General features: G+C 44.7%; 2 protein-coding genes across 3 annotated transcripts; one reads left to right on the forward strand and one right to left on the reverse strand.

Moving 5' to 3' along the window:
• The first annotated feature begins 32,496 nt into the window (after positions 1 to 32,496).
• Positions 32,497 to 193,312, forward strand: TFDP1 (transcription factor Dp-1). 2 transcript variants are annotated; one of them, XM_088458704.1, is made up of 12 exons: positions 32,497 to 33,077; positions 34,614 to 34,691; positions 57,630 to 57,696; positions 96,332 to 96,432; positions 111,716 to 111,837; positions 119,845 to 120,010; positions 120,212 to 120,358; positions 140,954 to 141,022; positions 151,322 to 151,473; positions 154,324 to 154,490; positions 173,350 to 173,431; positions 192,218 to 193,312. In XM_088458704.1, the coding sequence occupies exons 2-12, from the start codon at positions 34,680 to 34,682 to the stop codon at positions 192,360 to 192,362; spliced, it is 1,230 nt and encodes a 409-aa protein (XP_088314830.1). In that variant the 5' UTR covers positions 32,497 to 33,077; positions 34,614 to 34,679; the 3' UTR covers positions 192,363 to 193,312. The 2 variants fall into 2 exon arrangements, with proteins under 2 accessions (XP_088314830.1, XP_088314839.1); XM_088458713.1 differs by having other exon boundaries at positions 32,533 to 32,550.
• A 33,171-nt stretch (positions 193,313 to 226,483) lies between these two features.
• On the reverse strand, positions 226,484 to 241,649 carry ATP4B (ATPase H+/K+ transporting subunit beta). The gene is made up of 7 exons (XM_088456839.1): positions 241,538 to 241,649; positions 239,845 to 239,973; positions 238,521 to 238,634; positions 235,734 to 235,936; positions 227,578 to 227,634; positions 226,733 to 226,822; positions 226,484 to 226,645 (listed from the first exon to the last, which is right to left on the reverse strand). Exons 1-7 carry the CDS (start codon positions 241,647 to 241,649, stop codon positions 226,484 to 226,486), a joined length of 867 nt encoding a protein of 288 aa, XP_088312965.1.
• Between the last annotated feature and the right edge of the window lie 31,163 nt (positions 241,650 to 272,812).

Consider the following 272,812-nt stretch of genomic DNA (forward strand, 5'->3'; position numbering starts at 1 on the left):
AATCCAGTGTCCTGTCCATCTTTAGTCCAAAGGGAATCTGGAATTAGGGACAACATTTCATCTACCTATGATGGAGTTTCATTTAAAACTGTAGAGTGATACATTATCCTTTGAGGAGTGTCTAACATATCCCGCACCTCGTATTCCATTCTCTCTGGGATATCTAAAAATACACCATCAGGGGTGCAATATATAACACATCCCATCTTACATAACAAGTCTCTGCCCAGTAGGTTAGTAGGAGCTGCAGCAGCCAGGAGAAAAGAATGCCTGGTATGCAACGACCCAATAGTAACCTCTGTGGACTTTGTTAAAGGATAATGTTCCACTTTACCTGTTACACCCATTGTTGGTACTGTCTCGTTGGTCACCTGCAAATTAACGGGAGATTTTATCACCGACCTGGTCGCCCCTGTGTCTACAAGAAAAGGATATTCAGTACCAGCTACATCAACCATCATGACCGGTTCTTCCCTAGTACTTCCCGTTAACCTGACCATCTGTAGACTACAGGTATGACCTGACCCCTAGCGTTGGCTACCATTCTCCAATAAAGCATTTACGGCTACAATTGGAGCTGGTGCCTGCTGAACATTTGCTGGCCTCTGTGCATATCCCTTATGGGGATATCTAGGTCTTCCCTGATGTGGGATCCCTACTCCTTTTACTGTACAGCTTCTACTTAAGTGTCCTGTTTGTTTACAGTTAAAACAGGTTCGTGTTTCGGGTGAAGACATGTGGTGTTGTGAGGTTTGCGCAGAGGGTAAAGGTGGTGGATATGGGTAAGGATAGGGAGGGTAAGGGTATTGTGGGGGATAAGAAGTTGGTGGATAGCCTGGGACCTGTGGTTGCATCAGGTTAGTGGGATAGAGTTGTGTTTGTTGTTGAGTGGGGTTAGTGAGAGCACATACTTGTTCAGAAGTGAGTGTGTGTGCAAGTGTGTCTGTTGGCTGTGATGTTATTGTCATTCCCTCCAGAGCTTGTATACTGACAGCCATTAGTTTCTCGCTCTGGGCTTCTCTCTTTTTGGAGATGTTCTTATCATGTTCAGTGGCGGTTTCTATGAGGGTATCTATTGTAAGTCCCCGCCAGCCATGCTGTGAGGTCTGAACCCGAGTTTTTAAACTCTCTTTCAGACCGTCCACGAGTACCGTAACTATCATCCCCCTGTGGTGAGTGCTATCTTTAATATCCTCTATCCCAGTGTACTGGGTGATAGCCTGCAGAGCCCGATCGCAGTAATCTTCTGCAGTCTCACTCTCTTTCTGCTTAATGGTGAAAATTTTGTTCCAGTTAACTACTACTGGAAAATATACACCCAATTGAGTTACAATGCGGGAAATGTTACCTTGGTTTACTTGGTCTGTTAAGGGAACGTCATCATCCAATACATAATCCGTGATAAATTTTGTCACGTCGGTATTGTGTGGCAGACAGGCCCTTAACACCACACGCCAATCTTTATTAGTGGGTTCATGTGAACTACCCAAATTCCTCAAAAATCTTTGACATTTGGCTAATTCCTTTTTGGGATCAGGGAAATCATTTATGATGGAATTTAGTTCTGCTCTTGTCCAAGGACAATGCATTACTACTTCCCTCGTGGACACTATACCGTTTTTGTCTGCATTTCCGTTTGGAACAGTTATTGTCCGAATGGGATGCAGACCGGTAGCGCTGCTACCTTTGACCTGGTTACCTGGCTGGGGGTTTAGTCTGCTGCTGCTGCGTATGGTATGAACAACTTCCTCTACGGATGCAGAGGGCATTAACACTTCCCTTGCTGTTACCGATGGAGATGGCAGCACCACTCGTGATCTATCATCTGCACAGCATGGGAAATGGCAGACATTACAATAGGCTCATCATCCGCATCATGAACATTTTCTTTATAATTGCTTAAGAGAGGGTACAAGTTGCTTGTTACATTTTTATGGGTATTTTTGGTTACTGTACTTGCACCTCCATCCACATAAGGTGGGGGAGGTGAGCGTGAACTGCTGGCAATACTCGCCACGACGCTACCTTGTCGCACGTGCGCGCCATTTTGCGGCTAGCCCGTATTGCAATTTAGCGTCACGGATGTATTTTCTGACAATGTGCTCGCGATGCTAGTTTGCGTCGTTTGCACATTGTTAAGCCACGCATCCCTTTCATGCTGCCACAGTTTTAAACATTCAAAATATTTAACCTTTTTCTCTCGGGAGCGCATCAAACTGATGTGATCCCGGACATTGTCTAACACATTTTTATCAAAACTACCAATTCTAGGAAACGGTCTAACACTCTTCCTCGTCATATTAAACCATAAATCGCAATACTTTATTGCATAAGTACCGTACTTGTTATGCATGATACGACGGGCCAATCCGATCGGCGCCTTCATTAGCAGCACATCATTGCCTAACATCTCTACTGTTTGCGTGGCTCCCATTCTGAGACAACTCCTACGCTTTTCAATAAAGATTTAAGCCGGTGAAAGACAATCAAGACACTTTCACTTACCTGTGGACGATTTAAGTCGGCGGCGCCCACACACCTGGATAAGATTTAGTAAGGCAACTACCACACCTATGAGAGTTTGTATGTTGGCTACTCTCACGCAACTCTCTACAACAAAGACAACATGTACACCTGCTACTGTGTATAAAACGGTAAAGCTGCTTACCGAGCGGCTAGGCTAACCCTTGCATCTAGCCCTTAAGGATCATACAATACCCGTAACTTTGTTCAACAAGTATTCACTGTTACACACTTTTTTCCTGCGCAGAAAAATACACGTTAACCCAGATTTTGGAAATAGAAAAAAATGAAAACCTCAATGGCTTTGTTCAAACACGTGGCAGCACAACTGGAAGTACGTATACGCTATTGTGCGACCAGTCACATACACAATAATGCGACTACCACACAACCGTATAATTGCTGGTACACAAAAGTGCGTCTTTTTTGCTACCCGCAAACCTGCGACTTAGTCGCGTACTCAGTACTGCGACACCCCTTTAAACATAAGGTTCTATCAACAGAGGAAAACAAACTTTTTCCTCTCTTGTCCCTGGATTCTAGTCAGCTCCCTTGATTCACACGGAGACGGATAGCGATATTTCAGCACAAAGCAGTTGCAGGCAAACCCTGCATGTGGCCACTCCACCCTTTGCTGAAATATCGATGACCGTATGTACCATGTGAGCAGGTAAGTGACTTCACTACGAGCCCCCAACTAACGATACAGGATCAGAACCTCTATACACACATTCCTATACCTTCTAATGTCCTGTCTATACCTTCTAATGTCCTGCCTATACCTTCTAAGGATGACGCTAATTTGCGTACACAGTCATACCATAAATAAAGACTTAGACGTGGAATCTGTGGTTCCAAAGCACAAGTGATATTCAGGTAAAAGTTTAGACAGTTACACGCAATTGATAAAGACACAATTTAGGTGCAAAAGGAAATTATACAGACCACAAGTACAGTATACGTACGCATGCGCTTCCGGACCCAGAGATAGGCATCAGCAAGAGACCTCTCGTCATTCAGCATTCAGCACGAAGACTCAGAACCAGCGTTCGTGCACTCATTTTTATACCCTCCCAGAATATACAGGACAATAGGAAAGTCTGTTGCTGATATCATTGGTTCTCAGGGGTGAAGCATCTGTTACAGCACATTTAACAGGCTGGTTCAAACAGACTCTCCCTGCCTCTAACAGCTGGGGGTCTTCCTCTTCATGCCTCTCATAGCATCCTAACAGTTGTTTCTAAAATATACATTTTGTTGCTTGTAGGCTCCGCGATCCATAACTCGGGAATGCATGATGCGATCTCCCCACCGATAACACCGGAATACTGTAAAAAGGATACGCATCAGTACAACTCCAAACATGACTTGTTTAGCATGTATAATACCTTAGTTATCAAATATCTTTATTTATCAGCATTTAAACTAACTGAACCAACTTAAATCATATACTTTAGAGCTTATTGAACCTTATGTGTGAATATGTAATGTGTGGGTATTCAGGGTTTGAAATAAGGATGCTAGTTAAATTGGGGCAGATGCGTGCGCATAAAGCTACTAAAACAGCGGTTTCATACAAAGTCCTATGTATTCACTAATATGCGACTAGTTAACAGCGCAATGTGTGTATTAATGTGCGTATGGGAAATGATGAAAAATGCAATCGCATGGTGCTATTAGTATTATAGCCACATGTATAAAAATGTGAGTTTATCTAAAATGGCGCTCCTGAGGAAAATCTACAATATAGGAGATTGAAACGTTGGAATAAAAACAGTCTTTAAACGTCTTTGTGGAATCCTGTGAGTGCCGCCTGTTTTACCATTGGTCTATATATATGTATGTATATGTATGTGTGTGTGTATGTATGTATATATATATATATATATATATATGTAATCTTACCATATCTGTATTATGCAAGGAACATGTCCATTAAGGCCCATTTCATTGCTTTTTGGAGTTTGGCAGAAATACAATAGGTTTTGTGAATTTTCAGTTCATGTCTAAGAAGCCTTAATGGAACATATGAAACCGTAAGGTTTTTTGTCTATGGAATTTCATAGCTTTTTTAAAATGTATGTATGTATGTATATATATCTATGTATATATGTGTATATATATATATATATATATATATATATATATGCATGCATCTCCACAGGCCGGCACTCACTTGTATAACACATATAATGTGACCTTGCCTTGGTGCCCTCCCCGGGTGCTGGCAGCTCCCCGATAGTATAGACCAATGGTAAAACAGGCGGCACTCTCAGGACTCCAAAAAGACGTTTAAAGACTGTTTTTATTCCAACGTTTCAATCTCCTATATTGGAGATTTTCCTCCTGAGGAAAATCTACAATATAGGAGATTGAAACGTTGGAATAAAAACAGTCTTTAAACGTCTTTGTGGAGTCCTGTGAGTGCCGCCTGTTTTACCATTGGTCTATATATATATATATGTATGTATATGTATGTGTGTATATATGTGTGTGTGTATATATATATATATGTGTAATCTTACCATATCTGTATTATGCAAGGAACACGTCCATTAAGGCGCCAGCCTTAATGATTGTAATATCATTGCTTTTTGGAGTTTGGCAGAAATACAATAGGTTTTGTGAATTTTCAGATCATGTCTAAGAAGCCTTAATGGAACATATGAAACCGTAAGGTTTTTTGTCTATGGAATTTCATAGCTTTTTTAAAATATATTAACTATCAGGGTTTGGATTAGCAAACCGGGCCACCTGCAGGGGAGAAGGGCCAGCGCACAGGAGGTGGTTTGGGTGGTGCAGAGTGCGAGACGGCTGCAGGGGCAGGCTGTAGGCATGCAGGGTAGAGGCAGGCTGTATGCATGCAGTGCTGGTGCAGAGCAGTGGCAGCGGTGCAGTGCAAAGGGGGCATCAGCGGGCGACAGAGGGCTCACTTGGTAGTGCGCGCATGCACCTGAGAAAATAAAATCAATAAGTCACAGATGCGTGAACGCAGCAGTGAGAGCCATCTATGCATCTATGTTAAAAATTGAATGTGTAAATTAAAAAAGGCCCCCCTCCCCCCACCTTTTAACAGCCAGTCCTGGTTGTGCTTAAATACAGGGAACAAATGACGTAGGGGTCCCCTGTACTTAAGCACAACCAGCACCGGGCTAGTGAAAACCAGCCCTGGTTGCATAAATATGGGGGACAAACAACGTAGTGGTCCCCCCTACTTTGCGCAACCAGCACTGGGCTCTGATCCAGTCCTGGTTTTGGAAATACAGGGGGAGCAAAAAATTTGTAGGGTCCCCCTGTATAATCCTGAACCAGCAATGGACTTTTCCTAGCAGGGGACTAATGCCACAGCCAGGGGAGCCTTTTCACCAGGCCCCCCAGCCGAAGCATCACCCCTGACCGCTTGTCAGCTCAGGCCAGGAATCCCTGGGGAGCTCCGGACCCCCCAATAAAGGGGTCCCCCTCTCCTGAGCACCCCAGGCTGATAGTACGGGGCTATCCCCAGCACCCCTGTGCGGTGGGTGCTGGGTTGATTGTGTTGTGTGGTGCATATGAAAATATAAATATTTTCTTTTGTAGTAGTACTACAGGTCCCAGCAGGCATCCCCGCATACTGGTACTTGGAGAACCACAAGTACCAGCAGGCGGAGCATTGAGTACCCACAGTACCCCTGCAAAAGAAATATTACTTTTTTACCTCACCTTCACCTGGGGGGCGGCAGCCTTTAAGCTCTTTTATATAGCTGCCATTTCCACCAGGACTTCCACGGCATCTTCACCTGGACTCACCGTGATTGGCTCGCATTGGCCATCTTTGAATTTAAAAAATGGCGTGGAGGCGCCATCTTTGAAAAGGGCACGCTCGATTCTCACCATTGAAGTCAATGGTGAGAACAGCTCATTAGCTGAGAGGCAGAAGGCTCGCCTCTCTCAGCCAATGAGTTCTCCACACCGGGTTTTATGAACTGAAATCCTGGGCAGAGCTGTCATTCGGGTAGTACTACTATTGTACATGGGTTCGGGTATTTCTGTTTTTTTTTTTGTGTGCCAAGACCCTGGATTGTCTGAAGAGGACAGATCCTATGCATAGGAGGAGGTGAGTATGGATTTTTTATTATAGGTAATCCATAGGATTATCTACTGGAGAAGAGGACAAATTTGGCCACAGGATACATAGGTGAGTATGTGAGATAGTGTATGCATGTGTGAGTACATGTGTGTGTGCATGTATGTTTTAATAAAATTTTACTTTTCTACGGTGTGTGCTGTTTTCTTAATATTGCTTTGCTGTGGAACTACAGGTACCAGCAGGCCCGTAATGCCCCACATGCTGGTACTTGTGGTTCTCCAAGTACCAGCATGCGGTGGAGGCTTGCTGGGAACTGTAGTTTCACAGCAAAAGCCAATATTTTAACTCTTTACTTGCACCACACTTTACACAATCATGTCGGCATCCACAACTCCAAGGGTGCCGGGGATAGCCCCGGGCTATCAGCCTGGGCCTAGGGTGCCCTGGAGAGGGTGACCCCTTTTGGGGGGGTCCCCAGGGATCCCTGGCCTGGGCTGACTAGCAGTCACGGGTGATGATTTGGCTGGGGGGCCCGGTGAAAGGGCTTCCCTGGCTGTGGCATCACCCCCCCTCTAGAAATAGTCCTGTGCTGGTTCTGGTAAATACAGGGGGACCCTATGCATTTTTTCTCCCTGTATTTCCAGAACCAGGGATGGCTCAGAGCCTAGTGCTGGTTGCGCTGAACATGCGGGACCCCTATGTTATTTGTCTCCCGTATTTTGGCAACCAGGGCTGGTTCTGACTAGCCCGGTGCTGATTGTGCTTCATACAGGGACCCCTACGTCATTTGTCCCCTTTATTTAGCACAACCAGTACTGGGTCTCCAAAGCCTGGTGCAGGTTGTTTAAGGGGGGGGGGGGGAAACCACGCATTTTATTTATTTTTTAAAACACAGAAGCAGGTATCACGGATCTTCCAGATCTGAGCCTGCATCTGTCTGCTGCTACCTCCCCCGGGTCCTAACGCCTGCACCATCGCTAAGGGCCGCTACCATCACCCGGTTCCGACCATAGCTAATGCTCGCTGCCCCCCTGCGCCTTTCCCCCAAGTTCCAGTGCAGCTAATGGCTGCTTCTTTTTCCAGAGCCCACCACCGCTGAAGCCTGCAAACGACGGCCATCTTTGTGCACCCACGTGAAGCCACAGTGAGTATACCTGCTGGAGACTCCTACTGTGGCTGCACAACAAGTTGAAATTTTCTATCCAATGGCGCATTCTTGAGGTAATAGTTTCAAAACTGTAACTTTCTAATTTACCTGAACCCCAAAAGCACATACCCTGGCACAATAGTTGCCTAATAAAACAAACCCCAAGTCTAAATTCGCCCCTACCCTGAGTTATGCCTTCCCAAAAATTCCCCATAGAGAACAGCAAAATAGTGGTCCTAATTGAGAATATCAGAAAAAACTGACAGTTGTAACTTAGATTACTCCCAAATGCTAATTTTTTTATGTTTTTGCAATGAAATTTGGAATGCAGCACCCAGCGACAGTTCTACCCGCCCGTGCCAAATTTCAGCTCTGTACCTCCAACAGCTTTTGAGGTGTAGCCCCTTAAACACCATGCCCCCCCTTTCTATGGAAGAATTGCAGTTTTTTAGATGCAGCCTTGATATAAGGGCCCTTATGATATATATATATATATATATATATATATATATATATGTGTGTGTGTGTCTATATCTCCAGCACAATATATATATATATTATATAGAGGTTTATGTATGTATGTGTGTGTGTGTATATATATATATATATATATATATATATATATACACCTCCGGGTGTGGCACCCAGTGGACCTGTAAATAAGACAGACTGCACAGCCGGTGAGGCAACGGTTCGGGCATTTGATCAGATTGTAAGAGGAGTGCTTTATTTGTTCTCGCTCTCTCTATATAGTGTTCAATATATTTATTCAAAATATACAGAAGTAGGGAGGCACTTCCTGCCTAGTTGGCTGGTCTGGTTAAAAAAAAAGTAAGGTTGGATGAAAAGTTGGTTAGATATGTGGGGAAGCGTTTGACAGACAAGTTGGACGGTTGGCAGAGATATCTGCCTAGATATAATACTATTAAATTGTGGAAGATACCATTTAATGCAGCAGTGTGGTGGCATGTGCTGGGAATGAAAACGTCTGCCTCCATTTTTCTGGCACATGGTATTTAGAAACTCATGCACTTGATAAATTATCCCGTCCCTGCATGCCACTGGAGGTCAGGGAAAAAAATATGGCGAGCGCCTCTGAATCAGGCCCTCTGTATGCTGTATAATATGTAGGTTTTATATCAATAACTAGAATAAAAGTGGAGCCAACATAAATGTCCTTGGAGTGTCACATGCAGGCCACTTTTTTGCATAGTTTCCCTTTTTTTTTTGCCTAGCGCTTATTTGGGTCGAGACTGCTCAATTGGTCTTAAATATCAGCCCCCTGAGAACAAATACAATGTAAACAAGTTTCCGTCACCAAGGTTGTGTGAATGGCAGATTAGGTTCCTGGTAACTGCTCTGAAACCCTTCAGCACAAAACCTCCAGGCAAGTAGCATTTGTCCATTGTTATCACCAGAAAACAGCAGTGAATGTGAGCCGTGCATATCTTTATGGTTTATACGCTCGTACAGGAATTTATCTAGAACATGCCTGCAAGACTACACATTTTTTTCAGTTTGTAAATCCTGCAAGTTGATACATTGTGGAATAATTATTACACAAAGCTATTTAACTATTAAGTTCAGCTTTCTGAATTAATTTCAACTCAGTAATAACCTGGAGAGATCTGATTGCAGAAATGATCCTTTCTCTGCAGTTATTTTGTTCAATGGAAATGTGTTCATGCCCAAATGATATAGTCAATAGAAGTCACCCAAGTTCTCTGATCATTTAATAGCACAAAGCTATTTCTCTGTAACCATTTCATGTAAAGACAGAGGCGTAACTAGAGTTGATGGTGCCCAGGGCACATAATAAAAAATGGATTCCCTTGAAAAATGTATTTTAAAACTCTTTATTCAAATAAAAACACACTGGAAACACAAATAGGGAAGCCTGAGGGCAAAACAGCAATGCACACCACATTCACACTTGTACTGTTGCTGAATGGAAAGGTCTCCCCAGAAACTATAGGGATTTTGATAGTGTAAAATATATTTTAAATGATTTTTTTTAACACTCCCAATCACCGGTTAAGACTCAAAAATCCTTATTCAAAGAGTAAACTGTGCTACCTTTCCCAGAAAGTTGTAAAGTTGGGAGAAGTAAAAGATGAGGAAGGAAAAGAAAGCAGGATGCCTTGTGGGCGTAACTGGCCACCGCTGTATTCTCTCCCGGGTGCCCGCTGCTATTTATAATAGTAGTGGTGCACCCGGCCCCTTCATTGCATCCCTGTCTGTCTCACAGGCAGGCACTCTCAGCTCCGTCACCTCCGACTGTCTGTAGGGAGAGACGTCATGACATCAGTAGCAGAGGGATAATAACGTTATTAGAATATTAGAGGACACAACTTTCCCCCTTCCCCTCCAGCCCATTTGCTCTGCCACCCCGGCCATCACTATACTATGCTGAGAGTGGCTCTCTGTGCTGACCTTGCTCTCACTGTCTTCCTCCTCCTCTTTAGGATGTCTGTCCGTGGCCATGTTATGAACGATCAACGCAGCAGCGGCGGTACTGCATGCATCTTCCACTCTCTTGGTATGCCCAACCAGCCCCCCAACACATGCGACCACTCCTCCTCCCATACTGACTGCACCAACTTTATATACCGGGGGAGCCCAATTGGATATGCCCCTATATGTACTGGTTTATTCAAGATTTACCATTTTTTAAACACTGCAAATGTAAACTGTCCATGTTCCTGATCTCTGTTGAAAAATTATGGGAAACCTAAATTTGCAGCACTTCTAAAAACATACTTAATATTATTCTGGTGTTGATTTTGCTGAAACCAGCAGTTTCAGGGTAGTTTTGAAAGCGATGAACCAGCAATTCCTGCTTCCAACCATAATGGTTTTGTTTGGATGTATTCTTTCCACCCACACCTCTCATTCCAATGGTCTTGTACAGCAATTATTAGCTTAGCTTAAGGCATGCTACACTGTAGGTTTGCTGCCATGTGCATAGATAACTAATGATAACTCTTGCTAAACATGCTAATGATATTACTAGTTAATGAAAATATAACTATGTGTAATTACTAATGTTCCACTTCAAAGCAATGATGACTTGCACTTGTTAAAGGACCACTAAACTATCATATTTAGATCAGTGCTATCTTAAAATTTGACTGCTGCTATGCTAATGTCAAATCCATTCCATTAAACAAACCTGACCATACTTTCTGTGAGTATACTGAACTTGTATTTAACTTTTATACTTCCATTCAGTGCTGACCTGTCAGCCTGAAGGCACCCTCATGTGCTGTTTGTACTACATACTTCTATGAGTTCAGAATTGCTTAGAAAACAAACTTGAAAAATACAAATTTATTTTACAAAAAAAAAAAAAAAAAATATATATATATATATATTATATAGTTTACTATGGTGTCTGCCCTTCACATGTGCAGTGAGAGCTGTTGCTCCCAGGTACTGTCACCAGGGACATACCACTTCCACCCTTGATAACATTTCCATATACTGTACTATAATGGTACACCCTGCTTTGATGTGAATCTGACTCAGTGCAAAGTGTTCACTCCTCATGGCCGGGACCTCGGCCAACACCTTCACTTATACCACTTTCAGACAGAATTGCCCCAAAAAGCCAGCTTTTACCCAACATTTGCGTGCCGGGTCGTTTCGCCAGTCCCAGCCTGAACCCCCGTTTGTTAGGATCTGCGGTTTGTAGATCATCTTGGTTGCTACTGGGACACTACAGTAAATCCTGTCTTGTCTGTGTTTAGCCTAGCCTGTCATTCCTGTCTGTCTGTGTGCTGATCTCATATGTTCTGATTACTGTCTGTGTGCAGTATCAGCTGCACACTGGTTAATTATCTTCTCTGTGTGCACAGGCCAGGTGCACACTAGTCTGTCAGTAGGGAGGCTTGCAGGCTTGCTCTGATTGGACCCTGTATCTATTAAATTGCAGCCAGCCCTTCATTCCTTGCCGGTGATAGTGTTTTCACGTGTTTCTGGTTGTGACCAGTCTCCTGTTTGTTTCAGTCAAGTTCCAGTTCTCCTGTTTGCTTTATATCTTGTCTGCCATTTGTACCATCCAGGTGGCACTGTCCGCATAACATCTGCTGCTTGCCGCTTGTGTCATCTAGGCAGTAGGGTGTGCATTTCTACTCCCAGCCGCTTGTGTCATCTTGGCGGCACAGAGTGCACTCGCAGTCCTGAGTGCGCAATCCAGCGTCTAGCTGCTTGTGCCAACTTGGCAGCACTGGTCGCACCTCAGCGTCCTAAGTGCGCAATCCAGTGCAGCAATGCCTGTGTCATCCTGGCAACATAGGCCGCACCTCAGCATCCTAAGTGTGCAATCCAGTGCACCAACGCTTGTGTCAACCTGGCGACAGAGGCCACACCTCAGCGTCCTTCGTACGCAATCTTGTGCACCAACACTTGTGTCAACCTGGCGACATAGGCAGCACCTCAGCGTCCTAAGTGCGCAATCTAGCGCTCCAAGGCCAGCATCTACCATCCAAGGCCTACCAGCCCTCAAGGCTTCCACACAACCCAAAGACTACATCTTGCCCACGGCCCACAGGCCGCTACCAGCCAAGACATATCAGCCCTCAAGGCTGTCACACGGCCCAAAGGCTGCATCTTGCTCACGGCCCATTGGCCGCTACTAGCCAAGAATTAGCAGCCCACAAGGCTGCTACATAGCCCACATGCCACTACCTGCCAAAAATAATCAGCCCTCAAGGCTGCTACACGGCCGCAAGCCAAATTATCCAGCCCTAAAGGCTGTTGTTGGACTGAGTTAATGAGGTACCTCTATCCTTAACACCGTTCAGACAGAAGAGCAAATTACCAGGTGAAACATTTCAACCCAGCAATTTGCTGATTAACACAGATATTTCTTCTGTCTGAAGGTGTCAACCTTGGTCATAATTTCCGGGTCTCCGACCCAGGGTGGGGTGCTCCTTTTTACTGTTCTTGGAAACAGCGTTTCCTGTAATCATCCACTCTCCAAACACTATAAAAGAGAGCGACAAAACTCCAACACTAAAATAACAAATGTAATGATAATAATAGCACCCAACTAACAATTATAATCTCATCGGCAATTCTTGGGAAAATACATGGCTAGGAAAAATAGTGTCGGGAAACATGGGACCATCAGAAAAGGGAGTACCATCATGATCAGAGTCCATATCCAAAGTGAGTATTGGATTCTTTTGCCCAGAAACAGCAGAGGGTAAGGCCCGTTTTCAATTACATGCGAAAAGTCTGCAAAGTTTTGCGTGTCCGACTTTCCGCCTCATTCGCCTGTTTCAGAGGTGAAATCTTTCCGTGCTCTCCGAAATCTTTTCGCCTAATTCAATTCCAAAACAGGCGAAAAGTGAAAGCGGCGAAAGCAGAACAGGCGGAAAGTAATGAAAGAACTGGGGAAATCAGTCTGTACCTCATAAAAAGATGCACTAACATAAGAAATCCATATAGATGTGTAATAATAGCACTAATATAACTATTTTGGGTACTTAAGTTGTGTAAATAGCTTGCTATTAGCATCTTTGTAAAAGTGGTGAAGAATGGAATAAAGCAGTATTTTTTGGTGAAAATAAGTAGTCTAGTCATATTTGGGGTACTTGAAAATGGGTGCAAGCATATTTTAATGTCTCTAAAGTGAACTTTTAAAAAACGTGAAAAATCTACCTGCTACAGGTACATGCACCTGCAATCCCAAAAACACCTGAGCCATTCTTGCAGCCCCTCAAGAAGTCTATTTCGCTAGTTTTTATGTTTGTCTCCCCACTTTTTACTTTTTTGCCCCAAAAATTACATGTCTTTTTTGGGGTGTTCTGATGTAATTTTTTTTTTGGCTGATTTGTCCTTTGGGGGGCTTTCTCAAGGGTTCTGAGACTTTTTCCTATGTTTGCACCCCAAAATAAAGATTTTGCACTTTTTTTCACCTCCTATTCATTGGAGATACTTTTTCGCCTATTACAACGCATTGAGTTTCCGCTTAGGCGAAATCGTCCTGGAATTGACTATGGAGATACTTTGAAAACAGGCGAAAACTTTTCTCCAAATGGCACTTTTCGCCTCTAACTGAATCTGGCCCTAAGTTGGATGAGTTGTCCATATGACTGAAATTCCCAAAGGAATTAGAAGATGAACTAAGGGAAAGATAGCCACTAAGTCAACAGGCTGTTGTCTTTGAACTGTTTTTGGAGTATTCCTATTCCAGATGTCTTGATCTACCAAAGCTTGATCTTGCTTGGAACTGCTGTGAGAAGGTGACAAGGAAGTGTACCCAAATCTCATGTCCATGGATGCAGATTCTGTAGCGCTGCTTTTCTTGGAGGCATGGAATTCCTTAGTACGCTGGCCCTTTAAAGCTTGATTTTACTCAGACTGTAAAGGAGTGGAGGACAGAGCAATAGATGAGATTTTAGGAGTTGAATGTTTGGTTGATCCCACATGGGCAGTCCTTGGGCTAAATTTCTCAATGACCGCTTTACTAAAAGTCACTAAATTCTGGAGCATTGGATCATTAGACTCAATGAGTGGGTTATGCCATTCTAAGGCTTCACCTCCTGAAGGACAGTAAAATTATTTTAACAATATTGGTAGGAGTGTGTTCTCGGTGGAATGACATAAGATTCTTTTGATACACAGACGTTAATCAAGCCACACAAACAAATATCAGTTTAAAAATACATTTATTACAAAGTAAAAGAATGAGAGTAAAGTATAATAAACACTTAACTTGCTTGTCAGATCATCTGCCCAGACCATAAATGGTTTCATTCCCCAGGAGCCTCTCCAACAGTTTGAAGCTGGGATCTCGTACATCGAGTATAGGCTGCAGGCTGAATGTATACTGACAAATTACAGCTTTATACAGGAGAAAAACTCATGCATAAGCATTCAACAAGTACAAAGGTCATGTCCGGATATATACATACTAATAGGGGGCACTGTTGCCTCAATTATGAATGTTGGAAAAACTATTTATGAGGGGTGTTTTATCGTGTATGTACGCAGATAAGATGAAGGTAAGATCATGTTGACTCAGGATTAGATATGTCTGGCTGTCAGGACTGCGACTATTTCAGTGCATAAAGATAGACTACTTTTGCCAAAGTTCCATTGTGGTCATTGGAGGAGCTATCCTGCTTGCTGGAATGCTTCTCATTCAGGGGATACCATGTTAAAGTGATCATCTGCTTCCCAGGTGTCGTCAAGTTGTGGGATTCCTAGATTGCTCATTATTTCAAACCTGATTCCATTTGAGTCACATGTTCTGAAACTTCCTATGGATCACAGGGGAGGCAATCGGGAAGCCGACTGCCTAAATACTGGCAGCCAGCTTCCCGACTGTCTTATCCCGGCATGGGTGAAATACCGGGCGTCTAGATGTAGACGCCCGCATTTCCCCGACGCCGGGAGACCGGCGCCCGGCATCCCGATCGTAGTGATGCTGGGTGCCGCGAGCGGACAGCCGCGGGGGGGAGGGTTAGGTTTAGGGCTCCCGGGGGGGACTTAGGGTTAGGCACCCCCCGGGAGGGTTAGGCTAGGGGGAGGGAGGGTTAGGCACCCCCGGGGGGGACTTAGGGTTAGGCAGCGGGGAAGGGGGTGGTTAGGCACTTAGAGGGGGGATTAGGGTTAGGCACTTGGGGGGAAGTTAGGGTTAGGCACCCCTAAGGAGGGTTAGTGGATACTTACCTATCCACGATTGGGATTTCCAGCGCTATCGGGCTTCCGCTGCGTTGCACTCTGCTCCATGCGGCCGGCGGTATTTCATACCAATTCCGATCACAGACCTCTAGGATAAAGCCTGTTACTAACTGTGTTTCAGTGTCTGTGCAATGTTGCTTTCAGGTCTTTTCTTGGATTCCTGCCAGATCCCCGCTGTGCCTGTGGATTGCTGTGGACTTTGTTATATTCCAGATGAAGTTCTGATGTCAGTCACCTGCTGCACTACAGGGCTCAGCATTCCTATTGCCTAAGTATTGCTTATTGCTCCATCACTGCAGTTTCACCATTTTGCTGCACTATTTACCTTTGCCTGTTGTCTTTCCGTTCCTGTGGATATTGAACTCATCCTTGTTACAGTTGTCAACTGCACCGTTACAGTGTCATCTCTGCATCACGGGGCTAAACCCCACTTCGAACCCTAGCCACACACTACAGGGTCCAACCCTGCTACAATTTTCTCCACATCACGGGGCTCAACCCCGCTACAATCTTCTCCGCATCATGGGGCTCAACCCCGCTACAATCTTCTCCGCATCACGGGGCTCAACCCCGCTACAATTCTCTCTGCATAACGGGGCTCAACCCCGCTCCGAACTCTAGCCACGCCGCAGGGCTCAACCCTGTCCTGGAATCTCATCGCCTTACGGGGCTTAACACTGGTCCAACTTCACTATCCCACAAGGCTCAAGTTTGCTTCATCTCTCGGCCCTGTCCCGGAACTATATGATTCTGTGCAGCCCGCTCTGCTCCGGATTTCTATCACTACAGGGTTCTACCCTGGCAAAGGTCCTCCGTGTCATCCTGAGGTGTTGGCCTCATTCTGGACTCGGGGTTCCCTACCACGTTAGTACTTATAAGTTAAAGACTGCATATATATATTTGGGGGTTCTCTCCTATATTATTGCATATGTGAACCACTGTGCTGTTTGAGACTTTATTTGAGACCTTGCTGATTATCATTCTTTTGTGAATAAATTCTATTTTACTTTTATCCTGTGCTACTGAGTGTTATGGAAAGGTCATTCCTAAGACCACCCCAGTTTATTGTGCCTAGTAGGCCTGCCTCCCTCCAGGAGTCTCAAGTGTCGGCAGCCGTGACACTGGCCACAGAGAACTTTGTCCCTTTCTTTGGTTGTTTCTGTCAAAAACACCTAATGCAAAATTGGACCACCTTCTAATGTCTGACCATTGTCTAATGCCTGATACATTTATAAAATCACACAACAATATAGCTTTCTGCAACCATTTTATGTACTCCCATTACAGAGTGATACCAGATGATAAATTAGACTTCATAATGGTATTGATTAAGTAATGCATAATATTGTGTCAAATCTCCATCAAAGCAAATGGATGCTGGAGCACCAAATGAGTTCTGAAAGATTGAAGCTTGTGATGCACACTCAGAAGCAGGAATGGAATTAACTTGTGGAACTTCAGACTGGTGAGAAAGTGTCATGTCTGGAACAGACTGGTGTCCTTTACTCGAACCAACTGATGGGACTGGATAGGGTCCAAAGGAACTGGAGTCAGCTACAACCAAAGAAGCCCTTGAACAGCCTTGTGGAGCCATATTGAGTCTAGGAACATTTGAACCTATTGGAACTGAAGGAGATGGAATCTGAATGGAACCAGAATGGGTAGAATCCAAAGACAGAGTTGAAAAAATGGTACTCAGACTGCTGTCCAATAGGATGATATTCTCGGGGGATGATTGACAGGAATCAATATCTGAATCTGTGGTACTGAAGACTCCCTCTGGGACTGAGGCTCTGAAGACCCCATCTGGGGTTAGCGGATTCGAATTTTCTCCTGAAGCTGAAGACTTAGATGACCCATCTGGACCAATGGATGGGACCGAATTGGGTAAGGATACACTTGAATTGGTAGGAATCGAATGCGACTGAACCAGAAATACGGATGGAACCAGATGGAGTCCGGAAAGAACTTGAATTGGCTGGAAATGAAGGAAGCAAAATCTGGCTAGAATCAGAACAGACAGACTCCAAATGTTCAGATTGCCCTTCTTGGACCATGCTGGTAGCCAACATGGTGACCTGCTCAGGAAGTGGCTGACAGGAGTCCATGACTGCCTCCATGGCACTGAATCCTACCTGGAATCTTGGCACTGAGCAATCCTGCTGGGGTGGAGTAAATCAGATACCCTTCCTGGGGTTTGCAACACTGATATCCCTCCTGGAGTTGGCAGATAAGATTTTCCTCCTAGAGCTAAAGGCTTGGATACCTCTTCTGGAGCTAGAACAATGGATAACCCTCATGGGGTTAAAACATCAGATTCCTCTTCCGAGGCTATTGAAACAGATGCCCCTCCTGGGGCTGCAAAATCAGATATCCCTCCTGGGGCTGTGGAATCAGACGCCCCTCTTGGGGCTACAGACTGGAGTCCTTAACTGGGACAAGTCGAATCCGAACTGGAATCTGAACAGGCAGAAACCGGTCTGGACCTGGAATGGGCACTGGAGACCCCTCCTGGGGTAGGCAAATATTAGATATCTCTCTGACTATGAGAGGCTTGGACATTCTCCCTTGGTTCCCAAATCTAGAGTAGGAGCATCTTGTTATGGGGCCCCATTCATAACCTTGAACTTTCTTTTGAATGGCAGTCATTACCCCCTTGCCCAGGGCTGAGGAAACTGGAACTGCAGATGGGAAGAACTGAAGACACGGGCACTGTGACACTGACAGTTACCACCACTGTTTGACTTGCGAAAAGAACAATCGTTAATAAAGTGATCTGCACTCCCACAATAAAAACAGAGACGTAACTCCTTGTGACGCTGATATTTAGCCACTGAGAGCTTGGGATGCAGGTAACTCCGGTGTTTCACTTTACTTTGCATGGAAGAGGTCTTTAATTCTTGGGAAGTCTGAGACAGAAGTCTCTTCAGACATGGGATATTAAGCAGAAGTCTTCATTGTGTTATAGGTATCAAGAAACTCTGGAATAATCTGAAAGTTTTTGGTGAGAAGGACTTGTAACTGTTCCAACAATCGATGAAAAGTAGTTAGGTGGTCAGGTTTAAAAATAATAGGGAACGGAGGAGTCAGAGAACAACTGAGTGGGTGACTTGCAAACTCAGGAAAAATCTCTTTAGCAGGACTATAGTTGATGATGGGGTGCAACCGTTGCTTCAATGTCATCCAGCCGACTAATCAGACCTTGCAGGAACTGTATAACTTGATGCTGTGCTGACTCTTGATTATCCAGTCATGAAATGAAAGCCTGAAGAGCATTGGTACTGTGATTCTCATCCGGAAACATTAGGCCTACTTCTACTGTTCTTTGATGCGCATGGTATGATCCTACAGCACTGAGTTCTCCGTGGACAGACAATTAATGGTGACTACTATGCAAATGTCCACATGTTGCTGCTGTTGCATTGGCAGCACTGACTAAATTTAATGGGACAGCCTCCATATAGCCCGGACTAAGCGCCCTGTGATTTCTGGCCATTCCCAACCCTGAAAAAACAACTGCGTGGAAAGAAGTTCTCAACAGATGACGAAGTGAAAAATGCCACAGCTGCAACACTAAAAGTGATGTCACAAAACAGTCTACTGCACGTCTTTGAATCGTTGTTGAAATGCTGCAAAAAATTTATTGAATGATGAAGGACACAACTTTGAAAAGAAAAATGTTCAGATCCTGTGGAGTCATCTGATTCGGAAAAAAAAAATCAGCCTCATTACTTTTCAATCAGCCCTCGTACATATATATAGCATTTACAAAAGAAGGCACTCAAAAGGAACTTTAAAATAAAACTTATCTTATGGAAAATACATTTTGGTCCAGGACATTACATCATAGTTAATTAGAGCTTCAGGAACTGAGGGGCCAATTCAGACCCGGATGCTAAGCTGCACTCTCTCGCAGCTGGCGGACATGCAAATGCCGCGATTGCACAGCCAGGCTAAAGGACGCCCTCTATGTCTTAGAGAGCGACGGAAGAGTGAACGCTCACTGGTGTAATGATGCTCACTTTTCTTTCTTAGCACATGTCATCACCAGGAAGTGTATGATTATTCAGTAACATTGAGAGCCATTGAAGCTCCTCGCAGCACAGCGATCACTGCAGGCTGAAATACAACCAGGTGACGTATACAATGACGCTGACATGCTAATTATGCACGCCTAAAGAATGCCGTTTTGACGCTCAGACAAGACTGCGTTCGCACATCCACTCCCCCATTTTCCCAGACCTTCCCCTGTTACCACCCACAAACGGCACTATCTGTCACTCAAAGGAACGGCCTGACTGCAGGCTTCGAGCGAGCACTTCCCCATTGCACAGACTGGTTCGGGACGACAATCGCCCATAGTGAGCAAACGCGGCTTAGAGTCCGGGTCTGAATCGGCCGCTGAGTTCCTGCTTATTCCTGCTGAAAAATAGCACTGGTCACACTGACAACTCACAACTGTTATACACTGATCACTGTTTATGGGCCACACTGACATCACACACCTGATCCACAGTGATCATTATACATTGGTAACAGCGCCATCACACACCTGGTAAACACTTATCACTATACACTGGTCACCCGACATCACACACATGGTATATACTGATCACTATACAAGGGTTACACTGGCATCACACACCCAGAACACGCTGATCATAATACATGGGTCACACAGACAATAACACACCTGGTACAAACTGATCACTATACATGGGTCACACTGACATCACACACCTGACACAAACTGATCACTATACAAGACTCGCTCTGACATCACACACCTGGTACACACTTATCACTATATACGAGATCACACTGACATCACACACCTGGTACACACTGATCACTATACAAGAGTATCACTGACTTCACACTCCTGGTACACAATGATCACTATACAAGGGTCACACTTACATCAAATACCTGGTACACATAGATCACTATACAAGGGTCACCCCGGCACCACACACCTTGGCATACACTGATCACTATATAAGGGTCACACCAGTGCTTAAAGTGGTCCTAGAGAAGTGGTGGAACTCACCCCCCACCCGGCGCTTATTTAATAAAGGGACTGCGTGTGTCTATAGCGCATGCTGCAAAAAGAGGCGTGGTCTCAAAAAGAAAGAGGTGTGGTCACACAATAGTATCAGCAATTCAAATTGCGTCACAAAGTAGCACAATCTTATTCACATTACACCACACATAGTGCCCCTGATTCACATAGCACCACATAGTAGTGTCCTTTATTCATGTTTTGACACACAGTAGTGCCCCTTTTACACAATGCCCACATTAGTGCCCCTTATACACAATGCCCACAGTAGTAGTGCCCCTAATACACAATGCCCACAGTAGTACCCCTTATTTAATGCCCACAGCAATAGTGCCCATTACACATAATGCTCACAACAGTAGTGCCCCTTATGCAATGCCCACTGTAGTGGTAGTGCCCCTTATGCGGTGCCCACAGTAGTGCCCCTTATGCAGAGCCCACAGTATTGTGCCCCTTATGCAGTGCCTCCAGGAGCAGTGCACCTTATGCAGGGCCCCCTATGCAATGCCCCCATTAGTAAAGTCCCCAGTGGTAATGCCCCATTAGTAATGCTCCCCAGTGGTAATGTCCCCAGTGGTAATGCCCCCATTTGTAGTGCCCCCAGTGGTAGTGACCCTAGCAGTAATGCCCCCATTAGTAGTGCCATTAGTAATGTCCCCAGTGGTAATGCCCCCTGTAGTAATGCCAGCAGTGGTAATGCCCCCTTTAGTAATGTCACCTGTAGTAATGCCCCCAGTGGTAGTGACCCTAGTGGTAATGCCCCCATTAGTAATGCCCCTTACACAAGAAAAACCCATAATACTTACCTAAAGCCACTCTCCTGCGTCCGCTGCCGTCCGACTGGCGGCTCCTCGGAACTATGGGAGAGACGTCTCTCCCATAGTACCCATGGGGGGAGCCAGAAGCCGGTGCTCAGGAGTGAACTTCAGCCTCCGGCTGCTGCTGTGGGGAAGGAGCCGGGCGCCCACTGGTAACAAAATCTCAGCGGGCACCCGGCATCTCCCTGCGGCGCCGGGCTGACAGAGTGGGTTTGGTGGGCCAGAGGAGGCGGAACTGGTTCTACCCCATTCCAGCCCACGTTAACCCCCGGGTCACACTGACATCACATACCTGGTACACACTGATCACTATATATGGGTCACCCTGACCTTACACACCTGGTACACACTGATCACTATACATGGGTCACACTGATCACTATACAAGGGTAACACTGATATCACACCCATTACACACTGACCACTTTACATGGGTCACACTGATTACTATACATGGATCACACCAACATCACACACCTGATACACACTGATCACTATGCAATGGTCATATGGACATCACACATCTGGTAAACACTAATACCTATACACAGGTCACACCTACATAACACACCTAGTACACATGATCACTACACATGGATCACATTAATCAGGTAGATGTAATCGTGTGAGAAAAACCAGAGGGACCTCTGGAGAAACAGCTGTAAAATGCAGCCCCAGGCTCCAGCTAGGGTAGGAAGAAGCTTAGTAAAACGCACCTAGTACTGTATATTGTAGTGTAGCTACATCACACACCAGGGCAGGATTAAGGACTGTGGGGGCCCTTGGGCAACAAATGTGTGGGGGCCCCTATCGATAAAAGTTGTGTATATATAATAGATACAAACACACATGCATAAATATATATATATTATATATATATATATATACACACACAGATTGTCCAACATATCAATGCACATTGGCCTGTCACGCACAATTACAGCAGGTCTGACCCGTCACAGAAAGTGCAAGTCTCGGCGCACGCAGTGAGTACTCAAGCTGTGTAGGCAATCTCATTGCCTAATTTATGCACGCCCATGCAACAGCATTCCAGCGGACAGGCATGCCTGTGTTACTGCAACCACTCCCCCAAATGCTCACTGCCTGTAACTCACTCTGCGATGGATTCCTGTCTGCGCGCGTGAGCACAGTACGATCGCTGCGCAGCAATCAGCCGATCTGCATATGTGGTTGCAAGTGCAATCCGTGCTGAATCAGGCCCAGAGTAAAGGCCCCCATACATCAGCAACCAGAAAACCACAATTGACCAATTTGAAGATTTATTGCCTGATGTTAGGATTTCCCAATTTAGCAATCTGCACCCATACATTACAGATCTCTTTCAGTGATTTGCAGATCATTTTCAGCAAACACAGATCTGCCAATCTTGAAAGGCGAATCATTTTACTAGTAACGGTCTGCATATCTGCTGATCATGTCCATACACTAGCAATCTACAGCCCCAATCCATCTGTGACATCCAACATGTTTGACAATCTGATTTAACAATTCCAATCACTTTGTGGTTGCAATCTGCGATCTGTGAAGCCCATACTGTACAAATCAGATTTTTATACACAATCGATTGCAAATTGCAGAATTGCGACAATCGATTGCTGATGTATGGGGGCCTTTACTCTATTCCCAAATCTGAATCAGGCCCCTAGTACACACTACACATGGGTCACACTGAGGGCCTGATTCAGAGCCGAACGCTCTGACCAGAGCGCTCGCTCTGAATTAGTGCCCTCCTAATTGAAAATGGAGCGTCCTCACGGCCGCTCGCATAGCTGTGGGTGACCACCCACAGCATATGCGAGCGGCCAAAAAGATGGTCGCGATGGTCTTTGACCATCGGGCTTGCGACGAGACCCTGCGGTAGGGTCTCGCTGCTGCAAGCCCAGGAGTGATTTTGGCTCTATCAGAGCCAAAATCACTCCCACTGACATCATTACTGATGTCAGTGGGGCCGGGCTCAGATGGTAGGCATTCCCATGGGAACACCTCCGTCTGGCAGCCACGCCCCCGGCACGCCCACCAAAGGGGGCGTGCTGTCAGTCACCATCGACAGCACGCCCCCTTTGGTGCGAGAACCCGAGCGACGTATTCCTCATCGCTCGTCGGGTCTCGCGCATGTGCACGACGGAGCTCCCTCCGTCGTGCGCATGCGCACAACATCGACCCGCTTGCGAGTGTCCTTTGCTCACGAGCGGGTCTGAATGACCCCCTGAATAAGTAGATGTAATCGTGTGAGAAAAACCAGAAAGAACCGCTGTATAATGCAGCCCCCAGGCTCCAGCTAGGGTAGGAAGCTTAGTAAAATGCACCTAGTATATAGTAGTGTAGCTATAACATGGACATGGAATGCTAACAATGAAACAGACATACATTCTTTATCATTAGTACCTACTAAGTCAATATTGTCAGCTAGAATAGGTGATAAAAGTATAAGATATATACTCCCAATGCATAGGTGGCCACTTTAGTTGGTATAAAGGAGCTTGAGGGACTGTTTCTAAGATGGGAGCAAAGTGAAAAAAGAGCAACTTTACATCTGCTCAAATACTGGATGCAAATACATATATTTATTTCTAATGCAGTTTCAATACTGCCTGCTATTGTATTAGGATAACTACTCACAAAATCTTTCTCCGGTGCCCCTGACAGCCGTGCATGCAGTGTGCACCAGGGACCAGAGCCAGGAAGAAGTGTGATAGTGTTAAGGCCCCCATACATCAGCAATCGATTGTGGCAATTCTGCAATCGATTGTGTATAAAAATCTGCAATGCATGGGCTTCTCAGATCGCAGATTTAACAATTCCAATCACTTTTTGGTTGCAATCAGATTGTCCAACATTTTGGATTTCACAGATGGATTGGGGCTGATAACTGCTAATGTATGGACATGAAGCCTGATTCAGAGCCGGTCGCTATTTGCGGTCGTTCATTCAACAAAAAGGGGTGGCTATTCAAATGAACCGTTCGCTCTTTTCGGTCTGTTGACGCCTCTATGTCTGAACGAGCGAACAAAACTTGCGGTTGTAATTTTGAAAAAGACGCCCCCTGGCCGCTCGCACCATACATGTCCGCTATTTATTAGATTAATCGAGTACATCGAACAGCGTATGAACTGCTCGCTATTCTTGTGGCTGGTGTTTGCTACCACAAATTTGCGAGCAGTTCTGGCTATAAAATAACCCAGTGACGTGGTCAATGACGCTCCAGTATTAATTATGCACACCCTTAAAACGCCCGTTTTGACCTTTAAGCACGCCTGCGTTCTGATTTCCACTCCCCGTTTTCAAGCACCTTCCCATGTTACCACCCACATACGCCTCCTCCTGTCACTCATATTAGCAGGAATTCGCTATTTAGCGTACAAACGATTTTCGGCCGCACTGACTGGTTCGCGCATGCGTATTAAGATCCGTACGCATGCGCAGTTGGGCAAACATCGCCCGGAGCGAACGAGCGGCCGCTTACGAGCGGCTCTGAATCAGGCCCATGATCAGCAGATATGCAGACCATTACTAGTAAAATGATGGGCCTTTCAAGATTGTCAGATCTGTGTTTGCTGCAATCGATCTGCAAATCACTGAAAAAGATCTGTAATGTATGGGCGCAGATTGCTAGATTGGGAAATCCTAACATCGGGCAACAAATCTTCAAATTGTTCAATTGTGGTTTTCAGATTGCTGATGTATGGGGCCCTTATCACTATCACACTGCTTCCAGCTCTTCATCTGCTGGCAAGAGGATTTTAGTAATTTCACGTGAAGATATTCATCTCCTCCGCTGTTTTCCCTCTCAGATCACACCTTATAACCTGCACGCTCTCCTCCATGTCACTGAAATCTACCAAGCCTCCTGTAACCCGAAGAAATATTTACGCTATTAATTTTCAACTGTCACCTCTCTGCAACAACTACTCTCACCAATTTCTACATCCACTTCTGAGATTGCTGTTTCACACCTTAACCAAACTCTAGAAATAGCCATTATTGAAGTGGCTCCAGCGTCACATTGGGATGTAGTCAGGTTACTGGCGGCCGGCCTCCCGACACTGAAAGCCCGACATTGGAGTAAAGATAGGTGGCGAAATCCTGACTCCTATCATTAGCCCGACAAAATCCCGATGCCCGGCATATCGAGCGAAGGTAAGCCGGGTGTCTTAGGTTGTAGCCCCCCCTGGGTGTGGAAAGGGGGGTTAGGGTTAGGCACCACTAAAGGAGGTTTAGGGTAGGGAGAGGGGAGGGTTAGGGTGCTTACCAGCCCTAGTCGGGATTTTGATCCATCGGTCTTCTATTGTCGGTATTTGATTACATACTGACTCCCGTCACATCACACGCCATGTCAACCGTGGCATTCTAAATTAGCAAGACACTTACACAATCCCCTACGTAAAGTAATAATAATGTAATTTATATAGCACTTTTCTCCCAATAAGACATTTGCATTTAAAACACAAAATAAGCTTAACATAACAGAGAAACATTTGTGAAGGGACATGAGTGAAAGTAAACAGGAAAGTCTCCAGTCTGTTTTTGAAGAATTTGAGAGTGGAGGCCTCTCGAACTGTGCAGGGAAGCGAGTTCCATAGAGTCGGAGCCGTAAAGCTAAACGCTCAACCCTCAGATGAATTCAGGAAGATTCTAGGTACTGCTAATAGTACTTTATCTACATATCGCAGTGATCGAGTGGAGCAGTAAGGAATCAGAAGGTGGTTCAGGTACCTTGGGCCCTGGTCATGTAGGGCTTTGAAAGTTATTAAGCCAATGTTGAAATAGATTCCCCATCCTACAGACAGCCAGTGAAGGGAATAGAGAATGGATGTTATGAGGCTGGAACTGCGTTGGTTTTGTTAATAGTCTGGCAGCTGCATTTTGTATCAGCTGCAAACAGTGCAATTCTTTTGCTGGGAGACTCAGGTAGAGTGTAAGCGTGATGATATAAATGCATGTATGGCTTTAGGCAGATTTTCGGAGGGAATTAAGTGCTTGATTCTGGCTATGTTCCTCTGATGAAAGAATGAGGATTTGATTGAAGCTGATAACTGATGTTTAAGTGTCAAGCCACTATCCAGGACAGCACAAAGATTCCGCACATGTTCAGTATTTTGTACTTCTGAACCCCCAAGTTTAAATCCATTTGGTTGGCTATCCTGCAGTCTTGTCCTTTGATGGTGAGCTACTATCGTAAAGATATCTGTTTTAACAGGGTTCAGTTGCAGCCAATTGGCACTCATCCACTCCTGGAGCTCAGCTAGGCAGCCATTTAGAGTTGTTATTGGGTTCTGAGTATCCGGAGCAAAGAAAAGGTACAGTTGTGTATCATCTGCATAGCAGTGCTAAACCGGTAAACCAGGCCATGACGTCAGTAGTAGAATGTATAATGCAGAAAGCATGGGCAATAGTATAGAACCCTGTGCAACACCGCATTGTAGTGGCACTGGTAGTGATGAGTATTCTCCAGAATAAATCTCTGTAACCTGCTGGTGAGTAATGATTAAACCATTTCAGAAATTTTTCAAGTGCTCAACCAGAATCCCATGGTTCATGGCATCAAATGCTGCAGAGAGGTCCAGAAGGATTAAGACTGAACAGTCATCTCTGTCTCTTGCCATCAGAAGATCTTTAAGCACATGTACCAGTACTGTTTCCATGTTATGACTTCTCCTGACTGGAATAGATCATAAATATCATGGGTTGAAAGGCGGGTTTCCAGTTGAGTTGCAACCACTTTCTCAATTACCTTTTCTAGAAAAGAAAGGTTTGATACCGGTCATTTTAGTGATGTCCTGCAATATATTCCTGTCCAATTCCTCCCTCAGGCCTGGTGGTCTATAGATTACCCCAGAGCGAATAATGTCCATCTCCCATTTCTATGGTCACTCAAAGGCCCAGGGGCGTATCTATAATGGGTCCAGGTGGCCCCCGCACCGCACACCCTGCACCCATAATATTACTTACCTCTCCGGAGTCCCACGACGGCGCGTGGGTCCGGCGCTCTAAAATGACTGGAAAATGGACGCGGTGGCCATTTTCCCATCGTTTGCGCATGCGCAGTACAGGTTTTTTCATTTTTTACTGCTTCAGCATTTTATTAATGGGTCTGGACCCCTTGTCCACATACAGAGCTGAACCATATCCTCAAGGGTAATGAGCCTTTGCAACATTTAGTTATTTGCAAGTGTGAGCTGTATAAAAGATTGAAACTTTCCACTGTGAAACTCATACACCAACCAGTGTTCCGATTGAGGAAGTAAAAGATTAAAATGAATGCTGTTTATTATACAGGAAATCATCTGTAGTGAACTTCTGAAAGATATAGGGTCTTTTTCATTGTATTTTAATGTATTTATATATACTTTTTATTTGTACGAATAAATTATGTTAGAATTAGGGATGTGCAGGCTTGGTTTTACTCGGATTTACTCGGTTCTTATCGCCACTTTACCGCAAATTCAGATTTATCATATTGGCTATCCAAAACACATGATAGGCGATAGCCAATAAAATGCCGTTTAAAGATCCGAGTAAAACCGAACCCACTCACCCCTAGTTATAATACACACTACTGTACGGGTTGTAGTTACATTGTTGGCGGGCAGGATGCCGGACGACAACATATCGCCGTCGGAATCCCGCTACCTGGCATAACTTCGACGCCGATATCCCGAGTGACAACAGGATACCGACATCGATATTCCGAACCGCTGGAATGCCAAACAGTGATCGCGGTGAGCCAACAACCCCTCACTTTAAAAAATCGGGTCCTACCAGACATTTTCTGGGTCTCATCTAAATCCAATGAAGCATGTAGCAGATGACATTGGCCCCGTATAGGAAAAAAACACACACATTGGCCCCAGTAGGAAAATATACACCAAATTGCCCCAGTAGGAAAAAACCAACACATTTGTCCCACATGAAGAAAAACACACACATTGGACCTGATAGGATAAAAAAAAACCCACCAACACATTGGCCCCCACAGGAAAAAATATAAACACATTGATTCAACTTCATTGCACTACCGCCTGCAGTGCTGTGTCACTGCATCACTGTAGCTGGAGGTGGAATGCAGGTACCTGACGTCATGATCGGGCTGCATCTGAATCACATGGAAAAGTCCAGCTCTGACAAACTACAAAGGATGCAGCACCGTGGGTACAGGCAGGCTTACATCAGAATATGTGGGACCAGTATAAATTAAACAAGTAGGGCTCCCCAATCGGAGGCACACAGATAGGGGGAAGTGGCAGATGCTCACAAAGGCTGGGTGGGCAGAGGCACACATGGGGACTGGGGCATTGGAAGGTGACACACATTGGGGGTTGGGACACTGAACAGAGACACACATTGGGGGCTGATGCAGAGGCACACATTGGGGGCTGGAGTTGAGAGAAGTATGTGTGTGTGTGTATATATATATATAAAAATATACTGAGTGTGTTGGGGGCAGCTCTCCATACTCCCCAGGGGCCTGGCAGCAGTGACATCAGATCGGCTGCCTGTCATTACAATGCACTGGCTACGGGGAGCTTTCAGTCGGCTCTGCAGCACTGTACATCGGTGTTGTGAGCAGTCTCTGGACATTCCCTGCTGACCACACTGAGCTACGCAAGGCCGGTGCACTGTAGTGACAGGCAGCCAATCTGATGGCAACTCCCCCTCCCCACGCGCAGGGCCCCCAAACACACCTGGTGGCCCTGGGTTCGTCTCCCGGCGGCCGCCACCGCACAGCGCACGCTATAGCACTTTTGTGCAGCCGCTCTGCCGACCACATGAGATCGCTGCGAGTCTGACCTGGGAACGGGGAATGCGGGAAGGAGAGCAGTGAGACGCTGTCTCGCTGCTGCTGCTCCAGGGCCGTGGGCATGGCCAGACAGTCCGAGGTCGGAGCGTGGTGAGCCGGCCGGTGTCTGACTAACTGGTCAGATTGGGAGAGGAGACGCCACATGGCGGTGACTGAGACGCCGGCGGCTGTTGGTTGAAAAGATGCCACCGGCGGTGATAGGCTGCTGCACCCAGCATAGCCCCACACAGAGCTTCCTGCAGGACCCGCTGAGTTTTTAAAATCTGGTCCGCAACTCCCCATAGCGCGTAAAAACGTGCAAAAGCGCGTATTTTGCAAACCCTGGCCAAACGTCCAGGACCGGCATCATCATATCCCCGGGAAAGTGGGGGATAGGTTTAGGCACCCGCAGGGGGAAATTAGGGTTAGGATGCGGGGAGGGGGGGATAGGCACCACCAGGGGTATAGTTACAGTTAGGCATCCCCCCCGGGGCGGTTAGGTTTAGGGTGCGGGAAAGGGGAGTTACAGTTAGGCACTACCGGGGGGAGGTTAGTGAGACACCACCACGGGAGGGTTAGCGTACTTACCTTCCCTCGTCTGCATTTTCAGCAGCTGGTATTTCATACCCGACCCCTACTGTACATCTCAGGATTTATATGGAATGCACAGAGATAAATATTTACTATTTATTACTACTCTCCAGTGCTGTTATTCTTTTTTTGTTTATGGTTGCTATAGGCAACATCTCCACTTCTAAAAACTCGCACTTTAGTAAATATACCCCCTAGTGTAAAGGTGCCCCCACACATAGAACGACAGATCTGGTAAAAAAATGCCCAAATTGTGAGTCCCCACTCACGATCACGATGCGATGCACGCCCCCGCAGGTCACACATCGCATCTTCAGATCTGCTGTGCTGTACTGCAGATCTGACAATCTAGACACAAACGCACTGTTAAAAACTCTGGCTGCAGGAGATTGGATGAAGATTGGACAGCATATCGTATGCATATCATGTTCTGAGCTGTCGGGGAGAGTTTCAAGGGAAATTGGACACATCGTCAGATCGTGAGTACATTGGTATGAGGGCCTGATTCAGACCCGCTCGCAAGCGGGTCGATGTTGCCCAAGTGCGCATGCGCACGACGGAGGCGGCTCCGTCGTGCGCATGCGCGAGACCCGAATAACGACGGCCAAGCCGACGTTATGGGTCTCGCACCAAAGGGGGCGTGCTGTCGATGGTGAGTGACAGCACGCCCCCTTTGGTGGGCGTGGCTGCCCAGACGGAGGCGTTCCCATGGGAACGCCTACCGTCTGGGACCGGCCCCACTGACATCACTAGTGATGTCAGTGGGAGTGCTTTTGGCTGCACGCAGGGGTCTCGCGATACTTGCGAGATCCCGCGCATGCTCAGTGGAGCCAGCTGGGACAGAGACACAATGCATCAGCACTAGGCTGATGCGCTGCTGTCTCTAGCGGGTAGCGCCGGAGGGGAGAGTTATCACTCCCCCTCTCCGGCTGATGAGATGTTCTTACATCTCATCGGTAGTGCTTCCTGCTTCGCCTCGGTAAAGAGACGAAGCGGGAAGCATTATAGCGGCACGGTAAGTGCCGCTATCTTACATCTACCCCATCATGTTATCTGGCCGTAGGACCCGCTGGCCGGGGGGTTGTGTATTGCAATGCCCCAAGATATCTGCAGATATATTGGTCATCGGCTGTACAGCATCGCCGAAGCGATATGTCTGTGAATGACGTCGTTCACAGACATATTGTCTGTACACACTGGCTACAGGCACAAGATATATTGGCCGATCAATTGATCGGCCAATGTATCTTCCAGTGTGTACCCAGCATTACATATAAAGCTATTAATCAAACTACATCAACATACATTTCTTCGCTTAAATCAAATATCTCCCAACCCGACCGCTCCGCTCAAGATCTGCATCTCTCATCCCACATGCATTACCTGCTCGGATTCACAATAACACAACTTTTTCAGGCTGCACCCATTCTGTGGAGTGCCCTCCCAGGCACAATAAGACTTTCCTCTAGTCTCTAAACTTTCAAGTATTCCTTGAAAACTCTGCAAACTTATCAAATTCCAAAATCACCCACAGAACCTCCAAAAGCTATCCAAACCAACTACCTCCTTTCTATACAGTCCACACATAACTATACATATTTTCTCTTTTTTCACATTCTCCTGACCCTAGGCCAACATTCCAGTGTGACTGGGTCATACAACCCACTAAGAACCTCTGCAATCTGTTTGGACCAATATGTAGCACTCACCATTGTGTATCAATGCCTATTTCCCTATAGACAGTAAGCTTGTGAGCAAGGCCCTCTTACCAGGATGTAGTTATATTACCGGCGTCCGGAATGCCGGCCGCCAGAATCCCGGCGTGGAAAGCACGATTTGGGAGTAAAAATAGGCGTCGAAATACAGAGAGCTTTGTAGGTGAAGATGAGAATACAAATACTGGACAGCTTTATTTTGACACTGAAATTTAGCGTTCATCTAGTACACTCCTTTCCCAATTCTAAATTTCTCTGTAAAATGGTTTTGTCAAGGTGCAACTGCAGCCGTATTTTTTTTCTTTACTCCCAACTATGAGCTCCTGGGAAAAATATGATATGAATGTTTTATGTATGAGATTGTTCTTCTGGTGTGCAGGTTGATTAAAAATATTCAAATTATTTGGATTTTTTGTCGGTTTACAAAAACAAAACAGATAAAAAAAAAAAAGTTGAGAACACAAAAATGTATTTGTAACTCAAAACGAATTAAGTTAATAAAAGTACTTAGCTTACCATTGTAGTTCAATGTAAATGATAAAAAAATATTTATTTGTACTTCTATGTCAATTATAAAAAATATGCATATAATTGCAGTTCTGTAGTTTAAATATAGCCATAAAAAAACAGAGGGAAGTATGAATGGGAGCAAACGAAGCATAAAAACCCACTATTCATCATCTTACAGTTCATTTTCATTCTATAGCTTTATGCTCAGTGTGTACACTGTTGTGCCACACCAGTTGCTAGCATTAAGTACAGTTGCCAATAACAGGCTGGGAGCATGGACTCCAGAGTCCAGCAGCAGCGGACACAGGCAGCTGAGAGTCATTACCTGGGAGCATACAGCAGCTCCAGGTACATAACACAGGCAGTTAGTGACGTCAGATATTCGCGCACGCGTTCCCGTAACCACGCCCTTCCCCTCACACTGACACCCCTCACAGCCAATGAGGGGCTAAGGAGTAGGCGCTAGCTGCTACGTCACATCCAGCTACTCTTCCACCCATACAGAATTGTGAATTGCCCACCGGAGCCGGCGTAGGGCGGGGCTACGCTGACTGACGTCAGACATCTTGCAGCCAATCAAACAGCAGTTCGACCAGACGCCGCCAAGCTCGGTTTTTTGTTTGAGGTGACGGGAAGGGAGGATACAGCAAGAGGAGGAAGGGAAGAAGGGCCGGGGAGGTCGGCGACAGTGCGCGCACACACACGGAGGGCGGGTGTTTACGGGGTAACGCACCCCGATAGCTGAGGCCACGAGAGCGGCTGCAACCTCGCGCGCCTTCTCTCGCGGCAGTGTGCGCGGAATTCCGCGTGCGAGGTTGCAGAGCTCCCGGGGCGGCCAGAGGCGCTGGGTGCTCACTAGGAGGGTGACGGGACCCAAGGGACCGCGAACTCCTCCCGTGTAGTGAGTGGACGAGCTGCAGCCACCGATAATGCTGCACCCCCGCGGCCTGGCCATGCCCGCCCTTGTCCCTCTCTTCCCGTGACAGCCTCTGCCGGGTACCCCCTGCTGCCAACAGCCTCCGGTCTGTGGTCGTGCGCTCCGCACCTGCTGGCCCGTCCTCGCCTCTCGCATGAGCCGCCCTGCACCCTCAGCTGTCTCAGAGGCGCTGCGCTGACGGAACTGGAACTACCGCCCCTGCACCCGGGCCGGAGGTGGGTGTCCTGCACTGGGCCCAGTAATACATGTCTGCCCCTCACATGTCCTATCGTCAGCGGTCACACACTTGCACCGTTCCCCCTCTGCTTGGGGCCTTTTGTTTACACCTCCCTGCTGGAGCCTCGGAGTGAGTGTAAGGCCGGGGCCGTGTCCCCAGAGCTGCTCCCTGCGAAGCCCCCAGGAACCGTGGCCATCAGCAGCCTGGGTAGTGACAGGTTATTGTGTGCCTTCGCCATGACAGCCGGGGACTGGGGCAGCTGCCGGTGCTGAGGGATAAAATGGCTGCCTGTGTGTAGTGCTGTGCCCCAGTTACACGGCCGTGCATCGTGTGATTGCAGTGTGGTCTGGGTGCTAGGCGTCCCTGTATTTCCCTCTGCTGCTAATCTGCGGCCCCTGATCTGGGCTAGTAATGTGGGCCATCACTTGTACTCATACGGTTATTTCCCAAGTGTTGATCAGTCTAGGCTTGCATCATGATCGGAGTTTTATCTCTATAGTTATTACATTAAAGTGGTCTGCCAGCTGGGTGATGGTATTTGCAATATATTAGTGGGTGGGGAACTGCAGGACTCCTAACACTTAAGGGCCTTTTTGCTGTATTGATGTCCTAGTTTTTTAGTTTCCTGTTGGCTTCAGTTCTTAGACCTCCTCTTCCTCCTCCTATGCATGGTGACTTGGTGAGCAGGGGATATCCTTGCCCCTGGACAAGGGGCACATCTATAGGGGTTTGGAAAGTTTATTTCCTGGGGTTGGGAGTGTGATTGCTGCTTGTGATCCCTTCCATCTGTATGCATTGTTGGCTGCAGCACGTGTGTTGTGTTTTTCCATTAGACTTCATCCTCCCTCCTAAATTCATGCATGAGATCCTTTCCTGTAAGTGCTTGGTGTGTCCTCGGCTTATTTTGGAAAAGGAGGGGAGAGGAGTAGATACACAATCCCATAACCTGAAATGACCCCATAGACGCATAAATTGTGTTCTGGAGGTGCGGGTGTAAAATTATGCGGGGCTTAACTTGTAAGTGCCAGTGTGGCATTTTCTGCAGCAGTAAATTATTGGCATACATTACAAGCAGGATGGTGCAAAAAAACAGGTTTTTCTAATTTTGTTCAAAAATAAGCTCATTCATGCCGTACCTATTGTATGTATGGCAAATAGTGTTCTGTGTTTGAGGCCTCCCACTGTTTTTAGTCATGTGAAGTTTTGACTTTGACTGTTCAGACTTGTCACACAACAGCAAAGGGGCCTAAGAATAGGGGTTGCAGGTTTTTGGTTATATGCTTCAAAGAGCAGCCAAGCGTTAGAATAGGCAATAAAATGTGCTTGTGATAGTTGTGTTTTTTAGTCGTCTTTACAGTTACATTTTTATGGCTTGTCTCTTTGGAATACTTATCTAAATTTTGCATCTGTGTTCGACTTGCCAATGGTCTAACTGTTGCTAGATAATATATTTTGAATGGTAAAATTATGTATCCTTTCTCTATTAGAATGGTAATTGGAGCCTATAATAAATGTCCATTTTTATTTTTAACAGAAGATTCAACTTGGTGGTGTTCCTGCTCATTTGAGCCAGTTCATTTAGTTTCAAGTATCTGGTAACATGGCAAAAGATGTAAGTATGTGTGTTCTTAACAATCTTTGATTTCTGAACCATATATTTAAAGTACATAAGTCTTTAATTTTATCACTTTTTAAGGTGTATATTTAATTGCCATTCAATAAATGTATATAATGTTAGTGACTTGGCATTTGTCATTATGTTGGCTTTGCGGTTAAATAAGTTCCCTGTCTTAATTTGTCTGGTGTCTCCCTACACTTCAGTGGGGATAAGTAAAGTGTACACTGTTATAGAATTTTGTGAGGTTTCCTCCACTGGGACCCACAGCATTTGGTGTGTTCTTCAGGGTTCTAGCGCTCATATAGAAGCCTATTTTTGTCTCTTCCATCACTGCTGAGGAACAGGGGAGAGCAGACAAAGAAGCTGTGTATAAAAGCTTCTGCTCTTTGGAGGATCTACCACTCAGCAGCTGGCTTCCATTTACAGCTCCTGCTTCAGGTCCTGCCTGCTCAGAGGAGACTGCTGGATATCGGGAGAAGTCTCTGGACTCTCTTGGAGTGTACTACATCAGGGTTAGGATTAGGACAAAATTTCCTTAAACTAAATAAAATTACTTGTTGTAAAAAGATTTTTAATGTATATCTGCACAAATTCGGGTTCTTTTCTCTAATTCAGAAAAAATTCCTATTAGTGGATAACATACACAACACACAAACTACAATCACAAAGTGATTTGTCTGCTTGGAGCACTGCTAAATAGCATGAGGAGAGTGCTATGGCAAGATAGGTGTAATGTTTTAAATGCAAACAGTAAGGTGCTAAACTGGGTACACACTAGACAACCTGTGTACCCGGCTGACAGCAGATGTGACTGAACGAAATATTGTTCGGTCAGTACACCACACGCAGTCTGGGAATGACTGCATGATGTGTAGTTCCCCCGTCGCATTCAAATGCATGCATCAGTCAGATCTTCAGATTAAGCAGCATGTACAGCAGATCTGAAGATGCGACGGACGACCCTGTGCGAGCGCGCATAGTGCGTATACACTGGATGGTTTGTCGGGAAAATCGTTTTAAAAATCGCCCTAGTGTGTATTCCGCTTTAAGGCTGACTGAGACCACCTCTGAGATTCATCAAGGTTGAAAGTGTTTGGCTGGGGACAGCATTCAAGTTAAGTATGGTGGACCCTGTACCATCACTGGTGTGTTCGTGCCAACAAAACAATCTGCAGATGGGAGGTGAAGCAGGAGTAGAATACAGCATACCTGCAGTTTCCATTTTAAAGAGATATTTGACTTTATTAATAATCTTGGCAAGAGGCGGCTAGGGTCTTTCTATTGCTGTACAATCTAGGGTTTAGCAGCAATCAGGATATGACCTAAAACATTTCTATTATTTCTCCTTCATCCACTAGGGGACACTGGAGGCTTCAAGACAGTGGGGTATAGACTGTGCTAAGTGGAGCTGACACTTTAAATCTTTTGAAGTGTGACTAGCTCCTCCCCCTCTATACCCCCCTACAAGCCCAGTCTGTTTGTGCCCGAAGGGAGCTGGATGTGTTTTACACTCCTCCTCAGGTTTTAGGATATTTAAAGAATAAAAGCATTGAGGACAGACAGAGGCAGTAGCTGCACTGCCTGTCTGCACCGTGGGAGCTGCTGGGGGGGACCTGCTCGCAAGTGCATGCACTTTGCCTGGGGTCCCCGACTTCAGAGACCTCCATCTCCATATAGGGGGTGCCACATGCCGCTGCTCTCAGCATGCATAGCGGACACCCAACAGTCATAACCACAGCAGGCAGCTCCGTAAGTATTACCTGGTAACCAGATTACCACAACAGGCGGTATTTAACAGCAGCAGGCTGCCCCAATTTGCGGGGCAGCCAGGCCAGTGTGTAGGCTGTGTCAGCCATTTTTCCTCCCGATTGTGTGACAATTGCAATTTTGAACTAACTGCAGGGATGACGGAACCATCGTCTTGGACGCAGGCTACATCTGTTATGTCCTCTATCTCTGCTGAGCTGGAGGCTTCCAGGTTAGCGGCTCTAGAGGAACCAGCATGGGCAAGGTCCTTGGCTGTATCCATAGAGGGGATTTCAAAAGCCATGACTTTCCCGTACCACTACGGGATCCTCTCAAGTCTCCAAAGAGACTTACCCTCAGTCCTCCAATCGGACGACTCTGAGCAAGAGGATATGCCAGATTTAGAAGAGGGTGAATATGCTCCAAATTCACCTAAAGAACTCCAAGAGGCGTCTGAGCCGGTATCTGAGGGGATAGAGGCTTTAATTTCTGCAATCCAACAGGTTTTGCCGATATGAGAAGGGTACAGGTCCTGGTCTGACAGTCTTTCATTTTAAAGAAGCAGAGACAGGCTATTGCTTTTCTGGTCTCAGAAGAGCTAGATTCTTTTCTAACGTCAGCTTTGGGAACATCCAGGTCAAAAATTTCAGATGTGCTGGCGGTTACCATCTTTTTTATCATTTTCCAGCAGATAACAGAAAATCTTGTGAGACTCCCCCTACAGTAGATCCATCCATATCACGGCTGTCTAAGAAGACTACACTACCAGTTCCTGGGGCCACGTCTTTGAAAGACACATCTGACAGGAGATTGGAAAATACTCAAGTCCATTTACACAACTGCAGGGGGTGACTCTGCATCCTGCGATTGTAAGATGCTGGACTAACAAGGCAAAACAACTGGCTGACGGAATGAGAGACCAGCTGCCGGTGGAAGACCTTATTACATTGGCAGAACATATAGTTGAAGCTGTGGCATATCTTGGAGAAGCGTCCAAAGACGTTAACAATATCGCTTCCAGAATTTCGGCTCTGGTGATTTCAGCACGAAGGGCGCTGTGGTTTAAACATTTGGCAAGTGGACGCAGAATCAAAGAGCTGTGGAAGCACTCCCATTCACGGGAAGTGTATTATTTGGAGCTGAACTAGATAAGTGGATTTCTCAGGCTACAGGAGGTAAATCCACTTATCTTCCGTCTGCGGCTCCAGCCCCTATTAGATCTTACTCGGGACCCTCGTTTCGGTCCTTTCGTGGTTGCTTCAGAGGAGGACCATCAACTTCCTGTGGTTCTAGAGGTCAGGGTAGAGCCGCAGCAACAACCTCTGCTCAACAGGAGGTTAAGTCCACTACCAAGCTGAGTACATGACTGGCTTCCCTCTCACCTGGGGGACCCCAGAGTGGGAGCGTGTCTTTGGGATTTCAGAGAAGTATGGACGGAAACTTGTATGGATCTCAATCCATACCTAAGAATTTGCAAGATGTAGTCCCTTCAGTCGGTGATTGCGGGATTGGAGGAAGGCAAATTTCATGGTATCTCTAGATATCAAGGACACCTACCTTCACATTCCTATTTGGCCACCTCACCAGGCATTTGGGATTCGCAGTTCGGAATTCACATTTACAGTTTCAGGCCTTACCCTTCGGCTTATCAGCCCCCAGGGTATTCACAAAGATCATGGCTGTGATGAAACTCCTTCGGATACAAGGGATCACTATTCTCCCTTACCTGGACGATCTACTGCTGAAGGCACATTCCAGGGACCAATTACTGCAGAACATCAGTGACACACAACCTTCTCACTCGTCATGGATGGATCCTAAATTTCCCCAGGTCTCATCTGCAACCGACGCAGAGGTTACAATTTGTAGGAATGATCATGGACACATTGTTTCAACGTGTCTTCCTCCCTCAGGAAAAGGTAACTTCCATTCAGGAAATGGTGAGGATGATCCTTCGACATCGTCAGGTTTTTGGTACATGTTTGCATCCGACTCCTGGGGAAGATGGTATTGGCCTTCGAGTCCATTCCTTATAGTCGTTTTCACTCCAGGACATTTCAGCTAGATCTCCTCTCACAATGGACAGGATCCCACCTTTTCCTTTACCAACGGCTAAGGTTAAGTCCCAGAACTCGGATATCACTGCTGTGGTGGTTGAACTCTGGTCACCTAATGGAGGGAAAGTGATTTGGAGTGTGGGATTGGATTCTTCTCACCACAGACGCGAGTCTGAGAGACTGGAGAGCTGTGATTCAAGAACATCACTTCCAGGGCCGCTGGACATCACAAGAAGCAAGTCTGCCGATTTAAACATATTGGAATTAAGGGCAATCTTCTACGCTATCCAGACAGCAGATCACCTGTGACGGGGCCGAGCAGTCAGGGTCCAGTCGGACAACGACACGACAATGGCATACATAAACAAACAAGGCGGCACCAGAAGTCGAGCGGCGATGAAGGAAGTAAGCCGGATTCTAATCTGGGCAGAATAGTGGCAGAATAGTTTGAAAGGGCAAATACGGCAATCTTCATTCCGGGCGTCAAAAATGGGGGGGGACAGACTACCTCAGCCGGCAGGAGTGCATCCAAGGGAATGGGATCTACATCCTCCAGTTTGTCACAAGCTGGTTTGACTGTGGGGTCTTCGACAGGTCGACCTCATGGCATCCAGACAAAATCATCAACTGCCTCTCTACTGCTCTCGGACGAGAGACCCGCAGGCGGTGGCACTGGACCCACTATCAGCACCGTGGCAGTTCCAATTTGTCTCTGTTCCCTCCATTCTCTCTTCTCCCTCAAATCCTACAAAGCATCAAAAGGGAGAAGGCCAAAGTTGTATTGGTAGCTCCGGACTGGCTTTGCAGAGCTTGATATTCCGTCATTCAACTTCTGCTGATCAATCCGTGGCCCCTACAACTGAGAGAAGATTTATTACTTCAGGGTCCTTTAGTCTATTCAGACTTAAAGCAGCTACGTTTGACGGCGTAGCTGTTGAAAGGGCCATCTTAAGACACAAAGGGATCCCATTCAGGGTAATCCCTACTATACTCAGAGGCCGAAAAGAAGTTACTTTAAAGCATTACCACCATATTTGAAAGGCTTATGTTTAATGGTGTGAACGTAGAGGATCTCCGCCTAGAGAATTCAATATAGCCAGATTTCTGCTTTTTCTGCAAGCAGGTCTGCGTTTGGGTTCTCTGAAAGTTAAAATTTCAGCTCACTGTTTTCTTCCAAAAGAAATTGGACATGATACCGAATGTGTAGACCTTACTGCAAGGTGTGATTAGGTTACAGCCACCCTTTGTTCCTAGTGTTCACTCTAGCTCCGGCGGCAGGCAGGGCACCGGAGCTAGAGAGGGCAACCTTGTGCGTGCGCCTGAAAAGGGGGTGTGGTCATGAAAAGGGGCGTGTCTATAAGACGCGTCCCCTTTTCGTCATACTTGGGGGCGTGCCCGGCACTTACGGACACGCCGGGCAACCCCCAAGCGCTGCAGAAAGGGAGAATAGTGACCGGGTCACCGCTCATTTCTTCACCCCCGGGACACTGCGTCCTGCGGGTGAAGACCGCACCCGCAGGCTGTGAGGGCAGGGCGCTTTTTGCCCTCCTCCTGGATGGCAGGGTGCTTTTTGCCCTCCAGAAGGAGGGCAGGGTGCCGCGCCCTGCTAAAACAGCCTAGCGGGAACGCTATGTTCCTTCTACAGCTCCATGGGACTTGGATCTAGTACGTTACTACTTAGTCTTTCCTGGTCAAACCTTTGGAGTCTGTGGAGTTAATATACCTTTTGTGGAAGGTAACACTACTTCTCGCGCTGGCATCAGCCAGGAGGGTGTCTGAACTGGGGAGCTCTATCCTGTCGTCCTCCATACTTGGTATTTCATGAGGATAGAGCGGAACTCCGTACTAGAATGGATTTTCTTCCTAAGGTTGTTTTGGCTTCTACATCAACCAACCTATTGTGCTACCAGTTCTTCCACAGGATTCACCTGCATCCAAATCCTTAGATGTTGTTAGGGCTCTTCGGATATATGTGCAGAGGACTGCAGCCATACGTAAAACAGACTATTTGTTTTGTATGATGCTGTTCGTCCTGATTGACCAGCTTCCGAACAGTCTCTGGCTCGCTGGATTCGTCTGACTATCAGACAGGCATATATGGCCTCATCTAGGGAGCCTCCACCTTTTATTACAGCGTATTCCACTCGCTCAGTGGGTGCCATGTGGGCGGCTGCTCGCGGGGTTTCCATGGAATCTTTGTCGGGCGGCTATTTGATCTGGCCGGCATACCATTTTTTTTTTCCTATAGATTCTACAAGTTTGTGGCCACTGCAGCGCAGTATGGCCAGTCTGTTTTGCAGGGTTCTCGGCGCTCTCCTGCCTGTGATGGGGGCTCTGGGACGCCCCACTGTCTTGAAGCCTCTAGTGTCCCCTAGTGGATGGAGAAAACAGGATTTTTGTACTTACCGATAAATCCCTTTCTCAGTTTCCTTGGACGCCCACCCTGCGCTGTTCCTTCCTGCCACACTTGTGGTCATTTTGTTATGACTGTTAAAGACCTGTTTGTCGTCTCTTGTTGTATTTGTTTGTTCAACCTTTTCAAATTTTTGTGTACTTTCGCCTCGTCCTCTTCTGTTGTCTTTTTTTTTTTCTCAGCTCCCCTCGGGCACAGTTTCCTAAAGATGGGTACACACTGACAGATACATTGGCCGATCAATTGATCGGCCAATGTATCTGCCCGTTGGGCAGTGTGTACCCGGGATGTTGGTGAACATCGGCGTTCACCGACATATCATATTGGCTGTGCTGCACAGCCGATGGACAGATATGTCTGCAGACATCTGTCAATCGGCAGGTGTGAACGGGTGGTCGGCAGACCACCTGTACACACACACAGCAGCAGCCGCGAGGAGGGGGGCTGGACACGCTCCCTGGTCGCCGGGGCCTGCGGGCAGACGCAGATGATGGTGGTTGTGTGTACGAACAACCATCATCTGCAGACCACTCAAACTGCAGATATATCTGTATAGTGTGTACCCACCATAAGACTGAGCTTGTTGGGGGGTATAAAAGGGGAGGAGCTAGTCACACTTCAAAAGATTTAAAGTGCCAGCTCCACTTAGCACAGTCTATACCCCACTGTTTTGAAGCCTCCAGTGTCCCCTGTGGAATCTTAGAAAGGGATTTATCAGTAAGTACTGAAATCCTGTTTTTTTTTCAGTACAGTGAGGGGATATAGCTGGAGAAGTGCTTTCTCTAGGTCAGGGTGTGTTTAGTACTGTAGAGTGCAAACGAAAAACTTTTTTTTTTTTTTAACTTTTAATATAATGCTAATATATTCCATGCTTTACAGTTGGGAACAAAACATAATACAACAAGGCTGGATAATAACAGATGTAAGAGGGTCTTGCTCTCAAGCTTACAATCTATAGGAAAATAGTCATTTGATACATAAGGATAAGTGCTACATATTGCAAATTGGACCAGTCAGATTCTTTGTAGGCTATATGATCTACTCCCACAGCAGTGTTGGCCTAGGGTCAGTAGGTTGTATTAGCGTACAAAGAGAAATACAAAACTTTTACGTGGACTGTGTAGAGGGGAGGTAATTGGTTGAAAAGCTTATGGAGGTGGTGTGTGTGGTTTTGGTATTTGATAAGGTTGTAGTGTTCACACTGGCGGCAGGCAGGGCGCCGGAGCTAGAGAAGACACTTCCACGCGCGCACCTGAAAAGGGGGCATGTCTATAAGACACGTCACCTTTCCGTCACTCTTGGGGGCGTGCCTGGCACTTACGGACACGCCGGGCAGCCCCCAAGCGCTGCTGACAGGGAGAATAGATGCCGGGCGCATGCGCCCAGCGTCTATTCACCGGCAGTGACCGGGTCACTGCACATTTCCCCACCCGTGGGACACTGCGACCCGCGGGTGAAGAAGTTACCCGCAGGCTGTGAGGGCAGGGCGCTTTTTGCCCTCCCTGAAGGAGGGCAGGGCGCTTTTTGCCCTCCCTGAAGGGCAAAAAGCGCTTTTTGCCCTCCCTGAAGGTGGGGCAGGGCGCTTTTTGCCCTCCCTGAAGGTGGGGCAGGGCGCTTTTTGCCCTCCCTGAAGGTGGGGCAGGGCGCTTTTTGCCCTCCCTGAATGTGGGGCAGGGCGCGCTTTGCCCTCCCTGAAGGTGGGGCAGGGCGCTTTTTGCCCTCCCTGAAGGTGGGGCAGGGCGCTTTTTGCCCTCCCTGAAGGTGGGGCAGGGCGCTTTTTGCCCTCCCTGAAGGTGGGGCAGGGCGCTTTTTGCCCTCCCTGAAGGTGGGGCGGGGCTCTTTTGGCCCTCCCTGAAGGTGGGGCGGGGCGCTTTTGGCCCTCCCTGAAGGTGGGGCGGGGCGCTTTTGGCCCTCCCTGAAGGTGGGGCGGGGCGCTTTTGGCCCTCCCTGAAGGTGGGGCGGGGCGCTTTTGGCCCTCCCTGAAGGTGGGGCGGGGCGCTTTTGGCCCTCCCTGAAGGTGGGGCGGGGCGCTTTTGGCCCTCCCTGAAGGTGGGGCGGGGCGCTTTTGGCCCTCCCTGAAGGTGGGGCGGGGCGCTTTTGGCCCTCCCTGAAGGTGGGGCGGGGCGCTTTTGGCCCTCCGCTAAAACAGCCTAGCGGGACCACTAAGCTTGTCTGAAAATAAGTTTTAGAGACTGCAATTAAGTCTTGTGCATGTGAGGGCATTTGACAGTGGGATCAGCCTGAAAAAATAATTTTGGATTTGTTTTTAAATGTATATAACATGACTTGGAAACAAATTGAATGTGTGTGTGGGGGTTGGCTGGCAAAGGGCATTTCTTTGTCAATGATGACACCTAGACAGTGAGCTTGAAGGGGCAGGGTTATATTTTTGTTTAGCCAACAGAAATGGATAAGGTAGTAAATGGTGGAAACTCCTTTTTGAAAGATTGCATTTGAGGTGTCGAAATGACATTCAGGATGAAATGTCAAAAAGGCATTAAAGACTGATCGTGAGAGGTCTGAGGAGGATGGGTAAATCTGGGTATCATCTGCATAAAAAGGATATGTGAGATGGCAGATAAACCTCAAAATTAATTGTATAGAATTTGTCAGGACTCGATCAAAAATGCATAAATATAAATATTAATTAAATAAAAATACATACATAGTAACTTGGAAATGCCACATAATAAATTTATATCATAATTCTGATTCTAAATGACTTGCATCAATCAGCTGAAAAATAGATAAAATAGTGTAAACCACAAGACCAGCTGTATTAATTGAGTTGAGTATCTCTCAGCTTCTTAATGATAATATCAGATCCAGTTTAAATGTCTTGGAGTTATCTGCAGATGTTAAGTTGACAGTCCAGCATGTAGTATATACTACTATTATATTGATCCTGCAGATCGGCCAAACAATTGCCTTTCTTCACAGTGATAGAGGGTTAAAGTCCTGTAAGGGTGATGTTCAATAACCACCTGGAAAAAAGCCAGAGTCTATGATAATGCTCACCCCTCTGATGTGCTCTGTGTCCTAAAGGCATATTGCCTTGATCGGGCTGTGGGAGCTTTGGAAGTGTGAAGCTGCACCAGCCTGCACTCCGCTGGGACACAGTCATGCAATGCGACAGCGGCCGCACTGTAGTAACAGCAGTGTCAGTCGCGGTCATCACGTGATCGGCACACCAGCGTCCTGGGTGATCAAAGATTCGACAGTCTTAGCTAAAAATGAAGTAGCTGGGGATCCCTCTGATGCGTTTCTCTTTGAGAGAGCCCCCATTGTTTTTAGGTACGAAACGTGTCAGTGGGATCCCCAGAACCTTTCGATAGGAGTGGTAGATAATCTTATGTGTGGGGAAGTCATTAGGAGTGTGAGATTTAAGCCAATTACTTTTACGTGAGTATTTGTAGGTGTCTTTTTACTTTAGAAACCTAAAAAGATATATTTGCGCCCAACTGATCTGCAGATGGTGGTTCATACGCACTGAACCACCATAATCTGGCCTCTGGTCCCGCTGGCTGGAGTTCGCATCGCTCCCCCCTCTCCACGTACTCTGCAGAGAGTGTACGGGCGGTCGGCTGATGTGCAGATATATCTGCCATTGGCTGTGATGCACAGCCGGAGCGATATGTCTGTGAACGACGTTGTTCAGACATATTGTCTGTACACCCTGGCTGATGCTCCCACTGTTCAATTGAACAGCCAATATATTGGCCAATGTATACCCAGCATAAGTTTACATGCAGTGTCCCCTCCCTCTGTGGAAACAATTGCAGAATTGAGAGCAAGAAGGCCAGACTTAATGCAGCTTAGTCGGGGTTGGATACAATTTATTAAATTTAATGTTTCTGCATGATTGGACACTTAATAAGAAGTGACAAAAATTATCTTCCATTGTTTGCTGGAACAGATTCTATAGGGGGACTTCAGTTGTTTTTGTGCGTCCGATCTGACTTCTAAACTGATTTGGTGATATTTAATTGTTCCATGTTTTAGCACGTCATGCCCAAATTAGAACGGGTTTAGCCCCGTAAGCAACCAGACCTGTCAAGTCCTGCCTAGCGCGCCTAAGCAGCAGTTTGGATGCTCAAAACATGGACACTTCGAAGATTTCTGCTTACCACCTGAGCTAGGGAACTTTTTTTCTGCCGAGGGCCATTTTGATAGATACAACATTCACAGGGCTGGTGCAGGCCACGCCCACTCCGTGTGACGTCACATGGGGCGGTGTCACAATCGCCGGTGATTACAGCAATGCCCAGAGCAAGGTGAGGATGCTCCCTGGGAGCTGTAAGGGCAGCGATGTGACTGTCTAAAGTGTCCTAAGGACGCCCCAGGTGGCACTGCTGCATAGATTCTGGCTGCGGGGTGCCTTTCTAGGCACCCTGCTAGCCAGATGAGATTAGCAGAAAAAAGCTCTGAGGGCCAGACCAAATGATTCCGCGTGCCTTCTACGGCCCCCGGGCCTGAGGTTCCCCATCCCTGACCTAAGCAGTGTGTGAGCAGATATCATGTATTCGTGAAGCGGTTTGTCGCATCACCTTACGACTAAGATGTATTTTTGGGCATAAAGATGCAGAAAATATGGACACCCCTCCTAGATGTGTGGTTAAAAGGATATCAGTAATTAAGGCACTGAAAGAATGCAGATTTTTCAATTATTTTATTAAACTATTGAAGTTGTGTGATCTTTTGGGTTTATTGTTTTTGTTACTGTTTACTTAAATTATTGAGAATTATTTTCTGTGGTTAAATGCAGCTTTATTCTCTAAAAGTAGAACAGTGTAAGGCTACATGATATGGGAAATGGCATTACTTGTCTTTTGGCATTACATTTCCATATTTTCAAGGATTTGACACTAAAGTTCTTGAAGTCGGTTGCATGGGTAGATCCCTATATGATATTCAAGCAAGTGATTTTCACCTCATTGATATCAGTGTTTTACTGTTGATCATATGTGGTCATGCTGGCGGCATGACCACACATGATCATATTTTCCAATGTCACTAAACCAGATTTAACACATCCATTTCTTGGGAGTCCATGGCCCTTTTCAGCTTCCTGATTTTGCAGAAGAGTCCTGGGGCCAAATGTAAGGGTGAGTTGTATCTTCAAAATGGGAAAACAATTTGGATGAGAGTTTAAATCGTGAGTGTTTTTGAGTCTGAAAAACATGCGAGTTTGCATATTCTCGGACTCTACTCCATTGGCCGAGTTTAAAAAGTGAACTCACATTTTCTAAACACTCACCTTTTACATTTGGCCCCACATCTATAGAAATATTGCCATGACTATTAAAATAACACTGTATGCTTCTATGGGAGGCTCATAAGGCCATTCTACATTGACACTGATTTAGATCCTCTGCCCATGTGATGAAAAATGGGGCCAAGAAGAATAAACGGAAGAAACACTAGAGGGGGTTGGGGGCTATCAAAGATGTCGGGCATCGGATCGCCTAGTCTGTATGGACTGCCCTACAAGTCGGCAGCCGGGTCATGTGTTGCATCGCTTGGGTGCCCAGCTTAAGACACACAATCTCAGATTCTAATGGTCATTTATCGAGATTATCATCCGTCAAAGAAGAGTTGAATTTATTGTTGATGGTTAAGGCAGAATTCTCAGAAGTCGCTCAAATCAGTATTTTTATGAAAAGGACAATAAAGCAGATCCAAATTGCCGCAAAGCAATGTCCTCTCTGTACACTCCCCTACATTTCCCCGAAACACGTGGCCCCAAGCTCATTACTTACTGAGGTGGTCTCTGCATTCTATGATAAATTATATAATTCGAAGGGCAGTCTGACTCTCCTCACCCCATGGCAGTGCTTCAACCGTTTCTCTCCCAATGTCAACTATCTTGCTTATCCCCTGACATGGCTTCATCGCTTAGCACTGAGATTTCTAGTGAGGAGGTTGATTATGCTGTTTAAATTTTAAAAGCCAATAGTTTGCCAGGCCCAGATTGCTTTACTGCTAGCTATTTGAAAACCTTTCGCAGTTTAATAGTGTTCTGCAAGGGCCTCTCTTTTTCTCAAAGCACTTGAAGTCCGTATAATACCCAGAGAGGACAAAGACATGATTAACTGCGTTAACTATAGACCAATCTCTCTGCTTAATACAGGTATTAAGCTGTATGCCAAAATCCTCGCCATGCGCTTAAATTCGGTATTTCCACAACTTATTCATAAAGACCAGGTGGGCTCTATTCCTGGAAGACAGTCGCAAGACAACGTGAGGCATATTATCTTATTCATTTAAGTAATGTATTGAATACTCCTGCTCTCATGCTTTATCTGGAATAGTAGAAATCATTTGACAGGATCACTGTAATTCAAGCCTTCTATTCTGTTCCATCAGCTAGGGTCTCCGTTAATGAACTTGCATCCTGTCTCCCTGCACTAGTGTCACTGTTATTCACCCTGAATATTTAATATTACTGCCAGCACAAATTTTTCCTGACATCAATGGAATAAGGGTTTACTCATCTGATTATAAAATATCTTTGTCGATGTTCTCTTCTCTCTGGTCCCCCGCCCACACCTCCCTACCAAACTAGTTTAATATTCTCACAGAATATGGACTTTATTCCAGCTAAAAGATTAATCGTGCGAATACTGAAGTTTAACCTCTTCATACTCCCCATTTCTTCTTCGGGGTCCATAGGGATACCATGGGGGTATTATGGTTGCAATACCAGGCACCAAACAGGTAAGAACTTTGGCTCCCAGAATGCATCGGGTCCTTCTCCATATATACCCTGCCCCTAGCCATAGGACTTCAGTTTGTTTGTTTGGTGTGGCAGGACTTAGAAGCACCTTTTATACAGGGGACTGCTTAGGCAGACCTAAGCTTTCATTTTATGATTTATTTTACTTTGTTTTCTTGAGTTGGCAGTACTAAGCATCTGTATTAAGATGCACTGGCTGCGACTCCATCTACCTCCGCTGGGCTGCAACATCAGTAATTGTGCTAGTGATTTCGGCGGGTCGTGGCTGAGCTTAGTTGGCAGCAATGCTGCGACCTGGACTGCACCGGTTGCTCGGAAATGTCGGGTAAGGCGATTCCGCTCTTGCAGAGAATTGCGCGCGGCAGTCTTTGCTTTTGGTGTAGATACGCATCAGAAGCTGCTGCTGTAAGTACCAGGGATTGTCCGCGTTCTTACTACACCAGTTGGGGCCTTATCGTCTGATGCCGGGGATAGGCAGCAGGTGCATATCTGCTGCCACGAGGCGAGTACCCGGTTGGTTAATGCAGCTTAGGGGGAGGTAGGCGCTCCCCCGACAGCTCCTTCACAGACCCAGACGCAGTCCTGATGAATAGGTTTCGCGCATCTGGGTTGCTCTGCCTACCCTCCACATGTATGAGACGCTCACTGTCCACGGAGTGCACCTGGTAGCTGTTGGTCTCAGGAGGGTCTGGGTCAGTCTCCCCTGTATACCTCTCTTGGTTAACGTATACGGTACTCTATATCCTACTATTACTTTGCGATGCTGTAGCTGATTTTGAGCACTTTGTAATTATATTACATATGCATTGTATGTGACTGTTTGCTAGCTGCTGACTATGATTATTTTCTATCTGTCAATTATAACTGTCACTTATTTCTTTGAGTGCTCCACATTCATTTAGAATTGGTGAAGGCTGTCACATTACTTTGCAATTGTTGCCTTTACGTTTAAACATGTAAAAAGATAAAGGGAAACAGGAGGGAGAGATAAAGGGAAACAGGAGGGAGAGCCCACATGTGTTGGTGTCATGTATATCATGTAAAGAAAGTATGGCGCCAGCTAATGTTGATAATAGACCGATGGTGAGTAAAGCGCCTAAACATAAGTTGTCTTTATCTCAGTCTGTTCAACATATGGATTCAAACGCATCATCAGAGGGTTCTGGTTATGCACAGGCAGTGATTGTGCTGAGCGAAAAAATTTGTGGGTCCCAGGGACCTCTCTCTAAAAATGGGGGTCATATTCCACTTTTTATGGATCCCATCAGAAGTTATGGTACAATGCTAGGGGCAGGTAGTTGGGGTTAGGGGGGTTTTAGGGTAAGCAGTAGTTTGGGTAGAGCTGGAGATAGAGGCATGGAAAAGTGGTGGATAAGGGCAGACAGTGCTGGCGGCAGGGGGGAGGTAAGTGCAGACAGCAGTTGGGAAAGTGCTGGGAGGCAAGGATAGAGCTAGGGACAGACAGTGCTAGGGGTAGGGGGTAAGGGTAGAAATTAGCCGATGCAGCATAAGAGCAAGGAGGGGGTGGGGCGGGAGTAAGGGTAGATTGGGGGGCAAGGATGGGTTAGGGGTAAGGGTAGATAGCAGCTGGGACAGTACTGGGGGGAGGGGACAAGGATAGATAGTAGCTGGGGCAAGCAGTACTGGGGGTAGTTTCTAAGGCACTGCAGGCACACTACTGCAGGGTCACAGCCATAAGCCTAAACGGCCCCTGGGCACAGATGCAAGGCAGTAGAGTGTAGGTAGGCATGGAGTGTCACGGTGGTTCACTGCCCATACACAGAGCACACATCATGGGGCAGTGACAGAGAGCAGCACTTACTGCGGCATAGGTACATGCTGCGGGCGGCTCCCAGGGTCAGTGCGCCCTGTAGAGGATGCAGAGGCACTGCTGGAGACTGTCAATGACCTGAGCTGGAGGAAAGAGCCCATAGCAGATCAGAGCACTGCGCTGGCGGACTGAGAGGGGGGGGGGGGGAAGACACTGCAGGTTGCTGATTGGCTGGGGAAACGGGTAGCAAGCGATTGGCTGGAGGCGCTGCTGCATCTCCCGCAGGTTGGGCGGAGCCTGGCAGTCCCGGTGTCTGGCTTTTTGGAGCTGCCTGGAGATTGGGCGACGGACGGGGACTAGATGAGGAAACACCACCGGCGGCTATTGGTTGTGAGGATGCCGCCGAGCCCTGGCGACGACTGGCTGCTGCGGGACTGCATAGGGCGCTTCCTGCAGGACGTACTTAGTTTTTAAAACTGGGTCTCCATCAGCCTGTAGCATGTAAAACGCGCTACAGCCCATATTTTGTGATCCCTGCACAGGATTCCTCTCCAGGATCTACTTCTAGTAAGGAGGATCATCCATCTACTGTGGATATTACTTCTTTGGTGAGGGCAGTTAGATCAGTCATAGATATTCAGGATGATGAACCAACTCATAGTAAGAAGCCACTAATGTTTAATCACCACCGGAAGGTGGTCAAAACGGTATTTCATGAGTCTGAACAGCTCACTGAGCTTATTGAGGAGGCATGGGGAAACCCTGGTAAGTGATTTTATGTTGATAACAGAATAAAATCATTGTACCCATTCCCACACTTGGTATGCGCTAAGTGGGAGGTACCTCCTACTGTGGATGCTCATGTAACTCCTCTGATCAGAAATGCTACATTGCCTATTCCATCGGCTTCTTCTCTGAAAGATTCCACAGATAAAAGATTGAATCTTGTTTTAAGGCGTTATTTTCATCATCTGGAGCAGTTACCTGTCCTGCTATAAGCTGGAGCCTGGGTAGCTAAAGCAGTTGAAGAATGAATTGGGGCATTGGAAAATTCCCTACCAAATGCTACCAGAGACAGATGATGAATATCTCCCATATACAGGAAGCGGCTTCCTATCTGGGAGGAGCTGCAGTGGATGCTGGAAAATTATCTTCTAAGGCATCAGCAGCATCAATAGTTGCACGTAGAGCCCTGTGGTTAAGGTCTTTGAAAGATGATACAGCATCAAAGAGGGTGCTGGAAGTCTTGCCTTTTCATGGAAGGGTACTCTTTGGAGCAGAGCTGTATAGCATAATCTCTACTCTGGTGGCTTCAAAGTCAGCAGATCTACCATCTATGTAGAACTAAGCGGGTTTCTTTTCAGTCTTTTCGTCCCCAGTGGAAAACCAAAAAACAGACTCCCTCCAAGCCGAATAGTTTTCAGGTCTAAGCGACAAACTAAGGGGTCTGGCCAGACAAGACGTTCAGCCTCTAGGCCAGACAATAAACCCTCGGCCTGATGGAGCGGGCCACCTCATGGGGGATCCCAGGAATGAGGACCGACTTCAGTTTGCGGATTGTTGGCATCAAACATATACAGATGCCTGGGTCTGAGAAGTGGTCTCTCGGGTATGCCCTCACTTTCAGGAGACACCCCCACCAGAGTTTTTTGCCACAAAGCCTCCATTGGATGTGGGCGGGGCCTTGGCTTTTCAGTAACCAATTCACTCCCTGCTACAGACAAGGGTGATCTCTATTTCTCAACAGGGAAAGGGTTATTCAAATCTATTTCTGGTCCAGATACCAAATGGGGCATATCGTCCTATATTGCATCTAAAAACCCTCAACCGGTTTATACATGTTCCCAAATTCCGCATGGAAACTCTCGGTCAATTATTTTCGCTATGGAGCCGGGAGATTACATGGTTTCCCTGGATATTCACGATGCATATCTACATGTTCCAATTATCCCATCCCACCAGCAATTTTTAAGGTTTGCTGCCCTTTAACAACATTACCAATTTCAGGCTCTACCCTTTGGCTTTTCTACGGCTCCCCGGGTATTTACCAAAATAATGGCGGTCATGACTGCCTATCTCAGGGGTCAGGGAGTCATAATATTGCCATATCTGGACGACCTTGTGATATTGGCACATACGCCTGGGGTGTTGCAACACCATCTGCAGCTGACCATAGTCTGCCTACAAAGGCATGGCTGGATCATCAATTGGAATAAATCATCACTTTTTCCAACACAGCAGATGATTCCTCTGGGAGCGTTGCTAGATTCTCAGGCACAAAGGGTATTTCTGCCAGATGACAAGATTGTGGCATTATAAATGCGGATTCATGCAGGCAAAGAGTATCCATTCTGTCAGCAATGCGGATGCTGGAATCAATGGTATCAACCTTCGACATGGAGGGCTATGCTCAGTTCCATTCCAGGCCTCTGCAAAGGTTGATTCTCTCCAGGTGGAACGGACAGTATCATTCAATACTGTATCATCCCAGATCTTTCTCACCTCAAAGGTTTGTCACTCCCTCTTGTGGTGGCTAGAAAAGGAGCATCTAAACAAAGGGTGCCCATTCTGGATTCCAAATTGGGTGCTCCTCACCATGAACGCCAGTCTTCGGATGGGGGGGCAGTGACAGATCACACTTTTCTGGGCAGATGGACAGATCAAGGAAGTCATCTGCCAATAAACATTCTGCAACTGCGAGCAGTATACAAAGCACTTGTCAGGGCACAGGACCTGCTTCAGGGCAGGCCTGTCAAGATCCAGTCCGACAACGTGACGATAGTTGCCTACCTCAGTCATCAAGGAGGTACAAGAAGTCATGCGGCCATGAAAGAAGTGACAAAGGTTCTCATTTGGGCAGAACGTCATCTTCCGGCCACCTCAGCAATTTTCATTCCGGGAATACTCAATTTGGAAGCATACTTCCTAAATCGCCAGGACATACACGCCGGAGAGTGGTCTCTGTCTGGGAGTGTTTCTGCTCCTGGTAAACAAATGGGGTCTATCAGAGAGAACTCATGGCGTCATGCCACAATGACAAGGTACCCAGGTATGGGTCCAGGTCCAGAGACCCATCAGCAGCCTGCGTGGACGCACTGGCAATAATCTTTCCTCCAATTACCCTGCTTCCAGGAGTTCTCAGGAAATTCAAGCAGGAAGGTGGAACAGTAATACTGGTGGCTCCAGCTTGACCCAGATGTCATTGGTTCACCGACATACAGAATCTGTCAGTAGACAGTCCGTATCCTTTTCCTCTGTGGCAGGATCTGCTAATGCAGGGTCCCTGTCGAGATTCGGACTTGCCCCGTCTAGCTTTGACAGCGTGGCTCTTGAAACTTCAATCCTAAAAACCACAAAGGGATTTTCCAGTTCGGTTATTCAGATGATGCTTAGGGAAAGGAAGCCTGCTTCTGCCCACATTTATTAGAGAGTTTGGTATTCCTTTGTGCAATGGTGAGAATGTAAGCTCTTATGAGTACGGCCCTCTACCCTCTTGTGCTTCTCCTTATTCTATTTTCATCTACTTCTTACTCCCCACTAGGGCATCTAACACTTGGTTACTTTGTTGCATATGGTTGCTAATGTAGCAATGTATATTCATGTTCCTTGTCCTGTATTGTATACTACTGTAAGTCACTGGTCAACCTATTTGTTTATGTACTTTGTAAGGCGCTGCGGAATGATGATAATGATGTGGTTATTGTTGTTCAATATGATCCTAAGGTATTCAAAGTTTCCAGGATTCTGGCTTTTCTGCAGGCAGGATTAGACATTGATCTTAAAAGTAGCCAGACAGAGACCAGTCTGGAAAATAATTAATCTGGTAATAAAGCAATATTCTTCTGGAACCAAAGAGTTTTGCGGGTTCAGCATCCTTTTGTTCCACTGGTAGCACCGTGGGATTTGTCTTTGGCTCTTAAGGGTTTACAAGCGTTCTCATTTCAACAGTCTCTGTAGATTTGAAGTGGTTGACTGCAAAGACAATTTTTTTTTCTTCTTGCTATCTCATCTGCTTGCATAGTATTTGATTTGGCAGCGGTCTTGTTGCTCCCCATTTTTGATTTTTCACCAGGATAAAGCTGTTCTTCGTAGAAGGGAGGGTTACCTTCCTAAGGCAGTGTCCCGTTTTAATGTGAATGAAGAAATTGTTCCAGTTTTTCAGGCTCCAGACCTTTCTGTAGGTGAAGCTTCCCTGGATGTAGTTCGTGCTCTCCGTATTTATGTGGAGCGTATGAATTGAAAATAGAAAATCAGATTCTCTTTTTGTATTATATGGTTTTCACAAACCAGGATGGCCAGCTAGTAAACAGACTCTGGTGAGATGGATACGCATGATTATCTCCCAGGCTGATCATGATTATCTCCCAGGGGGGGAGGGTTGTGTGGAGGGTTTGGTTTAGGGCTCCCGGGGGGGGACTTAAGGTTAGGCACCCCCCCCGGGAGGTTAGGGTCAGGCTAGGGGAAGGGGCAGTTAGGTAACCTCCCCCCAGGGTTGCCTAACCCTAAGTCCCTGGGGGACTTAGGTTTAGGTGGCGGGGAAGGGGAGGATTAGGGTTAGGTACACTAAAGGAGGGTTAGGGGGTAGAATTAGGTTAGTTTATACTTACCTTTTAGGACGATCTGGATTTCCTAATCTGTCAGGCTGCCGCTGCCGGGATTTGAACCCGGCGCTAAATCATACCGAATGCTGTCCCGTAATCGGTATGGAATCCCGGCTGCCGCATGGCCGACAGATCAGCAGAGCCCGGCAGCGGAAGCCCGACAGCGCTGGAAATCCCGATCGTACCTAAGGTAAGTATAAACTAACCTAACCCTCCTTAACCTCCCCCCCTAGGGCCTAACCCTAAGTTCCCCCGGGGGTGCCTAACCCTCCCTCCCCCTAGCCTAACCCTCCCGGGGGGGGTGCCTAACCCAAAGTCCCCTTCGGGTGCCCTAACACTAACCCCCCCCCCCCCCCCCAGAGCTGTCCGCCTTCGGGATGCCGGGCGCCTGTCTCCCGGCGTCGGGCAAATGACAGGCGTCTAGATAGACGCCTGGCATTTCACCCTCCCCGGGATATGACAGTCAGAAAGCCGGCTGCCGTTATTAAGTCAGCCGGCTTCCCGATTGTATATTCGTAATATTGCTGTTGAACTGAGTATCTCAGTGGGTACTGTGCACAACATTGTTCATGATCAACTAGGGTACAGGAAAAAGTATTCTTCCTAGGTACCGAAGCAACTCACAAAAGGTCAAAAAACCAATAGGGTGGGCTTGTCTCTCGTGCAATTGATGCAGTACCATGAGGAGGGAGTGCAGTTCCTGCAGCGTAATGTTACAGGAGATGGTATGTGGTTACATCATGTGACAATGGAGATGAAGCAAGCATCCATGACATGGAAACATGCATCGTCCCCACCTTCAAAGAAATTCAAAACATCTCAATCAGCAAAGTTGGTTACTGCGACCGTGTTTTGGGACCAGAAGGGCATGGTTCTTGATTTTCTCACCGAGGGAGAATACTGTGAATGCTGTTCGCTATTGTGACACATTGAGCCTGGTTGCAGAGGGCAATTTGCCAAAAAGATCTGGTTTGCTGCGCACAGGTGTGGTATTACTGCATGATCACGCCAGACCACACAACAATCCGCTCTTGTGAGGTAATGAACAATCATCCCTGCAGCCATGACCTTGCACCGAGTGATTTTCATCTCTTTGGACCATTGAAGAAGCACATGGACGGAAGGCGATTTGTAACAGACAGTGAAGTTACGCAAACCTTGGCTTCAAGTGCTTGACACTGATTTCTTCTGTGCCAGGATAGATGCTTTGGTGTATGGGAACTGCGTGGAAAAATAATCTGTACCAAGGCCTATACTATTGATTACACTTATATGTACGAGTTGAATACATTTATGCTATGATGTCTTGTTACCTTTTCTTATTGAACCAACCTCGTATACTGAGTGTTCCTGTTTTAGATTGCCTGTTACAATTTCACCTGCCTCTTTTTGCTAGAATGATACAACTATTTTATATAATTTTGTTTTATGCATGCAGTTACAAAAGAGTAGGAAGGAAGATTGTGACAGTTTTAACTCTTGATTCATTATACATAATAACAGTAGAAATTCATGGGTTTGTTTAGAGTTCAAATAACTTTAAGACTGATCACAGCATTTGTGATTTTGTTGATGAAGCTAATATGCAGCCCATTTAGTTCAAGTAGTCTTAAAGTTTTCTTAGCTATGCACTTACAAAGGGTTTTCTTTAGATGACTGCTATGGTCTACAGATTTATGAACATAACCTAAAATTAAATTATAGCCACTTTACAGTAAGTGTGCATAATTTTTTGGAACTTCACAAGCGAGAAAAACTGAGCGAGATGGAATTATTAGAGAATATAAACAGCCATATTATGTCTCCTTGCATTTCCAATTGTATTGAGCTTGACAGAAGATCATATGTGTATCGTATCTATTTTCAAACAGGTTAATCAAGAGAGAGTGCGTACTTGCATGCTCATTCTTGAGCCTGTGTAACTTTAGATTTATAACACTTATTGCAAGACTGCAGCTTTCTGTGTGTGTTTATTCTTTGAGCTCAATTCGTTCACAGGTATTATACATGCCTTTTCTGTGTTTTTTTTTTTTTTTTTTTTTTTACTTGTGGAGGCAGTTTTTAACTCAAAGCTGACTTGCCCACACATTTCTACATCCTTTTCTCCATGTAGTTCTTCAGAGCATGGGTAGGCAATGTTTTTCACACTGGCTATCAGTCCATCAACCTTCCAAGTCAAACTTTATTTTGGAGTGCCAGCCCATTATAAACATTAGAGGTATGCAGTCCCCCCTTCACAAACAGAACAGCGTAAAGCACGACATAGCTCCTACCTGTCTTTTGGAGTTGAATGAAAGTCCTGACTAAGCAGACTTGTCACCTAAATTCTGGACAATTCAGCCAGAATCAGAACAGTTTGCGCTCCCCTACCTGTTCTTGAGGCTTCGTTACCTGCGGCACCACTTGTTTTATGTTTAGCTGATGATTCTGTGCCTTATTTGGTAAAACTAGATAGATGCATGAAATTTGAACATATTCATAGATATTGAATTAAATCAATGGCATCGATGTTTGAGTTAGGTTTTTGTGTCCTCTGAGTACAAGTTATTCAGATTCAGACCTTTTTCCACCCTCACTTCTTTCCTTGGCCCTATGCGTTGGAGAGGCAGACTCCTAGTAGCAGTACTGTATGCTGGGAGGGCGCGCGCACAGGTTAGGTGGTATTTTCCCACGGATGAGATCTGGCCATTGGACAGTAGGCTTTCAGTGCACTCAAATTAAGTGCGAAATTTAAAGGAGGAGGGCATCTCTTGAGATCCGTTACTCTTGTCACCTGTGGCATCCAGCATCATAAATTACTGGCACCAGGGCAGTCTGCCAGGTGCCACAGGGTGCCGACCCCTCATGGGGTGCGAGCAGAAATCCGACAACTCCTGGTGCAATGCTGCTTTCTGCCCTTAGCGAGGCTGAAACAACATCGGGCCGGGCAGTTTAGTCGTAGAATGCAGGTTCTCGCGACTAAACACCATGTTTAAGGTACAAGAACGGCCATTCTCCGACCTAACAGAGCGCTTAATTGAATAGCTCTGGGAGCTCCTTCCTGGCGCTGTTCAATTTCCGTTGAATTGAATCATGCCCATACTGGTTATAATTTTTCATTTTGTTGAAACTTACAGTTCAACACTGACACCTTTATAATGGCCTCCATAGTTTTCTTCTAACCACTATATGTAATTAAAATACAAATGTTCAGTTGAGTGTAATAAGTGATGGATTTGGTTTAAAAAAAAAAAAAATACTTTGTAGTGCAACATTCAGGCATTTTAACCCTTTTGAGCTTCTAAGCTATTGGCAAAACAGAATACTTTCACAATCTAAATGGTTAATTTATTTTTTGAAATGCATCTTTTCAGCTTTGATGCAATTTCCACTGGGTGTGAACATAGTGTACATGCCCAAAGATATTCTTTATGGTAAAAGAAGCTGAAAATAGTGCAGCATATCTTGTTTGACACATTGCATAGTAAATATTTTAAGGCTGTAAATGTCTGTAATCTAGCTAAACCGAGAACACTGTCTAGGCTGTTGCATTGTATGGAAATTATAGCTTTTTGGGAGTCTCTTATTGGAACTGCTTTTGTGTTAATGCTTTGTATTTTTCCCCTCAGGCTGGATTAATTGAAGCAAATGGAGAGCTCAAAGTTTTTGTAGATCAAAATCTCAGTCCAGGAAAAGGTAAAGTACCTGTGAATATTTCTAGAATGTCTTACTGAGCTTGTGTGTGTATGTATATAGTTTCTGTTTGCATTGAACTTGAGCTGCTTTACCTGAGAGAAGAACGAGTGAGTGCTCAGTGTCTAATAAACACAGACTGCCCATCACAATCGCTAAATACACTGCGCAGTACGTTATTTAAGAAACGAGCATAATGTGATACAACTTGCAGACACAAAAAGTTGCTAACATAAACAGGTTATACTAATTGTACCATGCCATCAACTGCAACAAACTGTAAATTACAGTGCAGTAAATGATGAGAAAACTACTAACTACACCATTACCCATGTGTACATGCAGTATCTACTACAAAATACAAATGTGTCCTCATACATCTAGCCGCCTTGTGCTGCCCTTCCAATCGTTCCGTGGCGTGATTCTAGTGTCGAGCGTCTTTTCACAAACCCAAATCTCTTTATGCATGAGTGTTGTGGGGAAGAGGGTCTTCGAGGTAGTCCTGTATGTCCTGTTTAATGTGAGGGAGTACCCAGTCGAACTCCTTTCAGAGTGGAACAAGTCTACCCATTGTCTGTCCAGCCAGATTCTGTCTGCTCCAACTAGTATACCAGTCTCTTGTTTAGACGTTGTGAACAGATAACAGTCGAAGGCATCCCTTCAACACTTGGCATTGGATAGTGGCCTTTAGGATTAGGTAGTGGTCATATTTTCGGCTTGTTTTCAGAGGGTTTTGGACCCTGGAGAAGTCCAGAATTCTGACCTATGCCTTGGAGCTAAGGATTTGTTTTATGCCTGTAGTAAGAGGATGTCCTCATTTATGTGGAAAAGCAGTATAAATTCAGTCTGACCATGCCAGGCAGTGGTATACTTTAATCATAAAAGTGACAACAGAAGTCGTCATGGAAGTTTGCATTCTGTGCATAGAAATCTTGGGAGTGTATTTTCTCAGCAGGGAGGTACTTCATCCTGGGAATATTCCCTTCATCTGAAAGTATTTCTTAGCTGGTGGAAAGGTGTGGTCAGCCAGAAGATGCAAAAGCTCTGCACCAGAACCACTGATTTCTGGTAAATACCATGTTTGTACTGTGATTATTATCCCATTTACCTCTCCACCAGTGCCAAGGCTATCAATGGTGCTGACGAAAGTGAAAAGGGAAGGTGTTAAAGTCATCCTGGTAGCCGCAGACTGGCCATAAAGGCCGTAGTACATGAGCGTTCGTGTCATGGTGTAGGATCCAAAGAGTTTGTCAGATAGTGATTCAAGCTGTGCTGTAGGATAGGTCACTGGTCTCAGCCAGCAATTACCTTAAGTTTGGGAAAATATACAGCTCTTGGCTTCAGAGGCAGGGGTGTCCTACTTCATTCTTTTTTGGTTGTCCAGGTTAATACTGTTCTTACTGTTGTCTGGGTATGGGCTGAGACTTAACTCCTTTGAAAGTTGAGTTTTGTAGTTTATTTAGCCCTTCACCCGGATACAAAATATTTTTAAAGGCTTCTTTAAATGTAGCGCCTCCTATAGCCCAGGGGATCTTAATGTTATATTAAATGTCTCGTAGAATCCTCCCCTTTATAACCTTCTGCTTCAGTGGAGTTAAAGCTCCACTCCCCCATGTGAGGTTTTCTGTTGGCTCTTTATCAGCTAGATGAGTTTCAGAGCAGTGCGCTCTTTCTTCCATGGGTTTAGGCTATCATTTATACAAAGTATTTATTACAGCCAAAAGTGGTCTCCTGATTCTGGACGCTTGTTAGATCTACAGAAAAGGGCTCTCTTCATTGGATGGGGTTAGGTTTTTGCAGACTTTTGTTTGGAAGACTGATGTCCACCAGATAGAGGAGGATGTAGTCTGTATCCCAGCACTTGCATTCTCAATGGTATTAGGGTTCGGCAGCAGAAGAGGAATAGGGTTAGGCTGCTGGTGGAAAGTGTGTTTGTGTGTGTGTGTGGGGGGGGGGGTAGATTAGGCTGCTGGAGGGGATTGACTGCATGCATCGGGATGTTCACTACTGGGATTCAGGCGCTGGAGTTCTGAGCACCGGGATCATGTACCCAACCCAACAGAGGATCTCTTGGTCTTTTATATAATGCTCTGCAATTGTTTTGACTGGTCCATTGCTAGGTGTATTACTTAAACCATTGGGGATGGCCAGTATTTTTCTGAAAATTCCAAGGCAGGTACCAGATCAGTGTCTGTGCACAACGGTACATAGATTTGGCTGAGCAGTTGTATAGGGTCCTCACCTGGTAGTCTGACACTGTAATCAGATTCTATAGGTTTAATGTTTGCAAGCAGAAATGCAAGATGTGCAAGAAAGGGGCTTTCGTTGATCGTACTCCTATTTTAGATGCAGCTTTGTGATGTTTGTAACATGTTTCCTGTGGAGAATTAAGAAAAAAGGATTTTGTATTTGTGCTAAATCCTTTTCTTTCAGTCTATTGGGGAATACTGTTTGCCGGTTGTCTTTTCACTTTTTATTATCCTCTGGATTGGTTAAATAGAACGGTGTGCTTCCGGCAGACATGGGCTAAAGGGGACGAAGCTTTGAAGTGTCATTTTAAAGTGACCGCACTCTTCCATCACCGCTATAGCCAAATGTTTTCTTAGTGCTCTTAAAGGACTGAAAGAAACATTAGAACAAAAATCCTCTCTCATGCTTCATTGTCTCCATGAAAAACGTAGACCACTGTAGGTTTTAAGGCTGCACTTGTTGCTATGGCTACTTTACATTTTTTACATTTTTTTTTTTTTGGTCTGGCTGCAAGCCTGTCCGCTCTGTTCATTATACTCCATCTATACAAAATAACTCCTTTGCTGATGCTATTTTGGCTCTTCACGTGCTTGTCGTGTTCCAACATCAATATCTGTAGTTATTTATGCATCACTCACGCAGTAAATATATTTTTTTTTTTTATATATAGACTTTGAATTTCATGTAAATAACATCAGTTTGCTTATTTCTCCACACACTGAAACATAATCTATCCAAAATGGCCAGAAAGTACTTTGTTGAAATTGCAAGCAAGTAAACTAAATCAAATCTGTAAAAACAAAATAAAAATGTAAACACCACCAACAAATAATTTGTTGTTCTTGCTTCGGCATTAATATATGTCAAACAAAAAGTCTATACATGTAGTTTTTCATAATAAATTAGCATTTGAATAGTATGTATATTTCCTTCTTTTTTTTTTTTTTTTTTTTTTATTCCCTTAAGTCTGAATAATATGGTAGCCAAGAAAGGCATGCCATTTAGAAAATAGACAACTTACCACATCAAGTGAGGAGACCCCTGTTCTTCATGCCAGGATGGGTGAGGTTTTGGCATTAGAAACATTTATTTATGTCTAAACACTTTCTGCAGTATAACATGTTATTGTTTAGTGATCACCAGGCATTAACTACAAAGGGGGCAGATTTGAAAGAGGTGACTAACCTCTTTGAAACATGGATGCCTCCCAAGCGTGTAGTTCACAGGATGTGAAGAGATCGTGCACATTAAGTGCCCTCCCCCAGCCGCCAACTCTGCTCGTATGTCTGTAGTAAAGCTTGATTTTTGTCTACTGATCTTGCATGAATACGGTAGAATGACTTCAAATGGTTAACATCATTAATATGGTAAGGAGAAGAAATGAGACACTGTTCTCACTCAGTAGTTGGGAGAGGTACACATTTACTGTTTTGTTTTTTGCCTAGAAGATGCCACCTTAGCTTATTTCATGCCCTTTAACCCCCAATGTTATAGAGAGTTGGCATTGTAGTGTGGGTTTTTCCTTCTTGTTTTTTTCTCAGGATTTGTCTCTTATAGGGAAAACTAATTTTAAAGTGTGCGTCTTTTTTATAAGGTGGCATAGATTTCTACATTACTGCTCATGTGAATCGACACTAAGCTCAGGAGCAGTAAGTTGGAAAATCAGACTATAAGAACTAATACTGTAAAGAATTGCTATAAAGATAATTGTACAAGATATAACAAGAGAATTTATAATTTCTGTTATATTCACAGAAATGTTGAAGCAAAAAGTTACACACTTGTCGATGCTGGGATCGACAGCGGGGGCCATGCTGCATTCGGCAGCATGGCCCCAGCTGACTATATCGCCAGTGATGAGCGGTGCTGCTGGCAATGCGTGGGTGCGTGCATCCCTCAATGACATAGCGGGTACACACTGCCCGATACATATTGTTTAGTGTGAACCCCGCATTACCATTCAAGGAATAGTGATATACAATATTGTAAAACTGCTAATTAGACGTTCAAATATAGCTGCTGAAATAATGTTAAAACAGGGAACGAGCTGGATTATAATATAGACTAATTGTTGCTTTACAGAATACCAAGACAGAATGGTCTATTCCTGTAGATAATGGTGCTCAGAATATTCTTACTAGAACTTCTATGTTAAGCGATTATTTCTGTTAACATTCTTGTTTTTCAAACCTAAATTTTCTTTCATCCATGGGCTTACTGGAGAACACTGGGGTATAGCTGGTGCTGGAGGAGTCTGGACACTAAACCTGGTTACTCGCTTGTCCAATCCTCGGCAGACTCCCTACCGATCGGTTTGTTTGTCATTGGACAAGCGCGTATCCTCAGCTGAATGACCCGCACACCTGATCCCAGTCGCCTGTCTGTCTGGTTTCCTTGTTAAACATCCTTCAAAACGAGGAGACCCGACCAGCTGACCAATTTTGTAGTGTGTAGGCGACTGATCTCTGGTCTGGACAGCCCAGCACACCACCAGCATGGCGGCAAAGCGAGAACTCTGCACCATACGGTGCTACTGTGATGTTGCGGGATAATGCGGACTTGGTGGCGGAGGGCTTAGTGGTGGGACAGAGCCTTTACTTGCAGAGTTCGGCAGTGGGCGCCATGCACAATGGGAGTCATCTGGGCATCAGTTAATTTTTCTTCCCAGGATGCACTGGGTACCTCTCCTATACCCCGCCCCTGAGCCAGAGGCACCTCAGTTTCGTTGGGTGCCTGGCCAGAGTCGGGTCACTGAACACGGTGGGGCTGTTCCATCCCCTGAAGATCATCTTTCCCTCATTTCTTCTGAGCGGAGAGTCCAGTGGACGTCCGTGCTGCCGCTCAGTCACCCCACCGGCGCCTAGACACCGGTACTGATCCGGGGATCTCGGTGGGCTTCCAGGGTCTTCGCTAGCTGGGACACCGGAGGAGCCCTGGACTGTGGCCGGAGGCTATGGGGATTAAAGGTAAGCAGCGGGTCTCTGTGGTGGGGACCCGCTGAGACACGGTCCTTCTTCCCCAGGGCTTGGGACTCCTGCGCATCCACTAGACCACCAGGGACATCGGGGCTGGAGTTATGGTCCTTGAGGGATTATGTTTGAAGTGTTGTGCTCCTCCAGGTCCCTCTACAGTCTCTGCCACGGCGCAGGAGCCCCCTTGAGACGTTTAGCTGTCCCTCCTGTGTTTTCCCCTACACTGGTTCACACAGCAACATCTTATGCCCTCTCAAAGCCCCCCCCCCCCTTCCCCCATGGGTTAATACAATTCCCACTGCGTTGCTGAGGTGCGGTAGGGGGAGGCACCATAAAGTAGACCGGCTGAAAGATTTTTGCCGTCCTCTCAATCTACTATAAGGATGACGAGATCTCATCTGATGATGGTGTGCTCCCGGATGAATCTGATTCAGTTCTCTACATGTGAAGTGGAGTCCAAGTCGAAAATATATATTCCGGGTCTGATACAAGCTGTCCGAGCAGCACTGGTCATAGAGGAGGACGAACCTCCAGCTCCTAAGTCCAAACATGCATATTTCAAGGACGTAAAGGTGACCGCTGCTATATTTCCCTCGTCCGACCAGCTGGTGGACCATCTAGAGGTAGCATGGAAAACGCCTGGAAAGAGGTACCAGCTGCAGAAGCGTCTGGCCTATGCTTATTCTTTTTTTGAGGACTATTTTACTAAATGGGAAAAATGGGTGGATTCCCATGTAATGCGCTTGGTTAAAAGCGAGACTGTCCCTATGCCTTCCATGTCGTCCCTGACTGATACTACAGATAGGAAGGTGGAGGTTTGCCTGAATTCTATTTATTCCCTTTCAGGTGCCATGTGCAGACCAGCCATGGGTATCTGCTGGGTGGCTCGGGCTATGGAAAGTTGGGCAATCACCCTGGAGAAGTCCTTGTCTCCGTATGCTACCAGGGAACAATTGAATTTGGTGGGTAACCTCCGAGATTCAGCTACCTATTTTAACGAGGCTGCCTTAGATGTCAGCTTATTGAATGTCAGGATTTCCACAGCGGCCATTGCAGCTCGCCGCTCCTTGTGGCTTCGCTCTTGGAGTGCAGATGCGGACTAAATTGTGGATACACTGGCAGCCGCCAAGTCTCATTGTCTGCCTTCTGCTCCTGCTCCCTTCGGGTCTTGGACGTTGTCCTTTCGGACCTATCGGGCCCCAGGTAAGGTTAGATTCCTGTCCTTTCCTAGGCCGTCAACCACCAAGAAAACTACCAAGCCTAAGAAACAAGCTTGGAGTGTGAGATTTCCAGCTGCCAGGCCTGACTGGGCGAGCCTCCCCCCTGGGGTATCCCAGGGTGGGAGACAGACTTCTGCAATTCACCCAGCACTGGTATCAGACTACCACAGACACCTGGATGAGAGAAGTGGTCTCTCAGGGGTACGCCTTCTCCTTCCGCAGACTACCTCCCCATCAGTTCTTCTGCACAAGCCTCCTGTCAAACATGGACAAGGCCTTGGCTATTCAAGAGGCAGTGCAATCCATGCTTCAGGTAGGGGTCATTGTACTGGTCCCGTTATTCCAGAGGGGAACGGGTTATTATTCCAGCCTTTTTCTGGTTCAAAAACTGAACTGATCCCACCGACCTATACTCAATCTCAAGTCCCTGAACAAATTTCTCAGGGTACCTCGGTTCAGGATGGAAACTCTGTTCCATGATACTGGCTGTGGAACCTGGGGAATTTATGGCGTCTCTGGATATTCAGGATGCATACCTGCATATTCCGATTTGCTTCGGCTCACCAGAGTTTTCTCAGGTTTGCTGTGTCACAACAGCATTTCCAGTTTCAGGCTCTGCCGTTTGGCCTCTCTACTGCACCTCGGGTGTTTACAAAAATTGTGGCAGTAATGGCACTGCGGCTGCAGGGGGTCCGCCTGTTTCCATACCTGGACGACTTCTTGCTGTTAGCAAGGTATCCAGAGGTACTTCACCACCTACAGCTGACAATATCTGTACTACAGATGCACGGGTGGTTGATCAATTGGAAGAAGTCCTCCCTGATCCCATCTCAAAGGATGCTCCACCTGGGAGCTCTGTTGCATTCTCAACAGCAGAGAATTTTTCTGGCCACAGACAAAATCTCCACTTTGCAGACGAGAGTGCTCAGATGCCGCCACAGTCGCCAAGTGTCCTTGCACTAAGCCATGCAGTTACTGGGATCCATGGTGTCGACGTTCGACATGGTGGAATATGCCCAGTTGCATTCCCAGCTTCTGCAGAAATTGTTCCTCTCCAGGTGGGACGGATTACCCCATCGGATAAGGACACAAACAAGGTACTCTCTCCGGAGGTGCGTCTATCTCTGCCTTGGTGGCTACAGTTGGTTCACCTCACCAGGGGGCGCCCCTTTTAGATTCCGAACTGGGTCCTTCTGATGGCGGACGCCAGTCTCCGGGGTTGGGGTGCAGTGACAGGTCCACACTCCTTTCACGGACGGTGGACAGCAGAGGAGTCTGCTCTACCAATCAACATATTGGAACTTTGGGCAGTCTTTAGGACCCAGCAACAAGCCAGACTTACTTCACAGAAAACCCGTGCAAGTTCAGTCAGACAAGGCCACGACCGTGGCTTACATAAACAATCGAGGAGGGACTCTAAGTCAGGCGGCAATGTCAGGTGTCACGCATCCTGACATGGGCGGAAGGCCATCTACCAGCCATATCGGCTGTGTTCATTCCAGGAGTTCTCAATTGGGAAGCAGACTTCCTCAATCGTTACCACGTGCAACCCGGGGAATGGTCTCTTCACCAAGAAGTGCTTCAGCTCCTAGAGGACAGGTGGGGCCTTCCGGACATGGACCTCATGGCCTCTCGACAAAATTACAAACTGTCATTGTACGGGTCCAGGACAAGGGAAGGATCTCTTGGTAGACGCTCTGTCAAGTGGACCTTCCAGTTTGCGTACCTCTTCCCTACTATCACCCTTTTTTTTTTTTTTTTTCTCGAGTGCTTTGGATGTTCAAACAAGGAGGCACTGTCCTGCTGGTGGCTCCAGCATGGTCCAGATGTCACTGGTACTCAGACCTTCAGAGTCTCTCCAATGACACTTCGTTGCTGTTGCCTCAACGTCCGGACCTGTTGTCTCGAGGTCCTTGCCTTTACCCGGACCTGGGTCAGCTGTCTTTGATGGCGTAGCTCTTGAGACATCCCTCCTAAGGTCCAAGGGATTTTTGGGCTCTGTGGTTAACACCATGCTGAAAGCATGGAAACCTGCCTCTGCCAGGATTTTTCAGTGTGTGGCATATCTACTTTGAATGGTGTCATCCCAGAGGTTACGACCCCCAAGTGTTTAGGGTATCCAGAATTTTGGCTTTCCTGCAGGCAGATAGGGACCTTGGTCTCCTCCTTGCTACACTGAAAGTGCCTGTCTCTGTCCTTTCAGTGTGGTTCCAGCGAAGGATCGCTCCTCTTTCTGATATCTGCACTTTCCTTCCAGGGGTCCTTGGCATTCAGCCTCCTTGTCCCTCCTGTGGCGCCTTGGGATTTGGCAGTTGTCCTTAGGGCCCTCTATTTAAACCCCTGGACTCAGTGGATCTCAAATGGCTTACTGCTGAGGCAGTTTTCCTTTTGGCTATTACTTCTGCCAGAAGAGTGTCTGATTTGGGTGCGCTTGTCGTTCCCCAATTCTGGTTTTTAACCAGGACAGGGCGGTGCTTTGGACTCTCCCTGTTTTCCTTGCTAAGGTGGTCTTTAGTTTCCACATTGATGAAATTATTGTGCCGGCCTTCAATTCCCCAGACTTCTCGGCAGTTGAGGCCGCATTGGATGTGGTACGTGCCCTCAGGATTTATGTGGACTGTACTAGTTCCCTTCAGAAGTCAGACTCCTTGTTTGTACTCTATGGAATCCACAAGAAGGGATGGCCAGCCAATAAAACAAACTTTGGCTAGGTGGCTTCGCATGGCGATCTGAGGCTTACGCTCATGAGGGCCTTCCATTGCTACCCTATGTTACTGCTCATTCTACTCGTTCTGTGGGTCCTTCATGGGCAGCTCGCCGTGGCGCCTCAGCTGTTCAGCTTTGTAAGGCAGCCACGTGGTCTTCTGTCCAGACCTTTTCTGAGGTATTATGCATTTGATACCTTTTGGCTCTCAGGATGCATCCTGCGGACGGCGTATTCTCCTCTGCAAAGGAGCGTCCCCACCCTTGAGGGTACTGCTTTGGGACAGCCCCAAGGTCACCTTCTGGACCCCTATGGACCCTGAAGTAGAAAGTGAGAGATATGGTAATAACTTACCTTTTTCTACTTCAGGGTCCATAGGGTATCCACAGGATACCTTGGGGTATAGGTGTGACGTCAGTCGCAGGGCACCAAAGAGTTAAGCTTTCAGCCTCCCAGGATGCACTGGGTCCCCCTCCTATACCCCGCCCCCGAGCCAAGGCACCTCAGTTTAATTTGGTGCCCGGCCGGAGTCGGGTGCACCTGTTGGAGTGGGGGCTAGAAGAGCCCCTGAAGCTTTTTCTTCATGCAGCTGTGGCTGCACATCTGGATGAACAGCATGGACAGTCAGTCCTGACGTCCATGCTGTCTTCCCTACACCCCGCCGGTACCAGAACGCCGGTACTGATCCGGGGATGCTGGTGGGCATCTGGGGTCACAGCTAGCGGTGACCCCAGATGTTCCGGACCATGGCCGGATTCAAGGGGGACAGAGGTAAGCAGCGGGGTCCCGCGGTGGGTCCCCGCTGATAACATGGTCCTAAGTCCCCAGGCAGGGGGCTCCCTGGGGACTGGCTGCAGCGTGGAGCCAGGCGACCAACCTGCGCTTCCACTACCCCCTGGAACAGCGGACCGCAGCAGAGCGGTAGCGCTGCAGCGTCCCAGGGGTTAAATGCATGCCAGGGGAGCGCGCCTTCCCTGTCTCACAGCCGGCGCCTCCCCCGCTGCACACAGCCCTCTCTGCACTGTGCTGACTGGCCCTGTGTCAGCGCTCCTCCCCCAGGCCAGCCTCCTCTCTGCTCCTCCGGCGGCCATCTTCTCCAAAGCATGGTGAACGCTGCTGGAAGCACTGGACGGAAGCATCGTGGTCTGGGTCCCCCCGCATACCTCTCCTCCGCTGTGGTCAGGTCTGTGTATGCAGCGCTGTGTCCTACCAGGCCCTGTGTCTGTGTAGTTGAGTGATCAGCGCTGTTAGTGCAGGAATTGATTTTCTTTGCATTGTATGTGACTGTGCTAGCGCTGCCTGTAACTTTTCTTCTCTAAACTGTCAGCTTTATTACTGTCCCTGTTCTTTCTGCTAAGCCCTTGCGGTGCGGTGCTGCAGGATGGTCTCTCGCCTATTTAATATATAATTGGTGAGAGGGGTCACATACGTGGTGCCATCATGTCTGAAAGTGATTTTCCCCCTTCGGCTACAGTGTACCACGTGTAAAGTACCGTTAGCGGAGGGGGAGGGTAGCGCGGAGGGCCTTTGCCGGCAGTGTTTGTCCATGGCGCGGCCTCTTACGGTTACAGCACCGGTACAGGAGCCGCCCTGGGCTTGTTTCGCTCAGGCGCTAACGGCTTTAGTGGGCCAGTTAGCTCCGCAGCCCGCGTTTACTCCGATGGGTTTGTCCCAGCAGTCTGTGGTGTCGTCACCCATGCAGGGTTTCCCACGACAATTGGTGGTACCCCACAGTCTCCCTATTTCCCCGCTCCCGGTTTCTCAGGAGCCAGCGTGGGTTAACTCCCTGACGAGTTCTGTACAGCACTTGTCGGATGTATTGCAAGGGGAGTCTGTGATGCGGCCTCATAAACGGCCGGTGGCGTCTCTGTCCGCTCCTTATGAGGATGACGAAGGGACGTCTGATGATGGGGAGATTCTGGATCCTTACGATCAGGAACCTCTCCATACTAAGGACGCTGATGCTAAGTCCAAAGTATATATTCCTGGACTTATTCGGGCGGTCCGCACAGCCTTGGTGATTGAGGACGAAGTTCCCCCAGCGGCTAAGTCTAAATATGCCTTTTTCAAAGATGTGAAGGGCGATGCCACAGTGTTTCCTCTTTCGGGTCAGTTGGTGGACCATTTAGAGGAGGCGTGGAAACAGCCTGGCAAAAGATACCAGCCGCAGAGACGCCTGGCGGCTTATCCGTTCGCGGATAATTATTTTGCTAAGTGGGAATCCCCTCCACAGGTGGATTCTCACGTGACCCGTCTTGTCCGTAGTGCCACATTGCCGATGCCATCCATGTCCTCCCTTAAGGATACTACGGACCGCAAGGTGGAAATCTGCCTGAAGTCCGCTTATTCCCTTGCGGGGGGGGCAGCACGGCCGGCTATGGCCATTTGCTGGGTTGCCAGAGCGATGGAGCGCTGGGCGGATTCATTAGAGGCTTCTTTTGATTCCGACCGAACAGGCAGAGTTGATTGGCAATCTCCGTGATTCGGCCACTTACATCAACGAGGCGGCTCTAGACATTAGTACTCTAGTGTCTAGAATTTCTTCAGCAGCGGTAGCTGCTCGTCGCACCTTGTGGCTGCGATCCTGGAAGGCGGACACAGATTTCAAGAAGGGTCTGGAAGCCTTGCCGTTTACCGGAGAAGTTCTCTTCGGTCCGGATCTGGATAAGATTGTGGCCACGCTGGCGGCAGCCAAATCGGCTTGTCTCCCGTCGGCCGCTGCTCCTTCTGGTTCTGGACCATCGTCCTTTCGGTCATCTAGGGCCCAGGGCAGGCCCAAACCACTGTCGTTTCCTCGTCAGGCTGGCCCTAGGAAATCGGTCAAGCCCCGGAAGCAGGCATGGAGTACCAGACGTCCGGCCCCCAAGCCAGATGACAAGCCTGCGGCCTGACGGTCCGGGCCTCCCTTTGGGGGATCCCAGGGGGTGGGAGGCCGCCTGCTGCAGTTCGCCCAGTGTTGGTCGGTCACTACGACAGACACTTGGGTTCTGGAGGTGGTCTCCCAAGGGTACACACTCTCTTTCCAGCACAGACCCCCGGCTCGATTCTTCACCACGGGTCTACCATCAGACCTGAACAAGGCTACGGAGCTGCGGAAGGTCTTGCACACTATGCTCCAGGCTGGAGTTATAGTGCCTGTTCCATTCTCCCAGAGGGGCCAGGGTTTCTATTCAAATCTTTTTTTGGTACAGAAACCCAATGGGTCGTATCGTCCGATTCTCAACCTCAAAGAACTCAACAAGTCTTTGCGGGTACCGAAGTTTCGGATGGAGACCCTACGGTCCATCATTCTGGCGCTGGAACCTGGGGACTACATGGTGTCATTGGACATACAGGACGCTTACCTGCATGTCCCTATTCTTTTGCGCCATCAACAGTTCCTCAGGTTTGCAATCCGCAGCGACCACTTCCAGTTTCGGGCGTTACCTTTTGGCCTGGCGACAGCACCACATGTCTTCACCAAGGTGATGGCGGTCATGGCGGCTTCTCTGCGGCTGCAGGGAGTCCGCATGTTGCCGTACTTGGACGACCTGTTATTGGTGGCGGGATCTCCAGAGCTCCTGTTACGCCACTTAGACCTGACCATTGCCCTGCTGCAACGGCACGGCTGGCTAATCAACTGGCAGAAGTCCACTCTAATCCCGTCTCGGAGGATTCTGCATCTTGGAGCCTTATTGGACTCGGGACAGCAAAAGATCTTCGTGACGGAGGAAAAGATCTCCGCTTTGCAGTCTGCGGTTGCCGCTACGACCGGACCTCTTGTCTCAGGGTCCTTGTCACCCGGACCTGACTCGGCTGTCTTTGACGGCGTGGCTGTTGAGACGGCCATGCTGAGGTCCCGGGGGTTTTCCAGCTCTGTGGTGCGTACCATGTTGCGAGCTCGGAAACCGTCTTCCGCGAGGATATACCATCGCGTGTGGCATACGTTCTTCCAGTGGTGTCGACCGAGAGGTTATGCACCGCGGGAATTTCGTCTCTCTGATTCTCGCCTTCCTGCAAGCGGGACTAGATCATGGGCTTCGCCTTGCTTCTTTGAAGGTACAGGTTTCGGCCCTGTCTGTCTTTTTTCACCGTAGGATTGCTACAATCCCGGATGTGCGCACCTTTATGCAAGGTGTTGTCCGCATTCAGCCGCCCTTTGTTCCACCTGTGGCGCCTTGGGATTTGGCTGTGGTCCTGAGGGCTTTCCAAGGACCGCCGTTTGAACCACTGGGCTCAGTGGATCTTAAATGGCTAACAGCTAAGACTGTTTTCCTTCTGGCTATTGCTTCGGCCAGACGTGTTTCTGAGTTAGGGGCTCTTACTTGTAGACCCCCTTTCTTGGTTTTACATGGGAACAGGGCAGTGCTCCGCACTCTGCCCGAGTTTCTTCCCAAAGTTGTTTCCCAGTTTCATGTTAACGAGGAAATCGTTGTTCCGGCCTTTAACTCACCGGGTCTTTCCGTGGGTGAGGCCTCTTTAAATGTTGTGCGGGCCTTAAGGACTTATGTTGACCGCACTTCTTCGTTTAGGAAGTCGGACGCTTTGTTTGTCCTCTATGGCCTGCTTCAAAGCAAACTTTGGCAGCCTGGATCCGTATGGCTATTTCTGAAGCTTATCTTCATGAAGGTCTGCCGGTTCCTCCTTCTCTGAAGGCTCATTCCACTAGGTCTGTGGGTCCTTCGTGGGCAGCTCGACGTGGTGCCTCTGCAGTCCAGATCTGCAAGTCTGCTACGTGGTCCTCTGTCCATACCTTCGTGAGGTATTACAGGTTTGACACCTTCGCCTCTCAGGATGCTTCCTTCGGGCGGCGGATTCTCCTTTCAGCACAGGAGCGTCCCCACCCTTAAAGGATACTGCTTTGGGACATCCCCAAGGTATCCTGTGGATACCCTATGGACCCTGAAGTAGAAAATATGAGATATGGTAAGAACTTACCCTTGTTATCTCTATTTCTACGAAGTCCATAGGGTTCCACAGGACTCCCGCCCTGTCGCACCTGTGCTGCAGATGGGCTTTGCTCTGGTCACCGGTTTTCCGTCTCCCTCTGGTGAGAATGTGATTCTTGTATGTGTCCAGATCTTTGTTCTCTCTCTTCCTTCTCCTCCTCCGGCCTATGGCTTGGTAACTAACTGAGGTGCCTTGGCTCGGGGGCGGGGTATAGGAGGGGGACCCAGTGCATCCTGGGAGGCTGAAAGCTTAACTCTTTGGTGCCCTGCGACTGACGTCACACCTATACCCCAAGGTATCCTGTGGAACCCTATGGACTTCGTAGAAATAGAGATAACAAGGGTAAGTTCTTACCATATCTCATATTTTTTATCTGTTTCTACGAAGTCAATAAGGTCCACAGGGCACCCACCCTGTTGCACCTGTGCTTCAGTTGGGCTTCGCTCTGGTCAATGATTTTCCGTCTCCTTCTGTGTGAGAATGTGATTATGTATTCTAGACTTTCTTTTCTTTTATCCTCCTCCTTGCTACGAAACTGAGGTCCCTCTGGCCCGGGGGCGGGGTATAGGAGAGGGACCCAGTGCACCCTGGGAAGAAAAATTAACTGTGTGGTTCCCGGATGACTCCCATCATCACATATACCCCAAGATCACCCTGTGGAACCTATGGACTTCGTGGAAAGAGAGATAAGAGAGAAGTTCTTACCATATCTCTCACGTTTTGTATACTTCTTCTTCTATTAAAATACTTTGTAGTTTGTGCAAGTACATGTTCAAAATAAATTTGTACTACCTTTTATACATACAGTATCCGTCCGGTTTAAGCCACATACAGTACTGTTTGGGCTTTGTCTGTTCAGCTCCCCGCAGTGCCCTTTGTTGGTGTTTTCTGTGATACACCCTCCACCACGATGCAGCAGTTTTGGCATCCACAGGAGCCTAGCTGAAATAGCGCAGGTTTTCTCCCTATCCCAGGGCACGCAGAGCTTGCCAAACGCTTGGCTGTGTATGGTAGTCTTCCTTAGTTACAAACACTGTGTGCCTGGTTTTTGCCCTACCCTCCTCAGCCATCTCCGATTGAACCGCCCCAGGCGTAGGATTAATCCCTGTAGGTACAGGGTCTATGCACATAAGCCTTCCCTACCTACTCCTCTCTTGTCGGGGGTGAGTTTAATTCAGAGATTTCCTCCTCTCAGGCGGAGGATGATGCCATCAGGACTCTGATTTAGAGCTGTCCTCTTACAAAGGGGGATCACGCTAATTTTATTATTGCTAAGGACTTAATGGCTGCGGAGAGATCCGCTGTAATTTTAGGACTATAATGAGGATACTCTTCCCAGGAGATGTCCTTAGTTAAGCGTAAGAGGGAAGTGACTCAATTTTCTGGCCTAAGCTCAGTGGAATTTTGATGGAAACCAGGTCAATCCCCTCCATCCCCCCCCAAATTACCGCCAGGAGGGAAAACAGGATACTGTTCTGAGAGAATAATGGTGTCCCTGGTGGTCGCTGCCCATATCAACTGTCTCTCTGTGTCAAAGTCCCTTCGTTATTCTGTTTGTTTTTACAGTTGCATAAGTGTTGAAAGAAGGGTCTCTCAAACACTGTTCTTGTGTTGCTGTAGAGTCATGACAATCAATGTGCCTCAATATGTGTACTGTAGCTGAATAGTAACAGTTGTTACTGTACACCGGGATCCAGTCAAGATGCCGCCAGATGGGATGCTGGACGTTTGCATACAGATGCTGGAATCCCGACGTCCGTCAGAATGACAAGGCCAGCATCCCGAAGGGATTAAGATAGACATTGTCATCCCGTCTGCCAGCATTCTGAAGGTAAGTATGCGGTTTAGTGTTAGGCCTGGGATGGGGGGTGTTAGGTTTAAGGACCTGCCGTGGTGGGTCAGGGTTAGGCACAGACGGGGGGGGCCTCTGTTGGGTTCTTCACCATCGGGATGCTGCTGTCGGTTTTCTGAACACCGGCATCGCGTCCGCCGGTATATCATACCAATTCCTGTACACCCTGCAGACTGCCTCTCTGTTTTGCATAAAGACTGGGTCTGTCAGTCTTTAGAGAACTACTCACCAGTTATCTATCTATTGAGAATAACTATGTTCACATGGTTATTGCGCAATTACACTACACTTGTGCTCACTACATTTCTGAAACAATGCTGGTGGTACACTTCTGTATATGCTCCTCATAGAAGCCACATTTGTAGTTTGTGCCCTATTAGCATTATTGGTCTGTAGTGTTAATTACGTGTGACAAGGCTGTATATTGCCCAAACCTAGTGGTCAATCCAATTAGCCGTGGGTCCCATGCCAGTACATTTACAGCAGCCTGAATTTGCTCAAAACTGCGCGTTCGGGCTTGGAGAGTGGTGCGAGATACGGTGTCGTTGCCAGCATGTTAACACCATGGCAATGGTAACCCGCACCCTTCGCGTCTTATTGGATTGACCCCTTATATTGTAGCATGATATCTGCTACTACTTTGCTAAAGTTGGTATGGCATGTAGTTTTGGAATGTATAAATTCACCTCAAAGATTCATAACTATAATTTCTCCCATAAGGCGACCTTTGCAGATATCTGTCAAATTGCATTTGCCTGACGTATATTTCCACAACGCAATGCCACACTAGTTTTGTGTCGTTTCATGCAACTGCTTAAGAAAAGAAACGAAACAAAAATTTATGCCAAAGACACTCTTAGGGGTATATTTATTAAAGTGAGAGTTTTTAGAAGTGAAGAGGTTGTCCATAGCAACCAATCAGATTCTACTTGACATTTAACTAGCACCTTGCCCTCCAGCTGTTGCTTGAACTACACATCCCAGCATGCAATGCAACAGTTTTTGCATGGTCGAATAGCAAAACTGTGTCAAGGCATACTGGGATGTGAAGTTCTACAACAGCTGGGGGGCCGCCACCCATTTTCTATGGGCAACATCTCCACTTCTAATAAAAATAAATAAATAATCTCTCCCTTTAGTAAATTTACCCCTTAGTGTTTCCTTTGCTGGTCTCTCTTCCTGTTTGCATTACTAACCATTGTTCTCCAAGTTACAGATTAGTAATTCAGTGTGACCTTGAATGTATTGTTATGCAGAATCATGGTGGTATGCCTGAGTGCTCTTAGACTGATGTCTGCCATAAGATAGGTACTTTTTTTATGTCTGTGGCAGGGGGCTGGGAATAGCCAGTTCTGTCAACTTAACTCTTATGGATCGTATACACGGTCAGCTCAGATATAGTTGTCTGATCGTCCTACATGTGCAGGATGATCGTTATCGAACATCCAGCACATGCACCCTTCCCCCAACTACTATAACGACCCTCGATCAGCGATCGAGGGTCCCTATAGTAACCAGGCTAACCTGGTCAATATTGACCAGGTTGGCCTGCATGCACAGGCGATGGTCGATATTGACCATCCATGCCCGCGCATCGTTTTGTCGTTTAAGATGGCACAAAAGGACGATTTAAAAGATCAAATGTTCTAGTTCAAACCGTCCAATAAATCTGACAGTGTATGCACCATTAGAGACTAGACTCCTCAAGCACCTGCTATATCCCAGTCTTCTCCAGTGTCCCCATGGCTCAGAAAAGGATTTATCAGGTAATAACCAAAATCCCATTTTTGGACAGTCTCATTGTAAAACATTGACATTGGCTTTCATATGTCCATATACACTTTATATCAAATCACAATCCAGTAATGGGATGTGCAAAGGCATAGAGGTCAAATATTGGCACTTGACATGCACATTGGTTGTAGCTGCTATGACTTTGCCCAAGGAGTAATAAAAGTTGTGCTGAAGTGTAAAGGATCAGGTTTGACAGGCTTGACTACATCTGCTTGCAACCGGTGACCTTTATCAACTGTGAAGGGCATCATTTAGTGACAGCCTGTACATTAACGTTAATGTTCTAATAATGCCTAACTGGTGAAACATTCAAAAATGATATACAATGCATACTGCTTGTTAGAGCTCACAATCTAAGCTTACAGGTGCAAGTACATGTTACTACAATTTATTACTTGTACAATGCTATGGAATAACTAGTGTCTGCTTACTTTATTAAACTGTCAGCACTTTCTGTTCTATTTTGCTGGTGAAAAATTTCTGTCCACACTGGGGCACTGTGTATTAGTGTTCTGTGTTTGACATTTCTTATGAATAACAGGATATTTGTATATTGCATTTCAGACGTTTCCATAGTTGAAGGTATTTTTTTTGCCTAGAGTTTTTTGTTTTTCATTGTTTGGAATAGTTAAAATTATTTCCTTCACTCAAAGTAATAAGATTTTGTGTAAAACAAGCAGATTATTTTTGGTCATCAGTATGTAATACAAAAGTTGCCAAAATAAGTAATAATTTGTAATGGGCACAGGTTTTTCCCTGTTAATGGAGGCCAAAACTAACTCTCTTCCCCCATATAGTAAAAGAAACAACCCACATCGAATGGACACGCTGCTCTGAGTAGAACCTGATATGAAATTAATTCCGCTCCTGTGAATCTAGGTAGTCATTACCTGGGCTGCCAATCCAGGTGCTGTCTTATATCTGATTAAGTGAACACTATAAGAGGCCACACCTGATTGGTTACTGATCTGTTAACTAGCCGTCCTAACCAGAGCTTGATTTCACAATGTGTACTCCATGAGAGCGGTATTTCTGTTCCATCTGAAATTCAGATTCCCTGGCTGATCAGAGATCGGTATTTAGAATTGGCGGCTCCGGTTGTCGCTTCTGAGTGCTGAAGGTTATTTCAGATGTCAACATTGTTTACCTATTGTTCCCTATAGATTGTAAGCTTGCAAGCAGGGCCCTCTTGCCTCTGTCTGTCTGTTATTACCCTGTTTTGTTCTATCAATGTTTCCAATTGTATAGCGCAACGGAATATGCTGCGTTATATAAGAAACTGTTAATAAATAAATACATGTACACATTCTGAGGATGTTGACAATGTGCCTGAACCATGTCAACATTATAGTATCAGCATTGTGGTGTCGACATGGTAACTGTCCACAATGTGACTGGGTCCCATTCACGTTCTGCCACACAGTAGTGCCTCCCATTCACGTACTGCCGCACAGTAGAGCCTCCCAATCACGTAGTGCCGCACAGTAGAGCCTCCCAGTCACGTAGTGCCGCACAGTAGAGCCTCCCAGTCACCTAGTGCCGCACAGTAGAGCCTCCCAGCCACCTAGTGCCGCACAGTAGAGCCTCCCAGCCACCTAGTGCCCCACAGTAGAGCCTCCCAGCCACCTAGTGCCCCACAGTAGAGCCTCCCAGCCACCTAGTGCCCCACAGTAGAGCCTCCCAGCCACCTAGTGCCCCACAGTAGAGCCTCCCAGCCACCTAGTGCCCCACAGTAGAGCCTCCCAGCCACCTAGTGCCCCACAGTAGAGCCTCCCAGCCACCTAGTGCCCCACAGTAGAGCCTCCCAGCCACCTAGTGCCCCACAGTAGAGCCTCCCAGCCACCTAGTGCCCCACAGTAGAGCCTCCCAGCCACCTAGTGCCCCACAGTAGAGCCTCCCAGCCACCTAGTGCCCCACAGTAGAGCCTCCCAGCCACCTAGTGCCCCACAGTAGAGCCTCCCAGCCACCTAGTGCCCCACAGTAGAGCCTCCCAGCCACCTAGTGCCCCACAGTAGAGCCTCCCAGCCACCTAGTGCCCCACAGTAGAGCCTCCCAGCCACCTAGTGCCCCACAGTAGAGCCTCCCAGCCACCTAGTGCCCCACAGTAGAGCCTCCCAGCCACCTAGTGCCCCACAGTAGAGCCTCCCAGCCACCTAGTGCCCCACAGTAGAGCCTCCCAGCCACCTAGTGCCCCACAGTAGAGCCTCCCAGCCACCTAGTGCCCCACAGTAGAGCCTCCCAGCCACCTAGTGCCCCACAGTAGAGCCTCCCAGCCACCTAGTGCCCCACAGTAGAGCCTCCCAGCCACCTAGTGCCCCACAGTAGAGCCTCCCAGCCACCTAGTGCCCCACAGTAGAGCCTCCCAGCCACCTAGTGCCCCACAGTAGAGCCTCCCAGCCACCTAGTGCCCCACAGTAGAGCCTCCCAGCCACCTAGTGCCCCACAGTAGAGCCTCCCAGCCACCTAGTGCCCCACAGTAGAGCCTCCCAGCCACCTAGTGCCCCACAGTAGAGCCTCCCAGCCACCTAGTGCCCCACAGTAGAGCCTCCCAGCCACCTAGTGCCCCACAGTAGAGCCTCCCAGCCACCTAGTGCCCCACAGTAGAGCCTCCCAGCCACCTAGTGCCCCACAGTAGAGCCTCCCAGCCACCTAGTGCCCCACAGTAGAGCCTCCCAGCCACCTAGTGCCCCACAGTAGAGCCTCCCAGCCACCTAGTGCCCCACAGTAGAGCCTCCCAGCCACCTAGTGCCCCACAGTAGAGCCTCCCAGCCACCTAGTGCCCCACAGTAGAGCCTCCCAGCCACCTAGTGCCCCACAGTAGAGCCTCCCAGCCACCTAGTGCCCCACAGTAGAGCCTCCCAGCCACCTAGTGCCCCACAGTAGAGCCTCCCAGCCACCTAGTGCCCCACAGTAGAGCCTCCCAGCCACCTAGTGCCCCACAGTAGAGCATATATTGCCATATAAGATGGTCTAAAGGTGCGTACACGGGACGACCAACAATGCGCTTGGCCGTATGGACGATAACGATATCTGAGGTCGACCGTCCAGACTGGCCAACTTACTCGATATCTATGAATTCTTCATTTAAATACTGCCAGAAGTCGTTCATCATTCATAAAATCGTTCATGTTCAATGATGAAATCGTTCAAATAGGAAAAATCGTTCAACGATATCGATGATTGAGCAAGTCGTCACGTGTGTACGCGTCTTAAGATATCATGTTTTGATAAGTTCCCTTTAACACTTGATTTTTTGTTTCCCTTTAATTGAAGGGTGTTTGTCATGTTGGATACATTAAAGAAAATATGCTTAGGTCATATCAGGTTCCCAAGTTGTTAAGCTAATGTTTCAGCACTTAATATTTAGAGAAGACCTCTAATGAAGATACGGGTACATGCTCTAATTTGCTATGTGCAGCTAATTTGCTCTCTCACGCCCACCTTGGGCTATGGGCGGCTCAGCTCTGAACTGCATTGCCTGTGGGCAACACAGGTTGTAAGCAGTAATCTAGCAGAGCTAAACAAATTGTGGGTCCCAAGGACCCCTCACTTTAAAAAATTTGGATCCTTATCCACTGTTTCTGGGTCCCATCAAATAATTTGGACGGTGAGGGTAGGCAGCAGTTGGAACAGTGCTGAGGGCAAGCAGCAGTTGGGGTAGAGCTTGGGCTATAGGGGAGTAAGGGCAGGCAGTGCTTGGGGTAGACAAGGGGGTACATGCTGACAGCAGTTGTGACAGTGATGAGGAGGCTAGGGGCAGGCGGTGCTGGGAGTAGGGAGAGAGCAAGGAAAGATAGCAGTATGTGTGCAGTGGGCATCTGTGTAGGATGCATGTGTGGAGAGCTCTGACAGTAAGGGGGTTAGTACTGCAGCAGAGTGTGTTCGCTGTCAGAGTATCATAGGGGAAGAGATATAGTGCTGATGCAGTCCATTTAGATGGCCCTGCTTTCTGCAGACGCCAGGACGCGAGGTTATTTTGGGTATAAGTCATCAGCACAGGGTCACAGTCTCTCAATATGGAGCTATATCCTGGGGTCGCAGCCTTTCAATATGGAGCTGCAGCATGGCAGTAGCGGAATTTGCTAGAAAAGTGGGCTCAGGAGCAAAATGCCACAAGGAGAGTCAGTGGCCATGGGTGACATTGGGAGGGGCAATGGAAGACAGCATGACAGGGAGTGGTTGTGGGTGACAGCAGGAGAGGCAATGGGTGACAGTTGGTGGAATCTGGTTTGTTGCTATAAAACTAAACTATTTTATTTTAGATGGACATGTGCCTCTATATGAAGCCAGAGGCCTATTAGGGCACTTTCCACTTCCCCTGACTGGGCCCTAGTAACAGACCTAAACAGTGCCCCTACACCCAGGAGCTGCACAGTGTTTCCCACCCCTCGCAGAGATGCACAAACCCCACACCCCACTCCATCCAGGTCTTGTACATGGCGATAGCTGTCTTAGTGTGCAGCATCCCGGTAACAGCAGGAGTGTCATAGTAGCAGCCGCACTGTTAAGTAGCTAGTGGGGGGCGACCACACTTCTTGCCCTGGGCCGAGACTGCTGTTTATTTCTAAATGGGTGGGCCCAGGGGAAAACCTCACTGCCTGTAGCGCGGAAATACGCTCTTCAGCACGTATTTTGCGATTCCTGCGTAGGATTGCGTGGCTCACAGGCGCCTTGTGTGGGGTCACAGTGGCTGGCCAATGTTGACATCGTGTCACATGAGTCCCAGATTACTGGAACCTGTGTACGTCTCCTGGGGACAGGGCTATGGCAAGCCTCCCGGCCCTTTGCTCTGTCCATCTAATGATGCTCCCTGGTTATTCCCTCACTGTGTGGCTCGCATCCTTGACCCCTAAGGGGGTGAAAAGGGCAATAATGTGTCTTCCCCCTGTGCAATGTCCTGCTTGACTGTCTCATCGTGACTGTAGCACAGTTAATATTCAAACACTGTCATCCCAAGTGCTGCCAAACATCACTGGCATTTGGTGTGGCTCCCCATTTGAATAGTGGGGGAAGGGTTAGGGGTAAAGATACAATATTGGGTTATGGGGTAAGTGTACAGAATTGGTAGCAGGGTTAGGGGATAACTGTACCTTTATTGGGTTAAGTGTTGAGGAATAACACAGTAATGGGTGCAGGGTTGGGGGGGGGGTAATCATATACTGTAGTGGGTTCAGGGTTAGGGGGTAAGTGTACAGTATGAAGTGTAGTGTTAGGGACACTCTGTTACTGCAGAGGTGGGAGAGGAAAATGTTACTACACAGGTGAGAGAGGCGAATGTAAAATTTGTTACTATGGGGTGAAGAAAGGAAATGTGTTACAACACGGGCAAGGGAGGGGAATGTGTACTTCAGAGGTAAGAGAGGGAACTAAGGGCCTGATTCAGACCCACTCGCGAGCGGCTGTCCGCTCGCAAGTGGGTCGATGTTCTGCACTGAGCATGCGCACGACGGAGGGAGCTCCGTCGTGCGCATGCGCCAGACGTGACGAGCGAAGGATTTTCCTTCGCTCGTAGTGTCTGATCAAAGGGGGCGTGCTGTCGATGTTGATTGACAGCACGCCCCCTTTGGTGGGCGTGCTGGGGGCGTGCCTCCCGTCAGAAGCCGGCCCACTGACATCACTAGTGATGTCAGTGGGAGTGATTTTGGCTCTGATAGAGCCAAAATCACTCCGGAGCTTGCGGTTGAAAACCTCAACCGCAGGCTCTGGCTCGCAGTTTCGATGGTCGCGATGGTCACGACCATCGCCGCCATCAAAATGCACGCTCGTATAGGCTGTGGGTGGTGACCCACAGCTATACTAGCGTCCAGGAGGGCGCTCCATTTTTATGGAGGGCGGCCCTCATTCAGAGCGTCCGCTCTGCTCAGAGCGTACGGCTCTGAATGAGGGCCTAAGTTGCTAAGGTGTGAGTGAGGGTAATGTGTTACTACAGGTGTTCGGAGGGGTTTGTATTTCTACACAGATGACAGAGGGGAATGTCGAATGTGTTACAGCACGGGTGAGGGAGGGAAATGTTACTACAGAGGTGAGCGAGGCTAATGCTTTACTACAGAGGTGAAGAAGTGGAAAGTTTTAGTACACAGGTGAGGGAGGGTAATGTCTTACTATAGCAGTGATGTATTACTATAGAAGTGAATGATTAATGCATTACTGGCGAGATGGAAACGGCAGATGTACCAGGTGTCACCCAGGCAGACATATTTACTAAGATTATGCGTGTGTATATATGTGTGTGTGTGTGTATATATATATATATATATATATATATATATATATATATATATATATATATATATATACACACACACAATCCAAACGGCTCGGCACTCACTATAATCTGATGTAATGGACCTGGGTGCTCGCTGAAGAATGAAGTATATAAAAACGAGGTGCAAAGTCACTACACGTGACAAACACACAGCGTCACTCCAGGATTTTGAAAAATGTTTGCAGTAAATATATTTTTCAAAATCCTGGAGTGACGCTGTGTGTTTGTCACGTGTAGTGACTTTTCACCTCGTTTGTGTGTATATATATATATATATATATATAATGTTCTTAGAGGGCGCAAGTAAATAGTGTCTTTCATTGCACCATTAAATCCTTAATGGAAATTCTTCTTAATAATCAGAATTAGTTCAAGATGTCACCAATGAAAAGTCTTATGGGGATTTCTTTATAGAGAATCCAGTTCAGTCTATTCCTCTATATATAAATAGCATGAATCCAAGAAATGTTGATGGTTTCCATATAATCCGGAACAATTTTCTAAAACAAGACCCGCTCACCAGAAAACACCCAAAAATGGCACAAAGGACAACTTGACAAAATAATTGACAAAAACTTTTAAATAAAATGTATTGTTCAGTCAGACATATAAAAATGTTGTACATAAAATGCTTTCAATTTATCCAATGCTTTGACAGGAAATGACCTGTTATTCCCCTTACAGGGCTAGAATCCAATACACAGACAACTTTTCTGACTGATGGATTTACTGCACAACCCAACACGTTTTGTCCGTTAGGACTTCATCAGGGGCATACTTAACAAATTGGAAGATTTACAAAACTTCAAATAGGAACCTGGCAGATTGATGTAAATAAATCAATCGGCAAATTGAGGTCACTATGGAGAACTAATTTGCTGGATACACTGCCCAAAAACGTGATGTGCTCTGATCCCAAGATCAAGTGTGTGTATGTATATATGTGTATATATATATATATATATATATATATATATATATATATATATATATATATATATAATGTGTGTGTATATATATTATATTTTTTTCATATATACAGTGCCTTTGCAAAAGTATTCACCCCCTTAGCTTTTTTACCTTTTTTGTTGCATTATAACCTGTCATTTGTTTGTTTTATCATCTGAATTTTATGGGATGGATCTGCACAAAACAGTCTAATTTGGTAAAGTGAAATGAGAAAAATATATATATAAAAAAGAATATCAATAAAATTCTGTAAATGTGCATATGTAATTGCCCCCTTTGCTATGAAGCCCCTCAAAAGTTCTGGTGCAACCAATTATCTTCAGAAGTCACACCTGTGTGAAATCTAAGTGTCACATGATCTGTTGGTATATAAACACCTTTCTGAAAGGACCCAGAGACTACAACACCACTAAGCAAGAGGCATCGCACCATGAAGACCAAGGAGCTCTCCAAACAAGTCGGGGAGAAAGTTGTTGAGAAGTACAATTCTGGGTTGGGTTATAAAATAAAATAAAATCCAAAACTTTGATGATCCCCTGAAGCACCATCAAATCCATCATCAAATGGAAAGAACATGGTCCCGCAACAAACCTGCCAAGAGAGGGCCGCCCACCAAAACTCAGACCGGGCAAGGAGGGCATTAATCAGAGAGGCAGCACAGAGACCAAAGGTAACCCTGAAGGAGCTGCAGAGACTGGTGTATCTGTGCATGTGACCACAATAAGCCGTACACGCCATGGAGCTGCGCTTTATGGACGATTGGCCAGAAAAAAAGCCATTACTTAGTGATAAAAATAAGAAGACACGATTTGAGTTTGCCAAAAGCCATGTGGGCGACTCCCCAAATGTATGGAGGAAGGTGCTCTGGTCAGATGAGACAAAAATTGTACTTTTCGTCCACCAAGGAAAATGCTATGTCTGGCACAAACCCAACACATCCCATCACCCCAAGAACACCATCACACACATCAGTGAAACATTGTGGTGCCAGCATCATGATGTGGGGATGTTTTTCAGCACCAGGGACTGGGAAACTTGATTCGAGTTGAGGGAAAGATGGATGGTGCTAAATACAGGGATATTCTTGAGCAAAACCTGTTTGTTTGCCTGTGATTTGAGACTGGGAAGGAGATTCACCATCCAGCAGGACAAAGACCCGAAGCATACTACTAAAGCAACACTCGAGTGGTCTTAAGGGGAAACATTTAAATGTGTTGGAATGGCCTAGTCAAAGTCCAGATCTCAATCCAATTGAGAATCTGTGGTCAGACTTGAAGATTGCTGTTCACAAGCGGAAACCATCCAACATGAAGGAGCTGGAGCAGTTTTGCCTTGAGGAATGGGCAAAAATCCCAGGGGCAAGATGTGGCAAGCTCATAGAGACTTATCCAAAGCGACTGGCAGCTGTAATTGCTGCAAAAGGTGGCTCGACAAAGTACTGACTTTAGGGGGGTGAATAGTTATGCACGCTGAAGTTTTCTGTTATGTTGTACTAAATGTTGTTTGATTCACAATATAAAAAAACTGCACAACTTCACAGTTGTATGTAAGTTCTGTGAATGAAATGATGCACACCTTCAAACAATACATTTTAATTCCAGTTTGTGAAGCAACAAAACATGAGAAATGCAAAGGGGTGTGAATATTTTTGCAAGACACTGTATGTGTGTATATGTATGTGTGTGTATATATATGAGATCTATATCCTTTGTGTGTGTGTGTGTGTATATATATAATATATATATTATTTATTTTTTATTTATTAACAGTTGCTTATATAGCGCAGCATATTCCGTTGCGCTTTACAATTGGAAACATTTATAGAACAAAACAGGGTAATAACAGACAGACATAGAGGTAAGAGGGCCCTGCTTGCAAGCTTACAATCTATATATTAATACATACACACACCCGTGCGCTATCGCAGTCAAACTGTCCTTTTTTTTTTTTAAGCTCTCAATAGTCCAGCAAAAAATCCTTCACAATATGTTAGGGCATATGGCACTCAGGTCCTTGCATACAGACCGCAGCTTCCCTTTTATTTACCCTGGATTCAATGGGCATAGACAATCTGTAATGTGAAAAGAAAGAAAGGGGGCGCTCTATTGTGCATGAATCAATTTAATAAATACAAATATCCACATCTCCATGAAACTAGGTAATGGACTTGTACCAATTTAATAAACACTGTGGGCTGGATACCACATGACATTTACTGCACCCAAAGGCAATGCTCCGTCTAGGCCGCTGGTCTCCAAACTGCTCTATTAGCCTGCTCAATACCGCGATCGGCAAAACTCCGGAGTTCCACACCGAGGCCGCTGCCAAGGGGTGAGCACACTGCGTCAGCCAGGCCACGCCCTAACTCGTTGCGTTTTCACTTCGTCATAGAGCTGGCCTGGCTGACGCTCTCACTCCACTATAAGATGACCAACAGCCAATCGCTGAAGGGCTCAATGAAACCATTTACATATGTAAACAAAGACCTCGGCACTGCGTGTCTGAGTAATATTCTGATTCCTAGTAGCCTCTAAATGGGTTGTAGATCAACACAGACATCCAGGGGCGAGGTTTACATGAAATAGATATATATTGTTACAATAGTCACAATTTGTGACTGGTAAAAAAAAAAAAATTGCTCAAATATATCAAAGTACTACTTTATATCAATTACATTGATTACAGCAATATATATTCGCTTCACACGGCATTAACACCCTGGTTATGAAGCTATTTAGGAAACATTTTTTACAAATATGAATATAGCTTAAAAGGTTTTATGTATATTATACACATTCAATCAAAAAGGATATACAATATAGACATTTGGTAGCAAACATGGCAGCTCTCACTTAAAAAAAAAAAATAAATATGAAAAATTTATTTTTTTTCCATTTAGGGGCTACTCTATGAAGGGGGTAAGATCATACCCCTCTTTCAAGCCATTAGGCACTTGGGTATTTAGGGTAATTATCCAAAAGGTTTCTCTTTGTTAACTCCCTTTCCCTATCTCCCCTTTTTAGGTTTTGCTACTACAGGTTGAGTCTCCCATATCCAAATATTCCGAAATACGGAATTATTTTGGTATGACTGAGATAATGAAACCTTTTGATTTTTGATGGTGCAATGTACACAAACTTTATCTAAAGCACAAATTATTAAAAATATTGTATTAAAATACCTTCAGGCTGTGTATATAAGGTGTATATGAAACATAATGGAATTTCATTTCTGTACACAAATTTTGCTTGAGCCACAAAATTATTGAAAATATTGTATCAAAGTACCTGCAGGCTGTGTATAAGGTGTATATAACACAAAAATGAAATAAATAATAGATATTTCATTATGCTATGCAAATATTCCAAAATACGGAGTATTCTGTTATCCAAAATTCCACTGGTCCCAAGCCTTTTGGATATTTGAGACTCAACCTGTATTTCAATGCCTTTAAAAGTAAAGCTGCCCACACACATAGCGATCTGCACACGATCAGCCAATGTGTACGATTTCCCTTGACACTCTCCCTGGCAGCTCAGCACACGATCTGCACACAATTTGGTGTCCAATCTTCAAACGATCTCTCCTGCAGTCAGACTTTCACAGTGCATCGGGTCCTAGATTGTCAGATCTGCCCTACTGCACGGAAGGTTATGAAGATGCGATGTGCTATCAGCGGGGACGCGCATCGCGATTGTGAGTTGGGGACTCACGATTTACTCACGATTCGGCCATATTTTACATGATCTGTCGTTTCAATGTGTCGGAATCAGCCAGATCGGGTAAAATATTGCTCTGTGTGTGGGCACCTTTTAGACCCATGACATTACTATTATGACCAGATTTAAAATGACGGGGTAAACTATAATTCAAAACCCCATTCTTTATATTACGAACATGTTCCATTATACGTATTTTTAATGGTCTTTTCGTTTTACCAATGTAAACAAGCTTGCAAGGGCATGTGATCATATATAATACTGTATGACAAATGGACGGAAGAGTTTTGGACCATTCAAAATTTCTTTTATTGTATATCTCAATAATTCACTTCTAGGTCTCTCTCTGGCTCTTTCTTTTTTTTTCAAACATCTCTTCATATACCTTTGCTTGTGTATCAAATTTTTTTAGGCTTGTACAATTTCTCCTAAGCCTTGGAGTACTTTGAGAAAGGTGTATATATATATATATATATATATATATATGTATATATATTTTTTTTTTTATCCATTCTAGATAGTGACAGCTAGTAAAATCCAGATAAATGTTACTATCCACACTCTTAAAGTGTGTATAAGTATGAATTTCATCTTCTACCCCAAAGTTTTCTATGTTTAGGACCAGATCTAGGAATTAAATTTTTTTTACTATTGTATAAGTAAATTTAAAATTATAGTTATTCATATTAATTGAATCCATAAATGCAGAGAATTGCGTTTAATCTCCATCCCATATTATAAATATATAATCTATAAAATGTTTAAACAGAATGATGTTTCATAGTTTCCCCTTTCCGAATCTGATTCCCATTCCCCCATGTATATATTAGCTAGGCTTGGCGCACAAATCGTGCCCATAGCTGTCCACATTTGGACAAACCAATTATCTAAAAACTTGAAATAATTGAATTTTAATACAAACAGCAAAGTCACAAAATTTATCTTGTTTATCTCCATGTTAGGGTCTCTTTCTAAGGTATTTCTAACTGCATTTATGCCTTTATCATGCGGGATTGATTTGTACAAAGATGTCACATCTATTGTACACCATTTTTAAGTATCTTTTATTTTGTCTATAATTTGTAATATGTGGGTGGAGTCCCTCATGTATGACTCAATCACACACTTTTTTTTGTGTATGTATATATATATATATATATATATGTATATATATATATATATATATATATATATATATATATATATATATATATATATATATATATAGCGCTCCACATATTCTGAGATTCTGCACGTTAACGTGGTAGGGGATACAATGAAAATTGTACAGAGAAATCTGTGTAAACTCTGGGATAGGCACCAGGCAGTTACAAGTATTAGATTACTTAAGAGTGGAGTATCTGGCAGGAGATAGTGCTTCCAATGCATTTTAGTCTGTGGGGACTCTCTTCAGGGATGAGTGTAGAAAGTATGTCTAGTACTTCCAGAATAAATACACTTTGCGTAGGGGGTCAACCAGTCCCATTTGGATGAGGATGTGGCCAATCCAGATGTGGAGTGGTCAACTGTTCTACCTTAACTGCACTGTATTTGCAGTTTGTCTACTCATGTGGCAGTATTGCGATATATTTACTAACCATAGTCTGTAACCGATGTAAATGCTAAATCAGGCTTGCTTAGCATTTATTTCTATTGCAGTTTTAAATATATTGGTCAAAGTCGCCAACGGCTCTTTGACAACCCACTGGTTAGTAAATGTATCCAACTCTTTCCATTTGTAATATCTCAGTGTGCTTGTTGCGTTGTGAAGTGGATCAGTCATACAACTTTTAATTTGCAATACCTACATATTGATACATTGGGGCATATCCAGTTGGGTGTGAGGTGTAATGAGGTAAAAAAATTGCTCGCCCCTCTTGCCCTGTTTTGGATTACTGTAGGTATGTGTGCTCCCGATACCCAATCCAATAAATTGGTATCCAATTAAAAAAAGGAGTTGCGGGGTTTCCGCTCTGAAAACTTGGCGCCACGTTAAAAATAAATACTTACCTCCATCATGTCACTGGGGAGGGGGCTCGTGGGAGGAGGAAGGGCTGCTGGGAAAATGTAGTTCTTCCAGCACCCATTATGGGTAGGACACACACACACACACACACACGGGGGGGGGGGGGGGTTACTCACACCGGGGGTCACACACTCGCACATGCTGACATTACCGCTGCTGCAGGAGACCAGGTCCCAATGCTGGAGGAAGACTACAGCACTGTACAAGGTAAGTAATTAAGGACTAATTAAGCTAATTGGAAAGTTCCAATTTGTTGGTGATTTCAGCGGGTCGCAGCTGAGCTTAGCTTGCATCAATGCTGTGACCTGGACTGCATCGGATGTTCGGAGATGTCAGGTAAGGTGATTCCTCGCTTAGGAGGAATTGCACGCGGCAGTCCTTGCTTTTGGTGTCAGATGCTCCAAGATTGTCTGCGTCCTCATTACACCAGCCGGGGATTGTCAGCGGACGCTATCTGTTACCACGAGGCTAGCGTACCCGGCTGGTTAAGGCAGCTTAGGGAAGGTAGGCGCACCCCTGGCAGCTCCTCCCCCGTTCCAGACGCAGTCCCTAAGAAGGGTTTTGCACGTCTGGGTTGCTCTGCTTACCCTCTGCGTGTATGAGACGCTCATGGTTTACACACACTGCGCCCTGTAGCGGTTGGTCTCAGGAGGGTCTGTGTCAGTCTCCCTGTATACCTCTCCCATGGTTAAGGTATATGGTGCTCTATGTCCTACCATTCCTATGCATTGCTGTAGTTGATTTAGAGACGATTGTAATTATATTACATATGCATTGTATGTGACTGTTTGCTAGCTGCTGATAGTCTTCTATTTCTAAATCTGTCAATTGTAACTGTTTTCTCTCCATCCTTTTGGGGTGGAGGTTTCTTTCTGAGTACTTCACATTCATTAAGATTTTGTGAAGGCTGTCACATAACATTGCAATTATTGCCTTTGCTTTGAACATGTCAAAAGATAAAGGGAAACTTGAGGGGGAGCAGACTGTGCTGGTTCCATTTAAATCATGTATGGCTTATGTGTTTTCTCAGGAGGTAGTCGGTGTGTTGTCTGTTATAAAGAGCCATCTCACCAGTCCAGTTTACCTGTCCCTGGTCAAGAGCCATCTGGGTTGCCTTTTTTTCCCCCGGTTTATGATGGTTGTGGATAGTATGGCTGCTCCCAAGATGCCTCCTTGGATTGTTGTCCACCGTATGCTATGTTGGCACCTCCTATGCATCCTTCATGGAAGGATATTTATGGCCGTTCTAGTCATCTATTGTTGATAACTTGCACTTAGGTGCTTTGGTCACTACCGCTGTTATCTTTCTATCAGTCTGCCCAACATATGGATTCAGATGCATCATCAGGGGACTCCAGATGATGCACAGAGTTCCTCTCTAGGATCTAGTTCTGGGGAGGGAGGCTCATCGTCCATGGTGGATGTTCCTTCTTTGGTATGGGCGGTTAGATCAGTCCTAGATATTCAGGATGATAAACCAGCTCATAGTAAGAAGGCTCCAATGTTTAATTACCACCGGAAGGTGGTCAAAACGCAGCTTACAGAGCTTATCGAGGAGGCATGGGGTAACCCTTGAACTATTTTTTGTGAATAAAAGAATAACCTCATTGTTTTCGTTCCCACCTTCAGTATGTACTAAGTGGGAGTTACCTCCTACTGTGAATGCTCATGTAACGAATTTAATCAGAAATCACATTGCCTGTTCCATCAGTGTCTTCGCTGAAGGATTCCATAGATAGAGATTTGAAGCCTGTCATAAAGCAATATTTCATCATCTGGAGTGGTTGCTCGTCCAGCTATGGCTGGAGCCTGTGTAGCCAAAGCTGTTGAAGAATAGATAGGGGCATTGGAAGATATGCTACCAGGGAACAGGTGATGAATATCTCCCACATACAGGAAGCAGCTTCCTATCTGGTAGGGGCTGCAGTGGATGCTGGAATTTTAGCTTCTAGGGCTTCAGCAGCATCAATAGTGGCACGCAGGGCCTTTTGGTTAAGGTCTTAGAAAGCTGATACAGGATCAAAGAGGGCCCTGAAAGTCTTAACCTTTCTATGGAAAGGTAGTTTTTGGAGCAGATTGGTTAATATAACCACTTCTCTGGCGGCTTAAGTCTGCAGCTCTGCCATCAAGTCAAATACTAAATCTAGGCAGGTTTCCTTTCAGTCTTTCCATCCTCGGGGACGAGCAACAGAACAGTCTTCCTCTAGGCCAACTAGTTTTAGCAAGTCTAATCGACAAACTAAAAGGTCAGGCCTGGCAAGACGTCCAGCTTCTAAGCTGGACAACAAGCCCTGGCCTGATGGGCTGGGCCTCCTCCTGGGGGAACCCAGGGTGGGAGGCCAACTTCAGTTTGCAGATTGTTGGTGTCAAACACATGCCTTGGTCTGAGAAGTGGTCTCTCAGGGGTATGTCCTCACTTTAAGGAGACATCCCCATTAGTATTTTTGCACAGATCCTTCAGATGTAGTCAAGGCCTTAGCTTTTCAGGGGTAATAGTCCCAGTTCCTGTGCCTCAACAAGGAGGTGATTATTATGTTTCTGATTCAGAAACCAAATGGGGCTTATCGCCCTATACTAAATCTAAAAACCCTCAAAAGGTTTATCCACATACCCAAGTTTCGTATTGAAATGCTCTGATCAATTATTTTGGCAATGAAGCCGGGGAATTACATGATTTCCCTGGACAGTCAGGATGCATATCTGCATGTTTATATTATACCATCCCACCAACAATTGTTATGGTTTGCTGTCCTTCAGCAACATTACCAATTTCAGGCTTTACCCTTTGGCCTAGCTTTGGCTCCCCGAGTATTTACCAAAATAAAATGGCAGTCCTAACTGTTTCTCAGGCATCAGTGAGTCAGAATCTGCCATATCTGGATGACCTTCTGATATTGGTGCAGACTCTGGTTATGTTACAAAACCATCTTCAAATGACCATAGCCTACCTAAAAAGGCACGGCTGGATAATAAATTGGAAGAAATCACTTTCTCCAACACAGCAGATGGTATATCTGGGAGCGTTTCTTGATTCTCGTGCACAAAGGGTGTTTCTGCCAGAGGACAAGGTTGTGGATCTAGCATTGCAAATACGCAAGCTGCTACGCAAACAAAGGGTATTCATTCTGTTATCAATGCAGGTACTGGGATCAATGGTATCCACCTTCAACATGGTGGGGTATGCTCAGTTCCATTCCAGGTCTCTACAAAGATGGATTCTCTCCAGGTGGAATGGACATCATCTGATAAGGTCTCAGAGGATCCTTCTCACTCCAGAGGTTCGTCACTCCCTCCTGTGGTGGCTAAGAAAGGATCATCTAAACAAAGGGCACCCTTTCTGCATTCCAACTGGGGTGTTGCTCACCACGGACGCCAGCCTTTGCGGATGGGGAGCAGTGACAGGTCGTCACACCTTTCAGGGAAGATTTACAAATCGATAGTGATCTGCCAATAAACATTCTGGAACTGCGAGCAGTATACAGAGCTCTTGTCATGGCACAGGACCTGCTCTAGGGCAGGCCGGTCCAGATCTAGTCCGACAATGCGATTACAATGGCCTACCTCAATAATCAGGGAGGCACAAGAAGTTATGCAGCCATAAAAGAAGTGACAAAGGTTCTGATTTAGGCAGAACGTCCTCTTCTGGCCATCTGGGCAATATTTATACCGGGAATACTCAATTGGGAAGCAGACTTCCTAAGTCGCTAGGGCATACATGCCGGAGTGGTATCTCCATCCGGGAGTGTTTCAGCTCCTGGTAAACAAATAGGATCTACGAGAGAGGGAACTCATGCCATCACGCCACAACCACAAGGTCCCCAGGTCCAGAGACCCATCAGCAGCCTTCCTGGACACAGGCAGTAAGATGGGACTTCAAGCTGGTGTATGTCTTTCCTTCGATTTTCTCTACTTCCAAGAGTTCTCCAAAAATTCAAGCAGGAAGGTAGAACGTTAATGCTGGTAACTCCGGCTTGGCCCAGACGTAATTTCTTTCACCTACATACAGAATCTGTCCATAGACAGTCCATATCCTCTTCCTCTATGGCAGGATTTGCCAACATCCGGACTTACCTCGCCTGGCTTTGATAGCGTGGCTCTTTAATCTTCCATCTTAAGAGCGAAAGGTTTTTTCCAGTTCTGTATTTCAGACGATGATTAGAGCACAGAAGCCTGCTTCCGCCCGCATCTATTAGTTTGGTATCTTTTTTGGTCAATGGTGTTTCCATAGGAAGTATGATCCTAAGATATTCAGGATTTCTGCAGACCGGATTAGACCAAGGTGTATGCCTGGCCACTTTGAGAGTGCAGGTTTCTGCACTGTCAGTCTGGTTCCAGAAGAAGATTGCTTCATTGCCAGATGTTAGAAATTGTTTTGCGAGTTCACTCTCCTTTTTGTTCCACCGGTAGCACCGTGGGACTTGTCTTTGGTTTTTAAGGGACTACAAACTTCCCCATTTGAACCTTTGTACTTTGGATTTGAAGTGGTTAACAGCAAAGACACTTTTTCTTCTTGCTATTTCTTCTGCTCACAGGATCTCTGATTTGGCAGCACTCTCGTTGCTCCCCATTTTTGATTTTTCACCAGGATAAAGCTTTTCTTTGCTCAAAAAAGGGTTACCTTCCTAAGGTAGTGTCCGGTTTCATGTAAATTAAGAAATTGTTGTTTCAGCTTTTCAGACTTCAGACATTTCTGTAGCTGAAGCCTCCCTGGATGTAGTTCGTGCTCTCCGTATCTTTCTGGAGCGTACAAACTCTGTTAGAAAATCAGATGCTCTTTTTGTATTTGGTTTTCACAAACTAGCATTGCCAAATAATCGGTTCCTGTCAAGATGGCTACGCATGACTATCTCTCAGGTGCACACACAGGCTGATCTCCCTGTCCCAAGCACGGTGACAGCACATTCTACTTGGTCTGTAGGGCCATCGTGGGCATTTAGTCCGCGGTGCCTCTGCTGAACAGATCTGTAAGGCAGCCCACGTGGTCTTCTGTTTTCTTTGGTTTTATGCCTTTGATACTTCTGCCTCTCAGGATGCTACCTTTTGGGACACTAATTCGGTATACTTAAATAACTTATTTTCTTCGAGGTCCATAAGGCGCCCACCTTGACTCACCTGGCTTCATTGGGTTATATTCTTTCGGTCACAAATTCCCTCATCTTATGTTAGTGTTTCTGGTGTACGATTGTTCTTCCTTCTCCTCTTGCCTTCTCCAGCCTTGAGGCTTGTTAACTAAACTGAAGTCCTATAGCTGGGGGCTGGGGTGTACATGGGGAAGGACTCGGGGCATTTGGAGAGCAGAAGCTTTAACCGTTTGGTGCCTGGTCTTCCAACCATAATATCCCTGTGGTCCCTATGGACCTCTAAAAAAAGTTATCTAGATAAGTCAACCATAACTCTATTTTTTCTTCCATACCATCAAATGTGCCTGATTTACAGTCACATGCAGTGCCAGTCTTCACGAAGATGAGTGATTTTTTTTTTTTCAACTGCACATACGTGAAAATTCCTACTCTTTTATGGTGCATGCATTATACAGAGCGTATGCACAAAGTTGCTATTGCGATCAAGGCGTGCAGTATCAGAAATGCTGTGGAAGAGTGATGGGCGGTGACAAGCATTGCATACTAAGATGGTCAGTCTTATGGGCGTGTCAGACATAAAAAACCAGTGTCAGATGGAGGAACTGCAGGTGCAGACTTTGATTGTGTGACCGATGGTGGCGTCTAAAGACACACCAGGCAGTATTACTGCATGTGCAGATGGTGTGTAAGTGTATGCAAATTCAGCCTCATCGATGTACACAGGGGATGGCGTTTGTAGTGACCTCTGCATAAAGTCACAGACTGGTGACCGGCAATAGATGATGCTGCGTGCGACTCAGAATCAGGCCCAAGATCTCTACCGAAGCAACTAGCAATGCCAACCCAGCCGTTGCGCATCATCCAGGGTGTACTGCTGTAGGTATCCTATAGATTTGCTATATGTTCAGGGTTTGACACCTTTCACCCACCTTCAGCAGTTCCCTTAAGCTAATATAAACTAACATGCACTATACATAGCTCAGGTTTTCACAAATTATGTTGCACCTCTTAAATCCCAGCCACGGCCATCCAGCCGTCACACCGAACACTCATCTTCCTACAGCTTGCAGTGTATATACAAGATTATTTGTGCTCATTTGTGTCCTAATCTAAACGGAAGACTCCTTTAGGATCAAAGAGCAAAGTTTGTATAAAAAAATATGCACTGAGCAAATCATGCCAACGCATTATGCAATTTATAAATAAATATTAAACTTTAATATGGGGAGGTCTGAGATCCATTAAAAGGGCTTATGGCTAGGACTAATACCATGTGGTGAGATGGTCATTATGTTTGGACCCTGACACAGTAAGGTAGGACCCCAATTTTTATTTTATTTAGATGGGTCCCTGGGACCCACACTATTTTTGTTTCTGTGCGATCACTGAATGTACCATTAAGTTGACCTTTCATGTACTCTGATGTGTCTAGTAGTATATAAAGGTAGGTGGTGACACTGTACTATGGCTGCTTGGAAATGCCCAGACCAGCATCAGTTGTAATCTGACATATTGTGAGTCAATTTGAACACCGACTACGCTGCTAATGGCAGTGCAAAGTGAAGTAGCAGAGTTTGAATGGGTCGTGATAGTGGGTGCATGACGGTTGGGAAATTCCATTTCTGACTTTGTTCGGACATTCAACATTCCTCAATCTACGGTGTCGCATGTAATTCCTCATGGATGGGATTAATACCTACCGTGAACAGCACAGTGGCCGACCATGGGTGCTTAATGATTGTGACTCTGTCTGGCCAGAATTGTCCATGGTAACAGACAAGCGACACTGGCTAAAATCACAATCACATTTAATGCAGGAGGTACTGGATTTATATCCAGCAGGTCAGTGCAGCGTTCTTTAGCTTCCATAGGATATGGGAGCAGAAGATTCACCAGAGTGCCCCTAGCACTACAACACCGGACACTGCGCCTCACCTGGGCTCATGTTATTAATTGGACCCTGGAGCACTGGCAACATGTAATGTGGTCTGATGCATCATGGTTCCAGTTGTTTCGGGATGATGGTAGGGTTTGGTGTGGGGCAGACCCCCTGAGGCCGTGGACCCAGTTGTTGACAAGGCACCATGCAGGCTGCTGGTGATTCATGTGGACCAGCGGACCCAATGGTTGAGTCCGCTAGTCCACCTGAACACATCATTGACAGTTAACCGCTACATTGCATTGCTTGATGAGCATTTGCAGCCCATCATGGAATTCAGGTACCCCCACAACGATGGAATATTCCAGCAGGATAATACTGTCATCAGTCCCAAGTTGTCCAGAATTGGTTCGAGGAGCATTCTGGAGACTTCAGACCAACTGGTGTGGCTACCACGTTAGCCCGACATGAACCCAATTGAGCATTTATGGGACGTGGTGGAGAGGTCCATTCGCACCCAAGATCCTGCAACCTACATATATCGGGGAGCTGTGATAAGCTATCCAGACGGCATGGGTCAACCACTTCCAGGGGTCTAACGTCCACTTGTGGAATCGATGCCACGTCGAGTTACTGCGCTCGAGGATTTCACTATACTAGGCACCTATCGCATGACCAATTCCACTTCAGTGTACACAGGGAACTTTTAAAATGTTGTGCAAGTATCCAATTAACCATATAAACAAAATTTTTTTCTTTTTTTATTTTATCTCAATGAATATCATTTTAACGTACTATGATGCCTGCTGCATTTGTCTCCACTGTTAAGAAGATAATAGTTTAGCAATGGAGATAAATCTTTCTGGTTCAAATGGATATGTACAAAGTATGTGCTGACTAGTGTTCTAACCATTTCTTTTACCTATGATTTTTTTTGAAAGGTCTTAAACTAAAGCTATTTATTTCTCTTATTTGTAGGTGTAGTGTCATTGTTGGCTGTTCATTCGTCGTCTTCTGTTGGAAAACAGTTACTACCCAAAACATTTGGACAGTCCAATGTCAATATTTCTCAACAAGTGGTAAGCCAACATTTTTTAGACTGAAAGAATAAAAAAATTATAATTTTTTATATTATATGTATGTGTTTGTGTGTGTGTATATATATATATCTGAGTTCAGGTCCCAGTAGCACTCATTAGAGGAGTCAATGGAGGAGTGCACGGTACATAAGATAATGGTAGACAGCAAATTCAAAGAACCAGCACATCCAATAAATGAATGCAAAAAAAGTCTGTATTCAAAAAATAGCAGCAAAGAGCAGCAGCATGAATGATAACAATCACTGATAGAGTCCAACAGAGGTGAAGCATAACTTCATAATAGTATACTTAATGAAACCATGGTGGTCACCAAACTGTCAGTATGCATCTCACCGGACCCTAGAGCAGCAAGTCTAATCTTGACAGCTGTTTCGGTGCTGCATGCGCCTTTATCAAGAGCAGAAAAGACTGAAGCACAATGAGCCATATAAAAAGCCACACTCATTAGTAAACTCACCCACAGGTGCGCGCATCCACCCCTCTGTACACAACTGTCCCAGGAAGTGGCTGGACGCACACGTGGGGAACGTGTGTAGCCAATCCACGTGACAAACCCGATCACATGATCGGAGATGACGTGACGGTAACCTAGACAACACAAAAAACGGTAACCACGGAGCCGCATAATCATAACAAAGCCAAAAGCAGGCTATATTTATAGCCAATAATGCGTGCAAGGGGAAATATAATGACCTAATCCAAGTCAAACTAATCCGCTTAATAAAGTGGCTATTAATGGTTCAAGTGCATTTCAATCAAAACTGGATGCCAGTAATAAACACAGTGACACAAACAACACATGACAATAGACAACACACATCAATATAGCAATACCCAAAATAAAAAAAAAATGAAAAACCAAAAAATATATACAAAAAAAACCTATGATGGAGAGCACAAGATGCATACATTAATCGACAGGAGCTCAATTAAAAAAAAAAAAAAATCAAAGAAAACAGCTCAGATATTGACCCTCATTAAGCCCATTGGGTACAACAGTGTTCAAACGGTCAATCCAAAAGTTTCCCTCTGCAATAGGAACTTATTCCTGTCGCCCCCTCGTCTCAGGGGAAGAATGCAATCAATCGGCATACATTTAATATCCTTAATGAGGTGTTTAGCTGTGGCGAAATGTCTCGCAACTGGTGGCGTATTAATATCGACCATATGCAGGGCTTTCTTAATTGAAGAACGATGGGGGGCAATTCTCTCCTTGAGTGTACGGATAGTCTTGCCCACATAGAGCAAGTTGCAGGGGCATTTGATTAAATAAACCACAAAACGACTATTACAGTCTAAATGATGTTGAATTTCGTAACTGATGTTTCTTTTAGGATTCAGAAAGTGAGTGCCTAGAATTAGCAACTGACAGTTGACACACCCATGGCATTTGTATGCTCCATTTTTAGAGCGTAGCCAACTTTTGTTGGAAATTGGTCCTATGTCAGATATAGACACTATTTGTTTGATGATAGTACTTCTTTTATAACAAAGCGGTTTGTCCTGACAAAGTGACCCTATGCTATCATCACACTGTAGAATGTGCCAGTGTCATAGCACCACTTCACGAATATGCTTAGAGACAATTGAGTACGTAGAGGAAAATATCATCCTGGTGTTTCCAACCTTCGGAACTTTATTAACCAGTGTATCCTCTCGCTTTATGTGCATACATTTATTGATGGCCTCTTCAATCTCATCGTTGTGGTAGCCCCTGTCAACAAATCTCTGACCCATCTCCTCCAGGGCACCTGGTAAATCATTCAAATTGGAAGTAATCCGTACCACTCTGAGAAGCTGTGAAAATGGTAACCCTCGTTTTGAAGGATATGGATCCTATTGCAAGGATACTGATAAGAACACCTTATTATTGGCGGATAGCTTTCATCCATATCCTTCAAAACGAGGGTTACCATTTTCACATGATGAGGTTCACCATAATAGCACATGTACATATAGACGGTCAGGTACCAAATAAAAGAAGCCAGGGTGGTCAAATACACTTGCCAAAGCCGTCATGGTGCATGGGAACATGAACTCAGTTAGCTGTCCTGGTACATGGGAACATGAACTCAGTTAACCGTCCAACAGCTGTTTCGGCGCATCCAGCGCCTTAATCAAGGACATCATAACTGACATATGGCGGCAGCATATACACCCAACCTCATGACAATCTCACTCACCTACGGAGAGGCGCGCACCCGCAGCCTTCTCCAAACAATCCGGAAGTGCAGCTTAGTACACGTGTAACATGCCGTGTGTAAACAACCGGAACACCGGACGTCATTTCAGGAAGTGACGTCACGGGTGTCATGACAACCAAATACAATAACAACCAGCGTTGTTTAAACAAACAATGCATCAGATAATACGCTGCAACAAAAAGCACAGCCACATAAATATTAACCATTGAATATATTATAACAAACAACGCTCTTCAGTGAGTTAGTCAATGAGTGGGATATAGATGATGCCACGATAAACGCATTATAATATAGACAATCACATAGACAACATAGAACATAAATGTGGCATAACAGATGTGCACATGTACAAATAATGATTAAACAACCTGGGAAAAATCTAGAACCATATATCACCGCATAGGTTATTTTAAAGAAAGCAATTCAAGTATTGTACCCAACGGGCTTAATGAGGGACAATACTTGAATTGCTTTCTTTAAAATGACCTATGCGGTGATATATGGTTCTAGATTTTTCCCAGGTTTAATCATTATTTGTACATGTGCACATTTGTTATGCCACTTTTATGTTCTATGTTGTCTATGTGATTGTTTGTCTAAAATATAATGTGTTTATCGTGGCATCATCTATATCCCACTCATTGACTAACTCACTGAAGAGCGTTGTTTGTTATAATATATTCAATGGTTAATATTTATACGGCTGTGCTTTTTTGTTGCAACGTATTATCTGATGCATTGTTTGTTTAAACAACGCTGGTTGTTATTGTATTTGGTTGTCATGACACCCGTGACGTCACTTCCTGAAATGACGTCCGGTGTTCCTGTTTACACACAGCATGTTGCATGTGTACTAAGCCGCACTTCCGGATTATTTGTAGAAGGCTGCGCCTCTCCGCAGGTGAGTGAGATTGTCATATATGAGGTTGGGTGTATATGCTGCCGCCATATGTCAGTTATGATGTCCTTGATGAAGGCGCTGGATGCGCCGAAACAGCTGTTGGACGGCTAACTGAGTTCATGTTCCCATGGACCATGACTGCTTTGGCAAGTGTATTTGACCACCCTGGCTGCTTTTGTTTGGTACTTGACAGTCTATATGTACATGTGCTATTATGGTGAACTTCATCGTGTTTTTTACTGCTATTGAACATTAATACATTTTGGTGCATTTAAATGGATGTGCTGGCTCCTTTTTTAAAATATATATATATATATATATATATATATATATATATATATATATATATATATATATATATATATATATATATATATATATATTATACACATTCAATGGTTTTAGTTTAATTTTCAACATAGTAGATTAATACTGAAGACATCAAAACTATGAATGAACACATGGAATTTTGTTATAAACAAAGTGTTAAATCAAAATGTTTTAGATTCCTCACAGTAGCCCCCTTTTGCTTGGATGTCAGCTTTGCACACTCTTGGCATTCTCTCAATCAGCACCATGAGGTAGTCTCCTGGAATGGTTTTTCAACAGTCTTGAAGGAGTTCCCAGAGGTACTGAGCACTTGTTGGCTGCTTTTCCTTCACCCTGCGGTCCAACTCATCCCAAACCTGCGCAATTGGGTTTTGGTCGGGTGATTGTGGAGGCCAGGTCATCTGACGCAGCACTCCATCACTTTCCTTCTTGGTCAACTAGCCCTTACATAGCCTGGAGGTGTGTTTGGGTTCATTTGTCTTGTTGAACAACAAATGATGGTCCCAGTAAGCGCAAACCAGATGGGATGGCATGGTGCTGCAGAATGCTGTGGTAGCCATGCTGGTTAAGTGTACCTTGAAATATGAATAAATCACCAACAGTGTCACCAGCAAAGCACCATCATACCACCTCCTCCATGCTTCACAGTGGGAACCACACATGCAGAAACCATCCGCTCACCACCTCTGCGTCTCACAAAGACACGGTGGTTGGAACCGAAAATCTCAAATTTGGACTCATCAGACCAAAGTACAGATTTCCACTGGTCTAATGTGTTTCTTGGCCCAAACAATTCTCCTCTTGTTGTTCATCCTCAGTAGTGGCTTCTTCGTAGCAATACAACCATGAAGGACTGATTCACGCAGTCTCCTCTGAACAGTTGATGTTGAGATTTGTCTGCTACTTGAACTCTGTGAAAAAGTGTGTGATCTCTAATCTGAGATGCTGTTAAGTAGCGGTTTCTGAGACTGGTAACTCTAATGAACGTATCCTCTGCAGCAGAGGTAACTCTTGGTCTTCCTTTCCTGGGGCGGTCCTCATGAGAGCCAGTTTTATCATAGAGTTTGGTTTTTGCAACTGCACTTGAGGATACATTCAAAGTTCTTGAAATTTTCCATATCGACTGACCTTCATGTCTTTAAAGTAATGGACTGTCGTTTCTCTTTACTGAGTTGAGTGGTTGGTGCCATAATATGGATTACAACAGTAGTCAAATAGTGGTGGCCACTGTGTACTAACCCTACCTCTGCACAACAAAACTGATTGTCTCAAACACATTAAGAAGGCAAGTAATTCCACAGATTGACTCTTGACAAGACACACCTGTTAATTCAAAACCACTCCAGGAGACTACCTCATGAAGCTGAATGAGAGAATGCCAAGAGTGTGCAAAGCTGTCATCCAAGCAAAAGGGGGGCTACTTTGAGGAATCTAAAATATAAAACATATTTTGATTTAACACTTTTTTTGTTTACAACAAAATTCAATGTGTGTTCTTTCATAGTTTTGATGTCTTCAGTATTAATCTACTATGTTGAAAATCATTTAAATAAAAAAAAACATTGAGTTGTCCAAACTTTTGACTGGTAAAGTATATGTGTGTGTGTGTATGTGTGTATGTATGTATGTGTATATATATATATATATATATATATATATATATATATATATAGATTGTAAGCTTGCAAGCAGGGCCCTCTTACCTCTATGTCTGTCTGTTATTACCCTGTTTTGTTCTATCAATGTTTCCAATTGTAAAGCGCAACGGAATATGCTGCGCTATATAAGAAACTGTTAATAAATAAAAAATAAATAAATATATATATATATATATATATATATATATATATATATTTATTTATTTTGGCGCCTTGCTAAAGTATTCACACCCCTTTGCATTTAATTAAAATGGATTGTTTGAAGGTGTGCATAATTTCATTCACAGAACATTGCTACAACTGTGAAGTTGTTTTTTTTTATATTGTGAAGCAAACATTTAGAACAAAAGAGAAAACTTCAGTGTGCATAACTATTCACCCCCCCTACAGTCAATACTTTGTCAAGCCACCTTTTGCAGCAATTACAGCTGCAAGTTCCATTGGATAAGTCTCTGAGCTTGCCACATCTTGCCCCTAGGATTTTTGCCCATTCCTCAAGGCAAAACTGCTCCAGCTCCTTCATGTTGGATGGTTTCCACTTGTGAACAGCAATCTTCAAGTCTGACCACAGATTCTCAATTGGATTGAGATCTGGGCTTTGACTAGGCCATTCCAACACATTTACATGTTTCCCCTTAAGACCACTCAAGTGTTGCTTTAGCAGTATGCTTCGGGTCATTGTCCTGCTGGAAGGTGAGCCTCCTTCCCAGTCTCAAATCACAGGCAGACTGCAACAGGTTTTGCTCAAGAATATCCCTGTATTTAGCACCATCCATTTTTCCCTCGACTCGAATCAGTTTCCCAGTCCCTGGTGCTGAAAAACATCCCCACATCATGATGCTGCCACCACCATGTTTCACTGTGGGGATGGTGTTCTTGGGGTGATGGGATGTGTTGGGTTTGCGCCAGACATAGCGTTTTCCTTGGTGAACGAAAAGTTAAAATTTTTGTCTCATCTGACCAGAGCACCTTCCTCCATACATTTGGGGAGTCGCCCACATGCCTTTTGGCAACTCAAATCGTGTCTTCTTATTTTTATACTAAGTAGTGGCTTTTTTTCTGGCCACTCTTCCATAAAACCCAGCTCTATGGAGTGTACGGCTTATTGTGGTCACATCGCCAGATACACCAGTCTCTGCAGCTCCTTCAGGGTTACCTTTGGTCTCTGTGCTGCCTCTCTGATTAATGCCCTCCTTGCCCGGTCTGAGTTTGGGTGGGCGGCCCTCTCTTGGCAGGTTTGTTGTGGTACCATGTTCTTTCCATTTGATTATGGATTTGATGATGCTTCGGGGGATCATCAAAGTTTTGGATTTTATTTTATTTTATAACCCAACCCAGAATTGTACTTCTCAACAACTTTGTCCCTAATTACTTTGGAGAGCTCCTTGGTCTTCATGGTGTGATGCCTCTTGCTTAGTGGGGTTGCAGCGTCTGGGGCCTTTCAGAAAAGGTGTGTTTATACTGACAGATCATGTGACACTTAGATTTCACACAGGTGGACTTCATTTCACTAATTATGTGACTTATGAAGGTAATCAGTTGCACCAGAACTCTTGAGGGGCTTCATAACAAAAGGGGGTGATTACATATGCATATGCTAATTTTCTGAATTTTATTTATAAAGCTGCTTTTTTTATATATATATTTTTGTCATTTCACTTCACCAAATTAGACACTCTTGTGCAGATACATCACATAAGTCAGATGAAAAAATAAATTACAGGTTGCAATGTAAAAATATAGATTTTGTACCAGTGGAAAGCGCTTTCAGAGTGACATGAAACATGTAGACAGTCCCCCAAAATGTGTATCACATCTAATAAATACACAATTCATCACACTTGGCAATAGTTCATTCATTAAACTTCCCGACTAGGGAGTAAATCAGAGAACCCTATATAGTCACTGTGTATACTGCACAGCAGCCTCCGTCTTCCTCCTTGTAAATCCTTGATAATAGAGGTCTGTAGAGATAAAAAATGCCTTCCAGCTCCTTATCGCTCAATGCAATCAATTTAGAGCATAGGATGACACATAAAGAAACGATAGTGTAGATTCCTTTTAAAATTGACAGTGTAATCACAGATAAAACTTACAGGAACACGAGTAAATATAAGCATTCACAAATCTCCAATGGATCAACAGGCACGCAAGTCCCAGCAGCAATCAATACCCAGTCCCAGAAGTACCCAAGTCTACCAAAGGGGATGACACCACTGGCACAGCCACCCTGGAGACACCGGAAGTCCAACAAAATATTGAGCCACGCTTAACGCGTTTCAGACACTGTGGTCCTTCGTCAGAAGCGTGTATGGCTCAAAATGATCCCTCCTTAAATACCCCGTCAATAATCACACCTATTCCCCCTAACAATCCGCGGCATTCTCCAGCTGCATAGTCCTGTCCTACTTCAGGATATCCGAGTGCGTTCCACAGTCACCTGGAAATCACGTGCTTGCTTTCCACACTCTCCCGGAAGTTGCGTGTTTGCTTTCCAACAGGCTCCGATCACATGGTATGTGCAGAATGTTGAAAACAGAATGCTATTGATTTCTTTCCTCCGAGTAACCATCCATCAATAATAAGTCAACACGTAATCAAAAGTCCATTGTATACAGACCCAAAACATAAAAAGAAAAAAGTGTAAAATTTTTAAATATTAGCAGCATTGATCTAATAGCAGCAATCATTACAATATATTTAATACTAAATAAGTGCAAATTGCATCAGGAAAAGTGCAAAATATATGTAATAGCAATCAAAATATCTTAGCATACTGGATACGTGCAGGTGACATGCAGGGAAAGTGCAAAATAGAATAAAAATGAATAAAGTGTACTAAATATTTTAAAACTAATACCCAGCAGCCTCTATTTAGGTAAGAAAACATTAAAGTTCGAACTCACCTTTGAGCTCCTTGGGCACAAGAGTCCCCAGTTGGTGAATCCATCTCATCTCTCTGTAAAGCGCTGCGGAATGTGCGCGCTATATAAATAACTGGTAATAAATCTAATTTTGAGAGAGTCAATATCTCGTGTTCACCAATTAGGGAGGATTTGCTGGATACCCATAAATCTCTAAATACATTCTTCTTTCTACTTCAGGGTTCATAGGGTATCCACAGGATACCTTGGGGTATAGGTGTTACGTCAGTCATCGGGCACCATAGAGTTAAGCTTTCAGCCTCCCAGGATGCACTAGGGTCCCCCTCCTATACCCCGCCCCCGAGCCAAGGCACCTCAGTTTCGTTTGGTGCCCGGCCGGAGTCGGGTGCACCTGTTGGAGTGGGGGCTAGAAGAGCCCCTGAAGCTTTTCTTCATGCAGCTGTGGCTGCACATCTGGATGTACAGCATGGACAGTCAGTCCTGACGTCCATGCTGTCTTCCCTACACCCCCGCCGATACCGATCCGGGGATGCTGGTGAGCATCTGGGGTCACAGCTAGCGGTGACCCCAGATGATCCGGACCACGGCCGGATTCAAGGGGGACAGCAAGGTAAGCAGCGGGGTCCCCGCTGTTACATGGTCCAGAGTCCCCAGGCAGGGGGCTCCCTCGGGACTGGCTGCAGCGTGGAGCCAGGTAAGAGTGATCAGCGCTGTTAGTGCAGGAATTGATTTTTCTTTGCATTGTATGTGACTGTGCTAGCGCTGCTGCCTGTAACTTTTCTTCTGACTGTCAGCTTTATTACTGTCCCTGTCCTTTCTGCTAAGCCCTTGCGGTGCGGTGCTGCAGGGTGGTCTCTCGCCTATTTAATATATAATTGGTGAGAGGGGTCACATGGTGCCGTCATGTCTGAAAGTGATTTTCCTCTCCGGCTACAGTGTACTACGTGTAAAGTACCGTTAGCGGAGGGGGAGGGAAGCGCGGAGGGTCTCTGCCGGCAGTGTTTGTCAATGGCGCGGCCTATTACGGTTACAGCACCGGTACAGGAGCCGCCCTGGGCTTGTTTCGCTCAGGCGCTTACGACCTTAGTGGGCCAGTTAGCTCCGCAGCCTGCGTTTACACAGATGGGTTTGTCCTAGCAGTCAGTGGTGTCGTGCAGGGTTTCCCACGACAATTGGTGGTACCCCACAGTCTCCCTATTTCCCCGCTCCCGGTTTCTCAGGAGCCGGCGTGGGTTAACTCCCTGACGAGTTCTGTACAGCCTTGTCGGATGTGTTGCAAGGGGAGTCTGTGATGCGGCCACATAAACGCCCGGTGGCGTCTGTCGGCTCCTTATGAGGATGACGAAGGGACGTCTGATGATGGGGAGATTCTGGATCCTTACGATCAGGAACCTCTCCATACTAAGGACGCTGACGCTAAGTCCAGAGTGTATATTCCTGGACTTATTCGGGCAGTCCGCACAGCCTTGGTGATTGAGGACGAAGTTCCCCCAGCGGCTAAATCCAAGTACGCCTTTTTTAAAGATGTGAAGGGCGATGCCACAGTCTTTCCTCTTTCGGGTCAGTTAATGGACCATTTAGAGGAGGCGTGGAAACAGCCTGGCAAATGTTACCAGCCGCAAAGGCGCCTGGCGGTGGCTTATCCGTTCGCGGATAATTATTTTGCTAAGTGGGAATCCCCTCCACAGGTGGATTTTCATGTGACCCGTCTTGTCCGTAGTACCACATTGCCGATGCCATCCATGTCCTCCCTTAAGGATGCTACGGACCGCAAGGTGGAGATCTGCCTGAAGTCCGCTTATTCCCTTACGGGGGGGCAGCACGGCCGGCTATGGCCATTTGCTGGGTTGCCAGAGCGATGGAGCGCTGGGCGGATTCATTAGAGGCGTCTTTTGATTCCGACTGTCCGGCCGATCAGGCGGAGTTGATTGGTTATCTCCGTGATTCGGCCACTTACATCAACGAGGCGGCCTTAGACATTAGTACTCTGGTGTCTAGAATTTCTTCAGCAGCGGTGGCCGCTCGTCGCACCTTGTGGTTGCGATCCTGGAAGGCGGACGCTGATTCCAAAAAGGGTTTGGAGGCGTTGCCATTTACCGGAGAAGTTCTCTTCAGTCCAGATCTAGACAAGATTGTGGCCACGCTGGCGGCAGCCAAATCGGCATGTCTCCCGTCGCCGCTGCTCCTTCTGGTTCTGGACCATCGTCCTTTCGGTCTTATAGGGCCCAGGGCAGGCCCAAACCACAGTCTTTTCCTCGACAGGCTGGTCCTAAGAAATCGGCCAAGCCCCGGAAGCAGGCATGGAGTACCAGACATCCGGCCCCTAAGCCAGATGACAAGCCTGCGGCCTGGCGGTCCGGGCCTCCCTTTGGGGGATCCCAAAGTGGGAGGCCGCCTGCTGCAGTTCGCCCGGTGTTGGTCGGTTACCACGACAGACACTTGGGTTCTCGAGGGTCTCCCAAGGGTACACACTCTCTTTCCAGCACAGACCCCCGGCTCGATTCTTCACCACGGGTCTACCATCAGACCTGAACAAGGCTACGGAGCTGCGGAAGGTCTTGCACACTATGCTCCAGGCTGGAGTTATAGTGCCTGTTCCATTCTCCCAGAGGGGCCAGGGTTTCTATTCAAATCTTTTTTTGGTGCAGAAACCCAATGGGTCGTATCGTCCGATTCTAAACCTCAAAGCTCTCAACAAGTCTTTGCGGGTGCCGAAGTTTCGGATGGAGACCCTATGGTCCATCATTCTGGCGCTGGAACCTGGGGACTACATGGTGTCATTGGACATACAGGACGCTTACCTGCATGTCCCTATTCTTTTGCGCCATCAACAGTTCCTCAGGTTTGCAATCCGCAGCGACCACTTCCAGTTTCGGGCGTTACCTTTTGGCCTGGCGACAGCACCACGTGTGTTCACCAAGGTGATGGCGGTCATGGCGGCTTCTCTGCGGCTGCAGGGAGTCCGTATGTTGCCGTACTTGGACAACCTTTTTATTAGTGGCAGGATCTCCCGAGCTCCTTCTACGCCACTTGGACCTGACCATTGCAATACTGCAACGGCACGGCTGGTTAATCAACTGGCAGAAGTCCACTCTAATCCCGTCTCGGCGGATTCTGCACCTCGGAGCCTTATTGGACTCAGGACAGCAAAGGATCTTCATGACGGGGGGAAAAGATCTCTGCTTTACAGTCGAGGGTGCGCAGTTGTCTGCACAGCCGCCGTGTGTCTCTACACTCGGTGATGAGGTTACTGGGCTCCATGGTGTCGGTGTTCGACATGGTGGAATATGCCCAGTTTCACTCCAGACCTCTGCAGCACCTGATCCTGTCCAAGTGGAACGGGCTGCCTCAGTCTCTGAATTCCCAGACGATTGTGCTCACCTCGGAGGTTCGCCTGTCCCTTGCCTGTTGGTTACAGACGACCCATCTCAGCAAGGGACATCCGTTCTGGGTTCCAAATTGGGTCCTGTTGACAACGGACGCCAGTCTTCGGGGCTGGGGAGCATTTTCGGGTCCACACTTGTTCCAGGGCAGGTGGACCCCGACAGAAGCGGAGCTTCCAATCAATATCTTGGAACTCCGTGCGGTCTTCAATGCTCTCCGGCAGGCACATCGGGTTCTCCAGGGTCGTCCGGTGCAGGTCCAGTCGGACAACGCTACCACCGTGGCCTACATAAACAGGCAAGGAGGAACCCGAAGTCGGGCGGCTCTCGTGGAGATTTTGGTATGGGCGGAGCGCAATCTTCCGGCCATATCAGCGGTCTACATCCCGGGAGTGCTAAATTGGGAGGCGGACTTTCTAAGTCGCCAGGACGTTCATCCGGGGGAATGGTCCCTGCACCCGGACGTTTTTCAACTGCTGGTGGACAGATGGGGTCTTCCAGAGATCGACCTCATGGCGTCCCGGCACAACAACAAGTTGCCGGTGTACGGGTCTCGCACAAGAGACGAAGGGGCGTCTCTGGTGGATGCTCTGTCCGTCCGGTGGACATTCCGGTTCGCATACCGGTTTCCTCCGATTTCCCTTCTTCCACGGGTAATTCGGAAATTCAAACAGGAAGGAGGGACGCTCCTGTTGATAGCTCCCGCGTGGCCCAGACGGCACTGGTTCTCAGACCTTCAAGGTCTGTCCGTGGACAGTCCTCTGCGGTTGCCGCTATGACCGGACCTTCTGTCGCAGGGTCCCTGTCTTCACCCGGACCTGACTCGGCTGTCTTTGACGGCGTGGCTGAGACAGCCATGCTGAGGTCCAGGGGGTTTTCCAGCTCTGTGGTGCATACCATGTTACGAGCTCGGAAGCAGTCTTCCGCGAGGATATACCATCGCGTGTGGCATACATTCTTCCAGTGGTGTCGACCGAGAGGTTATGCACCGCGGGAATTTCGTCTGTCTCGGATACTCGCCTTCCTACAAGCGGGACTAGATCATGGGCTTTGCCTTGCTTCTTTGAAGGTACAGGTTTCGGCCCTGTCTGTCTGGTTTCACCGTAGGATTGCTACAATCCCGGATGTGCGCACCTTTATGCAAGGTGTTCTCCGCATTCAGCCGCCCTTTGTTCCACCTGTGGCGCCTTGGGATTTGGCTGTGGTCCTGAGGGCTCTCCAGGGACCGCTGTTTGAACCACTGGGCTCAGTGGATCTTAAATGGCTAACAGCTAAGACTGTTTTCCTTCTGGCCATAGCTTCGCCAAGACGTGTTTCTGATTTAGGGGCTCTCTCTTGTAGACCCCCTTTCTTCATTTTTCATGGGAACAGGGCAGTGCTCCGCACTCTACCTGAATTTCTTCCCAAAGTTGTTTCCCAGTTTCATGTTAACGAGGAAATAGTTGTTCCGGCCTTTAACTCACCTGGTCTTTCAGTGGGTGAGGCCACTTTGATGTTGTGCGGGCCTTAAGGACTTATGTTGACCGCACTTCTTCCTTTAGGAAGTCGGACGCCTTGTTTGTCCTCTATGGCTTCCGTAAAAAGGGTTGGCCTGCTTCAAAGCAAACTTTGGCAGCCTGGATCCGTATGGCTATTTCTGAAGCTTATCTTCATGAAGGCCTGCCGGTTCCTCCTTCTGTGAAGGCTCATTCCACTAGGTCTGTGGGTCCTTCGTGGGCAGCTCGACGTGGTGCCTCTGCAGTCCAGATCTGCAAGGCTGCTACGTGGTCCTCTGTCCATACCTTCGTGAGGTATTACAGGTTTGACACCTTCGCCTCTCAGGATGCTTCCTTCGGGCGGCGGATTCTCCTTTCTGCACAGGAGCGTCCCCACCCTTAAAGGATACTGCTTTGGGACATCCCCAAGGTATCCTGTGGATACCCTATGGACCCTGAAGTAGAAAATATGAGATATGGTAAGAACTTACCTTTGTTATCTCTCTTTCTACGAAGTCCATAGGGTTCCACAGGACTCCCGCCCTGTCGCACCTGTGCTGCAGATGGGCTTTGGTCTGGTCACCTGTTTTTCCGTCTCACTCTGGTGAGAATGTGATTCTTGTGTGTATCCAGATCTTCTTTCTCTCTCTTCCTTCTCCTCCTCCGGCCTATGGCTTGGTAACTAACTGAGGTGCCTTGGCTCGGGGGCGGGCTATAGGAGGGGGGGACCCTAGTGCATCCTGGGAGGCTGAAAGCTTAACTCTATGGTGCCCGATGACTGACGTCACACCTATACCCCAAGGTATCCTGTGGAACCCTATGGACTTCGTAGAAATAGAGATAACAAAGGTAAGTTCTTACCATATCTCATATTTTCCCTTAATGGTGTTTTCTTTTTGTAATGTAACAAAAAAGGTAAAAAGCCAAAGGGGTGAATACTTTTGCAAGGAGAGAGAGATTTATATATATATATATATATCTCTATCTCTCATTTTTTTCATGGTTTACTTGTTACTGTATAAACAGATTTGTGACTGTGCCAGTTGATCTTTATGCAGTTTAAACTGTTTCATACTCTAAGGCTTTTCTTATACTTGATGGTGTGTGTATAAAATTGTTTTTTAACACTTACCATAGATAGTAAAGATATATTTATTGTCTGGAACTATTTGATGCATCAGGATGCTCTGGTTTGAGCAGTTAACATTGAACGAGGTCACTTGGACTTAGCAGATGATGATAAAAAAAAATCCTCTCTCAGCAATTAATAGGGTCATGGTAAGTAGTGCATTTATCCAGTTAAGGAGGAGAACCAAAGGATAGCTAGCTTAAAATAACTCCTGATATTATCTTCATTAAATGTGCACTTCCTTTTTAACCTTGGTATTATTTATTTTGCATATATTGTCGCTCTAGTGGGGCTTTTGAAGGACTGTAGTTCTCAGGTTTTGCCACAGTATATGTATTGCTTCCTGGAAATACATTTTCATTTTGCTTTGCAAATAAAATCTGCTCTTGAGCTGCAGTGTTGGACAATTAGTAAACCAGAAATCAATACGTTTCTGTACAGCGCATTTCATTGTTTGTACATTTAAGTTTTAATTTTCATCCTTGTGACAAATATTGTATTATGGGGTGAAACATCTCGTCCCAACCTCCCTTATTTAATTTTTCTTAGTTCAGCAGTGACTTTGCGGGTAGTTGACATTCTTGTGTTAACTTCAAGTTGATGTATGTTTTTAAGCTTTTTTTATGTCTGAGGAGTGAAAACCCCTTAACATGGCCGCAGTTTTGTTCAGGGATTGTAATTATTGTTTGAGCATGAAAACAATTTGTAAATATTACATCTAAAGTTAAAAAATAATTGAGGTATTTGAATATCTTGTGTCCTCCAAATGCCTTTACATTTTCTGGTTATGTAAGGAGCAAGAATAAAACTTCTTCTAAAATGTATATTTAACAAGAATCCTAAACTCCTCGAACATTTGAGAAAGTAACTGCAATTTCTTGTAAATCATAAGGCTGACAATATGTTTTAGGGCACTGAGCTCCTGCTAACGCACATATCTGCATCATGCTTTTTTGCAATGGGTCTCCACCAATCCTTCATTCACTTACATTTTTCATACGACCTAGGCACAGTGGTGTTAACTCACACCTCTCCCACATTCACGCAGTTTCTTAATATATTGTCAGAGCGGTTATGACTGGGACTGTTCAGTAATTAGAAATGTGCTGCTGTTTTTGCCTTATTTCATATATACTCTATATGGTCAATTAATAAAATCGAAAAATAAAACTTTTTTCAAAATTGTTATTTTATATGCATTTCATATCTTTGTAACCAATTTGTTTTTTACCGCTTCAGCTGTAACATAAATTTGTATGCTTTCTTTTTCTTTTTTTTTTTTTTACTTTAATCATAGGTCATTGGCACACCACAAAGACAATCTGCACCAAACACCATTTTATTAGGAAGTCCACATACTCCAAACACGCACTTTGTATCTCAGAACCAAGCGGTCGACTCCTCTCCGTGGTCTGCAGGGTAAGCAAGTAATGTACTTGGCTAAGCCTTCATTATAGCTACGTTTTTGCAGTGAGAAGGGTCTTGTGAGCCTTTTAAGGTAACTTGGAAGTAAAAATGATTTTCCCCATTATTGTTTCTACACTTCATGCAACTCTGGAGCACAAAACTCCATGTGTGTGTTTCTTGGTTATATGGACCCAAGGTGACATATAATTATCTCCTGCGTTGTGTTGGTAATTTGAGTAATTTTGTATTTGTGCCCGGTATAAATAATTCCAAAATTCTGTGTATGGATCTTTGAGATACTATTTCCAATCGTAAGTTACATGACTGTACATATAGGTGAGTAACTAAGCACATTGCTAATCTATAGCATATAATATCTTTAGTTGGAGGAATGTTTTGTTGGCACAGTTTGTTCAAATATCCTGCTCTGATCATTGATTTGAATATTAGGTGCTAAAGGTATATGTTTATAGGTTGTCTGGGGGTATTATGTTTGGCAGTACTGTGTAAGGGTTGGGTTGCTTAAAAGCTGCTGGTTCAAATCCCGATACTGGAAGCCCGACAGCAGAAAATCCCGACACCGGCTGGTAAGTATTGTTAACCCTGCTGGTTTCATAATGCGCTGATCATGCAATAAATGCATCAAGTGGCACTCGCGCTCTTTACTTGGCATGAGTTGCTTACTAGCTCTTGGATAAAACCGGTGTCCTTAGACACAGGAAGTCCACGTTATAACTTCTTATAGGCCATAATACCCTGCGATCAAATTGCCGTACTGGTTTTGAGTATGTTACACACACAGCACCAGGAAACATGATGGGAAGTGGTAAGAAGGATTTCAGTCAGTGTGTTTTTCTTTCAGCAACCTCGTTGGCATTCTGACCCCTCATAAATCTTCCTTTTGAGGTGGGAGTGTGAAATTTTGTGGTAGAGCTCTGATTTAAACTGATGTGCCACATGAGTATCCGCTTTTGAAATTACAGCAGCTATTTTTGTATGAAGCTACCCCTTTAATAACCTGATGTCAATGGTAGAAGTGTAAAAGTATATATTTTTTTAACGAATTAGTCTATCTATGTACAATGTATTTCATTCATTATCACTTGGATTAAACGGCAATCCCGCATGGTGTAGATTTTTTTTTTTTTTTTAAGCATGCATTACCTCCCTTTTAGAATCTCTAAAGGGCAGATAAAATGGCTGACATGCTGAACCTACACCTTGTGGACTGTCATGTGTCAGAGGAGGGGGGGGTAGAGGTCACAGTACAGAGCTCAGAGGCACTTTTTGAAACCTCTTTTCACTACCTCATGTGGCATGCAACTGGTTTCCATGGTAGTCCAGGATTTTAATCCGTTAGCAGTCTTAATAGTGAACGCCATCTCTTTGTTTACATGGAAATGATGCCTTAAGTTATGAAGTATCCATTAAGAAAAAAAAAGCAACTTAGATCAAGTAATCCAGAAGATAACAGTGCTACAGACACCCCCTGAGAATGTGGTTACCAGTATTGTAAGTGATAGAGGTGTGTCGGAGGACGAGTATGGAGATATGCCCATTAGACATGGGTTATTTTTATGAAGGCAGTCTCTGTATAGTGAAGGGAGTATCATTGGGCATGAGAAGAGCGCTTTTGAGGCAGTTATAGACAACCTGCACAAAGTGACTAGGAGAGGAGGAATAGTTGGAGAAAGACTGTGGTGTGCTTGGAGCGTCACATCTGAGCTGGAAGCTAAGTGGTGGCAGGGGCTGCAGTGTCTAGGGATGAGGTAGTGTGTACACGGAGAGCTCTTTCCGTCAATGGAGAGCGGTTTTGTTGTGCGGAAGACCATGGTCAAGAGTATAAAGACTGCAGTGACTGTACATGTTTTGGTTGATAGAAGGTGCTAAGGGAATAGAGGCTGATGTTTGAGAGTGGGAACAGTTAGTTGGAGAAACCAGAGAGGAGAGGCGCTGGAAAAGACTACTTTTTTGTTCGCGTGAATCTTAGTGAGCTTTGGAGGAATTACACTGGGAGAGGACAGAGGAGGCTAAATTACGCAGAATTGTTTGGGTAATTCTATAGAGATTACCTAGAATGAGTTGTCTAAAGCAGTGAGGAGGTAACAATGAATTTGGAGAAGTGAAACTTTGCTGTTAGTAAGTTATTCACTTGTGCAAGGATAGTTTTCATGGATTGCTGGTCGAAACGTCGGAGTTGGAGAAGAGGGCAAGGAGTTGTACATAAGCCACTCAAGTAAAACCCTGATTACTGTATTTTGAAAGTGCAATACTAGTTAAAAATAGTTTGTTTTAGAGGAGTATTCCATTTTCCTGGGTGCGCAGACCAATTCTTCAAGCCTTTTTTTGTAGCATCTGTTGGAAATGATCAGGGCAACAGAATTGAAGTTAATGGGTGCACAGTTCAGTGACCAAGATTTAAAATAGGACATATTGTAACAAATGCATTTTCTTCAGGGTCCATAGAGCTCTACAGGGAGACACTTGGAGAGGTGGTACTTGGAGGACAGGACACCAACAGCAAAGCTTTTTTTAGTTTCTCGGGATGCTCCGGTCCTTCCCCATATACCCTGCCCACAGCCTGAAGGCAACTCTGCTTTTGTTGGTGTCCGGCAGGAGCTGGATTACCGTTATACAGTGGGTTGCTTTTAAGCAGCCCAAGCTTTTGTTTTATGACCTTTCATCCCCAGAGAGAGGCTAAGGTCAGTACTTTTCCACGGCAGTCGGCATCCAAAAAGGCCTCCAAGTCTAGGACCAAACAAGTCTTGGCTACTAGATGTCCAGCTACCATATCTGAGGACAAGCCTTCAGCTTGACGGGTGGGAGGCCGACTTCTTCAGTTCACCCAGTTCTGGCATCAGACCAGTACAAGTACAGTCCGACTATGCCGCGGCGGTGGTCTACATCACCAAGGGGAGGCACACTCATTCAGTCGGCAATGACAGAAGTGACACGCATCCTCAAATGGGCCATATGTCACCTCCCGGATATTTCTGCGGTCTTCATTCCGGGCATTCTCAATTAGGAAGCAGATTTCCTCAGCTGTCACAACGTGCACGCTGAGGACTAGTATTTACACCAAGAAGTCTTTCATCTCCTGGTGGATAAATCATGCCTCACGGCACAATGACAAAACTCCGACATACGGGTCCAAGACAAGAGACCCCGAAACAGCCTTCGTAGACGCGTGGTCAGTGAAGTTGACCTTCCACCTGGCATACCTCTTCCCTCCAGTCTCCCTCCTTCCTTGGGACCTTCGAAAAATCAAGCAGGACGGGGGAACCGTTCTGCTGGTAGCTCCGGCTTGGCCCAGACGTCATTGGTACTCTGACCTTCGGAGTCTCTCCATAGACTCTTCATTTCCACTTCCTCTACGCCTGGACTTGTTGTCTCGTGGTCCCTGTCTGCATTCCTCCTGAAGTCTAAAAGGTTTTCTAGCTCTGTAGTTCAGACCATGCTCAGAGCACGTAAGCCGGCCTCCTCCCGGATCTATCCCCGGGTATGGCATACATACTTCCAGTGGTGTGCTACCAGAAGCTATGACCCTCAGGTTTTTTCGGGTTTCTAGAATTCTGGCCTTCCTTCAGGCTGGATTACATCTTGGACTCTGCCTGGCCTTTCTGAAAGAAAACTCTGCTCTGTCCGTCTGGTTCCAGCGCAGAATTGCTCCACTGCCAGATGTTCACACCTTCCTTCAGGATGTCCTCTGTATTCAACCTCCCTTTATCCCTCCTGTGGCTCCGTTGGATTTTTCAGTTACTCTCCTCACACTTCAGGAGTCTGTTAGAACCCCTGGAATCAGCAGACCTCAAATGGCTCACTGTGAAGTCTTTCTTTTGGCTATTGCGTCTGCACGTAGGGTATTTGACTTAGGGGCACTTGCCTGTCGCTCCCCTTTTCTGATCTTTCATCAGGACAGGACCGTCCTTGGAACTCGTCCTGGTTTCCTTCCCAAGGTGGTCTCTTGTTAATGAGGAAATTGCATTTCCGGCCTACCAAACACCAGAGTTCAAGAAAAGCGATTCCCTTTTTGTCCTATATGGATTCCATAAGAAGAGCTGGCCAGCTAACTAACAAACTCTGGCTAGATTGCTTTGCATGACTACCTCACAGGCTTACACGCAGGCTGGCCTTCCTGTGCCGGATACCGTGTCTTCTCATTCTATTGGTTCTGTGGGTCCCTCGTGGGCTGCCCAACGTGGCGCGTCTGCTGAACAACTATGCAAGGCGGCCACGTGGTATTCCATCCACACCTTTTTTAGGTTCTATGCCTTTGATACATTTGCCCCTCAGGATGCTTCATCGGACGCCATATTCTCCTCTCCGCTCAGGAGCATCCCCTGCCTTTGAAAATTGCTTTGGGACATACCCTAATATCTCCCTGTGGGGCACTATGGACCCTGAAGAAGAAAATGAGTTATGGTAAAACTTAAACTTACCCTTGTTAACTTTGACTCCCTGACACTCCTGGCTTCTATGAGTTTCTTCTCTTGGTCACTGGTTTCCTTCTCTGTGAGAGTGTGATTAAGTGTACAGGTTGAGTCTCCCATATCCAAATATTCCGGAATAATTTCAGCATGACTGAAATCGTGAAACCTGTGGGTTTTTTTTTTATGGTTCAATGTACACAAACTCTGTTTAAGGCACAAAATTATTAAAAATAAAGTGTAAAATTACCTTCAGGCTGTGTGTATATGAAACATAAATTAATTTCATGTATGTACACAAACATTGCTTGAACCACAAAATGAAAATGTTGTATAAAATTTCTTTCAGGCTGTATATAAGGTGTATATGAATCATAAATGCATTCTGTGTTTAGATTTGGGCCCTATTCCTAAGACATTTCAATATGGTATACAAATATTCCAAAATACGGAATATTCTGATATCCAAAATACCCTTGGTCCCAAGCAATTTGGATATGGGTGACTTAAACTGTACCCACCAGTCTTCCTTTAGCAGATCCACACTGAATGGATTAATCCGTCCACTGATACACTGGTGGTCAATTTAAGATTTATCACGTCAATGAGCTCCTTCCCTTTCTTTTAGTTTGTCATGTAAATATATAATGCATAGTGTATATTTGCACCCTATTACAAGTAGTTTTGATTCTGCCAGTCATTCTAAAAACTGCAAATAACTTCTACACTTAAACTATAAACTATTGGGGGGTGTCGGAGTACTCTTATCATATGCACTTCAGTTCTGATTTTAAAATAAAAAAAGCATTAAAAACTTCAAATCATTGTGCCAAGTTATCCCTTAACACTAAAAATTGAATTGGTGAATTTTCCGAAGTTGAACTAGTACAGCTCTGCCCTCCCTCCGTGTTTTTCACGTAGGGATGATATGTCTGACACTCTAATCTTGTGTCTTGGATTTACAGCAATGAAGGTTTGAGAGAAGTAGCAGAATCTTTGACATGCAAATTGTACAGTTCTACTGTAGTAGATAAACGCATACCAAGCATCTTTAAACTTGCACAAGAATTTGTTGATATCTTGATGTCTGTGCATGTAACTGCATTTTCGTTCTCACATATACATCTAATACCCCTTTTCCACTGGCCAAAATACCCGGGTTATTGCCGTGTCAACACGGGTAGCGGCTCAGTGGAAAAGGCTCCTAGGAAAAAATCCTGGGTTAATTGACCCGGCATTTCTTCCCAGGTCTCGAGCAGTGTTTTATGCGGGTAAAACCCTGGTCAGGCTCAGTTAAAAAATTAACATTTGCAGGTCGTAGCTTCTATGAGGTTATTGACTGAAATATTGAGTAAACCTTTAAGGATATCTACCTATGTATGGTATAACCTCTTCCCCTGGTGTGGTACATTACAATGTACTGCATTTGCCTGAAACTACAAGATATATTCATGGCCTGCATAGGAGGAGGGGCCCTAGATTGCATACCCTAAACACAATGTGAGGTGCTAGCTGCTGAGACTAGTAGTGCTACAAGCAGAAAGAGAAAAAAATGCAAGTGCACACTCTAATTATGCTGAACCTAATAGTACTGCTATATTGCATCAAAAAGGTTCTTTGCATAATAATGGCCATAATTATGGGCCTGCCCACCGCATCCAGGTGACCTCTATCAGGCAGGTCCCTAACACTCCTATGGAACAAATACAGGACACGGGACCCCCCAGGCCAACCAATATTCATGGCCTGTCTGGCAATTATTACTACCTCGAGCATAGAATCTGCATTTCTATTTGGATTACTACTTCATCTGGCGACACAACAGAATATATGCAACTATTTTATTTCCTCAATCTAGAGTGTACCATAGTTCTATGTCTAGCCTCTACTGCACTAGTAGTTTTAGTACAGTGGTTTTTTCACAAGTGTACTATCCTTCTGCCTAAACTATTATAATGACATGAACACCTTAATGTCTCCTACCATCTAGTAGAGAAACATTACAGCTGGTCAGTGTTCTTATCACTCAATTAACTGTATTCTCTTACACAGCTACATTGAATAAAGTAACAACCTGTGATTGCTTCCTTCAACCCACTAGCTGTACATTTTAAACTCTTCAGAAAATGTATACATAATATGATAAAAATTGAGGCTCAGGATGACAAATATGCAAGAGTCCTGGCACAACCCAGAGAAGCCGCCTACTGTTCACTGGAATGAGTTCTGGAGTTAGCGAGTGGCGGGCAGGGGGGAGCAATGCACTTATAGCGCCGGTTCCTCGTATCCAAATTCCTTCTGTTTGTTGCAGGAAGCACATCAGCGATTATCCACAGGGCAATGATGGCTTAAATCTGAGTGCTGGAGTACACTGACCGGCGGCCGATAGGAGCAGCGACCAGTAGCTGATACAGATCCTTTGTTTACAAAACAATAGATTGTGTCCAGAACGCGTTTCTTCCCCAAACGGGGATTTCTTCAGAGGGGTGTGTGATCACATCACTAATGTGCTTCCTGCAACAAACCGAAGTAACTCCCGGGACTCCTAGTGAGCAGAGAACCGGAACGCCGGCGCTGCAGGTGTATCACTCGCTCCTTGTCTGCAATTTTTGGACCTCGGGGTGCCGTATAAACACACTACAGCGGCTATAGCTAGCTATGTAGTATCTGTAACTCAGGAGCCAGTATTCTTTATATTGACGTATGTAAATTACTTTGTTTAGACATAGCTACTGCGCTGTTGTACTTGTATAACATGCAAATTACTTTAAGCTCCAGTGAAGCAAAAATAAGTGGGTACAGCCTTGATGAAGAGCCACATCTTGACGCGTCGCCACTGCACGTTACATGCCACATATATCCAAAGGAGCACTTTTTCAGTGAGAAACCGCAATATACGGAATTGCTTTGTGTGCAATCCCACACTGAACCTTACTATCCATCTGGTACGGGGCTTAATTGTGCCCACTTATTCTTGCTCCATTGGATCTTAATGTCATTTGCATGTTATGCTAAAAGTTATATACTGTTGCTTCTGTCCTTTGTGCTGCTTATTCTGTTCTTTTTAAACCCATACCTTTTTTAAAGCCTTTTGTATATAGGCTCATTGTGAGCTAATTATTTATGCTCCTAAATATCTCCATTTTTTTAAATCTATTGTGTTTTATGTTGCACAATAAATATCCTGTTTAATTGTCTCAATTTAATTTGTTTTTAGAAAGGATATTCTATCTCTAACCAGATTACAGTATAGTCTGTTCTTTGTATGTTTGAATAATTTTTCCTACTTATGAGTGAAACTATCCGCTAAAGAGAAATGTGTTTTAATTTTCTTTCCGTATTTCCCCATCCCCCCATCTGATATTGGCGCCCAGGATTCTGTACCAATAATTTGTCTGTAAAATATGATACATATTAATCTTTTAGCTTTTATATACAGATACATTATTTTGTAAAATGATTGGAATGAAATCCATGTACCTAGTAGGTTTGCTACTTTCATTTCGAAGTTCTCAACTTTTATAATGGTTTAAAATGTGTACAGCATGATGTACAGTTTAAATTATATGTAATGTCTGTTTTTTTTTTGTAGGAAGAGAAATAAAAAAGGAGAGAAAAATGGCAAGGGCTTGCGTCACTTCTCCATGAAGGTCTGTGAGAAAGTACAGAAGAAGGGCACAACGTCTTATAATGAGGTGGCGGATGAGTTGGTAGCAGAATTTAGCTCCTCTGATAACCACATATCGCCAAATGAATCGGTGAGTGGGCTGTTCCATATGTTTTCTGCGTGAAAGGTGCTGCACCTTTCTCTTTTTAAAGGTTTTTCCATGTCCCCTCCCTCAGACCTCCTATTCACCTTTTTCTCCTTGCTCCCAGCTCATATCTAGCAACATAATCCGTTTTGAATAAATTTGGTGCAATATCCTGGTCATTGTCTTGTAAAAACCTTTTATTTACAGCAAGCATATGATCAGAAGAATATAAGACGCCGTGTCTATGATGCCTTAAATGTGCTTATGGCAATGAACATTATTTCTAAAGAGAAAAAGGAAATAAAATGGATCGGACTACCAACAAACTCTGCTCAGGAATGTCAGAACTTAGAGGTATGTCTAAGGTGGAATATGCCATCTACAAGTTCCCCTCACATTGAGATGAAGCATACATAAAGGGGAATTCAATTAGCCCCAATAATTTATCGGATGTAAAAAAAAAAAAAAAAGGGTGGTTTGCTTCTGGCTTTAACGCCCAAGGTTGTTCAATTAGAGCCCCTCTTTTAAATGAACTGTTAAAGGGCATTAACGCACAGGTCTGGGAACTTATCTATGTGTAAACATGGTCGTGGCACCCAAAAATAAGATATTTATCAGGGATTTTTTTTCAACCCTACTCAGGCTCGATAAAATATCCTCATTAACTCCACCCATCCAAAATATCTCGGCACTTCTTCCAAAGGGTTGTTGTCAGAATGCCGACACTCATGAAGCAGTCTGACGAAATCCCGGGATTTCGACGCCCATCTTTTGCCCCGACAGACTGCTTCTCGAACGAAGATAAGCGGGGAATGTTAGCACAGCCACGGGGGAAAGAGTTAGGTCCTGGGGGACTTAGGGTTAGGCACCAACAGGGGGCGGTTAGGGGTAGGCACCCCCCAGGGGGGAGGGTTAGGTTTATGGTGCGGGGGGTGTTAGGTTTAGGCACACACGGGAGTTTTAGGGTTAGGCACCACCAAGGGAGGGTTAGGGCTAGGGGGGAGTAGAAGGGTAGGGGTAGCCTACTTGCCTGCCCCATTGGGCTTCTGTGGCTTCGGGCCTTCAATATCGGCATTTCACCTGGTGGCTCTACAGCCGGCAGGATTTCATACCCAATCCCTTCCAAACTACTGAATCTCTCCTTTTTGTATCTCAATGTAAACCATTTGTTCACATACCACCTATGCATTTCATAGGCTCTGCTCTGTGCAGGAAAAATGCATAGTGTGATGTATGTAAAATTGTGTTTGTAAAAATTATTTAAACACAATAAACTAACATTACTTGAGCTTATTAGTTTTCATGTCTATCCATATTTCTTCTTCGGTGTCCATAGGGTTCACAGAAGTTACCTTGGGATATGTGGTTGGAGTGATCCAGGCACCAAACAGTTACAAGCTTTCAGCTCCCAGTATCCACTGGGTCCCCCTCCATATATTCCCAGCCCCTGGCTACAGGTATTTAGTTTTTGGATTGGTGCGCAGGAGTGCACCTTACTGAACAGAGGGACTGCTTCAGCAGTCCCAAACAAGCTTTTCTTTTTTTGTACAAGTAAGCCACACTAGGCATACGAATGGACGCCCGTGCTCCTGCTCCATCTAACCCTGCCGGCGCCGCAACACCAGTGAGGGAACTGGTCATTTTGGCGGGTGTCGGTTGAATGTATGCTGAGCCCAGGACTGCAGCCAGAAACATCGGGGATGCAGGTGAGGTGGCTCTCCGTGGTCGCTGAAGGCGGGGAACCACGTTGCAGTCCGTGCCTTCTACGGTAGAGACCTGCCAGGTGACGCTGTAGTAAGGAGCCAGGTGAACTGCCTCCCCCACTAGACCACGGGACATGAGGGGTCCTGAAAGCTGGGGGTGGTGATCGAGGCGGCCATGATATGTCAATGTGACCGGTGGATTCATACAGCAGAGGGGAGGTACGCTATCCTCGGCGGCCCCTCCCCCGACCTAGACGCTGGTCCAGAGGCGAGGTTTCCCGCATCTGGGTCGCCCCGCACAGCCTCCCTGTATATGAGATGGCCAGAGACCACTCTTGGTGGCTGCAATCTCATGAGGTTTGGTCAGTGTCCCTGTATACCTCTCCTTAGGTGGCCAGGTTATACATATACTACTTAGCCTTGTGTGCTGTTCGTAGTTGACTGAGCTTATAATATTGCACATATATATTTTACATATTATTTGCATTGCATGTGACTTGTGAAATCTAGTGTTATACTGCCTTTTTATTCCTGAATGACTGCCAGTTACAGCTATCACTGCTGTTTCTCCTAATAAGCCCTCTGTTACAGGTATGTGGGTTATTGTGGGTGTGAAACATTGTGTATTACTTTGCATAACATTAGTGATATTGTTATGTCTAAAGAAACTGAAAAGCAGGTGGCTGAAGCCCCTGCGCTGGTGTCATGCATGGCCTGTAAAGCGGGGTTATACCCTCAGGATTTCATTATGGATTATGTGGTCGCTGTTATAAGGAGTCACCACATCAGTCAAATATACCAGCTCCTGGGCAGGAACCTCCTTGGGCTTTCTTTTCCCAGATTATGGCACAGGTTGTAGACCGGTTATCTGCTGCTAGGCCGGCCCCTACTATGAGGTACCCTCAGCAGCTGCAATCTATTATTTTTATGCCCTATATGCATCTGTGCTGGATGGACGTTTATGCCCACTCAGGTCAGAGTATGATTTCGTCCCCTGCTGCATTTCAGCAAACGCTACAAGCAGCTAGGCTGATACAGCCTAAACCCAGAAGGCGGTCAGCTTCTGCCTATCACTCCGTCCAGCCTGCAAAATCTGGTGCAACTTCTGATGAGTGTGAGGATATACAGGACTCCTCAAGAGTCTCTCAGGAGAGGACCATTTCTACTTCAGGGTCCATAGGGGGTCCACAGGGTTGACCTTGGGGTATAGCTGGATCTGGATCCACGGGCACCACGCAGTTAAAGCTTTGCTGCTCCCAGGATGCACTTGGGTCCGTCCTCCTCTATACCCCGCCCCGGCCACAGGCACCTCAGTTTTAGTTGGTGCCCGGCCGGAGTCGGGTCACCCTGTCGCAGTGGGGCTGCAGGAGCAGCCCCTAAGCTTTATTTTAAAAGAGAAACTTTTTATTTTTTCTACTTTTTTTACACTGTTAGAGCGGCAGCATCAGACTGTCCTTTAGGACGTCCACGCTGCCGCTCCTTCTCCCCGCTGGCGCCGCGACGCCAGTACAGCTCTGGGGATCGCGGCGGGACCCCAGAGCCTGTACTAGCCGGGCTCTGGGGACTCCCTTGACTGCTGCCGGACGCGACGGGGATCAGGTAAGCCGCGGGTCGCCGCGTGCGGCGGCCCGCGGATACTTTCTATGCAGTCAGGAGCCTCCGGTCTCCGCTAGACCACCAGGGTATCAGGCTGGTAGCGGGACCGGCAACACGGGGGTTAATTGCTAGCCAGGGGAGGCAGCCTTCCCTGTCTAGCGGCACCTCCCCTCAGCTCAGCGCGCCTTTCAACTAGCAGTCTGGCGTCGCTGAGCTGCTCTTATCTTACGGCCACTCCTCCTCTGAGGTCTCCGGTGGCCATCTTTACTGGCACATCGCAGACTCCCAGGCGGTATCAAGTGGACCGGTCCCCCTGTGTACCTCTCCCCTGCTGAAGGACAGTGTACACAGCGCTATAGCCCTCCCAGACACTGAATCTGGGCGGTTGATGGTAGCGGAAGGTGCAGTGAGTACTAACTTTTCTGCATTGTATGTGACTATTGCTAGTGCTGCCTGTCTGTGACTTATTCTCCTTGCTGTCAGCTTATAACTATCCCTTTCCTTCTCCTACGGCCCGCAGGTGTGTGGGGGAAGGGCGTTTTTCTGAGACCCTCACTTATATAAAACACGTATTTGTGGGGTCAGTCACATACTGTTGGGTGCTACACAGTACCATATCTGGGCTGTTGTGTCGCATACTGGTGAGTGCACGGGTGTTAAAACCGTAATTCCTCTGGTGATACCTATTTCTTGTGTATTTACGGTATCATGTCTGATGAGGAGACTGAGCGCTCTGTGGCTCCTGTGCTATTTTCCTGCAGACGTTGTGCTGCTGGAGTTGATGGGGAGGACTTATCTCAGGATGGTCTGTGCGGGCGGTGCCAGCTGGTACCGGGCCCCTCCAACCCCCCTCTATCACAGGACCCTCCTTGGGCGATGTTTTCACAGGTGCTGGCGTCTATTGCGGACCGGTTATCGGTCCCATCAGCGGTCCCTTCTAGGGCGTTACCGCAGCCCACCATTCCCTGGGGGTTCCACAAATGTTGCGGTCTCCCCCCGGGGCCCAGACTGTGGGTCCTTACTCGGGACTGCCTGTGTATGTGCAGTCTTCCCCAGGGACGCGTCAGTCTGTAGTGCCTTTGCAGAGTTTTGCTCCGACGGCTCCTCCGCCTTGGGTGGATGTTCTATCCAGCTCCGTACAGAGTCTGGCGGCTTCATCCTCGGCGTTTCAGTCCATGTTGCAAGGTGATGTGCCACCAAGGGTGTCTAAACGTCCGGTTGTGAGTTCACTAGCTGCGCAGTTGTCGGACTCGGAAGTGTCCTCAGATGATGGAGAAATCCGTGAGGACTCTGACTCTGATGTCATGGGGCAGGAGGTGGAAGCTAAGTCCTCCATTAATGTTCCAGCCTTAGTTAGGGCGGTGCGGGCTATCCTACATGTTGAGGATGATGCGCCGGCTCCTAGGTCGAAGTTTCCTAATTTTAAAAAGGCCAAGGTGACTTCAACTGTGTTCCCCCTGTCTGATCAATTATCGGATCATATGGCGGCGGCCTGGCAATTACCTAGTAAGAGGTTCCATCCACAGAAGAGGTTGGCGGCGAACTATCCTTTTCCTGAAGCTCATTGCAGGAAATGGGAAACTCCGCCGGCGGTGGATTCCCACGTTACCCGCTTGATCAAAAGCGCGACGCTGCCATTGCCGTCTATCTCCTCTTTGAAGGATCCCACGGACAGTAAGGTGGAGACTTGTTTGAAGTCCATTTATTCTCTTTCCGGGGCGGTGGCTCGCCCGTCCATGGCTATCTCCTGGGTGGCTAAAGCCATTGAGGCATGGGCCAATGCCTTGGAGGATACCTTTCCTGATGAGGCTCCGGATATCCAGAGAGCGTTAGTGGGACAGATGCGGGATGCAGCTTCCTATATTGGGGAAACGTCTTTGGATGCCAGCCTGCTCACTTCTAGGGTGTCGGCTGCAGTGGTGTCTGCTCGGCGCTCCCTGTGGCTGAGGTCCTGGAGGGCTGATGCAGATTCAAAAAAGGGTCTGGAGGCCTTGCCTTTTAATGGTGATTTACTATTTGGTCCGGATTTGGACAAAATAGTGGATACTTTGGCTAAGTCCAAGTCGGCTTTTCTCCCTTCGGCCTCTGCGCCGGCTAAAGTGAGGAGCTCTGCCTTTCGGTCCTTTCGGGTTCAGGGTAAGGCCAAGGGCCAGTCCTTCCCGAGACATTCGGCGACCAAGGCCGCACCCAAGCCCAAGAAGCAGGCATGGAGTGCTCGGCGCCCTTCTTCAAAGCAGGAGGATAAGCCTGCTGCCTGATGGGACGGGCCTCTCTCTGGGGGACCCCAGAGTGGGAGGCCGACTTCTCCAATTCGCCCAGTGTTGGCACAATACCACCACGGATGCCTGGGTTTGAGAAGTAGTCTCTCAGGGGTACGCCCTGTCATTTCGGTTCAGGCCGCCCCACCAGTTTTTCTGTACGAGTCCTTCTCTGGACAAGACCAAAGCTGGTCAGATTCAGGTAGCTATAGAATCCTTGCTACAAGCAGGGGTCATTGTTCCCGTTCCGCAGTCTCAGCGCGGGACGGGATACTATTCTACTCTGTTTCTGGTACAGAAACCCAATGGTTCTCATCGCCCTATCCTGAATTTGAAGTCTCTGAACAGATACCTCAGAGTTCCCAGGTTCAGGATGGAAACGTTACGTTCCATCATTTTGGCGATGGAACCCGGGGATTATATGGTCTCCCTCGATATCCAGGACGCCTATCTCCATGTGCCCATAGCACCGGCACATCAGCGGTATCTGAGGTTTGCTATCCTGAACCATCACTACCAATTTCGGTAGCCTTTTGGCCTTTCCACGGCTCCGAGGGTGTTCACCAAGGTGATGGCGGTTATGGCTGCCCACCTTCGGGGTCAGGGTCTACGTCTGTTGCCGTACCTGGATGATCTTCTGCTGCTGGCGAGCTCCCCGGTGGTGCTTCTTCGACATCTCCACCTGACCATTGCTTGTCTTCAAGCACACGGGTGGTTGATAAACTGGAAGAAGTCCTCCCTGATTCCATCACAGTGGATGGTTCATTTGGGAGCCCTGCTGGATTCTCGTCAGCAGCGGATTTTCCTGACTCCAGAGAAGGTCTCCTCCCTGCAGCTGCGGATACACAGTTGCCTGAGCAGTTGCCGCCTGTCGGTCCATTCAGCTATGAGAGTTCTGGGGTCCATGGTGTCGACTTTCGACATGGTGGAATTTGCCCAGTTCCATTCCCGGCCCCTGCAGGGGCTGATTCTATCGGAATGGAATGGGTTACCTCACCGGATCCGCTCTCAGATGCTGGTGTTGTCTCCGGAGGTTCGGCAGTCTTTGGCTTGGTGGCTTCAGACGGCGCATCTGGTCGAGGGGCGCCCCTTTTGGATCCCGGACTGGGTACTGCTCACGACGGATGCCAGTCTTCGGGGTTGGGGGGCAGTGACCGGCTCATTATCGCTTCAGGGTCGTTGGTCCGCGGAAGAAGCACTTCTCCCCATCAACATCCTGGAACTGCGGGCTGTGTACAGGGCCCTGTAGTCGTCCGGCCCCGCTCTTCACGGAAGGGCGGTTCAGGTGCAGTCCGACAGCGCCACCACGGTGGCGTACATCAACCACCAAGGGGGAACTCGCAGTCGGGCAGCAATGTCGGAGGTGTCTCGCATTCTTGCTTGGGCGGAGTGTCACGTTCCAGCGATCTCGGCAGTCTTCATTCCCGGAGTCCTCAATTGGGAGGCGGCCTCCTCAGCCGTCACGACGTGCATCCCGGGGAATGGTCGCTTCACCCAGAGGTGTTTCAGCTACTCGTGGACAGGTGGGGGCTGCCGGAGCTGGACTTGATGGCCTCCCGTCACAATCACAAGTTGCCAGTTTACGGGTCAAGGACAAGAGACGCAGGCGCCTGTCTGGTAGACGCTCTGTTTGTGAAATGGACGTTTCACCTGGCGTATCGGTTTCCTCCGATATCCTTACTTCCTCGGGTTCTGCGGAAATTCAAGCAGGACGGCGGCACACTCGTGCTGGTGGCTCCGGCGTGGCCCAGACGTCCTTGGTACTCCGATCTGAGGTGTCTCTCCATCAACGCTCCGTACCTTCTTCCTCAGCGTCGGGACCTGTTGTCTCAAGGGCCCTGCCTTTACCCGGATCTGGGTCGGCTGTCTTTGACGGCGTGGCTCTTGAGACAGCCGTCTTGAGGTCCAGGGGTTTCTCCAGTTCGGTGATTGGTACCATGCTTAGGGCACGCAAGCCTGCTTCCACGCGGATTTACCACAGGGTGTGGCGCACTTATTTTCAGTGGTGTGAATCCAGAAACTATGATCCGCAGGTGTTTCGGGTTTCCAGAATCTTGGAATTTCTTCAATCGGGTTTGGACCTCGGCTTACACCTGGCCTCTCTGAAGGTTCATGTGTCTGCTTTGTCCGTGTGGTTTCAGCGACAGATTGCTACACTGCCAGACGTTCACACCTTTTTCCAAGGTGTTCTCAGGATCCAGCCTCCCTTCGTGCCTCCGGTGGCTCCGTGGGACTTGGCGGTGGTGCTGCGGGTCTTGCAGGGTCCTCCTTTTGAGCCGCTTGAGTCGGTGGAGCTCAAGTGGCTGACGTTTAAGACCATTTTTCTCCTCGCAATTGCTTCGGCCAGGAGGGTTTCAGAATTGGGGGCGCTTTCCTGTCGCCCTCCTTTTCTGATTTTTCACCAGGACAGGGCAGTGCTCCGCACGCGTCCTGAGTTTTTGCCCAAAGTGGTTTCAAAGTTCCACATTAATCAGGAACTTGTTGTGCCAGCTTTTTCAGTCACCTGATCTTTCTGCTGGTGAGGCTTCCTTGGATGTGGTCCGGGCACTTAGAATCTATGTGGACCGGACTGCTTCGGTTAGGAAGTCGGATTCTTTGTTTGTCCTCTTCGGTTTTCACAAGAGGGGTTGGCCTGCCAACAAGCAAACGTTAGCCCGTTGGCTTCGTTCAGTTATTTGTGAGGCTTATGCGCAGGAGGGTTTACCTGTGCCAGCCTCTGTTAAGGCTCATTCCACTCGTTCTGTGGGTCCCTCTTGGGCTGCTAGACGTGGCGCCTCCGCTGTACAGCTGTGTAAGGCGGCTACTTGGTCTTCAATTCAGATGTTTTTGAGGTTTTATGCGTTTGACACCTTCGCCTCTCAGGATGCATCCTTTGGCCGCCGGGTACTCCTTTCAGCACAGGAGCGTCCCCGCCCTTAGTTGAACTGCTTTGGGACATCCCCAAGGTCAACCCTGTGGACCCCCTATGGACCCTGAAGTAGAAAACAAGAGATATGGTAAGAACTTACCTTTGTTATCTCTGTTTCTACGAAGTCCATAGGGTCCACAGGGCGCCCGCCCTGACGCACCTGGCTTCAAATGGGCTGTGTGGCTGGTCACCGGTTGTCCGTCTCCCATTTCTGTGAGTATGGTTTCTTGTGTGTTCCAGTCTTCCTTCTCTCTGTTTAGTCTCCTCCTCCGGCCTTAGCTGCTTACCAACTGAGGTGCCTGTGGCCGGGGCGGGGTATAGAGGAGGACGGAGCCAAGTGCATCCTGGGAGCAGCAAAGCTTTAACTGCGTGGTGCCCGTGGATCCAGATCCAGCTATACCCCAAGATCAACCCTGTGGACCCTATGGACTTCGTAGAAACAGAGATAACAAAGGTAAGTTCTTACCATATCTCTTGTTTTTCCAACAGCAGAAGTCCCCTATTTGATTAGGGTGGTCAAAGCTGGGCTAAACATAGATAATTAGGAGCCAGAATTCCAGTGTTTAAACACCAGAAAGTTGTGAAAGTTGAATTTCTGAAATCTGATCATCTCTCTGAACTTATGGGGGAAGCATGGAGTTCTCCAGTTAGACGGTTCCATGTTACAAAGAAGGTTACAGTCTTCAATACCCACCAGATGAGTGCGCTAAGTGGGAAGTTCCACCAACGGTAGACGCGTATGTGGTACAACTGTTCAGGAGCACCACATTGCCCATACCATCTGTATCCTCCCTTAAAGATTCCACAGCTAGGAGACTTGAAGCTTGTCTCAAGGCGGTCTTTTCTCTGTCAGGAGCTGTTGCCCACCCGGCCATGGCTACAGCCTTGGTTTCTAAAGTCATTGAGGAATTGTTAAAGGCACTGGAAAATACACTTCCAGAGAACAGCTGACAATTATCTCCTATATTAAGGAGGCTGCCTCCTATCTAGCAGAGGCAGCATTGGATGCCGTTATTCTGTCCTTTAAGGCTTCAGCTGCCTCAGTTGTGGCTCGCAAAGCCCTATGGTTAAGGGCCTGGAAAGCAGATGCAGAGTCCAAGAAGGCCCTGGAATCCCTTCAGTTTACGGGAGGCATTGTGTTTGGCACAGAATTGGTTAAGATTGTAGATACAGTAGCAGCCTCCAAGGCGGCTGGTCTGCCTTACTCATCTACTTCTGGACCTAGGCAGTCGTCCTTTCGAGCCTTTCGCCCACAAGGAAAAGCAAGGGGTCAGTCTTCCACTAGAACCAGTTCTCGTAAGAGACCGCAATTTAAGAAACCTTGGCCAAACAAGATGTCCGACGACTCAGAGTAGGAGGCAGACTTCAGTTTTCGGACATCTGGCATCTCACGACAACAGACGCCTGGTTCGAGAGGTGGTCTCTAAGGGGTACACCCTTACTTTCTGGAGAAGTCCCCCGCAGAGATTATTCTGCACAACTCCTTCAGAGGAGTCTGCAAAGGCCTTGGCCCTCCAACAGGCCCTTTGTTCGCTGCTGGATTCAGGGGTAATAATCCAGGTTCCAGTGAATCAACTAGGAAAGGGTTATTATTCCAACCTATTCTTGATCCAAATACCCAATGGATCTCACCAGCCTATTCTGAATCTAAAAAGTCTCAACACATTTATCCAGTTACCCAGGTTCCATATGGAAACCCTTTGGTCAATTGTGTTGGCAATGGAACCAGGGGATTTTATGGTGTCCTTGGACATTCAGGATGCATATCTATATGTGCCAATTACACTGTCCCAACAGTTTCTGCGGTTCTGCAAAAACATTTCCAATTTCAGGCGCTGCCTTTTGGTTTGTCAACAGCCCCTCAGGTGTTTACCAAGATAATGGCAGTGATGACTGCCTTCCTCAGGCACCAGGGAGTCAGAATACTGCCATACCTGGAAGATCTCCTGATATTGACACAATCTCCACAGGTGTTGCAGCATCATCTCAGACTGACAATTGCCTGTCTACACAGAAACGGCTGGATCATAAATTGGAAGAAGTAGTCACAGATGGTGCATTTAGGTGCACGCTTATGTCCTCTGCGCCAGTGAATCTATCTGCCAGAAAACAAGATTGTGGCACTTCAGTTGTGGATTCGCAGGTTTCTCCACAGCCAGTGTCTTCACTCAGTGATGCAGGTTCTGGGATCCATTGTGTCCATCTTTGATATGGTGGAATATGCTCTGTTCCACTCCAGACCACTGCAATGGCTAATCCTCACCCCCCTGGAACTGGAGAGTACCACTCAATAAACTTAGACGATCCGTCTTTCTCCAGAGCTGCGGCTATCCCTCTCACGGCGGTTGCAGACGTTTCGTCTGAACAAGGGTCGCCCATTCTCTATTCCAGATTGGGTGCTCCTCACTACCTATGCCAGCCTCCGCAGATGGGGAGCAGTGACAGGTCGGCACACATTTCCGGGAAAATGGACGACCAGGGAAGGTCTCCTGTCCATAAACGTCCTGGAACTACATGCAGTTTTCAGAGCCCTCGTTCAGGCACAAGATGTACTGAAGGGCAGGCCTGTCCAGGTACAGTCTGACACTGCCACCTCAGTAGCCTACCTCAACCATCAGGGAGGCACGCAAACTCAGGCTGCCCTGGCGGAAGTATCAAACATTCTGGTTTGGGCAGAACGTCATCTTCCAGCAATCTCTGCAGTATTCATGCCAGGAGTCCTAAATTGGGAAGCGGACTACCTAAGTCTGCAGGGTATACATGCCACGGAGTGGGCTCTTCATCAACTGATATTTCAGAGCCTAGTGGATAGATGGGCCCTACCAGAGGTAGACCTCATGGCCTCAGGCCACAACCACAGGCTCCCCAGGTACTGGTCCAGAACCAGGGATCCCGCAGCCGAATTTGTGGACGCTGTTGAAGTGAGTTGGAACTCACGAGTTGGAACTTCAAGATAGCATACCTGTTTCCTCTGTTTTTCCTTCTCCCAAGGGTCATCAGGAAATTAAAGCAGGAGGGTTCACCGACCTTCAGAGTCTCTCCATAGATACTCCGATGCCTCTTCCTCATAATGCCAGACCTGTTAACACAGGGTCCCTACCTGTAAACTGACTTTCCCCTTCTGTCTTTGACAGTGTGGCTCTTGAAACTTCCATCTTAAGAGCCAAGGGTTTTTTCAGTTCTGTAATTCAGACGATGCTTAGGGAGCGGAAACCTTCCTCTGCCCGCATTCGAGTTTGGCACTCGTATTTTCAGTCGCCTGGCCACCCTGAGGGTTCAGGCACCTGCAATCTAATTTCAGCGATGGATCTCCCCTCTGCCTGATGTTAGGACTTTTTTTTTTTTTTTCAGAGTGTTCTGAGGGTTCAGCCTCCCTTTGTCCCTCCGGTAGCTTCATGGGATTTGTCTCTGGTTCTCAGGGCTCTACAGGCTCCCCCGTTCGAACCCCTGTAATCAGTAGACCTGGTTGACAGCGAACAGGTTTTCTTTTGGCTATCTACTCTGCCCGTAGGGTCTCTGGCAGCTCTTTCTTGTCGCTCTCCCTTTTTGGTTTTTCATCAGGATAGAGCTGTTCTTCGTACCAGGACGGGTTACCTCCTAAGATTTTTTTTTTTTCCCGCTTTCATGAAGAAATTGTGGTTCCAGTCTTCAGGCCTTTATATGGGTGAAGCTTCTCTGGATGTTGTATACGCCCTACGTATTTAGGTGGACCGCAATGACTCCATTAGAAAATCAGATTCTTTTTGTGTTGTATCGCTGTCATAAGCGAGGCTGGCCAGCTAACCGACTCTGGCTAAGTGGCTTCATATGACAATTTCTCAAGCTTGCACACAAGCTGATCTCTCTATTCCAGACCCAGTGAAGGAACATTCTACTCGATCCGTGGTACAATCGTTGGCGTTTCGTCGTGGTGCCTCTGCTGAACAATTATGCAAGGCAGCCACGTGGTCTTCCGTCCACACTTTTGTTTAAATTTTATGCATTTGATACATATGCCTCTCAGGATGCTTCCTTCGGACTTCTGATTCTCCTTTCTACTAAACAGGAGCATCCCTACCCTTGAGGGAACTGCTTTGGGACATCCCCAAGGTAACTTCTGTGGACCCTATGGACACAACGAAGAAGAAATTAAGAGTTATGGTATAGCAAACCTTTTAACTTTTTTCTTCGAGGTCCATAGAGTCCACAGGAAACCCACCGTCCTTCCTTATTTTTTCCTTCTCCTGCTTTGGGCTTGGTAACGAGCTAAATGTCTGTAGCCAGGAGCATGGTATATATGGAGGAGGACCCAGTGCATCCTGAAAGCTTGTAACTGTTTGGTGCCTGGGTCACTCCAGCCACATACCCCAAGGTAACTTCTGTAGACCCTATGGACCTCAAAGAAAGAGTTAACATATGTTATACCATAACTCTTAACTTCCAACTGCATATGTTTGAGCTCTATGGTAAGTGAAAAATGACAGGTCTTGCAAGATGGAGATGGGTGGTGTTGCAAAAAGCAGTCAATAATTCAGTCTAAACTCTAATGCCACTTTCCGTGTAAGAATAAAAAATTACATTTTATTATATAAGTAACAAAAGCTTTATGGCTGTTCGTTTTTTTTTTTTTAAATAATAAACAGGCAGACCCTACTACATTTGGAATGATGTACTCTGCAAGCTTTTCATTTAGTGATAGAGGTATACATCTCTACTTGGCATTTGAAACTTGTTTTGGAGATGGCTCTGTGCCATGCGGCCTTGTCCACATTGTAATTCTTCCTGCTAAGCAAATTGTGCTTCAAGTCGTCCAGAAGTTCACTTTACTTTTACCTAGGTCAGTTAATGAAAGTTAGACAATGGGTGATATTTTTTTTGCATCCTATTTCCAAACTAAAGTGATGAGGGTGCGAAATGCTTTTTTTTTTATTTGGGTGCCCATGCTAGTTTGCGCATGTCAAGCAGAGAAGCGCTGGGTTTTGTTGCTCTGTGACTGTACCAGTCTAAAGTCCTGGCTGGTATGCGAACCACTGACACTTTGCACATTTCTGCTCGCCACTTTAGCAGGCTGTGAACAGAAATGTCAGCGCCTGCAGTTCTTGCGCCCGAACTAAGCAACAATTGAATTGTCCATTTGGCGGCTGCAAAAACTATTGAATTCCCACCATAGTACACAAGTGTATAAATACTACAGATCTAATAGCAGAAGTATTTTTTATTTTGCAAAGGATGGAGTGGTTAGGCTGAAAGCCCTGTATTTGCATCTTTCATGCTCACATGAGAGCGCTAGAAGCAGGTTATACTGTGTTGTGGCATAAATGGTGTATGAAAATGACCAATGACTACATCACAAGATTTTTGTTACTCTCCATTAAATCCATTTCTCTGTAGCCATTTGGGTGACACTGGTAAACTGTGGGATGTAGATAGCTCTGTATTGGAGTAGAAATTTCTGTAAAGTAAACTCTTGTTTGCTGCTGTCTCTTCACTCCCTCTCACTTGTTCTTTTAGCCCCCTGGGGCAGGTCATATTTTTCCATGGTTTACCAGTGTCACCCAGATTGGATGACACAGTAATTGGTGTTTGAGGCAACAAATAAATTGATAGTACGCAGAAAACTGTTAACAAGAAGGAATTACTACTCCTGGAACATTTTTTAATCCCAATGAGATCAATCCAAGAGCAGCACTCCAATAATAAAGTGCAAAAACTGTTTTGTTTATAAATAGTATATCAAAAACTTGTTTCAAAAAAGCATATTTACGGGCATGGTACATAGTTTATCCCATTTAGAGAATATATATATTGGCCCGACGGCCGTTTCAGTAGAAATGTCCACATTTCTCAAGGACCCATCATCATGTAACTTAATACCAGCTATAAATAGGAAAAGGAAGGTGCCAACCAAGTAGTACAGCCCACCAATAATCTCAAACATCGGTTTACAAACTCTTGTGTGACACAGGAGACCTAATGATCAATATGTAAAACGGATAGATCCTCAATCATGGGATCCAGTCTATTAGGGAATACATACCAGGTCCGCATGCTGTATAGGTTCCTGAAACACCGTTTACCGCTTCCGATACGGTCACTAAATGCAGTCTGGGACGCGCCGACCACGTGTCTACAGCTCGGGCACAGGTTCCGGTCTAGTGGAATGTTGCCAACCAACACGACCGCTTTAGTGCCAAGCAGGTCTGCATCACTTCTGGACCGGTGTATATTTGCCGATAGGGGATTCTGCATAGTCCAGCTGGGCTGTGTCTCCTTAGCACCAAGCAAACTGAGGTCACATACGGTCTCGTCCACATACCCTTGTTGGATATCCTGTTTCAATAAACTACCTTGTCACTCACAAAGTCTGGAGTCGGAGCGTATCAGTAGACTTATCACAACTTATTTCTAACGGGGCTTCACAAACCTGGCTGGCGTCATCCCTGTTTCACAAATACAAATAACCAGATAAAACCGCGCTTAATTTTTTTAAACACTATTAAATTGTGAAATGGCAGAAAATCACATAGCAGTTGGGGTTTCAAATAGTTTTTTGGTTTAATCAAATATGAAAGATAAAAGTACACACCATAATCATTTCAATATACACTGTTGTTAATACTACTGATATTAAACTGTGGTTCTTATGTCAAAAAATACTTATATCAGATTAAGGCAGGGGTTCTCAAACTTTTTTGCTCTGGGACCCCGTCTAACAATAAAAATTATTACAGGACCCCAGCATGTTACTGCAGAATGACTGCCACACGTGTGGTCAGCAGACCGCTCATGCACAGTAACACTATGGAGACACAAAACTGTGAGGTGTCTGATTATGCAATCATTTAATTTTTTACACATTGCAGGGACGAGCTATTTTCAAAGCCCCTGTCCCTGCAAGGTGAGGCAGAGAGTGACTGAGGAGACGGGGCCGTAGCTAGGATAGTGTGGCCGGTGCCGTCGCACAGGGCAGGGGGCGCTGTTTGGACCAGTCAAACTTCTGTTTATTATCATTCTTACTCGCAGTTTCCTCTTATTTCATCCCCAGCATCTCCTGGCCTCCCCTATCTCTTCCCTGGCCCTTCCCCATGAGGCAATTCCACTTTTTTGGATGTATTATGTACCTATGAAAAATGAGGGGGGCGCTAATGCTCTTTCTGGTACAGGGCACCAAAAAGTCTAGTTATGGCTCTGTCAGAGGAAACAGTGGGTTACTGGTGAGGCAAAGGGTGATGCAGAAGGCAATGGATAACAGGGAGAAGCTGTGAGTAACAGGGAGAAACAGGGTGACAGGGGTGTGGATGATGGTGGTAGAGGGTGAGGCAGAGGGTGGCATGGAAAGACAGGGTGACTGGGGAGGCAATAGGTGATGTAGGAGGTAGGGGCTAATAGGGATAAGCTGTTGGTGATGGGGAGGCAGTGTGTCGGAAGGTGATGCAGTGGCTGGCAAGGAGCAGCATAGGGTGGCAGGGGAGACAGTGGGTGAATGTGGAGGCGGTGGGAGGCAAAGGGTGACATAGGAAGCAGTGGGTAACAGGGAGAACCAGAGGGTGACGAGGGAGGCAGATAGTGTCAGAGGGTGAGTCAGAGGCAATAGGTGATGTAGGAGGCAGTAGGTAATGGGGAGGAACAGTGGGTGACGGGGAGGCAGAGGATGTCTGTGGGTGACAGAGGCAGTGGGTGGCAGGGAGAAGCAGTGGATGACAGGAAAAGGGACTGGGTTGCAGGAGGAGGCAGTGGAAGCAAGCAAGAAGCAGTGGGTGACGGGAGGAAGTGGTGACAGAGAGGCAATGGGTGGCAGAGAGAGCCAGAGGATGGCAGGAAAGACAGTGGGTGACTGGGAGGCAGCGGGGGGGGGGGGGCGCTACGGGTGACATAGAAGGCAGTGGGTAACAGGGAGAACCAGTGGGTGACCGGGGGAGGCAGAGGGTGAAAAAGGAAGACAGAGGGTGGCAGGGGGTGATTGGGTGACGGGGAGGCAGTAAGTGAGAAAGACAGAGGGAGGGCAGTGCATTTCAGGGGGAGGTGATGGGTGACGGGGGAGGCAGTGGGTTCTTAATAAATTAATTTATTTTCTGTTTCCCCCCTCCAGTTCCCACACTATGTGCTCCCTTGTTGCCCCATGGGGTCTGTGCTCAGCACTCCCCTCATTCCTCATGCTCCCCTGCTGATGTCTTCCCCCTCCACAGCAATCATCACACATTCTGTGTCCCCCCACCCTGGCAGCTGCGGCCCCCCAGGCTGCACTTAAGAACATCTGCACAGACTGCAGAGAGAGTCTGGCAGCTGGCTCCTCTGGGTCTGTCTGCTGCTGATGCTTGCTGCCTGTGTGTCAGTTTCTGCTGCTGAGCAGGAGGACAGGAGACGCTGAGCACTGGGGTGGGGACGGGGCTGCCTGATGACACCTTGGATCTCTCAGCCAGTGATCCGAGGACTCTGAAATAACAGACCAACTGGTTTCACTCTGCTCAGATCACTGGTTGAGAGATCAGAGGAGTCATCAACCTGACCCCATGTGAGTCGCGACCCCAAGGTGAGATGGCCGCGACCCACTTTGGGGTCACGACCCACAGTTTGAGAACTGCTGGATTAAGGAATACCGATTCCGTTGACCAGGTATATCCAGTGTGGACAGAACTTGTGACCTTGTATGAGCTATTTGTCCACTAAATGTTTGTATTTTGTTCTTTTTTTGGGTGTGCACATTGTGGACTTGCAGCTGGTTTAGTAATTAGAATTTTTTTTTCTACTGATTTGGTCATATAGATAAATTTCTGCAGTTACATCTAGTAGATATACTAGCGCTGAGGTCACTGGTTCTGGTTTCACAAATAACATAGATGGTATATAAAGTGCAAAAATAGAAAACATCCTCTATGCATATCCCCCACCCAAATCAAATAATAACAATCATAATAATGAAATAATAATTAATAAATACCCAAAATAAACTAGTGCAAATTTACAAGCTATAATTAGAGAAGGAAATTATCAATACAACTCAAGGTGCAAGTCGCTCACAATCAAGTCGTATGAACTCAGTCCAAGAAGACATTAAAATTCAGTTCTGCATTAAGACCATTTGGGGCAAGTGTTTTAAATTTATCCTCCGCATACTCCGCCATAATGTTTGTTGGCTACACTCGACATTGTCTGTATACCAATATTACTTATGAAGGATTGAAAGCTCTTAAAATTATTCTAACCAGTCCTCATTTTACGGGCCCACCCATTGAATATTTTCTTGTTATTGGTTGATTTAATATTCCACAAGAATTATTTTTTATTTGAAAATTATTTTTTTACAGCTCCAAGGAATGGCGAAGGGGTCCACCATGTCCCCATCATACGCCAATTTATGTATGATTATGAGACCACTCATTTGTGGAACAATTGGATTTATTCTTGATTTATTTCTTTTTACACTTATTTGACAATTATTTTTTTGATTTGGACTGGTGATGAATCAATGTTAAACAACTTTGTATCCCATTTAAATTCTATGACAAGCACCATAGAACTTCTAGACTTGTCAATCTCTATAAAAAAAATAATGAATTTGTGGCCAATATTTTCAAAAAGACAACTGACAAGAATACACTCTTTTCACCCACAGCCACTAAATAAAGGGTTACCATTTTCTCAATTGGTGAGGGTTACGTCAGATAGAGCAGAGTTCCCCAGTGCTTTAGAAGATATGGGCAATTACTTTTTGGCGCGAGGCTACAGTCGTAATGAGGTCCACGAGGCAATTTGGAGGTGTCTAAGTTTAGATAGACTCTATTGACGACTGGACACATGACAGACTAGTAAGAACGTCTGATTTTTCCAACTACCTATTCAATTTAGTCACTGAAAATGCAAAACTCTATTCTTCAGCATTGGCATATCTTAAAGACAGACCCCATTCTGGTCAACAAAAACTGCTATTTGCATATGAGCACAGTCAGATCATTTAAGATATTAGCCCACATGGCATGAATAGCAACTGGTTAGCCTTGAAGAAGGGATCTTTCTTTGTTTGGGATGTGAATTGTCAGCATATTATGATCAGTGATTTTTTTTTTTGTTTATCCGGTTACAGGCATAGTATTCCATTTGAAACATCGTAGGACATGTGACAGCAAATTCATAGTATACCTGGTTGGAACTTGATATACATCGTAAAACAATAAGAATATTAAAAGAGATAATTGCTATGCACTGGTCATCTATCAAGAAAGCTGCAATAAAGATTGATTCAAGTACACCGGTTGCAAAACCTTTTTATGACATAGGACATGTATTGAAGAATTTTTGGCTTATGCCAATTGACTGTTAAGCCATTAAAAAGAGGTGGAGATTGTCAGAAGTTACTATTACAAAGAGAGAGTGAACTAATCTATACTTTTAAAACACTTCCTCCAAATTGAATGTAGTGTGGCCCCCGGAAATCGTTCAGTTGCTGTAGGCATCGGCAAGTGTGTATGCACTTGCCGGGTTCCGCCGCACGTGACATCGCACTGGATACACTTCATTTAGTGTGTACCCAGCTTTAGGAGAGGTGTGGAACGCTAGTCATGTATTCCATGGTATAAGAGTGCGAGATCTTACCTATTATCTGCTGGATATCAGGAACTTCCGTACACTTCCAATAAGACGCTAATTGACTGCTGCAGATACTATGTCTGATCAATTTATGTTAAGGATGTGTAGTGTCTGGGGAAACTACGACTGAGTACACACTGGAGCAAACTACGACTGAGTACACACTGGAGCGATATCTGCCCGATTTACTGTTTCGCAACGACAAATTGCCTACATCGCTCAGTGTGTACCTGCGATTGCACGCTAGCGATGGTCACCATGTTTGATGTGCTACACCTCAAACCTAGCGATATCGCTAGCAACCTGTAGTGAGTTAATGAAGGATGGAACAGTGATCATTCCGTTGGGCAATCCCTGTTGTCAGAACGAATTCCCATCGCTCCAGTGTGTACCCAGCTTAAGAGGCAATAGTAAGTACTTAGGACTATTAGTCACAGACAAGCCAGTTATGGAAGTGACTAGGGTTGTAATCTCTGACCATAATAAGGTGAGTCGTGGGTAACTGCACCATATATGCCGAATGGACCCCTAGGATCTCACTGTTCATTTTATTCAGCCGTGAGGGAACAAGGTTTATGAAGGGGCAGTAAGGGGGAAAAGATGACTGTGCATGTTAAGTGCTGCAGTTACCGTTATGTGCCTCTGTCCTTATCGGCGGTCCTATCTTCAAGATAAAAGCGCTGATGGATGTGCAGGCATATTAATGAATGGTCTATGTCGACAGCTGCAGTTGTCATTGCTTCACTGACATAGCACAGTTCCTGACGACAGCTAGTCATTGTGCATGCAAAGTTTTTTTTTCTGATAGCTGCGGGGAGTTTCTGACCAGCGCATGCGCAGACTCGTTGCAAGCAATGGTCAGGAGAGTGCGAATTGCCAGCCAGGAGATTTTAGCAACCTCCCTCTTCGGCAAAAGAGGAGATGATACATGTGGGCAGTGTCTGGATCTGCTTCACTGTGTAAAATAGGCAAAGCAGGTCCAGGCATTTAACGGCCGTTAGCTGCCCATCATACATCTCCCCCATAGTACCATCTATAAAAGAAAAGCTTGTGTTCTCCCTGGTGCAAACACAGCTAGAATTAGGTGCTATATTAGCCCGAATGTCCTCTCCGTTCTTTGTCCAAGGTCTTCCCCAGATCAGACTCAGGTTGGAGCTCTGCATATAGGTTGGAAACCAGACCCCTAGTTCCAGTACTCCACAAGGCCCAAGGAGTCATAAGCGGTTAAGGTTCTATGCATCAGTTGGGACTTAATTGTAGCATGCAAGTGCCAAAGCTGCAAATACTTATAAAAGTTCTGATGTGGAATAGAAAACCTTCCTGGATCTCTGAAACGAGGGAAATGAAGTGGATTGGGGGAGATCCTGTATGACCCTCACCCCTTTAGTCATCCAGGGCCCAAACACATTAGGGTTGCAGCCTGGCAGGAAGTCTGGATTGGAAAATGATGGGATTCTGGTATGTAAACAAAACAAGTACCGGTATGTCCCTGATAGTTTAGCTGACAGCATATTATATACCTATGGTCAGTGGTTCCCAATCTTGGTGCCACGGGACACTTGCAGGAGGTGCCACGGGTTGGTGGACCAGGACCAAATCAAATTTATATTCCATGTATTAGGAAAAACCAGTGCTGGTAGCAACCAATCATAAAGTATGACAAAAAGAAGCGCAGCCTTGTCCTCCACCACAGAACTGAGCATATGACATAGAAGCACAATTTACTTTAATAGTTTTCTTCACAGTTTCTTAAGATACTTTTGGCCTAGAGGTGCTGTGAAAAAATGCAGATACTCTAGGGCTCTTATGTTATCTATTAAACAGGCAATTACGATTATTACATGTACTTTGTGATCGTTTTTAAATGTACTGATCTGTAGCTGTGTGTTGGCAAGCTACTGACGAGAATTTATTTCATTAGGTTGAAAGACAAAGACGACTTGAAAGAATAAAGCAAAAACAGTCTCAGTTGCAGGAACTTATACTACAGGTAAGCTTGGCATTTTCCTCTCTTCATACTACACAAGACATGACCAATACTATAATGTACACAAGGCATTTTTCTACATGTGTTGGCTTTATGAATATCATATTTTTGTGTGATTGTATTGCACTATTTGCAAAGCAAAGTACACCTGTTCTACAAAACTGTAAGATGTGATAAATTCTAAAGCAGGCATCAGTTAATTGTATATTCTAAAAGGTTTTTACTAGTACAGTTATTGGGGTTGCATTTGTCAGGTCTGCATTGTAACTTGTATTACTGTTACACATTGGGAAGGTTTCTGAGAATGGAGAGACTTGTGGTAGAAATGTGGTATGTGTTCAGTAGTTTGGGCGGTTATCTTATGGGTGACTATTGAGATAGACACCACTTAGTAGACTCTTACATAGGATGTACTTCCCCATGATCTCCACCCTGTCAGTTATACACAGTTCTGTACTGATATGCTAATACAGACTTGTCTGTAGCTCCTTTCTCTGCATGAAGATCTGCGTGTACTAGATAGACAGTAACAAGGCAATTTTACAGACAAGTATTGGCTTATTAAACTTACTTCACGATAGTCATTACTCGCTAGTATGCCGAGACAGAGTAGCTTTACTGCTTCAAGACAAACCTTTTTACTTTTACAATAGGCGATTTGTTTCTCCTCGATGTGAAAATGTATAAATAGTCACACAATGGGTATAATCTATGGTGGATCAACATAAAAATGAAACAAAATTGTAATACAATGGTGGATACAACTAATTACTACATATTCCAAGAATGAAAAACTATTCTGAAGCCTGATCCTTTTTTTTTTTTTTTTTTTTTTTTTTGTGTGTGTGGAGAGAGTTTTACATGTGTTGAACTGCATTTTCAATCCATCTTGGATACTTATGTAAGCACATGGGACAAGGTTGATAGGATGTACATTTGCTGTACCTGTGTGATCAGGTGTTTTTGATTCCCGTTGGAAACCTGTAACACTAAATGTGATGTGTATGTAGAAAGCATTTGCCTATTTGCGTGTTTTTTTTTTATTTTTGTGCAATGTCACCTTTGGGTATACAGTGCCAATCAGGCTTGTTATAACACACCTATCTAGAGTTAAAAAAAAAAAAAAAAAAATTAGGCAGGGAGAATTTTTATCGTAATCAAAATATTAAACCGTAGAACCTCTTAAATCTCTCCTTCATTGTAATTTAGATATTCCAAAAGAGAACATGTCAGCCATTTTTGATAATCCATGTCACTCTTAATTGTAGTGCTGACGAGCAGAAGAGCTCAGAGACCGAACTCTCCTATAGGATAATAGGCTAATCTTCACTCAGTGAGATATTGAGCAACAAGATATCCAAAGAAAGCTGTGGGAGCCAAGGCTACACCACTGATTTAGCACCAGCTACTTGGTGGCCAGGACTGCTAAAACCATTTTCTAATGTTGTCTGGGACTAATCTCCTCTGCAGCCTAAATGTGTATATGTGGAAGTTAACAAGGCTGGTTCCAATAAATTAAGCAGGAGTGCAGAAAAAAATAAAGTATTTAAAAAATAAATATATATATATATATATATATATATATAATTTTTTTATTATACTGTATGTATTTTTCTAGATAGATATATATAGTATTGATATACCAGAAATAGATAGTTTGCTCAAAAACCACACAAATGTATAGTTGGTAATGGTTGCAACATGTTTAATATCCACTGACATGATCACAAAGTAGTCCCCTGATGCTTAAGATCTGATCCCATAGGGGCATATTCAATTTAGCCTCAGAAGCTACGAGTAATGATCTGTTAAATGCACCCTTTGGGGCTTACCGTGCTGGGTAAACCATAGATATTGGGCACTTAACCCAGATTCTATAGGTTAATTTGCATTAGCCTGATAGCCTAATTGAATTATAGCCTAATAATTGAATAGCCCCTTTCTTCCTTTAGTATTCTAGTTGTTATGCATTTTTTTTCCCTCTTTATTCGGTTCGCCTTGTTCTGTCCTTTGCAGCTTTTTAGACCCATAATGAAGGTTTCCAGTTAGCCATTGGGGATGAGATTGAGTTTCTTTACTTTTTTTTTTTTCTCTGTAAATTTGTGTCGGTGACATTGCATTCTGCAACTCGCGGCATCCAGTAACCCCGAATAAACTGCGAATTAACTAAAATCTCAGACATACAGTGCATAATCCCTATATACAGAAACTGACAAAATACAAAAATAGATTGGGATTAAATGTGTAGATGCACCCACGCAATTCCAGCAAAATGAGTCATGTAGAAAGCCTTCACATTTTAAATGGAAATGTCACCTGAAGCGGCCTTTACCATTGGCTGGTAGTCCGTAAATTATGCTTTTAAAGATATGAATTTCAGTGTTTGACATAATTATCATAAACAGGAGAATTGTAGCTGTAGGCATTGCAGATAGAAGCAATATGACAGCGTATAAACATGAAATATCTGGTATTTTTGTAAATCTATTTGTAATTTGCCTCATAAATGGAATTTTGATCAATACAATTTTAAACAATAAAGGGGGAGGGGTAATTGAGAAGGAGGGATTCCTAAACTGAAACACAACAGACAAATATACCCTACCGTTCAAAAGTTTGGGGTCACCCAGACAATTTTGTGTTTTACATGAAAACTGACTTTTCTATCAAATGAGTTGCAAAATGAATAGAACATACAGTCAAGACATTGGCAAGGTTAGAAATAATGATTTTTATTTGAAATTTTGTCCTTCAAACTTTGCTTTTGTCAAAGAATGCTCCTTTTGCAGCAATTAACAGCTAGAATGCCAAAGGTCAGCAATGCTTTAAGTTGAGGTAATCTGAAGAAATGTCACCCCACGCTTCTTGAAGCACCTCCCACAAGTTGGATTGGCTTGATGGGCATTTGTTGAGTACCATACGGTCAAGCTGCTCCCACAACAGCTCAATGGGGTTGAAATCTGGTGACTGCGCTGGCCACTCCATTACAGACAGAATACCAGCTGCCTGCTTCTTCCCTAAATAATTCTTGCATAATTTGGAGGTGTGCTTTGGGTCATTGTCCTGTTGGAGGAGGAAATTTTCTCCATTCAAGCGCTGTCCACAGGGTATGGCATGGCGTTGCAAAATGGAGTGATAGCCTTCCTTATTCAAAATCTTTTACCTTGTACAAATCTCCCACTTTACCAACACCAAAGCAACGCCAGACCATCACATTACCTCCACCATGCTTGACAGATGGCATCAGGCACTCTTCTAGCATCTTTTCACTTGTTCTGCGTCTCACAAATGTTCTTCTGTGTGATCCAAACACCTCAAACTTCAATTCGTCTGGAAAAAAGTGTTATGGACAATCTTCCTCTGTCTAATGTCTGTGGCCAATAAAAGGAAAAAAGATTAATATGGGCAAAAGAACAGTCTCAGATATGGCTTTTTCTTTGTCACTCTGCCTAGAAGGCCAGCATCCCGGAGTCGCCTCTTCACTGTTGTTGACACTGGCGTTTTGCGGGTACCATTTAATGAAGCTGCCAGTTAAGGACTTGTGAGGCGTCTATTTCTCAAACTAGACTCTAATGTACTTGTCTTCTTGCACAGTTGTGCACTGGGGCCTCCCACTTCCCTTTCTACTCTGGTTAGAGCCTGTTTGTGCTGTTCTCTGAAGGGAGTAGTACACACCGTTGTAGGAAATGTTCAGTTTCTTGGCAATTTGTCTCATGGAATAGCCTTCATTTCTAAGAACAAGAGTAGACTGTCGAGTGCCACATGAAAGTTCCCTTTCTGGCCATTTGGAGAGTATACTCGAACCCACAAATGTGATTCTCCAGATACTAGCCTAGCTCAAAGGAAGGCCAGTTTTATAGCTTCTCTAATGAGCAAACCCGTTTTCAACTGTGCTAACAATAATTGCACAAGGGTTTTCTAATCATCCATTAGTCTTCTAACGCGCTTAGCAAACACAATGTACCATTAGAACACTGGAGTGATGGTTACTGGAAATGGGCCTCTATACACCTATTAGGTATTCCTTCAAAAAACAGATGTTTGCAGGTAGTATAGTCATTTACCACATTAACAATGTATAGGTGGGTGTTCAATTAGACTGCGAAAAGTCAGAATCTGCGATAAGTTTTCGCCGATTACGTCATTTTCGCCTATTTCAATTATTCCTGGTTTCGATTTTCAAAGTCTTTTCGTAGGTTCGAAAATGTCTTTGAAAAAAACGGGGATAACTTTTCACCATGTTTTACATGGCGAAAAAAAGTGCAGAATTGGGATTTAGGGGTGCAGGCTTAAAAAAAAATAGCCTGCACCTCTGGGAATAGCCCCTAAAAACAAACTGTCAAAAAGTTAAAAAAAAAAAAAAAAACACCCCCAAAAAAATTACATTTTGGTGCCAAAAAATAATTGGGTACAGTGTTTAAAAATAACCCAATAGGTTCAGGGGTATCCTGTAAGTATGCGGCAGATGTTTTCTAGAATAGGCTATTAGCGGCAGGTGCAATATTGCAGATTTTTTTTTTTTTTTTTTTAAATGACTTTAGGGACTTACATATATGCTAGTACCCATTTTCATGTACCCCAAATTTGATGGGACCACTTAAAAAAAACTAAACTTCTGCATCACTTATTATTTTTTAAAATGCAGAACACATTCTGCAGGGCTAAACGGGGGTACCCAGAGTGAACCCCCATGTCTGGACGTCTTTAGGGGGGTCCTAGGAACAAAACCCGAAATTCCCAAATTTTTAGCGATACCTTTCCGCAGGCTCCCGATCTCGCTGCTTCCTAATAGAATAAAGCGGCCGGGCACCCGATACTTTATCCCAGGAAAAGCTCCGATGTATAGCGAAAAGTCCAGCACAGACTTTTCGCTCTCTAATTGAATACGGGCCATAGTTTGTATTTCTGATTAATGTTATCTTCATTGAAAAAAAACAGAAATGTCCTTATTTTTGAAAGAAAAGCACTAAGTGAACCCAAACTTTTGAACGGGTGTGTATATATAGATATATAGAATACCAAATGTGTAAAGATGGTAAAAGCACTACACAAAAGGCCAATGAATGGCGTGCCCATTGAATATTGCCAAATTATAAACTAATCAAAGGTAGTTTTTCTTAGCTGGGCATGTTATGGAAGTGACCAGTCCTTCTTTCCGTGACACTTTTGTGCCAGCTAAACCACTTCATGATAGAGTAGTGGGAGGTGGAATATGGGCAGTCTAAGGTTTCCATTAGAGAGCTGCACTGAACTTTCATTATATCCATGGACAGGGGAGGACAAAGTTACTGAGCAATAGCTGCTATAGCCGATACAAAGATATTGTCATGGTCATATCCTTTGGTGAGAAGAGCTGAAAGCCAAGTGTATCTGTTGAAGTGCCATACCGAGGACCAGAACAAAGGAAAGACTTTCGACCTGAAATTTAAGGGTCGCTGATGAACCTGTTTTAAAGTTGCACAAGACTCATTTGTCACTATACATGAAAAACTTTGAACAAGGTGCCCAGATTGCACCTCACCTAACCCAATAAGTTATTTAAAATAAGTATGGAAAATAAATACTTAGTAAGAGGAACACAGTGGCAGTATTGAAGTACAACAGTTGATGGAATGTTTAGTAAGATTGCTTGCAAGAGTTGAGAGCATTTGACAGAGTAAAAGTACAAAAGTGGATCAAGTGACTTGGTTTTTACTGAAGCACTTAGAGCGATAACATTTGATTGTGGACACTTCATTTTAGAGGTGTCTTCAAGATGCATAAATAATAAAATATGAATAGAAAAGGGACATGTAAAAAAAAAATCTGCTTTATAACATCTAAAGAATAATTTAACCCATGTGGTATATAAGAATTTAAGGTAAAAAAAGAGAACCCAAATTTTTTCATTATTAATTTTAAATTTCTGAGAGCCTCAGTATGTACTTTTGCAGTGGCAGTATATCTGATGGCATGTACATTTAATGTTGATATTTTATGTGCTCCCATGAAGCAGCAATCCCAAGCAGACTTTTGAGTTTTTTGTATATAGAGAAAACTAGTATGGTTGCTGGAATGACTATGGGTAATTCAATTAGCAGCTGTAATTTACTGCTGGTGCTCCGGCTCTACAAAAAATCCTCGTTAACTGCAGCCTGTGGACTCCCTTCAGTTGTAATTGAATAGCCCTGCTGCTTCAATTAGCCCGCTGTAAATTACCAGGGCTAATTTAATTCCCCCCTGCTTCAGTCACGTCTCAGAATGTAATTTGATGTTAAAGGGCATAGAATTGTTGAATATCACTACAAATAGAGCTCCGAGGAGCATTACACAATCTCCCTGTTCGCTACTTGTACCATATGACTGGTTGCAGTGGTGGTTCTCCATGTCATGCTACAGAATTATAAATCCTTCTTAGCAGCCTGAGAAGTAACAGACTAACTAGAATTGTTAGATTCACCTTCTAGCCTACCACACTTTATTTTATATTTTTGCTGTCTTAAAGATTTAATTGTGCTAATTAACAGTGCACATCCACATGTACAATAATGTACATAAACTTTCTAAGAGGTGTGAAATTAAACGTTTAACCATATGTTCAGTTCACTTCCATTACAGTGGGATATGTTTGAATTTTTTGACCCATATCTGCATATTTAGCTTTTGACAAATGGACGATTCATTCTTTTTGAAGAAAAAGCAGCCGGTGTGTCAGGGAGTATAGATAATATATGACAAGGTTCGTGTGTTAAAATAAACAAATTTATTAACAATTAAAATGGTATAATAGATGAATAGACATATAAACCTGGATAATCTGTTTAAAGAAAACTGTGCATAATATCACATTAGTGATCTTGCTGTAGAGATATCCATGTCCAAATTGAATGGCTGCGGGCCCGCTGGCTATGTAGGATGATATCCAACAAAAGTGAGGATACAAATTGATACACTTATCACCACCGTATTGTAAAGTATCCTTTGAGTGGCAGGAGAAATATTCAAGTAGCCCAATATTGCCTGTGAATAGGTGAGCGGTCTGTAATACGGTGTCACGATGGAAAGCTCTCTCCTGTTATCTAGGGAGCTTGGATCTCCGTATGACGGCTCTGTTTGTAGCGGCAGTAACTCCCGTGGTGAAGGGATTCAGTCCCCGCGAACAGCTTGCAGCGTGAAGCGCGGGAGGCACAGCTGGTGTTTGCTGACCTTCCCCTTGTGGTGTTCGGCAGAGGGACCGGGCTGTACAGGCGCTGCGATGACTTGCAGCGGCTAAGCTCAACCCGAGTGCGGGGAACTGGAAAACTTGTGTAGTCTCAGTCAATGAGAGTCTCCGTGCTCTGTGGTAGCCAGGTGGTTCGGGGCATGCATGGAAGAATCTGGCAGCGTCGATGGTGATAGCCAAGCAGGACAGGTATCAAGATGGCACAGTGAGGATCCAGGGGTAGATCAAGTAATAGCACCTACGCGTTTCGACGCTCCTCAGGCGTCTTTGTCAAGACGCCTGAGGAGCGTCGAAACGCGTAGGTGCTATTACTTGATCTACCCCTGGATCCTCACTGTGCCATCTTGATACCTGTCCTGCTTGGCTATCACCATCGACGCTGCCAGATTCTTCCATGCATGCCCCGAACCACCTGGCTACCACAGAGCACGGAGACTCTCATTGACTGAGACTACACAAGTTTTCCAGTTCCCCGCACTCGGGTTGAGCTTAGCCGCTGCAAGTCATCGCAGCGCCTGTACAGCCCGGTCCCTCTGCCGAACACCACAAGGGGAAGGTCAGCAAACACCAGCTGTGCCTCCCGCGCTTCACGCTGCAAGCTGTTCGCGGGGACTGAATCCCTTCACCACGGGAGTTACTGCCGCTACAAACAGAGCCGTCATACGGAGATCCAAGCTCCCTAGATAACAGGAGAGAGCTTTCCATCGTGACACCGTATTACAGACCGCTCACCTATTCACAGGCAATATTGGGCTACTTGAATATTTCTCCTGCCACTCAAAGGATACTTTACAATACGGTGGTGATAAGTGTATCAATTTGCATCCTCACTTTTGTTGGATATCATCCTACATAGCCAGCGGGCCCGCAGCCATTCAATTTGGACATTGATATCTCTACAGCAAGATCACTAATGTGATATTATGCACAGTTTTCTTTAAACAGATTATCCAGGGTTATATGTCTATTCATCTATTATACCATTTTAATTGTTAATAAATTTGTTTATTTTAACACACGAACCTTGTCATATATTATCTATACCCCCTGACACACCGGCTGCTTTTTCTTCATATATTGTATCTTTGTTATTGGGACTGACTATCCCTTTCAGCCGTGTTGTCTCAGGGTGTGTAAATTAACCCTTTTAGTGCCTGGATACCCCTTTTTTTCTTGATTCATTCTTTTTGGACTTAGATTGGACTCCAGGTAGAGGGGCTAGTTTAGACTTAAGATTGGAGGCTTTAGTGTATATACAGTAAATATTGCAATATCAGGTGAATGTTACATATGATTCCATTTTAAGGTTTCACCATTTTCTCCCCTGTTGATTGTGGTGTTTTTTTCTTTTTAATTAAAGCTTTAATTTGCTTTCAAATCCTTATTAAAACCTTTAATAAAACAGAGAACATGTTACAAGTCGAAGTCACGACTTGTCTCCCTCAGGTACTGTGGTTTACCTTCTCATGACGCTGTTCCGGTTCCCTCAGTTGGTAGGCGATCTGCATGCCTCAGGAGGTCACGTGTTATCCACAGCACGGCGTGATTGGTTTTTCCCCATATTTGTTCACGCTTGCCTTTTGCCGACTATAGCGTTCCTGTAGTTTCTCTCGGGTCTGCTGCATGGTCGGCATTCTGTATCACTTCGTGGTAGTGCATTCTGGTACTCCAGTGGAATTACCTTGCTACCGGCTCTCAGCCTCTCCAACGGCTCCCTAGTCGCACCAGCAGCTTCCATGCTGCCACCGGCTCTCAAAGCCGCAGTACACTAATTAGTACACAAACTTGTGTTGTGGCTCTCAAAGCCGCAGTAAACTAATTGGTACACAAACTAGTACACAGACTTTTCTACCGGCTCTCAAAGCCGCAGTATATGAATATTTGTACACAAACTTGTGTACTGGATTTCAAAGCTGCATCATTTGGGTACCAATCTCTGCCACCGGCTCCTGCCGCACCATCGGCACCCAAGCCACACAATCATCTCTAAAAGCCACATCACTGGTTTACCAGTTTCTACCATTGGCTCTAGCCACACCATCTGTACTCCAATTGCTGCTACCAGCTCTTGCTGCACCACCGGCACCTAAGCCGCACTATCTGCTCGCTAGTCATACCATCGACTCCCAAGCTGTAACTCCTAACTATTTCTATTCCTGTTGTCCCACTCCCCACTAGATCCCATTGTACCTTCGTGTGAACCACTACTATCCTGAGTATTAAGACCAGGCGGCCGCCTAAGTACCGGTAAACGTGTCTAGTTCTAAGGGAGCAACGGGCGGTTGTTAGTGGCGGAATACCTCACTAGCCGGGTTCTAGGGGGTTCACACGGAGCAGGCTTTGGCATTCATAACAGAACACTAGTTGGCCCAACAGCTTGTGCTATTGGAAGATTCAATATATTATTTTCAAAGGGGTACTGAAGAGCAAGGCTTTATTAAGGGTGTGATACCTGCTTGGGAAGTTTAGTGTTTGTCTTTTATGCTTTTTTTTATTTGTTAAACTAACCTACTGACCCTAGAGAAAGACTAAGTAAAATATAATTTGTCATTATTTAGTTCTTCTTTGCTTGCTGCTCTGTATCATGAGGCTAGATATACTAACATGCGGTTTTTCAAAGCTGACAATGATCAATGGTTTTGACCAATGGATTTAAAGCTGCAACAGAAATAAATGCTAAACCAGGATAATTCAGCATTTATTTCTGTTGACATTTTAAACCAGGATGGTTTAACATTTATTTCTTTTGCAGCTTAAAATCCATCTGTCAAAGCTGCCGATCATAGACTGCTTTGACACACCGCAGGTTAGTAAATCTAGTCCTTGGTTTCTTATGCAACTTAAACTTCAGAAATTGTAACTGGTGCTTATGACGATAAACCCTAAATGTATCTGTCTTTTTAAAGTACAGTATATAAAATGCATTACTCTGTAATATTTCTTGCTTTTGTCATTTAATCTTCACTGTTTCTTGGTGGAGTTTTAAATACAATATGCACCTTCCACAGATTATAGCAGTAAGTTATGTAGGTTATTTGTATTTTGATTGTTAGTATTGTTTATATGGGCTTATTATGTATGTATTTTGTCATCTTTTTCAGCAAATTGCCTTCAAAAAACTGGTTCAGAGAAATCGTCTAGCAGAGCAGCAAGCAAACAAATCTCCTCCATCCAATTCAGTAATACATTTACCATTCATCATTGTGAACACCAGCAAGAAGACTGTGATTGATTGTAGCATTTCTAATGACAAGTAAGTGAACGTAAATTAGTTTTTAAGGAAGGTTTTCCGTTTGTTTTCCAGCTTACATAGAAAGATTCCTTCATGCAGCCAAGTAGAAAAAACACACCTCTGCTGAATTTCTATGGCCATTTGATCTTGCTTTTGATCAGGTCACATGCAAGAAACTACATAATGGAAGGTGTCCTTATGTCTACTAGAGACCAGAACCACCACACATTATGCACGGCTTTTTATCCTGTTGTGATGAGGACGAGCTCACGGTGAAGGTGCTATTGTATTCTGCTTAGCGATATAATGGTGCTTATCCACTACGCCAGTGGTTCCCGAACTTTGAGTCATGGCACCCTAGAATATCAGGATTGTTTTCACAACACCCCTAAGTTTTTAAAAGTTTGACAAATTCAGAAACAGATGTAGTGAAGTAGTAGAATGAAGTAAATTGTGCTTACCTGTCATCCTTAGGTTCAGTTATGTGGTAGTGGACAGGTTTGCGCTTCTGTTTGCCCACATATTTACATTACATTGGCCATAAATAATTTGATTTGGTGCTGGACCACCATCCAGAGCAGAGGTTTTCAAAAGTTGTGCCGCTGGCGGTTGTGAAGTGTGCCGCAGAGCCGCTGGTCACATTAAAGAAGTGCGGACCGGACAGCTTTGCTGCTGAGCTCCTCTAGGAGGCTCGGGCGCGCCCGGACTGTGACCTGCCTAAATGCGGCGGCGTGACATCACAGGTCACGTACGCCGTGTTGTCTGGCCTGCCCGCCCGCCCACCCCAACAGAGACTCAACCAGCCCTTGCCTCCTGCCCGCGGCCCGCCAGTCACCCAGCCAGCCCTTCTCTCCCACCAGCCGGCGGCCAGCCAGTGCTTCCCTCCCGCTGGCAGCCAGTCACCAAGCCACCCCTTCCCACCCGCCCGCGGCCAGCCACCCCTTCCCACCCACCCGCGGCCAGCCACTCCTTCTCTCCCGTTTGTGGCCAGTCGCCAAGCCAGACCATGGCCAGTAGCCACTGCGAACTGCTCTGTACTGTTTCTTTTCAATGTTGTTTTTTTTCTGTGGGGGCCAATATATGTGTTTTCATAGGTCGCACACGCTGCATCGCCGGATAGTGTGCCTTGGCAATTTTAAAATTTTTACGTAGTGTGCCTCAAGTTTAAAAAGTTGAAAATCACTGATACAGAGGCACCCCTGCAAGTGTCCCAAGGAACCCCAGGGTGCCATGGCACAGTTTATGAACCACTGCACTACTTGATTAAACAGGCTGATTGAACGATAACGACATTATCATTCAATCGCTTGTTAATCGTCCGCAAATCTGGTAGTTTAAAGCAGAGAACGACCAGCGATGCGCGTGACCGCTGGTCGTTTTTGACATCTATCAATGCCCGAGCATGCTGGTCAACCCGACGAGAACGTCAGGTTGAGCATGTATGGGGATGATTGATGTGCCTACATTGAAGGACTGAACGTTCAGTGTAGGCACATCGCAGACTGAAACGAGTGCATGATTACAATGTCGTAATCGTGCTCTCGTTTCAGTGTCGGCAAATGGATGTTTGGGATAAGATACAATTTTTCTACATGTCAGTTTTTTATCTACAGATGTTTGCCTGTTTTATTTTGAAACTAACTGTAAAATACTCACTCTACCTTACTGCACAAGGTCTTGTTTTGCAGCATCTATTTTAAATATGCAGTGGTTTCTCAACCCTGTATTTTGAATGGGTAAAGTTGGTGATTTAATGAAGTCACTGTAAACGCCTTCCTGTGCTAAGCACTATTTTTGCAGAGATCCGGCATCAGTTAGTGATAGTACAAACAACATGACCAAGAGCCAGCGATTTTGGATCACAATGCAAAATAAGCACTACGCAGCAATAGATCTGGAAATACACGTGCCAGCTTGCTGAAATTTGCTTCCATTTCATTACACAATGCTGCCTAGTTTTCATTGTCGATAATGGACCAACTTAGAACAAGAACTGTTTTTTAGTTTTGTATGCGGAGCTTGTTACAAATAGACACACTGCTTTCATAAATCAATTTAAACATTTTTCAATTATGTAAGAGCCAAATTGTGTTAATAATACCCACGCACATTCTCAATTAAGGCACCAACTAACACAATTGATAGTTGTGTGTATATTTTTACCTATTAAAAAAAATCTCAATCTGTCCAATGCAAACTTTGCTTTTGGCTCACCTATTCCCAAAAAACCCACCTTTCTCAAAAAGTGCAGCGAGGAGAATGTGAGAGATCCCAGCTGTATGTATAGAGCAATGTCTCCAGCACATCTACAGTTTTCATGTAAATGTGTTGGTCTCATCGGTCCAGGGTACTAGATATAGGTAAGATACATTGTATCTTTTTCTCACCTACTGTATGTGAGCACAACATTTTGAACAAGTGTGTGTGCAGATCTAGGAAAGTATAGTGCCTTTTTTAAAGACTAGGGGGCAGGTTCACCGACAACTTGCTTTTGGCCATTTTCCCGAGTACAGTATTACGGTGGGCCTGTTCATAGCTCCAAATGGTGCAAGCCGAATCTGCCTTCAGAAGTTAATGCAAGAAAGGTGATAGGACCCGTTCCGGCGACTTGCACGGGTAATTGAGTAGTTCTGAAGAGTGTATATTTTCTGATCATCACTTACACTTCTCATAAATTATTACATTTTATTGTATTCTAATCATAGGTAAAAAAAAACCCCTGTGTATTATCAGTAAGGGATAACTTCGCTGCTACAATTCTGTGGTTTGCATTTGTCTGAATACTTATTAACGATTTACACAACTTTCACCCCCATGTAAGTGCCGCCTTGTATACCTGTTTTTGAAACCCACAATGTTTTCTGATTTCAGATTTGAATATCTGTTTAATTTTGACAACACATTTGAAATACATGATGATATAGAGGTACTGAAACGAATGGGTATGGCTTTTGGGTTGGAAACTGGTAGCTGTTCAGCAGAAGACTTAAAAATTGCAAGGAGCTTGGTACCAAAAGCGCTGGAACCATATGTAACAGGTAGGTAACTTGCATTGCTTTTAGCAAAACCCAAATAGTATATATTCTTCAAAGGCAAAACTAAATACCACCAATGTGGTAGGAATCTGCAAAAATGGGTTGGCATAAAACGTCTTAGAACATCTCTAAAATATATAGATTTTTTTTTTTAACAAATTTGTTTAACAATTGAAGAACATGTATTACAATCGTAAATTCCACTATAAAACATTTGTCTGCTGTTAATAACCGCACATGTATTCACAGTATTTATAGGAAGGCTGATCATGAGCTTTTCATTTTTTTATTTTTTTTTATTCAATACTACATGGCATCCCTTTTTTATATAGGTATGGGATAGCTCCATTTAAATGCCACTTGGTTGGTATATGCATCCTTGGATGGTATGTAATGAGTCCCTACTTTTCCCCCACTGTGTCTTCATCTAGGTAGGCAGACAGGTGGAATCTTTTTTTTTTTTTCCACCGTTTCTGCTCAGATGCAGGCTCTCATCTCTTCCTTCTGTCCAGGAGATGCACCATTCTTACACTGCAAGACCGGTTAAGGACTGGCTACCCTATGGAGCCACCAGACATACTAGAAGTATACCCCCACTTAATAAGTACTTCCCATCATCCTGCAATTCATCAACTTAATAGTTGGGTAGTAATAGATTTTTTTGTTCTCAGTTCAGTTGTAGATCCTGAGGTAAATAAGACACATTTTCCCCTATCAGCAGATTTTAGAACTAATTATTTTACCCTGAACACTCCTCCCCGTGCCTTGAATAGTTTACTTACTCAATTTCAGGGCATTCGGCCTATTGTAGGCAACAGACTGCTCCGAATAAGGAAACTCTATGGCCTGATTGTATAACTGGCAGAATTTTCCTTCTACCTCTAGACATCCTTTATCAATAACAAAAATAAAAGGTGGGATCTCTGAACTCCAAAATAACATCTCCACAATAATTCCCTCTAACATCAGGAGGGTTCAAAATTTTGCGATATGGACATATTGCATAAAAAAAGTTGATTCTAGAGATAGATGATATTTGCAGGATTTAATTTCACCATTGTTTGGTGCGCAGGATCAGTGCACCTTCTTAGACAGGGGACTGCACAGGCAGTCCCAAGCTTTGTTTTTTTTTTTCTTCACTAAGTAAGCAGCGCTAGGCATCCTAATGGATGCCCGTGCTGCTGCTCCATCTACCCCCATCGGTGCCGCAACATCGGTGAGGGAACTGGTGATTTCGGCGGGCTCCAGCAGAGATTGAATAGCGATGACGCTGGGCCCAGGACTGCAACTGGAAGACACGGGGAACCACGTGGCAGTACGTGCCTCCAGCAGTGGAGTCCTGATGGAGTTTGCTGTATAGTGAGCAACCGGGGACGACTGCTTCTCCCACTAGACCACCGGGGCATATAAATCTGGCGCCATGGACAGTGGCTGCGGCCATTTAAAAGGCCAGTGCGCCTGGTGGATTGATACAGCCTAGGGGAGGTAGGGTCTCCCTGGCAGCCCCTCCCCCAGCCCAGACGCTGATCAGAGGCGAGGTTTTTGTGTGTCTGGGTTGCTCCTCCCTGCCTCCCTTGTATATGAGATGCCCAGAGACCACTTTCAAGTGCTCTACTGTAGCTGCAAAACTCAGGAGGTTTGGTCATTCTCCCTGTATACCTCTCCTTTGGTGGGCAGGTTATACAGAGCTCAATATCCTAAGTTTTGTGCTTTTTGTAGTCGACTAAGAGCCTATTGCAAATATATTGCTTAAATGCATTGTATTTATTTATGATAGTTCTGCCATGGTTTATACTGCCTTTTGTTTTCTGAAAAGGTCTGTTATAGCTGTCACTGCTATTTCTCCTCATCCCTCTGTCAGGGTATGGGGTTTTTTCTGTGTACTTCACATGTACTAGATATTTGTGAAGGTGGTCACATTGCATTGTTACCATTATACTTAATATGCTAAGCGTAAAGGGAAACAGGAATTCATGCAGGTTTTATTTATGACTGTTATAACTATCACTGCTGTTGCTCAATTTAACCCTCAACTGTCAGGTGTGTAGGGGTTAAATTGTACTTCACATTTTCTTGTGAAAATCGAGCTGCTCATCCCCCTCTCACATAGTTAATTAGAGACGCTCAGCTGCATTTGAGTGTTTGCTGAGGGATTTGGGCTCTCTCTGTGTATACCTTTCTCCTAGGATCAAGGTATATAGCCCTGGAATCCTACCAACTTGTTTGCTTGTATAAATTGATTCAGTGCCGATTTGTAAGTATATTTGTATTCATTGCACTTATTTCCTACCAATGTGTGCGATTTAGTGCCCATTTGCAAATCTATTTAGATGCATGTAGATCCTACCAAACTTATGTGTTTAGGTAGTTGGGTTTAATTCTCTTTTGCAAATATATTATATGCATTTTGTGTGACTTGAGCTGGCCACACATCTAAAGATTATCTGTCCAATCAACCAACTAGTAGATTGGTTGGAATGAAAATCTGGTAAGGAATACAATCAGCAATTTGCTCCCAGACGCTGAAAAATGGACCAAAACTGTTGTATGAACAAATAGTTTAGATCAAACATTTAACAAACTTGTCTGAACGACCATTTTCATCTGTTTTCTGGCATTTAGGAGTAAATTGCTGATGATCATTTACTCCCATTCCTTACCAGATTTTCATTCCAACCAATCAACAAGTTGGCTGGTTGGATGTAACTTGTTCTAGTGTGTGGCCAGCTTTATGCTAAAGTCTACTGTTGAAAGGAAAAAAAAAAAAGTTTTTGTGGTGTTCTAACCCCCAACTGCCTGGTGTATAGGGGTTAGAGAGTTCTTCACATTTATTTTTATCTGTGAAGGGGGTCACATTGAATTGGTAACCCTACACTTGCTGTAGGTTACTTGCAAATATTTTCCATGTCTCAGAACAAAGGTAAAAAGGAGACTTTTGTCCCTGTGCTGGTTTCATGTAAATCCTGTGCAGTAGGCCTTTCAGGATTTCATACAGGATGGACTGTGTATTGATTGTTATACACCACAACAGTCCACTTCGCAAGCACCTGTTCAGGGGTCACCTTGAATGTCCTCCTGGTTTCAGGTTATGGCGAAGTTAGTGGATCGCTTATCAGCCCCCACATTGCCTCCCACTTTTGAATTTCCTACAGTGATTACAGCCTACTATGTTTCTTCTTCCTATACATCCTTCCTGGAAGGAGGGTTATGTCCACTCAGTTCAGAATCTGGCTTTTTAGCATCTACCTATCTGCAGATTTACAGGCGAATAAGGTATCAGCCGTCTAAGCATATAAATGGACCGAACCATCCTCAGTTCACCCTGCTTTCAGATTCTGATATATCATCTGAGGAGGCAGAGGATACACAGGTTTCTCCCTCTGGACCTATCTCGGAGAGGAGGAGCATCATTCACAAGTGGATGTTTCCCGCTCTAGCAGGGGAGGTTAATTCAATCCTCATTAGAGAAGATTAAGTACGGGCTCCTAAAGCCTAATAAACATGGTGTTCAGACACCAAAAGGTGATTTAGGATGGATTCCCTCAATCTGAACAGCTCACTGAGCTTATGGGGGAAGCATGGAACTCTCCAGTTAACTGTTTCAGAATCCAAAAAGACTAGTGTCTCTCTACCCTGTATTAGATGGGAACCCCCCCCCGCCCTCCTGGGGATTCTTACGTGACACCTTCCTAATGGGTTACTCCCCAGAAAGTTGTTTGCAACTCCCCATCAGATTCTATCTAGGCACTTCCCTTTTAGTAGACCATTCATCCCCTGCTAAATTCAGGGGTGATAATCCTGGTTCCTTTAGCTAATAAGGAAGGAGTTATTACTCAAATTTGTTTTTGATTCAGAAGCTAAATGGGTCTCAATGCTCTATTCTGAATCGGAAATCTCTCTACATCCGTATGGAGACCCTACGGTCAATTATGCTGGCATTGGAACCTGGGGATTTCAAGGTTCCCTGGACATATGGGATGCTATATCTGCATGTACCTATTGCACTATTCCACCAAGGGTTTCTGAGTGTTGCTGTTTGTCAGCAACATTACCATTGCCCTTTGGTCTGTCCACAGCCCCTCCGGTGTTTACAAAGATAATGGCAATCATGACTGCTCATCTCAGAAGGAGTCATGATCCTGCCGTACTTGGATGACCTGCTGATATTGGCAGTCTACAAAGGTTTTACATCTTCTCCAGCTGACCACTGCCTGTCTACAGGAGCAGGGCTGGGTAAAAAGTTTTCCCTTTCTCCAATACAGCAGATGGTACATCTGGGGGTGCTACTGGATTCCCTGGCACAAAGGCTCTTTCTGCCAGTGGACAAGATTTCAGCTCTACAATTGTGGCAGCGCAGAAGGCTCCTCAATCAGAAGGTATCCATTCACTCAGCAATGCAGGTCCTGGGGTCCTTGGTATCCACTTTTGACCTGGTGGAATATGCCCAGGTTCATTCCAAGCCTCTGCAATGACAGATTCTCTCCCGGTGGAACGGGCAGTATCATCTGATATGGTCTCAGGCGATTCTCCTCTTTCGGGATGTTAGGTTTTCCCTACCTTGGTGGCTGAAAACGTCTCAGCTGAACAAGGATCACCCCCTTTTTATTTTTTATTCCATGGTGGGTGCTCCTCACCACGCATGCCGGCCTTTGCAGTTGGGGCGCGGTGACATGCCATCATACTTTTCAGGGAAGATGGACTACTCAGGAAAGTAAACTATCTTTAAGCATCCTGGAACTTCTAGCAGTGTACAAAGCACTCATTCAAGCACAGGATATCCTAAAGGGCAGGCCTGTCCAAATCCAATTCCGACAACGCGACCACAGTAGCCTACCTCAATCATCAGGGAGGCATGCAAAGGTGGTCAGATATGAAGGAACTGGTAAACATTCTGGTTTGGGCAGAACGTCATCTTCCAGCAATATTCATCCTCTTGAGTCCTAAACGGGGAAGCAGACTTCCTAAGCTCTCACGACATACATGCCGGAGAATAGGCTCTTCATCCGGATGTCTTTCAGATCCTAGTGAACAAATGGGGATTACCAGAAGTATACCAGATGGTTTCACGTTACAATCACCATGTCCCCAGTATGGATCCAGAACCAGAGACCCCTCAGCCGCCTTTGTGGATTCTCTAGCAGTAAGATGGAACTTCAAACTGGCATACCTATTTACTCCAACCTCCCTCCTCCTAAGGGTTATCAGGAAATTCAAGCAAGAGGGTAGCACAGTAATACTGATAGCTCCTGCTTGACCCAGACGCCTTTGGTTCACCAACCTTCAGAGTCTCTTCATAGACACTCCATGGCCTCTTCCTTTTGGACCTAACCTGTTAGCTCAGGATGCCTGCCTGCATCCAGACCTTCCTTGTCTGTCTTGGACTGTGTGTCTCTTAAGTCTTCCATCTTAAGAGCCAAAGGATTTTAGTAGCTCTGTAATTCAGACGATGCTTAGGGCATGAAATCCTTCCTCTGCCCGCATCTATTAGTTTGTCACTCCTATTTCTCCTTCATCCACTAGGGGACACTGGAGTCTCAGTACAATGGGGTATAGAAGTGGGATAACTGGGAGCTGGCACCTTTAAAAATCTGAATGGTAGCAGAAGGACAGACAGGCAGCTCACTGCCCCTGCCTGTCTGCGCCGTTTGAGCTGCCGGGGGGACCTCACCACAGCTGCCTGCGGTGTGCGCTGAGGTCTCCTGAACTTTCTTAAGTTCTATGCATTTGATAACTTTGCCTCTCAGGATGCTTTCTTTTGGGTGTCGGATTCTCCTCTCTGTTCAGGAACTACTACTTTGGGACAACCACCATTGTCTCCCCTGTGGAGCCCTATGGGCGCTGAAGAAGAAAAGGAGAGTTATGGTACTTGCCTTTTGTTAACTCTTTCTTCGAAGTCTACCACCTGTTCCCCATTGTCTCCCCTGTGGACCCTATGAACTTAAAGGAAAGCGTTAACAAAGGTAATATATAGATAGATATATACAAAAAAAATTATATATATATATATATGTATTTGCCGGCCTCCAACAATGGCTATACTGTCCTCTGGTGCCCAGTACACAAATGAACAGCGTATTCAAAGAAAAACTGGCACTCAGAGGTTTTTAAAGAATTATGTTGCAGGTTGAAGTTTCAAGGCCGCAGCCCCGTCATCAGGTCATAAACAGACATACAAACAAACCTAACACTTACCACCAATTATATACCCCATGTATGATGCTGCACCTGTCCTCACCTCCGTCAAGGCGCTCACTGCCTGTTGCGCATGTCCATGTCACTTCCCAGCACCGCAGGACTAGTTTCCATGGCACCCAAATCGCATGCGTCCCATGTCTACTGTTTCCTGCATTCCACGGAAGCTATCTAGGTTGTGTCCCGACAGCAGGAGAGTCAATACGGGGGGGAAATGCACCAACAAAAAACCTATAAAATCTTACATATATTACTAACACCATACTACACAGAATACAGTATATCAAAATGTTAAACAGTAAATAACTATAGAAAATGGAAATATAGCAATCCTATCTCCAACAATGTCATAAAAAGACTACAACCAACAGATATTACATACTTATTAGATTAAACTGTTCCAATTACATTTTTCGTTAAGACCCATTGGAGCAATGGTCCTTAGTCTCACAATCCATCTGGATTCCTTAATAAACAGCAATTTTGCCCGATCACCACATTTCAAAGAGGCTGGCACATGGTCAATGATAAAATAGCGCAAAGATGCCAGACTGTGTCCAGCCTCCTTGAAGTGTTTGGCCACTGGTTGATCTATTTGTCTCCCACTCAGTGCTAGCTTTATGGCAGATCTGTGGGCCACCATTCTTTCGGAAAATTTCCGAATGGTCTGGCTCGCATAATGTAACCCACGGGGACATACAATCACGTATACTACATGATCAGTAGAACAGGTTAGGACACATCTGATGTCATAAGTCCTATTTTCATGTGGATATTTGAAGTTTTGCACATTTTAAAGAAGGTGCAAGTTGTGCAACTACTGCACTTATAACAACCTGGGGCTTTAACATAGACATTGGAAATAGGTTTAATATCCCTACCAGTAATGTCAGCCTTGACTAACCTGCCCCTGAGGTCTCTGCCACGTTTAAATGCTGCTATAGGTATGCTTCTAGAAAAGGGGAGATCCTTATCTGAGGACACAATGGGCCACAACGCTTGAGTAGCTCGTCTAATAATGGGACTGGATGTGGTGAAATCATTTAGTCCAGGGGATCATGTTTTTAGAATCTCTCACAGATGGAGTTAACTACTGAGATCTAGGTATCTTTAAGATTTCTGTTCTTTCAAATAATGGGGATCATACCCTCTAGCAATAAATTTATCTATCAAAAGATCTAATTCTGCTAGCACTTTACCGGGATCACTAGTGATATGTGAAACTTGCATCATTTGCGAAAGGGTAAGTTCCCTTTTAAGGACTCTGGGTGATGGCTAGATGCTGACAAACTTATTTCTATCTGTGGTCTTTCTGAAAACCTCTGTTTTAAAAACTTGATTTACCAATTTGACCTTCACTTCCAAAAAATGCACCTCAGAGGAACTGTACATACAAGTAAATTTGAGTGAAGCTGAGCTATTGATATTATTGACCGCTTCTTGCAAGCCACTGGCACCCCACAGTCCATAGAAGAAAAATATCTATGTACCGGGAGTAACAGGATATGCTTGCTGATCTCAGTCTTACTAAAGAATAGTTCAAACTCTCGTTCAAACAAAAATCATAATCATACGAGGGGGCTACGGGCGAACCCACAGCACACCCCTGCAGCTGCAAAAAAAATTCTCCACTAAAAAGAAAGTAGTTCCTACACAAGGTCAACTCCAAGAGTTGAAGAAACAAATTATGGTCAAACACAGAACTAGACAGATTTGTTTGCAAGAAGGTGGTAGTGTCCTTAAGGAAAATCCGCTGTTCACATATCAAAGGTTGTAAAATACAATCCAGCAGTTGAGACACAGATTGCAAAAAAAGTCTCTCGCCGACAATAGGACATCCAGGAGGCTTACTAGGATTTTTACGGAGCTTAGGCAGCGTATACAACACAGGGACCCTGGGAAGTTTTATATATGTAGCATTAAACAGCTTTTGATGAATTAGCTGCGAGTTCTTGGCCTTGATCAGAATAACTTCCAATTTGTGCTGGTAGTCCAAAGTTGGATCTCTTCTCAGTTTCTACTTCAGGGTCCATAGGGGGTCCACAGGGTTGACCTTGGGGTATAGCTGGATCTGGATCCACGGGCACCACGCAGTTAAAGCTTTGCTGCTCCCAGGATGCACTTGGGTCCGTCCTCCTCTATACCCCGCCCCCGGCCACAGGCACCTCAGTTTTAGTTGGTGCCCGGCCGGAGTCGGGTCACCCTGCGCAGTGGGGCTGCATAAGCAGCCCCTAAGCTTTATTTTTTTATTTTTAAAACGAAGATTTTATTTTATTTTTACTGTCTTCAGAGCGGCAGCATCAGACTGTCCATCTGGACGTCTACGCTGCCGCTCCAACAGCCCCGCTGGCTCTGCGACGCCAGTACTGATCCGGGGATCGCAGCGGGACCCCGGAGTCAGTACTAGCGTGGCTCCGGGACCTCCCAAGGACTGCTGCCGGACTGAAGGGGCCAGGTAAGCCGCGTGCAGCGCTGCACGCGGGGATAATGCAGTCTTCATGCCGCCGGTCTCTGGGGACAGACCGGCGGCGCTAGTAACGGCGGCGGGCTCCCCCTCTTCAGGAATACCCCGCGTGACCGCTGGCCCCCCGGGGTGTAAGTACCGGCGGGGAACCGGCTTCCCCGGGGGTTTAGTACTAGCAGGGGAGGCAGCCTTCCCTGCTTCAGCGCTCCTCCCCTCAGCCCAGCGCTCCTTCTCTCATGTGTGCTGGCGTCGCTGGGCTGTTATCTTCTGGCCACTCCTCAGAGCTCTCCGGCGGCCATCTTCTTCAGGCAGCATCGCAGAGCTCCCAGGCAGGCTTACAGTGGACCAGTCCCCCTGCGTACCTCTCCCCTGATCAGGACGGTGTTCGCAGCGCTATAGCCCTCCCAGACACTGAATCTGGGAGGTTGATTGTAGCGGAAGGTGCAGTGAGTAATACTTCTGTGCATGGTATGTGACTTTTGCTAGTGCTGCTGTCTGTGCTTATTTTCTACTTACTGTCAGCTTTTTACCTATCCCTTTCCTTCTCCTACGGCCCGCAGGTGCGTGGGGGAGGGGTGTTCTTTCTGTGTACCTCACTTATATAAATCTACGTATTTGTGAGGTCCGTCACATACTGCGGTGTGCTCCTCAGTACCATATTGTGGGCTGTTTGGGTTGCATACTTGGGAGTGCGTGGGTGTTATACGCCTTACCTCGTTTCGGTGAGACACTTTTATTGCAAAAAAGTTTGTGTCATGTCTGATGAGGGGAATGAGCGCTCCGAGGCTCCTGTGTTGTTTTCCTGCCGACGCTGTTCGGCAGGGGTTGACGGTGCAGATTTGTCTCAGGACGGTCTGTGCGGGCGGTGCCAGTTGGTACCTGGACCCTCTAAACCCCCGGTGGCGCAGGATCCTCCGTGGGCGATGTTTACGCAAGTGCTGGCGTTGCCCCAGCCTACCATCCCCCGTTCCCCTGGTGTGACTCGTCTGGTGCAGTCTCCTCCCGGGTCTCAGACTGTGGGTCCTTATGCGGGTTTGCCGGTATACGTGCAATCCCCCACGGTGCCGCAGCAGTCGATGGTACCTTTTCAGGGGTATCCTCAGGCAGTACCCCCGCCTTGGGTGGACGTCCTCTCCAGCTCTGTTCAGAGTCTGGCGGCTTCGTCATCGGCTTTTCAAAATATGTTGCACAGTGATTTGCCCCCACGGGCGTCCAAGGGTTCCGTTCCGGCTTCACTGGCGGCTCAGTTCACGGACACGGACTTGTCTTCGGATGACGGGGAGATCCATGAAGACTCTGACTCGGATGCCGGGGCCCAGGAGATGGAGGCTAAGTCTTCCATTAATGTGCCGGCATTGGTTAGGGCGGTGCGGGCCATCCTTCACATTGAGGAGGATGTGCCCGCCCCCAGGTCAAAATACCCAAATTTTAAAAAGGCCAAGGTGGCTTCGACGGTTTTTCCCCTGTCCGATCAATTGACGGATCATATGGCAGGGGCCTGGCAGTTGCCCAGCAAGAGGTTCCAACTGCAGAAGCGGTTGGCTTCGAACTATCCGTTTCCGGAGGCTCATTGCAGGAAGTGGGAAACTCCTCCAGCGGTGGATTCCCACGTTACCCGCTTAATTAAAAGCGCTACGCTGCCTTTGCCGTCGATCTCCTCCCTGAAAGATCCCACGGACAGGAAGGTGGAGTTGTTTGAAGTCTATCTACTCTCTCTCGGGGGCGGTGGCCCGTCCGTCCATGGCCATCTCTTGGGTGGCTAAGGTCATCGAGAGCTGGGCCAATGCTTTGGAGGATACCTTTCCGGAAGATGCTCCGGAGATCGTTGATAGGTCAAATGAGGGATGCGGCTTCCTACATTGGGGAAGCATCGTTAGACGCAAGTCTGCTAACCTCTCGGGTGTCGACTGCAGCTGTGTCGGCGCGTCGGTCCTTGTGGCTGAGGTCTTGGAGAGCTGACGCTGACTCCAAAAAGGGACTGGAGGCCTTACCTTTTAATGGGGAGTTGCTTTTTGGTCCAGACTTGGACAAAATTGTGGACACTCTGGCTAAGTCTAAATCAGCCTTCCTCCCTTCGGCTTCTGCTCCTACCAAGGTACGGAGCTCTGCTTTTCGGTCCTTTCGGGTTCAGGGCAAGGCCAAAGGTCAGTCCTTCCCGAGGCAGTCGACGACCAAGGCCGCTTCTAAGCCCAAGAAGCAGCCCTGGAGTGCCAGGCGCCCTTCTTCCAAGCAGGAAGATAAACCTTCTGCCTGATGGGACGGGCCTCCCTCTGGGGGACCCCAGAGTGGGAGGCCGACTTCTTCTATTTGCCCAGTGCTGGCACAATACCACCACGGATGCCTGGGTTCGAGAAGTGGTCTCCCAGGGGTACGCCCTGTCTTTTCGGCACAGACCGCCCCACCAGTTTTTCTGCACGAGCCCTTCTCAGGATACGACCAAGTCTTTACAGATTCAGGAAGCTATAGAGTCCTTGCTGACAGCAGGGGTCATTGTTCCCGTTCCTCAACGAGGGACGGGGTACTGTTCTTCTCTGTTTCTGGTGCCGAAACCCAATGGTTCTCATCGCCCTATCCTCAACTTGAAGTCTCTGAACAAATTCCTCAGAATTCCCAAGTCAGGATGGAAACGTTACGTTCCATCATTCTGGCGATGGAACCGGGGGATTACATGGTGTCCCTGGATATCCAGGATGCCTACCTCCATGTTCCGATAGCACCTTCGCACCAGCGGTATCTGAGGTTCGCTATCCTTCAACACCATTACCAGTTCCGGGCGCTACCCTTTGGTCTCTCCACGGCACCGAGGGTGTTCACGAAGATTATGGCGGTCATGGCCGCACATCTTCGGAACCAGAATGTACGGCTACTACCGTATCTGGACGAACTCCTGTTGCTGGCGAGTTCCCCGGAGGTACTGCTTCATCATCTCCACTTGACGGTCGCTTGCCTGCAAGCGCACGGGTGGCTGATAAATTGGAAAAAGTCCTCCCTGATTCCATCTCAGCGGATGGTTCATTTGGGAGCCCTGCTGGATTCTCATCAGCAAAGGATCTTCCTGACCCCGGCGAAGGTCTCCTCCCTGCAGCTGAGGATACACAGTTGCCTGAGCAGTTGCCGCCTGTCGGTCCATTCGGCTATGAGGGTTTTGGGCTCCATGGTGTCAACATTCTACATGGTGGAATTTGCCCAGTTCCATTCCCGGCCCCTGCATGGGCTGATTCTATCGGAATGGAGCGGGTTACCTCACCGGATCCGCTCTCAGTTGCTGGTGTTGTCCCCGGAGGTTCGGCAGTCTTTGGCTTGGTGGCTTCAGACAGCTCATCTGGTCGAGGGGCGCCCCTTTTGGATCCCGGACTGGGTCCTGCTCACGACGGATGCCAGTCTTCGGGGTTGGGGGGCAGTGACCGGCTCGTTGTCACTTCAGGGTCGTTGGTCTGCGGAAGAAGCTCTTCTTCCCATCAACATTCTGGAACTGCGGGCGGTTTATCGGGCCCTGCAGTCGTCCGGTCCCGCTCTTCACGGAAGGGCAGTTCAGGCGCAGTCCGACAACGCCACCACGGTGGCGTATATCAACCACCAAGGAGGAACTCGAAGTCTGGCAGCGATGTCGGAGGTGTCTCGCATCCTTGCTTGGGCGGAGTGTCACATTCCAGCGATCTCGGCAGTCTTCATTCCCGGAGTCCTCAATTGGGAGGCGGACTTCCTCAGCCGTCACGACGTGCATCCCGGGGAAAGGTCGCTTCACCCAGAGGTGTTTCAGCTACTCGTGGACAGGTGGGGGCTGCCGGATCTGGACTTGATGGCCTCCCGTCACAATCACAAGTTGCCCGTTTACGGGTCAAGGACAAGAGACGCAGGCGTCAGTCTGGTAGACGCGCTGTCGGTGAAATGGACGTTTCACCTGGCGTATCTGTTTCCTCCGATATCCTTACTTCCTCGGGTTCTGCGGAAATTCAAGCAGGACGGCGGCACGCTCGTGCTGGTTGCTCCGGCGTGGCCCAGACGTCCTTGGTACTCCGATCTGAGGTGTCTCTCCATCGACGCTCCGTACCTTCTTCCTCAGCGTTGGGACCTGTTGTCTCAAGGGCCCTGGCTTTACCCGGATCTGGGTCGGCTGTCTTTGGCGGCATGGCTCTTGAGACAGCCGTCTTGAGGTCTAGGGGTTTCTCCAGTTCGGTCATTGGTACCATGCTTAGGGCACGCAAGCCTGCCTCCGCACGGATTTACCACAGGGTGTGGCGCACTTACTTTCAGTGGTGTGAATCCAGAAACTATGATCCTCAGGTGTTCCGGGTTTCCAGAATCTTGGAGTTCCTTCAATCAGGTTTGGTCCTCGGCTTACGCCTGGCCTCTCTGAAGGTTCATGTGTCTGCTTTGTCCGTGTGGTTTCAGCGACGGATTGCTACACTACCGGATGTTCACACCTTTTTCCAGGGTGTTCTCAGGATACAGCCTCCCTTCGTGCCTCCTGTGGCTCCTTGGGACTTGGCGGTGGTGCTACGGGTCTTGCAGTGTCCTCCTTTTGAGCCTCTTGAGGTGGTGGACCTCAAGTGGCTGACGTTCAAGACCGTTTTTCTCCTCGCAATTGCTTCTGCCAGGAGGGTGTCTGAGTTGGGGGCGCTTTCCTGTCGCCCCCCTTTTCTGATTTTTCATCAGGACAGAGCGGTGCTCCGCACTCGTCCTGAGTTTTTGCCCAAAGTGGTCTCAAAGTTCCACATTAATCAGGAACTTGTTGTGCCAGCTTTTCAGTCACCTGATCTTTCAGCTGGTGAGGCTTCCTTAGATGTAGTCCGGGCACTTAGAATCTATGTGGACCGGACTGCTTCGGTTAGGAAGTCGGATTCATTGTTTGTCCTCTTCGGTTTTCACAAGAGGGGTTGGCCTGCCAACAAGCAAACGTTAGCCCGTTGGCTTCGTTCTGTTATTTGTGAGGCTTATGCACAGGAGGGTTTACCTGTGCCAGCCTCTGTTAAGGCTCATTCCACTCGTTCTGTGGGTCCCTCTTGGGCTGCTAGACGTGGCGCCTCCGCTGTTCAGCTGTGTAAGGCGGCCACTTGGTCTTCAATTCAAACGTTTTTGAGGGTCTATGCGTTTGACACCTTCGCCTCTCAGGATGCATCCTTTGGGCGCCGGGTACTCCTTTCAGCACAAGAGCGTCCACGCCCTTAGTTGAACTGCTTTGGGACATCCCCAAGGTCAACCCTGTGGACCCCCTATGGACCCTGAAGTAGAAAACAAGAGATATGGTAAGAACTTACCTTTGTTATCTCTGTTTCTACGAAGTCCATAGGGTCCACAGGGCGCCCACCCTGACGCACCTGGCTTCAAATGGGCTGTGTGGCTGGTCACCGGTTTTCCGTCTCCCATTTCTGTGAGTATGGTTTCTTGTGTGTTCCAGTCTTCCTTCTCTCTGTTTAGTCTCTTCCTCCGGCCTTAGCTGCTTACCAACTGAGGTGCCTGTGGCCGGGGGCGGGGTATAGAGGAGGACGGACCAAGTGCATCCTGGGAGCAGCAAAGCTTTAACTGCGTGGTGCCCGTGGATCCAGATCCAGCTATACCACCAAGGTCAACCCTGTGGACCCTATGGACTTCGTAGAAACAGAGGTAACAAAGGTAAGTTCTTACCATATCTCTTGTTTTTTTTTGTATATTGCCTTGTCAGATAGCTGAGATTGAATTTCTGCTCTATACTCAGTAATATCCTGAATAACAATGGCACTGCCTTTATCGGCGGGCCTGATTACAATATCAACATATGACGCAAGGTCCCGAAGTGCGTCAGACTCCACTTTTGATAAATTCAAATGTACCTTCCCAGGGCAGACACAAATTTAGTCACTGATTCATCCAAAAGTCTATTGAGTCTTCAATGATGCATTAATGGATATCGGGTCGAAAAACATCTATGGCAGAGGATTCTGTAGCAGAAGCAGCCTTGTGTTGAAAATGTTCTTTCAGCCTTAGTTTAAAAACCTCTGAGTGCCAGTTTATCTTTGGTATGTGTGTGTGTGTGTGTGTGTGTGTATGTGTGTGTATATATATATATATATATATATATATATATATATATAATCAATAAAGAGGTTCCGAAACGTCGGTGGTTTTCACTACTTACCTGTGCTGCTTGTATTCATTCAGAGTGCCGCCTGCTGGGACGGTTTGTATGAGGCCTACATTTGGCTTTTTTGGAGGGCACCTGCACCATTGTTTACATTATTGGAGTGCCACCCTAAGGTACTTGATTGATAGATATATATATATATATAATGTGTGTGTGTGTATATATGCACACACATGCATATATACAGTCAGGTGCATAAATATTGGGACATTGACAGAATTTTCATATTTTGGCCTCTATTCACCACCACAATGGCTTTGAAATTAAACAAAAAGATGTGCTTTAACTGCAGACTTTCAGATTTAATTTGAGGGTAATTACATCCAAATCAGGTGAATGGTGTAGGAATTACAACGGTTTCTATATGTGCCTCCCACTTTTTAAGGGGCCAAAAGTAATGGGACAAACTAAACAATCCTAAATCTAACTCACTTTTTAATACTTTGTTGCAAATCCTTTGCAGGCAATTACAGCCTGATTTCTGGAACGCATAGACATCACCAGACGCTTGGTTTCATCCCTAGTGATGCTCTGCCAGGCCTCTACTGCAAATGTCTTCAGTTCCTGCTTGTTCTTGGGGCATTTTCCCTTCAGTTTTGTCTTCATCAAGTGAAATGCATTCTCAATCGGATTCAGGTCAGGGGATTGACTTGGCCATTGCATAACATTCCACTGTTTAGCCTGAAAAAACTCTTTGGTTGCTTTTGCAGTATGCTTCGGGTCATTTTCCATCTGCACTGTGAAACGCCGTCCAATGAGTTCTGAAGCATTTGACTGAATATGAGCATATAATATTGCCTGAAACACTTCAGAATTCATTCTGCTGCTTTTGTCAGCAGTCACATCATCAATAAGTACAAGGGAACCAGTTCCATTGGCAGCCATACATGCCCACGCCATGACACTACCACCACCATGCTTCACTGGTGAGGTGGTATGTTTTGGATCATGAGCAGTTCCTTTCCTTCTCCATACTCTTCTGCAGTTAAAGCACATCTTGTTTGTTTCATTTCAAAGCCGTTGTGGTGGTGAATAGAAGCCAAAATATGAAAATTCTGTCAATGTCCCAATATTTATGCACCTGACTGTGTGTATGTATATGTGTGTATATATATCCAAATTGTCCGCACTCCACATATATAGTTAGTACAATGGGGTGCTCAATTTAAAGACAGTCAATGAATAGAAGACCTGTAATAGAATCAGCACTCACCAGGTTTATGAAAAAAAAAAAATCCAAAATGTAATTACCACTCATAGTGGTAATTAAGTTTTGGATTTGCACTCGCCATTCCCAAGCATGGGAATGGCTTGTGACCACATTGTTTAAATTGTTTATTTGGTTAATTTTTATTTAACCTTTTGTGATCATAGCTTTCTCATGCACCCCTGTGCAAACTCGTTTATAATAACGTGTCCTCTGCCTTTTTGGTAGTATGATAGAAGCTATGTTTGGTGACTGCCTTGCCTATAAAGCTCACCTACCAACTAATGGCTTTTAAACCAGTTAACATTTTTTTTTCAGTTTAAACTCTAATAGCAGCTACCAGGTTTCCATAAGTATGACATAGTGTAGGACCTGCAGAAAAGTGGGGTTCGGTGATGTGGGCTGCAGGCTTAAATGCGTTGGTCAATCCATGAACCAAAACCCCATTATTTATATATTATTGTGAGTGATTTAACAATGGTGATTGAGTTTTCTGTTTTAATTTATTTAAGTAATGTGATCACAAGCTACTTGCACCCCATGCCTGGGAATGGTGAGTGCAGGTCTGCACCCCAAATCAGGGAGTGGCGAGTGCAGTGGATTTCTGACTGTGTATGTGTACACACACACACACACGGGCAAAAAAGTATTTGGACAGCCGATTGTGCAAGTTGCCCATTACAAGATATGAGAGGTCTGTAATTTCCATCATAGGTATACTTTAACTGTGAGACAGAATCTGAACAAAAAATTCCGGGAGCCGCATTGTATGATTTTAAAACCGTTTATTTGTATATTCTTGCGGAAAATAAATATTTGGACACCTACCAACCAGCAAGAATTCTGGCTTTCACAGACCTGTTACTACTTCTTTAGGAAGCTCATCTATCCTCCGCTCGTTACCTGTATTAATGGCACCTGTTTGAACTGGTTAACTGTATAAAAGACACCTGTCCACACCCTCAAACAGTCAGACTACAACCTCTCCACCATGGCCAAGACCAGAGAGCTGTCTAAGGACACCAGGGACAAAATTGTAGACCTGCACAAGGCTGGGATGAGCTACTCGACAATAGGCAAGCAGCTTGGTGAGAAGAGATTAACTTTTGGCGCAATTATTAAAAAATGGAAGAAATACAAGATCAATGACAATCTCCCTCGACCAGGGGCTCCATGCAAGATCTCACCTCGTGGGGTATCAATGATCTTGAGAATGGTGAGGGATCAGCCCAGAACTACACGGGATGTCCTGGTCAATTACCTCAAGAGAGCTGGGACCACAGTCAAAGGTTACCATTAGTGACACATCATGGATTCAAATCCTGCAGTGCCCGAAAGGTCCCCCTGCTTAGGCCAGCACATGATCCAGAGGAGAATTGGGAGAATGTCATGTGGTCAGATAAGACCAAAATAGAACTTTTTGGTATAAACTCCACACGCCGTGTTTGGAGGGAGAGGAATGATGAGTGGCATCCCAAAAACACCATACCCACTGTGAAGCATGGGGGTGGAAACATCATGCTTTGGGGATGCTTTTCTGCAAAGGGGACAGGATGACTGATCGTATTACGGAGAGGATGAATGGGGACATGTATTGTGACATTTTGAGGAAAAACCACCTTCCCTCAGTAAGAGTATTAAAGATGCAATGTGGCTGGGTTTTCCAGCATGACAATGACCCCAAACGCACTGCCCAGGCAACTAAGGAGTGGCTCCGTAAGAAGCATTTCAAGGTCCTGGATTGGCCTAGCCAGTCTCCAGACCTCAACCCAATAGAAAATCTGTGGAGTGAGTTGAAAGTCTGTTGCCCGGCGACAGCCCCAAAACATGACACATCTAGAGAAGATCCGCATTGAAGGGCAGGCCAAAATACCTGCTGCAGTGTGTGCAAACCTGGTCAAGAACTACAGGAAACGTTTGACCTCTGTAATTGCCAACCAAGGTTACTTTACAAAGTATTGAGTTTAACTGTTTGTTTTCCAAAAGAATATAGAAATAAATTGTGTAAAAATCATACAATGTGATTTCTGGAATTTTTTGTTCTGATTCTGTCTCTCACAGTTGAAGTGTACCTATGATGGAAATTACGGACCTCTATCATCTTTTAAAAGGCAACAACTTGCACAATCGGTGGCTGTCCAAATGCTTTTTTGCCCCAGTGTGTGTGTGTTTGTATATGTGTGTGTATATTATTATTTTATTACCAGTCATTTATATAGCGCATACATATTCCGCAGCGCTTTACAGAGAATATTCGACCATTCACATCCGTCCCTGCCCCAGTGGAGCTTACAATCTACATTCCCTACCACATGCCCACACTCCTACACACTAGGGGTAATTTTGTTAGGAGCCAATTAACCTACCAGTATATTTTTGGAGTGTGGGAGGAAACCGGAGTACCCGGAGGAAACCCACGCAAGCACAGGGAGAATATACAAACTCCACACAGTTAGGGCTGTAGTGGGTATCGAACCAACGACCTCAGTGCTGTGAGGCAGTAATGCTACCATTACACCATCTGTGCTGCCCCAGAGATATATATATCTCTCTAATTTTTTATTTATTTCATGGGGAAATAATAGGGTGAACAAGAAATAAAAAATTCAGTTCCTTCAGATCTAAACATACAAACATCATATAGGAAAATATGAAGGATAATGTGACGGATCAAACTCCGGGGGCAATTGAACGTCAAAGGAGGAGAAACGTGTGTGTGTGTGTGTGTGTGTGTGTGTGTGTGTATAGGATATAATAATAAAACCATCAAACAGAATTCAAAATCATGTGTACATAAGAGTATCAATAAAACGAGGAAAGCATTTTAATTTTTTACCCAGTTAAGATGGCTTTAAAAATATTTTTTGTTTCTCTCCAGAAATGGCTCAGGGATCAATCAGCAGTGTGTATGTCTCATCTACATCAGTTTCAGTTTCAAGTGGACGTAGATTTTCAGCCAGGTAATGAATGCAATTTTTATCTTTTTGCTTGCAAAGCATTAACTGGTCTTATAATAAAAAAAAAAATTAACTTTTTAATGTAACGTGATTGCAGAAAAGTAGCCCTGGAAATTGGATTGTAACATCCTTGGAAAATTAAAATTTGTTAAGCTTGACTCTTTGAATGCTGCCCTTTCTGGAACCATCCATTTTTCATGTCACAGGGGTTTCCTTTGATTCATTTTTACCTAGTACCACATTGTGGCCTGTGTCGCTCGAAGTGTCCTCACATGGAGACAGAAGTCGTATTCAGCTAGTATTCATTGTTAACATAAAGGGTGGAATTAAATTCAAACCAAACTGAATAGCGCTGGGAGGGAGCTCCCGGAGCTAGTCAATTCAGTGTGCTGTTATGTCGGAGAATGTTGGTTCTCGCGACTTAACCTGGGTGTTTAGGAGCGAGAACCGGCATTCTCTGACTGAAGTGCCTGGCGCGTAGCTGTTAGCACTGCGCTAAGCAGTAAAACAGCTGCTCGCCCGGAACTTTTGTCGGATTTCTCCTCGCATCCCCAGAGGGTGTGATCAGAAGTCCTTAGCCCACCCAAATTCCACGTTGAATTGAATAGCTTTGGTAGCCCCCTCCCGCGGCTATTCAACATCACTTTGAATTGAATTCCCCCCAAAGTATCACTGTAGTGTGGTTACATAATGTTTTGCTTTACATTTGTGTTAATTCACTGCATTTTAGCAGTATTTGCACGGTTCAAGCATTCTAACTCGTGTTGTGATCTTGTCATGTTTGTGGTGTTCTTCACACTGGAAAATGCCTTCAGTCTCAGTAAGTTTTGTAACTTAAATGCAAGAAAAAAAAATGACCATTATGGCTACAGCATGTGTACATTTGTTTTAGAACTGCAAATATTTTGGTCTTTGCATGAAAGGAAACTTTTTAATGAATGATATATTTTTTAGGTGTATGTGCAGAATTCATTATAGGCCAGCGATTTAAGGAGCACCCCCACCAAAAGTGAAATGACCTATTCCATAGACTTATGGGCATTGTTTATGAATTTAACTTTGTATGTGCTAGTCATGTAGCACTGATATAGTTACACAGACAGCTAGGCAACAAAGTTCAGTGCAATATATTGTAGACAACTGCCATATGAAGTTTCAAGACACAATCTGATTTCTGCAAGTAGTATAAAATTCTTTTAGCAAGGTAACACTACAATTATTTCACATTCCTTTATGGTAACACTGTTGCTATATGCTTTATGCCGTTCCACTGCTTCTCTGTTGAAAATAGTGTTGGGCTATCATTTTGCCAGGTACTTCTACTAAAGCTGTACTACTTATACATCTCTTGCCTGTCTTTGATAAACAACTGGTATGCAGGCTGTTTACATAACCCACCCGAACTCTAAAACCTTTTCATATTGCAGGTATGTGTTCCTTATTGTATGTGTATCTTTACTTAATATAAGTATGCGTAAGCAGAGTGGATTGGAACATTGCTGAAATGCCTGGAAAGAATGGAAACTTCCACTGGTCTGTAGGGAGACCTTGATCCCCAAGCTTATATGCACATTAGTTAAAAAAAAAAAAAAAAAAAGTGTTCAAAAAGCTTATTTGTATTGATTTAAAACAATTTTGGGGAGGTTTTGGGGAATAATTGTTTTATACAGTTAGTTTTTAGAAAGATAGAGACCCATCAGCATTAACATTAATACCACCTGCCTAATATTAATAATGTAGGTCCCCCTCGTGCCGCCATGTTATCAAGCATTTCCTATTTGTTACTGGTTTATGGTTTTGTGTGGATTATGTGTAAGGCACTTGAGCAGTCAGAACACTCAAAGCAAAAACCCAACTTTTACTTTGTCCTTTATTTAACACTAGCTGAAGTATCCAGCGTTACCCCAGTTTAAATCTTCAAGTTAAGTTTTATTATGTGATGTCATCCAAATACATCCAGTGGAAGTCCCAGAGCAGGCTTTCTGGGTCAAAGTTCTGCCCGGTACACTCTACTGTGAGGTCCGACTGGGACCCCAACCACTCCATTAGGCATCCCAAACCAATTTCCATCCCTCTGAAGATTTCATCCAAATATATCCAGTGGAAGGCCCAGGATAGGCTCCCCGTGTCAAAGTTCTGCCCAGAGTACAACAATGGGAGGTCTGACCGGGACCTCAACCCGCCTAGTATGTCTTCTGGGATCCCATGTTTTCATCCAAATCATGTGATATCGTCCAAATCCGTCCAGTGGAAGGCCCAGAACAGGCTCAAAGGGTCAAAGTTCTGCCCAGCGTACACCAACGACTGGGACCCTAACCCCCCTAAAACCTGACCAGGATCCAACTGGACCACCTCGCATTTATTTCATCCCAATCAGTGCAGGGGTGTCTGAATACATAACCTTAAAGACAGACATATAAACAGATGAATTTTATATATAAGATGAGTACATTCAAAGATTTCCTGCAAGATAGTGTACTAAAACTTTTTTTTTTTTCTTCTTCAGGGTCCACAGGATCTACCTTGGGGGTATGTAGTTGGAGTGGTCAATTGCACCAAATAGATCACAGCTTTGAAGCTCCCGGCATGCACTGGTCCTCCTCCCTATATACCCCGCCAAGGCAGTCCCAGGTTTTTTCTTTCTTGATTTACTTTCGTTTTTTGAACTTCTGAGTTTAACAGTATTAGGTGCCGAATACGACGCATATACTGTGACTCCTACCGATGCCGAAACGCCATTACTGCTATATTTCGGCGGACCTCAGCGTGGCTCATCTAGCAGCATCGCTGGGGTCCGGACTGCAATCGGATTCACGAAGATGGTAGGTAAGAGGATTCCTCATGGGGAATCATGCGCGGAGCGGTCTAGTCTTCCAGTGCAGGAGACGTAGTCGCGGGTGAAGGTCTCGTTATACAGGTCCTCACTAAGGCGGCCGGTGCCATATCGTCTGTCGCCGGTGACAGGTAGTAGAGGCACTAGAGCGCACTAGGTAGCGTTTACTACTGTGAGGCAATTGTACTCTTGCTGTCAAAATCGCAGCTTAGGGGGAGATAGGCGCTCTTCCAGTCGCTCCTCTCCCAACCCAGACGCAACTTCCAGTAGCGGATTCCCACATCTGGTTTGCTAATTCTGACCACCTCGTGTTTGAGAAGCTCACAGTTCACCTTGGGTGCGCTGCTGAAAGCTGCTGGTCGCAGAGGTTAGGTCTGTCTCCCTGTATACCTCTCCATTGGGTCAGGTATATAGCACTCTATATCCTACCAGTACCCCTGAGGGGGCTGGTCAGTTGATTCAGAGTCCACTTGCATTTAGCATTTGAATATATTTATACATTGTATGTGACTGTGATGCTAGCTGCTGTATTTATACTGCCTTTTTTTTTTCAAAACTGTCAGATATATCTATCTCTGTGTTTCTCCTAATCCCTCTGAAGGTGTGTGGTGTGAAGGTGTTTCTTCACTTAGTCACATTGCATTTATACTCTATACCGTATACCTGTTACTCATTGTTACGTCTTAAGGTAAAGGAGAGAAGGATGAGCCTCCTGTGCTAAAATCATGTAAATCATGTAAATCCTGTTTTGCAGGCCTGTCTGAACAGGATTTTGTGCAAGATGGGTTGTGTAGTGTCTATTGTAAACAGCCACTTTTTCTATCTTGTACACTTGCACCAGCACAAGAACCACCCTGGGTGGCCTCTTGGTCTCAGGTGTTGTCGCATTTGGTGGACAGGGCTGCAGCGTCGTGCGCTCCTGCCACGATATTGCCTCTTGCTATGGAATACCCACAGCATTTGCATCCTTTTATGTATGTCCCCCATGAATCCCTATTGGTTTGATTCTTCTGCTCACTCTAGTCAGAGTATGCTGCCGTCTATAGCCCCTCAGCAAGTGGTGCAGGCTGATTGACCAGTGGCAGTAAAGCAGGGGCATAAGAGGTTCTCTTCAGACATTGCCTCAGGATTCTAATTCTACCTCCTCATCACACTCCGATTACTCAGTTTGGGATCTTGCTCATTGAAAGAAGACCATCAATCCTCTGTGGATGTCCCCTCTCTGGTGAGAGCGGTTAGATCTGTCCTCAGTATAGAGGAAGCGGAGGTTCCCCCATAATCTGGTCTTTAGGCGTCAGAAGGTGGCTAAAGATTATTTTCCTCAGTTTGAACAATTGCCGAATCTCATGTCTGAAGCATGGTGTACTCCAAATTATCATTTTCATGTTGCAAGGAATTTAACCTCTCGATACCCACTTGCACTGGGTGAGCGTAACAAATGGGAGTTCCCCCATCAGTAGATGCTCATGTAACTAGATTAATCAAGAGCTCTACATTACCCATTCCTGTAGCATCCTCATTAAAACAGGTTACAGATTAGAAAACTTTATAACTATTTAAAATCAATGTTTTCATTATCTGGCGCTATTACCAGACCAGCTATGGTTGTAGCCTGGGTAGCCAAGGCTATGGAAGAATTAATGAAGGCTCTGGAGGATAGCATGCCGAATGCTACCAGAGAACAGCTGTCTCAGGCAGATGCAAGAAGCAGCCACGTATATGGGGAAAGCAGTCACTGATGCAGGTATCTTTGCTTCTAGGGTATCGGCAGCTTCGGTTGCGGCTCGAAGAACCCTTTGGCTAAAGACCTGGAAGGCGGATACAGGGTCCAAGAAGGCCCTGGAGTCTGCCTTTTGTTGGAAAGGTACTGTTTGGACCAGAGCTGGATGACTGTGTCTACTCTGGCAACCTCTAAATCTGCGGGGTTGCCATCTACAACTACCACTAAGTATAGGCATTCATCAGCTCGTTCCTTTCACCCATAGGGTACGGCAAAGGGACGGTCTTTCTCTAGACGGGATAATTCCCACAGGAAACCGCAGATGAGGAAATCCTGGTCAACCAGACATTCTGCTTTCAAGTCGGATGATAAGCTCAGTGCCTGTTGGGGCGGGCCTCCCCCGGAAGGTCTCACGGTTGGAGGCCGACTTCTACAGTTTTCTCATGCCTGGCATCAGACGACTACGGATGTCCTGGGTTTGAGAGCTGGTCTCTAATGGTTACGCCATCACATTCCTCAGGCATCCTCCTCAGAGGTTTGTAGGTACAACCCTCTCGGTAGGCCCGGTCAGATCTTTGGCCTTCCAGGAGGCTATTGGGACCCTCCTGAGTTCGGGAGTCATAATCCCCCTATCTGTGATGCAACAGGGAAGGGGTTATTCAGATTTGTTTTTGATTCAGAAACCAAATGGGTAACATCGCCCTATCCTGAATCTGAAGTCTCAACAGATTCATCCATGTGCCCAAATTCTGTATGGAAATCCTACAGTAAATTATGCTGGCAATGGAGCCTGGAGATTTCATGGTCTCTTATAACTCGTTGTGTTCTATATTACTTATAAACCTTGTTATAAAGAGAAATTAAATAATTCACACAAATACAGATTCTAAAATAAATGACACTGCTTTTACTTAAAGACAGCTTAATTATACATGTATTTTGCCAGTGCAGTAGGGAATAATTGTAAAATAAATTTGACACACCCAGTGCAGAATAGCAGTCAGCCAATTTCATACATACGTACATCAACGGCACCCTCGTTGTGTGCTCTCTCCTCTGTTTTCCGACTGCTCCCCCCTCCCTCCTTCTCTGGTGAGCTTTATACTATAACTTTGGCTATACCTCCAGTTAATCCAATGGGTAATATTAAAGTAATATTCGTATGTGCTAGGCCCTAATTGGTTATGTGTCTTAACCATAATATTGACACTTCTGTGTTATCTTTTTGTTCCCATGTAGAATTCTAACATAATTGCTCATCTTCCCTTCACCTCTGTTGCAGACAAATACCATCTTGATTTAACTATTTTGTTTATAAAAGCTGAGTTTTGATATGTGCAGAACAGCTGACAGCAAGTCTGATACATTTTAAACCCTCAATTCTTATTGCTAGAACAATGGATATAGCAGTTTAACCTATGCATATCGCTGCAGTTAATCACACTTGCAAAGAAATAAAACACTAATCTCTATATACTTTTTAATACATCATTTAACATCCCTTTAGCTAAAATATTAAACAAGATGGCTGCTGCATCAGACACACACTTGCTTGCTTTAGAGCGAAAGGGAAGGCCTTATCCTTTCTAGGCCTGAGGCCATTCGACAAATGCGGCCTTCTGTAACTCTCAAAACTATATGAATATAATCTCAGTCGTTTCTATATGCGCTTAATTGCAATGCAGGAAATAAAATACATAAGCATGCATATACTCGTGATTTGCTAAAGGAACATGTACATCCGCATATTCCTGTATTATCAGTCTCCCTAGACATACAGGATGCTTATCTGCATGTTCCTATTGCACAATCTCAACAAGGATTTCTGAGAATGGTGGTAGATCAGCAACATTACCAATTTCAGGCTCTACCCTTGGGTATTTACTAAGATAATGGCAGTCATGACCGCTCATCTCAGACAACAAGGAGTCAGGATACTGCAATATTTGGACGACCTCCTGATATTGTAACATCTCCTGAGACTGTGCCAATATCATCTCCAGATGACCATGGTCTGCCTACAAGAGCACTGCTGGATAATCAATTGGAAAAAGTCTTCTCTTTCTCCAACTCAACAAATGGTGCACTTAGGGGCGCTGCTGGACACTCTGGGACAGAGGATACTTCTGCCAGAGGACAAGATTGCAGCTCTTCAATCTCGTGTGCACAGTCTACTTTGCGGCAGGACAATACTAATAGACATTGATTTAACAATCTATGTCTATCCATAGACAGTCCACTTCCACTGCCTCTACGACTGGATTTACTAGTGCAGGGTCCCTGCTTATATCCGGGTTTACCTCTGCTAGCTTTGACGGCATGACACTAGACTCTTCCGTCTTAAAGTCCAAAGGTTTCTCTATTTCTGTGATCCAGACTATGCTGAGGGCAAGGAAGCCTTTGGCTCGCATCTATCACAGGATAATTTTTTTCTTTGGTGTTCCCACGGAAAATATGACCCTAAAGTTTTCAGGGTCTCGTGAGTGCTTGCTTTTCTTCAGGCAGGATTAGACTTGGCTCTTTGCCTGGCTACCCTGAGAGTTCAGGTTTCAACATGGTCAGTATGGTTCCAGCACAGAATTGCTCCCCTGCCAGATGTTAGAAAATTTTTGCGGGGGGTTCTCTGTCTGCAACCTCCATTTGTCCCTCCGGTGGCACTGTAAGATTTATCTTTGGTTCTCAGGGCACTGCAAACTTCTCCTTTTTGAGCCCTTGGGTAAGGTGGACCTTAGAAGGTTGATAGCGAAGACACTTTTTCTCCTCGTTATTTTCTCAGCTCGCAGAGTTTCTGATTTGGCAGCACTTTCATGTCGCTCCACATATTTGATTTTCCATCAAAATAGGACTGTGCTTCATACTAGAGCGGGTTACCATCCAAAGGTGGTATCCCGTTTTCATATTAATGAAGAAATTGTAGTCCCGGCCTTTCAGTCTTCAGTACTTTCTAAGGGTGAAGTTTCACTGGATGTGGTTCGTGCCCTACGTATCTACCAGCTCCATCAGGAAATCTGATGCGCTCTTTTTGTTATGTGTTTAACAGACTTTGGCTCGCTGGTAGCGTATGACTATTTCTACTTCAGGGTCCACAGGGTGACCTTGGGGGTATAGCTGGATCCTCGGGCACCACGGAGTTAAAGCTTTTAGCTGCTCCCAGGATGCACTTGGGTCCAACCTCCCCTATACCCCGCCCCCGAGCCACAGGCACCTCAGTTTAAGATGGTGCCCGGCCGGAGTCGGGTCACCCTGCGGGGGGGGCTGCAGGAGCAGCCCCCTAAAGCTTTTTATTTAACTAGGTTAAATTTATTTTTACATTAGTTCTTTTTTCCAGAGCGGCAGCGCTGGGCTGTCTGTAAGACGCCCACGCTGCCGCTCCTTCTCCCTGCTGGCGCAGCGACGCCAGCACTGAACTGGGGATCGCGGCAGGGGAATCCAGAGTCTGTACTAGCCGGACTCTGGCTTCCCCCGGGACTGCTGCCGGAAGACGCCGGGGAGATCAGGTAACCCGCGCACCGCTGATTAGCGGCGGTGCGCGGGTAATGCCTTTTATATGCAGTCCCATGCCCCCGGTCTAGGGGACAGACCGGGGACGCTAGCGGTGGCGGCGGCCCCCCCTCCATCGGAGGCATAGACCACCAGGGTAATTAAGCGGCAAGCGGGATGCCGCAACCTTGGGGGTTAAATATGCTAGCCAGGGGAGGAAGCCTTCCCTGTCAGCGGCTCCTCCCCTCAGCTCAGCGCGCCTTTCAGCTCGGAGTCTGGCGTCGCTGAGCTGCAGCTACTCGGGCCACTCCTCCTCTGAGGTCTCCAGCGGCCATTTTCTTACTGGCAGTGTGGATACTCTCAGGGAGCACGCGGACCGGTCCCCCTGTGTACCTCTCCCCCGACAAGGACAGTGTACACAGCACTATAGCCCTCCCAGACACTGAATCTGGGAGGTTGATTGTAGTGGAAAGGTGCAGTGAGTATATCTTCCTGCATGGTATGTGACTTTTGCTAGTGCTGCCTGTCTGTGTCTTTTTTCTACTTACTGTCAGCCTGTACCTATCCCTTTCCTTCTCCTACAAGCCCTACAGGTGTGCGGGGGAAGGGTGTTTCTACTGACCTCACCTATGTAGATCACGTATTTGTGAGGTCCGTCACATACAGTTGTGTGCTACACTGTGCCATATTGTGGGCTGTTGTTCAGCACACTGGTGAGTGCGCACGTTTTCTTCCTAAGTCATGTCTGAGGAGGAGATTGAGCACTCCGGGGCTCCGGCATTGTTCTCCTGCAGGCGCTGTTCTGCAGGAGTGGATAGGGAGGATTTGTCACAGGACGGCCTGTGCGGACGGTGCCAGGCGGTCCCTGGTACGTCTAAACCTCCCATGTCGCAGGAGCCACCATGGGCGATGTTTTCCCAGGTGCTGGTGTTCATCGCGGACCGTCTGTCGGTCCCGACTGCCGCCCCTACTAGGGCGTTGCCCCAGCCTGCCGTCCCCCATTCCCCGGGTGTCCCACAATTATTGCAGACTCACCCGGGGTCTCAGCCTGTTGGTCCCTATGCGGGGTTGCCAATGTATATTCAGTCCACCCCTGTGGCACAGCCGGCTGTGGTGCCGTTTCAGGCTCCTGTGACAGCTCCTCCACCCTGGGTGGATGCGCTTTCCCACACTGTCCAAGATTTGGCGGCAGCATCTTCGGCTTTTCAGTCGATGTTGCGCAGTGACGTGCCCTCCAGGGCGTCTAAACGCTCAGTCATGGCACAGGCTGCGCATCTTTCGGATTCTGAGGGGTCCTCGGATGATGGTGAGGTGCAGGATGACTCAGCCTCAGATGCCTCAGTCCAGGAGGTAGACACTAAGTCTTCCATCAATGTGCGGGCTCTGGTTAAGGCGGTGCGGGCTATTCTTCTGATTGAGGATGAGGCACCCGCTCCCAAGTCAAGGTATCCTAGTTTTAAAAAAGCTAAGGTTACTTCTACAGCGTTCCCCTTGTCTGATCAGTTGACTGATCACATGGCGGTGGCCTGGCAGACGCCCAGTAAGCGTTTCCTGCCACAGAAACGCTTGGCGTCCAATTATCCATTCCCGGAAGCGCATTGTAAGAAATGGGAAACTCCGCCTGCAGTCGATTCCCATGTAACACGCCTCATCAGGAGTGCTACTTTCCCATTGCCGTCTATATCCTCGCTGAAGGATCCTACGGACAGGAAGGTGGAGACTTGTCTAAAGTCTATTTATTCTCTCTCAGGGGCTGTAGCCCGGCCGTCCATGGCCATCTCCTGGGTGGCCAAGGCCATTGAGGGGTGGGCCAACGCCTTGGAGGACACGTTTACGGATGAATCTCCAGACGTCCAGAGGGCGTTGTTAGGACAGATGAGAGATGCCGCCTCCTACATTGGAGAAGCATCTTTGGATGCTAGCCTGTTGACCTCTAGGGTTTCGGCGGCAGCAGTGTCTGCTCGTAGATCCTTGTGGTTGCGGTCTTGGAGAGCAGACGCGGATTCAAAGAAAGGCTTGGAGGCCTTACCTTTTAATGGGGAATTACTATTTGGTCCGGACCTGGACAAAATAGTAGATACCCTGGCAAAATCCAAGTCAGCCTTCCTCCCTTCAGCTACTACACATGCTAAGGTCCGGAGCTCGGTGTTTCGTTCCTTTCGGGTTCAGGGCAAGGCAAAGGGTCAGTCCTTCCCGAGGCAGTCCGCACCCAAGACCGCCTCAAAGCCAAAGAAGCAAGCCTGGAGTGCTAGGCGCCCTTCTTCCAAGCCAGAAGATAAGCCTTCTGCGTGATGGGACGGGCCTCCCTCTGGGGGACCCCAGAGTGGGAGGCCGACTTCTTCAATTCGCCCAGTGCTGGCACAATACCACCACGGATGCCTGGGTGCGAGAAGTGGTCTCCCAGGGGTACGCCCTGTCTTTTCGGCACAGGCCGCCTTGCCAGTTTTTTTGCACAAGTCCTTCTCAGGACAAAACCAAGGCCTTGCAGGTTCAGGAAGCCATAGAGGCCTTGCTGACGGCGGGGGTCATTATACCCGTACCACAGTCTCAACGTGGGATGGGGTATTACTCTACGCTGTTTCTGGTGCAGAAACCCAATGGCTCTCATCGCCCCATCCTCAATTTGAAGTCCCTGAACAGGTTTCTCAGGGTTCCCAAATTCAGGATGGAAACTTTGCGTTCCATCATACTGGCGATGGAACCGGGGGATTATATTGTCTCCCTGGATATCCAGGACACCTACCTCCATGTGCCTATAGCAACATCGCACCAACGGTTTCTGCGGTTTGCTCTTCTCCACAACCACTACCAATTCAGGGCTCTACCCTTTGGTCTTTCCACGGCACCAAGGGTATTTACCAAGGTGATGGCGGTCATGGCGGCTCACCTTCGGAGCCAGGGGATACGGTTGCTACCGTATCTAGACGACCTCCTCTTGCTGGCAAGCTCCCCGGAGGTACTGATCCAGCATCTCCACCTGACGGTCGCTTGTCTACAGGCGCACGGCTGGTTGATCAACTGGAAGAAATCCTCCCTCATCCCATCACAACGCATGGTTCATTTGGGGGCCCTGCTGGACTCTCGTCAGCAACGGATTTTTCTGACTCCAGAGAAGGTCTCCTCCTTACAGCTGCGGATTCACAGTTGTCTGAGCAGTGGCAGAGTGTCGGTGCACTCAGCGATGAGAGTTTTGGGGTCCATGGTGTCGGCATTCGACATGGTGGAGTTTGCCCAGTTCCATTCCAGGCCCCTGCAGGGGCTGATTCTTTCAGAATGGAACGGATTGCCACACAGGATCCGCTCTCAGATGCTGGTGTTGTCCTCGGAGGTGCGTCTGTCCCTAGCCTGGTGGCTGCAGACAGCGCATCTCCTGGAGGGGCGCCCCTTTTGGATCCCGGAATGGGTTCTGCTCACGACAGATGCCAGTCTCCGGGGTTGGGGGGCGGTGACAGGCTCCTTGTCACTTCAGGGTCGTTGGTCGGCGGAGGAAGCGATTCTTCCCATCAACATCCTGGAACTGCGGGCAGTATACAGAGCCCTGCAGTCGTCCGGCACCGCTCTTCACGGAAGGGCCGTTCAGGTGCAGTCAGACAACGCCACCACGGTGGCGTACATCAATCACCAGGGAGGGACTCGCAGTCGAGCTGCGATGTCGGAGGTGTCCCGCGTCCTGGCTTGGGCGGAGCGCTATCTTCCAGCTCTCTCGGCAGTTTTCATCCCAGGAGTCCTCAATTGGGAGGCAGACTTCCTCAGCTGTTACGATGTGCATCCCGGGGAATGGTCGCTTCATCCAGAGGTATTCCAACTACTCGTGGACAAGGGGGGGCTGCCAGAGCTGGACCTGATGGCGTCCCGTAACAATCACAAGCTGCCTGTGTACGGGTCAAGGACAAGGGACGCAGGCGCAAGTCTGATAGACGCGCTGTCGGTGAAATGGCTGTTTCAACTGGCTTACTTGTTCCCTCCGATATCTCTGCTGCCTCGGGTCCTGCGCAAGTTCAAACAGGACGGAGGCACACTGATCCTGGTGGCCCCAGCGTGGCCCAGAAGGCCGTGGTACTCCGATCTGCGGAGCCTGTCCATCGACGCTCCGTACCTCCTACCTCAACGGCGGGACCTGTTGTCTCAGGGGCCCTGTCTTCACCCGGATCTGGGTCGACTATCTTTGACGGCGTGGCTCTTGAGACAGCCGTCCTGAGGTCTCGGGGCTTTTCTAGCTCCGTTATTACCACCATGCTGAGGGCGCGCAAGCCTGATTCCGCGTGTATCTATCAGAGTGTGGCACACTTACTTTCAGTGGTGCGAGGCCAGAAACTATGATCCCCAGGTGTTCCGGGTTTCGCGTATTCTGGCTTTCCTTCAGTCGGGTTTGGACTTAGGATTACGTCTTTCTTCACTGAAGGTACATGTGTCTGCTCTGTCGGTGTGGTTCCAGCGCAGGATCGCTGCTATGCCGGACGTTCACACCTTTTTCCAGGGTGTTTTGAGAATCCAGCCTCCCTTTGTGCCACCTGTGGCCCCGTGGGATTTGGCGGTGGTTCTCCTTTTGAGCCCTTGGAGTCAGTGGAGCTCAAGTGGCTAACTTTTAAAACTGTTTTCCTCTTGGCAATTGCTTCTGCCAGGAGGGTTTCAGATTTGGGGGCGCTTTCTTGTCGTCCCCCTTTTCTGATTTTTCATCAGGACAGAGCGGTGCTTCGCACTCGTCCTGATTTCCTGCCTAAGGTGGTTTCCAGGTTCCACATTAATCAGGAAATTGTTGTACCAGCCTTTCAGTCACCTGATCTTTCGGCTGGGGAGACTTCCTTAGACGTTGTCCGTGCACTTCAGGTTTATGTGGACCGGACTAGTTCTGTGAGGAAGTCGGATTCTTTGTTTATCCTCTTTGGTTTTCACAAGAGGGGTTGGCCTGCCAACAAACAGACTCTAGCCCGTTGGCTTCGTTCTGTTATTATTGAGGCTTCTATGCAGGAGGGTTTACCTGTTCCAGCCTCTGTTAAGGCTCATTCCACTCGGTCCGTGGGCCCTTCTTGGGCTGCTAGCCGTGGCGCCTCTGCTGTTCAGCTCTGTAAGGCGGCCACCTGGTCTTCCATTCAGACCTTTTTGAGGTTCTATGCGTTTGACACCTTTGCCTCTCAGGATGCATCCTTTGGGTGCCGGGTTCTCCTATCAGCACAGGAGCGTCCCCGCCCTTAGTTGGACTGCTTTGGGACATCCCCAAGGTCACCCTGTGGACCCCTATGGACCCTGAAGTAGAAAACAAGAGATATGGTAAGAACTTACCTTTGTTATCTCTGTTTCTACGAAGTCCATAGGGTCCACAGGGCACCCGCCCTGACGCACCTGGCTTCATATGGGCTCTGTGACTGGTCACCGGTTTTCCGTCTCCCATTTCTGTGAGTATGGTTCTTGTGTGTTCCAGTCTTCCTTCTCTCTGTTTCGTCTCCTCCTTCGGCCTGGGCTGCTTACCAACTGAGGTGCCTGTGGCTCGGGGGCGGGGTATAGGGGAGGTTGGACCCAAGTGCATCCTGGGAGCAGCTAAAAGCTTTAACTCCGTGGTGCCCGTGGATCCAGGATCCAGCTATACCCCCAAGGTCACCCTGTGGACCCTATGGACTTCGTAGAAACAGAGATAACAAAGGTAAGTTCTTACCATATCTCTTGTTTTCTCAGGTCTATACACAGGCTGATCTCCCTGTCCTGAACAAGGTGACAGCACACTCTACTCTCTGTGTGACCATCGTAGGCAGTTAGACATGGCACCTGGGCTGAACAGCTGTGCAAGGCAGCCACTTTGTCTTCCATCCATGACTTTATCAAATGTTATGCATTTGATACTTTTGCCTCCCAGGATGCTTCCTTTGGGCGGCGGATTCTCCTCTGCTCAGGAACAGAGGGAGCGGCTTTAGGACATCCCCAAGGTAAACCCTGTGGACCATATGGACCAAGAAGAAAATTAAGTTATGGTATAACATACCTCAGTTAACTTTTTCTTCGAGGTCCACAGGGCGCCTACCCTGATGCATCGGCCTGTTGGGATCTGTTCTTTGCTTTTTTGCATCACTGATTCCCTCTTTGTATTTTGACTGTTTCTTGGGTACATTGTATTTCTTTCTCCACTTTTCGTCTCTTGCCATTAGGCTTGTTTACAAACTGAATGCCTGTGGCTGGAGGCGGGGTATATAGGGAGGAGGGCCAGTGCATGCTGGGAGCTTCAAAGCTGTAAGCTGTTTGGTGCAAAGGATCACTCCAACTACATACCCCCAAGGTAGATCCGATGCACCCTATGGATCTCAAAGGAGTTAACTGAGGTTTGTTTTACCATAACTCTAATTTATTTTTTTTTACCAAGTGCTAACGCTTCTGAATGCTGCAGGCATCATTAATTACACAGGTTTGCGAAATGTTAGGTATTGAAAGCTTTTTTAATAACTTTTATATTCTTAATTACCGTATATACTCGAGTATAAGTCGACCCGAATATAAGCCGAGGTACCTAATTTTACCACAAAAAACTGGGAAAACTTATTGACTCGAGTATAAGCCTAGGGTGGGAAATGCAGCAGCTACTGGTAGTAATACCCCCCCTGGTACTGCCCCCAGTAGTAATATCCCCCCCCCTGGTAGTGCCCCCAGTAGTAATATCCCCCCCCCCCTGGTAGTGCCCCCAGTAGTAATACCCCCCCCCCCTGGTAGTGCCCCCCCCCAGTAGAGAGAGACGTACCAGTATTAAAAACAAAACACCTGAAACCCCGATCCTGGTCCCGATGCTGCTACCGGCTCCTCCGGCCGCTTTGCATCATGGGAGAGACGTCATGACGTCTCTCCCATTACCCACTGCTGGAGCCGGAAGATTGCTCCCGCAGTGGGAGCAGCAGCAGCCGATGAGAGTCTGACCGACTCATTGGCTGCTAATTACAACAAACACACAGCTGTGTAGTGCTGACCGAACTTCGTCCGGTTAGCGCTACATACGCGGTGCAGCTGTGTCACAGAGACACAGTCTGCACCGCGGCCCGCATGGTACGCAGCTGAGTGAGGCGCCCTACTCAGCTGCGTAACGGGAGAACCGGTCCTGGAGCATCACTCGAGTATAAGCCGAGGGGGGGCTTTTTCAGCACAAAAAATGTGCTGAAAAACTCGGCTTATACTCGAGTATATACGGTATACTCCTGTGTACATCAAGAAATAGTATATTAAAAAAATGTCCTGCGCTCTGGATTTGAACCCTAGTATGTTAGGGACCTACCCTAAAGAGGTTACCTGGATATGGTGGGTAGGCCCATAACCTTGACCATGATTATGCTAAAAACCTCTATTGATTGCTAAATTTTATTGCATTTATATATTATCAGTAATTTGGAGTTGTGCACCTGAGATTTGTCTTTCTGTGCCTGCAATTAGTCTCATCAGGTAGCACCTCCCATTATATATATTTAGGGTGTGCAACCTTTCCTATCTTTTTTTTTTATCTTCAAACTTCATTTTGTTGCTTTTCCTTTATAAGCTTTTTCTGTGTATCATCCAGCAGTAGTCAGCCATCATGCTGATGTCCCAATGACCCTTGTATCTTATTTTCTACATCTTTACCGTCTTGGTGGAACCATTCACTCTGTTCTTCCCTGTAGTCTCCGAGATTATTCGGGAAATGCTCAATATTGGAATTCAGAAAATGTACCTTTAAACTCATATTGCAGCCAAGGTTTCTGCAACTACAAGGGTTGTTCAAAAAGTATTGCCTAAATGCTCATAACTCTGAAATAATATGCAATATTTATTTGAAGCTTTGTCAGTTTGTAGTTTAATATGTCTGCTAGCTATATATGTATTTTTGTTTAGGTAGTCCAAGAAGTACAATGGAATCCAAGATGAAACAAAGAGCCGTCATTGAATTTCTGGAAAAAGAAGGCTGCAGTGCTACAGAAATCCACAGAAGACTGAAAAAAAGTGTATGGTGAGCGTACAATTGACTATAGCAATGTCAGAAGGTGGATGAAGCGTTTTCAATCGGGAGAATAGTCTGTGTGCGACAAACCTCGTGGTGGCAGACCATCAACTGCAGTGACAGCAGAGAACCGACACAGTCGATGCCATGATTCAGAATGGCCGTCATGTGACTATCAGATGTCAGTGATGAACTTGAATGTAGCCATGGCACTGTAAAAACACAAATCAATGATTTGGGATATCGTAAAGTGTGTGCTAAATGGGTTCCAAAGCAATTAACCAGGGATCATAAGGCCCAGAGGGTGGAAGTGTGCAATGACCTTTTGACCAACTTTGAAGCCAACCCTGAGACATTTTTGGAAAATGTCATTACAGGAGATGAGAGCTGGGTATTCCTTTATGACCCAGAAACAAAGGCCCAATCAAAGCAATGGAAACACCCAAGTTCACCTAGGCCAAAAAAGTTTAAATCACAGCGATCCACAAACAGTCATGGCCACATGCTTCTGGTATTGCCGAGTGATCGATACATTATTACACTTAAGAAGCTGAAAGACGCAATCCGCAAAAAAAGTCAACAATTCCACTGTCAAATGTCGCAACAATGCCAGACCTCACACTTCGATGGCAACATCTGCGGCCATTGACAAAATGGGGTGGGTAATAATGCCACATCCACCATACAGTCCTGATTTGGCCCCTTCTGACTTTCATCTGTTTGGCCCTCTGAAATACTGTCTCTGGGGTCAACATTTTGAAGACATAGAGGTTGTTAAAAACGCCATACGTTCCTGGGTCAAACACCCACCACTGGAATTTTTCCAAAATGGATTCACAGCTTGGGTTGAGAGGTGGAGAAATTGTTTGAGGGCAGATGGTGAATTTTTTGAGTAGTCATTCTGTTACTAATAGGGGTATTCAATATGGGTGCGATAACATCGTTTTTTGCGTTAATATCACTGGTTTTAGTTTTACACCGTATTCAATTTCAAAGACTTATCGCAGTTTTGAAAAGTCTTTGATAAAAAACTGTGATAACTTTTCACCATTGAATAGGTGTCGAAAAAAAGTGCAGAATTGGGGTTTAGGGGTGCAGGCTTAAAAAAAAATAGCCTGCACCCCTGAGATTGACATTTAAAAAAGAACTGTCAAAGTTTAAAAAAAAAAAAAAAAAAATATAGGGACACCCCAAAAAAATTATTTAAAAATTGGGGTGCAAAAAAAAAAAGGGAAAAAATTGTTAAACAATAGGGAAATAGGTTCAGGGCTGTTCTGCAAGTATGCGGCAGGTGTTTTCTAGAATAGAATTATAGCGGCAGGTGCACAAATGCAGAATTTTTAAAAACTTACTTTAGGGACATCAAAATATGCTAGTACCCATTTTCATGTACCCCAAATTTGATGGGACCACTTAAAAAAAAGAAAAAAATAACCTAAGTGCTCTTCTGCATCACTTCTTCAATGTCTGGAAAAAACACCTGCTGCAGCTATTTAAATCCCCGACTTTCAATTAAAGGCTAAGACGGGGGTACCCATAGTGTTCCCCCATGTTTTTACAACTTTAGGGGGGTCTTACAATTATTTTAAGGAAAAATTTGTAACTTTACGCAAATCCAACTTCGGAGTTTCCCATTTTCGTTAATTTTATATTGAATACGGGGATAAGCGGGAGCGCGCACCAGACTTAACGCAGAAAAAAAACTTAACTTCGGCAGTGAAGTTAACGTTTCATATTGAATACCCCTCTAAGACTTCAGATTATTTTACTGCAAATTTTCAAATCTGTATCTATAATAAAATTTGTATTGTGAGCATTTAGGCATTACTTTTTGAGCAACCCTCGTATTAAGCATTTCCCTTACGATTTCTTTGTATGAGTGGTGTGTACTGTATATGTACTGTGTGTGTAGTGTGCACTGTGCATGTGGTGGTAGGCAGGGTTTAAAATGAGCCTGCACAGGGCAAAACTGTGTTGTATTTAGTTCCACCTTTGCAGGCTCACCTTGTAGTTGTGGTGTGTGTGCAGTGTTCCTTTAGACAGTATGGGGTTTAGGCCCCTTGTAATATTGGGGGGGGGGGGTGGAAGTTTTATGACAAGAACTGAATTGCAACGTACTATACTATCGACTGAATTCATTTAAGACCATGTTTTATAATGTAGGCAGAATACAGTTATTACTTTAAAGAATATGAAAAAAGACTTATTCATAAATACACGTTTTGCAGAATAATGTGATGTGATATGCAAAATCGGGAGTCCTTTTCGTGTTCAGAAGCCAAAAATCTCTAAGTATCAATTCGTTAAACCTTTTTCATCGCAGACCTGTTATTTGTGTCCAAAGAGTAAAGCTGCATACACACGGTACGATTTTCTTGAAAGATATTAACAATATGGTACATCGTTATATCGTTCATTTTTATGTACCCAACAACATACCAAAGATGCGCGTTCCCGCATGGACGATAATAATATAGTTGGTCTGCCATGCATGCAGGCCAACCTGGATGATATTGTTCATTTTCCATAGGGGTTTGCGTTGGTGATATTTTTTGTGAAATTCAAGTGAGATCGTTCAGTGATATCGATCACTGAACAGATCGTACCGTGTGTATGCAGCTTAAGAACTGCAGAGAACCAGGTTATCAATGGCTAAGAATTAGTGCAGACTAAATGAATCTCTTACACAGTGAAACTACTTACACTTGGTTTAGCCAAGAAAAGGCAAACTATAAAACTTTTTATTTATAATAAAAGCTGAACACTTAGTGGACCCAGCAGTATTTAATAAAGGTTTTTTTTTTTTTGTTGTAGTGACTTGACCACCGATGGGATGTTGGCAACTAGTTCCAATGGATCACAGTACAGCAGCTCTAGGGTGGAGACGCCTGTGTCTTACGTGGGAGAAGAAGATGACGATGATGATGATGACTTCAATGAAAATGATGATGATGACTGATGTACTGAAATATTCACAAAAAAAGCTTCAGGAACTTTTGTGGTGGTTTATTTCCTTATTCCTTTTTGTTTTGTACCTGTTTAACATCACTGCTGAAGAAACATTGGAAGGCAATTGGTCATAACCAAGCAAAGATGTTTCTAATTTAGGGTATTCCTTCCCTTTTTTTTTTTTTGCAGTGGATATTTTAAATAGCCTTATTCAATGAATCCCTTTTACACTTTTTTTTTTTTTTTTTTTTGGGCATCCCATAATTTAGCATCGGCTCCGTAATGTATTATTAACGTTAATACAAAATAAAATGTTATGCTTACGTGTAAAAAGCAAAACTTTGTTTACCGATTGGCATTTATTTGAGTGCTTCAATAATGTGGGGTAAAGTAAGGTTTTGTGAAATCATGTATTGTCCCAAAAAATTTCTCCTTTTCCCAAAAGTATCTGAAGTTCAGAAAATGTAATAATAGCCAGTTTTTATGCTTTCTATTGTATATGTTGGAAAATTAAATACAGGCACAGGTTTTTCTGCAATGCTGGTGCAGCTATGTAAAATGTCTTGAAGGTTGCTATATACAGTATATAAATATTGCTTATAGTATAATTTGCCTGAATTCTTCCAGGCAAAAATTTATTTTTTTTTTATATAGTTTACATAATTATCATTTGTATTTTGTTCCTAAACAACGCTTTGTAATCTATTATAATATTGAAATTATAGAGTTTTAACAGGTTTTTTTTTTTTCCATGTTTGTGAAACCATTTTTAGCGGTTTATATTATCTATGATAAATTTCAAAGCAATCTATAGTCGTTTCGGATAAAACTTCACAAAACCGATACCTGCACATATGCTGTCAGCTGCCTGCTGAAATACAATATTTTTATTGGAACATACATATTTGTGTAATTTTATTAACTATATACAGAGACTTATAAATTGTTTAACTTGGCACTGTTAGTTTTATTAATAAAAAAAAAAAAACATGCATGGGCATTAAAGAAGTTTTTCCTAATTTTGAATTCATTTTAGGCTCAAATGTTCAGAGACTGATCTGATGGAGTTCCTGGGATATGGGGAATTATGAGCAAAAGATGTCTGTATATGCATTAATAATGCGATCACAGATATTTATAGACGTTATTAATTTGCAGTTGTAGTCAGTACATTTCTACTGACTCCACACAATTGTTGCCCACTCCACAGCCATCCTTCTGGCAAGCTTATATAATTTCCAAACCACACACTTCACATTCTTAGGCTAAGCCTTCTGAGCATGTTGGTTAAACCAACCTGCAATCTCAATATGAATATCAAATTCATATTTTTATTTTTTGTTGCATTCTAAACTGTTGGAGCTATTTAAATACAATTTAATAGGAAAAGCACACTTGATGTCAGCTATGCCGTCTGAGATGAACAGGCTTAAGGTTTGGTAAATATTTCCGACTACTTTGTGTGTTGGCTCAGAGCATAATTGAAGATAAATCGATACAGTAAAAGCAGGTGGCGGATTAAAACGTGACACAGGGGCTGTGCATGATAAAATAAGATGAGTAACTTTCCTTATATTCACTTGTAGTCAACGAATCCCGTAAACATAACATGATATACAGTAAATGCTGGAATGTAAGAATGCTTTCAAATATAGAAGTACTTGCATTTTGTTAATTGATAAAAAAGTGAATGAACAGAAGAGAAATCTAAACCAAATCAATATTTGTTGTGACCACCCTTTGCCTTCAAAACAGCATAAATTCTTCTATGTACACTTGCACACAGTTTTTGAAGGAACTCTGCAGTGAACATCTTTGAGAACTAAATATAGATCTACTGTGGATGTAGGCTTGCTCAAATCCTTTGGTCTCTAAATGCAATCCCAGACAGACTCTATGTTGATATCAGGGCTCTGTGGGAGCCATATCATCACTTCCAGGACTTTGTTGTTCTTTACGCTGAAGATAGTTCTTAATGACATTAGCTGTATGTTTGGGGTCGTTATCCTGCTGCAGAATAAATTTGGAGCCAATCAGATGCTTCCCTGATGGTATTGCATGATGGATAAGTACCGGCCTTTATTTCTCAGCATTGATGACACCATTAATACTGACCAAATCCCCAACTCCAGTTGCTGAAATTGCAGCCTCAAACTTGCAAGGAACCTCCACCATGCTTGTTTCCTGCAGACACATTATTGTACCGCTCTTCGGCAAACAAACTGCCTTCTGTTACTGCCAAATATTTAAAATTTTGATTCATCAGTCCAGAGCACCTGCTGAAATTTTTCTGCACCACAGATCCTATGTTTTTCTGTATTGTTGAGTCACTCAGCCTTGTTTCCATGTTGAAGGTATGGAATATTGGCTGCAATTCTTCCATGAAAACCATTTCTGGACAGACTTTTCTGAACAGTAGATGGTGTACCTGGGTCTCATTGGTTTATGCCAGTGCTGAGCTGATTGTACTGCTGAGCCAACTTCTAATTTCGAAGTTAAGTAAGCATGATGTGTCTGATCAGGTGCATTACGTTTCTTTGGCTGACCACTGCGTCTACAGCCCTCAAGAGCTTGAACAGCACAACTTGAAACCCGTCTGCTTTGGAATATTTGCCTGGGAGAGACCTTGCTGATGCAGTATAACTACCTTGTGTCTTGTTGCTGTGATCAGTCTTACCATGGTGACCTGTGACATGAAACTCTTCCACAACCTCATCTTTGTAGCAGAGTTTGGCTCTCATGCAGTTTTAAGCCTCCTACGCAGCTGTTTCTGTTTCAGGTAATTACTGTTTCAACCTACATGGTCATTATCACCTATTTGGTTAATCGTACAACTGATTATAATCCTACAAAATCCCTGACTTTGCAAGTGTCCCTAGAAGAATTGATGCTGTTTTGAATGCAAAGGATGGTCACACCAAATGATTTTATTCAGATTTCTGTTCATTCACTTTGCATATTGTTTATTGATAAAATTAAACTAATACTTCTATTTTTGAAAGCATTCTTACTTTGCAAAAGTTTTCGGCAGATGCAGAAAAAATGTTGCACAGTACTGTACATCAATTTATGTTAGTACAAATAAAACTGAGAGGCAGTTGGGGGGAGAGACGGCTTGAAGGTTGCAAATAAGTAATTGCAGACCATTTTATTATCCGTTTTATATGGTGCCTCAAGGGGCCCGCAGCGCCTTACAAAATACATAAACTGTATGAACAAAGAAAGAAAAAAGTGAATTGCAGGACATGGACAAGGTTTATAAACCTTGCTCAGTCAGCAGTCACAATAGCCAATAAGCCACAAGATGGCAGAATTGAAAGATTTGGTGCCATTGTAGGCAGTGGGGAGGAGGTGATGGTATAAGTGCGGGACCGAAAAAACGTGGTAAGAGCACTGCTCATGAGAGCTTGCAATTTAATGGCGTGGCAGACAGACGGGTGACAATAGCTGATTTGAAACATCAGAAAATGTGCAGTACTGAATTCCAGTTACCATAAAATTGTTTTTATTATATCAACATATAGATAGATGTGATTTAGAACTAGATGGGGATAGGTATAATAAGCATTGCAAGCAAATGCCCAGGGAGGCTATGGAGCCGCCATTTCTTCCTGAGTTGAAAAACAGGATAGCTGTAGTGCTGGTAGCTGTTTCCAGTGGTTGCTCAAATAGGCCAACGCAATGCAGACTCATTTTCATTGCCTTAATGGAAAAGACTAAGGGGTTAATTCAATTCACAGATTTGATGCGGGGATGTGCAAATATTTGCCAGATGGTGCCTTCAGCATCACAGATTTTTGTGCACCACTCCATGGCAGTTTTAAGTAAGTTGTGATATTTGAAGCCATTAGACTTGGCCCTATATTCCAGTTATACCTATTTGATTTGCTGCTGCAATGATGCATGTATCCCTGCAAACTTGGTTGCAAGCAAAATACTTTGCTGGGCTGGTCACACTGTAACAGCCAAACCCATAGCCTAGGTCCTCATGTATAATAGAATTGGTCCTAGTCACATTTGCATTAAATGAAAGTCTGTAGTGAAAATTGGGCCTGCAAAAAAAGAAAAGATTAACTCATTTGGCTTGGCCTGTCACCCCTTGTGCACTGTGCCAGTATAAATGATAGAAAGTAAAAGGTAGGTCAAATACTTTTGTGGCACTTCAGGGCCTGGAAACCCTTGACTGCTTGGTGCTTATAGAATTACATACACCAGCATTTCATTGGCTGCTAAAGCATGGTAGAGGTTGTGGAACTACAAGCATGAGCATATCTTGGGAGCCAGGATCCACTGGTTATATTATTATTATTATCCTTTATATGGCGCCACAAGTGCTCCGCAGCACCTTACAAAGTACACAAACAAATAATTTGACAACTGACTCAAAGTACAAAATAGGACAAGGACATGGATAATATACATTCATACATAAGTGACCATAACACCTAGATATGCAACAGAGCGTAAGCAACCAAGTGTTAGGTGCCGTGGGGGGGGGGGGTGTAAGAATTAGGTGAAAGTAAAGTAAGGAGAAGCACAAGAGGGTTGAGGCCCTGCTCGTAAGAGCTTACATTCTAAAGAGGAGGGTCCGACAAACAGGTGTGACACAGATGGGGTAAACGGAGGAAGGTGCATGTTGCAGCAAGTTAGGATGGGAGCTGGAAGGCTTTGATGAAGTAGTGGGTCTTGAGAGCCTGTTTGAAGGATTGTAAAGAGGAGGAGAGTCTGACAGGGAGAGCGTTCCAAAGGTCTGAAGCAGCACGGGCAAAATCTTGGAGGCGGGAGGAAGTAATCAGTTGGCATGAGAGGCGGCGTGCATTAGTTAAGCGAGGGGGGGGGGGGCCAGGAGAGTGGAGGGAGATGAGGTCAGAGATGTAAATGGGAGAGGAATGGGTGAGGGCTTTGTAAGCAAGTGTGAGAACCTTGAATTGGGTTCTAAAAGGGAAGGGCAGCCAGTGGAGGGCTTGTAGGAGACGGGAGGCAGATGTAGAGCGTTTGGAGAGGAAGATGAGTCGAGCAGCAGCATTGAGGACAGACTGGAGAGGAGAGAGATGGGAGTTGGGGAGGCCAGATAGGAGAAGGTTACAGTAGTCCAATCTGGATTATGACCAGTGAGTGTATGAGGGTTTTAGTGGCATCCTTGGTGAGAGAGGGTCTAATCTTGTAAATATTTTTGAGATGGAAACGACAGGACTGTGAGAGGCTCTGGATATGTGGTTTGTAGGAGAGGGAGGAGTCCAGGATAACTCCAAGACAGCGAACTTTGGGGCTAGAAGAGATAGTTGTGCCATCAATTGTTAAAGAAATAGTGGGAAGCGAGGTTATGTCGGAGGGTGGGAAAATGATCAGCTCAGTCTTAGACATATTAAGTTTAAGAAATCGCTGGGACATCCAGGAAGAAATAGCAGAGACAGTTGGAGGTACGAGTGAGGAGAGAGGGGGAGAGGTCAGGGGAGGAAAGGTAGATCTGAGTATCATCAGCATAGAGATGATGATGGAGGTCAAAAGAGTTATGAGTTCACCTAGAGAGGACGTGTAGAGGGTGAATAGTAGAGGTCCAAGAACAGAACCTTGGGGAACACCTACTGTAAGAGGCTGGGGTGGGGAAGAGTTATTGTGCTAGTGTGCTGTCATTTCAGCAGCCCCCATTGCTCAAAGCTGTTTACACGGCTGAAAGCTTAATTTTACCCCCCCTAGTCAAACATTAGCAGTAGAAAGGGTTATGCTTGGAGAGCTTAGGGTTTCAGTGTGTCACTGGCAGGATCCCACCTCTCTAACAAACAAGTCAAATGTCTGCCCTGGTCACCTGTAAGTGCTGTTAGGAGCAACAACAATTCAGCCGCAAAGTGGGAAGCCACTCAAGCTCACAAAATGGGACTGCCAAGTACTGAACTGCATAAAATTCTGTCCTTTGTTCAATGCACATAGCAAGTACCAAACTGCTTCTGGCAGCAAAATTGATATACAGAACTGTTTGGAATCTTCATAGACAGGGCTTCCGTGGTGGAGCAGCTGCACACAAGCCTCAGATCACAATATGCAATGCCAAACATTGTCTAGAGTGATGTAAAGCATACTGCCACTAGACTAGTAAAAATGTGAACAAACCTGAGTGGTGGTGCCTGGAGCATGCTTCCTGCCCTAATGTGTGCTGCCAACTATAAAGTTTAATAGAGGAGGAATAATGGTTGTAGGCTTTTTTATGTTTAACGGTTTGGCCTTGGCCATTTTTTCAGTGAAGAGAAATCCTTATACTTTAGTATGATCTACAGCTTGAGTGCCTTCAAATTTGTTCTAACAGTTTGTGCATTTAGTATAATTTTGCTGGGGCTGGAAAGGACATTCCACAAAGTGAGGTCCATTTAAAAAGTAGTAATTTTTGTTCAACGACCATCGATATTCTGCGAACATTAATGGTTTTGCGGTCAATGGTCTTACACCAATGTTATGTACCACAAGTTTGGGTGAGTTGTTGTATGGAACCAACAGGGCTTAAGCTGAACAGACTGTAGAGAAGAACCTCAGTCCAGGCTGACGTGTGGCCTGTTTGTGCATGGGGAAGGGCGTGGAGCAGCTTAAGTGACCGTTATGAATATGCATGTTATTAGTATATTAAAACTAGCAGATGATGCCCTGAGTTGCCTGTCATTTTATTCCTATTTTGGTGGTAATAGATTCATGTAACTTATGAATATATTGGACCTTTCTAATATACGTACAAACCCAGTGCAACTTTAACATGGATAATTGGTATGGAACTCAATACCCCTGTTCCCTGAGTGTATAACAAGAGTAATCACTGCATCTTCTTTGTTCCCTACTCCCCTGAGTGTACGGTGATCACTAAATCTCCTTATTTCCCCACTCCCCTGAATGTATGGTGATAGCGTGTTTTTGGCATGATCCTCTACATCTCCTTATGACCCAACTCCCCTAAATGTAGGATTAGTGTGATGCCTACATCTTATTACTACTCCTTAGAGTGTATAGTGTGATTACCTTCATCTCCATATTCTCCCACTCTCCCCACCCCCCCCACACATATTCTACGTCCAAGTATTTTTATAGCTCTAATTACGCCCATATCCCCTCCCCACATCCTACACCAGTAATATTACAGCTTTGATGACCCCATATACCCCCTTGCCATATTCTACGTGTCCATAATGTTATAGCTATAATTACCCAACACAGCTTCTGCCTATATAGAATATCCTGATCATTTTTCCTGTAGTTAACCTATCACTCACAATCAGGTCACAGGCCTCTCCATCTCATTTCACTGTTTGGTACCAGGTCCCCACTGCTCACATCCGCTGCATGTCAGAATATGTAGCTCCTCATTTATCCTCTGCGATCTCAAACAGCAGTAACTACAAGTCCTGAAATAATCTCTATCTGAGGATGTGGCCATTTGTGGGGGCAGTGACAATGATGATTATCTTTGACATCTTATATACAGGGTCAAGTGACGGCCATAGCTTCTTCCAAGTCGGGAAGATATTAGAAGCAGACAGGGCCATCACTTCTCCCTGCCCTGTGCTATGATGTCTTTATCTCATACTAGTTATTATCCCGTGGTGGCAGGAAAACACCCAGTCAGTCAGATCAGCGTAGGGATGTGCATTGATCTCTGATTTTTATGAAAGATCAATTTCAATATATGATGTATCAAGATTTTTGGATCCATTCTGGAAACATGATGTACAAATGTGTGCAATGTATTAGAGTCAGAAATATAGCGCTCTTGGTCCTCTGCGGGAATGTCTCTAGCTGCTCCACAAATAGAGGTATCCCTGCCTCCTTTTCAACAAATCTATATGGAACAATTATGGTGCTCTCTGGGGCAATCCTATTATGTTATCTGGATGTACTATTATATGTATCTTAAGTAATTCAATCAGATACTGTCTCGCTAAGTATCAATAGTCCCAATTTGTAATCTGTAGGCAGGGTGTTCTTAATGTGTTTCCATATAGTCCAGATATATAATCCCAGTATTTATCATGGGAATGTTTTTATTTATGTCCAAAAAAAAAAAACTCTCAAGTAGATAGTTCATGGACTGTCCCAGAATAATGAACCTGTGATATCCTGTAGGATGGGTGTTCTTATAGTACAGTGAGTGATAAAGATAAGTGGATAGAGATAAGCGAGCGCAGGTGTCAGCAGCAGGTATAGAAACCATCTTATAGAAGGTGTTCCCATTCCTTCTGACAAACAATAGTGAAAATAGAAGAAAAGCAGTTTAATCAACTTTTACTAAAGAAAAAAAACTAATGTCCATTGACGTAGATTAACATTTTTAGGTCACTAGACTCCGTTGAGTCATAGCATATACGCATTTAATAATAAGTGTTGAATTAGACATAAGTTCATAGTGTGTATTTCTATAGTGCCATTTACTTGCATTAATTATTAAACTCCACCACCTGCAGGAAACAAACTGCAACATTGGTAAGTACATGCAATTCTTACCTATCCTACACTATCGTTTTCACCTAGTTCCTGATACTGTGCAAATGTATTATATTTGAGGTGGAGAGGAGAACAAAGAGGGCCACGTAATCACCTACTTGTACTATAAGAACATAGAAGAAAAGCACTTTTTCAGATTTCCAGGAGCGCTACGGCCTGCCCTCCTCATGTCACTTTCAGTATCTCCAAATTTGTAGCTTTGTTCGTTCTCAAACCAAATCCTCTATTTTACGTTCGCCTACTCCATTTGAACGGTTATGTTTATTCTCAATTGGCGGAAGGGTAATATTTCACTAATTTAATACTCAATTTTGACCCCTGACTCCCCGGCTTGTGAACCCCATGAATTGGCTTGGGTACCTGACTTATCCCTGGTTTTGGAGGATGATCAATGGAAAGAGATTAGATTGACACACTAATGGAGGCCTTAACTGTGGGCAATCAGAGAAACTTGCTACAAAGTCTATTCCAGATGGTATTTAGTACCCACCAAACTCCATGCCACTCCACCTCTACAAGCATCGGGACTAGGAGAATCAGCAGGAAACAAACTGCAACATTGGTAAGTACATGCATTTCTTACCTATCCTGCACTATCGTTTTCACCTAGTTCCTGATACTGTGCAAATGTATTATATTTGAGGTGGAGAGGAGAACAAAGAGGGCCACGTAATCACCTACTTGTACTATAAGAGCATAGAAGAAAAGCAATTTCATCAACTTGCGCTAAAATATACTTAACATCCCCAATTTCAGTTGGTATGTATTCCAATTTTCTGGAATGTCTCCCTCATAGAACACCAGTCCAAAATCAAGAGAGGAGAGGAAAGATATAGTGAAGTAGTGTTTTAATGTATGAACATAAACCTCATTGAATAAAAAAAAGATCATGGGGGTATCCTCTAGTGGCTGTAAAGGAGGCAATTACTGAGTGAAGGTTAGAACTGGCAACGGACAGTTCTTAACAGCATGAGATGTTATATCACAGTGTAGAGTCCAGCCACTGCACGCGATTTCCTGCTCCAATCACCGGGTGTTGGGACCTTTAGATGCCGCCTGGTGTCCCCCGTACTGGCGCGTTTCGACCCCCCATTCTGGGGTCTTTTTCAAGGTAAGATCCAAAAGCTGAATGGTGTACCCTCCTGCCCACATCCCTTTTTAAACCCCAAGAGTCCACTCACCGCGGCTTCGGCGTGGCTGGATCCCTAGACTGGTAGACTACAAGTCCCATGATCCTCTGCCTTGTCTGGGCCGCTTCCAGCATGTATCATTGAGCAACTTCCGTGTGAATCGGAGTAGCAGAGATGTCCGCTCTCCCCTCTAGTTCTGGCGTAATGTCACTTCTGATGAGTTACCATGGAGATTAACCAAAACCATAACCATAAAAAAAACCATAAGTAGAGTACCCGGTATAGATGTAAATATCTACAGTGACGTCCATTTGCATAAATATTCGCCCAATGAATCTTGATTAAATAAATATAAAAAACACATTAGAAAAACTGGTACAATAAAAAAATAAAATGTACATATGCCAAGTTCAAAGTTGCTAATGCAGATGCCAAAGTGCAAAAGTGGATAAAAGTGCATAGTGATACAGTACAAAAAGAGAACAATTAAAACGTTATAAAAACCATTTCTCAAAATTGAGGTTCAAGCCACCTGGATGTAAAGTCCCTAATTCGAATATATGTTTTATTTTGGCTTTAGCTAACTGGGTTGCCAAATATCTTCGGCGCCAGTGTCCCTTAACATTTTACTGTGTCCATCACCTTTGATGCCCCTACATCCTATGCAAGTTCCACATCTGAAAAATCCCTTTGATTTAATACCCATAGGGGCATATACACCGCGGCTAGCGGGAGAGCACATACAAGTGGATACTTCCAATTGCTTAATTAGCCCTCAGGGGGGTGTCAGAGCAAGTCCCGGTGTTTTTTCCAAAAATCATCAATTTTAGGCAAAACCACGCTTGCACAGGAGGTGCGTGTTTTCTAAAAAGCACGCACCTAATAGAATAGCAACAAACCCACACCTGCAGGAAAAACCTCGCAGGTGAGGGTTTTTGCTATTCTCGCACACACTTGAATATGCCCCTTAGTGTTCTCTTTTTTTTTTTGGTAGGGCACTCCTAACTAGGTGGAAGCCTATATTTGCTGCTTTCCTATAAATGCATTTCGGTATTGAAGGGAGATGATGACCAGTCACTGTCTTTTTTTTTTTTTTTTTTTTTTTTTTTTTTTTAATCCCCATTGTTTTCGTAGGGATTTCTCCACATTCCTATGTTGACTATTAAGAGAAGTTACAAAGGCCCACTCAAATGGAGATGGTGAATTTTTACCTTTGTGCGATTTTCCAACAGTTGTTCTCTAGGTACATTCTCAATTTTTGCCAAAGATAAAAATTCACCATCTCCATTTGAGTGGGCCTTTGTAACGTCTCTTAATAGTCAACACAGAAATGTGGAGAAATCCTTATGAAAACATTAAAGAATTTTAAATAAAAACCCAGTGATTGGTCCTCATCTCCCTTCAATACCGAAGTGCATTTATAGCAAAGCACCAAATATAGGCTCCCATCTAGTTAGAAGTGCCCTACCAAAAAAAAGAGAACACTATGGGTATTAAATTAGAGGGATTTTTCAGATGTGGAACTTGTATAGGATGTAGGGGCATCCAAGGTGATGGACACAGTAAAATAAGTGAAGTGACCATTAATGACAAAAAAAATAGTGGTAAAAGATTTTATTACTTGCAACACAAAGTGTCATTTATGCAATTGAGTGTTGTCACCTATTTTATATAGGTAGTACCTCGAGACCCCTTAAAGTCTGACTAGGGGAACACCTAAGAAATGTTAGTCTTAGACTCATGCCTTATCAAACCATTTTAAAAAATATAACAGCAATACAACTGACATGTTTTATTTGCTTACAGAATGTTAAGGGACACTGGTGCCGAAGATAGATATTTGGCAGCCCAGTTAGTTAAAGCCGAAATAAAACCTTTACAGTCAGGTGCATAAATATTGGGACATTGACAGAATTTTCATATTTTGGCCTCTATTCACCACCACAATGGCTTTGAAATTAAACAAACAAGATGGGCTTTAACTGCAGACTTTCAGATTTAATTTGAGGGTAATTACATCCAAATCAGGTGAACGGTGTAGGAATTACAACGGTTTCTATATGTGCCTCCCACTTTTTTCCCAATATTTATGCACCTGACTGTATATTCGAATTAGGGTCTTTATATGCAGGTGGCTTGAACCTTGATTTTGAGGTGAAATGGTTTTAACGTTTTTAATTGTTCTCTCTTTTTGTACTGTTACTATGCACTTTGGTATCTGCATTAGCAACTTTGCACTTGGCATATGTACTTTCATGTGTACATTTTATGTTTTTATTGTACCAGTTTTTCTAATGAGTGTTTTTATATTTATTTCATCAAGATTCATTGGGAGAATATTTATGCGCATGGATGTCACTGAAGATATTTACATCCGTACCAGGTATTCTATACTTACTGTGGAACTTCCATTCATTAGCTGATAAGTTATGGTTTTTCGTTGATCTCCATGGTAACTCACCGGAATTGACATTATGCCATAACGCATAGAACTACAGAGCGGACGTCTCCGCTACTCTGGTCCACCCGGAAGTTGCTCAAGGATACATATTGGAAGCGGCCCGACTAGGCAGAGGATCATGGGACTTGTAGTCTACATCTGTCTAGGGACCCAGCCACGCCGCTGCCGCGGTGATTGGACTCTTGGGGTTTAAAGGGGACGTGGGCTGGAGGGTACACCATTCAGCTTTTGGATCTTACTTTGAAAAAGACCCCAGAATGAGGGTTGAAATGTGTTAGTACGGGGGACACCAGACGGCATCTAAAGGTCCCAACACTCGGTGACAGGAGCAGGAAATCGCATGCAGTGTCCGGACTCTACATGTTGATATAACATCTCATGCTCTTAAGAAGTGTCCGTTGCCAGTTCTCGCCTTCATTCGATAATTGCCTCCTTTACAGCCACTAGAGGATACCTGCATGATCTATTTTATTCAATGTTTATGTTCATACATTAAAACTGTACTTCACTATATATTTCCTCTCGTTTTTAGACTGGTGTTCTTTGAGGGAGACATTCCAGAAAATTGGAATACATACCAACTGAAATTGGGGTTAAGTATATTTTAGTGCCAGATGATGAAACTGCTTTTCTTCTATGTTCTTTGAAATCCAAAGTTTTTATTTTATTATAATAAATCATGGAAGAAACCTAAATTAAGTACAATATAGAGCATTCAATAGATAAAAAATATCCAGAATACATATACAATTTGAAATACATGTACATAAAGAATATTCCCAAACTTCCAGACCTATTAGTATAGAGAGAGAAAAAAAGAGGAAGGAGGGGGGGGGGGGGGGGGGGGGTGGTGGTAATATGCTCCATAGAAGCAATAAAGTTAATCTTTGCAGCAAGGGCAGGTAACGGCGACGGGCATTGTTCTTTCCATTGTTTGGCAATTAGGGATTTGACTGCGTTACATATGTGTACGAGCAGTTTGTCCTGGGATTTGGAAATCCCAGGTATAGGAGCATTCAATAATGCTGCTAGAGGGTTTAAGGTTACCCCGATCCCAAGAACACAGCAAATCAATGAACGAACCTGGTCCCAAAAAGGAAATATAGAGGGACAGGACCACCAGGTGTGGAGGAAGGTGCCTTCCTTCCCACATAGTCTCCAGCATAACTTAGATGTGACTGGGAAAATGGCATGGAGTTTGGTGGGTACTAAATACCATCTGGAATAGACTATGTAGCAAGTTTCTCTGATTGCGCACAGCTAAGGCCTCCATTAGTGTATCAATCTAATCTTTCCATTGATCATCCTCCAAAACTAAGGATAAGTCAGATTCCCAAGCTAATTCATGGGGTTCATAAGCCGGGGAGTCAGGGGTCAAAATTGAGTATTAAATTAGTGAAATATTACCCTTCCGGCCAATTGAGAATAAACATAACCGTTCAAATGGAGTAGGCGAACGTAAAATAGAGGATTTGGTTTGAGAACGAACAAAGCTACAAATTTGGAGATACTGAAAGTGACATGAGGAGGGCAGGCCGTAGCGCTCCTGGAAATCTGAAAAAGTGCTTTTCTTCTATGTTCTTATTGTACAAGTAGGTGATTACGTGGCCCTCTTTGTTCTCCTCTCCACCTCAAATATAATACATTTGCACAGTATCAGAAACTAGGTGAAAACGATAGTGCAGAATAGGTAAGAAATGCATGTACTTACCAGTGTTGCAGTTTGTTTCCTGCTGATTCTCCTAGTCCCGGTGCTTGTAGAGGTGGTGGAGTTTAATTAATGCAAGTAAATGGCACTATAGAAATAGATACTATGGACTTATGTCTAATTCAACACTTTTATTATTACATGCGTATATGCTATGACGTATAGTCTAGTGAGCTATGACTCAACGGAGTGTAGTGATCTAAAAAAGTTAATCCATGTCAATGGACATTAGACAGTATTTTTAGTAAAAAGTCCCACGATGTAAATATGCAAACAGTGTTAAATGGAGTCCTGTAAGTAAACTTGGACTTTTTCAAGGGTGTTCATTCCTCTTCATATCGTTCTTTATATAAGCTGTTTAATTACCTGTGTCTACAAAGAAAAATGGTAGTTGCTCAGATCAGCTTAATTGCATAACACAGATGCTTGTAAAGGGCGGGGTTTACACTGAACACAGAAAAAAAGAGAGATTTGCCCTCCAGCACACTGCAGCAAAAACAATACTTAAATCCTACATGATAATAGAGATTTAGAGGTATTGGTTACACATATTTGCAAATATATGAATAAGCGCCAGGCCAATCGTCAAGGCTCCTCTATACTGGTGTCCCTAATAATAAGGGGCTCACGTCCGAGAAGCAAGGCACCCCAAAAAAATTCCAACCAAGGGCCATCACCAGGGCATCACACGAAAAAGGTGATAGTGAAGTATGTAGAAAAGATGTATAAAGATAAATCAATGTGTTAATGAAATTACCTGTGTCCTCATTACCTGTATCCGTGTTACACGCACTTCCGGGTTTGCCAGTGCATCAGAGCTGGCCTCATTGTTCATGCTCCTTTCGCTAGAGCGTGCATTCAAGTCCCTATAGTATCATTGTGTGTGCGCTGCCTATGGTGGCCATCTTGGCAGTGACTTTTTGTTGCAGTTACTGGCATGCTGTGGCCATCTTGTTGGTTGAAGTCTGTACTCTGTCTTGGAATGTGTCAATTAGCTCTGGGCGGTTATCTTTTTGGTTATTTTTGCTAATTGCTCTCCTCACTCGTGTGCACCCATGTTCATGTTAATCCTGTAGCAGCGCACAGTGTGATTGCGGCTGGCTGTGGGAGCGGTGGGACAGCTCCCCACTATGCAGCTGCGGCATGCGTCATTGAGACCCCCCCACAGAGCATTTCAGTCTCTCTGAGAGACTGCCTGGACCAGTAACAGTGTGTGCTCGCACCCTTTTAGAGGGTGCTGGGCGGCAGGGCTGTCCCGGATGGCGGCGTCATCTTGCCGGTTTTGATGAGGGCGACTCCATTACGGAAGTGCGCACCTCACAGGCAGCTCAGGAGAAGCATGCCAAGTTCTTTCCCCAGGAAGGGGAGTAGCACTTGAAAGTGAGAGAGACAGTGCAGCCACGGCATAGGGGGCTGAGCTTGTAGCCTCCCCTGCACATTACAGCAGCACTGGTTAAGTTCTGGCTGCTGCAATCTGTCCAGACAGATGGCTTCTGAGCTCCAGAGTTATTTGGACCCTGGCTGCTGCAGTCCACTTCTCAGCTCCTCTCCTCCACAGCAGTTGGCTTTGCAGTACAGCTAAGTAAATTTATTTGTTGCATTATTTCTGCTGGGCTCTAATTTACATCTACCTCCCAGGTGGGTCAGGTGGCACAAAGAGGTAGTGCTCAGGTACTACTGATTTGCAGGTGACAGTCACAGGGTTTTAATTCTCTGAGAAGTTGTTGCTGCTTTGCTGAAGTCAGTAAGGACTATGTCTAATAGTGCCACACCCTCTCAGACATGGGGGTGGCTTTGACGACAGATGGTGTAATGGTTAGCACTTTTGCCTTACCACACTGGCCGTGGGTTCAGTTCCCGCTACAGCCCTAACTGTAATGCTGGCTGGAATTTTGCTGTGTTCTGGGCAATTGGTCTACCATGCACAGGGTAACGGGCAGCGGTGCTCGGGGGCCTTGTGTGTGTGTATAGGACTCGGTGTTGCACTGGCATCTCTGGTGCTGCAACCACCAGGGTGGGACCTGTGTGGACGGGGCTCTCAGCAGGTCGGTGCCTGGTGGCACTTCAAGGGGTGACCACGTTGAGAGTTGGGTATTCCCCCATCTCTGGCGCAGGTTTCTTTCCCGTTATGGGTAAAGTTCCCTGCCAGGATTTGTCCCGCACTTTGCAGCGGGTGGCGTAATTATGTCTGGTTCCTGGCATAGTCTTTTTCAGGATTCCCCTTCTGGGTGCACAGCTAAAGGGTTGGTCTTTGATGCAGCTACCTCCTTCCTAGGACCCATTAGCCATTTTGAATGCGCAGGAACTTGCAAAGTTTGCGCTGTCCCAAAAGAGCGAGAATGTTTTTTTCAGGTCATTGCTGTTAGGCGCCACTCTCCAGGAGGTTGGATACCTGTCTAAGCATTGGAGACAGGAAGTCACCTCTTTCCCTTCAGCAATTTTTCCAGTCTCCTCGGGGAGGCTTCGGAGGCGCTGGATTCAGAGGGCTCCGTTTCTCGCACAATAGCTTCCAGCGGCTTCAGTATCCAAGTGAAAACACCATCCACGGTACTTGCTGCGATTCTTTGGTCTGTTTGGATAGGATCTAGGGTTGTTATCCAGCCTTGGCGAGCCTCGGCATGAGTGGCACAAACTAGAATGGTCACCTCTGCTGACACATTAGTTGAGGGGCTTCACAGTGATTCGCCCTAAGATTCCCTACTGCAGTGGCAGGACATTTGCTGCAGCCTGCTGCAGTGGCAAGGTTTTTCGCGACAGACTCAGAGAGGCCGGCCAAGACGTGGCACAGGTAGCTTCCGGCAGCTCAGACTGGTTTGCCTCGAAGAGCCTATACACGCATATATATGTATTATTGGCGCGAAGGCTTTGCACTTCGCATTCATTACCAGAGGGCTCCTTGCACTGTCTTCTGTTTGGTAAGGATGTTCTCTTTTGGCCAAACCTGGATAATCCCCAACGGTTGGGAAATCACTTTTCTGCCGGTGGCCTTCCTAATGAAGGGGGCCGCGTTCCCAAGTTTTTGCTCCTTGTTTGAGGTGGTGCATCCTTCCAAGGTCAGTCTTATGCAATCTGATTCTTCTCTGGTTAGATTCCAGGGGGCGGGTCTTCCTAGCCCTCTCCCTTCTGGAGTTCTGGGGCCACAGTTCCAGGGCAGCCTAGGGCCTTTCAGTATCTCTCTCTCTCTGTGACCATTGAGTGACATCTTAAGGCGGCGGAGTGCTTGGCATCTTTCGCTATGGTTCCATCTGGGTTCTCGGAGGTCCGCCTGCGGGGTGTGGTTTTCTTTTTATGCATTACACTTTCCTAGACTTACGCAAGAGGTAGCAGTCGATTACTTAATTGGTATGCTCTCTGGCTGCAAAGTAGGCAGTAACAGGTTTGAACCCCTGCTGTGAGTTATTTTTTATTGGGCTGTGCTAGCTTTCCACTCTCATCTGGCAACTTTTGCTCCAGTTCCGCCCAGGAACGGAAACCGGGCTTCACTCTCTTACCTAGTTCATCTGCTGAATGGCTCCTATCAGCAGCTCTTGGCTCTTCGTGCCTTGAGCACCGGGAAGTAGGTGGTTCAGTGCGTGTAGACTCTCTCTCTGTGGGTGGCGGATTTCTGTCCTCTTCAAGGTCCAATCTTTTGTCAGGCCCTAATTTTGGCTAATTGTGATCAATGCCAGGAGTCTCCTGGGCTCAGGTGCCGTGAACTTGTGTTTCGGCTCAGGGGCCATTGGGTACCCGTCCACAATGGCTGGGCTGTTCGATGGGCTTGATCTCATCTTCCAGCAGGAACTAGAGCGCAGCGGCGGTGCTGACTTGCTTCTGGGGACCTTTTTGTTCTCTCACTGGTGGTCATCCCGCTAGTTAGACAGTGGACGTCCTCAGCAGAACCATGTTTCTCCCAGGATGATGGTCTCTCCTTCCAGTGGTCTTTGTACCATTCAGGCATGAGGCCTTCTGTGTGGGGATCACAGGGCCTCTCAGCACATTGGCGAGGCTCTGCAGTTTGGTATGGGATCCGGGTATGCGCTGGTTTCCATTAGTGGCTGCCTTGACTGTTCCATGGAATTTTTCAGACAGAGCATTTGTTTCCGCTGTCCAGACTGTTTCCTCACAGCTCCAGGGGCACTGCAGCCTCCCGAGGGAAGGTACTTTTAGAATCGTTCCCCAATGTGGGGAAATGAACATGACCTTTTTGGGCTGTCTTCACTCCATTGTGGGGAATTGGATAGGATTATTACTCAGCTGTGATGACAGTGAATGGCTCCAGGCTGGCTAGACAAGCCATGATACGCAGATGTTTTCCCAAAGTCTACAGGTCCAAGGTGGCATCTTCCACTTTGTCCAGACCGTGGTCCGCCCCAGGCTGGGCACCAGGACTCAGTTTCTATTTTGCACTCGCCTCTGGGTTTGGAATCTCTCACTTTGGGTGTAACTGTTCCAGGTTTTCGACTTGTCCCGTTCCTTGGTCTTCCTTCTGGAGTGTTTGGAGGCCGGTTTCCAACTTGGTTTAGTCTATACAGGCGTTTTACAGGCCCTGTCATTTTCTCCACAGCGGCGTGGGTTTTTCTTCCGAGGACTCAGATGTTTTTTATGAGGTGTGCTGCATATTAAGCCATCATTTAGTCTGCAGGGGGTGCCGTGGAGGCTCCTTCCATTTCTTCCTCCTTCAGCAGATTCCCAGGGCTAGGGTGATCCTACTCTGCTACTGGTGCTGAGCTCTGCAGTTCCTGGGGTTCGCCTTCTTGGTAGACCACACAGTTCTTAACGGGTCCTTCTGACATGCATGCACAAGGTGGGCCAGCTACCCAGCAGTGACTGGCACGTTGGGGCGCTCTGTCTCACTTCAGCTTATTCTGGTGCGGGTCTTCCGACACCAGACCGGGTATCATCGCCTTCCGCTAGGGCGGCGGCCCTCTTATGGACAGCTCGATGCGGTACTTCAGCAGCGTAAGACCGTCGTGCGGCTATCTGGTCCCCTGTCCGCACGTTTGCATATTTTTGCGTTTCAGGTAGTTTTTGCTTCCGGCGGCACCCACTTTGGGTGTACTACTCTCCGGTCAGGCAGCCTGAGCGTTCCCTCTCCTGGGGGCGGCTTTTGAACATCCCATGGTCCAGTGTTCCCCAGCCTTGCTGCAAGAGAAAATAGGATTTTTAGTCATTTATCGATGAATGCTTTTCTGTTAAGCAGGCTGGGGAACACTGCAATCCCTCCCTCACGCTCAGACGTGAGGTATTTTGTTATTGACCGTTTTTTTCCTTGTTTGGTTGTTCTGACAGTTTCTCGGGGTTCCTGCTACTTCTCTCCGGATTCTTTTTAAAGAAGTACTGGAATTGTGAGATTGCAGGGGGGAGGAGCTTAGGATTTAAAGCTACATTATCATTAAGTTTTTGCCCCAACCAACAATCCCATGGTCCAGTGTTCCCCAGCCTGCTTAACAGAAAAAGATTCAACGGTAAATTGACTAAAAAATCCTATTATTAGATTCTGTCCTTGTGAAGAGGAATGGGCACCCTTGAAAAAGTCCAAGTTTTGGAGGAAACGTGTTGGACCACACCCCTTACTTACAGGACTCAATTTAATACTTTATTTGCATATTTACGTCTTGGGACTTTTTACTAAAAAAAAAACTGTCTAATGTCCATTGACATAAATTTACTTTTTTAGATCACTAGACTATACGTCATAGCATATACGCATGTAATAATAAGTGTTGAATTCGACATAAATCCATAGTGTCTATTTCTATAGTGCCATTTACATGCATTAATTATTAAACTCCACCACCACCTCTACAAGCATCGGGACTGGGATTATATACAGTCTGTATGGAAACACATTAAGAACACCCTGCCTACAGATTACAAGTTGGGACTATTGATACACAGCGAGGCAGTATCTGATTGAATTACTTAAGATACATATAATAGTACATCCAGATAACATAATAGGATTGCCCCAGAGCGCACCATAATTGTTCTATATACAAATGTGTGCACCTAGCATCAATGTGTCTTGGTCACAATATCATGCAAATAAGATGCACCAGGAGACTGCACTATTAATTTAATATGCAACACTTGTATATCAGTGTGCAACTAAATATAAATCTCTAAACAAAGCACAATGGAATTGGGTGTTGAAGAAAGCCGCGTTTGCTGCGTCTTAGCACTTTGCAGTCTCATGGTGTTTCTTAGTTGCATTGCTACTAAGATTCATTTTTGGACAAAAAAGATGCAAAAACATAAACATTCAGCGCTAGAAGAGTTGCACAGGACCTGAGAGGGGCTGTTTGGCATGACTATAATAATGCTGTATGATGACACATCTGTATTATTACTAGAATCCAAAAATCCTGATGCTGCAACAGCAATATAGTTTCTTAAACGCGCCTGCTTTTTATTTTTCTAACTGCACATGAAACGTTTTTCCCATATCTCTTTAATAGCACATGCAGCAACCTAATATTGATCTCGGGAGATTGATTTGATTTCCCCGATCTTTTCCAATCATGTCGATTCCACATTGATCCGACAGATTGATACAGGACTGATGACTGGCCTTCCCTAGGTCAGCGGAGAAGGGGAAGGGTGGGAACACAATTGGCACCGAAGTGCATGTGTCCACTCAGGTGACAGCTGAGTTTTATTTATTTATTTTTATCCCCCAATGAAAAGATTGAATATTGATGCAATATGACCAAACTGATATACAATATACACCATTATTTATGGATAACTGTGATGAAGGTCCATTTACTAGAATACCTACTACAGGTAAACAAACTACACTTGTTTATGTTTCTGTATCAAACCATTCATTGATCACCATTATTCATAGTCACTTTTTATTGTTTTAAGTGTTATGTTTCTTTAAGAAAATGTAAAATTAAAATACAAGTTGATTGGCAGGTAATTTATACTCCATCATTGCTGCAGAATATCTCCTTTTGAACTATTTACAGAGTGAATAGATAACTAGACATTGTTCTTATTACCTTTTGTGGTAGTCCTTGTTTGTTTGCTAGCCATATTAGTGGGAGGGTATTTGGGGATGATTGTAATCATTGTGTACACATGCCAGCAATCACTATTTAATTTACATTGCTAGGCTGCAGGCCTTTGGCTGCTGGTGCATAATATTTATAAGTGCAGAATTTCAAAAGTGCACACTTCATTTCTAACCAAATTCGGCATTATACCGAAGTTAAACAGAAGGAGACCACTCTAACTACAAACCATTGTAAAACAAGAACATATGGACAAAGTATAATCAAGAAACATAAGCTCACAATATCTTCTCTACAAGCAACTGCTGTATGCACAACCGGGACATTAATCACTGGACTCTGTTTGCTCACTATATAAACTTACACTTTACTTGCTAATTTTTGTGCTGGCTCTCTGGTTTCACAAACACCTCATAGCATAATGTATTTCTGTTTATTTCTTAATAATAATGTCTTCCTATTTTATTTCTTTGCCTAGCCTGTCATCTGTCTTCTAATACAGTTTACTTTAATATTTAATTTCTTCTCCATTAAATCTGCACTTTTCCTCTGCTCAATAACTAACTTTGGTAATTGTGCATGCACCATTACCTCCACTGTACTTTACTTCTCTGCAAATCTCATGTACTTTCTCTCACATTCATACTTTATTCCTACATCTAGTTTTCCTCCCCCTATTCAACTCATCCACACCAATATCATGTGTTCTTCCACTTCCCCTCCACTCAGTGTCTACCTAATCCTCTGCTCTGCCCCCTTCTTTCACCTTTATCATTTCCCCCATGTATCCTCCACCTCCTTCCTTTATCTCCCATTCTCTGTCTGCCTTCCTCCCTCCCCTGTCCCATTACTCCACTTTCATTTTCTTCTACCCCTCCTGGCTTCTACTATTCTGCTAATCCATTGCTAATCCCTTCTCCAAACCTCCTCTCCATGTCAGCCCACCTTCATCCATATCGTATTAAACTCCCTCCCTGCCAACCACCTACCGGTTCCCTTTCCAGCACTGGTCCATGCACAATCTCTCCACTACATTCATCTCGGTCACCCAAATTAAACTCTCCTTCTCGTGACAGCAACCCTGATCTCATTTATATCTCTCACACAAACACTGTCCCTCTATCCTGTGCCCTCTGGAATGAGATCAGTCTGTAATAAACTCGTTCCCACCCATGACCTTTTCATCTCCAAAAACTTGCATCTCCTAGCTATTACTGAAACCTGGATTATACCCTCTGACACCACTTCCCCTGTTGCTCTCTCCTCTGGGGGCCTCGCCTTCTTTCACACTCCTCGGCCCGGGGTCACCATGGTGGTGATGCAAGGGTCCTTCTATACCCTGGTTACTCCTACCCTCTGAACTATCCCTTTCTCTACATTTGAGGTTCATGCCATACACCTCTTCCAACCAGTACACCTGAGAGTAGCTGTCATTTACCATCCCCCTGGCCCTCATTCCAAATTCCTTGACAACTTTGAAGGTCAGAGGAGAGAAAGTGAGTCAGGAAGCAATCTATTATCCTAGGTGACGTCAATATTCCAATTGATATCCCCGTAGAAACCTCTGCCTCCAAACTCCTTACCCTCACGTCTTCATTTGGTCTCTCCCAATGGACCTCCGCACCCTCCCATGTGAGTGGGCATTCGTTTGACCTGGTCTTCACTCACCGTTGTGATATTTTTGATTACTCCAATTCCCCATTCCCCCTCTCTGACCATCACCTTCTCTCTTTTAACCTATCCCTCTCTCTTTCCCTTCCTCTACCTCCTAAGGCCACCATTACTAAGTGTAACATTGATGCTGTTGACACCATTTCTTTTCCTCCCAGCTTGACTCACTTCTCTCCCCTATCCTGTCTCTCTCCTGCCCTGAACAAGCCACTTCCCTATACAATGCCTCCTTTCTGCTCTGGACTCTGGGCCTGATTCAGACCTGCTCGCGAGCGCTGAGCGCTCGCATGCGAGTCGATGTTGCCCAAGTGCGCATGCGCACGACCTGAATAACGAAGCCCAAGCCGTCGTTATGGGTCTAGCACCAATGGGGGCATGCTGTTGATGGTGGGCATGCCGGGGGTGTGGCTGCCCAGGCGGAGGCGTTCCCATGGGAACGCCTACCATCTGGGGCCGGCCGCACTGACATCACTAGTGATGTCTATCAGAGCCAAAAGCACTCCAGGGCTTGCGGCAGCGAGACCCTACCGCAGGGTCTCGTCGCAAGCCCGATAGTCTTGACCATCACGACCATCATTTTGGCCGCTCCAAAAAGAAGGGACGTCCTTGATTCAGAGCGAGCGCTCTGAAAGAGCATCCAGCTCTGAATCAGGGCCTCTGTTATTCCGGCGATAACTATTCATCCTTGCAGATCCACACCTCAAACCTGGCATTCAAAATGCACCAGATACCTGCAAAAGTGTTCACGAACCACCGAGCGACAGTGGAGAAAATCACGCTCTTAAGGCAGGTTTTTTCCATTTCATATTTATGCTCTCATCCTACAGTGCTGCCCTTTCCCTCTCTAAACAGTCATATTTCAAGAACCTAATCTCCTCTCAGTCCTCAAATCCCTAGCGTCTCTTCACCACCTTCAACTCTCTCCACCCACCCCCTCCTCACTCTCTGCCCTTGACTTTGCTACCTACTTTACATCTAAAATTTACTCCATACATCAGGATGTCATATCCCACCAGTCCCCCAGCTCTCCACCTCCTCTTTTCTGGGATCACCCCTCCCCATCCATTTTACAGACTCTGACATCCTTCTCCCCTGTATCTGGAGAGGAAATCATGTCCATCATCTGGACCTTCCCCCTTGACCCTATCCCTTCACATCTCTGCTACCTCTCTCCTTCTGCCAGCTCCCATCTTGCCCACCTCCCTAATCTCTCCCTATCATCAGGCACTGTCCCTTCTGCATTCAAACATGCCCTTGTCTCCCCCATTCTTAAAAAAAACCTACCCTTGATCCTAACACACTCTCCAACTACCGTCCCATCTCTCCCCTCCCTTTTGCCTCCAAGCTCTTTGAGCGTGTTGTTTACAACCGCCTTACCACCTTTCTTTCCTCCCACTCCCTCCTTGACCCTTTTCAGTCTGGCTTCTGTTCTTTCCACTCAACTGAAACTGCCCTCACAAAAGTCAGCAACGACCTCCTTGCTGCTAAATCCAAAGGACACTACTCTCTGCTAATTCTACTTGACCTCTCTGCTGCTTTTGACACTGGACCACCCTCTCCTGCAAATCCTTCACTCCCTTGGTCTACATGACACTGCCCTCTCCTGGCTATTCTATCTCTCTAAACTATCCTTCTCTGTCTCCTCTCATGACTCTTCCTCCCCCCCACAGCCTCTTACAGTAGGTGTTCCCCCAAGGTTATGTTCTTGGACCTCTCCTATTCTCACTCTATACGTCCTCACTAGGTGAACTCATCCACTCTTTTGACCTCCCATATCATCTCTAAGCTGATGATACTCAGATCTACCTTTCCTCACCAGACCTCTCCCCCTCTACCCTCATCTTATCTCCAACTGTCTCTCTGCTATTTCTTTCTGGATGTCCCAGCGATTTCTTAAACTTAATATGTCCAAGACTGAGCTGATCATTTTCCCACCCCCCAACATAACCGCACTTCTCACCATTTCTTTATCAATTGATGGCACAACTATCTCCTCTAGCCCCAAAGTGCGCTGTCTTGGAGTTATCCTGGGCTCCTCCCTCTCATTCAAACCATATATCCAGAATCTCTCGCAGTCCTGTTGTTTTCATCTTAAAAATATTTCCAAGATTAGACCCTTTTTCACCCAGGATGCCACTAAAACCCTCTTACACTCATTGGTCATCTCCAGATTGGACTACTGTAACTACCTCCTATCTGGCCTCCCCAACTCCCTTCTCTCCCCTCTCCAGTCAGTCCTCAATGCTGCTGCTCTGCTCATCTTCCTCTCTAAATGCTCTACATCTGCCTCCCCTCTCCTACAAGCTCTCCACTGGTTCCCCTTTCCTTTCAGAACCCAATTGAAGGGTCTCACACTCGCTTACAAAGCCCTCACCCATTCCTCTCTCATTTACATCTTGGACCTAATCTCCCTTCACTCTCCTGTCCACCCTCTTCATTCAACAAATGCACGCCGCCTCTCATGCCAAGTGATTACTTCCTCCCACTCCCACCTCCAAGATATTGCCCGCGCTGCCTCCCACCTTTGGAATTCTCTCCCTCTTCCCATCAGACTCTCCAACTCTCTACAATCCTTCAAACGGGCTCTCAAGACCCACTACTTCATCAAATCCTTACAGCTATCATCTTAACTTGCTGCTACATATTCCTTCTTCCCTACTTACCCCATCTGTGGCACTCCTGTTTGTCTGCCCCTCCCCTTTAGAATATAAGCTCTTTCAACTATGGCCCTGTACCCTATTGTGCTTCTCCTTACCCTCCTTACCCTACTTTCATCTACATCTTACTCCCCACTAGGGCACCTAACACTTGGTTACTTTTCCTCTGTTGCTTATCTGGGTGTTATGGTCGCTAATATAGCAATGTATATTATCCTTGTCCTGTATTGTATTGTATTGTAAGTCACTGGTCAACCTATCTGTTTATATACTTTGTAAGGCACTGCGGAACACTTGTGGCCATATATATATATATATAATAATTTGTAACATTGACAAAACACCTTGCAGTATAAATGTTTATGTATTTTGACAAATGTGAGATCTGTAGAATGGCATGAGGCTATTTTACTTTGAGTATCTCAGTTATTGCCCAAGTAGTGATACTATACAGTATTGCTAAAGTCCCTATATGAGCCAGTTATTTTAAACCCATGAAAGTCATAAATGCAGTCTCACCATTTACCATCTCTGATGAATATAATCTCTAAAGTATATAGTACTGAGAGCTAATGTTCCCTTGAAAAAAAATAATAATGGGAAATGGTTAAATATGTAAAAAAAGTTTACTGCAGCATACCTTGTTGCTAACAGAGAAGTTTATTTAAATCAGTGACTAAATCTCTGGTTCATTTTTTACAAACTATTGCAGGATGTAGTGAGCAACTTTTTGAATACTTTTTTTGATTATAAAGTGCTCTAATATTAAAGCTAAGGCAAGTAAATACAGTGCCTCATCCACTACAACACATAAAATATTATTATTCTGGGGCTTACCACATTTGAATACCACAAAACTAGCACAGTTCATCTCCTAGTAATATAGTGAGTGAGCACCTGTCGGTGCATGGGTGAGATAAGGGGTCACACATTCTGCACAAAGTAAATGACATAAAACTTAGGAGTTTATATGTATTTATAATAGTGACACTGCTAACATTATTATCAGTTTGTATCGCAATGGATATTTAATTTTTTAAATAAAAATACCCCCGTTTACTAACTAACTCAGTGTCATTGGTAGTGATAATAGCTATCCTTGCAGTTACTTTCCTGGCATACTTGAGGCATTGTAGGATCCCTCATCTGCGATATGCCCCATAGGATTTAAGTGGTCTATGCCATCTAAGGATGATGTAAACCCACGGGGCCAAACTCTGAAAATCTTTGCTTTTCGGAGTTTGGTAAATAGGGGTCAGACCATATTTCCCATTAATAATAATGTGGACTGCGTTCTGAGGAGCTAATTAGCATTTTTTAGGAGATTCCTGTGAAATATCCTGCATTAAGCTGTTGGTAAAGTACACAGCAACAATGCATAACACTATGCAGAATCTGCAGTTTCTACATTATTCTCTGAATAAAATACTTGATAAATATGCCCCTTAATCTCTTTGAAAGGCAGGTTCTTAAATTAACTATGTATTTGCAGTTAATGCTACAGTACAATGGTTTTTAAAAATACATTAAATAACACAATCTTTATTTTATTTACAAGACTAAAAATAACATATACCGTATATACTCGAGTATAAGTCGACCTGAATATACGCCGAGGTACCTACTTTTACCCAAAAAAACTGGGAAAACTTACTGACTCGAGTATAAGCCTAGTGTGGGAAATGGCAGCAGCTGGTAGTGCCCCCAGTGGTAATCCCCCCCTTTCAGTGCCTCCAGTAGTAATCCCCCCTTTTAGTGCCCCCTGTAGTAATCCCCCACTGGTAGTGCCCCCTGTAGTAATCCCCCACTGGTAGTGCCCCCTGTAGTAATCCTCCCCTGGTAGTTCCCCCAGTGGTAATCCCCCCTTTTAGTGCCCCCTGTAGTAATCCCCCCTTTTAGTGCCCCCTGTAGTAATCCCCCCCCTGTAGTAATCCCCCCCTTGTAGTTCCCCCAATGGTAATCCCCCCTTTTAGTGCCCCCTGATAATTCCCCCTGGTAGTGCCCCCTGTAGTCATCGCCCCCTGGTAGTGCCCCCTGTAGTCCCCCCCCCCCCCCCCAGTAGAGAGACGTGAAAAGAATAAAAAAAAAACACTTACCTTAAACTCCTGGTCCCGCCGCTGTCCGCTCATCCGGCCGCTTTGCATGGGAGAGACGTCGTCATGACGACGTGTCTCCCATCACCCACTGCGGGAGCCGGAAGATTGCTCCCGCAGTGGGAGCAGCAGCAGCCGCTGAGAGTGACAGACTCTCAGCGGCTGCTGATTACACCAAACACGCAGCTGCCGGCTCCGGCGGCTGTGTGTTTGGCAGTGTGTAGCGCTGACCGAACTCCGTCCAGTCAGCGCTACACTTGACTCGAGTATAAGCCGAGGGGGTACTTTTTCAGCACATTTTTTGTGCTGAAAAACTCGGCTTATACTCGAGTATATACGGTGTATATATATACACACATAGGGGGTATCCAATTAGTAACACTAAAGTAGCGCTGCTAATTGATCGTGGTGGGGCTATCCTATTGGCCGCTAAGTCCTGCCCGATGACAGCACTTATCGTGAATATTTTTCTGGACCTGAAAAATAATCCACGATAAGTGCCGTTTTTTCGTCACCTAAATGGTGAAAACACACAGGTCAGTGAGCTTATCACAGGTCCCATGTGTTTTCAGGAGAATTATCCTATTATTTCAACCGGACTAATAGGATAGGATGAAATAAAACATTGGCAAAAAAAGGGGATAATACTTGTTTCCATCGATCGCAGCTATCCATTAGCGCGCAAACTATGCTCGGGTCTAATATGATAGCACCCTAAATGGAATCATAGAAGGAAATTGATAAATTAACAGTGTTCTTGTTTAGGTTTTCTTGTACCATAATCACCAAGAAAATGTCATCTACACTATGTATATAATGACTGTATCCAACTAAGAGTATCATAAAAAAAATAAAAAAATACAAGGATAGTCTTATGAAATATCCGTTGTTTAGGCAAGTTATTAGGAAATTGTTTCCAAATTATCAGTTCCATATTAACTGATTAATAGTTCCAATGCACAATGTCATTAATTTACCTGCCTTCAATTTGTGCCACAGGTTATCGTTGATCACATTATATAGGCTCCGATTTTGGCACTATAAACCAGGGCAATGTTTCACTGCTGATTTGCATTGCAGAGGCTGTCAGATTTATATCCGCTCTAGTCCCCAGAATCTCTGCGGTTTGCTTCTCCCACAGGGACCTGCCGGCTCTGTAGGTGGAGCGGAGGCTGTCAAATCTTAATGCTGTGGTCCTTAGTCTGTCTGCGGTTGAAAAGCACAGTTATACCCGCTGACTCTGTTGGTAAGGTGGTGTCAGTCACATTCTCAGATCTCTTATACCGCTACTGATATGAAGCTCCTCCAGTTAAATTGGATACAGGAATATTTCTTCATGGGCAGCAACGTGTTTCGTCCAAGCCTATGGAATTTTTCAAGATTATTGCCCATCTGTGAACCTGGCTCCGTTTTATAGAGGGAATCTTATGAAGTTATTGCTTTGAGTCCATACATTCTTAATGACAATCCATTAATGTTATTAGCTCCACGCTTATCAGTGCGTTCCTTATATTTCTAACAGGATCTAAACCCTATATACATTTTTGTAAATTGTTTACAAAAATGTACAATGTATGTGTATGTATATATATATATATATATAAACAGAAATATATGAATACTGGCGCACAAGTTTTGAGTTGCTTCTGTGAATAGTCTTAGGACAAATTGTCATAAATTGTTTCTTTATGACACGTGAACAAAATGAGAAAGGGGGGAAAAAAAACACACTCTTGATGATAACAGGTGGCAGCAATCTTCTAATGGTCCGTGTGGCAACAGGAAAAATGGGTGCTGAAAAATAAGAGACGTGCGTCTAATAGTGCAATGTTTAAAGTAAAGTTTAAATAAAATTGTTTATCTTGAATCTTATTCCTCAAGGGAAGTCCAAATAGGACGAAATGCGTTGGGTCTGGTTCTCCTGCACCTCCAACAAAGTGGACTTTCTTGCTTGACCATATTCAAGATAACCAATTTTATTTAATATATTTCTGTTACCAGTTTGTCTGTCCGTGTACATGTTTTTGGTTAATAAAATATTATTTACGGAGATCACTCTCCTTTTTTATGGTCCGAGGCCTGGTACACCTGTTTATGAAGTTGAGAGTGATCCTTTGTAACACGGGGAACAGGAAGGAGCATTATCTTTATATGCACTATATATTGCATTATCTGGTACGCAGAATTATTTACGTCTTTTATCCACTACATTTGTATAAGGAAATACTACACCATATTGTGTTTATGGGCTTGGTTGACGCCCTCTATTTCAAGGTCCATTCAAGAGGGTACCTTTCCTTGCATTAATATCCAGAATTTATTGGCACCACTTGCTTCCTGACCATAGGAGTGTGACCCAGACATCAGATAAGCTTTTTGAATTATATTTTTGGTACGCACATTACTTATTTTGAGCACAGATTGCTTTACTTTAGACACTGTACTATAGGTGCACGTCTCTTAATTTTTAAGGAGAGAGAGAGAGAAAAAAATAAAAAAAATTATGAGAATGAATCTAGTCTATAGAAAAAAAACGCACAGCACTAAATCCACTGATCCTGGTGCAGGGTCAAAAACATAAGTATAAAGACATCTATAGGGCAGGCTCAAAAAACCCCAATACAGATGAGACCAGCACTCCTTCCAATAATAATCAAAATTTAATATCCATATATCATGACTTCATGGTAGCACATCGATAAGCAGCAGAACATAAAGCATTGTCAGCATATCATACTACACTTGTAGGAGAATAGCAGCTTCGCTTGGATCTGCAAACATTCCCAGCATAAGTTCCCTACAGCTGTTTCGGTGCATACCGTCATCAGGGGAGAAACAATGTAAACGTGCCCATGGAGCTCATAAATGCACTCAATAATTAGCCCAAACATATGCACACCTGTTCATTTGCCAGTTGACGCCATCACCACTCCGCAGGTCAGACCGTGTGTGCCAGCAGGAGACACAGCGCACCATGAGCGACGTCACACCGGAAGTGACACCGCCAATATCAAATTATCAACCCAATCCATATATTTGGATTGGGTTGATATTTTGCTATTGGGGTTTAATATCATTTAGTGATCATGTTATTACTCTATTATATAGTTATCTCCCTTTAGCTTATCGCGTATATTCAAATGTAGTTTATAGATATAATATGGGTGTTACCACTATTGTTTATGTTGGTTGCTAGGTTTTGATGCTGCATCGCTCCTGTTGCGTTGGATTGGTCTGTGTGCTGGTGGTTGGCATGGTTACGTGCGACATCCCGGCGGCCTCACTTCCGTTGTGACGTTGCTCATGGTGCGCCGTCTCCCACTGGCACACGCGGTCTGACCTGCGGAATGGTGTTGGCATCAGCTGGCAACTGAACAGGTGTGCACATGTGTGGGCTAATTATTGAGTGTATTTATGAGCTCCATGGGCACGTTTACATTGCGTCTCCCCTGATGACGGTATGCACCAAAACAGCTGTAGGGAACTTATGCTGGGAATTTTTGCAGCTCCCTGTGAAGCTGCTATTCTCCTACAAGTATAGTATGATATGCTGACAATGCTTTATGTTCTGCTGCTTATCGATGTGCTACCATGAAGTCATGATATATGGATATTAAATTTTGATTATCATTGGAAGAAGGAGTGCTGGTCTCATCTGTATTGGGGTTTCTTGAGCCTGCTCTATAGAAATAAATATATATATATATATATATATATATATATATATAGACATTATCCGAACCTCATGATAACTTATCCTAAGTTGATGGCTGGAAAAACAGTTATATTAATATAAAATGTTGTTAATATCAATAATGAAAATAATCGCAAATATGTTTAGCTAAATTGTTTCCTTTAGTTTAAGTTTATAGCCGTTTGATGTACAGTATATTGTTACAAATGTGTATCTTTTCTTTATTGGTTAATATTACGATACATATAAACCTAAACAAGAACACTTAATGTATCAGTTTTCTTCTATGATTGCCATTTAGTATATGTTATTTTTAATCTAGTAAATAAAATACACAGATTGTGTAATTTAGTGGCTGATTTTAATTCCAGTGCAGTTTTAGTTTTAATATATTTATGTAATTTTCTTGTGGGGTTAGTATTTGTTCCCCTTACATGACTGCAGCAGGTTACTTTATCACAGGTGAGATTCAGGCGCTAGAGAGATCTGGTTAATTACTTAAAAAGATATGCAGAAAATGTTTTAGATAATTTTTTTCTTCAATTTGCCCTAATATTGGGCTGATTTTCTTCTCTTCCTTATATTGGTTTGGAATTACTCCATGTGCAGGGCAACTGTGCTTCCTCCAGAGCAGGGTTTCTCAAACCAGTTTCTATGCTACAGCAAGGGGGTGTCATATGAAAATGCACCATGATTGAAAAAAATATATTGGCAGTCCTAAATCTGTATGCACTAATGAAAATTCAAATTAACATATAACACTTACTATTCCACAATTTATAACGTGTGTACAATCCACAGATGTCTCATTCCAGGCGATTCTTAGGCCCAGATTTATGAAGAAGCAATATTCTTGTTATCACTCGAGTCGTTACTCATCTACAAATCAGCTCCTGTCATTTTTCAAAAACATGACAGGCGCTGATTGGTTGGAGCACCATTTTAGATTAGCTACGAGTGATAAGAATATCACTAGTTGATAACTCTGGGCCTTGGTGTCATCCTTGATGACTCCTAGCATAACACTGCGCAGAAGGAAACATCTTTGCTTCACCACACCCCAGCTATCAGCCAGTTAGCAGAGCCCACTAGAGAGCATCAGCCTTGTGAATGTTTTGTCATGGATAATTTGCTAAAAAGGGAGACTTGAAAGAAGAGGAAACGAGAGGATACGCCAGACCTTAGTAAAGAAACTGAGGAGGTTCCAGGTACAAGTGACAATCCTGCATCATCTTTAGTTAAAGCACCTGAGACTTGTATTTCAGCTTTGATAGGAAGGGGAGGAACCATGGACAGGTAAGGGGTTTCTCAGTGAGTTCTGTACTTGTTTTGTGTTTGTGTGCTAAAACAAGTAGGGAAACACTGGTCCATAGCAACAGGGGCATCTGAACGATTTTATGTTGGAGGGAGGGGGGGGGGGGGAATATAAAACTATTCCAATTCTTCCCCATCTCTACCCTCTCTGGGGATGTGGACGATTAGGGGATCTGCTTTATAGTAATAGGCTGCACAGCCCCTGCACTGCATGGAGGTGTAATGTTCAGTCTCTTAACTTTAAACACACACCGCACCTCCTCTGTGCAATAATGCACATCCCCTGACCACCCGTGGCCACTGCTCACTGGCACCTTTCAAATGCTTGGGGAGGAGCCGCCCCCCACCCCCTCGTTCCGACACCTATGCATAGCAAGTAGGTACTTACTGTACATCACCTGTCTTTTACTAATTTACAGACTCAGGCTACTGAGCTTATGTTTACATTTTAGTGGCAATAAACTGATGAAGAAAAGGAACAGTTAAAAAAAAAAACCTCTTTACCTCTAAAAAAGAAAAAATGTAAAAGTTGTGACTCCTTATATATAATGTTATTCACACAAGGTAACTGTGAAATATACAATTTAAACAATTATGTTTAAACATCAATTTATATAATACAGTTTTGATGCCAGAGTCCTTTAAGAGTTTCCATCTACATGTATATATCATATCACAATTTGAAGACTGATCACAAGAGCTTGCAGAATCTGTAACACAATTCACTTTGCTCAACTAATGTCTTTATAATAATGCCAAATGCTTAGGTTTGTAAATTTCATATACATTTCTCTAAAATATCTTTAATTGAATTTGACAGTGGATTAATAGTGAGGTTTGATGATATACAACCAACAGCAAAATTGTGTTGACTTGCTAAGAAGTGTGGGAGCTTACCTTTAAATATGTGCAACTACAGAACTTTCTATGAATCACTGAACCTATCTAACTAGGGTGTACACTATTGTGTTAAATGTAGGATCCACAGTACAATCTGAGACTGGATAGAGCACTGAAGTAAATATGAAATGGTTTAAGTGCCATTGGAATTGTCAATCTTACCATGTATTAATATTTCACTTTCACATGTATCAGTGCAATTCTAAATTATAAACATGGATGACATTTTTGATGTACGGTGAGTCCACCTCCTGACTGCTGGTGAGTGACAGAACATTTCTTCCAGGGGATAATTCTGTGGATTAGGAGAATACTTTTGTCATTTCATTTCTCTTTACATGCGTAAATAAAAACTATACTGTACAGTATATTGCATTGATTTTATTTGAAAATGTATAGCTGAATTTAGGGTATTGCCTTATCTCATTCTATACTGGTTGAAAGGATTAAAATGTATTTAGTCACCATTTAACACAATAGTGTATAACAGGTAAGATTTCAAGGTCTTTACATGCAGAATCTGCCCCAGCTCTAGGCCTGCATGTTCCATTAGTAGTTCTGCAGTGACTGGATCTTATGGGCACCCTTCTCTACAGTGTCTGCCACCCCTATTTACCTCTTAATCCCTCATATTCACCTATGCGGCAAGGTCTTTTCTCATTGTCCTATTTTTAACCAACACAAAAACTCCTACCATATTCCTGGCATGAAGTTAGCTTCTTACCCACAGCTTGATAAGTGCAACTAACGTACCGTGTCTTGATCAAAACCAACTGATTTCATGCATACATAAACAGACAATTAACACATTAACTTTGCTGTAGAGTACGTTATTCTTATCAGTGTATGCAGACTGGAATTCACCGTGAATATACCGATGATTAACTTGTCACCTTGGAGTAAGTCTCATTATCTTTCAAAGTCACAATTTGCAAACACTGGTATTTGATTTTCAGCCCACTTTAATGTTGGTGTACCTTTCATATGAAATATGTATTCATACCTTCCATTTCTGCCACAGTCTCATTTAACTTTCTATTTTAAGCCTGAATGTCACTTTTCCTTCATAGGGATCGTGAGGGTTGTCATTGATGATTTTTTGTCCAATAACTTTACACACTATTTCAATTTCCTTGTTATGTTTAACGCCATGAAATTTCACTGCCACTAGAGGATTGGTGTAGTTTGGCTGGAAAGGTAAAACAAGTGTATTTAATTAATTTGATAAATATATTAATACAACTGTTTAACTGGATGTGACTGTAAAGTGTGATACCTGTGCTTTTCTTCCATAGTACGGGAAGTACTGTAAGCCAAAGGTCCCGTCAGATGGAAAATATTCAACATTTCCAAGATCATCATCATTCTGTGTTGTATCAGAAAAGTGATGATTAATAATCTTTATGAATATACTTTTTTTTGCATTGTAATATTCTGTTTTTTTCCTTCTGTTTGATATACAGAAATTAGGCTTGAAATTTAAAATAGGCTTGTAGACAACAGTCTTCATCTCAGGAATAGGAAATAAGAATTATAGTATACTTGGGACAGGCTATTACGGCTAACATATAGTTAAGTGACCAAAAACGTGTATGTTGTCCAAAACAGCTAAATTCTATCCCATGCTGAATAAGTGCTCTACAAAGTCACATTTATTTAAATGAGAAAAACAATCTACTTTTTGTTAGATTTTTTCCCTATAAGCTACATCTCCCTAGTTCCAGCAGAAAGAACAGCATTGGTTCTTGCTCTGCAATTCCCAAAGACTCGGCTCTGCTGGTTTTTGAAACTTGCAGATCAGAGTCAAGTGCAGTCAAGGTACCCATTGTATGTCTGATACAGCTTGTCCACTCTCTCCAGGACCTTATGGCTGGAAAGTACAGCAAGCGCACATGCGGCTTGTTTTACTTCAAAATGATGCAATACTCCTCTATAGTAAGTTCTTATACAATGGTTATCTAACTTCTATGTGGTGTCCAGATGGAGATTTCCAGTTTAAACTCATATATTCTTATACTGTTAGGAAAATAAAATGCAGAACCCCACAGACTTATACATAACTTTCAGTACATGAGACAAAATGGGAGTTTCTATTTATTTAAGGATAAAGTACAAGCAAACCTTTGAGGTGCACTGTAAATATGGAGCTGTCTTGTTGCCAGGCACAAAATGTATTATCTGAAATTAAAGAGAACAGGTTATACAGATTAATGATAGTTTAATATATTTAATTGTTTTACTTTTCAAACTTATACCTGGGACACAATGTTCTGCTTTTATTTTTTCAAAATGTAATGAAAAAAATACATTTAGTATTAAATATTACTGACATGCAATTTAGACATAAGTGGGAAACTAGTAGAAGATTGTGATACAGTTGAATTTCCATATTTAGAGATGTGCACTTTATATCACAACTGAGTCACATCCAATTCTGGATAAGTTTAAAGAGGCATTATTGACTAATTCTACCCCTTTCAGACAGAAAAACAAATTACCAGGTCAAACATTTCAACCCAGTAATTTGCTGATCGACACAGCTCATTTTTCTGTCTGAAAGGGTCAACCCGGGTCGAAAATCGCGGGTCTTTGACCAGGAATTTACCAGGGTCGGAGACACTGGAATTTCGACCCAGGTTGACCCTTTCAGACAGAAGAAATACCGTGTTAATCAGCAAATTACCTGGTTGAAATGTTTGACCTGGTAATTTGCTCTTCTGTCTGAAGGGGAGTACAGGCAGGGACTGACAAAACAACCCGGCATGCAAAAGCCGGGATTTCGGCATTTCCTGTCTGAAAGTGGTATTAGTCATACAACAAAGCAAAATGATTTATATTGCAGATTCTGTTAATAAACGTACTTTAATTTAAACGTGTATAGCAATATTTTAATTAAAATAAAAAGCATATAGTCACAAGCAGTGGCGGGCTGGGCCGCCGGGGGTCAGGGTGCCATCTGCCCCCCAGGCCGGCACAATTTTAGTATTCCCGAGCCGCCAGGCTCCAGCAGGCAGTGGATGCTCATGCTCCCCCTGCCTAGCTAGAGAGAAGATTGGGTTCACCAGCGCTGGGCCGGTCCCATGTCCCCCTATGCCGGACCGGCCCACACTACCTACCCGGCCGTATGTCGCCGCAGCTACCCTGAGCGGAGCTCCGATCGGGTATCAGAGTCCTGGCTCCAGGCTTCCCTATACTAAAATGGCCGTGGGAGGGCTGCCGCGCATGCTCAGCCACAGCAGCTCCTCCCATGGGCCTTTGCGGAGCTCGTGAGCCACAAATCACGGCTCCGCCCCCATCCATGTCCGGTGGACTCCAGCAGCAACACCAGGGCGTCCATGTGCAGCAAACAGGTAAGGGCAGTGGCACTTGAGTGTGTCACTGTCACACATTTATTTTATATAATGGCAATGGGCTGCATACCCCCCTCCCCCGATTTCCCACACCCACCCACTCCAAGTCCTTTTAAGTGGTACAGTCTCTCAGGCCAGGTAAGTAACTGTCATTGTAATTTTTTTTTATCATATATATATATATGTGTGTGTGTGTGTGTGTGTGTATATATGTATGCATAGAAATATATATATATATATATATATATATATGTGTGTGTGTGTGTATATATATTGGGGGAGATGTACGAAGCCCAGAAGCGGTATCAGCGCACGTTATGTGTGCTGATGCCGCTTCTCCCCGACGTATGATCGGGGGTCTGGGCAGTAAATGACAGGGGCGCTATGCGCCCCTGTCATTATCGGCGCTGCTATCTACAAGATAGCAGCGCCGACGGCAGGGCTATGTATGACGGTCATAACGTACGACCGTTCGGCCGGCTGTAGCTGTCGTTATCGACAGCTACAACCTGGTGCTGCCCTATCTCCACAGCAGGGACAGCGCTGTCCCTGCTGTCTGCTCCAGGCTGCACGCGGGGATCTCGCAATACTTGCGAGATCCCGCGCATGCTCAGTGGAGCCGGCCGGGAAGAGACACAGTGCATCAGCACTAGGCTGATGCGCTGCTGTCTCTAGCGGGTAGCGCCGGAGGGGGGAGTTAATGCTCCCCCTCTCCGGCCGATGAGATGTTTATACATCTCATCGGTAGTGCTTCCTGCTTCACCTTGGTAAAGAGACGAAGCGGGAAGCGTTATAGCGGCACGGTAAGTGCGGCTATAATACATCTACCCCAATATCTATTAAGTGTATACATATGTATATGTGTGTGTGTGTGTGTGTGTGTGTATGTGTGTATATATATATATATATATATATATTTTTTTTTTCTATTATGTATATATATGTGTGTGTGTGTGTATATATATATATATAAGTATTTCTGAAGACACTGAGTGCCACCATTCTTGCTGCGTGTGTGCATGTATATATGAATATAACAATCCAAAGTCTGCCGGCACTCACAACACCAACACAGCTGCCTCCGGTGCGCAATTGAATCAATCCACAGAAATCCAAAAGAAATTGGCACTCAGAGTAATTGAAAATGCAAATATAGAAATGTATTAAATTCGGTCTACAGCCGTTTCTGGGCCGAAGCCCCGTCTTCAGGACCACAATACAAACAAAACACATAAAATAACCACATAACCCCCCATATGTACCTTACCATCAACCGGCGCGCGCCTCCAGCTGTCCGTCAGGAACCATCCGCCGGAAGCACGTGACCGTCACACTTCCGGAAACTACAGCCGACATCGTCATGGGGACCGCAGAGTGCGTTCCACAGTCGTGAACCGGCCCCGCCCCCCAGCAGTGTCTCAGTTGCTGGATTCTATTCTGCAACCACTGGTGGGCAGACAATCTACATTCCTCAAGGATACCTCTGTTTTTACAAAAACTCGCGGACTTGAAGAATATTCCATCACACACCCTATTATGTTGTTTGGACATATGCAGTCTATATACCTCCATTCCACATGTTGGTGGCATGCTGGCCATGAAAAAGCTTTTGGGTATTAATCTGCATGAATCGTTGTTTGACCATGGTTTATTTTTGAAGCTCTTGGAGCTCACCTTATGTCGTAATTATTTCCTCCATGATGGCGGGTTCTATCTACAGCTACGAGGGTGTGCCATGGGGTCATCTGTGGCACCCTCATATGCTAATGTTTTTATGTTTGACCTTGAACAGCAGTTGTTTTTCCAGGATGAGGAGGTGTCGAATGATATTCTGTGGTACACCCGGTACATTGATGAAATTTTTCTTCTGTGGACTGGGGGTACCGACAGATTTATTCATCTTATGGAGACTATCGATAGGTCTGATTCTCCTATTAAGTTCACGTTTCTGTATCACGAAAGTGAGGTGCATTTTTTAGATGTTACGGTTAAGTTCATTAATGGGGGTTTTCAAACAGATGTCTTTCATAAACCAACAGATAGAAACACTTTTCTATTAGCCTCTAGCCATCACCCAGAACCCCTGAAACAGGGTCTACCTTTGTCCCAGATGATGAGGATAGCTCGCATCACGAGTGATTCGAGTAAGGTTGCTGGGGAGTTGGATGTACTTATTGACAAGTTCATTAATAGAGGTTATAATCCCCAAACTTTAAGAGAACAAAAAATCAAAGTAATGGCTATGTCACGCAATGATCTATTGTGTCCCAAGGCTAGGGACTCATCTAAAATAATACCTTGGACTAGAGAGTTTTCTACTGCCAGTCCTATCATTAGGAGAGCCACGCAGGCGTTATGGCCAGTGGTCCCATCGGATAGGGATCTTCCTATCTTCAGAAATAGTAGACCCATAGCTGCATTGCGACGAGGTAGAAATTTGAGAGATAGACTTGTTAAAACAGACATCACGGGTAAAGCTGTCCCTGTGACAGTGAATACACAGAGAAAACAGCCAGGATGTTACAGGTGCAGTAATTGCACAACATGTTCTTTTTTGCATACATGTCAATCTTTCAAACACCCACATATGAACAAAATTTTTGACATAAGATATGTGTTGACTTGTTCTACTGGTCATCTTGTATACATTGTTATCTGTCCATGCAAGCTATATTACGTGGGGCAGACTACACGTAAATTCTCAGAGCGTATGGCAGCGCATAGGTCCGCCATCAGGCTGTCATTACAAGGGAGGCTTATTGATCAGCCAGTTGCTCGACACTTCAAAGAGGTCGGGCACACGCTGGCATCACTTAGATACTTTATGATTGACCATGTGCCCGTCACTCTGAGACGGGGTGATAGGGCTAAGCAGTTACTTATCAAGGAATCCAAGTGGATTTTAAGACTTAATACCATTGCCCCACATGGCTTAAATGAAAAAATTAATTGGAAAAGCCTCATATGACTGATTTGGTATTGTGATGGTGATCTTTTATTTTCACTTTGTATTGCTATGTTTGCGATTGGGATTCTGGAGTGTGGGATTATGGATTGTGGGGGTCCTAACGGGGTACGTGCTTATTTGCTCGGTTTTTATGATGTTTGTCATTTTTTGTTAATGTTTATGTAATGTTGTTGGGCTTGTGATGTACATACACCAATCGGTGGGTGTCTTGCTGTGTCTTTAGGTGCTGGGGGGCGGGGCCGGTTCACGACTGTGGAACGCAGGCTCTCTGGTCTGTGGAACGCACTCTGCGGTCCCCATGACGCTGTCGGCTGTAGTTTCCGGAAGTGTGACGGTCACGTGCTTCCGGCGGATGGTTCCTGACGGACGGCTGGAGGCGCGCGCCGGTTGATGGTAAGGTACATATGGGGGGTTATGTGGTTATTTTATGTGTGTTGTTTGTATTGTGGTCCTGAAGACGAGGCTTCGGCCCAGAAACGGCTGTAGACCGAATTTAATACATTTCTATATTTGTATTTTCAATTACTCTGAGTGCCAATTTCTTTTGGATTTCTATATATGAATATATATATATATACACATACATACACACACACAGCAAGAAGGAATGGCGGCACTCAGCATCCTCAGAAATACTCAAATTTTTTCTGACGCCGCCATTCTTTCCTGCTGTGTGTGTGTGCGCGCATGTATGTATGTATGTATGTATAGATAGATATATATCTATGTACACTGTATTTTTTTATTTTTTTACACTAACTCATACATGAGCTAGATAGAGGATACAGTCAGTTTGCCAGCAGACGGGATGCCAACTGATAAATCCCAGTGTCGAAATCCCGACCTGGAACTAAACATAGGCATCGAAATTCCAACGCCAGTTTAGATACCGACGCTGGAATCCTGTAGGTATAGCAGGGCGCCTTAGCTGTAAGTCGCGGGCAGGGAGGGTTAGGTTTAGAAACCACGGTGGGGGGGATAAGCACCACTTGGGGGGTTAGGGTTAGGCATTAGGGGGGACAGTAAGGTTTAGGCATCAGGGAGGGAGGAGAAGGGGGAGGGTTAGGATACCGACCGACAGGTGACGATATACTAACCCTGTCAGGATTCCGGCGTCTGGATTCTGACCGCCGGGATCCCGAGGAAGGGGGGGGTTGGGGGCCCCAGAGATATCAGTGTACCAGGCCCCATGGTTTCTGTTGCCAGCCCTGTGCATACTGTATGTATTATAAATACTGCTGGGGTCCTATGTGTTTACTAATTATATAAAATGTCATGCATTTATGTTACACTTGCACATGTATTTATTTAGGTGACATGTACATGTGAATGTCACCTAAACAATTACTACACACGCAAGTGCAACGTAAGTGCCACTGCCAGCATATTTTATATTAGTAACAAACACATAGGACACTTCACTATATTATATATTGCAGGGGTCCTCCTATACTATATGTAATTATTTAGGCAATGGAATGATATATAGTGTAGGTGTCTTATGTTTTTGTTACTTATCTATCATGCACATTGATATTTATGTAGGTTGTACTTGCATATGTGCATGTCACCTAAATAATTACTACATTTTCCCCTACATAAATGTCAATGTGCATGATACATAAGTAACAAACACACGGGACAGCTGCAATATATTTCATCCCATCCCATAAATAGCTATCACATATAGGATAGGACCCCTGCTAAAAAAAAACAACAATATTTTCTGTTCTGCAGCGCCGCCACATTACGCAAACCACACCCCCAACATTATTGTCACGCCCATTTTAAAATTGCATTAGCTGGTAGAAAAGCTGGGCCACTTGCCATTGTTTGCCCCCCAGGCTGAAAGTTGCCAGCCAGCCCCTGTTCACAAGGATAAGGAACAATGGGCTTTGCTTAACAATTTAACGTTATCACTCTGTTTATGTAGCCTACTGATCATGTCCCAAAAGTATGGAAAAAGTTGTTAGGCAGGGCAGGTGGATTTGTTGATCTTGGTACATATGAATTATACAAGAAAGCACTCTCGTCTTCTTTAATCTAATCCAATTGTGTCCAAACAAAATATGATGCTAGTCACACAAAATTCTTACAATTAATACCATTAAAAAAAAAAAAAAAATTAAATAATAATTGGAATATTATAATATACTATCTTGTTCTTCTCTTGTGCAGTCAGTCTGAATCTGCCATTTATTTCATCTCCTGTGTAGAGTGCTCAGTCCTGGGAGACTGTCTCTTTCCTGTCAGGCAACAGAACGGAATCGGTATAAAATAGACAGTCGGGATCCTGGCGGTTAGAATTCTGACGCCGGGATCCCGACTGTTAACATACCGACACTTGTTGGTCGGTATGCTAACCCTCCCCCTACCCAAACCCTCCTTTTCCAGGTCCTTAACCCAAACCTCCCCCTCCCCGCACCCTAAACCTAACCCTCCCCACTTAGTGCCAAACCCTAACCCTCCCCCTAGTGCCTAACCCTAATCATCCCCCCCAACCCCGTTACCTTGGCATCCTGGGGCGCATACCAACAGAACATGGTACTTGCATACATTAACTTTATTCACTGAGTATGATATCTTCAACTTGCTACTGAGTCCCATTATGCTGCCACGTTTCTGTCACTAATACAACTGTTTATCGCTCCTTGGAAGGAGTAGCATCATTACAAAGCAGTTAATCCTGCTGTAGCTTTGCGGATTCACCATGATCTGCATATAATTGTGTAGAACATTTTCCCTGTTATGGTAGCCATTGTAACATAAAACCACAGGGCTGTGAGCTTGGGGAAGCACCAATTCTGGGGAGGAGAGCAATAGCAACGAGGGTAGGACCACTTCCCATTGGATATAGTTTGTAAAAGATAAGCAATAAGGGGGGCTAATTCTTGGGGACAAGTTCAGGTCCAAAGCGAGGACTTGGTACTTAGTGCCTGCCTTCTTAGCACTCCTGCAAAAAACTTGCTCTGTACTATTAAATAAGATGTTTACAAATACTGCAAATACAATGTAATGGTATTTAAAATGTACTTCTGGGCCTCTTGCGCTGTGCCATCAGTTCATAAATGACCTCTTCCAAATATGTACAGAAAACAATATGGTGGCTGTCATTGTTATCAGAAGCAAATACACAATGATAATGTAAATCTATTATTTATATATATCTTATATATAAAATTATTTGGTCGGTTTGTTTGTCCGTCCAATTATGCATGCGGAACACCCCTGCACCGATTGGGATGAATCTAATGCGAGATGGTCCAGTTGGATCCTGGCCAGGTTTTGGGGGGGGGAGTTAGGGTCCTGGTTGGATCTCCCGTTGGTGTACGCTGGGCAGAATGTTGACCCATGGAGCCTGTTCTGAGCCTTCCACTGGATGGATTTAGATGAAAACTTCACAGAGCGGTAACATTGGATCCCAGAAGACATACTATGGGGTTGAGGTCCCGGTCAGACCTTCCATTGGTGTACACTGGGCAGTACTTTGACCTGAGGATACTGGGCAGAACTTTACCCTGGGGAGCTTGTTCTGGGCCTTCAAATGGATGGATTTGGATGAAACTTCAGAGGAGTGGCTATTAGTCTGGGATGCCTAATGAAGTGGTTTGGGTCCCGGTCGGACTTTACAGTGGACTGCGCCAGCAAGAATTTTGACCAAGGAAGCCTGTTCTGGATCTTCCACTGGATGGATTTAGACAATATCACATAATTTGGATGAAAACTTCACAGAGTGGTAACATTGGATCCCAGAAGACATACTACGGGTTTGAGGTCCCGTTTTTCCCTACTGTTGGTGTACATTGGGAAGAGCTTTGACCCAGGGAGCCTATTCTGGGCTTTCCACTGGATGGATTTGGACAATATCACATCATAAAACTTAATAACTTTAAGATTTAAACCTATAATATTTAGTCTTTACATAATACAATGATACATTTTTGTCCTGAAAATCTTACCCTGTTGATTTTTATGAAAACACAGGGTTGTCCTGATGCAAATCCAAATGTAGGATCCTTATCATGGGCACAATCTCCGAGCATGTCGGTATAGAATTGACAGGCATACTTTGTGCGTCCAGGACCTCTCAATAGAGTTTCTACATTAGTGCCGTTGATACAGTTTTTGTTCATCATTTCATTCTGCTTTGTTTTGTTGTATACTGTAATTTAATTAGAGAGAAAAGTGTTTAGAAACTTGGTTCACCAATATTGATACAGTAATATAGCAGATATTTCTAAAGCATTAAAATAGGGGAGAGTGAGCAGTAGCAGTCTGGAGCATAACTTATTGCTGGGCATTGAACTGCGCCGAGCAGCAGGATGGTGTATGCCCCACTAGCCCCAGTGGTTAGTGGCACTGTCTCCCTTAGTAATGGTTTTGGTGGTGGTGGTATAGGGTACTTCTTGTTTTACAAATGAAGGCTGGCATTACAAGAAATTCGGCTATGGGGTTTACTATTTTTTGCTAATGCTTTTTCGGATGAATCACATTGTTGATAATATGATAAATGGCAGGTCTGTAAACTATGGACTCAAACGCAGTGATGACATGTATTAAATTTGTGTTTAAATTATGCAGCTAAATATATTTAGGTGGTGTACGGATTAACATGTAAGATAAATGGCTGTAAATATTGGGCCTGATTCATACAGTAGTTGTACGCTATTGCAATCACAGCTGCAATTTTGCAAGCTGCGTATATGAGAAAGTGTGCAAGAGTCACAGCCGGCCCCAACAGCATAGAGACACCCACCAGAGCCATCGCAAAAGCATAGCAGCTGCGCACACAATCGCAGTGCATTTGCAGATCCTTTGATAATCAGCCGCTCTGAGTCTATGACCACGCAACATGTCTACCTGAACTGAGACGCCGGAGCCACGTATGTGTGCAGGTTAACAGACTTAGTCACTACACGCCTGCGCCCCCCCCCCCCAATTATTACCCTTAAATGGTGCCTGTCTGTCAATCATCCTACGTGGAGGTAAGTGCTGTGTGTGAGGTTGCAGATGTGTTTTGGCGCACGCGCAGTGCGATGCATACACATGCTTAGTTTACAGATAGTCGCTCATTTGCAGAAATATCGGCATAGCGTACAGCTCTGAATCAGGACCATTGTTTGAACTGAACTTGCTTTATTTTAGCAGGCTAATAAAGTATAAAAGTATAAAAGCTGATCAGAGCAAATGATAAAAAAATAGACTGATTATCCTGTATAGATGAACAAATCCAGTATATCCACTAGAATTTGTATGTTAATTCTTGATCTTATGGGGTTTATTCAATATCTGGCCAATTATGTTGAACAAGGGCACATTGTGGCCTGCTTAATTTTATTCAGATTTGTGGAAAAAAATTTTTTATTAAAGTTTTCACAAAAACAGTCAATCCCACAAGCCTGAATAAGCATACATAACAAAATATTCCAGTGAGCTATCTAGCAGCAAGAATGTGATCAAAAGATTTATTTTAGTGTTAAAATTATGATAATTGCTGTACCTGGGTGAAGGAGGAAGACATAGAGGGAAGGGAATGTTAGTATGGGGGAGAGTGTCGTAAAAGTAACTCCTTGATGTCCAGGATGACAAAAAGAGTCAATGCTATCGGATAGCCTTGTAGTGGGAGACTGGGTGTGACCAAAACTTGTTGGGGCAGCCATAAATACTGGTGATGTATTCCAGTTGGTATGTGTTCCAAATAAAATTGCACAGGCTGGTAGACAACAGAGGCTCTGTGTTTTCCCAGTTATAGCACAGTTAGCTGCATGTAGAATGTGCTTAATCGCCAGCTGCATATGTCTTTCTATATAAGGAATGTATCTTGGTAAGAGGGGCAGTGAGAGGCATCGTGGCAGAGTGATGCCAGTAATAGGTAGGACAACTAAATTTTGGGGCAATGGCACCAACTGTAGATTATGGTGCCCTACTCCCTGCAATCCCTCCAGCATCTACCAGAGGCCTGAGGGACTATAGCTTGTAGACAGGAACCATCTATACATGCATTTGTAGGTCTTTTCCTTGATTTTCATACAAATGGAAGCTTTAGTAAAATTTTTCCTAATCTCTGCCCACTCCTCTGTCTGCCTGGGTCCTACTCCTAGATCAGCTTATGAGGCTCTTTCCTGGGTGCCCTTGGAATATCGAGAGAGTCAATCAAAGCAATAAAAAAGTTTCTAATTGGGAGCACTCTGGCCTATGTTGAGTGCCTGAGATGTAAGAGTGCAATTGTCCTAGCTGTAGGTATTGGTAGAAACACTTGGAGTGGGAGGGGGAGTTCCAAGTCCATCATGAAGGTCAGAGTACTCAGGAAATGTTTGGAGAGGGTTGAGATCGTGTAGTACTGTTCCTAGTCTGGGGTTTGAAGGGTGTGGGATCAATACCTGGAGGAAAGACCTTGTTATTTAATGAGAGGTAGATTCTGAAGCAGACCAAGCATTCTGGAACAATAGTCCAACATCGTAAGTGAGAACCCAAGCATAGGTGGGAGATGAGCAGATGGGGGATTGTGTTCAAGAGTAATCCAAAATAGAGAGCAAGGTGAAAGTTGATTGAATCACATTCCAAGTTTATTGATAATCTATGGTGCATGTCTGCATGTTCCAAAACTCCCTTATGAGCCCTCCCATCTGCCTTGGATTTGACACATTTTTTCTGGAATTCAAGATTTTTTTGCAGCTCAATTGCTTTAAATACTTCTCTACGGTACAGAGTAGTAGAACATGTAAAGAATAATACAATTGACATACCTGACAGGTATTTACACAGACTTTTCACAGTGCCCATGTATGAAGATTCAGCAGACACGTTATAAAATATCTCAATTCCCTCTTCACCATAAACATCTGGTCTGATTGTAACACCTGTAAAATACAAATAAATGTTTGTACAATGTGTGTGTGTGTGGGTATGTGTATGTATATATATATATATATATATATATATATATATATATATATATTGAGATAGATAGATATATATATATATATATATATATATATATATATATTGAGATTATATATATATATATATATATATATTGAGATTATATATATATATATATATATATATTGAGATTATATATATATATATATATATATATGTACTATATATTATATATATATATATATATATATATTATCTCTTACAGTGAAGCAGGAGATGCAAGTGGAGGTATAAGTCAGATAAAACAGATGGATTAGGTACTGTGAAGAGCCAGTATACTATTATCTATGATGCTTTCTAGGTATGGTGTTGTGGGAGTTTATTAATTGAAATGTTGCAGTTCAATAAAAAGTATTGCACACCACACAGATAAGAGGAATAAATGGTAAGACCTGCATTTGACATACAGAATTAGAGGAATTGTATCACTCAGTTGGTCAATATTGAACAGTATAAATGTTTTGTTCTGATTTTTGGTAGCAAATTGCTGATTGTCATTTGCTCCCATGTATTACCAAATTTCTTTCCAACCAACCAACTAGTTGAATGGTTGGAGGAAAGTTGGTCTGGCGTATGGCCAGCTTAACTCTGGATTTAATATGACCTTGCATGAATCATAAAGTTTGACACTTACTCAGACTGTGAGGTTAAAATAATACTTTTGTAGCTTTCACATAGGTTTTTTGGCAGACTGCCAATATCCACTTGTGACAGAACCAGTGTAATGTAAGTGTCCCCATTTTTAGTGACAGTGTGTGGCCCTGGCGAAGTCCAAACCTAGGCAAAAACCTAATCCTGGTTAAACTACACCACCATGCCAAATTTAGTGGAGCTACAGTAGGTTCAAAACTCTGGCCGTGCATAAAGTACAATCAGACAGACACAATTTCTTACTTATTATACAGATATCGGTTTTATGTTGAGCAGAGACCACTGCACTCATTAGTCTAGTGACGAGCTCTGTGGTATTGCCAATGTATAGCTGATTTCTCTATTCATCTGCCAATACGCCATTCCATAAAAGCCATCTTCGGCAGAAATGAAGTCACAATACTGTTTGAAAAGCTCAATCTCAGAATTTGCATGGCGCTGTTCTTGCAGAATACATGATTAAAGTTTTTCACTTACCCGGCGACTGCAGTAGATCTTGATAATCCGGTACGTAAGGACTCATCGTTTGCATCAGAGAGTAGATGGAAAGTGCAAAGAGCCCAATCATTATAATGTAAAACGCCACATAGTAAAGACTAATGTACACTGAAAAAGGGGACAAATATACTGTTATTTAGGATGAAGATGATGAAGCTTGTGTAGCTTCATCTACATGACTGGTATATATACTGTAGCATTTCTTTCACTATTTTCCATAACCGTTTATCTGAAGACTTTAAATATGCATTCCTGCGATTCAAGATAAATACTGTTGCTAACTTTCTTAAAAGTGGTGTAACTTTACAGTACTGTGCTATTAAAAGAAAAATATATTTTGTTTAAACTTTTTGTTAGGAAAGTCTATGGATGCACTAAGCCTTGGAGAGTGATAAAGTCCCAACCAATCAGCTCCTAACTGTCAGTTTATTACAGGCTGTGTTTGAAAAATGGAGAAGGAATAGGAGCTGATTGGTTAGTACTTTATCACTCTCCACTTTATTACTCTTCAAGGCTTAGTGCATGTCACAAATTGCAAGAATATTTAATCAGTTAAAAAAGATGATTGTTAATAAAAGGTAATTTATTTTATAATTATTTATTACTAAGTTTTTACTGTGATAAAACTCAAAGTGGGCACTTGAGCGATGTTACGATTTAGCCGATATGGCCAAATCATAACGACATATCGTGCAGTGTGTATGGACGATATGCTTTCTCCAGCGGTCGCATTCGACGTGCTGCACATCAAACCTGACGATATCGCATGTGGCCCCATTAATGTTTAGTGATCGTTCCATTCTTCATTAGTCGCTGCAGTGTGTACTGGCAATCATGCAATGTCCAGGGAGTCCCTGGACATCGTCATGATTGCCGGTCGCACCAGTGTGTCCGGGCATTATTGCCACTTTGAAGACTATGGGCCAAATGTAATAGGGTGAGAGTTTAGAAAGTGAGAGTTTCTGACACTTTTTAAACTTTGCCAATGTAATAGATTCCAAAAACACAGTAACAGAACAAAGTTGCATGTTTTTTTAGACTTAAAAAACTCACGATTTAAAATCTCATTCAGATGTTTTCCCATTTTGAAGATAAAACTCAACCAATGTGAGAGATTACTGCTAAACTCTCACATTTTCTAAACTCTCACCCTATTACATTTGGCCCTATATGTCCACGTATTTTAGAACTATTAAAAATTTATGCAGTAACCATTTGATCAAATTCACTAATATTTGTAACTGTATATAATCTATAAATTAGGATCTACTGAATATGAACATTTCAAATAATTATAGTATGAACAGGTTTGGTGGTGATTACAGTACACTCCATGTTATAAACCTTGATAAGCCTGGAAAAAAGTGCCCCATAAAAAAAATGTTGCCTATAACAGACATTATTTTGTGACAACATAATTAAATCACTGTACAATTATTATTTACATAATTTTACATTTGTATTAATATAATATAAATATTTATGTAACTTAGTACAATGCTGTTTAATATTATTAGCAGACTGTATATCTATATAGCACCTGCACACTTTGCTTTACAATTGGGAACAAATATGGAAATTAAACAAGACAAGTTATTAACAAACAGACAAAGATTTAATAATGTAATATGAGTTATAGAAAATAATAAACATAACATAATCAAACGTATACCCCATTTTCCTAAAGTCCTTCCCATCAACTCTCCTGTGTCAGGATTCCATACAAAACGGCCAAAATTTTGCATCCGCTCGCTGCATGTTCTCTTCTCATTAAACGTTGCCATTTTTGATGATCACGCTTGAACCACTGCTTACAGCACACAAATCCACCACAAAAGCGGCCCCTCACTAAACTCTCATGCTCTTATATAGAAAACTTTGAAGGGTGTTTAGATGTCAGTAAGGTCTACCATCAGATCTGCTAGTCTTCCTGCATTAGCATTGTTATCTTATTTCTGCTGATATCATGTAGAAAAGAATTTGTGGATATACTGTATATCGCATGCCCTTTAATTTCCCTGCATGCTCCATTAACTAGCATTACGCATGTTCTGCACTTGTTCAACAACCTGTAAGTTCACCTTGATTAGTTTATTTACCTTGATAAGAACCTAAGAATTCATGCAACTACACAAGAGAAACATCACACATTATATTTTATGAGAACTGGCTTAGAACACTATAGCTAATTTACACTGAAAAAAGCTATTGCAGCATATATTGTAATTTATGGTTTAAAGATTTTTTTTTTAGAACGTTTTGTGAAAGCAAACCAATTTTTTATATCAATAGTTTGCAGTGATATTTACCAATCATTCCAACCTATATTTAAAGAATGCAGGCAGATACATTCCTTACATCCATTGCTCATCTAATGGTGTTTTTCAATAAGTTACCAAATCACCCTCCAATGTTCTCCTTTGTACAATAGCGACATCTATGTAGATACTCTGAATCACTAGTGTTCTCTCATTTGTCCTTAATTTAAATAATTCTATAACATTTGTAGAACTACAGACCTGAGTTTGGAATGTGTGCTACCATGTATTTTCACCTGGTGATATTATAAGAAGCATATTCAACTAGGCACGCTGTTTACCACGTTGGGAAAATATCCAGGTTTCACGGCAGAGCTATTCAATTATTTAGCCTTTTTCCCACACCGTAAAATACTGTATCAGGGGCCTATTCATTAAACATTAAAATACTCTGGAGATAATTAGCTTTAGAACTCTCATGGAGTTCTAGCTAATTATAGGTGGAATTCATCATTCCACCTCTCCATAAGTATCTATTCCGAAAAGCTGTCATTTTTGCGATGACAGCTTTTCGGGAAATAGATACTTTTCCCTGCCTACACTACCTTATCGCATCTGGAAACAGTGCTGCGCATGCGCTGTTACATCTGTAAAACCAGCGCACGTGCAGCACTGCCTACAGATGTGTTAAGTTTCTGTACCCCCCCCTCCCCCCTCCGCTCACCTTCCCCCCCCCCCCCGACTTACCTGTCCGCGCAGCAGCCTTCAGGCTCCGTCCTGCTGGGACTTTCTTGTGCTCTGCTGGGGAGCACACATGTCCGACCAGCCTCTGGAGCCTGAGGACGGAGCAGAGCGCCGGAGGTACCCGTCGGTGGACCTGCACACGCGGATACAGGTAAGTGGATTCTGCTATTCGCCACCTCACAGTGGCGAATAGTAACTGCATCAAATTCTGAAAATTGATAATTTTCGGAATTTGATGAATACCACAATTTCCACATCCCCATACTAATGTATGGGGAGTGTGGAAATTAACGCAGGGGAACTTAACACAGGAGATATCACAGATATCTCCTTGCTAAGTCTGTTCATGAATAAAAAAATAACGTTATTTAAGGAAAATGTCCTTAAAAACGTTATTTTAGTGTTGATGAATAGGCCCCTCAGTGCGGTAACCCACTGATACCTCGTAAAATGCGTAATCTGATGGGTTTCCCCACTAGTTAATTACCAAAGATGCATTTTTGAGCTGACTTTTCCTTAAAGCTCCTGAGGCTGTAAGGAAAAGTGCGCTCTCTGGTAATTATTGCGCAGGGTGTCGGCCGCTAATTGAACTGCTCAGTGCCTACAATTAGCCCTGAGATTTCATTGGATATGACCTCAAGTGTTTATCCTTGTTAATGTATATAGATAGTAATTAAGGATAAACTGGGCCAGCTACATTCTCTCTATAGGCCACTGACAATACATTGTTTTCTCAGAAATATATGCTCTTTGCAATGTATTGTCAGTGGCCTATAGAGAGAACGTGGCTGGCCCAGTTTATCCTTAATTATGATCAACTCACCAATTCCACCTGTAATGAAATTTAGCCTGAGCTTAAATAGGCTCCTTGAACACTGTGGGGGTCACACCTTTTGAAAAAGTCACATGAGTAGTGACGAATCGTGTTAAGGATACCACACTAATTCACCGTCACACGGCAAGAGCCAAGCAGCAACAACGGTTCTATCATTTCTCAACCCGGCCAGGACTCTAACAGCCGCCAATAGAAGGACCGCTCTCCGCAAATTCGGAGGACGTTCGGATGAAGGGTCCTTAATACTATAAGGCTACAGGAGCCAGTACACGGCTTATACTAAGTCATGTACACTTGTTATTTCTACTGTGATTTCTCATTGGAAGTGAGCAATTGAACTAAGGAGTATTCTTGTGGATGGGACTATACATAACCTTGCTGACATATTCGCTTTCGATATATGAATTCTCCACCAATGACTAGTTGGAATATCATTCTTTAACCTAAGATCAGCAAGTTCCTCATATACAGCCTTTTTTATGTGAATGTATTCCATACTTTCAGGATTTACTTGGCCACAATTTATGCCACATTGTGTTGATTGCGAGATTTAACAGCGAATCCCCACCTATATGGGATCATACCGTTTACATTAATAAGCATTCTCTCCTGGATTTGACTGTTATTCATTGCAACATCTTTGATTTATTTTTACAGTGAATATTTTGCTTTTTACAATAGGCCTTCTATTTGTTATCAGTTGCTACTTATTGCAACAATTTTGCTTTACATAGCTTACATTGTAGCACTGTTTATGGAACGTGTTAACTGTTTCACAGACCTTCACACCTAGGAATTTCATAGCTATTTTACGTTTCTGGTTTTATATTACTATTGTCTGTTCTTTCCACTCATTCATTTCTCCTCTCCATATCCTTACAGCAGGCAATGTATTTTATCATTGGTTAAACTGTGCAATTAATTATATATGATATATATTGTTTATTAAATTTTATGTGACCGTCCATTTATGGCATTTTAACACATTGTAGTATAGTTTTTTGTCATCTCCACAGAGACTCAGCACAGATCTTACTTAGTGTTTAGTGGGTAATCTATACCTGGGATTCTACTACAGTACTATTATTTCCTATTCAAGATAGTCCAGTAGCCAAAAGAAAACCAGCAGTTTAACTCATAGACCACAATGTCAGTTCTGGCTTCTGTTTAAAGTAAGTAAATCAAAAACTAATTTCATAAAGAGAAGCGTGCAATCCTCCCCAAATCCTCAACCAGCACTAGACAGCTTTGGTTTCCACTATAACAGGAAGACCATGAGTGTTGTCCCCTTGCCATGGTGATCACCACCCCTAGACTGATCAGTTCACATCTGTTGCACCTTTGGGAAGCCCAAAAAAAATCATGTGTATTTTATAGCAAGTTTGGTATAACCAATGGTGATTGTATGGACTTATGCCAGTGATACATGCACCACTGGTATGGAAAAATTGTCAGGGTGCCTCCGGAGTGAATGGATACACACAGAAGGCTCCTTCTTCACTGCTGGATTACATTGTGGTGGTATTGGCTGCAATGGCAGTAGTTATGCCTTTAATAATACCCAAAGTTCTAATTCCACTCTCTGTCCCTACTACTATATCACTATTGTGAGAGAATTTACACATGTGGGAAACTAATAGACTTTTGGAAGGGATAGATTATGGCAAGTAGGCAAAAGAAGAGCACTGTAGTGAATAGTGGTCTCTTGCTGCTCTTCTGTACAGTCAGGTCCATAAATATTGGGACTGACAGAATTTTCAGATTTTGGCCTCTATTCACCACCACAATGGCTTTGAAATGAAACAAACAAGATGGGCTTTAACTGCAGACGTTCAGATTTAATTTGAGGGTAATTACATCCAAATTGGGTGAACTGTGTAGGAATTACAACAGTTTCAATATGTGCCTCCCACTTTTTAAGGGACCAAAAGTAATGGGACTATCAACTCAAAAGCTATTTCATGGACAGGTGTGAGCTATTCCCTCGTTATTTCATTATCAATTAAGCAGATAAAAGGTCTGGAGTTGATTCTAGGTGTGACATTTGCATTTGGAATCAGTTGCTATCAACTCTCAATATGAGATCCAAAGAGCTGTCACTATCAGTGAAGCAAGCCATCATTAGGCTGAGAAATCAAAACAAACCAATCAGAGAGATAGCAAAAACATTAGGTGTGGCCAAATCAACTGTTTGGAACATTCTTAAAAAGAAAGAATGCACCGGAGAGCTCAGCAACACCAAAAGACCCGGAAGACCACGGAAAACAACTGTGGTGGATGACAGAAGAATTATTTCCCTGGTGAAGAAAAACCCCTTCACAACAGTTGGCCAAATCAAGAACACTCTCCAGGAGGTAGATGTATATGTGTAAAAGTCAACAATCAAGAGAAGACTTCACAAGAGTGAATATAGAGGGTTCACCACAAGATGCAAACCATTGGTGAGCCACAAAAACAGGAAGGCCAGATTAGAGTTTGCCAAACAACATCTAAAAAAGCCATTACAGTTCTGGAACAACATACTATTGACAGATGAGACAAAGATCAACTTGTACCAGAGTGATGGGAAGAGAAGGAAAGGAACTGCTCATAATCCAAAACATACCACCTCATCAGTGAAGCATGGTGGAGGTAGTGTCATGGCGTGGGCATGTATGACTGCCAATGGAACTGGTTCCCTTGTATTTATTGATGATGTGACTGCTGACAAAAGCAGCAGAATGAATTCAGAAGTGTTTCGGGCAATATTATATGCTCATATTCAGTCAAATACTTCAGAACTCATTGGACGGCGCTTCACAGTGCAGATGGACAATGACCCGAAGCATACTGCATAAGCAACCAAGGAGTTTTTTAAGCCTAAAAAGTGGAATGTTATGCAATGGCCAAGTCAATCCTCTGACCTGAATCCGATTGAGCATGCATTTCACTTGATGAAGACAAAACTGAAGGGAAAATGCCCCAAGAACAAGCAGGAACTGAAGACATTTACAGTAGAGGCCTGGCAGAGCATCACCAGGGATGAAACCCAGCGTCTGGTGATGTCTATGCATTCCAGACTTCAGCCTGTAATTGCCTGCAAAGGATTTGCAACAAAGTATTAAAAAGTGAAAGTTAGATTTAGGATTGTTTAGTTTGTCCCATTACTTTTGACCCCTTAAAAAGTGGGAGGCACATATAGAAACCGTTGTAATTTCTACACCGTTCACCTGATTTGGATGTAATTACCCTCAAATTAAATCTGAAAGTCTGCAGTTAAATCACATCTTGTTTGTTTCATTTCACAGTCATTGTGGTGGTGAATAGAGATCAAAATCTGAAATTTCTGTCAATGTCCCAATATTTATGGACCTGACTGTAGACACCAACACATACTTACCTAATGTGGAAGGAGGATATACAAGGATAGGGAGGTCCAGGTGGATAAGGTAGCTACATGATGCACAGAGTCACAGGAATATAGGGTCATGATGCCACGATTCACAACAAATTACGTCCTCATTAGGCTTGTTTATATCCTTAAGACAGGGGTCGGGAACCTTTTTTCTGCCGAGGGCCATTTTGATATATAACATTATTTGTGGGCCAGGTGCAGGCCACGCCCCCTCCACATGATATCACACGGGGCATGGCCCGATCGCTGTTGATTACAGCAATGCCAGGAGCATCGTAAGGATGCTCCAGGGAGCTGTAAGGGTAGCGGTGTGACCATCTGAAGCCTCCTAAGGATGTTCCAGGCATCACTGCTGCATAGATTCTGGCTGCAGGATGCCATTCTAGGTGGAATCGGTATGTAATAATGACACCCCGACAGGTTGGAATCCCAACTGCATGAGGTAAGTAGTCTAACCCTCCCCTCTCCCCCCTAACCCTCCCTTAGGGGTGCCCTACCCTAACCTCTCCCCTTAGTGCCTAACCCTAACCTCCCCCTGTTAGTGCCTAAACCTAACTCCTCCTCCCCGCACCCTAAACCTAACCCTCCCATGGGAGGGGTTGCCTGACCCTAACCCCCTAGTGGTGCCTCACCCTGACCCCCCTTTCCCTGCCCTAACCCTCCCAGGGGGGTGCCTGACACTAACCCTCCCCCCCCACGCAGCTACGCATTAAGACACCCAGCTTACATTTGTTCGGTAAGCTGGGTGTCGAGATTTAGTAGTGGGGCTAGCAGAAAAAAGCTCAGATGGCCAGACCAACTGATTCTGCGGGCCTTATACGGCCCCCGGGCCTATGGTTCCCCATCCATGCCCTAAGAGAATCCCCAAATTTGTAAGTCTCCTTTCAGTAGAGAAGGCATGTGCAGATGTGTCATTAATTTTGTGCCATATGGCACGAGACACTTTGCTCATCTTGGATGCTCCACCACAGGCAATGATTCATACTTGTTTCTGAATTTTGCATCTTATTCGCATTGTAGCCACATACATGGTCACTTTCAGTGTACCAGGACCACTAGATTTGTACTTTTGCTGCAAAGGAGTAGGTATAAAGTAACAGATTAACGATATGTGGCGCGAGGTTTGGCACGCTCGCCCGGATTGGAACTCTGTCTTTTGCCTTTTTGCACAGATTGTCAACAGAGCTGCACATGGAAGCAGGGATGGCAACAGAAATATCCAGGCCTGGTACACTGATGTCTCTGGGGGCCCCACCTTCTCACCACCACCCCCGATCCCGTACATACCTCCCCGCATGTGTTATATGTGACGCATGATAATGTTAACTGAAAGATATGCCAGCCTTTAAATAAAGTAAAAATAAAATATGACTTACCACACTTTCACTGATGATGCAGGCTGTAGTTCTTGTCTGCCGGCTCTTCCATGGTCTTCTCGATGACAGTGTTGTGGATGCCACAGGGGTAGGAGGGATGGTGTCTGCAGCCAGCCAACCACAGTCCTCAGCCTCTCATCACTATCCTCAGCCCAAAAGCTCATCAACTTCCTCAGCCTCAGACCCTCATCACCTTCCTCAGCCTCAGACCTCACCATCATTCTAAGCCTTAAAGCTAACCATAACCTTTCTAAGACCCTCATCACCATCCTCAGACCTCAGCACCTTCATCAGACCACCATCACCTTCCTCAGCCTCATCACCTTCCTTAACCCTCAACACCCTTCACCATCCCCAGCCCTTAGTCCCATGACTCCCATCACCTTCCCCAGCCACTGTTACCTTCTTCAGCCCCCAACTCCTTCACTTTCTTCAACCCTAAACCCCTGCCCCCTTCCCCTCTCCACCGCAGCCTACCTGACAGGTGGGGACAATGTGTGGTGGCATGACCTATGATGTCACGCCACCACATTGCTGAAGGACATGTCTGGCCCGGGCCATGTCTGAGCCACATGGAAGAGCCCAGCACTGCCCAGACCAGACTACAAGGATGCTGGGTGGTGGGTATGGGTACTAGCGGCCGCTTCGCTCCGGCTGGAGCTATCTGCCATCCGCGGCCCGCTTTGTGCCCGTCTGAACATCAAGGCCCCTCTGGACATTGGGGCCCAGTATGGGTGTACCCGTAGTCACCCCCTGTCGCCGGGCCTGTATGGAAGTACATGAAATGCCAGTGTACACTTGTATTGTACTTTTGAAGCAATAGTGTTATAAATAAGATGCATATTGGGGTGATTTGAGGAAACATGTATGTGGACACATATGTATGCATCGACATTCAAAAATCAATTCCAGGAATACTTTGTTATACATGCAAATGATTGCAGACCAGGTAGAAAAAGCATATGTGGCATTTACCCCCAGTACCCCAATAATCATCATCTACAAATAATACACAAGTAACAACAACATGTACTTTAAAATACACAATAGAGAAGTTGTACTATTTTTTTTTTTTCTTTTTAAATAGGGTGATTGTTGGGATAACAAGAGATGAAATGTACGTCATAAATTAAAAGTTAGTATTCCCTTAGAAGACAAAAACATACAACCTTCCTAATCCTAATAATGTGTACCATGGTGCTTTGAATTGCCATTCATTATTGTAAAAAAAGCAAAGGGTTCAAGGCTGTGCTAAAAATCAATTACATGTACAGTAGATGCTGCCAAGATAAATCCTACTGAACATCTATGCAGACATAGAGAAAACCCTAGTCCTGTGTATTGACTATAGAAATGATGTTAAAATTGGAGGGAGATTGTATTTTGAATCATAGCTTGCACCCCAATGCTTCTCACCACCATGGGCATAAGGAGCACCAATTATTTGTCAAGTGTCTGTATTCTTTAGTTTAGGATTCACTGCATAGGCGCCAGAATGGGGGGTTTAATAATAATAATAATAATAATAATAATGTTATTTATATAGCACTTTTCTCTTTAAAGACTCAACATTAGAGAGGGGGGCCAATCAGAAGCAGAATTCACTGGTTCCTTCTTAAGTATGACTATGAAGTTCTCTGAACCTGCGCTGCAGTTGCCAATTGATCCCTCCTCTCCCTGACTGAGACCCTGAGTTTCAGCACCCTCCTATCCTCTACCCTGTCTGTCACTACCCTGTCGGTGGTCAAGACCCCTCCCCAGAGTCCCCGCCCCCTCCTCTCCCTCGTCTGACTATTCTAATCTACTCCCTCCTGTCCCTGCCCAAGACCCCGCTCCCTCACCTGAGTCTCTGCCCCTTATCTAGTCTATGCTGTCTCTGCATGCTTACATGTACCCTGTGGCTATGCAGGCAGAGACCAGACAGATTCTCCCTCTGGACAGGCAGGTGCCAGTGATGGTGTGAACATGTTTTAATGTTATCTAGAAGGGTTGTATATTTATGCAATAGGGAGGGAGGGGGTGTATTTGTTTTTTTTTTTCATGTGGGGATTATACTGTCTGTGCTGGGGGTGGTGTATGTGTGGGTAATATTGTGTGTGTGTGTGTGGGTATTCATATTATCTGTTATATGTGGGTCACTTATGGTGTCTGCTGTGAGTGTGATCACACTGCCTATGTTGGCTATTACACCGGACATCAGCACTTAAAGCTATTACCGCTTAGGACACTGTGTGAGGACAAACCCCCATGTATCAGAGGAGAAAGTCCCAACCTTCAAAACGTGAGTGCACCACGTATTTGTAGCAGTAACTTACTGCTGATCGGGTCCATTCCTCGGTCTCCATACAATTAGGAGGAGTTTATACATTGGAGCTAATTTTCATCGGAATTGCTTACATTGCCATGCTTTATGTCAATTGACATTCTATTAGACTATTCAGTCTGCTACACAAAGAGTCCTTGAAACGCTGGCAGTATAAAACCAAAAATATTGCAGGTCCTGAATAATCCTGGGACACTAATGTTTTAAAATCGGATACAGTATATCCTGACCATTGAATATGTTAATACGCTTGTTTTCCTTTCCTGTGTCAGATATTTTTTTTCTTGTGTCATATTGTTTCATTTTTTATGGTCAACTGCATTGGAGGTATGTCTAATATTGATACAATTATATCATAGTGCTATTCTAGCAAAGTGATGGTTATCAGATAGTATTTAATTCTTTATCATATTGACACTATCTCATTAGCATACTTGGGTTTTAGATTGGTCTTTTGGGCATCAATATATGTCATCTTTATCTCTGGTAATATATATATATATATATATTTACAAGTTTTAGTTTAATTTTGTTTAATTAAATATTGATTTATTTTAGACATTAAGACAGCACTTCATGATTCTCTCTTTTGTTTCTGTTGTATATTTGATATTCTGAAATTGAAGCAGCAGTCTTACTGAATTGAAAACAGCTGTGTGATTTATTGATTATTTCCAGCGCTAGAATGTGTTTTTCTCTCATCACTGCGACTCTCTGCATTATTTGGTGGCCACTGCAATGCTCTCTGTATTATATGGTGGTCACTGCGATGCTCTCTGCATTATATGGTGGTCACTGTGATGTTCCCTGTCTTAATTGGTGATCACTGCTATTTTCCCTGCATTATATGGTGGTCATTGCGATGTTCCCTGCATTAAATGGTGGTCACTGTGATGTTCCCTGCACAATACGGTGGTCACTGCGATGTTTTCTGTATTATATGGCTGTCACTGCGATGCTTTCTGTATTATATGGCACTCAATGCAATGCTCTCTGTGTTATGTCGGTCACTGCGATGCTTAAAATTGATGACCAGCACCATATACTGCACAATGATCTGACACTGACTGGGGGAAAGAGGTGTTGCAGCACACTGTATCAGTGACAGGCTCAATGTGACAATACACGTGTAGAGGTCACCTGGTGCCTGGACGCTCAGTTCTCCCCCATGCTGCTGCCTGTATTGTGTACAGTATATAGAGTGAGATTTGACTTCTGCAGCTGCACCGCAATTTTCAGTCTGCGGGTTACTCCAGTTGCGCCTGAGGGGCGACACTCAGCAATTTAGGGATGCCAAAATTATATTATATCTTGGCCCCCAACCTAAAAACTCTGTAGAGCCCCTGATTCACTGTATAATAAATTCAGCTTGTACAGAGTTAGAAATAGGAATTTCTGCTTCCTATGTGAATACCCATTTTTTTAAACTGATGTTTGACTAAAAGTAGAATGTGTGTGTGTGTATATAAATAATAATATCTGATATATAATAATAACATTCAATTCCTGAAAGGATCAATTAACATTGTACATGTAACATACAATATTATCTGCAATTATCTAATACCTTATAGACAATACATGTGGAATAGCTGTCCACTTTTCTAAGCTAGATAAAGATTATATCTTCGCTTAGGGGCTGAGGCATAGTTGATAGCAAGTCAACTGTAATTGGTCCTGCATTGCATTCACGATACTAAGGGCCTGTTTCAGAGGTCGGCGCTACTGCGCAGCCGCAGCAACTTTTATGCTGACATAATATAAATATATATGTGTGTATATGTGTATATATATATATATATATATATATATATATATATATAGACGCCTCCTGCCTCCTCCCTCCTCCCCTCTGATCGGCTGCTGCAATCCGATAATGCAGCATCAGATCATCTGTGTGAAAATCGCCCATCTCAGTACTCATCAGGTTAGTCAGTTACTGCACAATTACACCCTTTTCCGGGGCAAGCAAGATGCCAATGGTGTGACTATTGCCCTGCACGTCGAGTACACTAGATTCCGGTACATGTGCGGAGAGAAAACCTGCAAGATACTGTATATTCCACTAATAGGCGCAAGTTCAATTGTGCAACGGCCCCATTAATTTGTTAGGCCTTTTCACATAGTAATTTCAGTTGTTATTAATCCAATCAATTGCAAAATTTTCAACACAGGGCTACCCTATATTCATTACAGCAAATATCGAATAAACGGAATGATTCTTGTTATTATATAAGTTGAAATATCAGATAGACTACGTGGATGTGGTATGGTTACACTATCGTTTCAACATTTACATGGAAACAAGGTATCTATTCATGAATCATTCTCAATAACATTGTCATGAAATTACAAGCAGGGAGCCGAAGCGACAGACTATACCATTGTGTGTATTTGTAGGGTATAATACAAGTCAATGTGTTTTCCCCATTGTGTAAACAAGGAACTAATAATTTCTCAATATGACCCACAAATATATTATGAGGATATATATATATATATATATATATATATATATGAGTCAGGTGCATAAATATTGGGACATTGACAGAATTTTCATATTTTGGTCTCTATTCACCACCACAATGGCTTTGAAATGAAACAAACAAGATGTGCTTTAACTGCAGACTTTCAGATTTAATTTGAGGGTAATAACATCCAAACCAGGTGAACGGTGTAGGAATTACAACGGATTCTATATGTGCCTCCCACTTTTTAAGGGGCCAAAAGTAATGGGACAAACTAAACAATCCTCAATCTAACTTTCACTTTTTAATACTTTGTTGCAAATCCTTTGCAGGCCATTACAGCCTGAATAATACAAATTATAGAGAGTGTCTCAGGATCTATAATTTGTATTATTGTATTTATTTCCTTGTATTTGGGCAAGACCTGATAGAGTTTTGGAGCTGCTACCTTGTTGACATTTGCGCCGTGAGTGTTACGATACAATTAATTTTTTGCTATTACAGCCTGAAGTCTGGAACGCATAGACATCACCAGACGCTGGGTTTCATCCCTGGTGATGCTCTGCCAGGCCTTTACTGCAAATGTCTTCAGTTCCTGCTTGTTCTTGGGGCATTTTCCCTTCAGTTTTGTCTTCATCAAGTGAAATGCATTCTCAATCGGATTCAGGTCAGGGGATTGACTTGGCCATTGCATAAAATTCCACTTTTTTAGGCTTAAAAAACTCCTTGGTTGCTTATGCAGTATGCTTCGGGTCATTGTCCATCTGCACTGTGAAGCGCCGTCCAATGAGTTCTGAAGCATTTGACTGAATATGAGCATATAATATTGCCCGAAACACTTCTGAATTCATTCTGCTGATTTTATCAGCAGTCACATCATCAATAAATACAAGGGAACCAGTTCCATTGGCAGCCATACATGCCCACGCCATGAGACTACCACCACCATGCTTCACTGATGAGATGGTATGTTTTGGATCATGAGCAGTTCCTTTCCTTCTCCATACTCTTCTCTTCCCATCACTCTGGTACAAGTTGATCTTTGTCTCATCTGTCCATAGGATGTTGTTCCAGAACTGTAATGGCTTTCTTAGATGTTGTTTGGCAAACTCTAATTCGTGTTTTTGAGGCTCACCAATGGTTTACATCTTGTGGTAAACCCTCTATATTCACTCTTGTGAAGTCTCCTCTTGATTGTTGACTTTGACACATATACACCTACCTCCTGGAGAGTGTTCTTGATTTGGCCAACTGTTGTGAAGGGGTTTTTCTTCACCAGGGAAATAATTCTTCGGTCATCCACCCTAGTTGTTTTCCGTGGTCTTCCAGGTTTTTTGGTGTTGCTGAGCTCTCCGGTACATTCTTTCTTTTTAAGAATGTTCCAAACAGTTGATTTGGCCACACCTAATGTTTTTGCTATCTCTCTGATGGGTTTGTTTTGATTTTTCAGCCTAATGATGGCTTGCTTCACTGATAGTGACAGCTCTTTGGATCTCATATTGAGAGTCGATAGCAACTGATTCCAAATGCAAATGTCACACCTAGAATCAACTCCAGACCTCTTACCTGCTTAATTGATAATGAAATAACGAGGCAATAGCCCACACCTGTCCATGAAATAGCTTTTGAGTTGATAGTCCCATTACTTTTGGCCCCTTAAAAAGTGGGAGACACATATAGAAACTGTTGTAATTCCTACACCGTTCACCTGATTTGGATGTAATTACCCTCAAATTAAATCTGAAAGTCTGCAGTTAAAGCACATCTTGTTTGTTTCATTTCAAAACCTTTGTGGTGGTGAATAGAGTCCAAAATCTGAAAATTCTGTCAATGTCCCAATATTTATGTACCTGACTATATATATAATGAGGAAAATACACATTTACTGTACTGTGGCCCTGATTCAGACCCACTCGCAGGTCTGAAGGGTGTTTTTTTTTTTTTTTTGGTCCAGCCTTCTGGCCGCTCGTTAAGCTGTGGGTGACCACCCACAGCTTTTGCGAGCAGCCAGGTGATGGTTGCGACCATCGGGCTTGCAACGACACCCTTGTGGTAGGGTCTCATCTGCCGCAAGCCCCAGTGAGCTTCCAGCTTTAATAGAGCCGGGAGCTCACCACTGACATCACTCGTGATGTCAGTGGGGCTGCCCCAAATGGCAGGCGTTCCTTCGGGAACACCTCCTTATGGCCAGCCACCCCCTGACCCGCCTACCAAACAGGGTGAGCTGTCGATCAACATCGACAGCTGCCCCTTTTGGATGTGAGCACCGGAGCAAGTGATTTCTTGCTCGCTCCCGAGCTTGCGCGTGCGCACTGCCCGGCCATCGAGCTAAGCGCTCGCGAGTGGGTCTGAATTAGGCCCTAAGTTCCTAAAACATGTCACCTCTCTGCATGATTTGATTTGAGAAATCACTGTCTGATCTAGTATGCAAATGTAAATCTGTGTTTGTTTACCAATAGCCAGCTAGTTCTGAAAGATATTTATGACTACAATCAAGATATATTATGATATCTGTGTGGATGGTAAATTACCAGACTTGTACAATCACTACAGTATGCATAAATATCATCCCTTAGATAACAATATGATGAGTCATATATATAGAAATAGGCCCATATTCAATTAGCCACGAAAAGCAATGTTTTCACCGCCTTCGCCTGTTTTGAGGCAAAACTTTTTCCCTGTGAGCTCCCACTTATCTTCGTATTCAATTCAAAAACACGCGAAAAGGCAAACAGGCAAAAAGCTAAACTGGCGAAAAGTCCTTAAGATTTTGGGGAAATAAGTCTGTACCCATGAAAAAGCTGCACTAACATTAGAAATCAATATAGAAGTGTTCTAATAGCCCTAATAAAAGTTTTTGTTTTCTTAAAGTGTCAGAATTGACTGTAATATGCTTATATGCATAAGTGCTGAAAAATAATAGAAAGCAATATTTTTTTTAGAAAAATAGGTACCGAGGTCACATTTGGGGTACATGAAATTGGGTACTAGCATATTTATATGTCTCTAAAGTGAAGATTTAAAAAAATCTCAAAAATACACCTGCTGCAGCCTCGTGCAATCCCCAAAACACCTGTCCCATCCATATAGCCCCCCATTTTTTACCCATTTTCCAACAAATTTTCCATTTTCGCCCCAACATTGACATGTCATTTTTGGGGTGTTCTCAATTTTTTTGGACGGATTAGTCATTAGGGAGGGGCGAGGGTCCAAAGGATTCTGGACCAAATCCCCACATTTGCACCCCAAAATAGTGATTTTTCCACTTCGTTTGCCTGCCTATACATAGAGAAAACTTTTCTCCAAGTTTTTTTTTTTCCGCGTAGGCGAAAACTCCTGTAATTAAATAAGAAGATAAGTTGAAGACACGCGAAAAGTCCAAATCCGAGAAAACTTTTCTCAAAACTGCACTTTTCGCAGCTAATTAAATCCGGCCCTTAGATGGAGACAAATGGTTGAATGTAAAAGTATATTTAATAAATATTTTTTCTACTATCTATAATTTTGCTCACAAAAAGCAGCCCGAATATTAGTTACGGAAGATGGGTTTAACTGGTCTCTGAACATTTTAGTATTTTATGCAATAATTGTATTTCTTTCTCTCTCTTAATGGTTTAATGTTTGGCTATGTTTCAACTTATATTTTATAGAATGATAATAAAAAGGTATGTTTAAACTAATTAGGCATTGATTTGTGCACTATTTATAATTACTCACTTTTTTTCTGCAACTAAGAGTATAATCTACAGTTTTAATGGTCAGTCAACATTGAAAAAAAATTTGAGTATTTTGAAGCATTTGAGAAAATAACAAATGATCACTATATTTGTGCTGCATCCCGCATGTGTAGAATAAGATATAGAGCACCTGACAATTAGCACATGACGTAATGTGTCTCCATAAGGCCAAATGAATCAAACATCAATAGTCATTTGTGATTAAAGTGGGAACGACATTTTCAAAAGTGTTCAGCAAAATATTTGCTTCCTTCTGTGTGGCTGCAGAATTTCCAGCTTTTGACATGAGGGGGAGCGAAGTTGGAAAAATAAGCGTCCCAAATTCTAACTCCCAGTGAGCTCTGCCCATTAACTGACTATTGCTAGAGCCCACAGCAGCCTTACTGGATTCTTTGATGTGGAGCTGAAGAAAAGGTGGAAAAGCACACTCCCTAGAGTCTCCTCCTCTTCATCTGCTGGCCGATTCAATGGCAAGTGTCACCAGTCCTTGTTAGGAACATCAGATTGGTGGATGAAAACAGTGAAGCTGCTGATTGGCTCCGAGCGTGTCCTGTGGGACCCGGTCTTTTTTTTAAAAGTCTCTGTCAGGGATGTCATTTTCATTTTCATAAAGCAGAGTTCTAGACCACTAGGGCTAGCTATAGATATATGGTGGTGTAGTGCGCTACTTAGGAATAAGATAGGGAGGGTTAAATGGGCTTATGCTGCAGCTATAGACACTGGTGAGTTCCCCGTTATCAACGGAAATAGGATATGCGGTAAATATAATTGTGTGTCTATTTGTTAGCGCAACATATGGTTAATAATTTGATATACAATAGTGTGTATTTTCTGATGTTAATAGGTACTTGTCTAATAAAACTGGGGTATAAAATGCAAGATAAGAGAAACAGTAAAAACAATAATAAACAGTATCATGCACGATTAAATTGATACTAAATTGACCGTTATGAAAGTAGATACAAGACAATCGCTATCTTGATAAATATTAATTGAGAAAGGTATATAAGTGTAAAGCTGGGTACACACGTAAAGATTTTCTGTCCAACCATCCAACTAGTTGATTGGTTGGAATGAAACAAACTATTTGTTCAAACAACAGGTTTTGTCCATTTTCCGGCGTTTGGGGGCAAATTGCTGATTGTCATTTGCTTTCATACCTTACCAGATTTTCATTCCAACCAATCAAGTAGTTGGATGCTTGGACAGAAAATCTTTGTGTGTACCCTGCCTTAGAAAGAGAAAACAGACTAGGGCCAGCTGTATAGGCACAATTTTTAAGACATTTTTAGCTGGGGGAGTGATTACACTGCACCCACTTGATCACATCACTGAAGGGTTCCTCCTAGAATTCCTGATGTAATATTTGCTCTGCTCAGAATTTCCACCACACAGCAGGTTCAATTCAATTTTATCATCCCAGCTTTATTCCTAAACTAAAATCTCACTAACTATGAATTTACCGTGTGAAGTGGCCACTCCATGGAAAGGTGAAGCAATACAACTGGTAGATTGTATATCAGAAATGTCACCCCTTAGTGAAATGGCCTGTCCCTCTACAAAATTAGATTTTTGTGAAATATCACTATATATTTCCTCTTCTCTAATTGAAATCTATGTATGCAAATTGAGTAACTATACAATGTGAATGACAGATAAATCAGTAACTAAATGCATACATTAATCTGATAAATCAATAACTAAATGCATACATTAATCTAAATAAAATATAAATTGCCCAGTACTGCTTCACTCAAGGTTAAGCACCGTTATAACTAAACAGCTGAGCTAATGTGATATGGTATCTTCATAGTGTGTATGTTGTTGTGAGCTTCAGCCTTCTCAAGATCCTGTGAGTCACACACAGCATGTACTTTAGCAGCTTAACTAAGTAATAGCTTTCTTGTGGAACATTAATATGCATTTATTTCCTAGTACAGATGGCAGTATTGTAAGATAAGTAGTTGTCTTAAACTGGGTGCACACTAGGCCGACCTATCTAATGATTGGTAAGTATATATACACTTACCAATCATACACCCGATGTGTCGAGCCTAACGTCACAAATGGGCAGGCATTTAAGCTTACTGGGTCCATGCAACATGTGTATGGGCAATCGACAGGTTCCATGCAGCATGTACGGACAATCGGCAGGTCGTCCGTACACACCAGCAGATGAAACGATATATCTGCAAGATATATCTTTATCTGCTGCGCTGCACAGCAGATCGGATATGTCTGTGAACTACGTCGTTCACAGACATATCCATTGTACATACCAGCAGATGCACTATAGATATATTGCCAGTTCAATGAAACTTCTGATATATCTATTAGTGTGTACCCTACTTTAGACCATAGGATTTACAGTTACTCACATATCACTTTGATCTGATAGATGTCAAGAACTGTAATCTTGGATTTATAGGATCAACAACGTCATTGCCTAATAGAAGCTACTTTTGGGGCCATGGTATATCCCATGAGATAATTTCCGTAGCTGTCCAGGAGATGTTGCTATTATTGACATCTATCCCAAAGAACAGTCTGGTAAAATAAAGAAGAGAGAACACTAATGTAACAGATTATCCTTATTTTACACAGTTCAGTTTCATAATACTCATCATTGGTACAGTTGCTGTACCAATGCTATGTGGCATAGAGCTAAACACAAAATTGCGACACTTCAAAGGCGTATCTTAATGATGCATCTTAGTCAAAGTAGGATGCATCATGCCCTTTAAACAGGAACATTTTTGCTATTGCTATAAATTTATAAGTGATAGCCTTACTTTGTGAAATTTAGGCCCCCATTTATTGACGAGTTTTATCACCAAAATGAGCGATACATTTCACTGTGTATGATAAAGGGTGCTCCAGCCAATCAGCTTCCAACTGTCATTTTTCTAACAGTTGGGAGCTGATTGGCTGGAGCACCATTTATCATACACAGTGACATTTATCACTCGTTTTGGTGATAAAAAAAAAATTAATAAATGAGGCCCATAATCTTATATATATATTTTTTAACATTAAATAGATAGGTTATTGTTTTAAGTACATTGTTTGGCTCCCAACAAAAATTAACCCTAGTGTGTGTGTGGTAAGGAATATAGAATGCAGCCTCCACTGGGGCAGGGAATTATGTGAATAACCAAATATTCTCTGTAAAGCGCTGAGGAATATGTGTGCTCTATATAAATAACTGGTAATAATTGTTTGCAGAGGTTGCAGCAGTATGATGGTCTCATATCCTCCTAGTCCCTACCACTGTATCATTACAATTACTTGCCCTGATGGAGTTTGACTTGTCACCACCATTAGAAATACAATGGGCGATTCTATGGCTATCTGATTTATCAATGTCATCAACATCAGTGTCACTGGCAGCCAATGCAACAGTAAAAATAATAATATTGCGAAAAATATAATCACACAACGTACTGTACAACTGTATTGGGGAATCCATTAGCACTGCCTGAGGAGGGAACAGGGGAAGATGTCAGCCATGGGACTAACAAATAGTAAGAACATTGAAAAACACCACCACTCCCACTTTAAAGATCTGTTTTTTTTATTGCCCTTAAGATTTTGGGTAATTGTATACTTTTGATAGTAGAATCCCTTTTATACAATTATGAATGAAGATTTGGAAATGTGATAAGACAGAGCAGTCTTCATGCAGTTATCATTAACTTTATGTGCTGTGAGCCAGAGGGGTAAAAGAAAATGCCAGTAAAAATCTAATATGATAATATGTAGCACACCAAAGCAAGCTCAAAATAAACTGTCTATTTTTCAGCTGCTGTATACAGCTATTCTGAACTAGCAATGCTACTCTAAATCATACTTGCCTACTCTCTCGATTTGGTCGGGAGCCTCCCGAAAATCGGGTGCCGCTCCCGACCTCCCGGGAAGGCAGGCAAGTCTCCCGGCGTCTGCAAACCCCTCCTGCCCCCAACATCAAAACAGGAAAATCCTCGGCAGCGGGGGGCCTTTGACGCGATTCACGTCGAATCGCGTCATTTTGGTCCCGCCCCCTGCTTCACGCTCCCTGTAATATCGCGATCACGTGGCTCCGCCCCCCGCTCCGCCTCCCGCTCCGCCCGCATACTCTTTTAGTCTGGCCGGCCCCGCCCCCGTTTGCTGGCCACGCCCCCCAGTAAAGCCGACCTGGCTGCTCCCTCCCGGAAGGGGCAGCCAGATAGTCGGCAAGCATGTTCTAAATTGTGACACGTTGGGCACACACAGTCTGACTAACACAGAGGTGATGCCAAAGATGCTCCATTATAAGTAGGTTCAATATGTATGCTAGCCAGTATTTGCCGGTGGAGCAAACACTAAAATTACCAGCAAGGCAGTCCTATAACCTTTATCCAAATAAAGATAATGAGATTGAATGATATGAATTTCAAACACCTATATTGCTCCACACCATCTGTAACAATGCTGTCTGGAATTGGCTGTGCTATACTGGAGTATACTCTGTACATGCAGGCTGAGACAATACTGATATCATTTTTGAAGTTTGTCTGGCTAAACAGTAACTCACAAATGTAACAGATCACAGCCACTCTCTTATACGTTTTTGAAAGACAATTTCTAGAGTCAATATGCATGCAATTTTCACATAGTAATCTAGCCTCTAGCCCAGTGGCAAACGTAGGATTCCTAGAGGGGGGTTTCCAAATGCTTGATTTTAGAGTGAGTGTGGCCAGTCCATGAAGAGGGTATAATTAGCACTTAACCAGCTTTAATATGCATCATACATAGTGTATTATGTGTCATAATCCCAGCATATACAGGACCAGCGATCACATTATGCCATTAAATGCGGCAGTAGGGCCATCCTGCCTGAGCTGAATGTTTTTTTATTTTAGATGTGGGCACCATTCCAGAGCATTAGAGAAAGTCCTGGATTCTGGGGGAGCAGCAGAATAACCTAGCACTGCCCTGGACATATATGTACATATTGGGTTCTCTAGCAGCACATCCCTAACAGTGCATGTTTCTCCTAGTTGGTGCACAGGTTATTTATTACTGTCTGATACATGTTAAAAGAGCCACAGGTGGTGCTAATTATTTCATTTGTGATACTGAGAAGAACATGCAGTGCTAGTAAAATTCTATTACATTACTATTTCTGTTGTGGGCTGGGGAGAGGGTTTTTTTTTGGCAGACGGAAACCCCCCCTGCATTTGCCTATGTAGCCAGTGGCCAAAAAAAAGGAATAGCCTATAGTATGTACTGTACTACCAATATTCATGTTAATAGACCAAGATAAGTTGATGTTGTATTTATTACCCTTTTGCTTTTAGGCTTCCTATACGTTTCCATTTCTAATCCAGCAACACAACAGAGAATGTTTTTATACAGACAAAAAATGCAGTGAAATACAAATTTACTGTTGAAAGAGGCATGCGCTCCTGCACAGACTCCAGTCTTTCTGTCCCTATAGGGAGTATTCATGCCCTGTTCCAAGATGGCCACCAAGGTCATTACTGAGCATGTACATGGACTTTACTGTGTGCTGTGTAGAGTGACATGGTGGGAGACAGAGTCCTCCTACTTAGCTACTATGAGAGACCCTGTTAATTACCTGCTATAACGCTGTTCCAGATCCCTGCAACACTACCCATTTGCAGCATACACTCACTGGCTGGTGACCTGTATGAATCCCTACTCCACTCAAGGGGCCTGATTCAGACTTGGTAATAGAGTAAGATAGAGCAAGTAACTGTGAACCTGGACAAACCATGTTGCAATGCAAGGGGTGCATATACACACATTTTATTTGTATGTAGGGTAAATACTGGCTGCTTTTGCACATAGCCCACAAATGCTGGACAGCTTTATTTTTACACTGCAATTTAGATTTCAGTTTGGACACACCACTCCCAGTTGTAAATCTTTCTGCACATTTTAATTCTGCCCCACCTGCAGTGCAACATGGTTTTTACTAAGATGCAGTTACTTTCTTACTCTATTCCCAAATCTGAATCAGGCCCAAGGTCCGCTCCATCACCAGTGTGCATGTAACAGTGAGTACTGCTGTACCTGCTCTCTATCAATAAACCAACACCTGCACACTAATCATTGCCAATATTTACAATACAATGTAGAACAGCACAATGTTAAACAGAGAAGCAAAAGCGAAACTGAAAGATTGCATCACTGTTACGTCATCAGGAGCAGGAGCAGCGGTGACTATAATCGGGAGCAGCAGGATAATGGTATTAACCCTTAAGGTTTAATACCATTCGACCTCTATTCGTGCTGGAAGAACACGGTTATCCTGCTGCTGCCGATTATAGTCACCGCTGCTCCTGCTTTATAGTACTTACTGGCGGTCTACATGGGCTGACCACCACCTGACATCCATCTGAGTTGGATTAACACAGCTACTCGTGCTGCTCCCGCTGACAGCAGTTGCTGTCTCTGCCCACAGTTACCGCTTATTACCGGCGGTCAGTGCTGCACAAAGACGGAGTAAAAGGTTATTACCATATTGAGAGGACCTTTAATACCGGCCTACACTGCCACTTGTGCTGTTTTCGTTGACAACAGTTGCTGTCCCTGCTCATATTATTGGCTTGGTGGTGGTCTGTGATACACACAGACAGAGAGCAACTTATCACTCTGTCGAGAGGACATTCAAACACCGGCGGTTCTAATCCGGACCATTGTCTTACAGCTCCAGAGAGCTACTATCCACCATGTTATAGTTGTAAGTGGATGTCCAGTCCCTGCACTAGTCTGAGGACGCTCGGACGGAATAATTATCCTCTTCGGACTTAGTCACCTGGATTTTTTTTTGTGTGCACACGCTATTTAATTGGCAAGGAATATTCCTGCCCGCAGCCTATCTATTTTTCTACGGCCTATATCAGAATACCGGGCCTGTCTACTGAACCGTGAGTGTATCATACCAGCTGGTACCATCTAATCAGCAGGATCACTCAGTACGTTAACTGAATTGTTTGCTCTGTATTAGGAATTCTAGTATATCTCAAATAGACACATTTTTTTTTCCTCTCATTGGAGACCTCTGACTTGCTACAAAGTTATTGACTGTCATATGAGGAGATACATTGTTTCTATTTTATTCAATATACTACATTTGGAATAGATATCCATCTTTTATGCTGTTACTATTATTATTTTTTGTATATGTTTTTTTGTTAAGATGATATCGATATTGGGACATTGACAGAATTTTCAGATTTTGACCTCTATTCACCACCACAATGGCTTTGAAATGAAACAAACAAGATGTGCTTTAACTGCAGACTTTCAGATTTAATTTGAGGATAATTACATCGAAATCAGGTGAACGGTGTAGGAATTACAACAATTTCTATATGTGCCTCCCACTTTTTAAGGGGCCAAAAGTAATGGGACTATCAACGCAAAAGCTATTTCATGGACAGGTGTGGGCTATTCCCTCATTATTTCATTATCAATTAAGCAGGTAAAAGGTCTGGAGTTGATTCTAGGTGTGACATTTGCATTTGGAATCAGTTGCTGTCAACTCTCAATATGAGATCCAAAGAGCTGTCACTATCAGTGAAGCAAGCCATCATTATTATGAAAAATCAAAACAAACCAATCAGAGAGATAGCAAAAACATTAGGTGTGGCCAAATCAACTGTTTGGAACAGTCTTAAAAAGAAAGAACGCACTGGAGAGCTCAGCAACACCAAAAGACCCGGAAGACAACGGAAAACAACTGTGGTGGATGACAGAAGAATTATTTCCCTGGTGAAGAAAAACCCCTTCACAACAGTTGGCCAAATCAAGAACACTCTCCAGGAGGTAGATGTATTTGTGTCAGTCAACAATCAAGAGAAGACTTCACAAGAGTGAATATAGAGGGTTCAATCACAAGATGCAAACCATTTTTGAGCCACAAAAACAGGAAGACCAGATTAGAGTTTGCCAAACAACATCTAAAAAAGCCATTACAGTTCTGGAACAACATCCTATTGACAGATGAGACAAAGATCAACTTGTACCAGAGTGATGAGAAGAGAAGGAAAGGAACTGCTCATGATCCAAAACATACCACCTCATCAGTGAAGCATGGTGGTGGTAGTGTCATGGCGTGGGCATGTATGGCTGCCAATGGAACTGGTTCCCTTGTATTTATTGATGATGTGACTGCTGACAAAAGCAGCAGAATGAATTCTGAAGTGTTTCGGGCAATATTATATGCTCATATTCAGTCAAATGCTTCAGAACTCATTGGACAGCGCTTCACAGTGCAGATGGACAATGACCAGAAGCATACTGCAAAAGCAACCGAAGAGTTTTTTCAGGCTAAAAAGTGGAATGTTATGCAATGGCCAAGTCAATCCCCTGACCTGAATCCGATTTGAGAATGCATTTCACTTGATGAAGACAAAACTGAAGGGAAAATGCCCCAAGAACAAGCAGGAACTGAAGATATTTGTAGTAGAGGCCTGGCAGAGCATCACCAGGGATGAAACCCAGCGTCTGGTGATGTCTATGCGTTCCAGACTGCAGGCTATAATTGCCTGCAATGGATTTGCAACAAAGTATTAAAAAGTGAAAGTTAGATTTAGGAATGTTTAGTTTGTCCCATTACTTTTGGCCCCTTAAAAAGTGGGAGGCACATATAGAAACCGTTGTAATTCCTACACTGTTCACCTGATTTGGATGTAATTACCCTCAATTAAATCTGAAAGTCTGCAGTTAAAGCACATCTTGTTTGTTTCATTTCAAAGCCATTGTGGTGGTGAATAGAGGTCAAAATCTGAAAATTCTGTCAATGTCCCAATATTTATGGACCTGACTGTATGTATAAGCTTATCTGTGTTTTTATATTATAAATATTAAGTTTTTTGAATACTATCTCTAGCTGCGCAAGACTATTGTTTGTTAGTTCTAGCTGTTTGTTATGTTACCTTCACAGTAGGTTTCCATTGGCCTTGCAGCGCTAGAATTACGTATTATTTTTGGTGTATATTTATTACTCTGGATTGTATCGATAGCGCTTTGTTTTTTAGTTTTTGTTGTATCAATAGTGCACCAGCAGGCCACAGCTTTAACATACAGTCTGTGCTAATGCTTCAACTTTTGCAGGGAAAACATGGGAAAAGCACATGCAGGCCAAGCTTGTATCAATAGTGCACCAGCAGGCTATAGCTTTGATATACAGTCTGTGCTAATGCTTCAACTTTTGCATTGAAAACATGGGAAAAACACATGCAGGCCAAGCTTGTATCAATAGTGCACCAGCAGGCTATAGCTTTGATATACAGTCTGTGCTAATGCTTCAGCTTTTGCAGGGAAAACATGGGAAAAACACATGCATGCCAAGCTTGTTTCTGACTCTGGTGTCGTCCGGAATTTCCAACATTACCTTTCCAGGGACAGCAGTAAGGTACCCCAATTGAGGGATTTCATTGGTGAAGTATTATATATTAGCTGACCGGGACGCCGGCATCAGCTGATTAAAATATTTTTTGCCTCAAGAGTATAATTTCTTTAAGCACCTAGAAGTCTGTGGATTGATTCTATGCATCAATAGAGGTGTCCTAATACTATATTCTGAGACTATTCTGAGGTCACCATTTTCTGCTGTCTGCTACTCTGAACTGCTATATGTTACTAATACCATCTAATCCATACTAACCCACTGCCGGGGTCTGCTATCATACTCACTGATTACTAACACTTGTGCCAATTATGGAAATTTGCCCATGATCTCTACTTGTCTTATTTTGCGACCTTAACAATTTTCCACTGGAAACAGGCTATATATTCCTATTTTTATATCAACAATTTTTTAATTGTACTGCTGCTTGGTCCTATTTAAACATTTATCTGTGTGCACACTAGATTCTTGATTGTAGACTCCATTGAGCTCAATGTCTATCCTGTAGGAGATATTGTTGTTGTTGTTGCCTTCTATCTTGGTATTTATAAATTGAATTTATGTATCTGTTTTAATTATTTCTATTAAACATATAGTTGTATCATTGCCGCAGCGCTCCCCTTTTTCTTTGATTGTATCAATAGTGCTCCAGCAGGCTATAGCTTTGATAATTAGTCTGTGCTAATGCTTCAACTTTTTCAGGGAAAACCTGGGAAAAATAAACATGCATGCTAAGCTTGTACTTGTAGTTCTCCAGCTGTAATGGCTAACCGTCTATGCAGAGTAAGTGGCCCAAGCACAATGCAAGTTAAGCTGGTACTTGTAGTTCCCCAGCTGTAACGGCTAAGAGTCTATGCAGAGTAAGTGACCCAATCACAATATTGCACATGCAGGTTAAGCTGGTACATGTAGTTCTCCAGCTGTAACGGCTAACAGTTCATGCAGAGTAAATTGTCCAAGCTCAATAATGCACATGCAGATTAGGCTGGTACTTGTAGTTCTCCAGCTGTAACGGCTAACAGTTCATGCAGAGTAAATGGTCCAAGCTCAATAAAGCACATGCAGGTTAGGCTGGTACTTGTAGTTCTCCAGCTGTAATGGCTAACAGTTAATGCAGAGTAAATGGTCCAAGCTCAATAAAGCACATGCAGGTTAGGCTGGTACTTGTAGTTCTCCAGCTGTAATGGCTAACACTTCATGCAGAGTAAATGGCTCAAGCTCAATAAAGCACATGCAGGTTAGGCTGGTGCTTGTAGTTCTCCAGCTGTAACGGCTAACAGTCTATGCAGAGTAAATGGCCCAAGCACAATAATGCAACTTTTACTACCAGAATTGCCAGCCGGGGTTACACAGGGCTAAATAAACAATTAATTTACATTACACCACAGAAAATGACAAGGTAAAAGATTCACAGCAACCATACACCTTGTGATGACAGCAAATAATATACATTACATCCGCATGAATGGACTTGAAATGGATACCAGCAACAAGCAGTGTATAGAAAAAAACAATTTATATTAACACTTTGAAATGGATACCGGCAACAAGCAGTGTATAAAAGACAATTTACATTAACACCAATATCAGCAAATATTCAAACATTTCATGGCAAGCAAAATAATAATCAGCATTGACAACAATAACACAGCAACAAGGCACAATGCCCGAGAGAGAACAGCATTTGAATAACAAATTTCAGCAAGAATAAATACAGATTACATTAGATTTAAGTGACATTTGACATCCCATTAGATTGCGTCAGACATGAGCCAACACAAGTAACTCACGTCCCCTCCCGGACATGAGCCGGAGGTTCACAGGAGAGAAAACAACCACCAATACAACTCTTGGGGGGACAGAAGAGGCAACCTAACTTTCACTTCCCCTCCTATTTTCACACTTTACCTCTTTAAGGCACTATCAATGAGAGTTTAAATGGCAGGCTTTCACTAATGAACCCCGTGGTGGGCCTAAAAGTAGATACTGGGCACAACTGCACGGCGGCAGCTCCTAGGAGGGGAGAAGGGACCCACTTAAAAAAAGGCTGGGGACCCACTAAAAGGGCACTATGGGGAGAAGACAAGGGGTAGTCACAGTCTCACCACAGGCAGGGGCTCTTACGCCCAAATCTGACTCCTCGACAAGGGAACAGGCTCAGCCCGGGATGTAGAGCACCGCACCAGGCTTCGCACCACTGGAGCTCCTCCGGTAGCAAATAATACACAGAGGCTGACACTACTCTACTCCAGGCAGTGCAGATAATCAGCGGTATCGTGTATCCTCCTCCCCTCACTCCAGTCCTCCGCAGCATCTTCTCCGTGGTCCTCTTCAGCAGCACAATCCTCTGACAGGCACACTCTTCCGCTGTCAGCGCAGTCCTCGGTGCGTCCTCTTCCACAGCTGTGGCGTTCTCTTCAGGAAAGGCTTTCTTCACTGGTGCCAGCAGCCGTGTGAGCTTTTAATGGGCTCCTCTTCTCTGCAACAACCTTTCTGGTGGCAGCCTCTCCTCAGCAGTCCCCTCGGTCAGCGCAGTAGTCCTCAACAGCAGTCTTCTCTCCAGGGCTCAGCGTCAGCAGAAACACAGGTGGGCAACTCCAGGGACAACTATCCACCAACGGGGTCCTCACAACAGGGATCTATAAATGGCAGGCAGGCTCCTCTCCGGCAGCTTCCACAGCCAAGTCCCGTCCTCCTCCTTACAATCGCGCCGGCAGCGCAGGTGGGTGCTGATGGGTTGTGGGGTATTTTAGTGTTGCTGTGGCCGGCTGCTAGTTGTCCAGGGCAGCAGCAGCAGCCCCAGTGGCAACCTCCTTCTTACAGTCCGGCATGGACTTCCCTCTCCGTCAGCCACCCTCCTCACACAGGGCAGCAGCCACAGCACACTACATGACAGCAGCGTTGTCAATCCTCCGCAGACCGGCCAGAACCCCCTCTCCAGCTCCAGGGAGCTGTTATTTAACATGTCAGTCCCACCTCCTCGGGTCGGTCCGGCTATAATTATTGGACCAGTGGACCCAGTAGCAGTCCACCCACAGGTCCCTCTGCCCTGCAACCTGGGGGACCAATCAATGGGGGGCATTTTTCCCGCGCAAAAGGGGTTACTGGACAGGAACAAATTCTTCCCTTAGTCTGCACATGTCCAGTAGGGGTTCAGGGACAGGGGGGTCACTCAGAGTTTAGTGCCCCTGTCTATGTGAATGGGGCTGTGTCCCTAAGCTGTGGGGACAGTACGATCTATTTAATACAAAATTTGGGGGTACCACATACACATGCAGACAGGAGGGGCCCGGATCCGATGACACCCCCACTCCCTTTTACCTGTCAGCAGCCCAGCACACACTGCTCTGTGCTGGCCTACAGTGGGAGACCATGCAGACTGCTCACTGCTACCACTGAGCAGCAGCAGCAACAGTGGTGGATCTAGACTTACCTTTTATGGGAGGCGGCTTACCATTTAGTCTTGACCCCTCCCCTCTCCAGTCCCCCCCCGTATAACAGCAGGAGTGACGATGAGATCGGGAGACTATTACAGCAACCCCCATTAGCTGCAGTGTTAGGCTCACTTCCCAAGGGTGGGCATGGCATTTGAGGGCTTCTATAAGTTCCTGAATTGAGATATCAGGGAGTGTGGAGCCCCTATAGCTGTGAACCCAGTACAGGAACCCCCACCCCAGCAGTTATTACTCCATGCATTTAATGTGCCACTTACCACTCAGTCCCAGCAGCAGCAGCCAGATGCCCCAGCAGCCCGCACTCCTTATCCATATGGGTTCAGAGCCCTGGGGTCCCTGCTGCCATTTGCCTGGTGCAGTCTGCACCCTGCCCACCTGCCACTGCCTCCAGTGTCCATCCTGCATGTGTTCCTCCCTCTCCATAGATGGAGTGTTCTCCGGGGTAACCTGAGGACGCCGCCTCCCCCTGTACCTGGCCTGCCCCCCACTGGCACGGCACTGTGTGCGCACTGCAGCTCAGGAGTAGATGCTGCATCGGGATGGGTCACTGCCAGCCAATAGGGTAAGTGGGGAAGAGTAGGGACCTGTGAGACGCTGCAGCAGGGAGCTGAGCCTGGCACTGCGGTACACAGCTGACAGGACAGTGAGAATGCAGGATAGTCTGCAGAAGAACTGCCTGGACACTGTATGTGCATCCCGTCGCAGTCACACTAGAAGCAGCAGTGTGCTAGGGGTGGCAATCGCCCCCCCCCCCCCCTCCTGGATCTGCCACTGAGCAGCAGCAGCAGTCCCTCTCCTCTGCTGGTGGGGGGAGTGATCACACTGATTGCGCCTTAACTGGATTTGTGCTGGGCAGAGGGGCACACAGCATCACCCTCCCCTGAGCACAAGGGGGAGTGGCCATTCATCTCGTGATTAGGTCACACCCCCTCAATAGTAATGGGGACTGGACCAGGTCTCAATGTGCCTGAATGCAGGGACAGGGGCTCCCAAAAGGAGCCTGTCCCTGCAATGTGTAAGAACTGAAATGATCGCTATTGTGACCATTTCACTGCTATATCGGGGACCCCACAGCACTTTTGCGAGTACATGGTCTGCTGACCGTGCATGTATGGTGACCATTGCCGGTGATTTCTGCTATAGTGGTTAAAGTCATCTGTAGGCAAAACATTTGTAAATTTGCTTGGTAAACTTGACAGCCTAGCAGCTCCCATAGAAACCTAAGGGGACTGCTTCTGCTGTCAGAAATGGAGGGGCCATGGGAGATATCTACTGCGGTCCCTACATGGTACAGACTTGATATTTGCGGTTACCCCCTGAAAACACCAGCACATATTATTTAATAAATAGGCCCTATTTAGTTGTCTATCTTTTGAGATAAGGTTAAATACTTTATTTTCCTTCATGGACCAACATCTTTTCGTTTTAATCATTTACTTACCTTAACAATTATATATCTATTATTAATCACTATCCCCCAACTATATATATATATATATATATATATATATATATATATCTTTTTATCTCACTAAGCTCTTCAGCAGCCGGGTTACATATGCATTGTGCGGGCTATAACTGTCTCTAATTACTTAGTTACTACTACCTATTTAAGTCCTGGAGTAGAGTGAGTGGTTTCACCTTTGAGCAAACAGCCGGTCACTGTAGGCTGAGAAATGCGTCAGGTTCTTACCCCCGCACGCTGTTGTACCCAGGACTGGTACGTTACACTCGTGCTGAGTGTCCAGCTGTCTCCGGTTGCATTGCCGCATGACGGGACTGTTATTCATTCATCGGGCACAATCTGTGCCACAGCGGTCTGTGTGCTTCCACGCTACACAGCGGTCCTCCATTCCACGCATGAAGGCACTAATATTGCTACATGCCAGACTTTAAGGATTTCCCTGCCGGACGATTCAGGAGAGGCCTTTCCCAGATCCACGCTGTGCCAGCACCACTACGGTACCATTTAAACTGTCTTATAACGAAGGCTGTATAAAGTCACAGATTGCTGGACTATAGACACATATACCCAGACGTGTCTCTCAATACAGACTATTTGTATTATATATTTCAAAATATCTACTTGCAATGAGATAACCTGTTGGTTGTTTCTCAATTGATCTCATTCCCTGTTATCTAAGGATACATTTATCAGAGCATCTCCCTAGTTGCTGTGAGGTATTGAACATTTTACATATTTTTACTCATTGAGACACTGTTCATTCATTTTTTGTTTTTTTTTCCTGTGGCCACAGTGCGTTTATATATACTATGTTTCCTTTTCTGGATATCCCATGATCTTTATCATCTGTTATTTTTACATTCACTTGATTCTATTCATGTTTTTATTCTGCATAAGGTATTAAATATATATTTTTTGTGGTTTTTAGCGCTCCCAGTTTTCTTTGAGTACTTTTGCAAAGGTTATATAGGGGTCAGCCTCCCCTTTTCTGGTGAGCTGCTTTTAGATCCACTACATCAGATCATTTTTGAAGCGCCCACCCATTTTTCCTTTTTGTGCAGTACATGTAGCATAGTCTGAAAGCAGGATGCTAGCAGTAGATACAGGGTTAAACCTGTATATATCAGATATGAACAGACTTTATGTCATTCCCCTCTGTGTGTATAACACCTCTGCTATCAAAATAACTAAGTCATTAGAACATAATATCTGCACCTTAATTGCTCTGTAAAATACACTCCACAATTCCTGCACTAATCCTGAGATTTTGTTTTATATACGCATGTCTGCAAAGACTATAATCCTATTTCCACTACAATGAAAGAAGCCCTATGCTCTACTGTACATTGCAATGTGTGTAAATATGTACAAACACGTCACACACACACACACACGCTGATTTACGCATTGTATAGTCATAATGAGTGCACAACATGTCACAAAGACAAAGAAAATATATAAATGCATTTTGTTTGGCTTAGAATCTCCC

This window comes from Taudactylus pleione, unplaced genomic scaffold, assembly GCF_031769625.1.
Source record: "Taudactylus pleione unplaced genomic scaffold, aTauple2 ptg000041l, whole genome shotgun sequence".
In the NCBI taxonomy this organism is placed as follows: Eukaryota; Metazoa; Chordata; class Amphibia; order Anura; family Myobatrachidae; genus Taudactylus; species Taudactylus pleione.

Coding starts and splice junctions, on each gene's coding strand:
- ATP4B (XM_088456839.1), bottom strand. CDS start 241,649: ATGGCAACGTTTAATGAGAAGAGAACATGCAGCGAGCGGATGCAAAAT. Junction 239,974..241,537: donor AAGGACTTTAGGAAAATGGG/GTATACGTTTGA, acceptor CCCCTTTTTCAG/TGTACATTAGTCTTTACTAT. Junction 238,635..239,844: donor AGATCTACTGCAGTCGCCGG/GTAAGTGAAAAA, acceptor TGTATTTTACAG/GTGTTACAATCAGACCAGAT.
- TFDP1 (XM_088458704.1), top strand. Junction 120,011..120,211: donor ACATATCGCCAAATGAATCG/GTGAGTGGGCTG, acceptor TTTTATTTACAG/CAAGCATATGATCAGAAGAA. Junction 141,023..151,321: donor TGCAGGAACTTATACTACAG/GTAAGCTTGGCA, acceptor CATCTTTTTCAG/CAAATTGCCTTCAAAAAACT.